This window comes from Aquarana catesbeiana, linkage group LG05, assembly GCF_042186555.1.
Source record: "Aquarana catesbeiana isolate 2022-GZ linkage group LG05, ASM4218655v1, whole genome shotgun sequence".
In the NCBI taxonomy this organism is placed as follows: Eukaryota; Metazoa; Chordata; class Amphibia; order Anura; family Ranidae; genus Aquarana; species Aquarana catesbeiana.
Window position 1 is genome coordinate 598962077 of NC_133328.1, and position 288358 is coordinate 599250434.

Genomic DNA, 288358 nt, shown 5'->3' on the forward strand with positions numbered 1-288358 from the left:
ATACCATGCAAATTAGCCTTTAAAATGAGCACTTTTGATTTCGAACGTTCGAGTCCCATAGACGTCAATGGGGTTCTAACGTTCGTGCGAACTTTCGGTCCGTTCGCGGGTTCTGGTGCGAACCGAACCGGGGGGTGTTCGGCTCATCCCTAGTGGCCACCAGTGTATAGGAGGAATCCCTTCAGTTCTCCCACATAGAGGAGTTTATCTCCCATGGTTGAGACACAGGATCTTCCATTCTATTACTAGGGTAGGACCTACTAATTTGGGGTACTTTGTCGCAGTAATTGGGCTTAGCACTATATGACCATATAGTGTGACCAAACCCCTGTATTTTTTAATTTGTTCAGGTGTTTTTAACTAGCCTTGCAGGATAAATGTCATTTTTGTATGTGTACGCTGTAATCTGTTTTGTATTATTCCGTTAAATAGTCTCCCTATTGTGCATCCCATGCATGCCCTTGTAGTTCTTCTTTTACAACAAAGACATTGTCTTTACATACACTTTTTATTTGTTAATGTACGTCTTATCAAAGTAAAGGATTTTTTTTTTTTTTATAACAAACATGTCATACTTACCTGCTGTGTGTAATGATTTTGCACATAGCAACCATGATCCTCCCCTCCTGGGGTACCCCGTTGGCACTCTGGACCCCTTTCCCTTACCAAGTGCCCCCATAGTAAACTGCATGCTATGGGGCACTCGTTCGTGCTCACTCCTGAGCTGGCTTTGTGTCCATAGGACACAAAAAGCTCAGCTCAGCGCCGCACCCCAATCTCTCTTCACTGGCTTTGGTGAACAGCAGGAGGAGCCAATGGCTCTTGCTGCTGCATCTCAGCCAATAAGAAAGCAAGAGACCCGGTAGACCCGGTAGAGCTGCTTCTTTCATGCACATTGCTGGATCGAGATTGGGCTTAGGGCTGAGGGGGTGGGAGCTGCACACTTAAGGTTTTTTTACCTTCATGCATAGGATGCATGAAGGTAAAAAACTTTCAGCATTTAGAACCAATTTATTATTGATTTTTTTCAAAAGTTCCATAAAAAGAAATTCAGATTACAGTTGTTTATAAAAGTAATTTACTATTTTATAATGTACGTATTTCTTCTCTGTTGTTAGCAGTAGTAGTAGAGGAATAGTATAATTAGTGGTTGTGGAGTTCCTCTGCAAAATACAAGCTTACTGTGGTCTTCACACAGTACAGGGTTTAATCTAGTATCCCCAGTCTATTCAAAATAAAAATTCTAGCTAGATTTAGTGTTTAAAGTACTGCATGATTAAATCCAAGAACAAAAATATTAACATATTGTAGCTTAGATGTGGTGGCTTCATTAGTTTCTTTTTTTTTTCAAGCTAAGTACATGTTCTGCAAGTACAAAAAATATTTGTTGATCCTCATGGAAATCCAGTGTCCTTATGTGTTCTGAACTTAAATCTCATACTGTATAATGTTATTAGTTTTCCCAGGAATCTTCTGTGAACTTCAAAACACCTCCTCCCTATGTAATCGAGATGAGGGCAGCGGAGGTGTTTGTAGTGCAAATCAGGAGATCTTAGGGCATAGGTGCTCAACCTTTGGCCGTCCAGCTGTTGCAGAAGTCCCATCATGCCACAGCCTTTGGGAGTCACACTTGTAACTATCAGCCTTGCATTGCCTCATGGGACATGTAGTGCTGCAACAACTGAGGGGTCACAGGTTGAGCACGCATGGCATAGGGTGACTTCACTGCTCCTCCATAAACATATTTTAGAGACTGAATGTTGTTACCCTAGAATAGGAAATATGTTGCTGGCCAGATGAAAAAATAGTTTTAAAAAAAAAACTAAAAAAAAAAAAAAGCCACGACATCTAAGGACTGATAAGCTGCAAAATGTTACATTTTTGTTCTTGGGTTTAGACAAACTTTGACTAAAACTCAAGGTAATGTCAGGTCACGAGGCTCAACTGACTCAATCTAAATTGCCAGGTGGCACACTATGGAGAATATACAAATTATAATAATTAGTGGAGCACATTGTAAAATGCTGGAGCCACTTACATATAAATCTGAAACATTGCAAATAAAAGTTGTACAGAGTGATCACAGTCCCCAGGTATATTGGTCCCATTAAACTAATTATATTTGGTTTTCAAAGAAAATAACCTCAAGGATAGCTTAAGGAAAAATCAATGTAGAATATGCATGAAGTTAGTTGGTGACACTCTATTTTTATCATAATAAACCGGTAAAAAATGAATTCTGCCAACGAACGTTGTGGGAAATGTGTAAAGTAGGCAAAGCATTGTTTGAGGCTAAGGAAGCAAGAAGCAGCAATTAATGGAACATGCAGCATAGTGAGATGCTGTGCTAGAATTTAAATAAATCCTGCAGGGATTAGTGTCAGGGCCTCGCTAGATCTACCGCAAACTGGAGAGGGGTCTGAGAAGTGTGAATATCATACTGGAACATAAGACAATAACATCTAATTATGCAGGGGAAAAAACAACGGATGCTAAGACTAGTAGATAAAAATAGTTCTCGTTATACAAGGGTCAGTTATGTATGGTACTTAGGGATTGCTAAATGAAAACAAACACTGCAGCTAAATTGTACATTTAATGATATATAATATGGTAAATACAAATTGGATTTTTGCAGTTGAGCATACAGTTTTGGATTAGTAGGCAGATTAAAAAAACAAAAAACAAAAAAAAGATTAACGCAACTCTATAATCATGTATAATGATGAGTCAAACCGCCCTGGGTTTGGATTAGGCAGAGTTAGGTGAACTTCATAGAAGTTCAGATGGCAAACCCAAACCCCACTGAAAGCAACAGGGATCTGTCAAATTTAAAATGCCCATTTTGGAGTTAATAGGCAAGGGGGTGTCAAAAGATTGCATGGAGGGTGTTCCCTGCTCTGAGGAGCATGTACCAATGCAAAAGGTGTTTTTTTTTTTATATATTCTATGCAGCAAGGAGCAGTGATTTTCTTTTAAGAAATTACCTACGAAAAAAAAGAGTTTTATATTGCTGGTAAATTACATCTCCCTCCTGGCTCCTTTTTTTAAAAGTAAAAACATCACACAGACCCCAAATGTCCCCCAACATTCATAGCAGACCCCTAAGAGCCTGGTATATATTATTGGAGACCTTTGGTCGGGTGTGTGTGCTGTTTTGTTTTTTTATTTATTTTTTAATAATCTAGCAATGACCTTTTATTTGCTGGTAATATAAACAGTGTCATTTTTTTTCTTTGTAAATGTCTGTGGGGGGTTGGAAGTTTGCCCCCTAGAGGGCAGGTTGGAAATCACAAACTATTTAATAATTCTTCACATTTCAGTTTCAAAACATTTAACCTCCTTGTGCCTGGAAGCAACAGACACTCTGAGACTCCTTTCTGATTCTTCCTTAGCTTTTCAAGATGTAAATGTAAAACATGACCCCTTCCTCACCAGACTCTTTTGACCTCCCTGGACACCTAACACTTATACACAACTATGATCTGTATTCACGATTCACTTGCCCATACTGTATATGCTTAATTCAAAGGGGGCCACCCCTTTATGATTACTGAAAGGCTTCCCTCTCATGACTATCCAAGCCAGGCCCATAGACTGACCCTGCACCAGAACAGGTTCCAATATTAATACCAAGCTGGGAGTTGAAGGCCACAAAGCTCAACTGTCCTCCCACCGAACAGGGTCATGGTCACCTGCCACAGTCACCACTTCCACACAGTTTGGCTGTTATTTCTTGAAAGAGTGTCCAAACTTATAAGTTTCAATGTGTGTGCCACACAAGTACTTAATAGCAAGGGTTAACCCAGTACATATATCCTGCAGCAGCACAAGGCTGCTCAACCCTAAAGGTTGAATGGCTAAACTCCTGAGTGAGATTCTTCAGATACACCAAGGTTACACTCAGTCAGGTTATAGACACTAGTAAAGGACCTCAACAACTTCTTTATGAACCATCTGTAAAAGTTGGCAAATTCAACAAATCGTATTTCCCTAACCTGCTTAAGGGCAGGCCAATCCACTACTGCTTTGATCCTATCAGGATCCATATACACTTCTCCTGGAGAAATGATGTACCCAAGAACTGGATCTAAATTTGTTCAAACACATTTCTCCAGTTTGATGTAAAGTTGATTACTCCTTAGTCTTTCAAAGACAGTGCAGACATGCTTGCAATGTTCCTTCAAGTTATGAGAAAAAATGAGGATATCAACCAGGTATGCTATCACAAACTGGACCAACAGATCTCGTAAACCATCACTGATAGCATTTTGAAAAGTTGGGGGAGCATTGCAAAGGCCTAAAGGCATGACAAAAGACTCAAAATGCCCATATCTGGTTTTAAAAGCCGTTTCCCATTCATCTTCAGGACAAATGTGGACAAAGCTGTATGCCCCCATAAATCTAATTTGATAAAGACTTTGGCACAGAGTAGTCCTTCTAGCATTTCAAGAATCAGGGGGAGTGGAGAGTGATTTTTAATAGTGATCTTCTGCAAATTCTTGTAGTCGATGCATGGATTCAGGGTGTCCTTCTTCTCGACAAAAAATAAGCCTGCCCCAGCAGAAAAAGGGTTGAGTGTCTGATAAAGCCCCTATCTGAATTCTCATCAATCTACTCCCTGAGCACCTTCAGTTCAGGTTCTGATAGAAAATTGAGGCGACCAACAGGTATTTCTGCCCCTGGAAGGTATTCAATGGGGCAGTCATATGGGGGATGAACGACCTAGAACTCATGATACTGTGGAGGCAGCTTGTCATACAACTGGGTAATTACCATGCGTGATGCTCTAATTGGTGGAAGACTTGTTTGGTAAGATCCTTTACTTTCGGCAAATTCCATGTCCATAATGTTCCCCCCAGCCCTGGAGTCCGGTATAGCTGATAATGGAATATCAGAGCACTTGATAAGTTTATTGGGGTTGACAAAATGTGATAGTAGAAAATTGAATTCAATCTCTTTGTGAATCAATAAGGAGACAGACTGGGTAATGGAATTTATTTATTCAGGAACTGGCAGCAATTGTTCTTTTAATCTTTTTGGGACAATTAACTGTGTCATGTCTAGAGACTCCACAAAATAAGCATAAGGGCCCTTTCACACTGGTAAGCGGCGCTTTACCGTCGGTATTTGGCCGCTAGCGGGCATTTTTACCCCCCGCTAGCGGCCGAGAAATAGTTAAAAACCACCGCAAAGCGCCTTTGCCGGCGTTAAAGCCGCGCTGTCCCATTTCATTGGGCAGGAGCGGTGAAGGAGCGAAGTATATACCGAAGATGCTGCTAGCAGAACTTTTTTTCCTGTCCTGCTAGCGCACCGCTCCAGTGTGAGAGCCCTCGGGGCTTTCACACTGGAGACAAAGCAGCGGCACTTTCGTGTCGGTTTGCAGGCGATATTATTAGAGCAATAGCGCCTGCAACACGCCCCAGTGTGAAAGGGCCATAAGTTCTCTGAATGTCTTTTTAGTTTCTCATGAGTAGAAATAGATCTTCTAATAGCATCCACCTGCATAGGTTCAGAAGTGTTAAAATCCAGAAGAAGAAAAGGAGGGGGTTTTTAGGGACTTTGAGGAAATCATGACCTGGTAAGGTCACCCATTTCCATCCCTAGGGACTTTGTGTGAAACCATGACCTGGTAAGGTCGTGTGTTTCCATCCCAATCTAAATCACAAAACAAGGGGAATAGCTAGAAGGAAGGTTGGGACTTTAAATGAAGCATGTGACAGCAAGAGGGTAATAGGATGAACATAGAGGAATTTATTGACATAATATTCAAGCATACACGTTGTAACCGTAGAGTACATACAGTCAAACAATACATGCATAATTAAATAGGTAAAAACATATAATTAGATGAAATATAACATACATTGTAATGTTCGTACAATTAATAGATAGGTAACAAGGTACAACGTTAAAAAAGTTGAATAATGATGACTCAGGATACCACATTCACAAATTCCCTAGTGCACCACAAACAATTTTGGGTAACATAAATATTAAAAACAATAGTGCCTGCTGGACCTAAGGCCTCGTTGGACCTGTGGGGGGAGTTAAGATATGATGAAACTGATGGAGACTGATAGGACAGTAGAACACGGCAATTGATGGCTCAACGCGTTTCGTGGCTTCCATGCCACTCGTCAGGAGCAAGCACGTGTAAATCTAGAAATATATAGGGATAAAATAAGCGAAAGAAAAATAAAAATAAAAATAAAAAATAAAAAACAAAAATAGTGGGGGGGGCGTGGTGTAAGGCCCCAGCTGCTGGTATAGAATTATATACTCACTATGAGACTAGGCACTGATAGATAGGCAGCGGGACCCCACAAGCCATCCAGGTTAAACCCAACCGGGAGCCGAGGCGGGGAGCCCCGCAGGGATGAAAGCAGGCGCCAACCAGGGCAGGCATGGGGACCGAGGGTACCTAGGAAGGTGAAAGATAGTGAGTGAAGACAATGTTGGGGGAGAGGAGAAAGGGAAGGAACCCCGCAGACATAATGTGAGAAGTAGAAGAGAACCAATGAGGACATAGGTGGGGAGGCAACACCGGATGGAAGGTAAGGAGTGAGTAGGGCGTGAGGAAAAGTCAAAGACAACCAGTGCAGTGACCAACCAAGAAGGGAGTGATGGGTGTACCTGAAAAGAAAGATTGGGGCCCCAGAGGGGGGAGAGTTCCCAAATAGTGTGAGGTCGGGTGTGTGGAGAGCCTCGAATGCCCAGGCCGCCCCGGAGAGCGTCCATATAACGCCGCCGCGGGGCCGCCCACCAACGTCACGCCGTGTAGCGGGGGGAGGAGCACCGCAAGTCGGACAGCTGTCCGGCAAAGCGGCACAGATACCTCCCCAATAGCCCACGAGTGTGGATACAGCAACTGCGCATGACGGCGCCAAGACAGGACGCCGCAAGCACAGTGTGGTGCGTGACGTCGACGCACAGTAGACCGGCATCCATCCCCCCAGAGGAATACCTGGAGGAGGAAGGAGACCCGCAAGGTGCGTCGCGGCTCCCAGAGGGGGACAAGACCAGATGGCAAGGCAGTCCCACCAGCACACACCACCAGCGGCACAGCCCCATGGGGTTTAACCTCAGTATGTGTGAGATGACATTAGATATGAAAAAATATGAAAAAATATGAAAAAATATGGAAAAAATATGAAAAAATAAAACGGATGAGAATAAGTGAAGTTGGTTGGAAGGATAAACTAATAAAAAACAGGGGAGGTATCACAAAGGTCATTAAGGGCAGTATGAATAATGAATTGGAGCTAAATAGAGCAATGGCACATGCTTCCATCCCTGTGCATATATACAAGAAAAGGAGGGGGTTTTTAGGGACTTTGAGGAAATCATGATCTGGTAAGGTCACCCATTTCCATCCCTAGGGACTTTGTGTGAAACCATGACCTGGTAAGGTCGTGTGTTTCCATCCCAATCTAAATCACAAAACAAGGGGAATAGCTAGAAGGAAGGTTGGGACTTTAAATGAAGCATGTGACAGCAAGAGGGTAATAGGATGAACATAGAGGAATTTATTGACATAATATTCAAGCATACACGTTGTAACCGTAGAGTACATACAGTCAAACAATACATGCATAATTAAATAGGTAAAAACATATAATTAGATGAAATATAACATACATTGTAATGTTCGTACAATTAATAGATAGGTAACAAGGTACAACGTTAAAAAAGTTGAATAATGATGACTCAGGATACCACATTCACAAATTCCCTAGTGCACCACAAACAATTTTGGGTAACATAAATATTAAAAACAATAGTGCCTGCTGGACCTAAGGCCTCGTTGGACCTGTGGGGGGAGTTAAGATATGATGAAACTGATGGAGACTGATAGGACAGTAGAACACGGCAATTGATGGCTCAACGCGTTTCGTGGCTTCCATGCCACTCGTCAGGAGCAAGCACGTGTAAATCTAGAAATATATAGGGATAAAATAAGCGAAAGAAAAATAAAAATAAAAATAAAAAATAAAAAACAAAAATAGTGGGGGGGGGGCGTGGTGTAAGGCCCCAGCTGCTGGTATAGAATTATATACTCACTATGAGACTAGGCACTGATAGATAGGCGGCGGGACCCCACAAGCCATCCAGGTTAAACCCAACCGGGAGCTGAGGCGGGGAGCCCCGCAGGGACGAAAGCAGGCGCCAACCAGGGCAGGCATGGGGACCGAGGGTACCTAGGAAGGTGAAAGATAGTGAGGGTGAGTGAAGACAATGTTGGGGGAGAGGAGAAAGGGAAGGAACCCCGCAGACATAATGTGAGAAGTAGAAGAGAACCAATGAGGACATAGGTGGGGAGGCAACACCGGATGGAAGGTAAGGAGTGAGTAGGGCGTGAGGAAAAGTCAAAGACAACCAGTGCAGTGACCAACCAAGAAGGGAGTGATGGGTGTACCTGAAAAGGAAGATTGGGGCCCCAGAGGGGGGAGAGTTCCCAAATAGTGTGAGGTCGGGTGTGTGGAGAGCCTCGAATGCCCAGGCCGCCCCGGAGAGCGTCCATATAATGCCGCCACGGGGCCGCCCACCAACGTCACGCCGTGTAGCGGGGGGAGGAGCACCGCAAGTCGGACAGCTGTCCGGCAAAGCGGCACAGATACCTCCCCAATAGCCCACGAGTGTGGATACAGCAACTGCGCATGACGGCGCCAAGACAGGACGCCGCAAGCACAGTGTGGAGCGTGACGTCGACACACAGTAGACCGGCGTCCATCCCCCCAGAGGAATACCTGGAGGAGGAAGGAGACCCGCAAGGTGCGTCGCGGCATATTTTTTCATATCTAATGTCATCTCACACATACTGAGGTTAAACTCCATGGGGCTGTGCCGCTGGTGGTGTGTGCTGGTGGGACTGCCTTGCCATCTGACCTTGCGGGTCTCCTTCCTCCTCCAGGTATTCCTCTGGGGGGATGGACGCCGGTCTACTGTGCGTCGACGTCACACACCACACTGTGCTTGCGGCGTCCTGTCTTGGCGCCGTCATGCGCAGTTGCTGTATCCACACTCGTGGGCTATTGGGGAGGTATCTGTGCCGCTTTGCCGGACAGCTGTCCGACTTGCGGTGCTCCTTCCCCCGCTACACGGCGTGACGTTGGTGGGCGGCCCCGCGGCGGCGTTATATGGACGCTCTCCGGGGCGGCCTGGGCATTCGAGGCTCTCCACACACCCAACCTCACACTATTTGGGAACTCTCCCCCCTCTGGGGCCCCAATCTTCCTTTTCAGGTACACCCATCACTCCCTTCTTGGTTGGTCACTGCACTGGTTGTCTTTGACTTTTCCTCTTGCCCTACTCACTCCTTACCTTCCATCCGGTGTTGCCTCCCCACCTATGTCCTCATTGGTTCTCTTCTACTTCTCACATTATGTCTGCGGGGTTCCTTCCCTTTCTCCTCTCCCCCAACATTGTCTTCACTCACCCTCACTATCTTTCACCTTCCTAGGTACCCTCGGTCCCCATGCCTGCCCCGGTTGGTGCCTGCTTTCGTCCCTGCGGGGCTCCCCGCCTCGGCTCCCGGTTGGGTTTAACCTGGATGGCTTGTGGGGTCCCGCCGCCTATCTATCAGTGCCTAGTCTCATAGTGAGTATATAATTCTATACCAGCAGCTGGGGCCTTACACCACGCCCCCCCCACTATTTTTGTTTTTTATTTTTTATTTTTATTTTTCTTTCGCTTATTTTATCCCTATATATTTCTAGATTTACACGTGCTTGCTCCTGACGAGTGGCATGGAAGCCACGAAACGTGTTGAGCCATCAATTGCCGTGTTCTACTGTCCTATCAGTCTCCATCAGTTTCATCATATCTTAACTCCCCTCACAGGTCCAACGAGGCCTTAGGTCCAGCAGGCACTATTGTTTTTAATATTTATGTTACCCAAAATTGTTTGTGGTGCACTAGGGAATTTGTGAATGTGGTATCCTGAGTCATCATTATTCAACTTTTTTAACGTTGTACCTTGTTACCTATCTATTAATTGTACGAACATTACAATGTATGTTATATTTCATCTAATTATATGTTTTTACCTATTTAATTATGCATGTATTGTTTGACTGTATGTACTCTACGGTTACAACGTGTATGCTTGAATATTATGTCAATAAATTCCTCTATGTTCATCCTATTACCCTCTTGCTGTCACATGCTTCATTTAAAGTCCCAACCTTCCTTCTAGCTATTCCCCTTGTTTTGAGAATCCAGAAGAACTTTTTGACCCTTCTGAATGAAATGACTGGTAGAAAAATGATTGCCCCCATTAGTTCTTGGAATTCCTAGTCTTTCCCTTCTTCTTTCTGTAGGTCTTTGATTATTAGGAATACATACTGTATAATAAATATTTTGAGATCTGTGGGGGCCTCTACTCTGGTGAGCTTGTCCTGTATTGTTCAGATAGCTCTTGACATAACTGACTCTTTTGTGCTGCTGAATTCAAAGTGGTATCTGAAATCATCATTAGAATCCAGCTGTGTACTATGCAACATTACTATGCGTCTACCCTGCTGTAAATGAGGCAATGTTGCTTCAGCAGGAGCACAGCTGTTGGGAACATCAAAAACTTGATCCATAGCAGTCATAAAAGAATCAAAATCAACCAGAATGGCATTGTCCTACTACACATAAGGAGAAGCCCAGGCTAAGGCTTCCTCCTTCAGAAGGATGATAATAAACAGCACCTTTTTCCTCTCAGAAGTAAATGCAGCAGGTTGCACCTGAAAGTATATATGACATTAAGGAAACATCTGTAATGGTGATGGTCTCCTCTGAACTTGAATGGTAGAGGCATGCGTGCGTTAATATTTACAGCAGCAGTCTGCCCCTCGGGCCCCCCCATGACCACTAGAGAGCGGGGGAAGAGCCGAGGTGACCAGACACATTAAATATCAACTGCATTGATGATACCTCAATTATCATGGTCAGTCGTGAACTATAATGACTCGTGATATCTACCATATTACTTAGTTGAATGTAACTGCAAGACAAAGTTAATTCTTATTTTGTGTACCACCTCCGGGGCAATTGTAATAGTTATGTTTTAACTTGTTCATTACCTACCTTCTGATTGTATTTGCAATGAACTACCTTGTCATATTATCTTGTATTTGCGCAAAAAATGTTGTACTATGATAAATATATGAATATTTACGGCAGCAGTATCTTGGGAGTGTAAGTTCCACAATTGTTTATGCAGATCAAGGATGTCATCTTGTAGCCCTTTCACCTCAGTTTTGTAATTCAGATAATCTGTCCTGGTAGTTAACATCAAACTCCTGCAACTCAGCATTTTGCATGAGCCACAGCAGCTTCTTATGTTTTGGACCAGATTTTTCGTCACATTCTGGGGTCAGGCTCAGAAACCAGTGGTTGTAGCAGTAGAGAGGTTCACAGGCAGTCAGTTGGATATATACAAGCAGATCCCCCTAGCAGTTAATGCAGGCTCACCTAAGGCACAGGGTCGAAACCCAAACCGGTATTCCCCAGAGCTTGAACGACAGATTGCAAAAGATAGTAGGACACCCCCCCCCCCCCCCCCAAAAAAAATTCTTCAAATATATTAATAGTAAAAAGGTCAAGTCTGAGCATATAGGCCCTTTACAAAATAATCTAGAGTGGGTGACTGGGGACAAAGAGAAGGCAAATTTATTAAATACATTCTTCAGTTCTGTGTATAAAAGGAGCATGGGGGAGCTCAAGTCCATAATGGGGATGGTATTGTGACAGCCCCAAATGATCCACAATGACTCAAAAGTGATATGGTCCAGAAATATTTAGACAGAATAAAGGTGGATAAAGCACCTGGACCAGATGGCATTCACCCCCGGATCCTAAAAGAATTGAGCTCTGTCATTTCAAAGCCATTGTATCTAATTTGTAGGGACTGATTAATGACGTGTTTACTGGATTGGCAAAGGGCCAATGTGGTGCCTATATTTAAAAAGGGAACAAAGTCATTACCAAGTAAAGGTATAGACCTATAGTCGGGAAGATCCTGGAGAGTTTAATAAAAGACCACATAGATGAGTTCTTGCTGGAAAAAAAAATATTTTAAGCAACAGACAGTATGGATTCATGAAAGACAGAAGTTGTCAAACAAATCTGATTTCTTTTTATGAAGAGGTAAGTAAAACCTTGGACAGAGGGGTGACTGTGGATGTGGTATACTTGGATTTTGCAAAAGCGTTCAATACAGTTCCCCACACACGGCTAATGTGTAAGGTAAAATCTACAGGCTTGGAAATATCAGTTTGTAAATGGATAGAAAACTGGCTAAAAGACCGAATTCAGAGAGTGGTGGTTAATGATTCTTACTCTAAATGGTCTAAGTTTATCAGTGGTGTACCCCAAGGTTCAGTGTTGGGACCCTTACTTTTTAATAACTTTATAAATGATATAGGGTCTAGGGGTTTTGGTAGATCATAAGCTCAATAATAGCATGCAATGCCAATCTGCGGTTTCTAAAGCGAGCAAAGTTCTTTTTAGAGAGAGATATCATTTTGCCCCTGTACAAATCATTAGTAAGACCTCATCTGGAATATGCAGTTCAGTTTTGGGCACCAGTTCTCAAACAGGATATCGGAGAACTGGAGAAAGTGCAGAGAAGGGCAACCAAACTGATAAGAGGTATAGAGGAGCTCAGCTATGAGGAAAGATTAGAAGAACTGAATTTATTCTCTCTTGAGAAGAGGAGATTAAGGGGGATATGAGCAACATGTACAAATACATAAGTGGTCTATATAGTGAACTTGGTGTTGAGTTATTCACTTTACGGTCAACACAGAGGACAAGGGGGCACTCTTTACACCTAGAGGAAAAGAGATTTTATCTCCAAATACAGAAAGGTTTGGGTTTGTATGATATTATTGTTTATTTATTTATTTATTTTTACGGTTGAACTAGATGGATTTGTGTCTTTTTTCAACCTGACTATGTAACTATGGTGGAGATGGGCTTTGCTGCATGTTAGTACCAGATCATGATCATCAGGTTTGCCCACCAGGAGGTGAGCAAACGGAGGTCCAGTAGCAGATATAGCAGGTAGATATCAAGCAGAAGGGTAGTCAGTAAACAAGCCAATTGTCAGTAGCAAGTAATAGCTGGATGGGATCAGATAAAAGCATAGTCAATGAACAAGCCAAGGGTCGATAACATATAGTAGCTGGATGGAATCATACAAAAGCATAGTTGATAAACAAGCCAAGGATCAGTAACGAGTGGTAGAGAAGATAAGGGCAGCAGCAGGCATGCAAGGGTGCAAGATATCGGCTGGAAACAGCTCAATAATATGGCAAACAGGAAGTGCAGAGACATGTCTTCATGAAGTACATGGGAGGAGAAAAGTGTTCAATGTTTAAGAGAAACAAGACACAAGGCAAGGTTGTCTAAGGAATCAGGTTAGGGAGCTGTCCAGCATACCTGGTGGCACAGTGAGAAGAACCACAGCCAGATGTTGCAGAAGTCATAGGTTCAGACCCTGACACTTTTATAGATGATGAGTCATGTGAGTGAAGAAATCACTAAGATCCTAAAGATAAAATCCCAGGTTTTTTATCCTGCTAATTGCAAATATGAGTACACTTGGGAATTTATTAGTCTTTATGGCACTATCTCTGCCACTTTCTTTCTCTTTGTGGGGAAGTCTCTTTGTATAACACAGTCTCTGCCAGTCTTGCTTTCTGGCACAGTCTTTAGGTAGTTTGCCATGAATGGGGAAGGCTCTCTACCAGTCTGTATGGCAACGTCTATGATAGCCTTACTACTATATGGGACTGAAGGTGCAGACTCTGGCAGTCTTTCATTTCAGCACATTCTCTCTGGTGGTCTCCCTGAATGGGCCAGTCTCTCTGACAGTTTTGGTGTCCCTTTCGATATGGGGCAGTCTTAGGTTGTCTGGCAGTGTTTTTGTGAATTGGAGGTATATGGCTTGTGTGTCTGTATAACTAGAGTCACACAGGTCTCCAGATCTGTAGGTACTGAAATAGTTCATTCCAACACACAAGCTGAAATTCGAAAAAGAAAAAAGTGCTAGGCCAGAGGTTCTGTCAGTACATGATAATTCCCATTGTTGTAGTAGGAAATATTATCCTCCTGCAGATTCCACTCTTTGTCCGTATGACTGTAAAGATGAAGCTGCATGTGCAGTAAGCCCAGGGACATTATCAAGGAAGCCATATTTAATGTAACAAACACTCTATAATTTTTCTTTAGGCTCAAGGCAAACTCCTGGGAGAGGCAGTGAGCCAACTTCAGAAACAGGGAAAGAAGGGTTCTCCTAAACCTTGTCTACAATACAAATGCTGTTGCCATAGTTAAAAGGAAGAAAGAATTAAGTTTTTTGTCACAAGCTGAAAAACAGAGAAAGGCAATTCTCAACACATTACAGTACAGAATGATAATACTGTATATGTTATGTCAATGTTTCACATAACTGGAGTGTTCCTTTCATTGCTTTTCCAGTGAAACAAATCACTTTACTGTTCTGCTGTAATGAAAACAAACTTTATTAAAGCCACCATCCCATTCATGATATTCAAAGTATTTTTCTTACTCTAATTGTGGTCGTCTTCTAGCCAAATCACATTCTTCATCTCCATCCTTTCCAGCAGTTTTCAATTTGAGAGCAATATCAATGTTAAAAAGTTCTGTACGAGTTTTAAGTACAGCTTCCATCCAAGTGTATTTCAACAATAGCTCTGTAACTATGTCCGAATTACTGGAGGTTTTCTAACACTGTGTCATTCTTATTGAACAATGGCATGAGCTGTTAACTAGCTGCTCATGGAAACAGCAAGAATCAAGATGGAATGTGTTATTGCTGTAAACTTGGCCGGTGACTCAAACACATAAAATAGCTCTTGATTCAGCCAGATGACATGTAGATTAAGTAAGAAATGAAGAAAATATAGGTTTATGAAAACAACCTATAATGAAGCTCCATTTTAATTTAGAATCGTTGTTTCCTCCAAGCCTTGTTTTTCTCTTTGTGCAAACTTATTTTTCCAGTCTCCTGGGTACAGAGTTTCATGTGTAATTCCTATGTGGCTGTTCTTTGAAACTATTTTAGGAGTGAAGGTATAACCACAGGTTTCTCTGGAGGAATGTGTCAAGGTACAGACTGTTTTCATGTTTCATTGTAAAAAAATTATTGATTGGAGCAAACATGACAATTTGACCTTTGGTGTAGACAGAAATCCTCCTTAAAGGTCAAGCCCAACCCTTTTCTTACTTTGTCTGAAACTAAATAAAATGTTTAGGCTAGAGGTGGTCATTGTTATCCATTGCTGTATGATGGCAGAGCAGAGTATAATTGTCACGTACCTTGTGGCAGAGCCTGACGTGTAGAGGGAGACCTCTTGTACAGCCCCAGGTCAAGGGCCACTGGAGTTGCGACAGTGGCTGCAAGAGCGCGGTGAGATAAAAGTGCCTGCAAGATCTTCATTTGCTCGCAGAAGTGTGTTGCAGGTGTGCCAACAGAGCTGGGCTGGATGGCTGAAGCAGCAGATGGCAGCAGGAACAGTAGATGCAGACACACAGCAGATGGAGGACTGCTGTCACCAGGCACCATGCAGAGCAGGACAGATGGGTAACTGGATGCAGGGTCAGACAAGTCAGGTCAGCAACAGATGATCAGATATAAACATAAATGGCAGGCAGAGAATGGTCAATGTACAGGCAGAGGTTGGCAACAGGAGATCAGGCAGATGAAAGATATAACAAAGTCTTAAAGACAAGCTGAGGTCAGGATAGGTGGAGAGCAAGTGTGGTCGGGTTAAGCCGAGTCAAACACAGGAATCAAGCAGAGATCACAGGAACGGCTATACAGTTAAAGCTGCAGATCAGACAGCAAAGCACTAGTTCAGCTGCAACCCTTATATAAGCCATTTGGTGCCAGCATCAATGGCTAACGCACACGCCTGCAAGACGGGCACCTGTAGGAGCACATCTACGCATGCGTATCTGCCTCTGCCTCTGAACTTCAGCTGTGCTATGGCCAGCACATCCCTGACAATAACATATTTGAACCATCTAGTTTTAATCTTGTTGCCACTAGGGAGACTGGCTCTCCCATCCACTATCACATAAGCAACTTCCTGTTCCCAAACCTTGCCTGGTCACGCCACCTCACATAAATCAAAAAGATGGACCAGACTAAAATAAGAAAGCCTTAATACATTTCACACAGAAGGTGCTTAGTCAAATGGCTTTCTTGTTGTTTGATTGTTAGTGCATTTTATTCAAAGAATAAACCTTTAATTTAGCAGTAAGCACCATGGACCTGTTAGTTTTATTTATGCACTATAGAGTATTTGAGGTTCCGATCAGTTAGCTTCTGTCTGACTATGTTGAATCTAGATGATGTGGGATCCTGCGCTCAAAGAGGGGCTTAAACCAGAGTGCTTGTGTCTCATTACCTCCAGGAAGAGAAGAGCCCCAGGTGCTAGCTAAATGCTGATGCAAGTAGAAGAGAACAAGAAGACCTGGACAGCCGCACACCGGAATGGATAAATCCATCTTTTTATTCAAAATACAGGATCATGGGGTACACAAAACACGACCGTGGGGTAGTACAAAAATTCTGACGCGTTTCGCACTTACACCAAGTGCTTACTCATAGCTGGCTAAAATGGGAATGAAAAGCCATATATATACTAAAAATGTTAGAACATGTGACCATGCAATGATGAGAAATTACAGAACAGCTGAGAAGCAGCCGTATGAGATCTCCGCACCTGCTGCTGGTTAGTAAATCTAAAATGGAAGTATAGCAAGTAGGCATAGAAACAACAATTTGTAGATGTAATTAAATAAAATAAAGTGAAAAAATGAATGAGATAAAAATAAAAATAAGTGTTAAAATAGTGTGATATCCATAATTGTATAAAATATACATATAATGAATGAGCACATGTGAAAAAATGTGTGCGGTGATATGTGTTGTAATATGTTGAATCTAGCTCTGGCCTTCTGGGTTTGCACCAAGATATGTGGGTATACGAAAACCATGGCTCCATTCTTACAAAGATTGCATCTCTGATGAAGCAGTATGCCCATGTTGGCGCACCAGGCAAGGGATAGCACTGTGCAATACAGGGAACTCTTTCCACTGTGAATGCTTCAAAAAATGACATCATAAATAAATTCCCTCACAAGGAGACTCTTCAGATATTCTGAGGACTTAGTTCCCCCTGGTAGGCCCAGGAACTGCAGGTTGTTGTGCCCCAGCCTGTCTTTTATATCATTCTTATTGCTGTAGAGAAATGAGAGTAGAGAGTTCCAATTCACAAACATAGCAAAAGTTTGGCGGCTAAGCTACATGTCAATGTTCACTTCACAAATTTTTAGGTCAGAGTTTACCGAAGTAGCTATAGCCTCAAGTAACTTCAGTATATTATTGCTCTGACTTGCCCATGTGCCACTGAGAAGTAGCAGCACCTTTATTGGTAAGACCAAGGCTTTTTTTCAGCGGGAACGTGGGGGAACATTCCGGGACCTCCAGCAATGAATGCATGTAATGGAAAGGAGTGCTGGGGTGTGCTGGAAGGTCTGTTGATGCTGACTGCTAGAGAAATCTATTGTCGCTGGTGGGGATCTATTTTTGCATGGGGGTCTATTGTTGCTAGGTAGGTCTATTTTTGCTGGTGGGGTGGTCAATTGTTGCTGAAAGGGATCTACTGTTGAGGGAGAGGTCTAAGGTTGCTGTCTACTGGAGGATCTATTGATGTTGGCTGCTGGGTAATCTGTTGTTGCTGCTGGGGGTCTAATGTTGCTGGGGTGGTATTTTGTTGCGAGGGAGGGGATTGTTCCTGGGGGGAAATCTATTGTTGTGTGGGGGGTCAATTGTTGCTTAGGGAGGTCTATTGTCTCTGGGGGGATCTACTGTTGCTGGTGTATTGTTGCTCACAGCAGGGGTTCTATTTTACTGTTTATTGTTATCATTAACAAATTCTGTGCAAATCACTTAGTAGCACAAAATGATACTTGGTTCTGTATTCTCTAAAAAGGGGTGGTACTGGGAGGTAGGTAGGAGGTGGAACCATGAGACGTTGCTCAGAAGTGGGTAGAGCGCAGAAATGAAGGCTGACTTGCAAGGCAGGTGTTCCTATTCTCTGAGAAAAAAGAGCCCTGGGTGGGACCATAGCATCTTTGTCTCCTTTACAGAATGTATGCAGTTTGGCAGTGGTATCCCCTGGGCATTTGCTGGGAGATGTATTATCTAGGACTGTGTATCCAGCAAGAATAAGTTGGTAACTGAAATCGGGTGCAGAAGGGAGCAACCAAAGCCACAGTTTTTGCATCTAGGAATAGGATTGCCAGATATCATATGCCAGAGGTCATATGCCAGAGGTCATATATGTGCAAACCAGTTTATTGCTAGTAGTAGCAACTAAGCTCTCAACAGAAGGAACATATGGCTCCCTATGATGTAAACTAAACAAGAAATATGTAGCAGTATTACCCGTAATTGATCCACCAGAAATCACCTGTGTACCTCTAGACATACACAGGAGCCTTCCCTTCTTCAGTTTTCGGGAGGCCATTATAATACCACATGCCGGTTTTCCAGTTGTAAATGTCCAGCTTCTGCTCATGGCAGCCCCCTGGGAATCATGTGGCATGGAGACTGATAAGGATTCATCACTAATGGATTTGTTGATCCAATTGGTAAAAGGTAAGATGCCCAGATTTTAGTCAATATGATTATTTCTAGTTACTGTATCTTAACTTTGTTCTTTTCACTACTTTATTGTATAATTCAGATACAGGAATTTCTAAAATAACTATAATAATATATAAATGGAACATTTTATCTTGGAAATGCACATTAATGCATTCAGAACATAAACTCCAGTTTTCCTGCGATTACAATAATTTTACATCTGACGTTTGTTTTGTTTAAATGATCTATTTACATCTGGGTTGGCTAGATTCTTGCAGAATCAATCTCTCAATTGTCTTCTTTAAGCTTTGCATGACGGGAAAATTACATTCATCTTTTTGTGGTAATGACTATGAATCTGGGTGAGCTTCCTCAATGGCTTTTCTATATCAAAGAGGAAAAAAAGGTTACTTGAGACAAAATAAGTCAATTGTTCTTTATGTAAACTTTTCCAAACTCACGCTGGTGATGACACTGCGGACTATGCAGAAACCACAGGAATCCAAACCATCGATGGTTTTCTACTTGCCCTGATTTAGAAAACACTATACAGTTTGTACTTGTGCAGGCACAAAATAGATTCCTGTTGATAGAGTATGTAAAAGTATTCATTCACAGGTCAACGCTTGATACCAGAAAAATGTGTTTTTAACTGTTGACAAGAACTTCAAATGTTACCTCTAAAAACAGATATACATACAAAAGCTGACTGTAAAACAGCACTATTGCAAAAATACTGTACCCTGAAGGTTGCCTGAAGTTAAATCTGAACTCCAGGCAGATATAAAATTCGAAAGAATTCAGTTTTGTATTAATTAAAGAGGAATTACTGGTATGGATATATTATACATAGTTACGTTGGCCCAGCATGGACATTGCAACTATGTACTGTATATACCATACCTGGCTGATGCCCATGGAAACTGGAAATCACTGAAGTAGACATCACGACTCCAGTGATCTCAACTAGGTTTTGGGCCCCATGCTGACACGGTCTGGGGTCAGGCTCAGAGGCCAGTAGCTCTAGCAGTAAAAAAGGTTTAGACAGAAACCAGCAATATAAAGACACAAGCAGGTCCCCCTGTCGGGTGATGCGTGCTCACCCAAGGCACAGGGTCTAAGTACTAATCGTTCTTCACCAGAACTCCTGATGGTAGAGATATGTTTCATAATGTGCTAGCATGCCGGGGTCCAGTAGCAGATGTAGGAGGGAGGAATCCAACAAAGGCGTAGTTGGTAAACAAGCCAATGGTGGGTAACAAATGGTTGCAGGTTGGGCTCAAGCAGAAGCGTAGTTAAGGAATAGGCTGAAGGTTAGTATCGAGTGGTAATGAAGATGTGAATGACAGTAGGAGCACAAGGAGCAATATATTGGCTGGAGACAGCACAATAATTTGGCAAACAGGAAGTGCAAAGACATGGCTTACATAGAAAGATCATGGGAGGAGCAAGGAGTTCAAGGTTCACCAGAAACAAGTGAGGTTGTCCAAGAGATCAGGCAGGTAGCTGTCCAGCATCTCTGGTGGCACAGTAAGAAGAGTCACTGCCAGATGAAACAGAAGTCTTGGGTCTTAATCCTGACATGTGCCAAGTGGCTGCCTGCTGCATTGAGAGCACAGGCAGCTGGGTGCTCAGTGTGGCTGCCATTGAGAGAAAATTTTGCATGTTCTGAATTAATGCAACATGTTCCCAGATTGGACGAGGTAGAGACGCATCAAAGACATATTTGACAATGTAAACAAAAATGTACCACATTCATTTATATACTAGAAATTAATATACAGTGGGGAAAATAATTATTTGATCCCCTGCAGATTTTGTAAGTTTGCCCACTTACAAAAAAATAAGAGTGTATATTTTTTATCATTGGTGTATTTTAAATGATAGAGACAGACTATCAACCAAAAATCCAAAAAAACATATGATACAAATGTTATAAATTGAGCTGCAGTTCTGTGAGTAAAATAAGTATTTGATCCCCAAGCAAAACACAACTTAGTACTTGGTGGAGAAACCCTTGTTGGCAAGCACAGAGGTAAGACATTTCTTGTAGTTGGTTACCAGGTTTGCAATCATCTCTGGAGGGATTTTAGTCCACTCCACAGATCTTCTGAAAAATCCTTAAGGTTTCTTGACTGTTGCTTGGCAACTAGCTCCATAAATTTTCTATAGGATTAAAGTCTGGAAACCGGATAGGCCCCTCGATGACCCTAATGTGCTTCTTCTTGAGCCACTCCTTTGTTGCCTTGACGGTATGTTTTGGTTCACTGTCATGCTGGAAGACCCATCCACAACCCAATCTTCAGTGTTCTGGCTGAGGGGCCTGTACCTTTATCAGAGAAACAGTATAATGTTACCACCTCTGTGCTTGACTGTAGGGATGGTGTTCTTAGGGTCATAGTCAGCATTTTTCTTCCTTCAAACACGACGAGTCAAGTTAATGCCAAAGTACTGAATTTTGGTCTCATCTAATCACAGCACTTTCTCCGAATCCTTCTAAGAATAAATAGATGTTCATTGGAAAACTTCAGAGGGGCCTGAACATGTGCCTTCTTGAGGGGGGGGACCTTGCGGGTGCTGCAAGATCAGAGGCGTTGCTATGGGGGTGCGGGGGGTGCGGCCCGCACCGGGTGACACCCACCAGAGGGGTGACACCGGGGCCGCCGCTAAACACTACTATAGATTGCCTCTGAGCGGTGCGAGCAGGGCATACAGCAGTGCGGGGGAAGCTGCCTATAACACTCCCCCTTCAGGTTAAGCTGTCACTCGGAGATCTCCAATATCTCCGAGGCAGCCGAAGTTGGTGGGCGGAGCTGGGGGTGTGGCCTCCTCCACTCCTCCCACAGACTCCTTTACACTGGCTGATCCCGCAGCTGAAGGAGATAGTGGGCGGAGCTGGGGGTGTGGCCGCGCCGCCTCCTCCACTCCCTCCACTCCTCCCACAGACCCCTTCACACTGGCTGATCCCGCAGCTGAAGGAGATAGTGGGCGGAGCTGTGGGTGTGGCCGCGCTGCCTCCTCCACTCCTTCCACAGACCTCTTCACACTGGCTGATCCCGAAGTTCATCTGCAGGAATGAGGCATGCTGTAAGTTACTGCAAAGCACACTCTCACTGCATAGAGTCCTAACCTGCCCTGTGACACCCCAACCTGCTCTATACTACCCCAACCTGCCCTGCGCCAGTCATCCAAACCTGCTCTATACCACCCCAACTTGACCTGTGTTACCCACACCTGCCCTATACCACCCCAACATGCCCTGTGCCACCCCAACCTGCCCTGTGCTACTCCAACCTGCCCTGTGCCACCCCAACCTGCCCTATAGCACTCCAACCTGCCATGTGCCACCCTAACCTGCCCTGTACCACCCCAACTTGTCCTGTGCCATTTCAACCTGCCCTGTGCCACCCCAACCTGCCCTATACCACTTCAACCTGCCCTGTGCCACCCCATCTGCCCTATACCACTTCAACCTGCTCTGTACCACCCCAACCTGCCCTGTGCCACCCCAACCTGCCCTATACCACTTCAACCTGCCCTGTACCACCCCAACCTGCCCTGTGCCACCCCAACCTGCCCTATACCACTTCAACCTGCCCTGTACCACCCCAACCTGCCCTGTGCCACTTCAACCTGCCCTATACCACTCCAACCTGCCCTGTACCACCCCAACTTGTCCTGTGCCACTCCAACCTCCCCTATACCACCCCAACCTGCCTTGTACCACCCCAACCCGCCCTATACCACCCCAACCTGCCCTGTGCCACCCTAACCTGCCCTGTACCACCCCAACTTGTCCTGTGCCACTCCAACCTGCCCTGAGGAACCCCAACCTGCCCTATGCCACTCCAACCTGCCCTGTAACGCTCCAACCTGCCCTGTGCCATCCCAACCTGCCCTGTACCACCCCAATTTGCCTTTTACCACTCCAACCTGCCCTGTACCACCCCAACTTGCCTTTTACCACTCCAACCTGCCCTGTACCACCCCAATCTGCCAATATACCACTCTAACCTTCCAATATACCATCACAACCTGCCCTATACCACTCCAACCTGCCCTGTGCCACCCTAACCTGCCCTGTACCACCCCAACTTGTCCTGTGCCATTTCAACCTGCCCTGTGCCACCCCAACCTGCCCTATACCACTTCAACCTGCCCTGTGCCACCCCATCTGCCCTATACCACTTCAACCTGCCCTGTACCACCCCAACCTGCCCTGTGCCATCCCAACCTGCCCTATACCACTTCAACCTGCCCTGTGCCACCCCAACCTGCCCTATACCACCCCAACCTGCCTTGTACCACCCCAACCTGCCCTATACCACCCCAACCTGCCCTATACCACTCCAACCTGCCCCGTGCCACCCTAACCTGCCCTGTACCACCCCAACTTGTCCTGTGCCACTCCAACCTGCCCTGAGCCACCCCAACCTGCCCTATGCCACTCCAACCTGCCCTGTGCCATCCCAACCTGCCCTGTACCACCCCAACTTGCCTTTTACCACTCCAACCTGCCCTGTACCACCCCAACTTGCCTTTTACCACTCCAACCTGCCCTGTACCACCTCAATCTGCCAATATATCACCCATACCTTCCAATATACCACCACAACCTGCCCTATACCACCCCAACCTGCCACTATACCACCCTATACTACCCTAACCTGCCACTATATCACCCTACACTATAATTTACAGGGGCCGGTTTGGGGTGCGTCCCATGACCGTGCGCTACATGCAGGGTGCTGGGCAGCCTAGACATGAGGGGGGTGACACCATGTTTTACCGCACCAGGTGACACCAACCCTAGTGACGCCACTGTGCAAGATTTCAATCCATGGCAGCGTATTGTGTCACCAATGGTCTGTTTAGTGACTATAGTTCCAACTGCCTTGAGATCATTCACAAGCTCCTCCCCTGTAATTCTGGGCTGATCCCTCAGTTTTTTCATGATCATCCTTACCCCATGAGGCAAAATCTTGCATGGAGCTCCAGTCTTCTTACCAAGCTTCTTGCTAATGGTCTTGTAGCCCATTCCAGTCTTGTGCAGGTCTACAATCTTGTCCCTGATGTCCTTTGACAGCTCTTTGGTCTTGCCCATGATCGTGAGGTTTGAATGGAAGTAAGAGATTCTGTGGACAGATGTCTTTTATACACATAACGAGTAGTTGTTAGGAGCACCTTCTTAAATTGACAGGACTAATCTGTGTATCACATGAGCACATACCGAAGCCAGTCTGTGGGATCCAGAATTATTATTAGTTGTCAGGGGATCAAATACTTATTTTGCTCACTGAAATGGAAATCAATTTATAACATTTGTATCATGTGTTTTTTTTCTGGGTTTTTGGTTGATATTTTGTCTCTATCATTTAAAATACACCTATGATAAAAATTATAGACCCTTCATTTCTTTGTATGTGGGCAAACTTACAAAATCTGCAGGGGATCAAATAATTATTTTCCCTACTGTATAAAGGACCAGGACATGCGTAGGAGGGAGCCTTTATATGTGGCTGTAATTTCATAATTTTACAATGATACTTTTTATATTTTACCAATAAAAATATTTGTACTTTTATTTAACAAATATGAAATCCTTGGGTACCTTAAAAGGCCACCTAATTCTGAATACCCCCCTCCCCCATTTAACTTTTCTTATATGAGTTAATGTTTCTGGAAACATTTACAGTACATTCAAGACATGCCATGAATGATAACTGTCACAGCAGCTTGTGCTTTCAACAAAACTGTAAAGCTGGTGTTATAACTGGGTTATGGAAGCACCTTTGAACTCCCCCCCCCCCCCCCCCCCCCGATAGCTTCAATATTTTATGGGTATTTTTTTTTTGTTGTTTTTTTTATGAAACAAGAACCTACAGTAATTACTGTAAAAACATTGAAATTTACAGCACAAAAATAACAATCAAATAAGCAAAAATGGGAAAAATTATTAAAAAAATGAAATAAATTAAACAACTTGAACTTGACTGGCCTGCACAGAGTCCTGACCTCAACCAGATAGAACACCAAACTGTTTCCACAAAGTTGGGAGCATACAATTGTCCAAAATGTCTTGATATGCTGACAAGAGTTCCCTTGACTGGAACTAAGGGGCCAAGCCCAACCTCTGAAAAACAAACCCACACCCTAATCCCCCCTCCACCAAATGATTTGGACCACTGCACAAAACAAGGTCCATAAAGGCATGGATGTGTGAGTTTGGGGTAGAGGAACTTCAATGGCCTGCACAGAGTCCTGACCTCAACCCGATAGAACACCTTTGGGATGAATTAGAGCGGAGACTACGAGCCAGGCCTTCTTGTCCACATCAGTGCCTGACCTCACCAATGCACTTCTGGAAGAATGGTCAAACATTCCCATAGACACACTCCTAAACTTTGTGGACAGCCTTCCCAGAAGAGTTAAAGCTCTTATGGCCAACTCAATATTGAACCGTACGGACTAAGACTGGGATGCAGTTAAAGGTCATGTGTGTGTGTAAAGGCAGGCGTCCCAATACTTTTGGTAATATAGTGTATATGCATGATTTCTACACAATTGCCATTTTAATAAATAAATAAAATGCTTGTTTTCACCTTTTTATACCTTTGTTGCATCTTAGCACTGCTGACCTCCTGCAGCCTCTTTCCTTCTACCTGCAATCCAATGATGACTGTATTGCATTTCCTAGAACAGGTATCCTAATGACAACAGTGGATCCTGCCTGTGCAATGTGTGTTGAAACGTGTAGTCTTCATCAGAAAATGATTTGATATGGGAGACAATGGGAGACAATGCAGGAGCATAAATGAGAGGTACCCTAAAAAAGAAAGTATCAGAACAAGGACCTTTTATAGCAGAATTACCTTTTCTTTTTTTCTTTTTTTGAAAGCTGAAGATTTAGCGCAGATTAAAATGTTAAAGCTTGGGTTGGGTTTACATACTTTGAGTTATTTTTATTTTATTTTGTATTTTCAAGTTTAGGAAGTATCATGTGTTTTAAAGGGGAGTGCTATCATTCCTATATTGTAAACTTAAACAAGGAAAAACTCCAGTATGTGGGACTTTTAAGGCTCAAAATGGCATTTAACACCAATATAAAAAAAAAATGACACATTTATTAAGATCCCCTTATAATGCTTTCATATCATAAAAACAATGGAGGGATGATACATTACTGAATTACACCATCGATAACCAAAAAATCCATCCAAAGACAATTATTAAGGTAACAACCAATGTTGGTTTGATACAGTGAATGTAGGCTTGGGGTTGAACTCAATGCATTTCATAAACCTCTTAAGTCAAGTGCCTAACAGGATAATAACGTGTAGAAATAACATTCAATAAATCCAATAAACCTCATAAAGTGCATAAAAGTGAAAAAATCAAAAAAATTAAAAAAAAATTGCATAAAGTAAAAAAAAGAGGCATGAATAAAAAAAATCACATAAATAAGTCCAAGAATGTAGAAATACAGTCAGTGAATCCAATAAAACTCATGAGGCACATAAAAATGAAGAAAATAGCATATAATGGAAAAAATCGCATAAAGTGCACAAAAGCGCAAGAAAACCGCTAATTCAATAAATAAAGGTGCATAGTCCAACAAGTGCAATCCTCATATAACAGTTCATGCAAAAAACAAAAGTGCATGTGCAGAGAATGATCGGTTTCAAATTCCTCCAATCACCGACAATCCGTGGTGCACCACACGATTCCCCCAGCCTCTCACCTCTATTAAAGACCCCTACAGGTCAAGTCAAGCCTGCAGTCTGGAAGCAGATGTGATCCAATAATCGATCGATCTCCTCCAATTGCCCCAGCACTGGCGGGTCTCTGATGGAAGGCTTCAGGCTTGGCAGGTAAGGTGGAGGCATGCAATATAAAGGAATAGCCCCATCGTGTAGTAATCCAACACAGTTTTATTAAAACACAACGTAGTAACTTACATTAAAAAAACTGGATAAACAGCACAGGACAGAGTACTTCGGTTCTCGGCCGTGACCCGGAAGTGACAACACCTGATATCTCCCTGACGCGTTGCGTCGCTGCTCACGTGACTTCATCAAAGGGACTTCATCACTACTAAAATACTGCATGACTTCATAAAATAACGCATGCTGTATTTTAGTAGCGTTTTTTAGTGAATACTAAAACACTTTTTGAAAAACGTTATGCGGTATCTTTCTGCATACTCGGATCCGGTAAGATATTGCTTTGTGAATGGAGCCCATACAGTATATCCTCAGGCGTTGCTGTTCTAACCCCCTGACCTCCACGGGGAGGAAGTGATGTTACCGGAAGTTTTTGGAGTGCATGGGGTTATGTTTTTAATGGGCATACAAAAATAAAAAACTGTGTTGCACAATGATGGTCATAAATTGGTCTATCCTTTTTCCATTTGAGGTATTCAAAGGAGCCATCGTGATCTTATGCTGGACATGGTGCAGTGTGAAGGTGATTTACTGCATAAAAGCAAAATCAGACCCTTTTAGAGATAAATGGATCATGGAGCTCTGGTGAGTATGTAATCTATGTGGGGCACTGTCAGTACATCACTAAGGCTTATGAGAACAAGCACGGAGTGTATTTGGAGCACATTTTCTGTGACTTGTCACGGACTTGAATTGTCACACAATGGAAAGTCACTGAAGCACAGACTGTCCTTTATTATTCTTTTAATTTTATTGAACTTTTATTGAATTTTATTGGTTTTTTTATGCACAAAAAAGAGTAATGGTTTGAATTGAGATCTTGATTGAATGAATGTTTACACATAGTGAAATATTTAATGTCTTTACATAGGAGCACTGCTTTGGCTGATTATAATTAAGTTCAGATAAGTGCACTAGGGAATATCATTTCTAAAGCTTCTGCTGGGGTAATTGGATTATTTATTCACTATTTTACACATAGCTTTGGTGCTTGTTGGATTACCCAAATAAAATGTGATGAGATGGAAGACACCTCGCTGGATTTAAGCCTTCTAAGCAGAAGAAGGAATGGAAGAAACAAATGTTTGTGGATACCTGTCCCTCACACCTACTATACAGGTATGTGAGCACTCTTGTCAAATTTTTGATTTCAGGTGTTTCCAGTGAAGTATAATGGTAATGCTAAGCATAACAAACACATTGTAGACAATTGTGAGTTCCCATGCTTGTGGAAACAGTTTGGGGAAAGTCCTTATCTGTTCCAGTACAACGCCAGTCCCTTAAAAATATGGTTTGTTAGGTCTGGTGTAAAGGAACTTGAGTGGCTTGCAAGCCCTGACTTCCACCCTATTAGACACCTTTGGGGTGAATTGGAATGCCAACTGTGGGCCAGGTCTTCTCATCTAACATCAGCACCTGACAACGTTTGGCTAAATAGATAAGGTTGTCATAGTTGTAATGCCATGTACACACGGCCGGACTTTTCTACCAAACTTGTCCAACGGAATGAATCCGTCGGACAATTTGACTGTGTGTGGGCTTCATCGGACTTGCAGCGGACCCTTTCTGTCAAAAATGTGATGGACTTTAGATTTAGAACATGTTTCAAATCTTTCCGACGGGCTCGAGTCCGGTCGAAAAATCTGTTCGTCTGTATGCTTGTCCGACGGACAAAAACCGATGTTAGGGCAGCTATTGGCTACTGGCTATCAACTTCCTTATTTTAGTCTGGTCTTACATCATCACAGTTGAATCCGTCGGACTTCGGTGTGGTTGTGTGTAGACAAGTCTGATTCGACGGAAGTCCGTCAAAGTCCGACTTGATTCAGTCCGTCGAAAGTCCAGTTGTGTGTACACAACATAAGGGGGAAACCTCATATTATTGCCCATGGTTTGGGATTGTGATATCAAATAAGCTTATATACGTAGGTGTGATAGTCAAGGTGCCTACAAACCTTTGGCCATATAATAAAGGAATCAGATGGCAGAAATGAATATTAATATTTAGGATGCAAGAAGGGGACAATGAGGAATAACTGAAAGTACAAAAAAGTGATGTTATTATCTTTTGTATAGAGTAGCAGAATGTAGGAGAAACCCAAGACAAAGAACTGGCTGTACAGGAAAAAGAAATACAGGTACACCATGGCCATTATAATGGATTGAACAGACTGACTGAAGTTCCCCTTTAACTCTTGCCTGAATGGAGTTATAGTGTAGGAGCTAGCAATAAATATGATTATTTTGAAAAACATAAAAAAAACAAGTTTTGACACACAATAAAACAAACAATGAATGCAGAAGCAAAAATGATATTGTGTAAATTGAAATATGTCTCAATTCACTTCCGACTTTTTAGCTGCCAGCTTATTCTAGACATTTTAAAAGAGACTCAGCCTTGCCAAGTTCACTATTTCCTGCCTGATAAAACATCAGACGGTATATGAGTGCTTATACAAATATAAGACAAGCTGGCAAGGGAAATATATACAGTACAATTTCACACACATACACCCCACATAGGAAAGAGCGTATTACTAGTCTGAAATCTGAGGACATTAGAAGTCATGGGGAAGGTCGCATGAAAAAGACACAGAGATATTAAAGAGTAGGAAGGGGGAGGGGGAGAGAGAGGGATGCAGGAAAACAGTAATTGAGGGACAAGAAAGAAAGAAAGAAAGAAAGAGAGAAAGAGAGAAAGAAGTGCATGAAGGTAAAAAAGCTTCTGTGTGCTAGAGCTTTCTTTTGGTGGTATTTAATCACCACTTGATTTTTTTTTTTTTTCTAAACAAATGCAAAAAGACCGGAAATTTTGAAAACAAACGTTTTTCTTAGTGTCTGTTATAAAATTTTGTAAATAAATAATTTTCTCCTTCACTGATGAGGCTGCACTGATAGACTGCATTGATAGGTACTGATAGGCTGCACTGATAGGCTGCACTGATGGACACTGATGAGGCAGCACTGATGAGGCATTAATATGCAGGCACTGATGAGCACGGATAGGCAGCGCTGATGGGCCATGCATAGGCAGCACTGATGGGCACATATAGGCAGCACTAATGGGCACTGATAGGTGGCACTGATAGGTGGCAATGATAGGCAGCATATTAGCAGAGTAATGAAACATGCACTGGAAGCTTCTTGTATACAGCAGAACACCTTTACTTTCATGGAGGATATGTTTATCATGGCTTTACATCATGTAGACAGAAACAGGAAGCAGGAAAATAAGAGAACATATATATTGAGGAAAGACAAGCACTTCCTCTCATTACATTGCCATAGAATACAAGCCATAACACTGCAGTGCCACCTGCTGGATAGAAAGGTATAATGCACACAGTGCAGTTTATAAAAGCAACTTTACATTACATGCTGTTGTTCTTCCAACACAGCACTGATGGGAAATTATGAGGCTGCACTGATAATCAAGGCACTGATGATCAGTGCCCTGATATCAGTGTAAGAGTCAGAATTGCCAGTTACCAGCTCTCCTCTCCCTACGCTGTGACAGCGCGAGGGAAGGAATGCCGAAAGCGGGAAGTGATCAGCTGCGATTGGACACAGCTGATCATGTGGTAAAGGACCGCTGTGGTTGGCCCTCTCCCACGATCTGTGATCAGCTGTGTCCGAAGGACACAGCGTTCACAGAGTGCACTGGATGCGAGCTACAGGGGGGTTGCACGAGGGTGCGTGGTTCTGGGAGGACATTCATAGATGCCCTCCCAGAACTGGACAACCTTGCTGTAGCTGTCTTTTGGCTGTAGTGCAGTTGGGAAGAGGTTAAAGCGGTTTTAAATCCAACATTTATTATATCGCAGCTTACCAATCATTAGATGTGATGACTGTATTCCTTTTCTTTTTTTAGACTTCCTTTCCTATATTTTTACCTGGTGATCCTGACAGTAAGTCTATTGCATTTCAACAGAACAAGTTGTTCTGCAGATGTAGTAGTTGCAAGGTTGAGACAAACTATTTACTACTGACAGGAGTGCTTATAATAATCAGCTTTTATTTATTTAAGCTGAGTTTCACCCAAAAATGGAACTGCCGCTTTAAGAGAAGGTGACCCCTTGACATGCCACATTTGGCATGTAATTTTTTTTTGGGGGGGGTGGATACCCTATTTTCGTGGCCAGTCACGAAACCACAGCCGGGCGCCCACAGTTACAATGCCGGTGCTGCCGAGCAGAAGGGGAGACGAGCGGGACTTCGATCCCCCGCATTGCTGGACAGGTAATGCCGTGTACACACGATCGTTTTTCTCATCGGAAAAAGATATGACGGCTTTTCCAATGGGATTCTGCTCAAGTTTGCCTTGCATACACACGGTCACGCAAAAGTTCGCTGAAAATACAACTGTCAAGAACGCGGTGACGTACAACACTATGACGAGCCAAGAAAGTGATTTTCAATGCTTCCGAGCATGCGTAGGGATTTTGCACGTCAAAATTGCCACAGACGATCGCATTTTCGGATATGAACTTTTCCCGGCCCAAAAATTTGAGAGCGTGCTCTCAATCTTTTGCCTGCTGGAATTCTGCCAGCAAAAGACTGACGGAGCATACACACGGTCGCATTTTCTGATGAAAAAATCTCATCAGTCTTTTGCGGGCCCAAATTCCGACCGCGTGTACGCGGCATAGGTGTCTGATTATTAAAAGTCTGACTTTTTTTTTTTTTTAAGCGGAACTCTGCTTTAAGTAAAACCTTTATCCCAAAAGGAAAAAAAAAAAACTGTTGCTGTAATTGCTTTTAAAGCGTGAGCTGGAGTTTGGCTTCAGTTTGCTGGTGCACCTAAATCTGCTATTGCGTCTTCTCCCCCCAGACTGACAATGCTGCTGTCCAAAGATGCCCCTGTGCTCCTTCATCCAGAGTGGGGCCCTCTAATAAAGGAGGTGTGTTACTGGCCAGATCAGCAGGTGAAAACAGAGGGAGGAAAAAAGCCCAAAAATCAAAAACGAGTGCAGCCAAAACATCTAATGATTGGTAAGCTGCAATATATTGCATTTTTGGTTTTGGGTTTAATACCGCTTTATATCCATCTTTTCTTTTTTTTTTTTGAAAAACCTTTTTTTATTAAGTTTTCAGTTTCTTAAATCCATCTTTAAATGTATTGCATCGCTTACCTTCATATGATAGTAGTAGTGATATAGGCAAAAAACTGTGTTTAAGTGATTTGTCATTTTTTTTTGTATTATCCCTATTTGCTGATGTTGACCATCTATGTATCTATTAATACGTGAATGTATTTATTGTTCATGGTCCTTTAGGATCAAGGGTGTGCCAGGGCATGCTTTTTGCTGAAATACCGATACATTAAAAGGTGTCTCTCATAGGAAGAGTGTTTCTGTCCCTGTATTTTGGAGTTGTCATTACGTTTTGGTTGGACCGCGCTCCTCTCCGGGAAGATCGGGGGAGTGTGAGGACTGGCCGCAGTATCTGGTGCTGGAATGGTACCATTGAATGTAAGCTGAACATTTGTTTTTATTGCTTTAATTAATAAAAACATATTACACTATTGGCACCTTCTCTCTTGTATGTTTTTAATTACCCAGAATTCGGTGGGGAGTTTTGAAGAGAAGCCGTTTTGGGAAATATACTGTATTTCATCCTGCTGATTGGAAAAAGCACTCACTGACCTTTTTTTTTTTTTGGTTGAAGGTCATCCATTTTTTTGGTGAGTTCACCCTAAGAAGTATGAGGAAGGCTGTTAAAGTCGCACATATTAGCATGCTATTAGTTTGTTTTTACATTTCTTTGTTTAACCTCTTCAGCAACGGAAGATTTGGCCGCTGAATGACCGGGCCATTCTTTGCGATTTGGCACTGCGTCGCTTTAACTGACATCGATCGGTCGTGCGATGCTGCACCAAAGCAAAATTGATGTCCATTTTTTTCCCACAAATAGAGCTTTCTTTTGGTGGTATTTGATCATCTCTGCGGTTTTTATTTTTTGCGCTAACAAAGAAAGAGCAACAATTTTGAAAAACAAACACAATGGGGGTTATTTACGAAGGGCAAATCCACTTTGCACTTGCAGTGCACTTGGAAGTGCAGTCGCTCTAAATCTAAGGGGTAGATCTGAAATGAGTGGAAGCTCTGCTGATTTTTATCATCCAATCATGTACAAGCTAAAATACAGTTTTTTATTTTCCTTGCATGTCCCCCTCGGATCTACAGCGACTTTACTTCAGTGCACTTTCAAGTGGAATTTCCTTTAGTAAATAACCCCCAATATTTTGTACTTTTTGCTATAATAAATATCCCCATTTTTTTTTTTTTTTAAATGGATTTTTTTTCTCAGTTTAGGCCGATATGTATTCTTCTACATATTTTTGTTAAAAAAGTTGCAATAAGCGTATATTGATTGGTTTGCGCAAAAGTTATAGCATCTACAAAATAGGGGATAGATTTATAGCATTGTTATTATTTTTTTTTTACTAGTAATGGCGGCGATCTGCGTTTTTTATCGGGACTGCGAGATTATGGCGGACACATTGGACACTTTTGACACATTTTTGGGACCATTGGCATTTATACAGCGATCAGTGCTATAAAAATGCACTGATTACTGTAAAAATGTCACTGGCAGGGAAGGGGTTAACACTAGGGGGCGATCAAGGGGTTAACTGTGTTCCCTGCTACGTGTTTCTAACTGAAGGGGGAGGGGACTGACTATAGGAAGTGACAGATCGTGGTTCCTAGCTAATAGGAACACACGATCTGTCACTCCTCTCAGAAAAGAACAGGGATTTGTGTGTTTACACACACTCGTCCCTGTTCTGTCTCTCGTGCTCACGATCGCTCATGGCCGGCGGTCATCGCAACCGTCGGCCACGAGCATCGGCACCCCCCGCTGTACAGCAGGCGCGCACGTGCCTGCTATCCGGATCCCACGAGCCGATGTATAGCTACTACAGTTCATGGGATCGTGCCGACCTGACGCAGTAAAATGACGGCGGCTGGTAAGTAAGCAGTTAAAGTTGATCCAGGGAAAATCCAATTGCTTCTCGAGGGATCAGGAAGGAATTTTTTCCCCTGCTATAACAAATTGGATCATGCTTTGCTGGGGTTTTTCGCCTCCCTCTGGATCACCTGTGGGTATAGGATTGTGTATATGGAATTGTATTTTTTTTTTTTTGGTTGAACTGGATGGACTTGTATCTTTTTTCAGCCTTACTAACAATGTAACTATGTAACCCAGGGTTTCTCAGTCAGGGTTCCTCCAGCAGTTGCGAAGGGTTCCTTGAGCAATGAGAAATTTCTACCTTTCAGGTAAATTCCCAATGGCACCATTGGTCCTTTTAGCTATCTGTAAGGGGGTGATTCTTCCCAATGGCCACAAGTGTAAGGAACATTCTTCCCACTGACCATCACACTAAGGTATCATAAGCTGCAGATATAATAATTTTTAGAAGGGGTTCCCTGAGACCAAAAAATTATTTCAAGGGTTCCTCTGTGTTGAAAAGGTTGAGAAAGGCTGATGTATCCAATAAAGATGCTCGGTTCTATGGATCGTACTGAGTGTCTGCTTAATTCTATTATGGACCACCCTAAGAAGTAGGTTTTCACTGGGTGGCTACGAGTAATATTTTATCTTGGAGTGAAAAGTAGGTCTAAGTGGATCACAAATAGGAGAATATTAAAGCTGAAGACTGTTACCCTGATCACGTCATACCTGAAACTGATTGCTGCTATGGACAGCAATGAATAAACAATTACTCACATATGATTAAGATATGTATATATTTGGGTGTTAATAGCACTTTTCTACTTTAATATATACAACATTATTGTCACTATTATTGTTTATTATGTATTTGTGTTCATACATGTTTATAGATTAGTTGATTTTTTTAGGAGGGGGATTTTTTATTGAGTTTATAAAGTATTAGTTTGGAGAAATAAGTATTGTTGGATCATTTCCAGATACAGATAAATGTCTCCAATCCCTGGTAATTTATAGAAAAGAAACTTTTAGGAGAAAGTCTAAATTGCCCCTGTAAAAATGGGATTTTCCTTCCTGGGCTCAGTCATTCAGCTTCCCGGAATTAGGACATTAGTGGTGCTGTTCGGGCGCCCCTGATGGAGGGCAGGCAATCTGTATTTCCCTCCCTCATTCCCTTTGCACGTATTTTTGTGCGCTGTGGGCGCAGACGCGATGTTGGCCGATCCAGGCCTCCAAGCGCATGCGCCATGCAGGGGCTTCCTCTCCGGAAGTGAAGTCAGGGGTCATCACGGACCCTTTACTTCCGGAGGGATTATGCATACTTTAGGAGACGCCGAGAGTGCTCTCACCGTCATTCACCTATGACGGCAGGCGCACTACACAGTGGGAGTGAGCTTCTCCGCTGTTAATCCGTGGTTCATCAGGATCCCCTACAGGTAATTAGGCTATGCCTCATCTTCACATTATATAACTAGAGCGTTTCCGCATGTCTTGGTGGATATGACGCCCGGCCTGTCTGCCTGCCTGTTTGGGCAGGGTGGACAGTGCCACTATGGATTTATTGTCTAGAAAAGGAAAGATCCTCTTGCTACAGCTGTACATTGCTATATAGATTTTTTGAACCTTTATATCACATAGGCTCTAAGTTACAATCTTCGGTCCCGTATTATCCCTGCCGCGTGTATGGCCCATTATTAGTATTATTATATATATAGTTTTTTTGTGGCCACAGTTGATTAATGAATTCACTAGTGCCGTATCTTATCAATATGACAATTTTTTTTTTTTTTTTTTTACATATATGGATACAATCAACTTAACTATATTCAGTAATCATGTTTTTGCTGAGTGTCACTGGGGGCTGTGCTGGGTCACCATTGATCCATACCAAGGACCACCCATGACTACTGTGAAATTACGGGCATAGTGGTTTAGGGGGTTAGTGTTATTAGTACTTTACTACTGACCCACCTACATTAAACAAATGGCTATTTTCCAAAAAATCTTTTTTGATTTTGATTTTTAGAATAATGGCACTGCTAATACTCTTCTGAGATTCTGGCCACTGCATGATCCGACATCCCACTATCCAACCCTCACGGATTTGGCTTCCACGGGGGAAAGATCCTGGTTGGCTGATATTGTAAACTGGGCCCTGATTGCGAACTTCCGCTATACATGTTTTTAAAGCACTTGCAATCCTACATTGGGTAAGCACTTACACGTTTCCAGGGAAACACATATTGGTTATGTATTAAATAAACTATGGTTCTAATGTTGTTTTATGCAATTTAGATGAATCTACAGATGCATGCGACACCCTTGAAGAAGCAGGAAACTGCAAAACATGTCGACCTTCTGCATATCCAAGCATCTTGTGCATTAGTAAATCCTAGTATCAATCACAAACCTTGTATTATGTTATCCTTGTGATTTTATATGATATTATATATTATATTTTTGTATTAATAAATTTAATTTTTTAGAAAAAATCTTATTGATTTTGTGCTTACCTTGCTATACAGATGTAATTGTCTCCCCCTAAAATCCCATTTTTACAGGGGCAGCCTAGACTTTCTCCTAAAAGATTATTTTCTATAAAGTATTAGTTTGGGTATAAAAAGTTTGCCGTTGCGCAATTGCACAGGTGCGATTAATGCTACGAATGATCACTGTATTGTCTGTAATAGGATTATCATCTATGATCACCAGCTCCATCTAATGGCTATAATTGAGTATGTTTTTTGTTTTTGTTTTTTATTGCATTTTGTTGCATGCCCACTAGATAGAGCTGGTGATCATAGGTGATAATCATATGGCAAACAATACAGCAGTCATTCGTGGCATCTGCGAAAATGCTTAAAGCGTAACTCCACTTTTGTTGAGAAAAAAGTATTCCCCTCTGGGGGATCTATTTACATAGGATTACAAGGATTTTAACAAACTTTGTTGCAAATTCCTACCTTTTATGGTTCTGAAGAAATCTCTGTGTGTTTGTCTGTATCCATGTGAGAAAGTGAATCTAATGGGAGTGGTTTCATAATTATCATTCAGCTGTGCACCTGCAGGGCACTAAGGAGGAAAGCTGACATTTTTGTTGCAGGGGATGCCAGAAATCTGACTTGTATCTTAGTCCAGAGTTCTGGGAAAATCAGCGAGCTAATCACGCAAGCAGGAAACGATGTTTCTGGGGGGCGTTCTGTACACAGAATGTGTACAGAACACCTCCAGGTAGCCATATTGCATGGCATTTTCAGAAAGTTACAGAGCTGCAGATTGAAAAGGAAAGGTCATTTTTAATAACATTCAATTACAATATTACTTGTGTCACAATTGTAAACGTTATATTATTTTTTTTTATTTGCTATTTTTTTTCCCCACGAAAGTGGAGTTACCCTGTAAGATAAAATTGAAAGCAATTTTTTTTATATACATAAACCCCATAGTGTCACTTTTTTTTAGGACTGTGCACTATTTATTCGGTTTCATGCTGTTACATTCCTGTCTGGGTGTTGAAACAATGGATGCAGAATTTTTTTTAGGGTCCGAAACACAACTGTGAACAATGCATACAGTGCCTTGAAAAAGTATTCATACCCCAAAAACGTAAATGTATTTTATTGGGATTTTATGTGATAGACCAACACAAAGTGGCACATAATTGTGAAGTGCAAGAAAAATGATAAATGGTTTTCAAATTTATTTACAAATAAATATCTGAAAAGTATTACGTGCATTTGTGTTCAGCCCCCCTCAGTCAATACTTTGTAGAACCACCTTTCGCTGCAATTAGGCCCCTTTCACACTAGGGCGGTGGGGGCGTCGGCGGTAAAACGGCGCTATTTTTAGCGCCGCTTTACCGCCGTTTTAGCGGCAGTATTTGGCTGCTAGTTGTGCAGTTTTAACCCCCGCTGGCGGCCAAAAAAGGGTTAAAACCGCTCGCATAGCGCCGCTACATCGGCAGTATAGCCGCGGTATAGCCGCGCTGCCCCATTGATTTCAAAGGGCAGGAGCGGTTTAGGAGTGGTGAATACACCGCTCCTTCACCGCTCTAAAGATGCTGTTTGCAGGAGTTTTTTTTCTCTCCTGCAAGCGCACCGCTTCAGTGTGAAAGCCCTCAGGCTTTCACACTGGAGAAACAGCAGCGGCAGTTTTAGGTCGGTTTGCAGGCGCTATTTTTAGCGCAATAAAGCCTGCAAACCGCCCCAGTGTGAAAGGGGCCTTACAGCTGCAAGTCTTTTTTGGGGATGTCTCTACCAGCTTTGCACATCTAGAGAGTGACATTTATGCCCATTCTTCTTTGCAAAATAGCTCAAGCTCTGTCAGATTGGATGGAGAGCGTCTGTGAACAGCAATTTTCAAGTCTTGCCACAGATTCTCAATTGAATTCAGGTCTGGACTTTGATTGGGCCATTCAAACACATGAATATGCTTTAATCTAAACTATTCCATTGTAGATCCGGCTGTAGGTTTAGGGATGTTGTCCTGCTGGAAGATGAACCTCCGCCTCAGTCTCAAGTCTTTTGCAGATTCTACCAGGTTTTCTTGTAAGGTTTCCCTGTATTTGGCTTCAGCCATTCTCCCATCAACTCTAATCAACTTCCCTGTCCCTGCGGAATGAAAAGCATCCCCACAACATGATGCTGCCACCACCATGTTTCACGGTGGGGATTGTGTGTTCAGGGTGATGTGTAGTGTTAGTTTTCTGTCATACATAGCGTTTTGCTTTTAGGCCAAAAAGTTAAATTTTGGTCTCATCTGACCAGAGCACCTTTTTCCACATGTTTGTTGTGTCCTCCACATGGTTTCTCACAAACTGCAAATGAGACTTCTTATGGCTTTCTTTTAACAATGGCTTTCTTCTTGCCATTCTTCTATAAAGGCCAGATTTGTGGAATGCACAACTAATAGTTGTCCTGTGGACAGATTCTCCCATCTGAGCTGTGGATCTCTGCAGCACCTCCAGAGTTACCATGGGCCTCTTGGCTGCTTCTCTGATTAATGCTCTCCTTGCCCGGCCTGTCAGTTTAGGTGGACGGCCATGTCTTGGTAGGTTTGCAGTTGTGCCATACTCTTTCCATTTTTGGATGATGAATTAAACAGTGCTCTGTGAGATGTTCAAAGCTTGGTATATTTTTTTATAAAGTAACCCTGCTTTAAACTTCTCCAGAACTTCATTCCTGACCTGTCTGGTGTGTTCCTTGGCCTTCTTGATGCTGTTTGGTCACTAAGGTTGTCTAACAAACCTCTGAGGGCTTCACAGAACAGTTGTATTTATACTGAGATTATACGCACAGGTGGACTCTATTTACTAATTAGGTGACTTCTGAAGGCAATTGGTTCCACTAGATTTCAGTTAGGGGTATCAGAGTAAAGGGGGCTGAATACAAATGCACACCACACTTTTGAGATATTTATTTGTAAAAAAATTGAAAACCATTTATCATTTTCCTTCCACTTCACAATTATGTGCCACTTTGTGTTGGTCTATCACATAAAATCCCAATAAAATACATTAACGTTTGTGGTTGTAACATGACAAAATGTGGAAAATTTCAAGGGTTATGAATACTTTTTCAAGACACTGTATTTCAGTGAAAACACAAGGTGGTGGCTACTGTGTGCATGTGAAGTACTCAGTATACTGTAGCAGCCACAGTGACTTTAATTCTCAGTCTGCCGGTGTTTAGATTGTTGTGCTGCACAATGTAACGTCTGTGCACAGGGTGAGGCTGAGAGTGTGTAATCGTCACAAATACTGTTCTACGTGTTATTACTATTATATAGCAGGCTGGTTTAAAGAGATGTATATGTATTAATAAGATGCAGATGCATAATTTTCTATCAGATACAGCTGCTATTTGGGTATTTTGACAGCTAGCAGGGCTGACTGTCAAAATATAACAGCCACAGTGGGATATTCATCAATCTGCACTGTACAGCATGGATGGAAGAATCTGTTTGTCTATCAATATGTGTATGACTAGGTCGACTTTGAAATTCAATTTCACTTTCAGTATTAGTCCATTTTGTTTGTGTTTCCCTATCTTAATCACTTGACCTCCGGAAGATTTACCCCCTTAATGGCCAGGCCATTTTTTGTGATACGGCACTGCATTACTTCAACTGACAATTGCACGGTCAAATTAAATTTATGTTATTTTTTCCTACAAATAGAGCTTTCCTTTGGTGGTATTTGATCACCACTGCATTTTTAATTTTTTTGTGCTATTAACAAAAAAATACTATTTTTTACTTTTTGTAATAAAACACATCCAATAAAAATATTTAAAAACAAAATGTATTCATAAATTTTGGCCAATATGTATTCTGCTACATGTTTTTGGTTAAAAAAAATCCCAATAAGCAGATATACATTGTTTTGCGCAAAAGTTATAGTGTCTACAAACTATGGGATATATACAGAAATGTTCATTTATTTATGTGAAACAATAAAGATGAAATATTCCTTTAAATATTGTGCCTGAGGGGGGTCCCCTTAGTCTGCATGTAAAGTAGCACATTTTTCCCATGTTCATAACAGTCCTACAGCAAAATTACATTTCTAAAAGAAAAAAATGTCATTTAAAATTGCTTGCGGTTGTAATGCATTGTCAGATCCCGGCAACATACATAAAAAAAATTTTTAAAAAACGGAGTGGGTTCCCCCCCCCCCAGTCCATTATCAGGCCCTTCGGGTCTGGTATGGATATTAAGGGGAACCCCGCGCCAAAATCTTTTTAAAGATGGCGTGGGGTCCCCTCCAAAATCCATACTAGGCCCTTCAGGTCTGGTATGGATATTAAGGGGAACCCTGTGCCAAAATAAAATAAAAAAATGTTGTGGGGTCCCAAAATCCATACCAGACCCTTATCTGAGCATGCAACCTGGCAGGCTGCAGAAAAGGGGGGGACGAGAAAGCGTCCCCCCCTCCTGAACCGTACCAGGTCACATGCCCTCAACATGGGGAGGGTGCTTTGGGGCCTGGTATGGATTTGGGGGGGTTTCCCTTAAAATCCATACCAGACCTGAAGGGCCTGGTATGGATTTTGGGGAGGGACCATCACGCCATTTTTTTGCCGCAGGGTTCCCCTTAAACACTTCAATACACTATATTACATGTAGCAATCTCAACTCTCCTTGTTAACGGTGAATATCAAAGCATTAGATTATTACTTTAATCTCTTCACCCCAAAGCCATTGCTAATTATTTTCTTTCGGGCTTACCGTTACCTTACTTCCAGTGTACATCCTAGGGGTACTCATCACTCGTTCAATTGAAACCCTGGCTTCAACGCTTAGTCCTTTTTTCTCTTTCCAAGTTTTATTCAGTAACATCACACGCAATAGAAAGACGGAGGGTGAAAAAAGGATTCAGGTACCTTGGACGTTGCGACCGGAGATAATTTCTACATCCAGCGAATAACATTTCCAAAGCTGGATTCAGCAATCACTGGATAGGCCCCTCTCACTGACCTAGCAGCCGATGCAATGCTCGAATACGGTCTCTGCCACAGACCTCAGGATTCTGTGTGAACAAATTGTGGAAGATCTAAATGGTCTCTGCCACAGACCGCACAGTCTTGAAAGAACTGACTGTGGTACTAATCCAAGATGCGTCTCCGACTGAGTTCCCAGGTTCTTCTCAAGATACCAGCCTTATGCTCGGTCCTCTCCCGAAGAGTCCTTCCCTAGTCACTGCAATCCCTTGCTTCTTCCTGCAGGCCTGACAGCAAAGAGACCATCATGCCGACCCATAGGCCACCAAGACTCTGATCCTTCCTTTAGTAGCTAAGCCTTAGATCTGCCAATCTCAAGGCAGAACTTTAAGGATTCGTAGTCTCCCAGGCCAGGAGGGCCATGAGGTGGGGAGCGCCAACCCCCCCCCCCCCCGAGCCCCCAGGGTGTGTGTCTTTCCTCCAATCAGCTGTCTCAGTCTCTCACAGTATCTAGCAATGATCTTCTCCTACAGGGGAACCAGGAAGTGAAAATTCTAACACGATGTGCACTTTCTAAACAGTATATCAAGCTGAAGACAGAAGCATAGCTCCCAACTGTCCCTGATTTCAAGGGACTGTCCCTGATTTGGAGCAATGTCCCTCTGTCCCTCATTCCTCCTCATTTGCCCTCATTTTGGTCTGAATCTCACAGTTGTATATAAAATGTAATTTTTATCTTTCAAAAAGTGTTTCCCACTACTAAACCTTTCATTCAATTTCTAACTGTCTGCTGCATTTGTACATTTTAAGAGCCAATACAAAGGAATAGTAGTGGTAAAAAAAAAGTCCTTGTGGATTTAATTAACCTTTTTTTTAGTTAATTTTCCTTTTAAGGGGGTGTGGCAGAGGGCGTGTCCTATGCCTACATACATTTGTTAGTAGGTGTCCCTCATTCTCATCTCAAAATGTTGGGAGGCATGCAGAAGATATACATGTAAAACTTATGTAGGGAGATTTGTTTCAACCCTGTATATCATCTGAGGCTGTTCACTTCACTGGGTATATGAAGGGTGTGAATCCACTTTAACTTAAAATGTCAGCATAACTTTTATTCTCATTGCCTTTAAATGACCAAATACCATAAATCAAATACTGCTGTCCATCCAGACTACACTGGATGACTAACCCCCACTAAAAAACACTGTGACATGAATTTTACAGTTGATACAAAGGGGAGGTAAAGGGGGTGGGGGAGCACGGTACGGCCCAGATTGGGCACTTGAGAGCCTGCAGCGAAATCCAGGCTTTATATAGGCAGGAGAACGGCGGGAATGTGGAAACCGCCAATTTGGTCCAATTAGCTGCTGTTGCTTGCGGTAAAGACTGCAGAGGAAACCAATGGCAACCTGCAAAAGATAGAAGCAGGACATGCCCTTTGCCCTATCCCATGCTTGTCCCTGCACATTGCAGTACATCCTGTTTGGAATTAAAGGGTGAAAGCTCATCCAGATAGCTGTCATTGGAAGATTTCCCTACATCTCCAGTTATGGAAAAAATGTGGTTTTCCAATTACATTCCGTCCCAGTGAGATTAGTAACCAGGACCAGAAATCTCTTCTCACTACTATCCAAAACTAAAAATAAAAGTTTAATAGAGATATACGTTAACAGGTGGAAGATTGGTCCATCCTTTCCAAGCATGTTTCTAAAACAGTTTGCCCTGACCAATCACAGTCTTCATTTGTGTATTTAACTTACCCCATCTGTTGGCTATTTCTCTCCTATCAACTCTACACCTCTGCAGACGTATCTGATTGATGATAGAGAACAGAAAAGGTTAACAGACTTGAACTTTTATTATGTAAACAGCATAAACATTGGTAATTGCCAAACACACCATGCCGGCTTTGCCCATTGAGCCTATTATCATAATGTCAAACACATTTGCCAGGAAATGCTAATATAATCCCTTTTTTCAATCTGTTTTTAATTATCTCACCTCTTATTTCTGATGGGGAAGGAAGCTATTTGCATAAAACCTTGTGGACCGATTTGGGAAACAAATGTATTTTATTAAGAGATTGTATTGAATAATGTGGAAATGACATCATAGAGTTTTTTTTTTTCATTAATGCTATCTGTGCGAATTATGATTCAGTTCTGTGGCATTGGGCATGCCGCCACCAGCCTGTAGAAACGGAGATGGCTGCAAAGATTTAAACAGATGTGCCAGGAGAAAAGGGAACAAAATGGCTGCCTGTCATGTAATTTAAAGGGATCATGTTTTAAAAGCAGAACTAGCAATAGATATGCATGCATGCTACATGATGTGTCACCTACAGCTATTTATTAGCACTCATCGGCCATTTTTTGTGATATGGCACTGCTTCACTTTAACTGACAATTGCGCGGTCGAGCGACGCTGTACCCAAATAAAATTGTTGCTCTTTTTTCCACAAATAGAGCTTTCTTTTGGTGGTTTTTGATCAACTTTTGTGCTATAAACAAAAAGGCCAACAATTAAAAAAAATAAAACTATATTTTTTACTTTCTACTATACAGGCATACCTCACTTTTAAGTACACGATGGGGCTTATTTACTAAAGCTGGAAAGTGCAAAATCAGGATCACTTCTGTATAGAAATCTATGAGCTTCTAACCCCAGCTTGTTCAATTAAGCTTTTGTAATAAAACCTGGGAGCTCATTGGTTTCTATGCAGAAGTGATCCTGATTTTGCACTTTCCAGGTTTAGTAAATAAACCCCATTGTGTACTTAAAAGTGGGGTATGCCTGTAGATCACATCTAATAAAAATTGTAAAAAGTCAAATTTCTTCATCAATTTAGGCTAATATATATTCTGCTACGTATTTTTTGTAAAAAAATCCCAATAAGCGTATATTGATTATTGATTATAGTTATAGCATCTACAAACTATGTTACATAGTTACATAGTAGGTGAGGTCGAAAAAAAACATCAAGTCCAACCTATGTGTGTAATTATGTGTCAGTATTACATTGTATATCCCTGTATGTTGTGGTCGTTCAGGTGCTTATCTAATAGTTTTTTTAAACTATTTTATGCCACCCGTTCATACCACAGCCTGTGGAAGGGAATTCCACATCCTTGCCGCTCTTATGCCCTGTACACACAGTCGGATTTTCAGATGGAAAATGTTTGATAGGACCTTGGTGTCGGAAATTCCGACCGTGTGTAGGCTCCATCGGACATTTTCCATCAGAATTTCCGTCACACAAAATTTGAGATCTGGTTCTCAAATTTTCCGACAACAAAATCCGTTGTTCTAAATTCTGATCATGTGTACACAATTCCGACGCACAAAGTTCCACGCATGCTCAGAATCAAGCAGAAGAGCCGCACTGGCTATTGAACTTCATTTTTCTCGGCTCATCGTACGTGTTGTACGCCACCGCGGTCTTGACGTTCGCAATTTCCAACAACATTTGTGTGACTGTGTGTATGCAAGACAAGTTTGAGCCAACATACGTCGGAAAAAATCCATGGATTGTGTTGTCAGAATGTCCGATCGTGTGTACAGGGCATTACGGTAAAGAACCCTCTACGTAGTTTAAGGTTAAACCTCTTTTCTTCTAATTTTAATGCGAGGCCACAAGTCTTGTTAAACTCCCTTTCGCAAAAAAGTTTTATCCCTATTGTGGGGTCACCAGCACGGTATTTGTATATTGAAATCATATCCCCTCTCAAGCATCTCTTCTCCGGAGAGAATAAGTTCAGTGCTCGCATCCTTTCCTCATAACTAAGATCCTCCAGACCCTTTATTAGCTTTGTTGCCCTTCTTTGTACTTGTTCCATTTCCAGTACATCCTTCCTGAGGACTGGTGCCCAGAACTGGACAGCATACTCCAGGTGCGGCCGGACCAGAGTCTTGTAGAGCGGGAGATTTATCGTTTTATCTCTGGAGTTAATCCCCTTTTTAATGCATGCCAATATTCTGTTTGCTTTGTTGGCAGCAGCTTGGCATTGCATGCCATTGCTGAGCCTATCATCTACTAGGACCCCCAGGTCCTTTTCCATCCTAGATTCCCCCAGAGGTTCTCCCCCCAGTGTATAGATTGCATTCATATTTTTACCACCCAAATGCATTATTTTACTTTTTTTTTTACTAGCAATGGCAGCAACCAGAGACTTATAGCGGGACTTCGATATTGCGGTGGACAAATTGGACACCTAACTGACACTTTTGAAACTTTTTGGAGACCAGTGACACTAATACAGTGATCACTGTAAAAAAAAATGCACCAAAGTAATGACACTGGCTGGGAAGGGGTTAACATCAGGAGCGATCAAAGGCTTAACTGTGTGCCTAGGTTGTGCTTTCTCACTGTGGGGGAGGTGCTTGTACTGGGGAAGGCAAAGATCTGTGTTCCTGCTTAGCAGAAACACAGGGTTAAAGCCATCCCCGCTGACAGAACGACAATCTGCCTTGATTACATAGACAGACCACCGTTCCACTTGTGTCCCAAACGATCGTCGGGTCCCGGCAGACATTGAGTCCACCGGACCCGCTGATTGGCTCCAGCTGTGTTCAATCACAGCGGGGGCGGGTCGCCAGCAGCATGTGCACACACCCAAGACCAGAAAGTGTCAGATCACGTACTAGGTATGTGATCTGGCACAGAGCGGCCGTCCTGCCGCAGTATATGTGCGTGGGGTGGTCCCTAAGTGGTTAGTCATTATCCAGGGTCACCATCTACTTTCTTCACTGAGATGCCAGCTTAAAGATGACACGTTCTTGAAAACCCTGATACCAGTGTAGTTCTTGGCTGTGTTCACAAATGTCTGACACAGTCTCATGCTGTAACTTGCTACAAACTTACACTGTTGCAGTTTCACCACTAGGGAAGAGGAGACTGGGGAAATACTTCCTCTTGTCTGCAGCAGAATGGTTACATCATCATATTCTAGGCAAAATCAGTTGTCTGGAGCTTAAGGACTACTTTTAACACGCTTCACTACCACCGTATGTCTTTAAATGGTGGAGTGATGACTGCGGTGTTCTGGACTGCTGCTTTTAACCGCTTGCCGACCGCATAACTTAGTTAGAACGACTCTCCTGCGCCAGATCACATACCTAGTACGTGATCCTGCACTTCCGGGCAGAGGGCGCACACACGTGCTGCTGGTGCCACAGTTGTGCTGCGATTAGACGCAGCACGAGCCAATCAGCGGGTGCCAATGGATGTCCGCCAGCAGCCGCTGATCGGTAAGAAGAGACACAGAACAGAGCCCCGCCTATGTAAATAAGGCAGAGCTCTGTTCTGTCAGAGGGGATGCGATGGATTTTCTTTCCCTGCAATGCAGGGAATACAATGCATCAGATCTCTTAATAAAAACAGCACACATAGTACACAAAAATACTGGCTAGGCACACATTTAACCCTTTGATCGCCCTAGATGTTTAACCACTTCCTAGCCAGTGTCATTAGTACAGTGATAGTGCATATTTTTAGCACTGATCACTGTATTAGTGTCACTGGTTCCCACAAAGTGTCAGTTAGTGTCAGATTGCCCGCCATACTATCACTATAAGTTGCTAATCGCCACCATTACTAGTATAAAAAAAATCCAATATATATATATATATATATATATATATATATATATATATATATATATATATATATATATATATATATCCTATAGTTTGCAGATGCTATAACTTTTGCACACACCAATCTATATACGCTTATTGGGATTTCTTTTAGCAAAAATATGTAGCAGAATACATATTGGCCTAAAGTTATGAAGGAATTTAAATGTTTTTATTGAACAAGTTTTATAGCAGAAAGTAAAGAATACAAATATTTCTATTTCAAAATTGTCTGTCTTTTAATGTATATAGCGCAGAAAATAAAAAAATGAAGAAAAGAAAACGAAAAAAGAAAACTCTATTTGTGGGAAAAAGGACACATATTTTATTTGGGTACAGTGTTTGCATGACCGCACAATTGTCAGTTAAAATATTGCAGTGCCGTAAAGCAAAAAAATGGCCTGGTTATGGGGGGGGTAAATCTTCCGAAGGTCGAGTGGTTAAACAGCACCGTGTTGACATTGTGTAGACATGCCTGTTGCGCACACTATGCCTATGGTCACACTGTCATTAGACACTGCAGATCATAGGTAAAGTGCACAGAGCCAATAAGATTAGGATTTGAGGAAATTTTCCAACAGTTTTCAAACTTTTGTTATTCGGAAGAAATAACCATTTGCTTGTCTGTGTCCTGTCCATGTGCTAAGTGAAGGAATGGGAGTGATCTTAGAATTATCAATCATCTGCTACACTTGCCGGGTTCAGGAAAGTGTCAGGGTCTGCAGATTGAAAAGTACCATTTATTGACAATATGACATGTGTAGCAATTGTATATGCTATTTTTTTATTTGCTTTATTTGTTTTTTTTTCACACTAAAGTTGAGTTACCCTTAAAAAAATGCTTTAAGGGAACTTATCTAACATTAGTTTTACCATCTGTGTGTTCTATTAATACAATGCCGTAACCTGCTTCTTTAATTTACATGTAACTACTAAAATACCTTTAATTGATACATTATACTTGTTACCATATGTTGATCTTTCAATAAAAACCTTTGAACAAGAAAAAAATGTTTTGCTTTGGCACATGTTCCCAGGTTTGGTTTGTTTTTTCAAAAAACTGTGCACTGTAAACGAATTGGATATTTTTTTATTTTTTTTCTCAGCACCTACTGTATATCTGCTGTATTCATTTTTCACTTCCTCCTCCCTGGCCGTGGCCCATCGCATCATTTCCTGTTTGCAATGCCTTCTGGGAAGGAGTGGCAACTTCCTCTGACACTGCCATTGCTATGGAAACCTAACCTGAAACCTATTACACTGCTTGTGCTGCACTGAGCATGTGTGAGATCTACAAGGATGAGATCCAGGAAGAAATACAGCCTGGCTTCAGATGCCCACACTTAAGATGCTGTAAGTTTATAAAATAACAAACTACTGCTATAAACTAACAAAACAGACCTTAGTTTACAGACTAACTTGTGTATTATAGGGGTATTTTTATTTACCACTTGCCGCCTGCCCTATTACTAAATGACGGCGGCAAAGTGGTTTGATATTCCTGACCGGACGTCATATGACGTGATCAGGATATCGAGCCGCTGCGTGCCCCCAGTCTGACAACCTGCAACACCGATCTAGGTAAAGAGTCCCTGACGGAGACTCTTTACCACATGATCAGCCGTGTCCAATCACGGCTGATCAAGATGTAAATAGGAAGAGCCGGTGATCGGCTTTTCCTCACTCACGTCTGACAGACGCAAGTAGAGGAGAGCCGATCGGCTGCTCTCCTGACAGGGGGGGATCTGTGCTGATTGTTTATCAGCACAGCCCCCCCTCGGATCCCACCCAGGACCACCAGGGAAGCCGCCCAGGACCACCAGGATGGCCACCACATGGACCACCAGGTATGCCCCTTAGACTACCAGGGAAATACCAATCTGTGCCTAGGCAGCTGCCAATCAGTGCCCACTCCAATGCCTACCACTGCCAGTGCCACCAGGGATGCCTATCAATGCCGCATATCAGTGCTGCATATCAGTGCCACGTATCAGTGCCCATCAGTGCCACGTATCAGTGCCGCATATCAGTGCTGCATATCAGTGCCCATCAGTGCCACGTATCAGTGCCCATCAGTGCCACGTATCAGTGCCCAGCAGTGCCGCCTATCAGTGCCGCCTATCAGTGCCACCCTATCAGTGCCCATCAGTGCCCAGCAGTGCCGCCTTTCATTGCCCATCAGTGCTAACCAGTGCCACCCAGTGCCACCCATGAGTGCCCATCAGTGCCGCCTATCAATGCCCATCAGTGATGCATATCAGTGCCACCCATCAGTGCTGCCTACCAGTGCCCATCAGTGCCACATATCAGTGCCCATCGTCAGTGCCCGTCAGTGCCCACTGATTTTTTTTCAAAATTTTCGGTCTTTTTTTATTTGTTTAGCAAAAAAGAAAAACTGCAGAGATCAGTGCCCATTATTGACACCCATCAGTGCCCATCACTGCCACCTATCGGTGCCCATCAGTGCCGCCTCATCAGCGTACATCAATGAAGGAGAAAAATTACCTGTTTTAAAATTTTATAACAAAATATTTAAAAAATATATATATATTTTTTTTAAAATACGTTCTTTTTACATTTTTTTAACAAAAAATAAAAACTGCAAAGGTGATCAAATACCACCAAAAGAAAGCTCTATTTGTGGGAACAAAATGATAAAAATTTAGTTTGGGTACAGTGTAGCATGACCGTGCAATTGTCATTCAAATTGCGACAGCACTGAAAGCTGAAAATTGGTCTGGGCAGGAGGGTGTCTAAGTGCCCGGTATTGAAGTGGTTAAAAAGTATAATTTCGGCCAGAACACCACTTTAAACAGTAAGTAATATGCGACTTGGGATGGATTACAGTGGCTATAGTTTGATAATTACTTATTATAATGGACTAAATGAAAAGAAGCATCAGAGTGGGAGAGTTTGCTTCCTCTTTAAACCCCATTGAAAATCTGTAGAATGAATTGAAGACTGCAGTCCACATACGGTCACCATCAAATGAAACTGAACTTGAGCAGTTCTGCAAAGAAGAGTGGGCAGATATTAGTAGAGACCTATCCCAACAGACTAAAGGCTTTAATTAAAGCAAAATGTGGTTGAACAAAATACTGACATAAGGGGGTGATCCTTTTTCCAATTCAGTGATTCTGTTTTTGATTTTTTTTTTGTCATGTTGGTGTTATATCTTTCACTTGGATGTTATAAGTTGCACTAGTAAATACAGCTCGATAAAACAAAAACTGTGTCTGTCTTAATTTCAGGCTGCAAAGCAACACAATGTAAATTATTTTAAAGGGGATGTGATTCTTTTCTATACCCACTGTATATATATTTTGCTGTTGTTTTCCTCCATATCATTTCACCAGGCAAAATAGGCTAAAAGCATTGCCATGTAGAACCTAGCTTTGCGGTCGTATTTTATGATTGTAACAAGAGAAATGCCTTTGGAAGCATTATATTAGATCAGATAAAAATCCTTTTTAGTGGATGGGAAATATGTTGCTAATTTTCAGCCTGCGCACTCAGATCCATTCTTAAATCAAGGCTACTTCCTGTCACACATCTCCTGCAGGGATGCAGGTGGTCAAGATCTGAATCTATTGTAAATGAAAAAGTATGCTTTGCACTTATCTTAAACATTTGTAAAATCTCAAGTTTATGTCTAGACCATTTTATCAGGCCTGTGTTGTAATGCTTATGTGTGTATTGATATGTTACATATGCCAGCCTGTCAAAGTCCTAAAGTATCAGAAAGCACTTGGAAACATTGGCTTGCATTAACTCAACCGTAAAACTGTGCTTTTCCTTTTTTTTATCGTTTCAAAGTACAAAAAAAAAAAGAAATTACAAAAGAAAAGTGCACAGAGAAGATTTTTCTACCCTTAGTATTTTTATTTTGTTTATAAAACTTGTTGTGTTTTAGAGTGTCAGTGAGGTTTGTCTATACAATAAAAGTTTTTTTTAAAAGAAAAGTAATGGATAAAATGGACATAAATGTGTGGCCTGAGCTAACCTCTAGTTACAAAGTGTACCTGTTAAATAGTAATACGCTGAGCTAAATTAAAGCATAAGTAAACCATATACCTATTCCATGCAGGGGGTAAAAAAATTGACTATAGTGCAGCTTGCCAATCTTTAAATGTTGTGTCTTGTTTATAGGCTTTTTTCCCTTTATGATCACCTGGTGGTACAGCCATTACCACACTCCCTGCATTAGTGTCTGCACTCTGGATGAAGGAGAAATGGATGCACCCTTGCACAGCAGCATTGTCAATCTGTGGAAAGAGTATTGATGGATGCCAGTGGCGGCTGGTGCTCAAAATTTTTGGGGGGGCGCAAACAAACTGAAAAATTCTGAAAAAAAAACATCAATTGCAGCCTCACTGTACCACCAAACGCAGCCACTGTGCCATCAAACACCGCCACTGTGCCATCAAATGCCGCCACTGTGCCATCAATTGCCACCACTGTGCCATCAAACGCCGCCACTGTGCCATCAAACCCTGCCACTGTGCCATCAAACACAGCCACTGTGCCATCAATTGCCACCACTGTGCCATTAAACACAGCCACTGTGCCATCAAACGCCGCCACTGTGCCATCAATTGCCACCACTGTGCCATCAATTGCCGCCACTGTGCCATCAATTGCCGCCACTGTGCCATCAATTGCCACCACTGTGCCATCAATTGCTGCCACTGTGCCATCAAACGCTGCCACTGTGCCATCAAACGCAGCCACTGTGCCATCAAACACCACCACTGTGCCATTAAATGCCGCCACTGTGCCATCAATTGCCACCACTGTACAATCAAACACAGCCACTGTGCCATCAAACGCTGCCACTGTGCCATCAATTGCCACCACTGTGCCATCAAACGCAGCCACTGTGCCCATCAATTGCCGCCACTGTGCCATCAATTGCCACCATTGTGCCATCAAATGCAGCCACTGTGCCATCAATTGCCGCCACTGTGCCCATCAATTGCCACCACTGTGCTATCAATTGCTGCCACTGTGCCATCAAACACAGCCACTGTACCATAAAATGCAGCCACTGTGCCCATCAAATGCCACCACTGTGCCATCAATTGTCGCCACTGTGTCATCAATTGCCGCCACTGTGCCATCAAACGCAGCCACTTTGCCATCAAACGCAGCCACTGTGCCCATCATTTGCCGTCAATGTTTTTATTTATTTACTTGTGACTGCCTGGAGGGGGGGTGGCGCCCGTGCGCCCCCTATGGATGGGCCGCCACTGATGCATGCACTAGCAGATGTAGATGGACTTCACTAACAAATTGAAGCTGAACTCCAGATAACATTTAAGGTGGACCTTCAGGCACATGACTGTTTCTTCTGCTAAGTTCACACATTAAAGCGGAACTAAATATTGATGCACCAAAATGAACATTTTGGTGTTGAACACGAAACCCAAACATTCAAGATGTACTTGGCTGAAACAGAAACCGAAATTGACAGTTTTTTAAATATATATATATAATTGTATTGTATTCGACTTTTTAATTAATATCATAAATATGAATTTATTGTCGCCCATTATCGGCACCTTTAGCACAAGAAAATCTCAAGGAAAATGCATCCCTTTAAATTTTATGTAACTAAAAAGAAGAAGTTCCCCCCAATAGAGTACACAGGGGACTTTAAGGGCAACTGTATAAAATAATAGATATATGCATATAATAAAGTAGAAAGTTTATTGAAAAATATTTTTTAAAACAATAGGTGCATACATCACCATATAGCATGTAAATAAAAACAATGAATGCAGTAGGTTCCGTTAGTAATGCTTTTCTCCTGCTATCTTTATGATGGACTGTCAAGATTCTGATTTAATATATTAAGGATATTGTACAGCACACAGAGCACTTGCACTTTATTTTTGGACGTTATAAATACTTGAATGTTATTTGCACGTTTTTGGAGTTTTTGCACAGGATATATTTATTATTCTATTCAATATATTTATTTTATGTATGTATTTATTTATTTATTAGTAGATTTGTGCATTAGATATTTTTGAAGTTATTCATCTATTCATTCACTGTTTAGTCCCAGCGCCACGCATTTGTTATTCACTTCTTCTTTTTAGTTACAATTTACTGGGATGTTGGCAACACGAAGGTCCTTTTAGGTGAATCTCCCCCTCTTTGTCTTAAATTCTATGTATGTCTTCACACTGGTCCATTGCTCTTCCGTTGTGGTGTTGAAAAGCTTGCTTGCTGTATTTTTGGTCAGTTTAAAAAAGAAGGCACCAAAAAACGCACCTCCCCTTTGTAATGCATTGAAAGCGCAGCAAGAACTCATCAATAATACACCTGTGTCATGTTTTTTATGTGGTTTTTGAGTCACGTGACCTATAAAAAAACACACCATAAGCACAGTAAAATCGCAACAAAATTGGGGTAAAATTGAGTGCGTTTTTGGCGCCATTATCAGCACTTTTTCTTTATCGGCAAAACGTTGATAACCCTATTTTCGCCAGCCAAAATTTAAGCGCAGTACTAGAACTAAACCCTCCTATCCTTTTCAGCCAAGGAAACTGCCATCTTAGCCTCTGTAGAGTTTGCAACTGCCATAGTGCTGCACAACCACATGATGATTTGACTGTTTAGTTGAAAGCACAAGCAAATGTGACAGTTAGCGTTCCCGACATTCCAGGAATGTAACAGTTTTTTTTTTAAACCTTTAAATTGATGGGTTTAGTTATACTTTAATGTGGAACTTTAGTCAGAAAATTAAGTCCTGATAGATGACTTCATACTGGCCCCTATTGCAAGAATTACTATGTAAAACATTAAAAATAAGTGGCTATATTGCTTAAAATTCAGCAATACTCTGCCTCGCCCTGCGCTGCACATGCTCAGTTGGTCTGTATTCTTGGCACCATGCCGATAATCAGTGAGTCACTAGAGGTTGATCTGCTGACACCCTAAAGATTTACTGCTGCAGGAATGACATAGACTGTGTGACAGGAACACTGATTAGGGAGGGAGAAAAGAAAAGCAGGAGAGGTGACAGGACAACCTCTGCTGCCAGGGAGACACAACTTACATGGATAGTTTCTTATCTTATCTCCCTAAGATTCTCTACTTCCTCCCGCAGCAGCTGCAGCCTGCAACCTGTGAATTCAAGCTTCTGTCGGCTTACCTCTCTAGCTGAGCCAAAACATACAATCAAGACTGGAAACGGACACTATTTAAATACAGAAAGTGACATATAGTTTTAAGACCAAGGAGAGGGGGGAGAGTTTCCAATAAGGAAGTGACTGCTCTGAGCTTCAACAAAATGCAAGAAGATACAATGCCTCCTCACCTGCTGTCAAATGCTCTTTGCTCTGCTTTCGGATTACTCTTCGCAGAAAACTGGACATGGGAAGGTGTCCTTACTGGATGGATTAACAGATGAAAATAAAGGACAATAAAGCCTAAAAAACAAGCTAATGCAGACACCCCATTATCTGTCTGATCTTTTGTCAACTTACTTCCCCCCCTTGTAACCTCTGCTCCTTAAATTCTGGTCTTCTGTGTGTCCCCTCTACTCACCCTCGATGGGAGACAGAGCCTTCTCCTGCTATGCTCCAAAACTCTGGAACACATTTCCAAAGAACATCAGAGTCATCTTCTCTAAACTCACTCAAATCAAATCTGCAAAGACATCTTCAACCCCCTTATATTAATTTTGCCTGCCTTCCCTCACCGTTCCTAACGGTCACTGCCATTACTGACATCATTTGTGCCGATGGCCAGAACGAGTAGTGATGTCACTCCCTCAATCATGTGTCAGTGCTCTAGCCTAGCAATCTAGTAATTGGCTGCTAGACCTGGGTACTCTCCCAGAGGAGGAGGTCAGGATTACAAAAGATCACCCCTTACGTTACAGGGAAGAGGAAATAGTTCTATAGTCCTGTCCTAAAGTGACAGTGCTGCCCTTCCATAGATAGAGTACAGTCAGTGACCACTGTAACCCTAAGGCCTGGTTCACACCTATGCAAGTTGCAGCTTGCATATCCCAGGTGCATTTTGTCTTTTTTTTTAAACACTTTTTGAGCCATTGAAGTCTATGGAACCAAAAAACAGAAAAAAGTCCCTGGCCTTTTCCATAAAATGCACAGATGTGAACGTGACCCATAGGAAACCATGTTAAACAGACTGTAGTGCATTTCTGCAAAACTGAAAATGCACTTAAAAATGCAAAGGTGTGAACCAGACCTAAGGCAGGAAGGGGGAGATTTATTAAGACTGGAGCACTCAGAATGTGGTGCAGCTGTGCATGGTAGCCATTCAGCTTCTAACTTCAGCTTGTTCAATTAAGCTTTGACAAAAGAACCTGAAAGCTGATTGGTTTCTATGTAGAGCTGCACCAGATTTTGCATACTCCCGTTTTAGAAAATCAACACTAAAGTGTCTAACTTGTAAAGCTCAAGGGATAAAAGTGTGAAAAAGAAATGTATTACACTTTTGTTCTTAGATTTACATACACTTTAGGTTAACATGGGCATTAAAAAAAAAACTCATTAACATGCATGTGAAATTTCTATAGTGTTAGTATGCATTTTTGATGGCTTTTGGATGGGCTTAGAAAGTGCTTGCAAGAGGCTGTCTGGATGCTTTTTTTCTTTCTTTTCTTCAATGGAAAACCATTTTGTTTGAATGACAATCAAATGCTTGCCAAAAGCTTTATGAGCATTTGCAGTATGCTGCCATCGATTTGAATTGAAGCGTTTGGCAGGTTGCAAGTTGTTTTGCCTTCCAAATGTTACAGGTGTGATAAATGATCAATGCGAAGCAATGAAAACGCATTCTGATCATTGTCTGTGTATTAGACCGTTAACTTTTATGTTACAGAACAGGAGTTGGCTTTGCAAAGTCAATGCCTGTTTTTTACGCTCATGTGAACAATGCCTTACAATGAAATGCCATCTTTTATTCATTTATTTATTTATTGTTTTTTGATAGAGTGCAGAAAAGCTGCCTAATCAATAAACAGCAGAGGGGTAGCAGAAGGCAATCATCAGTTTAGCAGGGGGTAACAACAGCCAAGACAAAGCATGTTTTCCAATCTGTTCAAATGCCCTTTACATTTGATATTGGCCAGACTCCCCCAGAAATAGATAGTCTTCTGATCCAAGCATACAAGAGTCTTCTCATGTCTTGTGATACCTTAAAACAGGGGTCTCCAAACTTTTCAAACAAAGGGCCACATTATTGTCCTTCAGACTTTAGGAGGGCCGGATTGTGGCCAGCAGGGGCAGAAAATGTCACGGGCCCAGCATCAGTGAGAATAAATATGGCGTCAGGGTTGGTGGTCAATAGGAGGAGTATTCCCCCTATTAGTAGGAGGAATAGTATCCCATCATTGGTATCAGTGGAAGATATAGTGCCCCATTGTTGGTGTCAGTAGAGGAATAGTGTCTCATATCAGTGGAAGGAGTTGTGCCCCAAGGGCCGCATAAAGGCTAGCAAAGGGCCACGTCTGGCCCTCAGGCCACAGTTTGCAGACCCCTGCCTTAAGGTACATGTAAAGCCAAAGCTCTTTTTGTAGTTTAGTATAGCATGTCAATGAAATAGACCCTTTGTCAGGTATTAGCTGTCTGTGTCCTTGTTTGGGAGGTTCGCCTGCTCAAATGGTTTTGGTGACCCTTGTCTCTTTTCCAGAAAGTGGTGAGGAACCCAACAATTTTGAGTTGTCGCAGGAACAGGAAAGGAGGGGCATACTTCCAATGGATTAACTTGTTCTGGTGATAATTGTGTAAAAAAAGGAAAATGTCCCTCGCTATGGGAGATCACCCTTAAAGCGGAAGTAAACCCATCCATAAAACAGTTTCATTTCCGGCACGTGCCGGAAATGTAATATTCCCATTGGTTGTGCTCTCAACCAAACTGTCAAACCATCCAATGGCTGGTGTCATAACTGATTATATGTGTAGCATCATGGCAGTTGTAGATTAAACAGAGGTAGAGATGGCAGCTTCCTTGCCTGAAAACGATAGGAGGGTTTACTTCCACTTTAACTTCCTGCTGGAAGTGAAGGGAAACCTTCTTAAAGTGGTATTAAAGGTTCGGCTTTAAAAAAAATAAAAATAACAAACATGTCATACTTACTTGTTTTGTATAATGGTTTTACAGAGAGCAGCCCCGATCCTCTTTTTCTCAGGTCCCCCGCCAGCACTCTTTGCTCCTCCTCCATGACCAATGCTCCCAATAGCAAGCTGCTTGCTATGCGTTCACTGGTGCATGCTCGCTCCCGGGCCCTGCTCTATGTATCCATAAGACGCCCCCCCCCTGCTCTCTTATAATTGGCTCACTGGCTCTGATTGACAGCAATGAAAGCCAATGGCTCTGGCTGCTGTCTCAGCCAATGAGGAGACGGAGTCCGGGGACAGCTAAGGCGGGGAAAGGGGAAAGCAGCACACGTAAGGTTTTTTACTTTCATGCATAGAGTGCATGAAGTTAAAAAAAACCTCCTGCCTTTACAATCACTTTAAAAGGACACAGATGGGGAAAAAAAGCCTGACAGGGGTCTCAAATGCTTGTTAAAAATGAGCAATAATTATTTAAAGGGCACAGCAAAAAATATGATGTATTTCAAACCATAGCTAGTGATGGGAGAACTGAGTAAAGTTCAGTTCACTAGATGTTAGGTGAACGTTTGAAAAAATTTGCAAGGAAAAACATAACACTCAAACCCCATTGAAGTCTTTGTTAGCTGAATCTTATTCAAGACTAATTTACAATCTTTTGTGTAAAAAGGGCACTGACAGCTGGGCACTGCCATGAGGAACAAGTGTCCTTAATTGCAGCTTAACCACTTGAGCCCCGGACCATTATGCTGCCTAAGGACCAGAGGTCTTTTTCCAATTTGGCACTGCGTCGCTTTAACTGCTAATTGCGCGGTTATGCAATGCTGTACCCAAACGAAATTTGCGTCCTTTTCTTCCCACAAATAGAGCTTTCTTTTGATGGTATTTGATCACTTCTGCAGTTTTTATTTTTTGCGCTATAAACGGAAAAAGACCGAAAATTTTGAAAAAAAATGATATTTTCTACTTTTTGTTATAAAAAAAATCCAATAAACTCAATTTTAGTCATACATTTAGGCCAAAATGTATTCGGCCACATGTCTTTGGTAAAAAAAATGTCAATAAGCGTATATTTATTGGTTTGCGCAAAAGTTATAGCGTCTACAAACTAGGGTACATTTTCTGGAATTTACACAGCTTTTAGTTTATGACTGCCTATGTCATTTCTTGAGGTGCTAAAATGGCAGGGCAGTACAAAACCCCCCCAAATGACCCCATTTTGGAAAGTAGACACCCCAAGGAAATTGCTGATAGGCATGTTGAACCCATTGAATATTTATTTTTTTTGTCCCAAGTGATTGAATAATGACAAAAAAAAAAAAAAAAAAAATATTTACAAAAAGTTGTCACTAAATGATATATTGCTCACACAGGCCATGGGCCTATGTGGAATTGCACCCCAAAATATATTCAGCTACTTCTCCTGAGTACGGGGATACCACATGTGTGGGACTTTTTGGGAGCCTAGCCGCGTATGGGACCCCGAAAACCAATCACCGCCTTCAGGATTTCTAAGGGTGTAACTTTTTGATTTCACTCTTCACTGCCTATCACAGTTTCGGAGGCCATGGAATGCCCAGGTGGCACAACCCCCCCCCAAATGACCCCATTTTGGAAAGTAGACACCCCAAGCTATTTGCTGAGAGGCATATTGAGTCCATGGAATATTTTATATTTTGACACAAGTTGCGGGAAAGTGACACTTTTTTTTTTTTTTTTTTTTTTTTTGCACAAAGTTGTCACTAAATGATATATTGCTCACACAGGCCATGGGCCTATGTGGAATTGCACCCCAAAATACATTTAGCTGCTTCTCCTGAGTATGGGGATACCACATGTGTGGGACTTTTTGGGAGCCTAGCCGCGTACGGGGCCCCGAAAACCAATCACCGCCTTCAGCGTTTTTAAGGGCGTGAATTTTTGATTTTACTCTTCACTGCCTAACACCGTTTCGGAGGCCATGGAATGCCCAGGTGGCACAAACCCCCCCCAAATGACCCCATTTTGGAAAGTAGACACCCCAAGCTATTTGCTGAGAGGCATGGTGAGTATTTTGCAGCTCTCATTTGTTTTTGAAAATGAAGAAAGACAAGAAAAAACTTTTTTTTTTTTTCTTTTTTCAAATTTCAAAACTTTGTGACAAAAAGTGAGGTCTGCAAAATACTCACTATACCTCTCAGCAAATAGCTTGGGGTGTCTACTTTCCAAAATGGGGTCATTTGGGGGGGTTTTGTGCCACCTGGGCATTCCATGGCCTCCGAAACTGTGATAGGCAGTGAAGAGTGAAATCAAAAATTCACGCCCCTTAGAAAGCCTGAAGGCGGTGCTTGGTTTTCGGGGTCCCGTACACGGCTAGGCTCCCAAAAAGTCTCACACATGTGGTATCCCCGTACTCAGGAGAAGCAGCAGAATGTATTTTGGGGTGTAATTTCACATATTCCCATGGCATGTTTGAGCAATATATCATTTAGTGACAACTTTGTGCAAAAAAAAAAAAAAAAAAAAAAAAATTTGTCTCTTTCCCGCAACTTGTGTCGCAATATAAAATATTCCATGGACTCGACATGCCTCTCAGCAAATAGCTTGGGGTGTCTACTTTCCAAAATGGGGTCATTTGGGGGGGTTTTGAACTGTCCTGGCATTTTATGCACAACATTTAGAAGCTTATGTCACACATCACCCACTCTTCTAACCACTTGAAGACAAAGCCCTTTCTGACACTTATTTTTTACATGAAAAAGTTTTTTTTTTTTTGCAAGAAAATTACTTTGAACCCCCAAACATTATATATTTTTTTAAAGCAAATGCCCTACAGATTAAAATGGTGGGTGTTTCATTTTTTTTTTTCACACAGTATTTGCGCAGCGATTTTTCAAACGCATTTTTTGGGGAAAAAACACACTTTTTTAAATTTTAATGCACTAAAACACACTATATTGCCCAAATGTTTGATGAAATAAAAAAGATGATCTTAGACCGAGTACATGGATACCAAACATGACATGCTTTACAATTGCGCACAAACGTGCAGTGGCAACAAAATAAATACATTTTTAAAAGCCTTTAAAAGCCTTTACAGGTTACCACTTTAGATCTACAGAGGAGGTCTACTGCAAAAATTACTGCCCTCGATCTGACCTTCGCGGCGATACCTCACATGCATGGTGCAATTGCTGTTTACGTTTGACGACAGACCGCCGCTTGCGTTCGCCTTAGCGCAAGAGCAGGGGGCGACAGGGGTGCTTTTTTTTTTTTTTTTTTTTTTTTCTTTATTATTTTTTTGCTTTTTTATCTTATTTTTAAACTGTTCCTTTCATTTTTTTTTTTTTTAAATCATTTTTATTGTTATCTCGGGGAATGTAAATATCCCCTATGATAGCAATAGGTAGTGACAGGTACTCTTTTTTGAAAAAATTGGGGTCTATTAGACCCTAGATCTCTCCTCTGCCCTCAAAGCATCTGACCACACCAAGATCGGTGTGATAAAATGCTTCCCCAATTTCCCAATGGCGCTATTTACATCCGGCGAAATCTAAGTCATAAAATGCTCGTAGCTTCCGGTTTCTTAGGCCATAGAGATGTTTGGAGCCACTCTTGTCTCTGATCAGCTCTATGGTCAGCTGGCTGAATCACCGGCTGCATTCTCAGGTTCCGTGTTGAGACAGGAGAGCCAGAGAAAAACACGGAAGACGGTGGGGGGGGGGGGCATTCCCTCCCACGGCTTGTAAAGGCAGTCTAGAGGCTAATTAGCCGCTAGGATTGCTTTTACATGAAAGCCGACCGCTGGCTGAAAAGAATGATACCAAGATGATACCTAAACCTGCAGGCATCATTCTGGTATAACCACTCAAAGTTGTGAATGGCGTACCTGAAGACAAAAAAATGGTTAACAATAAAGCACAGTAAACAATAAAGTATAAATAATTACATACCTGAAAAACAAACATGATAAAACATAATAAGAATAACAACACTGCAGAATAGAATACAGTAAAAAAAGAGCAGAACAATAGAGAGAGAGAATAGAGAGAGAGAACAATAAAACGACAACTATTTTTTTTTATTTTATATATATTTTTTTTTTTTTTTACACTTTTTTTGTAACTAACTTTTATAACTGTAACCGGTTCCAGGTTCGGGTCTCTCAAAATGCGATGGCATCTTGGGAGACCCTGTGAAAGTGTGCCTAGTCTGTGCAATGCTGTACCCTACGCTAATACTCAACTAGTGTATGGTAGCGTTCAAAACATTCACCAATGCAAAGACCAGGATTGTCAGGACAGAAGGGACAATAATAGCGGGTGTCACGCCTATATCCGCGTTTGCTGCAGACACAACATCTTTTTGGGGGGGGTTCGTTGGGTAGGGGTACTCGGGAGCACATAAAAATGCCTCTCATGCAGCCGACTGCATTTCGTTGGGGGATGTGAATGGGGGAAGTACGGGCGCTGCAGAAGTGGTGGGTTCCCAATTAGGATTGGCGAATGCAGCAGGAAGGGCACTATGGGCACGACGGGCCTGTGTTTGTCTTTTTGGTGGCAGCGGGACACTACTTGTGCTTGTCACCTCACCAGCTTGAACTGCACTTATGGGACTCGCCACGTCACCAAGTGTTACTGCAGTGCTGGTTTGACTACGACCGGGGTGTACTAGGCCGCTGGTGCTTGCCAGTTCAATAAAAAGCTTCCAAAAAAACTGTTAGCGATCGCAGGGATCAGGCCTGACTCTGCGAACGCTGCAGTAATGCGTTTAGTGTTTTGTAAGTGACAGTGATCGATCGATACTGCACTTGGGTGGGCTGGACTGGGCCGGGCGGAGGGGCAAAACGCAGGTGCTAGCAGGTATCTGGGTTGATCCCGCTAACACTGCGTTTTTGGGAACCCTAAACTGCTGGGGACGCTAGTATAGATCTGATCTGATCGGATCAGATATTGATCCGTTCAGATACTATACCACTAAAGGAGGCGTATGCTGCGTGCGTGGGTGTTAGCGGTACTGGCGCTAACCTGACGCTGCCTGGGGCCGGTGCTTGCTAGTTCACCAAAATGCTACCAAAAAAACTGTTAGCGATCGCAGGGATCAGGCCTGACTCTGCGAACGCTGCAGTTATGCGTTTAGTGCCTTGTAAGTGTCAGTGATCGATCGATACTGCACTTGGGTGGGCTGGGCTGGGCTGGGCCGGGCGGAGGGGCACAACGCAGGTGCTAGCAGGTATCTGGGCTGATCCCGCTAACACTGCGTTTTTGGGAACCCTAAACTGCTGGGGACGCTAGTATAGATCTGATCGGATCAGATATTGATCCGATCAGATACTATACCACTAAGGGAGGTGTACGGTGCGTGCGTGGGTGTTAGTGGTACTGGCGCTAACCTGACGCTGCCTGGTGCTTGCTTGCCAGTTCACCAAAATGCTACCAAAAAAACTGTTAGCGATCGCAGGGATCAGGCCTGACTCTGCGAACGCTGCAGTTATGCGTTTAGTGTTTTGTAAGTGACAGTGATCGATCGATACTGCACTTGGGTGGACTGGGCGGAGGGGCAAAACGCAGGTGCTAGCGGGTATCTGGGCTGATCCCGCTAACACTGTGTTTTTGGGAACCCTAAACTGCTGGGGACGCTAGTATAGATCTGATCAGATCAGATATTGATCCGATCAGATACTATACCACTAAGGGAGGCGCATGCTGCGTGCGTGGGTGTTAGCGGTACTGGCGCTAATCTGACGCTGCCTGGGGCGACGCATATCACCGCCGGGCGATCAGGGGGCTAAACCTTTATTAGGTAATAAACGGCGGGTGCCCTGACACTATAAAAAATAAACGAACTAACCTGTGTCACCCGTAACGGTTATACGGTGATCAGTGGTGAAAGGGTTAACTAGGGGGCAATCAAGGGGTTAAAACATTTATTAGATAGTATATGGGGGTCCCTGTCACTATAAAACGCTGACGGCGAACCTAAATATTTACCTCACTAACTAGCGTCACCAGCGACACTAATACAGCGATCAGAAAAATGATCGCTTAGCAACACTGGTGACAGGGGGTGATCAAGGGGTTAAAACTTTATTAGGGGGGGTTAGGGGGGTACCCTAGACCTAAAGGGGGGTAATATTCACTGTCCCAACACTGTAACTGTCACAAACTGACACTATGCAGTAATCAGAAAAAAAAAAAAAAAAAAAAAAAAAAAACCTGCTGGTGTCAGTTTGTGACAGGGGGGGGGGGGGTGATTGGGGGGGGATCGGGGGGCGATCGGGGGGGGGATCGGGGTGTTTTGTATGCCTGGCATGTTCTACTGTGTGTGTAGTGTGTTGTGCACTCACATTGATGTCTTCTCCCCTCGGCGCTGGAACGGAAAATACCGAGCCGAGGGGAGATGACATCATTTCCTTTGCTGCTGTTTAGCATACAGCAGCAAAGGAGTGTTCCCATTGGCCGGCGGCGATCGCGAGGGGGGGGCCACGAACGGATGGCCTCCCCCTCATCTCGGATCGCCGGGGAACAGAACGGGACCGCTTCGGGCACCGGGGGGGGGTCCGATCGGACCCCCCACCCGCGAGAGGCAAATCACGTACATGTACGTGATTTTGCCTGCCCGTGCCGCCTTGCCGACGTAAATCGGCGTTAGGCGGTCCTTAAGTGGTTAAAGGGTGACATTGTAAATACCAAATTCCTTTAAAGGGTAAATCCACTTTCCTAATATAGCACATTTTTAAAAAAAAGTATAGCATATACAATTGCAACACATGTCATATTGTAATTGAATGTTATTAAAAATTACCTTTCCTTTTCAATCTGCAGCTCTGTAATTTTCTGTAAAATGCAATGCAATATGGCATCCTATAGGCGTTCTGTACAAAGAATGTGTACAGAACACCCCCCAGAAACATTGTTTCCTGCTTGTGTGATTGGCTCACTGATTTTCCCAGAAGTCTGAACTAACATACAAGTTAGATTTTTGGCATCTCCTGCAACAAAAATGTAATTTTTGGTGAGATACTCCCAAAGAAAAAAATCACATCTAAAGGGATGCAGACCCTGCAACTTTCCTCATTCAAGTCCTGCAGGTGCAGCAGCTGATTGATAATTATAAAACCACTCCCATACAGATTCACTGTACACATTGACACAGACATATAAACAGATATTTCTTCAGTATAACAAAAGGTAGGAATCAGCAACAAAGTTTGTTAAAATCCTTGCAATGTACATATCCAAAAAGGAATGTTTTTTTCCCAACAAAAGTGGAGTTATCCTTTAAATAACATGCTCGTGGGGGCTTAAACATGCATGTTGGGTGGCACATCTCCAGCAAAAATTGACATTAAAAAAATATATTGCTGCTAAGTTCCAGTTACTTCTGGTTTTTAACAAATCCTTAAAATAAAAAGAGTCTACCGACACAGTTTAATCCCACCACGAACTCGCCACCGAAACACATCTCCTGATCCCCACGGCTGAAAGTACAAAAAGGGGTGGGGGCTCCTAGGTGACGACATTGACCAAATATTTATATGACCATATTAGGTCAGTGACATCACAGGGGTCCCTATGTGGCCTGATATGGTTTGGTTCAGGAGGGTGGGGGGGGTGGCACATGCTTGTTTTCCCCTACTCTTCTTGGTCAGCCAGGCTGCATGTTCGAATCAGGGTCTGGTACAGATTTTTTATGTAGGAGGGAACCCCATTTTTTTGCGTGTGCAGCCCCTCTTAAGGTACAGTTCTAGCCTTACACTAATTATGCTTAAAAATCCACCCCCCCCCCCTTCCTACCTATGCTACCCAAGTTTAAAAAAATGTACATTTATACCTATTTTCAGCTTGCTCCTGTCTGGTCATGTGATATGCAGCTCTGGCTCCCCTGTGTCAGTCAGCGGCTGCTGCAGTTGAGAGGAGGAAGTGCTGACAGCAGCTTGGACATGGTAGCCTATGGGGGACATCACCACTTCTGGAATTCCCAGCTCTTGTCATCTCCTCCTCTCCCCTGCAGCTGCCAATCACTGATACAGGGGATCATGTGACCAGACCAGAGCATGTTAAATTGGTAAGTATACAGGGGAGGGAGGGGATATTTCTAAACATGGTTAGTGTTTGGCAGGAACCCCACATTAAAATCCATACCAGACCTGAGCAATCTGATATAGATATTCAGGCACCCCAATATGTTTTTTTTTTTAAATTCTGCCAGGAATACCCAGCTGACAGCTGAATGTGCCAGGCAGAAATTACTTATTGGTTGTTAGGATGCCAGAGACTGCCAGCTTCCTAACAACCTGGAGGACTGGGCAGACTTCTCAGTCGATAACCGGTACTATAGAAGGGACGGACTGCACCTAAATGAGGAGGGTGCAGATCAGCTGGGAATGAAGATGGCCAAAAAGTTAGAGGGGTTTTTAAACTAGGTGATGGGGGGGAGGGTCCAGAGGTAGAGATAGTCAGCGCGGAACATATTCCAGAGGGTAGTATTGGGGGCATTAATGGTAGGTTGACTAAAGCACATAAACCCAAGGTAAGTATAGTAGCAAGTCCTAGTTGCAATCTCAGAACACCCAATAAGAGGATAATATGCGACCGGTCTAAATTACGTGGCATGTTCACCAATGCCAGGAGCCTGACGGACAAGATGGGTGAACTAGAGATACTGTTGTACAGGGAGGATATGGATTTTGTGGGAATTTCAGAGACCTGGTTCAACAGCTCTCATGATTGGCTGGCAACCATTCAAGGGTATACCCTTTACCACAAGGATAGAGAGGGTAAAAATGGGGGAGGGGTATGCCTATATATCAAGAATAATGTACAAGTGAATGTGAGAGATGACATCACTAAGGGAGCTAGGGAGGAGGTGGAATTCTTATGACAGAGCTCCAAAGGGATGACGCTAAGGGGAAAATAATACTGGGAGTATGCTATAGGCCCCCTAACCTGAGGGAGGAAGAGGAGACAGGTCTCCTATCACAATTTGGATTAGCAGCAAGGATGGGAAGTATTATCATAATGGGGATTTTAACTATCCAGACATAGACTGGGCGGAGCGAACCGCGCATTCATCTAAGGTTCGCCAGTTCCTAAATGTCTTCCAGGACAATTTCATGTTTTAGATGGTAGACGCACCAACTAGAAATAAAGCGTTACTAGATCTACTGTTTACCAACAATACAGACCTGATCATGGATGTGGAAATACGGGGCAATTTAGGTAACAGAGATCACAGGTCAATTGGCTTCAGTATAAATCACACAAATAGGAAACATAAGGGGAATACAAAGACACTGAATTTCAAAAGAGCCAACTTCCCTAACCTACGAACCTTGCTAGAAGGTATAAATTGAATTAAAATCTTAGGAACAAAGAACACGGAGGAGAGATGGGTTTGCTTTAAGAGCATATTAAATAAGGGCATTAGCCAATGCATCCCATTGGGTAATAAATTTAAAAGAGCGAACAAAAGTCCTGGATGGCTTAACTCCAATGTAAAAATGCATATAAAAGCAAAGTAGAAGGCCTTCAAAAAATACAAGGTTGAGGGATCATCATTAGCATTCAGACCTTATAAAGAATGCAACAAGAAATATAGGGTGCAATAAGGACAGCTAAGATAGAATATGAAAGACACATAGCGGAGGAGAGCAAAAAAAATCCCAAGAAATTCTTTAAGTATGTAAACAGTAAAAAAGGCAGGACAGACCATATTGGCCCCATAAAGAATGAGGAAGGACATCTGGTTACAAAGGATGGGGAGATGGCGAAGGTATTGAATTTATTCTCATGTCCTCATGTTGTAAAGCGCTGCGCAAACTGTTGGCGCTATATAAATCCTGTATAATAATAATAATATTTTTCTCCTCAGTCTTCATGAGGGAATCGGGGGGCTTCAGTAACCAAAACTGCAGTGTTTATCCTCCTGAAACATCACAGGAAGCACCTCCATGGTTAACAGAGGACAGAATTAAAATTTGATTTGGGAAACTTAACATTAATAAATCACCGGGACCAGATGGCTTGCACCCGAGGGTACTTAGGGAACTCAGTCAAGTAATTGCCAGACCATTGTTCCTAATTTTTACTGACAGTCTACTGACTGGAATGGTACCAGCTGATTGGATTAAAGCCAATGTAGCACCAATATTTAAAAAGGGCCCAAAATACATACCTGGGAATTACAGACCAGTTAGCCTGACATCAATAGTATGTAAACTCTTGGAGGGGATGATAAGGGACTATATACAAGATTTTAGTAGTGAGAATGGTACCCTTAGCATTAATCAGCATGGATTCATGAAGAATCGTTCTTGCCAAACCAATCTATTAACCTTCTATGAGGAGGTGAGTTTCCATCTAGATAAAGGAAGGCCCGTAGATGTGGTGTATCTGGATTTTGCAAAAGCATTTGACACAGTTCCCCATAAACGTTTACTGTACAAAATAAGGTCAATTGGCATGGACCATAGGGTGAGTACATGGATTGAAAACTGGCTACAGAGGGCAGGAGGCGGAGCCTAGTGGAGCAGACATGCATTGTTAGAGCTCCACACCGCTGAGGAGAGAAGAGAAGGACAAAGCGGAGCCTGCAGGCTCAAAAGGTATCCATTTGAACCTTTTTGCCCCAGGGAACAAACTGTGAAAGTTTGGGCAGGAAATATGGTACTGGGAGGAAACCGTGGCAGAAATAAAAATCACCTCACAAAGCTCACAGGCACTCACTGCAGCTGAAGCAGCTCCAGTCACCTCACAAGATACAGCATCAGGGCGCTCTCACAGACAGAAAATGTCACAGCAAGACTCTCCATTTGAGTCAGATACAGAACAAATCCTCTCACAAACTTCTCCACAAGCCTCCTCAGTATCCCCAGTAATATTATTACAATTTGAAAAGATGCTTCATAAGGCTTTAAAACAAACCTCAGACCAAATAACAAAAAGCCTAACCAAAGAAATAAGAGAGCTGGGAAACCGCACCGCAGCCTTAGAAATAAAAATGGATGAAATTGAAATTACAACCCAAGAAAATATAACAGAATTGGAACAATTAAAAGAAGAGAATTTAATACTTCAAACTAAGCTCGAAGATTACGAAAATAGAGCCAGACGTTCAAACTTACGCATAAGGGGAATACCTGAAACTGTGACAGACCTGCAATCTACTATTACTGCTCTATTACAAGAACTAAAGCCAGATATCCCTATTGAACGTTTAGAACTGGACAGAGTACACAGAGCCCTCACAGCCAAAAAGAAAGATGGACCCCCACGTGATATAATCACAAAATTTCATTATTACAGAACGAAAGAACAAATACTAATTGCTGCAAGAGAAAAAAAGGAACTTAATTTTCAAGGATACAATTATCAAATTTTTGCTGACCTATCCCAACTTACTATTACTAAAAGACGATCCATGAAACCCCAACTAATGGAACTGCAACGCCACAACATTATGTATCAATGGGGCTTCCCCTTTTCAGTCAGATTTAACTACCAAGGTACAATTTACAGAAGCAGATCAGCAGATGAACTACAACAAACCCTTTTAAAATTAAATCTGACAGAACCCACAAGCAGCAACACTCCCACACGCAGAAGAATGGCATCATCTTCACCTTCAGACAGCACCCAGAAAATTCCAGAACAAAATGGGAATCATCATTCTCACAAAAGAGGCCGTTATGCCACATCATCCATGGACCAAGAAGATTCAATGGACTGACATCCTAATTCCTGATATCTCTTCATTTATTATACTAAGAGATGGTTCTCTATAAAAAAACCTATATTTATAACTGAATGTAACTGCATTCTGATAGTCACACACTGTGTGGGATCATGTTACATTCCAGTTATATTTCTTATTACTTCTGATTCATATAGCCTTAGAATATATAAGTGAAATAAGGAAATTCTTGTTCAGTTATATATTATCAGGTAATAACAATAGATTTATTACTTTTTAGGACAAATATGTTCAATAATTCAGAAGTAATGGAAGCTTTTTCTTTCTTTTCTTAAAACAAATATATTATTACCTAACTAGTTCCTAGAATTATGTTTTTGTTTATTCTAATCTGAAGCAATACAACCTCAATTTTATGAGTTAACATATCTAAACAGTTACGTATGAATAAAATATGTAATTGTTTACTCTAAAAGGGTTAAAATCCCAAAATAATTCAAACTATCTTCATCAATACCAAAGTTATTAACAGTACCTTTATAACTGAATTATTTAGCCTAGGGCAAGACTAACCACATACAACCACCCTGGAATAAATAATTTCAACAAAAACTATATTCTGCACTCCAATTAATGAAACATCATTTTGATGTCTTTTGACATAGCACTTCTCTCCTGTAAGCGGAAGATCCGTGTACCCCCATTAGCCCTCCTCATTCTCCCAACCATAATATGTGGGAGTGTGACAAAGGCACTTATTCCCCTGAGAGAGATATTTATTCTCTTTCACGGGTAAATTGTGATTACTTGCAAAAAATAATTTATACAATGTATCATCTAATCTCATATGTTTTTTGTTTACTCTTTACTCCAGAATTCACTGGTTTCTTTTCTATCTATTCATCTCTTCAGTCCACACAGGTTGATCTGCGCAGTCAGCTCTGCATAACAAAAAGTAAGTCAAAACTATTTGATCTATTGCCATGGCACCACTGAATATACTTTCCCTGAATGTTCAGGGAATAAATGTCCCTCAAAAAAGGACCAAAGCCCTCCGTACTTTCCATAACAAGAAGGCTCACATAGTATGCCTCCAAGAAACACACTTCACCAAAGATTCTACTCCAAAATATATTTCTCCTTTTTATCAACAAATTTACACGGCTTCTGCCTGTACCAAGCAAAGGGGAACTCTAATTGCATTTCACCGATCCACACCATTCACCTTATCATCAGAAATTAAAGACCCAGAAGGTAGATACCTGATACTCATGGGTTATATAATGGATACAGCAATCACGGTGATTTCCTACTACGCTCCTAACAAACAACCTACACCATTCCTCTCACATATATTACAAGTGATTAATACACACAAAATAGGAACAGTGATAATGTGTGGGGATTCGAACCAGGTCCTCCTCCCATTTCTAGATAAATCACCTTTTACACCATCCAAAATAACCTCTAGATTACCTTTTTCTCAACTTCTTTCCAAATACAATCTGGTAGATTCATGGAGAGAAAGTAACCCAATGAAAAAGAAATTCACTTATTTCTCGCACCCTCATCAAACCTTCACCAGAATAGATCATATTTTTCTAACAATAGGAATGATACCAGAAATTTTTGCATCAGATATAATTCCGATTCCGTGGTCTGACCATAATGCAGTATACACTACTATAGCCTCAGCCATACCAAAAGCGCATGACCCAACGTGGTACTTACCGGACATAATGCTCAAACACCCACTACATCAGATGGCCATTGAACAAGCTTTAAAGGAATACATATCAATTAATAATACAACACACATCTCCCCAATAACACTGTGGGAAGCTCATAAGCCTGTCTTGCGTGGTACAATACAAAGACAAATGGCACTATTTAAACGGGAACGCAAAAATCTAGCAAAAAAACTAGAACTCAATTTTAATGCAGCCTACATATCATTTCAAGATAATCCATCTCAGAGTACAAAATCTCATCTGGAAAAATCTAGATTGGAATACGATCTATTTCTCACTGAGTCAGTTGATAAATCCCTCAAACGCTCCAAACACAATTTCTACATGAATACAAACAAACCAGGTACATATTTGGCTTGGGCATTAAATTCAACTAACAAATCTTTCAAACCAATACGTTTGAAATTATCAAAAAATGTTTACACTTGTAATCCAGTTAAAATAGTCCATAAATTTCACTCACATCTCGCAACTTTATACAAGACAAACAATGAATTTAATCCTACAGAGGCTGAATCCTTCTTCTAAAAAATAACCTTACCTGAGTTATCTCAGAATCAAAAAAGCAGTTTGGATGAGCCTATAACTATAGATGAAGTTGCTAACGCCATAAAAGACCTAAAACTTAACAAAAGACCAGGCCCAGACGGCTACTCGGCTTTATACTATAAAACATTCTCAGAAATACTCTCTCCCATTCTCACTGAAACTTTTAACAAACTTCTAGATGGACATTCTTTTCGGCAAGAAACACTAATGGCAATTGTTTGTATGATCCCAAAACCCCTTTCTGATGATACTTCCTGTGTGAATTATCGGCCTATCTCTCTGTTAAACCTCGATATTAAATTATTAGCAAAAATAATAGCAAAACGCCTCAATAGCATTATAGGAAAATTAATACATAGAGCTCAAGTAGGCTTCATGCCAAATAGACAGGCAGGCGATAATATACGCAGGGCAGTGTTATTGGCACATATTGCTAAAAAACGGAAAATCCCTTTATGTTTTCTATCCCTCGATATTAAGAGGGCATTTGACACAGTATCCTGGCAATATATGCAATATTCATTACAAAAATGGGGTTTTGGACCCCACTTTTTAACATGGATCAAAGCATTATATAATAAACCCAAAGCCTATATAAAATATGCTGGATACAAATCTGAAGCCTTTAATATCGAAAGAGGTACCCGACAGGGTTGCCCATTATCTCCCTTATTATTTGCCCTTATACTCGAACCCATGGCCCAATACATCAGAACAAACCAAACTATAACTGGCATTGAAGTAGGAGGTATTACACACAAATTATGTATATTTGCAGACGATATATTACTTTTTCTATCATCACCACAGGTCTCTGGTCCTAACTTAATACCAGCTCTTGATGGGTTTGCAGCCCTATCCAGCCTTATGATTAATCCTAAGAAATGCCTAGTGCTTAATATTTCACTCACAAACATGGAATTGATCCCGGCTAGGGCTGCACTCCCATTCACATGGGCAGAAAAATCAATCCCATATCTCATTCATTTAACAGCATCTCATTCTGACTTATTCTCAACCAATTATCCTCCTGTATTAAGACAGATCACAAATCTAATAAAACAATGGTCGCAACTTCCTTTATCCTGGATAGGGAAGATTAATGTAATCAAAATGACTATTCTACCCAAATTGCTTTATCTATTCAGAGTCCTCCCTATTCCAATTCCTTCCTATTTTTTGAGAATAGTACAAAAAAGAGCAACTTCGTTTATATGGGGCTCTTCTAAACCACGTATACCTATACACACACTACATCTTCCCAAAAATAAAGGAGGCCTGGGATACCCTAATTTTACTAACTACTACAGAGCAGCACATTTGGCCAGTCTGTCCAAATACCATACAAAACAGGAAATCCCATTATGGGTATTTATAGAGGCTTCAGAAAATGACCCTCTATTAATATCAAATTTATTATGGCTTGATCCTAAAGACCGCTTTAAAATTCATAATCCCATAACTAAACACTTCTTATCTCTCTGGGATAAACTAAAAACCAAATATCAGTTACAATCTCCACACAATCCTCTCCTTTCTTTTATCAGAAATCCGGCCTTTTATCCGGCATGGATCTACCCAAATTCTTTTAAAGCTTGGACAACATCAGGCATTCAGACACTAAATGACTTCATAGCATCTAAATCGTTCCTTTCATTCCCATCGCTTAGAGAAAAATATGATCTACCAAACTCTGAGATATTTAGATATCTCCAAATCAAAAATTTCTATACACCATTCCTAAAGGGGGATACACCATTATCCCAATTATCCATTTTTGAATCAATCTGTACAAAAGATCCATTTGCTAAAGGTACAATTTCATCACTTTATAATCAATTATATGGAGTAGCAAATCTTAATAGACCCTCTTACGTTCAGAGGTGGGAGGAGGACCTGGGACGAACTTTAGAAGACACGGACTGGTCTAACATATGGCTCACATCTAAGTCATCTTCACCCAACATCTTAGCACTGGAGACAAATTATAAAGTCCTAACTCGCTGGTACCTTGTACCCGCTAGAGTGGCAAAATATTCACCTAATACCTCAGCTCTTTGTTTTCGAGGATGCCCAGAAATAGGCACATATTTACACATATGGTGGACGTGCCCAGTAATCCAAACCTTCTGGAAGGAAGTCTTCGTGATTGCATCTAAAATATTTAAAAAAATAATACAACCAGATCCATATTTAACTTTACTTAATCTAAAACCGGAATGGTTAACACTCTCTCAATTCAAACTTATGATCCAACTAATAATGGCTGCAAAACAAACAGTGGCCAAGGCATGGAAATCTCCTACATTGGTACTAGCAGAAACAATTCACAGAATGAATAATACAATGTCCCATGCTAAGATGGTAGCCATCGATCAAAATCAAATTCCAAAATTTGAAAAATGTTGGCATCCTTGGATAAAACAACAGTTCCTGTCAAACTTCAATGACTCTGTCCTGTTGCCATGGTAACAGATTAAATGACTTACAGAGACACCCATTCTAAGGCTTCAAAAAGAACTAAAAAGAATAATAAACTGACGAGCGGGACAACCTTGTGGACCATACCTCTACCTTTCAACCCTTTTTCTTCTTTCTCTTTCCTTTTCTCCACCTTAAGATTAAAGCTCATTATCAGAATTTATTTGACCTATATACACTCTACTTGTAAACAATATGTATAGTAGGTATAAATCATTTAAATACCTACAAAAGTAACTAAGGAAATGATATATATCTTTAATTTAGGTTTACGTGAACCCAATGTTTAATATTTGAAATTTCATGATATTTACCTATATAAACCCTACTGTAAAACAATGAGCTTACTTTATAGATCCTTGTAAACTTACTTTATGTATCTTTATAACATTGTATACTCAATAAACTTCTTTTGACAAGGAAAACTGGCTACAAGGGCAAGTTCAGAGGGTGGTGATAAATGGGGAGTACTCGGAATGGTCAGGGGTGGGTAGTGGGGTCCCCCAGAGTTCTGTGCTGGGACCAATCCTATTTAATTTGTTCATAAACGACCTGGAGGATTGGGTAAACAGTTCAATCACTGTATTTGCGGACGATACTAAGCTAAGCAGGGCAATAACTTCGCCGCAGGATGTGGAAACCTTGCAAAAAGATCTGAACAAATTAATGGGGTGGGCAACTACATGTCAAATGAGGTTCAATGTAGAAAAATGTAAAATAATGCATTTGGGTGGCAAAAATATGAATGCAATCTATACACTGGGGGGAGAACCTCTGAGGTAATCTAGGATGGAAAAGGACCTGGGGGTCCTAGTAGATGATAGGCTCAGCAATGGCATGCAATGCCAAGCTGCTGCTAACAAAGCAAACAGAATATTAACATGCATTAAAAAGGGATCAACTTCAGAGATAAAACGATAATTCTCCCGCTGTACAAGACTCTGGTCTGGCTGCACCTAGAGTATGCTGTCCAGTTCTGGGCACCAGTCCTCAGGAAGGATGTACTGGAAATGGAGCGAGTACACAGAAGGGCAACAAAGCTAATAAAGGGTCTGGAGGATATTAGTTATGAGGAAAGGTTGCGAGCACTGAACTTATTCTCTCTGGAGAAGAGACGCTTGAGAGGGGATATGATTTCAACTTACAAATACCATACTGGTGACCCCACAATAGAAATAAAACTTTTTCACAGAAGGGAGTTTAACAAGACTCGTGGCCACTCATTAAAATTAGAAGAAAAGAGGTTTACCCTTAAACTACGTGGAGGATTCTTCACTGTAAGAGTGGCAAGGATGTTGAATTCCCCTCCACAGGCGGTAGTCTCAGCGGGGGGCATTGATAGTTTCAAGAAACTATTAGATAAGCACCTGAACGGCTGCAACATACAGGAATATACAATGTAACTGACATATAATCACACATAGGTTGGACTTGATGGACTTGTGTCTTTTTTCAACCTCTCCTACTATGTAACTATGTAACCAACCAACAGGGAAAGCTGACACATTTAGCAGCGATAGTAATACAGCTGCTTAATGTTTCACTTCTCGCTGCCATCAGATATTCTACTCAACTGAGCATCAATTTAGTTTGGCAATTTGCCCAACCTGAACAGACCAAATCTTGTTTGGACCTGGGCTCAGACTGAATCGACAGCTTATCCCTTGCTATAGGGAACATCTGGAAATGTTTACGGTACCTTAACAGAACCCTGCAAAATGTATTTTTCACTTTGAATTACTCATGAAAAGCAGCAGAACACTTCCTGTGCCTACAGCCTCCTAGCTGTAAATCTGCAGCATGAGATCATCTAAGGCACTGCTGCCTGTGACTGCTAGTCTCACAAGATTTGAGATGAGGTCTGGTGATGTTACTGTGCAGCATTATTCTAGCACATTTATGTCAAACACAGGCTGCAGGCCAAATCCACCTTGTCATGTGGCCCTACCACCAAGTTGTACAGCAGAAATGTGGAAGAACCCCTTTCCCCCTCCTCTGTCTCTTACCCCCTACTCCTGTTTCCCTCTGCCACTTGTAAACACAGAAGCTGTCTGTGCTTACAAGGGACAGCTTCACTTCTAGCAGCTTCCAGATGTAACAGATCCCTCAGAGTGGGGACAGCTCTCCAGAATGTTAAAGCAAGAAGGATCCCCCTACACAGGGAGGTATAACAGAGCCAAATACACAAGTAGTGTATTTGGGAAGGGAATTACTAGAACCAGGCCAGGTGGGGGGGGGGGGTTGATGTTGTACACTGCGCCTTCCTAAACCCTGCACTTTGTACACAGCGGACCCCTGAATCCTGCACATAGTGCACCCCTAACCCCTGCACCCTGTATGTAGCACACCCCTAACCCCTGCACTCTGTATGTAGCACACCCCTGAACTCTGCACTCTGTGCATAGGGCACCCCTGGCACTGCACACTGTATGTAGCGCACCTCTGAACTCTGCACCCTGTATGTAATGCACTCCTGAACTCTCCACCTTGTACGTAATGCACCCCTGAACTCTGCACCCTGTATGTAACGCACTCCTGAACTCTGCACCTTGTACGTAATGCACCCCTGAACTCTGCACCCTGTATGTAACGCACTCCTGAACTCTGCACCCTGTACATAACGCACTCCTGAATTCTGCACTCTGTACGTACTACGCCCCATATACAACCGGCCCTTTGAGGGCAACCATACTGCTGATGCAGTAATGTAATTGAGTTTGACACCCCTGTGATGAAATTGAGTTTGACACCCCTGTTCTAGGCTATACAATGTGTCGTTATGGCACATCACACTGCCTGATATCACTGACATATTTATCTACACCCTGTGGTCTACTCAGTCATTGCCCAAATCAGCACGCATGTTTATTTTTCCTTTTGTGCCACACACACTGAATTCCCTGCAGACCTGTCCTGAGGACCCATGCAGCACACATCATAGGGCTTCTGAACATGATGGCCCTACGTTGTCAACTCTATTACATGTTTATAGGTTCGGGAGGAACTCCAAACCCTCCCCAACCCACCATTTTATGACCATTCTAATATGTAAAGGCATTGTTTATATCCTGAACATCCAGGTGGTGTGCATTGTTATGACTTTCGTTTTGGGATACGTGGACATCAGAACTTCTGGCTGTCTTATAAGCTGCAGAAACATTTTTTACTTATCATTACATGTCAGTTCCTGTAGACACAGCTGTGTTACTCTAAATGTAAACACAAGTGTAAAGGTTATCATCACCGTCTGTAAAGAATTTCTCTGTATATTGGTTGTAACACAAAATATCATCATTAGTTTACAATCGTCTCTCAATTTTAATATTATAAACACAAGGAGCAGGAGAAAAACCTTATAGAGCACGCCTAATGAAATGTGCTGAAAGTTTGAAAAGAAATGAGACTTCTAACTTACTGGGAATTCTTCCAAGTAGAAAAACAGAGGAGTACTCCATTATCACAACTACCTTATAAAGATCCAAGGAACCCTCAAACCACTGCTTTTTAGAACACTTGGCTGATTTAAAGTGAACTTGTTTCTAGGTCATGTATGCTAGAGTATTTATATGTCCTGAAAAAGCAGTAAAAGCATTAAAAGATAAGTGCAAAATGCACTTATCTTTTTGTCCCCTTCCCTTGACCTAATCCAACCCACCTTCCCTCTCCACACATCCATACCTACCTCAAGCCAAACGCCGCGTGCTGCTGTTTGTTTACATGTAATGCTGCAATTCTTCACTGCCCTAGCTGCAAATGTACATTACAACCTTATTAGAGCACGGAAAAGGAAAAAGAAAAGAAAGGAAAAGGAAAGGAAAAATTAAAAAAAGAAAAGAAACTAAAAAAAAGGGGGAAGTGGGAAAAGAAAAGAAAAAGAAAAGGAAAAGGAAAGAAAAATAATAAAAGAATAGAAAATAGGGGAAAAAAGAGAAAGGAAAGAAAAATAAGAAAGGAATCGAGAAAAGGAAATGAAGAGAAAAAAAGAAAAGAAAAATAAGAAAAGAAAAGAAAAGAAAAGAAAAGAAAAGAGAAAAGATAAGAGGAAAGAAAAGAAAAATAAGAAAAGAGAAAAGAAAAAAAAAAATAAGAAAAGAAAAGCAAAAAGGGATGAAAAATAAGAAAAGAAAAGAGCAAAGGAAAAAGTAAAGAGCAAAGGAAAAGAGAAAAGAAAAGACACATTGCTGCAATGCAAAAGGAAGGAAGGAAGACACCTTTTTGCATAACAGAATTGTTCCCATAGATGAAAGAAAGAAAGAAAAAGAAAGAAAAGAAAGATAAAAAGAGAAGTACAACCAAAGCCTGTTTAGCTGTACTTCTCCTGTGGATCACAGGTTGTTTTGTACTCTGGTGATCAATTTTTAGCAGACAGCGGGCTTAAGTCACAGAGCCGGTCCAGGCTCGGGAAAGATCGCAACCATATGCTCGGGATCCGCCCACATGCCTGCCTCTGACAGCCTGAGCCAGCCACTCCTGTGAACTCCACAGCCCAGTGCTCTAGTGAGTGCGCAGGGGGGGCAGAGCAGAGAGCCAGGGGCTGACCTTGATCTTTGATCGCTTGGTTCTCAGTCTTAGAGCCGGCGGGGGACAGATGCAGCACTGAACCCAACATTGGACTGATGCTGCATCCAGCTAGGTAAAAATGATTTAAAAAAAAATCCCATACTTCTCTTTTAATAAATGCTCTAGACTTAGGGAAATATACATTATTGGCATAAACATAGAAAGTCATAAGTGTCGCTAGCTGGGGATACTATAATGTATAGAACTGTACTCACTAATAGGCTGACCTATATATTTAAACTCTACAGTCCGGAGTGCTGATTAAGTTCAGATCTGAGCATCCACCTTCATGTAGCACAGACGTTTTTCCCGGTTCAGTAATTTCTCTTTAACTCATGGACCAGTGAGCCAGGACATGGCACGGTAATTATGAAAATAGGATGCTAATGACTGTAATTCAACTCTACCCATCTCCAACATCTGTTTTTCTAATTTAGAATTCCTCTACATTTAAGTTTATATCTGTGCTTTTTTCCTTATTAGACTTGATTTGTGCCATTAGGACGAGACGGCGTTTCTGTTTACCAGATTATCAGACTGCAATCACTGAATTAAAGGGGCACAAATATCCGGATACTGCAAATACATAATCTGTAACATAAAATATACTGTATACCTGCATACTGTGTAAATTGCACTGTATTTATTAGCATAATGACCATATTGATTTAAACATGTGACAGCTCACAATAGCTGCCACTGTTAGCTCTTTGGTGTCACTCACATAAGATCCAATACAACAATGTGTCAGTGCTGACAGCTGATAAGAAAAGTCAAATCTGATACATCCTTGCCTTCATTAGACCAAAAAGCATTGAAGGTGCCACATCACTAGATAATATAACCAATGTAAACAACATGTGTAATAGGACTTTAAATGCACCAAGCATTCAAACCACCAAAATTGTACATAAAATTAATAACACCATTAAAAAGCAAAACCAAAAAGGTCTAGTAGATAAAAACAAATATGCACATAACATATCATCAATGTGTATTGAAAACCACCACACAGAACATCTTCAATATACGAATGTCTATCTTATGTGAATAAGTTCCAACGCGTTTCAACTCATGGACTATATGAGTCTTCTTCAGGGGAATTGACAGGGTAGTGGAATAATTACAGTGTTAACATAACATAGAATAGAATAGGATAAGTGCATTTCCAAGAAGAAACCGAGGGTGTAAACTTGATATTGCACAAAGAATGCCCAAACTTCTGCCTAAGAAGAATCAGCCCACAAAAAGGAAGATAATAATGTGGCCAAAGAGTTCAACCCAACAGAGCTGGTGAGGATTCAGAAACAGTGTAGACCCACACATCTATGGTGCAATGGTACATCTATGTTTGTTCACTAAGAGCATAGGTAAGTATGGCTAGGCCTCATAAAGACTTGCTTATATCACCCAAAAGGAGCCAAGGCAAAATGAATCTGGAGCCAATGAAGGGATCTTTACAGTTTCTAAAAAGTCCCCACGCCAACCAGTACACCCAGTGTCACTGGGTGTACTGGTTGGCTGTGGGACTTTTTGGAAACTGTAAAGATCCCTTCATTGGCTCCAGATTCATTTTGCTGCTTACTGCTTACTGCTTACTGATTGGCTGCTAGAGGTTACAGCACATCATCTCCTCACTGGCTGCACACCATGGACTGGACCTTGCACACCTGTGCATCCCAAACTGTAATTCCTTCTCTCCCTACCTCTGCACACCACACACTACCCTCCCCCCGCTAATTTGCTTAAATTTGCAGAACAGGCTGATGGTAGGCTTAATGACCACAGTTGTAGGCAGGACTTTCAAGCATGCCCCTTTATCTCCCCAGTGGGTAGAATTCAGTATAGGTAATGGTGGATATGACCTCAGGGGGGCATGATATACATATGAATACCACCTTTGTTTACATAGAATGCTGCCGGTCTGCCTCTATTTACATATGAATGTCTCTGCTATTTACATATCAATGCCGGTATTTCCATGTAAACACAGGGTCTGCAGGTGAGTCATCTGTACACAACAACAAGACAGAGCTGGGCAGCATTAATAACAGAACTTCACCCAGAGATATTAGGACACAGCATGAGACTAAAACCTCAAGGGATGAGGGAATTTAAACTGGGAAAGTTGGCAAGTATGAGGCAGCTGCTTTGGGCCCAGGGCAACTGCCCCTTTTGTCCTGCCTTAAAGACGACCCTGGATCTACCCCTTAGATTTACAGCGACTGCACTTCCAAGTGCACTTTCAGTGCAATTTCAAGTGCATTTGCAGTGCAAAGTGGATTTGCCTTTCGTAAATAAGTCAGTCATGTGACTGCTCTGTTAATACTGGAAAAGAAAGGGAAAGTGACTTGCTGATCACATGACCTCTGTATGACTTTCCAATACTGCCAACCCAATAAGGTGTTTGCCAAGGAAAAGACCAGCTAGGCATCACACCTTGGGATGAGTAGAGGCCACTGACCTCCTGCCTATATGCTGCTCCAGGTTACAACTGTGACAATCTTCTGTAGCATACACATAAACAGACCAAAGCACACTGGCCTTTGCAAGCATTTTGAATAAGTTTTAAAATGCACTTACAAACATTTGTAATGCAGTGGCTTTCCATACACGATGACAAAGTCCAATGGACCCATTCAGTCCGCTAGTGGGACAATATGACTTTGTCAAAATGAATGAATGCTTGCTGATTTATTTATTTTGCTTCCTTGAACTACTCTTTAAAGTGGGCCTAGCGTCATATATACAGTGCATCCGAAAAGTATTCACTGTGCTTCACTTTTTCCACATTTTGTTATATTACAGCCTTATTCCAAAATGGAATAAATTCATTATTTTCCTTAAAATTCTACAAACGATACCCCATAATGCCAACGAGAACATTTAAGTTTGTTTAAAATTTTTTTAAATTTATTTAAAAAAAAATGAAAAAATCACATGTACAGTATATAAGTATTCACAGCCTTTGCCATGACACTCAAAATTGAGCTCAGGTGCATCCTGTTTCCACTGATCATCCCTGAGATGCTTCTACAACTTGATTGTAGTCCACCTGTGGTGAATTAGGTTGATTGGACATGATTTGGAAAGGCACACACCTGTCTATATAAAATGTCCCACAGTTCATGTCAGAACAGAAACCAAGTTATGAAGTCCAAGGAATTGTCTGCAGACCTCCGAGACAGGATTGTATCGAGTCACAGATCTGGGGAAAGGTACAGAAACATTTCTGCAGCATTTAAGGTCACAATGAGCACAGTGGCCTCCATTATCTGTAAATGGAAGAATTTGGAACCACCAGGACTCTTTCTAGAGCGGACCGCCTGGCCAAATTGAGCGATCGGGTAAGGGCATTAGTCAGGGAGGTGACCAAGAACTCACTGGTCACTCTGATTGAGCTCCAGCATTTCTCTGTGGAGAGAGGAGAACCTTCTAGAAGAACAATCATCTCTGCAGCATTCCACCAACCAGGCCTGTATGGTAGAGTGGCCACACAGAAGCCAGTCCTCAGTAAAAGGCACGTGACAGCCTGCCTGGAGTTTACCAAAAGGCACCTAAAGTACTCTCAGACCATGAGAAACAAAATTCTCTGGTCTGATGAAACAAAGATTGAACTCTTTGGCCTGAAGTGAACCAGGCACCGCTCATCACCTGGCTAACACTATCCCTACAGTGAAGCATGGTGGTGGCAGCATCATGCTGTGGGGATGTTTTTCAGTGGCAGGAACTGGGAGACTAGTCAGGATCGAGGGAAAGATGAATGCAGCAAAGTAAAAAGACATCCTTGATGAAAACCTGCTCCAGAGGGCTCTGGACCTCATGCTGGGGTGAAGGTTCATCTTCCAACATGGCAATGACCCTAAGCACACAGCCAAGATAACAAAGGAGTGACTCTGGGACAACTCCATGAATGTTCTTAAGTGGCCCAGCCAGAGCACAGACTTGAACCCGATTTAACATCTCTGGAGAGATCTGAAAATGGCTATGCATCGATGCTCCCTATCCAACCTGATGGAGCTTGAGAGGTCCTGCAAAGAAGAATGGGAGAAACTGTCCTAAAATATATGTGTGCCAAGCTTGTAGCATCATACTCAAAAAGACTTGAGGCTGTAATTGGTGCCAAAGGTGCTTCAATAAAATATTGAGCAAATGCTGTAAATACTTATGTAATTTTCAAAGATTTCAAACAAACTTCTTTCGCGTTGTCATTATGGGGTATTGTTTGTTGATTTTTTAGGAAACAAATGAATTTAACCACTTCAATACTGGGCACATATACACCTTCCTGCCCAGACCAATTTTCAGCTTTCAGCGCTGTCGCAATTTGAATGACAACTGCACAGTCATTCTACACTGTACCCAAACTAAATTTTTATAATTTTGTTCCCACAAATAGAGCTTTCTTTTGGTGGTATTTGATCACCTCTGGGATTTTTATTTTCTGCTAAACAAATAAAAAAAGACAGAAAATTTTGAAAAAAAAATGTTTTTTTTTGTTTCTGTTACTAAACTTTGTAAATAAGTAAGTTTTCTCCTTCAGTGATGGGCACTGATGGGGCTGCACTGATGGGGACGGATAAGGCGGCACTGATGGGCACCGATGAGGTGGCACCAATGAGGTGGCACTGATGAGGTGGCACTGATGGTCACTGATGATGGGCACTAATATGCGGCACTGATGGGGCACTTATAGGCAGCACTGATATGAAGCACTGATGGGTACACATAGGTGGCACTGATGGGCACTGATAGGCGGCACGAATGGGCACTGATAGGAGGCACGGATGGGCACTGATAGGTGGCATGGATGGGCACTAATATGTGGCACTGATGTGCACTAATGGATGGTACTGATGGATGCCAATCAGTGCCAAACAATAATGCCTGCCAATCAGTGATGCCCATTGTGGGCACTGATTAGCATCCATTCCATTGTGGGCACTGATTGGTATCCCTGGTGGTCTAGGGTGGCATACCTGGTGGTGACTAGTGGTGGCATCCTGGTGGTCCAGTGTGGGCATCCTCGGGGAGGGGGGGCTGCGCTGATAATCAATCAGCACAACACCCCCCCCCTGTCAGATGAGCAGCCGATCGGCTCTCCTCTACTCACATCTGACAGACGCAAGTGAGGAAAAGCCGATCAATGGCTCTTCCTGTTTACATCATGATCAGCCATGATTGGACACGGCTGATCACGTGGTAAAGAGTCACTGTCAGAGACTCTTTACTGAGACTGACACGTCTCAACAACAATTGCCGCGATGCGCGCCCCCGGGGGCGTGCAGCGGCTTGATATCCTGGCGACGTCATATGACGTCCGGTCAGGATATCGCAACCACTTTGCCAAAGTCATATTGCTATATGGCGGGCAGCAAGTGGTTAATCCATTTTGGAATAAGGCTGTATCATAACAAAATGTGAAAAAAGTGAAGCGCTGTGAATACTTTCCGAATGCATTGTACACTATATTACCAAAAGTATTGGGACACCTGCCTTTACACGCACATGAACTTTAATGGCATCCCATTCTTAGTCCGTAGGGTTCAATATTGAGTTGGCCCACCCTTTACAGCTATAACAGCTTCAACTCTTCAGGAAAGGCTGTCCAGAAGGTTTAGGAGCGTGTCTATGGGAATGTTTACCCATTCTTCCAGATGCGCATTTGTGAGGTCAGGCACTGATGTTGGACGTGAAGACCTGGCTCGCAGTGTCCGCTTTAATTCATCCCAAAGGTGTTCTATCAAGTTTAAGGTGCAGGCCAATCAAGTTCCTCCACCCTAAACTCACTCATTTCATGTTAATTTTCATGTTCAGTATTGTGTACGGGTAAAACTTGAATTTATTACCTTTCACAGAGATCATAGTAGTCCCCTTGTAATGCCTTCATTTGCATTTATCTCCAGAACAATGGTGCTATCTTTGTTCAGGCATCTTATAGGGTTATCTTCTAATTCCTGGCCTGAGATGTTGGCTCAGAGATGTCAAAATAATGTAAAACCTAGTGTCGCTGCAGTTCTTTCTGGCACAGCTCAGCCCCTGTTGCTACTTCCTAGCTTGTGGCTTGTTACAATGTTACAAAGTAGCAGTCTGATCACTGGGGGGAGGAAACTGAGGAAATGCTTTCTCCTGCCTGCAGAAGACTGATCCCTGAATACACGGACCGGACCTCACCATAGGCATGTGCAGGGGGTGTGCCAGGTGAGACTGGACATACCCTAATCACTCTGTGTGGTGATGATTCCCCCTACTGCCTCGGCTCCCCCCCGTGTTGCGCCCCCCCCCCACTGCAGTGCTGCTGGGTTCACTCCTCTACTCTCCCCCTGCTGCGGGGGATGTTTCAGGACAGAGAGAGGGGGGAAGGGGCTAATCCAGTGGCGGAATTACCAGGGTCACAACAGTCGCACTTGCGACGGGGCCCTGGCATTCCGTCACTGTAGGGGGGCCCCAGCGGGGTTGCTATTCGCACGGCTCTGAGCGGAGAGCGTGTCTCTCATAAAACAGCAGCAGAGAGCCAGCATTGACAGTTCTATATCCCCCTCCTTTCCGTCCTCTCTCACATGGGATGAGAGAGGACACAGCTGATCTGCTCCCCCTTCTCCCCCCTCTCCCCCCTCCCCTCTCCTGTGTGCTCCACAGGCAGTCAAGTGCGAAGCTGACAAGCTCACATTTCCCCCGGAGCACACACTGGAGAGGGGAGGGAGGAGAAGGGGAGCAGATTAGCTGTGTCCGCTCTCATCCTGTGCGAGAGAGGAGGGACGGAGGGGGGGGGTAGAACTGTCAATGCCGGCTCTGTGCTGCTGTTCCATGAGAGACACGCTCTCTGCTCAGAGACGTGCTGTCCTGAGAAGGCAGACAGCACTGATGGACACTGATAGAAGGCACTGATAGAAGGTACTGATGAGCACTGATAGAAGGTACTGATGAGCACTGATAGAAGGCACTGATGGACACTGATAGAAGGCACTGATGAGCACTAATTGAAGGCACTGATGAGCACTCATAGAAGGCACTGATGCACACTGATAGAAGGCACTGATGGACACTGATAGAAGGCACTGATGCACACAGATAGAAGGCACTGATGGACACTGATAGAAGGCACTAATGAGCATTGATAGAAGGCACTGATGGACACTAATAGAAGGCACTGATGCACACTGATGGGCAATGATAGGAGGCATTTATGGGCACTGATAGAAGGCACTGATGGGCACTGATAAGAGGCACCGATGAGCACTGATAGGAGGCACTGATGGGCACTGATAGGAGGCATTGATGGGCACTGATAAGAGGCATTGATCGGCACTGATAGGAGGCATTGATAGGCACTGATAGGAGGCACTAATGGGCACAGATAGGCCGCATTGATGAGCACTGATAGGCAGAACTCATAGGCTGCACTGATGGGCACTGAGGAACACTGATAGGCAGAACTTAGGCAGTATTGATGAGCACTGATAGATGCCACTGATTTGCAGCATTGAGGAGTACTAATAGGTGGCGCTGATGGACACTGTTAGACGACATTAATGAGCACTGATAGGTGGTGCTGATAGGCAGAATTTATGGGCACTAACAGGCGGCATTAATGAGCACTGATTGGTAACACTTGTAGGCGGAATTGATGGGCACTGATAGGCAGCATTGATGGGCACTAATAGGTGGCATTGATGAGCACTGATAGATGGCACTGATGATTGGGGCACTGATTATCAGTGTAAACAATTTACTGACATTCTTGACAGTTAACGGCAGTCCTTTCCTCACACAGACACAGCGTAGTAGGAAAGGGCTGTGAATAACCAGCAAGTCTGTTTACATGTGATCAGCTGATCACATGGTAAAGGGCCGCTGTGATTGCGCTGGATGCACGTCCCAGGGGGCATGCGGGAAGCGAAGCAGGGTTCTGGGAGGATGTCCATGGACAACCTTCGAAAATTGGAAGCCCAGAGCTCGGATGGAAGGGGGGCAGGGGGGCCCATCATGGTTTCTTGCACTGGGGCCCTGAAGGTTCTAGTTATGCCTGTGGGCTAATCAATATGTCATTTACCAGCCCCTCCCTTTTCTAAATGAACACAGTGAACACACCCACAAACTGTGTTTACTATGCTTCAATTTGTGAATGAACAGGAAGCCACTCAGCACAGAGCACTATCCCGTTCATTCACTGTCCAGTGTAACTGAGTCTGCAGAGAAAGTCATTTGTGTTTGAGCTTTGGGGTGCACACCCTAATGGAATAGGCTGAGCACACCTATGGACCTCATATACAGTTTTTTTAATTATATAATATACAGCTTTATAATACTAGTTTTAAAATTATACTGATGTAAATTGTGATAGTCAGAATGTATTCATGAAATTGTGCAAATATACTGAAAGGTCCCATTTAAAATTCATTCCCAACTTGGTATTTTTAATTAAGTTCCCAGCAGTACTTAAATAAATAATATATTGAGATTTAAATATATTTCTCTTCCTCATAGAAATTGAGTTTTCCAAGAGAGACCTTACAACATAACAGGGTGTTACAAAGCAATACAGTGCCTTAAAAAAGTATTCATACCCCTTGAACTTTTCCAAATGTTTTCATATCACAACCAAAAACATTCATGTATTTTATTGGGATTTTATGTGATAGGCCAACACAAAGTGGCCCATAATTGTGAAGTGGAAGGAAAATGATAAATGGTTTTTAACATTTTTTTACAAATAAATATGTGAAAAGTGTGGCGTGCATTTATATTCAGCCCCCCCCTCAATACCCCCTGACTAAAATCTAGTGGAACCAATTGCCTTCAGAAGTCACCTAATTCGGAAATAGAGTCCACCTGTGACATTTAATCTCAGTATAAATACAGCTGTTCTGTGAAGCCCTCAGAGGTTTGTTAGAGAACCTTGGTGAACAAACAGCACCATGTAGGCCAAGAAACACATAAGACAGGTCAGGGATAAAGTTGTGGAGAAATTTTAAGCAGGGTTAGGTTATAAAAAAATATCCTAATCTTTGAACAGCTCATAGAGTACTGTTCAATCCATCATCCAAAAATGCAAAAAGTATGGCACAACCTAAAAAGACTTGGCTGTCCATGTAAACTGACAGGCCAGGCAAGGAGAGCATTAATCAGAGAAGCAGCCAAGAGGCCCATGGTAATTCTGGAGGAGCTACAGAGATCCACAACTCAGGTGGGAGAATCTGTCCACAGGACAGTTATTAGTCGTGTACTCCACAAATCCTGGCCTTTAAGGAAGAGTGGCAAGAAGAAAGCCATTGTTAAAAGAAAGCCAAAAGAAGTCCCATTTGCAGTTTGTGAGAAGCCATGTGGGGGACACAGCAAACATGTGGAAGAAGGTGCTCTGGTCAGATGAGATCAAAATTGAACTTTTTGGCCTAAAAGCAAAACGCTATGTGTGGAGGAAAACTAACACTACACATCACCCTGAACACACCATCCCCACCGTGAAACATGGTAGTGGCAGCATCATGTTGTGGGGATGCTTTTCTTCAGCAGGGACAGGGAAGCTGTTGTCAGGGCTGGGCTCAGCCCTTCCTTCTCAAAGCTGGCCTCTCAGCTGTCGGCTAATTGCCAACTCCTATCTCTCCACTAAGGATGGGCAAACGGTTCGGCCCAAACTTTGGTTGTTCTACAGAACAGCGAACATTATGCGGTGTTCGGGGCAAATTCGAAAGCCGCCGTAACACCGTTAAAGTCTATGGGACATTAACATGAAAAAGCAAAAGTGTTCATTTTAAAGGCTTATATGCAAGTTATTGTCATAAAAAGTGTTTGGGGACCTGGGTCCTGCCCCAGGAGACATATATCTATGCAAAGAAAAGTTTTAAAAACAGTCGTTTTTTCGGGAGCAGTGAATTTAATAATGCTTAAAGTGAAACAAAAGTGAGATAAAAGTGACATATTCTTTTAAATTTCGGACCTGGGGGTGTCTATAGAATGCCTGTAGAGTGGCGCATAAAAGTACTCGTGGCTATAATGGATTATTGGTCTCGGCAATACAGATAAAAGTCATTGAAAAAAACGGCATGATATTCCTCCAGTCTGAATATTAAGGGGAACCCTGAACCAAAATTTAAAAAAAAAATTGCGTGGGGGTCCCCCCAAATTCCATACCAGGCCCTTCAGGTCTGGTATTGATATTAAGGGGAACCCTGCTCCAAAATAAAATTAAAAAATAGCGTGGGGGTCCCCCTCAAAATCCATACCAGACCCTTCAGGTCACGTATGGATTTTAAGGGGAACCCCGTGCCAAAATGTAAAAAAAAATGGCGTGGGGGTCCCCCCAAAACTCCATACCAGACCCTTATCCGAGCACGCAACCTGGCAGGCTGCAGGAAAAGAGGGGGGGACAAGAGAGCGCCCCCCCTCCTGAACTGTACCAGGCCACATGCCCTCAACATGGGCAGGGTGCTTTGGGGTAGCCCCTCAAAGCACCTTGTCCCCATGTTGATGGGGACAAGGGCCTCATCCCCACAACCCTTGCCCAGTGGTTGTGGGGGTCTGCGGGCGGGGGGCTTATCGGAATCTGGAAGCCCCCTTTAACAAGGGGACCCCCAGATCCCGGCCTCCCCCCTTGTGAAATGGTAACGGGGTACAAATGTACCCCTACCATTTCACAAAAAGTGTCAAAAAGGTGCAAAAGACAAGACACAACTTGGGACAAGTCCTTTATTAAAAAATAAAAAAATAAAATTGTCCCAAGAAGTCCATTCATCTTCTTCTCTCGCTCCGCCGACGGTCTGAAAAAGAAAAAAAAAACAAAGCCACGACCGACCCGCCTCCATGGGAGGCACCCGCCGTATGACGCGTCCTTGCAGGTGATAGTTCTTTTATAAATGAGGGCAGGGCCACACAGTGACTTCCCTGTGGCTTTCCTGGGGTGTCAGAGAGGGCGGGGCCACCCGGTTACGTAAACATACATGTCCCCTGGGGCAGGACTAGGGTCCCCAAACACTTTTTATGACAATAACTTGCATATAAGCCTTTAAAATAAACACTTTTGATTATTCATGTTCGTGTCCCATAGACTTTAACGGTGTTCATGTGTTCTGCCAAATTTTTTGCCTGTTAGGTATGTTCTGGTGCGAACAGAACAGGGGGGTGTTCAGCCCATCCCTACTCTCCACAGTGAGTGACTCACCTGTTGACGATATCCTGCTCGTCAGTCCTGTCTACTTAAGCCGTCCAGTCCAGATGATCTCTGCCTTCGCCTTGGTCACATCTCTAGAGGCACTCTCCTGTGTTCCTGTTAAAGACTTGCTTGGCTGACATTCCTTCTGGCTCCAGATCCTGCTTGCTGTTCTACTATGCTCATCTCTGGCTCCCTGGCATTTTGACTTGTCTGACTATCCGTTCCAGTTCCTGAACTCTGGCTATGTTTTGACTACGTTTACTACGTTTACCTTTTTTTATTATTATTAAACAAGTGTGATTTAACTGTACTTCTGTCTCAGTCTGATTCATGGTTTCTGACAGCTGTTCAGAGTTGATGGGAAGATGGATCGAGCCAAATACAGGGCAATCTTAGAAGAAAACCTGTTAGAGTCTGCAAAAGACTTGAGACTGGGGTGGAGGTTCACCTTCCAGCAGGACAACGACCCTAAACCTACAGCCAGAGCTACAATGGAATGGTTTTCGATCAAAGCATAATCATGTGTTAGAATGGCCCAGTCAAAGTCCAGACTTAAATCCGATTGGGAATCTGTGCAAAGACTTAAAAATTGCTGTTCGCAGACACTCCCCATCCAATCTGACAGAGCTTCAGCTATTTTTGCACAGAAGAATGAGCGAAAATTTCAATCTCTAGATGTGCAAAGCTGGTAGAGACATTTCCAAAAAGACTTGCAGCTGTAATTGCAGAGAAAGGTGGTTCTACAAAGTATTGACTCAGGGGGGCTGAATACAAATGCGCGCCACACTTTTCACATATTTATTTGTAAAAAAATTTGAAAACCATTTATCATTTTCCTTTCACTTCACAATTATGTGCTACTTTGTGTTGGTCTATCACATAAAATCACAATAAAATACATTTACGTTTTTTGGTTGTAACATGACAAAATGTGGAAAATTTCAAGGGGTATAAATACTTTTTCAAGGCACTGTATGCATTATTTACAGTTGTGTTTCAGACCCTAAAAAAAAAATTCTGCATCCTTTGTTTCAACACCCAGAATGTTCACAATTATGTGCCACTTTGTGTTGGTCTATTATATAAAATCCCAATAAAATATATTTACATTTTTGGTTGTAACATGACAAAAATGTGTTTTTGTATGTGCATTTAAAATGTATTCTTTTGGTAAATATAAAACGTTTCTTATTTAATCATATTTTATAATAGAGTGATTCCAACTGTCCCATTCCTGGCACAGGTATTTTCTGTTATTTAATCATAAAATGTTTCCTATGGAATTCATAAAAGCACAGCACATGAAGTGTTTTCCTTCCCATAATTTTTCAGTTTTGTTAATTGTTTTTTTTTTTTTTTTTTTTTTTAATAAATTTTTATTGAAAGATGTAACATACAGGGGAATACATCAAAAGGCAGTATCATTGTATTTTGTGGTTTTTTTTACAAAAATAACAAAGAAAAAAAACATCAGCCTGATACAAAAATAGAAATATAGAAAAGCTGATAGAGATAATTAGCCTGGGGGGATGGGGAGAATTATAACCTTTTAAGTGGAAGGGAGGAGGTAAGAACTGGATGGATCGAGGGGGGGGGGGGGGGAGGGGTCCCTAAGGTTGTTAATATAATGTTACTGGATGTTACTGGGTGGGGGGGGGGGTAGGGGAAAGCCAGGTAAGTGCAGAATATCAACATCATGGGGGGGGTAGCAGAGAAGAGCACCAAGTTCATGTTTTGGAGGGAATAGAACAGCCTGTGGGTAGAAAAATACAGGTTACAATGATAGTAATAATTATAGTTACGATTTTTGTAGTACTGGCAATTATGTCCTTTGTATCAGTTATGGTCACCCCCTTCCTGTATAGGGAGGATATGGGGTTTTGAAGGGCGTGATGGCGTCTTGAATTTTGTTGTAGTATTTAGTGAGAGTTGGATTCCTTATGTTGTAGAGTTTTGGTTTGGGAGAGTCATTCCATCTAGGGTGGGGGGAAGAGGAGGATCATGATAGAAGAAAGAGAAAGTCTCAAGATGAACTATATCCGTGGGAGAGAGTGTTGAGGTCATGAAAGCTCCCCATTTGTGGTAGAAGCGTATCTTGGTTCTTTCGTTCGTAAAATCCATGTTGATCCTATCCTTGTAGAGCAGCTGTAGGAGATCCCTTTTGATTTGGGAGGTGTTGGGACATGCGTTGGAGATCCAATTTTTTAGTATGGCTCTTCTAGCGAATAGGAGGCATATCAGGATCCAATCCTTGCGTGAGGGGATAGAGTTCGGTGACCAGGGTAACAGTTGGGGGTCCCAGTGTCCGAAGATGAGGAGTAGGGGGTCCTTAGGTAGTTTTAGTAGGGTCACCTCGAATATGTAGTGTAGGACTTGATCCCAGAAGGTGGATATGTAAGTGCATGACCAGAACCGATGGGTCAAAGAAGGCCTGGGGTGTAGACATAGGGGGCATGTAGGCGGGGTTTGAGCTTGTTTGTTTGGGAGGAAAGGTATGTGAGCTCGATGGACGATCTTGAGTTGGGTTTCCCTCCAGGTTTCGTTGGGAACCAGTTTATGAATAGTGTTGAGGCCTTGCAGTAGTTTGTTGACCAAGTCGGCATCTGGGAAGTCTTTTGCCCAGTTAGCTGCTGATGAGGTCTCCAGTGAGGGAATGGCTTTTAGGAGGAGAGGCTGGTATATGTCCGAGATTTTATAGGATCCCTTTAAAAGAAGAGAGTCTGATAGAGACTTTTTAAATCTTTTGTGGTCGTCTCTGCAAGCATTTTTGAGAAAGCTGATACATTGACCATAATGGAATATGTGTGACTGTGGGAGTTGGTACGTCTCCGCTAGTGACTTGAAAGGGATTGGGCGGCCAGACTCTGATTCACATAGCGAGAAGAAGTTGGAGATGCCTTTCTGTTGCCAGGTAGTATATGGCTGGTGTTCCAGACCTGGGGGAAAATTCGGGTTTCCTTGTATTGGGAGGTGTCTAGAAATAAACGGTGAAAGTTTGAGGCTTTTCCTGATCTCCCTCCAAGCAATTGCTGTGTCCCGAAGTAGTAGGTTGTGTTGGAGGGATGGAGGAATGGATTTCCACTTGCAGTGGAGGAGAGCTACCAGGGAATATGGGTTGACCATTTCAGTTTCCAAGTGAAAGTTGGAGTAACGGGATGCTTGCGCTACCCAATCTAAACTTATCCTCAAGAGGCAGGCTAGATTATAAATCCTGACATTAGGGAGACTGATACCCCCTTCGCGCCTGGGAAGGTAAAGTTTAGTGAATGCAATTCGTGGTCGCCTATTTCGCCATAAAAATTTGGATATTGCTTCGTTTAGGATTTTTGTGTCTTTGTGGTGCAAGAGTAAGGGAATGGTTTGTAGTGGATAAAGTAGGCGGGCGAAGCTGACCATTTTCACTAGATGACATCTTCCCAGTAGCGAAAGAGGCAGATCCATCCAGTTTGTTAGTTCTTGGGAGATTTTTTTGAGTAAAGGTGGGTAATTGAGGTGATAGAGAGAGGAGGGTAGTTTTCCTATTTTTATGCCTAAGTAGGTGATATGGGATTGTGCTATCGAGAATATGGAATTTTGTGTCCAAGGAGGGTTGGATACGGTGCCTAGGGGGAGGATTTCACTTTTGTTGTAGTTTATGCGGAGGCCCGAGCATAATCGAAATTGGTCAAAGATTAGTTTAATTGTGAGCATGTCTGAGGAGGGGTTTGCTGTGAATATAAGGACATCGTCTGCGAAAAGTGAGGTGCGAAGCTCCTGTTTGCCGATGGGAATGCCGTTTAGTGGGGCTACGTGAGTTAAATACCTGGATAGTGGTTCTAATGCAATGTTAAAGAGGAGTGGAGATAAGGGGCAACCCTGCCGAGTTCCTTTGTGTAGGCGGAATTCCTCTGATAGGAGGCCTGCCGCCACCAGTCTAGCAGTTGGGGCAGTGTACATGGTGTTTATGAGATGGGCGAAAGAACCGGAGAATCCCATTTTGGTCATGACCAGGGAAAGCCATTCGAAGCTGACGTTATCGAAGGCTTTCTCCGCGTCTAGGGTGATGATGGCATACTTTCCCTCTGAGTTGCATTTGGCATGCTCCAAGGCCATCATTACCTTCCTGATGTTCATGGTGGCAGTTCTACCTTTCACGAACCCTGATTGGGCAGGGTGTATCAGAGAGGGTATGATGTCTGCTAATCTTGTGGCAATAATTTTGGAAAGGATTTTGGCATCCAGATTTAGAAGTGAGATTGGCCTGTATGAGCCTGGTTCTAGGGGGTCTTTACCTTTTTTGGCTAGTAATTTGATAGTGGCTTGGTTGCCCGTGGGTAGGTATGTTCCCCCTGACCATATATGCTGGTATACTTCATAAAGTGTGGGTTCTAGGAGCGGTTGTAGGGACTTGTAGAATTCTCCCGTAAAACCATCAGGGCCTGGGGCTTTCGAGGGAGCTAGGTTTTTAATTGTAGTGGATATTTCATGGAGGGATATTGGGGCATTTAGAACTTCTAACTGTGAGGGTGATACTTGAGAAAGGGTTACCTTTTCAAGAAAGGATTGTGCTATCTCAGGGTTAATGGGATCTGGTCCATATAGGGATGAGTAAAATTGTAGCATGGTGTTATTTATGTCTTTGTGGGTGGTTTTTATGTTACCCAGAGAGTCACGGAGAGATGAGATGTGTGTCGGACGATAGGGTCCCCTACATAAATTGGCGAGGATTTTGCCTGCTTTGTTGCCAAATTTGTGGAGGGTGGCTTCCATGTAGGCTTTTTTTGTTTGTTCTAGAGTTTCGGCCCATGTATCGAAGGATTGTTTCGCTGATTGCCATGCCTTCCTGTTATCATTGGAGTTGTTTATGTATAGTGATCTTTGGGCTAGGTGCAATCGGGAGCTGGCTTGTTTGTAATTTTTAAGTGTGTTTCTCTTAAAGGAAGCTGCATAGGAGATTATGCGGCCTCTGAGGAATGCTTTGCCAGCTTCCCAGAATAAATTGGGGTTGTTGGAGTGTTCAGCATTGTTCAAAGTGTATTCTGACCAGACGTTTTCCATGTATTGTCGGAAGTCAGAGTTATTGTGGAGATAAGGGGGGAAGCGCCATATTTTAGGATTCGGGTGTAAGTCGGGGTTATCAATCGTGGTCGAAATTGGTGCATGGTCGGATATGGCAATGTCGTGGATGTCGGCTTCGGATATCAGTGGTAAGAGGTCGTCTGAGCAGAAGAGATAGTCAATTCTGGTGAAGACGTTGTGGGGATTGGAGTAAAAAGTAAATTCTCTGTCAGTTGGGTGCCGAAGTCGCCAAATGTCATGAAGATGAAGGGATTCCATCGTTGAGGCTAGTAAAGTTTGTGAGTCGGGGTCTGAATGGTGAGATGTGTGCTTAGAAGTGGATCTATCGTCTATCGGGTGAGCTATGGAGTTAAAGTCTCCGCCGGCTATATGGGGGAGAGTCGGGTTGCTAAGGAGCCATGACGAAAGTTCACTATAAAATTGTTTTGTGGGGTTATTGGGGGCATAGATGTTTGAGATTATCATGTCCTTGGTTCCTAGTTTGATGTGGGCTGAAATAAGGCGGCCTTGTGTATCAGCTTTGGTAGATAGGACCTCACATGGCAGGTTTTTGTGAATGAGTATCAGGACTCCTGCTTTGCGTTTATCGGAATTTGAGCCTAGTACTGTGCCTACCCATAATTTTTTCATTCGGTGGAAGTCAGAGGTGGAGAGGTGGGTTTCTTGGAGTAGGGCAATGTCGGTCTTGAGTCTTTTAAGGTGACGGAGGATTTTCATTCTCTTATTGGGTGAACGAAGCCCTTTAACATTCCAGGAGATTAGTTTCATATAGGAGGGGTCACTGGGGGGATATGTAAAGATATTGTATGGTTTTCACCTGTTAGTAGGTGGTGGAGTGATGTGAGAATAGGCTGGGTTTTGGAGGGGGTTGTTTTGTTTGAACGAGGGTTTGTGTAACCACTAGGGGCGTGTGAACCATAAGATGGGGGTGCGTAGTATAGGGATGGGTGCGGAAGGAGGGGGGTGGAAAAGAGAAACAATAAAACAATATCAATACACTTCGCTTTTTTCCGCATGGAGTCGACTGTGTAGGCCAACTCCCATCGCAAGACCCAGAGTACTGCTGTATTTGAGAACCCGTGTTTAAGGGGGTGAAGAGCATTGGCAGCTTGGGTTGTGCAATAGTTGACGGAGGAGTTGGTTACACAGGAGAGCCAGGGGAGAGAGTCAACACCTTAGTTACAACAAAATCAAATTAACCAGTTAGTAAAGAATAGACAGTATGTAGAAGAAAAACATAAGAGAAACTGCTTGGCCTACCAGTAGCTGATTTGTCTGGTAAGGGAGAGAGAACAAGCTTGAGAAAGTGACAAAAAGAGTTTTTAACTTCGTCTCTTGATTGGGATGTCCCGTTAAGAGTTAGGCCACCGTGGCCGTAGGGGCGAGGTGGTGTGGAGTAGTAGCGTGGATCCGTGCTTGTGATCCTCAGTAAGGTGTGGAGCGGTGTTGGTCCGGTGTCGAAGCTCTGAACCGTTTTGGAGAGTCTTTGCGGGGGCTCCTTTGGTCTAGAGTACGGTTGACAGGAGCCGCTCTAGGAGAGGGGCTGAGGTTGGGGCCTGAGTGTAGTGATCGTAGGAAGGCCTCCGCTTCTTTTGGGTCATGGAAGGAGAGTTGGTCGCCGTTTGGGGCTTTAAGTCGGAGGGTAGCCGGAAAAGCCAAAGTGAATTTGAGTTGTTGACGGTGCAGCTCCGAGCAGACTTGTTGAAAGGCTTTCCTCTTCTGGGACACTTCAATAGAGTAATCTGCGAAAATTAGGATTTTCATGCCGTCGATTTGAAGCGATCTAGATTGCCTGAATTTTTGCAGGATGTAGGCTTTATCCGAGTAGTTGAGGTATTTTGCGATTATGGGACGGGGCGATTTGCGATCCGAGTTGAAGGTTCCCATGCGGTGTGCCCGTTCTACTGTGCAGGGACCTGGTAGGCCCAGTGCTTCAGGAATGCGTCTAGCGCATAGATCTGTAAGAGCTGAGGGTTGCAGCGATTCTGGGATGCCCACAAATCGCAAGTTGCTCCTTCTGGATCTATTTTCCAAGTCGTCCAGCTTTTCAAGAATATATTTGTTGGTTTTATCTTGGGCTTTCATTGTGGATTGAGAGTGGTATAATTCTTCCTCGATATTGGCTATGCGGTGCTCAGTTTCATTCAGCCTGGAGGCATGTTCCCCTAACTGGATCTGGAGCTGTTGCATGCCTGCGCTGACAGCCTTCTCCACCGAGGCAGTTATCATTGGGGAGAGGAGAGCTGCCACAGCCTGTGCTATCCTTTCTGTGTTGGATGAGCTGGATGTATTTGTGGGTTGTGAAGCTGCATCAGCAGATGGGGAGGGGGCCGCAGTGCCGCTTACCTCCATGTCAGGCTCTGGCTCTGTAGGAGGCTCCGTGTAGGCCGAAGCCGGGGCCTCGATTTGCGGCTGTGGGGTCCGCGCCGCCGCGGCCGCGTACGATCGCGAGCCGGTTTTTTCTACGAACCGGTCCATCCTGTGACCGGAGATGGCGTGGGGTGGGTGCCGGTGTTATTTGCGGGTTTGCCGGTTTTATAGGCTGATTTTGGAGTCGAGCTGCGGGAGCTGATGGGAAGAGCAGCTACTCCATGCGGCGCCGGAACCGGAAGTCGTTAATTGTTTTTTAGTAGAAAAGGGATTTTCAGTTCCCAAAAGACACATATTATATCAGGTACATTTACGGAAAGCACATTATTCAAAAGACTATTGCATGGGTCATTGCTCCTTAACCACTTAAAGACCGCCTACTGCATATATACTGCGGCAGGGTGGCTCTATTGCGTGAAACGACTTACATGTACGTCATTTCGTGCAATAGATACTCTGAGCGCATGCCTATTGGACAGCAGGGGAGCCAATCAGTGGGTCCTGTGGACCCGATGTCCGCCAGCCACCCGCGATCATTCCCCAGATAAGCAGAACGATGATCTGCCTATGTAAGCAAGGCAGATCGCCGTTCTGACAGGGGAGGACACAGAGATCTTCTGCTCCTGCTAAGCAGGCACACAGATCTTTGTGTTCACCCAGTAAGTCCATCCCCCCACACAGTTAGCAAGCACCCCCTAGGGACAGACTTAACCCTTTGATCGCCCCTGGTGTTAACCCCTTCCCAGCCAGTGTCATTAGTACAGTAATGCCCTGTACACACGATCGGACATTCCGACAACAAAATCCATCGGATTTTTTCCGACGGATGTTGGCTCAAACTTGTCTTGCATACACACGGTCACACAAAGTTAGTCGGAAATTCCGAACGTCAAGAACGCGGCGACGTACAACACGTACGATGAGCCGAGAAAAATTAGGTTCAATAGCCAGTGCGGCTCTTCTGCTTGATTCTGAGCATGCGCGGCACTTTGTGCGTCGGAATTGTCTACACACAATCGGAATTTACGCAAACGGCTTTTGTTGTCGGAAAATTTTAGATCCAGCTCTCAAACTTTGTGTGCCGGAAATTCCGATGGAAAAAGTCCGATGGAGCCCACACACAGTTGGAATTTCCGACAACAAGCTCCGATCGCACATTTTCCGTCAGAAAGTCAGATCGTGTGTACAGGGCATAACAGTGCATATTTTTAGCACTGATCACTGTAATTATGTCAAAAGTGTCAGTTAGGTGTCTGATTTGTCCGCTGTCCCTATTTGTTAGGTGTCCACTGTCGCTAACCTGCTAAAAATCACTGATCGCTGCCATTACTAGTAAAAAAGAAAAATAAATAAAAATGCCATAAAAATATCCCATAGTTTGTAGATGCTATAACTTTTGCGCAAACCAATCAAAATTTTTAACCGAAACATTAAAAAATAAATAACATGAAACCACTTAAAACCATTATTATTTCCTTACGATGAAAAGAATCTAGAAAAATCCTTACAGAATTCAAGTGTTTTCACTGAACCAATTACTGGTGACAGTATCTAAGAGGCAGGAAAGAGTCCGCTGTGACCGCAGTCATACTGTAATTTCACGTATGGAGAGGGGATCCATATCCCGCTACACAGAATTAGAACATGCAATTAATCAGCCAAAGAAGCTGCCACACTGCGCAATTATGAGAAGTAAATCAGATCGTTTTCCTCAGCCTTGAAGAAAAAGAAGACATGTTCCTGCGGCGTATGAACTATCTGTGTACTATAGCCCAGTGTTTCTCAATTCCAGTCCTCAAGGCGCACCAACAGGTCATGTTTTCAGGATTTCCATCAGATAATATGGCTGTGGTAATTACTAAGGCAGTAAAACTGATCAAATGATCTGTGCAAATTAATGGACAGCCTGAAAACATGACCTGTTGGGGCGCCTTAAGGACTGGAATTGAGAAACACTGCTATAGCCAACACGAACCAACGTATTAATTAACCAATGTGACACACAACTCTGTAAAGAAGATTCTATTAAAGTGGTTGTAAACCTCTGAAAGAAAAAAGGAAAGAAGCATATCCTTCATCTAGTCTGGATCCTGGCTGCTCTATACTTAATTTGCTATTTACATGGGTTACTTCAGTGCTGTCAATTAAAGTCAGTGAAGAGGGAGCGGGGGTGCATGGGGCCGAGTCCCGCTCTCTGTGTCAATGAACGTAGCAACGGGGCTTGGGAGCAAGCACACATGAGTGCCCCATGGGAAGCCGCCCTGGACAGAGAGGAGGGGCCCGGGGCACCGGTGGGGGACCCGAGAAGAGGAGGTTTGTGGCAGCTCTGTGCAATTCCATTGTTTGAATGTAGATTGTTACTTTTTTTTAAAAAAACATTTACCTTTACAATCTGTTTAAGGGGACAAGCAACCTAAAAGTGAGAACAAACAGTTATGCCGCGTACACACGAGCGGACTTTCCGGCATACTTGGTTCAGTGGACCAGAGTCCGCCGGACAATCCGACCGTGTGTAGGCTCCGGCGGACTTTTCCGGCTGACTTTTTCCCAAAAGTCCGCTGGACCTAGATTTGAAACATGTTTTAAATCTTTCCGTCGGACTCAGTTTCTGACGGAAAGCCCGCTCGTCTGTATGCTGGTCCAACGGACCAGATACGATGCAAGGGCAGGGTATTGCATTTCGCGCTCACTGCAATAGGAAAAACAAATTTTCCTATTGCGGCTAGCGCGGGGCATACCAGGCCCTTAGGTCTGGTATGGATTATAAAGGGAACCCCCTACGCCGAAAAAATGGCCCCCCCACCCCAAAGCACCTTGTCCCCATGTTGATGAGGACAAGGGCCTCTTCCCGACAACCCTGGCCGTTGGTTGTCGGGGTCTGCGGGCGGGGGGCTTAGCGGAATCCGGGAGCCCCCTATAATAAGATGGCCCCCAGATCCCGGCCCCCCACCCTATGTGAATGAGTATGGGGTACATGGTACCCCTACCCATTCACCTAGGGAAAAAGTGTCAATAATAAAACACACTACACAGGTTTTTAAAATAATTTAGTAAACAGCTCCGGGGGGTTCTTCCTCTGGCTTCGGGGGTCTTCTTCCGGCTTTGGGGGTCCCTCCAGTTCCTCTTCCCCCGGCGTCCGGCTGGTTCTTCTCCGCTCTCTCTGGCCTCTTCTCCCGGTGTTCCATGCTGGGACTGTGACGTTTTAGGGGGCGTGGTCAACATCACCCGGTGACCACGCACCCTAAAAGGTCACAGTCCCAGCATGCCCAGGGACTGTGACGTCATAAGGGGGCGGGGTCTCCGCCTATATAAGTCACAGCGGAACGCTCAGAGAGCAGTCCAGCCGGAGAGACCGTCGTGGCAACATCTGGAGAAGAGAAGAGGGAAGAAGACAAGAAGCCCAGAAGTCCGGACCTCTGCTGGCAAAAGAGCGGCATGAAGACAGCGGAGGAGCCGGCAGAAGAACTGGAACATCGGGAGAAGAGGCCAGAGAGAGCAGAGAAGAACCAACCGGATGTCGGGAGAAGAGGAACCGGAGGGACCCCCGAAGCCGGAAGAAGACCCCCGAAGCTGGAAGAAGACTCCTGAAGCCGGAGGAAGACCCCCCTGGAGCTGTTTAATAAATTATTTTAAAAACCTGTGTAGTGTGTTTTATTATTGACACTTTTTCCCTAGGTAAATGGGTAGGGGTACCATGTACCCCATACTCATTCACATAGGGTGGGGGGCCGGGATCTGGGGGTCCTCTTATTATAGGGGGCCCCCGGATTCCGATAAGCGGCAAGATTGACTTCCTTTTCTAGTCCCGTCGTACCTGAGTCATGTTCAAAATGAACGGACTTGTCCGTGTGTGGGCAAGTCCGTTCATTCTGAAAGTCCTCCGTAACTCCGGCGAAAGTCCGTCGGAAAGACGGGCAGACTTAGCCCGCCGGAAAGTCCGGTCGTGTGTGGGCAAGTCCGTCCGTTTTTTTGATGGTTTTTTTTTTTTTACATTTTTGTTTTTTTACTGTGTAGATTTTACTGGTGCCGAGAGATCCTGCCTCCAAATTACTGTATCAAATAATAACTTACAAAAGGATAGAAAGCAGTTTCTGGAAAATCTATATAGGAGCAGATGTTATAAAAAGTGAGGTAACAGAAACAATTCTTGTTTCCCACAGAAGTATTGTTTTATTTTCAAATTTGGACTGCAGAAATGATAGTTGGAAGCAGTTTGGTTGTCATGGCCAAGGAGAAAGTTTACCTTTAGCACACTTCAAATAGATTTTCTGGGCCTGAAGCAAGAGCATTTCTAGGGTCCCTTTTGTAAAAGCTCCCTTATTTCTTGTCTGTGAACACCAGAACTGAGGAAGTAAGGAACATCTTACCATGGACAGATAAACCGCAATAAAACATTGAATAAATTCTCATTTAATCTAGGTATTCTAGTTTGCGGCAATATCAATTTACGCTGTGTAGTTCTACTTCTCCTACATTCTATTTTAGCTCTACAGTGCCTTGCAAAAGAATTCACCCCCTTGGCTTTTTACCTATTTTATTACATTACAGCCTTTAGTTCAATGTTTTTTTTTTTTATCTGAATTATATGTGATGGATCAGAACACAATAGTCTAAGTTGGTGAAGTAAAATTAGAAAAATATATACATAAAACTATTTTTCAGAAATAAAAAACTGGTTGGCATGTGCGTATGTATTCACCCCCTTTGTTATGAAGCCCATAAAAAGCTCCGGTTCAACCAATTACCTTCAGAAGTCACAAAATTAGTGAAATGATGTCCACATGTGTGCAATCTAAGTGTCACATGATCTGTCATTACATATACAGTATCTGTACATAGGACGACAATAAGCCGTACGCTCCATAGAGTTGGGCTTTATGGCAGAGTGGCCAGAAGCACGTCATTATTTTCAGCAAAAAACAAAATAGCATGTTTTGAGTTTGCGAAAAGGCATGTGGGAGACTCCCAAAATGTATGGAGGAAGGTGCTCTGGTCTGATGAGACAAAAATTTTACTTTTTGGCCATCAAAGAAAACGCTATGTCTGGCGCAAACGCAACACATCACATCACCCAAAGAACGCATTCCCTACAGTGAAACATGGCGGTGGCAGCATCATGCTGTGGGGATGTTTGTCAGCAGTCGGGACTGGGAAACTGGTCATAGTTGAGGGAAAGATGGATGGTGCTAAATACAGGGATAGTCTTGAGCAAAACCTGTACCGCTCTGTGTGTGATTTGAGGCTAGGATGGAGGTTCGCCTTCCAGCAGGACAATGACCCCAAAAACACTGCTAAAGCAACTTGGATGGTTTAAGGGGAAACATGTAAATGTGTTGGAATGGCCTAGTCAAAGCCCAGACCTCAATCCAATAGAAAATCTGTGGTCAGACTTAAAGATTGCTGTTCACAAGCGCAAACCATCCAACGTGAAGGAGCTGGAGCAGTTTTGCAAGGATGAATGGGCAAAAATCCCAGTGGTAAGATGTGGCAAGCTCATAGAGACTTATCCAAAGCGACTTGGAGCAGTGATAGCCGCAAAAGGTGGCTCTACAAAGTATTGACTTTAGGGGGGTGAATAGTTATGCATATTGACTTTTTCTGTTATTTTGTCCTATTTGTTATTTGCTTCACAATAAAAAAAAAACATCTTCAAAGTTGTGGGCATGTTCTGTAAATTAAATGATGCAAATCCTCAAACAATCCATGTTAATTCCAGGTTGCAAGGCAACAAAACACGAAAAATGCCAAGGGGGGTGAATACTTTTGCATGGCACTGTAGAAGTACAAGAAAGGTTATCACTGATCTCCACAAAGCACAGGACCTTATGTCTCTGGGCACTACTGAGTAGGGGATATCTCAGAACCCCCATCAACTACTCTGGCTTCCAAATCTATTCCAGGATCCTCTTCGCACAACTGTGCTAAAAAACATTCTTATTGCCCACAGAAGTAATGTTTGATTTTTAAACTAGAACTGAAGAAATAACAGTTAGAAACAGTTTTCTTGCCAAGACCTAGAAGATATTCCTTTAGCACATATCTCTTGCATTCTCTGGGCCTGAAGCAGGGGTGTTTCTAGCGTCATAAAATAGCCATGGCATCCTTGGGAGCACCTAAGAGAAAAACTTGCAGAGTGCAACAAGGAACATGCCCTTTTTATTTTTCCTATCTTTTCTGTTGTTACTCCCTCTCCTCTGTTTTCACTTTTCTTATCCATAGTTATTTGAGTAAGATACTGCGTGTCAAAGTGAGTGGGCTTTGAATCTGGTCTGTATTATGTAATCAAATTGTGCATGAATGGGCAGAGGCTGGCACTGTTGGCAAGCTGGGCTTCAGGGAGCTAGATTAAGCCTTTTAGTGTCCGAAGTCTGAAGTGGCCAAAGCCCTTATACAGCCTGAAGGGGACAGGTTTGTCATCTATTGTCCAAAATCTCACTGTTCCTTTGGATGTGGACACTATGGGACCAGTTATATGAACCAAAGGTGTGACACCTACAGTTGTATCCTTGGGTTATGCAGTTTCTCACTCAGTTTGGCATTTACAGTATACTATATGGCACTATTTTTTCAATTGTAATTGGGTTGAATAAAATATAGTTTAGTTTAGTTTTTAGTCCAGTGGTTACTGGTGTGCGGGTAGGTGCAGCCCTATTCATGTTACTGCATAGTTAGTGTCACTGTTGGGCATAATTTGACATAGGACCATTCAGTTTTTGTTTGGTTTAAACCAGGAAGTACACCGCAACGTAAGAATACCTTCCGGTGCCTAGTTGTGCAGCCCACTAGCAGTAAATGTACTGTTAGCAGGCGGCACATGGTTAACTAGATTCCTCGTTTCATTTGCTGTGATCTACCAGCCCCCTGGACCATTATCAACTTTCCTTGATGAGTTTTCTGCCTGGCTACCCTACTTTCTCTCTTTGGAAATTCCCACAATAATTCTCGGTGATTTCAACATCCCTGCTAATACAAACACTCCTGCTACTTCTAAACTTCTTATGCCCCGTACACACGGTCAGATTTTCCAACGGAAAATGTGTGATAGGACCTTGTTGCCGGAAATTCCGACCGTGTGTAGGCTCCATCACACATTTTCCATCGGATTTTCCGACACACAAAGTTTGAGAGCAGGATATAAAATTTTCCGACAACAAAATCCGTTGTCGGAAATTCCGATCGTGTGTACACAAATCAGACGGACAAAGTGCCACGCATGCTCAGAATAAAAAAAGAGATGAAAGCTATTGGCCACTGCCCCGTTTATGGTCCCGACGTACGTGTTTTACGTCACCGCGTTTAGAACGATCGGATTTTCCAACAACTTTGTGTGACCGTGTGTATGCAAGACAAGTTTGAGCCAACATCCGTCGGAAAAAATCCTAGGATTTTGTTGTCGGAATGTCCGAACAAAGTCCGACCGTGTGTACGGGGCATTAGTCTAACCTCTTCATTTAACCTGAAGCAATGGTACAGGCTTCTACTTACTCTGATGGCAACACCCTTGACCTTGTATTCTCCTACCTATGCACTCCATGCAACTTCTCAAACAATCCTTTTCCTCTCTCCGAACATCTTATTAGTTTCTTTCTCCCCCTGTCTTCCACCACCTTTCCCTCCAATCTCCTAACCATCACCCGTAGAAACTTTCGCAACTTCAAGTCCTCTATTCTGCTACTTACCACCAACCAAGCCACGTCCATTAACAATAAAACCCTGCCCTCCACCCTGGACAAGCTCGCTCCCCTCACTACATGCAGAATCAGGCCTCCACCCCTACAACCCTGGCAAACAGATGACACTAAAACTCTCAAAAAACGTAGTCGCGCTCTTGAGCGTCTGTGGCACAAGACTAAGTCTCTCAAAGACTTCAACAATGCAAATCTGCCCTTCAAAAATACTATTCTTTCCTCCACACTGCCAAGTAGACCTATTTTACAACTCTTATTAACACCTTCTCATCCAGTCCCCGTAAACACTTCTCTACCTTCAACTCTCTACTTCGTCCTCCACCGCCTCCACCCACTGACTCACTCACTGCCCAGGAGATTGCTAATCACTTCAAAAACAAGTTTGATACAATCCGTGATGAAATCTCCACTCTACAGGTATCTCCCCCAGTTAAGACCCCATGTCAACAGGTACAACTGACACTCCCCTTATTCAAATCTGCTACTACAGATGAAGTTGCTAAACTCCTTTCTATCGCCCACCTAACCACCTGTCCCCTGGACCCTATTCCCTCTCAAATACTACGGTTGCCTTCTGACTCTATCCTACACTCTCTAACCCACATCTTCAATCTCTCCCTCACCTCTGGTATCTTCCCCAATGCTCTAAAACATGCACTGGTCACCCCCATAGTTAAAAAGCCATCCTTGGACCCTACCAATCTTAACAACCTACGCCCTATCTCCTTGCTCCCCTTTTCCTCTAAATTCCTTGAACGCCTGGTTTACAACCAACTGAGTGACCACCTCATTAAGAATAACCTTCTTGATCCCCTTCAATCTGGATTTCGCCCTCAACACTCCACAGAAACTGCTCTTTTAAAACTCACAAATGACCTACTAACTGCAAAAACTAAGGGACACTATTCTGTACTCCTTCTTCTGAACCTTTCAGCTGCCTTTGACACAGTTGACCACCCCCTCCTCCTCAAAAAACTTTACTCCCTCGGTCTCTGTGACTGTGCTCTTCAGTGGCTCTCATCCTACCTATCCCAAAGCACCTTCAGTGTCACTTACAATTCTACTTCCTCCACTCCTCTTCCCTTCTCCGTCGGGGTTCCCCAAGGTTCTGTTCTTGGACCTCTTTTATTTTCAATCTACACCTCTTCCCTGGGTCAGCTGATAGCCTCTCACGGCTTTCAATATCATTTCTACGCTGACGACACACAAATCTATCTCTACACCCCTCAACTCACAGTCTCCTCACACATCAGTAACTTACTAACAGACATATCTGTATGGATATCACACCACTTCCTCAAACTCAACTTGACCAAAACCGAGCTTATAATATTTCCACCCCCACATGCCTCTTTCCCTGTCTTACCTGTCAAGAGCAATGGCACAAGCATCCACCCATCCCCACATGTCAGTGTGCTAGGTGTTATCCCGGACTCTGAACTCTCCTTTCGGCTCCACATCCAATCACTTTCCAAAGCTTGCCGCCTCAACCTCCGCAACATTTATAAACTACGTCCCTTTCTAACCAAGGAAACCACAAAGCTCCTGATTCACTCCCTGGTTATCTCTCGCCTTGACTACTGCAACTCCCTCCTCATTGGCTTACCTTTAAATAGACTATCCCCCCTTCAGTCAATTATGAATGCTGCTGTCAGACTCATCCACCTTACAAACCGCTCAGTGTCTGCTACCCCTCTCTGCCAATCCCTCCATTGGCTGCCACTCGCCCAACTAATTAAATTAAAAATACTAACAATAAGTTACAAAGCCATCCAAAACCATGCTCCCAGCTACATCACTAGCCTAGTCTCAAAATACCAACCTAATCACCGTCTCCGTTCCTCCCAAGACCTCCTGCTCTCTAGCTCCCTCATCACCTCCTCCCATATCAGCCTCCAGGACTTCTCCCGAGCCTCGCCCTTCCTCTGGAATTCTCTACCCCAATCTGTCAGACTGTCTCCAAACGTATCCACTTTTAGGTGATCCCTGAAAACTTTCCTCTTCAGAGAAGCCTATCCTGCCTCCATCTAACAACTGCACTATTTTCTCCATTAGCTCATCCCCCACAGCTATTACCCTTTTGTATAACTTGACCCTCCCTCCTAGATTGTAAGCTCTAACGAGCAGGGCTCTCTGATTCCTCCTGTATTGAATTGTATTGTAATTGTACTATCTGCCCTAATGTTGTAAAGCGCTGCGTAAACTGTTGGCACTATATATATCCTGTATAATAATAATAATAATAATTCCTCATTTCATATCACTTATGAACAAGTTCAAGAGAACAAGTTAACTTTCACTCAGCTAATTAGGCCTGGGCTAGGGCTAGGAGATTTTTAACAGCTCCAAAATCCCTTGCAATTAATTATTAGGTGTAGCAAATGATCACTAATAACCGAACCAAACCTTATAGAGTAAGCCAGCCTATTTCAACCAGGGTGCCTTCTGTGTTCCTCAGGGGTGCCTTGGCAAAATGCCTAAAAATTGCCCCAAATTGCCCAAAAATTGTCAACAAGCCGAGGAGGGGGAATCGGGCCTGCCTTTTTTGTAACACAAAGTCATGGGCTTTAATTGTACAGCATTACAACCTTGGGCTTGCTGCCTGTAATTCTAACAACCGTTGATATCATAGGTTGATAAGGAAGACTTCAGGCACCTGGGAAAATCATTGTGTGCCTCTCTCCATCAGCACTTTAGCTGAGCGCCAGAGAGAAACTGAGGGTGAAAAGAAACACTGAAATACTAGTCAGTACTAGTGGGAAAAGGTGTGTAGCGCCCACCACCTTTAGGTGGGTGCTAATTAGTAAGTTAGGACAAGTGATAGGTAAATTGCCAGTGCCTTACTCTGTTTGTTTAGGCCTGGGTGGTTCATTTGGTTGGGAGATTTGTCAGAGTAGAAAGGGGGGTGTGACCACCTGTATTCTATCCTGAGAGATGCCACATCCATCCAGTGAAAAGTTCTGGAAGGAAGGTGGGCTGGAGACAAGGGTACAGGCAGTTTGCATGCACAGCCCTGGACCAATCAATAATTTGAGTGGGCAGGGGCGGGACACATATATAAACTGGGGGTCACATGCTCCTGGGAGGTTCTGCCTGGGAAGTTTGGACAGAGAGAGAGGAAAGATATAACCAGCAAGGTGCAGGCTTGAAGGTGCAGGGGCCTCCAGTGCTGGATAGCAGGAACTAAACCTTAAGGCCTGAGGGTTCAGAGACCTCAGTGCTGGATGGTTCAACAACTTAAAATCCACTAACAGAAACTCCGGGAGAAGTGGACTAGACATTACCGGCTGGGATGGTTCTGGCCATGCGGAGCAGGAAATAGCTGCTAACAGGATAAGGTAGGCCGGGGATGTTCTCCGGACTTTCCTGAACTGACGTGGGAGGACTGCAGGAGTCAAGATAGGCAGGTGAGGCCTGGGGCTACCAGCATCTACATACCACTATGCTTTTCAGAGGAGCATCAGTCAGTTCACTAAGGGAAAGGGACTTAGCTACTCTAAGGAACCAAAGACTAAGAGGTAACTCATACTTCCCGAGAAGATTATGGAACATACAGCAATTAAGAGAATAAAGTTCTTTGTTGAAAGCTATCAAACTGCCTGCTGATGTGATTCATGCAGGGGTGGAAGAACGGAATGCAGTCAACAGAAAGGTATGATCTCACCCAGCAGCTATCAAGGTAGTAGTGCGCTACAGGTGTATTTGCTTTGTAAAAAATAAATCACCTCTATAATGCTGGTTGTTCTACGTATGCTGCTGCATTATGTAAAACTTTTTGTTTTTATATATCAGAGCGGGGTGCCTCAAGATTGTGCATAGTTATAAAGGGTGGCTTGACTGAAAAAAAGTAGAAAAACACTGAAGTAATCTACACAAGCACAAGCATGTAGTAGCATCTTGTAGGGATCAATGGCCACTGAAAGGAGCATTGTGTGATGATGCAAGATTGTTTGTTACTACATGCTTCTTGTGTAGTTTACGCCACAAGGAGGCTTTTGTTTCATTTGTTTAGCATTTACAAGTGCATCTGCTCAGCATGGTAGTACTGAAAGAAGTGTATTTCATTTTTGTTTTTACACTGTAGCTCTAATTATTTCCCCCATAGTATTTTCTATCACAGTCTCTCCCTCCATATTTATTTTTTCCTTAGGAACAAAGGTTGTGAAATCCTTTGAGGGGGAAAAAATTGCAGAAGTGACTCATAAACATATGAATTGATTTTAAAGTGCAAACGTTTTCTTGTTAATCACAGTGACACATCTCCTTCGCTGTTTGTTAGTTAAGGGGGAAAAATACATAGCAAAATGTCAAAAGTATTCAGCAGCTAAAAGGATTCGAGAAAGATTTAAAATGATTACAATATGTGGTATAAAGATGTAGTGAAAAAGCAACAATTTCATTTATTGTACAAAATTATTAAGAACTCTTAAACTAGTTTTGCAAAATTTTACACTGGAGTCCTAGAAGCAGAACATTTTGACAGCTAGGAGGGAGACTAACGCCATAACGTTTGAGTATTACCAGCATTTTTGTAAGTTACAGACTTATCTATTAGTGTCTATTCCTTCAGTGCTAGCCAGTCAAAGCTTGCTATAACCGCTTTGTCCCTCGCCAATGCCATCTTTTGGCCTTGTTTACATGGGCTGGTTAGGGGGGCAGGAAAAACAGGCAGTTAAGCCATGATTTTAGAGCTATCTTCCCCCGATCACCCAGCTGAATGTTAGACCCCTTTCATACTGGAGCATTTTTCAGGCGTTTTAGCACTAGAAATAGCGCCTGTAAATCGCCTGAAAAACGCCACCCCAATGTGAAGGCCCGAGTGCTTTCACACTAGCGCGCTGCGCTGGCAGGACGTTAAAAAAAGTCCTGCAAGCAGCATCTTTGGGGCGGTGGAGGAGCGGTGTGTATTTCACAGCCAGCAGGGAGGGGCAGGGCTGGAGCGCCAGTGATGCTCTGACCTCGCCTCATGCAGCTTGAATGCTCGGGACTCGAAGGCTGCGGGGTAGGAACTTGAGTGGGAGCTGCTGAGTCGGCAGCACTGAGAGCATACCTGGGAAGTAGCATTGTGGATGGTGTCATGGTGAGCGCAGCTGTCCAGCACTGTTTGTACCAAAGTGCTTGGAATGCCCAGAGGGATGCTCTCTCCTCTGCCCCTCCTGCCTGCTTGATTGGTATAGGTGAGTCCAGTGCTGAAGGTGGGCACATAGCCAAAAGTTTACATGCATTGTATCTCCACTGGAAAAGGGAGTACTACATGGATGGAATAATGGTGGTGGGGGATATCAAGGGTGTATGGGGAAAAAGAATGCTGAGGGGGGATTCGGAGTGTATAGGGGGTAGCAATGCTTGGGTAGCTTGGGTGGCTATAGTGCTAGAGGTATCAGGGATGTAGAGAGGCCACAGTGTAGGGGGTATCAGGGATGTAGTGGGGTCACAATACAAGGGTTATCTTATGTATCTTAGGTATATGGTAACAGTGCCGGGGGGTATATCTGGGGTGTAGAGGGGTCAGAGTTCTGGGGGATATCTGGGATGTAGAGGGGTCACAGTACTGGGGGGATATCTGGGATGTAGGGGGTCAGAGTGCTGGGGGATATCTGGAATGTAGAGGGGTCATAGTGCTGGGGGGATATCTGGGATGTAGAAGGGTCACAGTGCTGGGGGGATATCTGGGATGTAGAGGGGTCAGAGTGCTGGGGGGATATCTGGGATGTAGACATAGTTGCCAACATTGAAAAAAAAGTTTTGGGGACACTTTTTTGGCTGTAGGTGGAATCTTATTATAATTAGGGGGTGGGGGCATGCGTTTGTAGGCGTGGCACAGGGGGAAAGTAAAAATGCTAAGCGCGCCGTGGCAAAATGGGTGTGGTTTACGCAAAATAGTGGGTGTGTCTTAAGTGGGCATGGCTCAAGGGGGGTGTGGTTAGAGTCTGAGATGAATGAGGGATGGAGAGGGAAAGGGGGGGGGAGAGGGATGGAGGGACAGCAGACCCAGATCCTACACAACAATGGAAATATGTGTATTCTAGAAAGATTAACAACCAGCAGATGAAGACACTCCAAACACCTGGTGTTAGCACTTCAATCATCCCAGCACCATGGTTGTTATGGTGTCAGGATGATTGAAGTGCATTTCTATTATTAATATAAAATGAAATCATTCAACTCACCATAATGCCGAATCAGTAGGATCCCTTAGCGTATCACCTGCCACTTCGCCTGCCACCAGCAGAGTCCTTCCTTGCATCAGGGGCCCCCAGCAGAGTCCGTCCTTGCATCAGGTGTCCCAGCAGAGTCCGTCCTTGCATCAGATGTCCCCAGCGGAGCCCCCCTTGCATCAGATGTCCCCAGCGGAGCTCCCCTTACATCAAGTGTCCCTAGCGGTGCCCCCCCTTACATCAGATGTCCCCAGCGGAGCCCCCCTTACATCAGGTGTCACCAGCGGAACCCCCCTCTTACATCAGGTGTCACCAGCAGAGCCCCCCTTACATCAGATATCCCCAGCGGAGCCCCCCTTACATCAGGTGTCACCAGCGGAGCCCCCCTTACTGCAGATGTCCCCAGCGGAGCCCCTCTTACATCAGGTGTCCCCAACGGAGCCCCCCTTACATCAGATGTCCCCAGCGGAGCCCCCCTTACATCAGGTGTCCCCAGCGGAGCCCCCTTACATCAGGTGTCACCAGCGGAGCCCCCCTTACATCAGATGTCCCCAGCGGAGCTCCCCTTACATCAGGTGTCACCAGCAGGGCCCCCCTTACATCAGGTGTCCCCAGCAGAGCCCCCCCTTACATCAGGTGTCACCAGCGGAGCCCCCTTACATCAGATGTCTCCAGCGGAGCCCTCCTTACATCAGATGTCCCCAGTGGAGCCCCCCTTACATCAGATGTCCCCAGCAGAGCCCCCCTTACATCAAATGTCCCCAGCGGAGCCCCCCTTACACCAGTGTCCCCAGCGGAGCCCCCCTACATCAGGTGTCACCAGCGGAGCCCCCCTTACATCAGATGTCCCCAGCAGAGCCCCCCTTACATCCGGTGTCACCAGCGGAGCCCCCCTTACATCAGATGTCTCCAGCGGTGCCCTCCCTTACATCAGGTGTCACCAGCAGAGCCCCCCCTTACATCAGGTGTCACCAGCGGAGCCCCCCCTTACATCAGGTGTCCTGAGCGGAGCCCCCTTACATCAGATGTTCCCAGCGGAGCCCCCCTTACATCAGATGTCCCCAGCGGAGCCCCCCTTACATCAGATGTCTCCAGCAGAACCCCCCTTACATCAGGTGTCCCCAGCGGAGCCCCCCTTACATCAGGTGTCCCCAGGGGTGCCCCCCCTTACATTAGGTGTCCCCAGCAGTGCCCCTCCCTTACCTCAGGTGTCCTAGTAGGAGGGGGTATACAAAATTATGTCTCGCTCCGCCGGCCGCGTGGTTACAATAGAACCCCCACCCCTTTCCATAACAGACCGGGAGCGGGGCGGGGGGGTGGGCGGGGCGAGGCGGAGCGGGGCGCAGGGTGGGTGGCGAAGTTGGAGCTTCGTCTAGCCACCCAGTCGTTCCTGGTCTCCTTAAAAACTGATTTCTCGGGACATTTCCCGGGAAACAATAAACTCGGGAAATGAGTCCAAATCCCGGGAAATCCGGGACAGTTGGTAAGTATGGATGTAGAGGGGTCAGAGTGCTGAGGGGATATTTGGGGTGTAGGGGGGTCAGAGTTCAGGGGGGATATCTATGATGTAGAGGGGTCAGAGTGCTGGGGGGATATCTGGGGTGTAGGGGGGTCAGAGTGCTGGGGGGATATCTATGATGTAGAGGGGTCAGAGTGCTGGGGGGATACCTGGGGTGTAGAGGGGTCAGAGTGCTAGAGGGATATCTGGGGTGTAGAGGGGTCAGAGTGCTGGGGAGGCAGCAGCCAAGCCCAACCCTTGAAAAACAACCCCACACCATAATCCCACCTCCACCAAATGATTTGGATCAATACACAAAGCAGGGTCTATAAAGCATGGATGAGCAAGTTGAATTGCAGGGCAGTGAAGATTAAAGTACTTAGCGTTATACTGCAGTAGCTCTCCATGGCGAGATCCTGGTGTCCATGGACAAGAAGTAGGGGAACATTTCAACATTTCCAAGGGGAACAGAAATAAAAAGCTTACAGAAGTTCTTAAGCTTAACAGAGACCCTACAGCTGAATACAAATATTAAACAACACTTTTCCAAAAAACATCAGCAAAGCTGTAGTGATTTGGGCCCATTCATGCCATGCAATGTGATATTGCATGTTAGGATGCACTGGGTTAAGGTAGGCCATTCATTTTGAAAGGGGATGGCAATGCACCTTAATGTACCAAAAAAATGGACCTGACCCTTATTTTAACACAGTCCACCATGCATGGCATCTATTCTGTGGTGCACTGCAGTGTGGATGCATTTCTCTCTACTGGAATATCACATTGGGGTGCCATTCAAAATTAATGGCACCACACCACAATTTGTATGTTAACACTCCATTGCTAAAAGACATTAGTGAGAATGGGTCCTTACAGCGGACCTAGTCATCGTCTAGAAATGTTAAATGTGTCCAAGCAGTACCTCAAACAGATTTACCTTTGTCTTGATGTCCTCCTGAAAAATAGCGGCATACGTCGTGGTACGTGAGGGTGCCTAGGCTGCAGCATGGGATCTAAGGTACTGCTGCCTTTGAATAATAGCCTCATGAGATTTGGTGAATTTACTATTCTCCTGCAGTACAAGTACAGTGCCTTGAAAAAGTATTCATACCCCTTGAAATTTTCCACATTATGTCATGTTACAACCAAAGACGTAAATGTATTTTATTGGGATTTTACCTGATAGACCAACACAAAGTGGAACCTAATTGTAACGTGGAATAAAAATGATAAATGGTTTTCAATTTTTTTTACAAATAAATATTCTTCTAAATCCATTCTTCTTTGCAGAATAGCTCAAGCTTTGTCAGATTGGATGGAGCGCATCTGTGAACAGCAATTTTCAAGTCTTGTCACAGATTCTCAATTGGATTTAGGTCTAGACTTTTACTGGGCCATTCTAACACATGAATATGCTTTGATCTAAACCATTCCATTGTAGCTCTGGCTGTATGTTTAGGGTCATTGTCCTGCTGGAAGGTGAACCTCCACCCCAGTCTAAAGTGTTTTGCAGACTCTAACAGGTTTTCCTCTAAGATTGCCCTGTATTTGGCTCCATCCATCTTCCCAGCAACTCTGACCAGCTTCCCTGTCCCTACTGAAGAAAAGGATCCCCACAACATGATGCTGCCACCACCATGTTTCACAGTGGGGATGGTGTGTTCAGGGTGATGTGCAGTGTTAGTTTCCTGCCACACATAGCGTTTTGCTTTTAGACCAAAAAGTTCAATTTTGGTCTCATCTGACCAGAGCACCTTCTTCCACATGTTTGTTGTGTCCCCCACATGGCTTCTCCCAAACTACAAACGGGATTTCTTATGGCTGTCTTTCAACAATGGCTTTTTTCTTACCACTCTTCCATAAAGGCCAGATTTGTGGAGTGCACGACTAATCGTTGTCCTGTGGAGAGATTCTCCCACCTGAGCTGTGGATCTCTGCAGCTCCTCCAGAGTTACCATGGGCCTCTTGGCTGCTTCTCTGATTAATGCTCTCCTTGCCCGGCCTGTCAGTTTAGGTGGAAAGCCATGTCTTGGTTGGTTTGCAGTTGTGCCATATTCTTTACATTTTCAGATGATGGATTGAACAGTTCTTTGTGAGATGTTCAAAGCTTGGGATATTTTTTTATAGCCTAACCATGCTTTAAACTTCTCCACAACTTTATCCATGACCTGTCTGGTGTGTTCCTTGGCCTTCATGATGCTGTTTGTTCACTAAGGTTCTCTAACAAACCTCTGAGGGCTTCACAGAACAGCTGTATTTATACTGAGATTAAATGTCACACAGGTGGACTCTATTTACTAATTAGATGACTTCTAAAGGCAATTGGTTCCACTAGATTTTAGTTAGGGGTATCAGAGTACAAATGCACAGCACACTTTTCACTAGGGATGGGCTTGAACATGGAGTGTTAATTTGTTTGTAGAACAAACAAACTAATGTGGCGCTTGCGGCATGGTCGAGCACCCCATAATGCACTGCGCTTGCGGGACGTTCGCCTGCCGACGAGCACCCTATAATGCACATGCTTTGGCCAATCACAGCGCAATGTGCTGTGAGAGCCCTGATTGGCCAAAGGCAGGGTGCCTTTGGCCAATCATTGCTCAGGGGCTAAGTCCACGCCCCACACTATATAAGGCTGCTTACACGGTGGCCTGTATGTAGTGTGTATTAGTGGAGATAGATTAGGCAGGTTAGCTAGTGTATTGTGCATTCAGTCAGTGTAGTGCAGTGTACAATACAGTGTAGTGCAGTCAGTATATATAACACAGTGTAGTGGAGTGTATAATTCAGTGTAGTGCAGTCAGTGTAGTGTAGTGTATAATACAGTGTAGTGCAGCCTCTTTCTGCATCAGCAGTGGTTCCCTTTTTTTTCCTTCTTTTTTTTTAGCTTTTTGATTTTTTTTTTTCTAGCAGCAGCAAAAAAAAAAAAAAAAAATTCTCCATAATTGGTGTTCCTTTTTCTGAGTCACAGGTGGTCTTCCCTCTGCGTCACCACTATTTGTTTATTTTTTTTGGCCTTTCTTAATATTTTTTACATTTATTTTTTTTTTGCAGCAGCAGCAGCAGTAAAAAACAATTCTCCACAATTGCTGCACCCTTATTTTCTTTATTTAAAAAAAAAAACTATAATAAAACGGCTTATAATGCACCAAGCACCATATTCCCAGCCCACACTCTATAATAAAAAGTTATTAAAATCCCCCACTAAAAGAGGTCAAACAGCCTCTGTGTCTACAGTGAAAAGTGGTGGTCGCGGACATGGTGCATCCTCTGCAGGCAGGGCAGGCTTGTCCTTTTTCCGGTACCTGCCATGTTATTGAGCCACAACATGCAGAAGAGGCCCAATGTTTTGCACCTGTTAGACAGGTGCATGTTTTTTTTTTTCAAATTTTTAACAGCAGGGACCGTTCCTGCACCCAGCAAGAGTAACTGTGAGGGGTTACAGTGTTGTGGCACCACCACCACCACCCAAGGCCCAATTGTTCTTCACCTGTATGTAAATTTAAAAAACTGGGGAAAAATGGCGTGGGGGGACCCTTTGGGTCTGGTATGGATTTTACCACTTCCTCACTGGCGCATTGTAAAATGATGCCAGCAGCAACACTCCCTCCCTCCCGCAGCCCATCAGAATATCTGAGCACCTGTTTCCAGCCCATTAGACCTACAGTATCTGCAGCCCATGCTTCATAGAATATACTTTGGGGTGTTTTCTTTCCAAAATGGGGTCATTTTGTGGGTAATTCCACTGTCCTTGTGCTCCGGGACCTTCAAAAGTGTGATAGGTAGAAATTAAATTAGATGCGTAATTCATGCTCCTAGATCATCTGATGGTGTTCCCTGCATGTTGAGCCTCTCTATGTGGCCAGGCTGTGAACATGTGGTATTGTCATACTCAGGAGGGGAAGCAGAATGTATTTTAGGGTGTAATTAGAAGTATGCATATGTTGTGTGTGAGAAATAACTTGTTATTATGACAAATTTGTGTTAAAAAAATAATAATTTCTTAATTTTCCCAAGACTTGTGGGAAAAAAATTATAACTTCAAAAAACTCACCATGCCTCTTACTATATACCTTGAACTGTCTACTTTCCAAAAAGGGGTCATTTGGAGGGTATTTGTACTGTCCTGGAGTTTCAGGGCCTCAAGACTTGAGATAGGCTATCAGTACATCAGGTGTGATCAGATGTGATCAATTTTTTATGATTTGCACCATAGCTTGTAGACTCTATAACTTTCACACAGACTAAATAATATCCACAAATTTGGCTTGTTTTTACCAAAGATATATATGTAGCAGTATAAATTTTGGCCCAAATTTATGAACAAAATTATTTATTTGCAAAATTTTATAATAGAAACTAAAAAAAAAAGTGTTTTTTTTTTTTCAAAATTTTCATTTCAATTTCATTTCTATATCGCCAAAAAGTCTCGTTCACACTCTGGTTTTTCTGCTTACACATGAACATCATGTCCCAGAGCATGCCTCTGTGCAATGTCACCAGGTAACTACACCTGTGATTTCCTCTCTATCACCAAGACTGCACCCTTTCCCCTTTGGGGCATTGCATGAATTTCATGCGATTTTTCGCTTTTTTTTTTTTTTTCTTTCTTTTCTTTTATCTGTGTGATATATGATTCCCTTCACTTTGTATCTACTATGCTTTTCACTTTTTCAGGCAATAATGGCTGTTGGTTTATAGTTCATGAATACTGTATGTATATACTGGTACTATTCACACAAATGGGTTCAATATCATTACAGACATATCTGAATTTTTTCACCTTTGCCTATTACGTTTGGAGGGTGCTCCTCCTTGGGCTCCGCCTTCTCCTTGGGTTCATTCCCTCAGCTCCCAGGATAGACTTGCCTTGCAGATCCTGGCTTGCAACACTGCTTATTTAGAACTATTTATACGTAAGTATTTCAGGGAGATATACATCATGTTTTCCCTTGCCCCTACTCTTTTTCTCATTATCTGGGCAAAACATTAGATCCTATTTGGTACCTTTTTTTATCTTTTTCAGATACGCTATGCGTTTGCTCTTGATGAGTGGCAACTGGCCACGAAACACGTCGAGCCTATTAAAGTCATCATGTTCCCAACACATAGCTTGACCTCAACTGTGATTCATTTGCATTTTATAACCCATTTGTATCTATTACTCAATAAGCATTGGCTTTTTATATTAGTTACTTCCATGGGATACTATGCAATTTCAGATGCGTGCATGTACATTAATGAATTCCTCTTTTTTGTATGCCATCGCCTTGTGTATATAGATAAAAATACTCATGTTCAACGCTTTGTTTATATTCTAATTAAACAAATTTACAATTTCTCCTACCACATGTCTTGTGCCTCACACAAAGTCCCAAAAGCCCCTTTCTTATGATGTCATGTGACCTCAGAAGAGGCGGTGCCACCAGGTGACGTAGCGGGTGGCCCCGCCCCTTGCCTATATAAGAACGATCAAAAACAAAGAGGAGGCAGACGACCGGGAGGCCTCCCAGGGGCAGAGCTTTTTTTTTTTTTTTTTTAATTCTCCAGGTCCGGCGGGAGCAATGTGATTGATGCGAGTGACCCACATGTCTCATCTAAAGTCCCAAATTTTTCCTTTAGTCCACATTTATGTAGGGATGGAGGTGTGTAACTGGCTATTAGGGAGCCCGTGATCATTTTGTTCCCATCTGATCTAGGGCATCTTGGTCGCATCAGACCACAACACGTGGTTAAAAATCTACCTATCAATGCTCATCACATTTCAGTCATCTGTCCAACACGGCTAAAACCCAAACAAGGCCATTGTGTGGACGAGGCAGGGTCATCCTCCCGTTCGGGGGCCTTTGCGGAGCTATTCCCGAAACCAGGGAAAAACCACCACGCCCGCCATTTGGCTAATTGGTGGTCATTGTTATTTTATCGAATCACTCCTTTTTCTTCTAATTTTGATTAAAAAAATCTGCTCCTCTGCATATTTCATGCACTCTATCCTCATTTTGAGGACTGGATCCTGAATGTGTCTTCTATATATATAATCTCTCTATGCAATACGCCTCTGAAGAAGGGACACCGTCCTGAAACATGTCAGGCCTACAGAGAAACATGTATTTATAGATGAAAGTACATAATGATCAATATGAAAGAAAATTCACTGCATAAGCACTTTTGTAGAGATTTATGTTCAGTCTGTCTCTTTTTTATGCTTTTTTCTAATAAATAATAATTTTATTGAAACATAATCATTTTTGTTCGCCTATAAAGTCCCACAGTACTGGGGGCTACATAAGTTCCCTATTTTTTAGGGTTCTTATTTTTTTGCATCAGACCACATCAGACTCATTGAACTACCCCTTTTACATTCATTTTGCAGTCAGCGTGTGTGTAGGTGTGGTCATTTTTGTGGGACTGGGTTTTGTTGTGCTGTTCCTTTATTTGTCCTGTGTTCGGGAGCTGCGATTCCCTGTGTGAGCACCTTTCCCCTCCCCCATTCTTGCATTGGGTGGTGCGTGGGATTGGGCGTGCTTGTCTCTAGCGCAAATCGATGTCACACCTCCATTTCCCTATAGTGCTTCCGTATAGTGCTGGCGTGTTTTAATTTCTCCATCTGGATCACATAATGGAAGGAGGCATATTTAGCCTCCATGGGCGGCAGCTGCCGCTCGGCATGGACGTCTCTCTTCCTCTTCTGGTGCACCTGTGTGACGTTGGGAGGAGCCCGCAGAGTGTGCCGAGCGTACTTAACATCCCCATTCTGTGCTAGCCAGTCCACATGGCAGCACCTTTTTGTGCACACCGCACACCATTTGGAATATACTTTCTACATCAACAGCAGGTATTTATATGGTCAGTTTTTTCCTGTTCATGCTCACAGAGGCCAACTTTTATTGTTTCTCTTTTTTTCTTAAATTTTTTGCCATTTACATCTTTTTATTGTGTTTTTTTTTTGTTTTTTTTTACCTGTTCTTTCCTCCCTCCATACTTCTTTCATTTCCACTCATCCATTTGCACTTTGGTGTCAGGCTCTAACAACTTCTCATAATACAGAATATTCACAGTATACCCAATGTAAGTTTTAGATATGAGGCCCACTCACATCACCATCTGGATTTGTGTATTTTCTACTCATGTTTTGTTTTATAGATTTGTGTGCATCCTCCCCTGAAGAGTGGTATTACCCACGAAACGCGTCAGGATTATTTGAATGCACTTACTCTCCTGCAGATGCTTTTACGCATCACATGATTTTGAGTTCACCACCCACCATGTATTTTAAATGTTTTCATTACATCCAGGATTTGTTCCATACCACACACTGGTTGGTTGGTTGCTATCAATGTTTGTTTCCATATATAGTCTGTAACATGTGATTGACAATTTTATTCATTGCTTCATGTATCTTGTCATTTTGCCATGTTCCTTGTTGTTTTACCAATAAAAACCTGTAGCCATATGCACTGACCCAATTCAAAGTGACCCACATGTCTCATCTAAAGTCCCAAATTTTTCCTTTAGTCCACTTAGATTACATCGACGGACACTATTTTTTTTTCCTTTTTAATAAAGGACTTGTCAAAAACTGTTTACTGTGTTTCTTACTTTTTGACACTTCTTTGGTGAATGTATCCGATACCTATTCACATGGGGGGGGGGTCAGGATCTGGGGGCCCCCTTGTTAAAGGGGGCTTCCAGATTCTGATAATCCCCCCACCCGCAGACCTCGACAACCACAGTCAACATGGGGACAAGGTGCTTTGGGTGGGGGTTGCAGAGCCCCCCTGCCCCAAAGCACCCACCCCTCCCCCCATGTTGAGGGCATATAGCCTGGCATGGTTCAGGAGGGGGGTTTGCTTGCCCCCCCCTTCCTGACCTGCCAGGCTGCATGCTCGGATAAGGCCCTGGTATGGACTGGGGGAGGGGGCCATGCTGTTTTTAAAACATTTTTATCTGTATTGCCAGGAGCCGGCAATGCATTACAGCTGCGAGCAAGTTTAAATGACATTTTTTTTCTTTTGGAAAAGTCATTATTGCTGAGGCAGGTTCTATACATAGCACAGATTCGCCAATTTACAGGCAAACTAAGGGGCCCCCCAGGCACGATATATAAAGGAATATTTCATTTTTATTGTTTCACCTTAAGCATCATTAAAATCATTGCTCCTTTAAAAACAATTGTTTTAAAAATTTTGTTTGCATTGATACATGTCCCCTAGGGCAGTACCCGGGTCCCCATACACTTTTTAGGGCAATAACTTGCATATAAGCCTTTAAAATGAGGACTTTTGATTTTTCATGTTCGTGTTCGTGTATGGAATTGTTGAATATTCCTCTTTTTTGCTTGAGTTGTATAGCGTTAAGTGCTTTACTTTCTTTTGTATAAACATTAAACTGTACCACATCGTATGCAGTAATGCACATTATAAACCCCTCATACTGCCTGTACTTGGGTGTGAAAGGGATCTTTCATGTATAGGATTAGCCGGGGTTGTAGAAATTGAACAGTGTTACAATTACTTGCAGATTAAGTTGCACATTTTAACATCTTTCTTTTTATATAGCTAAGCAATTTAAATTCCCTGTCAAGTGCCCGGAAATAACTTTGAGTATTAAGAAGTTATCACACTCCTAATACATGTGCATCCAGGAAATTGCAAAGAGCACAATGACGTTAATAACATGAACTAGTTAAGGAATGACAGGACGACATTGTATATTTTACATGCCTTGATTAAACTGACAAATTAAAAGGAATGTTTTAGCCAGCTCTGCAGCCATAAAACTTGTCACTGGCTAAGGCAAGGTGATCGATCAATGATGGAGATAGACTCAGAGGTCCGCCAAAGCCTACAGATATGTCAACGGATAAGATGGGGGACTCTGAGTCTCTGTTTATGCATTTTTAATTTTCAGGACACTTATCCGTTGTGCTTTGTGCCATTTCTCTTATCTGCCTACAGAGTTCTGTATATAAAATTGAAAATGTAATAAGCTTTGGCTTTGGAGTCAGCCCGAACCTGTAAAACGTGCCCTTACATTTAACAAGGATTAAATTGACACTGATCCAGACATAATAATAAAAGCACACCTCCTCTTAAAGTTTACCTTATAGTAACTTTATTAGTCAGCATGAATATACAGCAACAGTATCATTTAAAAAAAAACGCTGTACCTGCTGTACCCAGGTATATGGCTAGAGAGAGAGAGCAACTATAAAGACACTGTGCTGCAGCTGCATTGTGTGCCTATACAAGACTCTAATGCTGGCTTTCAATGCCGCTCAGTCTCCATCCACCAGAGGGAACCGGAGGGAGGAAGGAATTGAGAGACTTTGACGCAGGCCGCACTGAACTGTGGGAAATGTATTCTGGGAAAAGGATCTTGCATAAGAGTAAATGGAGTAATGGACTACATCTCCCAGATATAGATTCTTAACAGGGAGGGAAATGACCGATTTTCTCCCAGGCCTTAGAGGAGAGAGCATCCTCTTGCTGGAGGGGACTGCAAAGTACACATCTCGGCTTTTGTATGTGTGTACTCATTGTTTGTAGCCTGAGACCTAGAGTGCTGAGGACTGCACTCATTCTAAGTGTAGAACCAAAAGCATTGCTGACAGCCAAGTGGCCAGTTCGGAGTCCAATGTGTGTCTGGGACTGTTGTGCAGTTGCTTGCTGTGTTTGGTTTTACCACTCCTAGCAGACTGTGTAAGCAAGGGACTGATCATCTACCTTGTAGCCTTGAATCACTGCATGCAGAGTTTTAAAGAGGATGGCACAGATGTGCACCACCTTAAAGACTGGGTCCCACTGATTAGCCATCTGAAGATTGCATTTCAGGAGCCATATACAATACTTACCAACTGCTCCACGGGGACCCTGAACTGAGCTACTAATAGTCAGATATACCTCTCCTGAGATATAAATATATACAAAGCTATATATACAGTATATAGAGGGCATGCTGAGACATTTACTGGCGATTGACTGCAGAGGAACTACTGTGGGGTTTTTGCTAACAGAAGAATTGCTGACAGCCAAGTGACCAGATCAGAGTCCAATGTGTGTCTGGGACTGTTGTGCAGTTGCTTGCTGTGTTTGGTTTTACCACTTCTAGCAGACTGTGTAAGAAAGGGATTGATCATCTACCTAGTAGCCTTGAATCACTGCATGCAACGTTTTAAAGAGGATGGCACAGATGTGCACCACCTTAAAGACTGGGTCCCACTGATTAGCCATCTGATGATTGCATTTCAGGAGCCATATACAATACTTACCAACTGCTCCATGGGGACCCTGAACTGAGCTACTAAAAGTCAGAGATACCTCTCCTGGGATATAAATATATACCAAGCAATATATACAGTATATAGAGAACATTCTGAGACATTTACTGGCTATTGACTGCAGAGGAACTACTGTGGTTTTTTTTTTTTATTACTGTTGATACTGTTCATTACTGATGCCGTTTACTGCTAGGTAATCTTGTTTTAGTAATACGTAGATTTAGACTAAACTGTTATGCTATTACCTAATAATTACTTCAGTTAGCTTACTGTGAGAAAACAGTTTATTTTACCTGCGCATTGTTATTTGTGAATTACTATTTTTTTTTGCCCCGTGACAATATACTTGCTTTACATATAATTAAGCAGCCTTGTGCTTATTTCCAACAATCTAACATAGTTGTGAGTGGGATACTAATACTTGTGTCTGCAGCAGCCATTTACTTAGCCAGGTGTGTCAGAGGGGACAAAGCTGCCCACAGAGTTGTGGCAAAGAATAGATAATCCGTCATACCAAGCTGCTACTCGGGGGTAAGTGCTACACAGTTATCATCAAAAATCTGTTCTTGTCCTTCATTTACTAAGCTCTGGGGAAACTGCACTGGCAGAGTGCAACTGAACGTCCAAAGTGTACATTCTATTTGCCTTTAGTAAATCCACCCTATGGACTCTTTGCTTTAGGTGAGACCACATCACATGCCAGGGGTGTCATCCATAATACACACGAAAAGGTCAGAGTTAACAATGGCTAGCCCAGTCGTTCAGCTGAGATCATGTGACCACTTACATTATAATGCACTCATGTATTTGGATGCATGTCTTTAGCTGAAGCAGAAAAGTGGAACTTGAATTCCTGGTGAAGCTAGCTTGCTACCGGAGTCCCACAAAGATATATAAGCATGTCAATCAGCATACCAGTAACCATAAAAATGTAAATGTCAGGTGCAGAGGGTCACCAAATGTCAGTCTAATTAATGATCTGACCGCCAACCCTGCGTAGCACTTACTTTCCAGTCAATTCTGGCTTTCCTGGTATCAAAATGGGATCAACCTGCTATTAATATGTATTGAAATAAAATTGTACACGATCAACATAAATCCAGTTTAAATAAATATCAATATGAATAGGTCAAGGGGTAAGCTACCCAAGCTCTAGGCTCTGAAAAGATCACAGAAAAAGTCAATAAAGTCTGAATTACTTAACTCACAGCTAAGAAATGATGGGTCATATAAAGCAGTATAAGTTATGACAGAGCACACCCAGATGGGTCTCCAGATGGGTCTCCAGATAATACAAGGAATGGCAATAATAAATTAACTGTAGCCATGCACCATGTCAGATAAGGTGTGAAGTTTCTGCCAATAAATATTCCTTTACATTAGAGACCAACAGAGTGATTTTTGGTAAAGGTGATTTCAGCGTAACATTCTTGCTAGACAAATTTTGCCATAGTGCAAATTCTACTCATTGAGCTGCTAAAGCTAAATAAATGTAGCAATCCCCCCGCAGGAGCGCTGGTAATTGGGCCTGATTCCCTCCTCTAAACACATGCACAGCTAGGCACACAGCAATTCCAGCATTCTTCCACATCTTAAGAATCAGTCTAGGGGTTATCTTTTTGTGTTTTTATTTGGGAACAAGGAACTTGGATAGGGTTGGGGAGCACGGGATAACCCAAACTGTAGAAATTGAGGACTTGATAACTTGCCAGGCTTCTGGGTTGTTCAGTAGAAAATGCTGGTTGTGTTGCAAAACCTTAGACTGCATTGTACTGTCTCTTGGCTGAACTTGTATAACTCCTGGCTGTACTGCACAGCTCCTGGTTACACTAGACACACTTAGGCGGTAATGCACAACTCTGGGCTGTATTGCACAGTCCTGGCTGCACCAGACACTCTTGGGCAGAATTGCACTGCACAGCTTGTAAGGTGAAGCACCCCATAGTCACTTCTCCACTGTGTAGCAGTAGTAAATACTCACTCAGTCCCGCACTAATAGAGTTTCTTCACAACTGCTTTCCTGATGTTCTGTCTCTCCAGGCTGAGACTTTCATGTCTTCACAGGACTCCTGAGGGTTCTCCTAGTCTCTCTCTCTCTCTGCCCCAGGGGTCTGTTCCAGAAGGCTGAACCTTGGAACTCTGCAACTTGGCTGCTAGGCCTCAAAATGTTTATAGACTCCCAGCCACCTTCTGGACAACCCTCTCCAGGGATTGGCTAGAGATCCATAAATATTCAAGCTGCTTGTTCTGCTATCCTTCAAACTATACTTCCAGAACCATCTAGAAGACAGGCGGAAGTAGCAGAAGAGCAGCCTCTGAGATCTCAAACAACCCAAAGTAAACAACCCCTGCTCCTCTGTTTAGAGTGAAGCCAACTAGATTTGCCTAGCAGCCTACTCTGAACTATGAGGGTGCTACATAAAAAAACTACTCCTTTATTTATTTTATTATTTTTAATTTAGATGATGTATTTTGTTTGGGGGTTATTATATTTAGTGTTTCTTTGTATATGTGCTTTTGTTATGTGCATTTCATCGGTATTTGTATACTGCCACTGATTTAACTTGTTTCCCACTATCTTTTTTTTCATTTCTGTGGTAAAAAATATAAAATAATGAGAAACCATTTTTGGACACCAGGGTCCATTTAAAGCCCATTGGACCGTTATAAATTGATGCTGTAGTGTATACCATGGGCAAGGGCCCCCCCTAGAGGAACTCTCTTAATCTACCTTGTTGTCAGCCCTCTGCAGGCCTGCTTTAGGCTTTACACAAAAGACAAAAGAACACAAAGACACTGAATTTCAAAAGAGCCAACTTCCCTAAACTACAAACCTTGCTAAAAGGCATAAATTGGGATAAAATATTAGGAACAAAGAATACGGAGGAGAGATGGGTTTGCTTTAAGAGCATATTAAATAAGGGCATTAGCCAATGTATCCCATTGGGTAATAAATTTAAAAGAGTGAACAAAAATCCTGGATGGCTTAACTCCAATGTAAAAATGCATATAAAAGCAAAGGAGAAGGCCTTCAAAAAATACAAGGTTGAGGGATCATCCTCAGCATTCAGACTTTATAAAGAATGCAATAAGAAATGTAAGGGTGCAATTAGGACGGCTAAGATAGAACATGAAAGACACATAGCGGAGGAGAGCAAAAAAAATCCCAAGAAATTCTTTAAGTATGTAAACAGTAAAAAAGGGAGGACAGACCATATTGGCCCCATAAAGAATGAGGAAGGACATCTGGTTACAAAGGATGGGGAGATGGCGAAGGTATTGAATTTATTCTTCTCCTCAGTATTCATGAGTGAATTGGGGGGCTTCAGTAACCAAAACTGCAGTGTTTATCCTCATGACACAACACAGGAAGCACCTACATAGTTAACAGAGGACGGAATTAAAATTAGACTTGAGAAACTTAACATTAATAAATCACCGGGACCAGATGGCTTGCATCCGAGGGTACTTAGGGAACTCAGTCAGGTGATTGCCAGACCGTTGTTCCTAATTTTTACAGACAGTCTATTGACTGGAATGGTACCAGCTGATTGGAGAAAAGCCAATGTAGCACCAATATTTAAAAAGGGCCCAAAAAACATCCCTGGGAATTACAGACCAGTTAGCCTAACATCAATAGTATGTAAACTCTTGGAGGGGATGATAAGGGACTATATACAAGATTTTAGTAATAAGAATGATATCATTAGCAGTAATCAGCATGGATTCATGAAGAATCGTTCTTGCCAAAGCAATGTATTAACCTTCTATGAGGAGGTGAGTTGCCATCTAGATAAAGGAAGGCCCGTAGACGTGGTGTATCTGGATTTTGCAAAAGCATTTGACACAGTTCCCCATAAACGTTTACTGTACAAAATAAGGTCCGTTGACATGGACCATAGGGTGAGTACATGGATTGAAAACTGGCTACAAGGGCGTGTTCAGAGGGTGGTGATAAATGGGGAGTACTCAGAATGGTCAGGGGTGGGTAGTGGGGTTCCCCAGGGTTCTGTGTTGGGACCAATCCTATTTAATTTGTTTATAAACGACCTGGAGGATGGGATAAACAGTTCAATCTCTGTATTTGCAGACGATACTAAGCTAAGCAGGGCAATAACTTCTCCGCAGGATGTGGAAATCTTGCAAAAAGACCTGAACAAATTAATGGGGTGGGCGACTACATGGCAAATGAGGTTCAATGTAGAAAAATGTAAAATAATGCATTTGGGTGGCAAAAATATGAATGCAATCTATACACTGGGGGGAGAACCTCTGGGGGAATCTAGGATGGAAAAGGACCTGGGGGTCCTAGTAGATGATAGGCTCAGCAATGGCATGCAATGCCAAGCTGCTGCTAATAAAGCAAACAGAATATTGGCATGCATTAAAAGGGGGATCAACTCCAGAGATAAAACGATAATTCTCCCGCTCTACAAGACTCTGGTCCGGCCGCACCTGGAGTATGCTGTCCAGTTCTGGGCACCAGTCCTCAGGAGGGTTGTACTGGAAATGGAGCGAGTACAAAGAAGGGCAACAAAGCTAATAAAGGGTCTGGAGGATCTTAGTTATGAGGAAAGGTTGCGAGCACTGAACTAATTCTCTCTGGAGAAGAGACGCTTGAGAGGGGATATGATTTCAATTTACAAATGCTGTACTGGTGACCCCACAATAGGGATAAAACTTTTTCGCAGAAGAGAGTTTAATAAGACTTGTGGCCACTCATTACAATTAGAAGAAAAGAGGTTTAACCTTAAACTACGTAGAGGGTTCTTTACTGTAAGAGCGGCAAGGATGTGGAATTCCCTTACACAGGCGGTGGTCTCAGCGGGGAGCATTGATAGCTTCAAGAAACTATTAGATAATCACCTGAATGACCGCAACATACAGGGATATGTAATGAAATACTGACACATAATCACACACATAGGTTGGACTTGATGGACTTGTGTCTTTTTTCAACCTCACCTACTATGTAACTATGTAACTATGTAACTATGTAACTATATACCCCTTGGGCACAACTTTCTTTTCCAGGACACGTCCCCTTATAACAGTTAGGAGAAGGAGGAGTCCACACAAGAAATGCCTTTTAACAGTTTACTGCAGCAAGAAAACCAAACATACTTACATACTTCATCCATATCTTGAAGGTGGCAGCTCTCAGCTTAAGACTGAACTCCAGGAAAAATAAAAAAGTCCTCCATTGAAGTAGGGCTGCACCTGCACTGCAAGGGTTATTTTTATGTCTATGGATGGGAAAAGCACTTTTACTTACCTGATCTTTCTCTCCCCCACAGATGACACTCCCCTCTGCCTTCTCATATCCAGTGTAAAGCTATGGTCCCTACGTCAGTCTTGATGATGTCAGAGGACCTTAGACTGCTGGAGTGTAGGGAAGAAGATGCTGCAGAGAACAGTCTAGCAGCACAGAGGAGCCTGCGGGAGTAAACTTACTTTTTATTTCTGCCTTACTGCTTATTTCTGCCACAATGGCCAGCATCATTCAACCCATTTTCTCTCGGAGCCAAGGTCTTCCCGGGCCCATCTCAAGCCTGTGACTGGACAATTGAAGCTCATCTCTCAGCACAGTGATGAGCTCATCTCTCTCTCACTCTCCTCACTCACAATGAAATAGCTTCTGGTATCACTATCCCTCTTATATTCCAACCTTGATGTCCTGGGACTGAATGAGGTTTATCAAACTCAAGTAACAAAATACAAAAAAAGAGGGCACACCAGCCTTGTGCATTATCATAAGCACCAATTATTAAAAGAGAAGTACGGTCAAAGCTTGTTCGGCTGTACTTCTCCTGTGGATCACAGCAGTGCAGTTTGCCCTGCACTCCTGTGACCCTTTTTCATCCGACAGCGGGCTTCAGGCCACTGTCGGCTGATGGTATACATTTCAAGCCACTATTTTGACCTGAGACCAAGCATCAAATATCTTATAACATGTCTTGGACAGCACCAACGATAGATGCACCAACTAACGCATTACGGGGGCTATACCCCCTTCCTGAGATTTCCCAAAGCTACATTGCTTGCATTAAGCAAATACATTAAAATGGTTGTAAACTCTGTTACACGACTTGTACCTACAGGTAAGCCTATATTAAGGCTTACCTGTAGGTACTGGAAATATCTCCTAAACCTGCACAGTTTAGGAGATTTTTACCATATACGCTTGCGCCAACATCATCGGCGCATCCTCACTGAAGAAACGGCTCGCTCGTGCCTTTTCTTCAGCAGCGGTGACGTGACCGCAGCTCCCGCGTGGATGCGAGTGACGTCATCGCGGCTCCGGACAATCACAGAGCTGGAGTCCGCGAACCTGGAAATAACTCTGGGAGACATGTCGCCGGTCACAGCAGTGTGCGGGGCCACTGCAACAGCTCCGATCTAAGGTAGGTATTTCATAATGAGCTAGTATGCGATGCATACTAGCTCATTATGCCTTTGTCTTACAGGGTTTGTTTTTCTTTTTTTTGGGTTTACAACCACTTTAATGATGCCTAGGGTTTGGCTTTGCGTATGCAGCTCACCATGTAACTTTTCTGATATATGTACTGTATCCACAGTTATAGTTTGATTTCTTTAACACATTTTCCTTTTTCTAGATAAATTATTCTTCCTTGAGAGATTTTAAGTAAATGCATTTATGAATTATAACCCCTGCTACATGCTTCAAGCATTAAGAAAGAAATCTACACAGCGCCTTATGCAGTTGCCATCTTCCCCTGACCTCCTCACGTATTATTTATACACTTTATGTTATTTTACTTTATTTATTACAAAAACATCTCCTTGGATAACTGTCATTCATTTCAAGCCTTTGATCCCCCCAATAAATAAACAACCTGTTTTCTTTTTTTTTTTCTATCATACCATCTTTATCTCAGACATCGCTGGTTCCATTTGACACTCTGGCATTTAAGATAATAAAGCGCTAACACCCCTACGGTAAAGTTTTGAACAATGGATTTGTCTGTCTGCCCCTCCAATAGCCTGCAACCATCGCAAACTGCAGTAACGATGCAGCAAAATTAGCTTTTCAGTCATGTCTCAACAGCAAAAGTAACTTTTATGGCTTCACATAAAAAAGGGACTTGTGCTTGAGTGTGGCCTGTAAAGGTAAAATAAATGGGAATTAGGCAGGCATGGTTGCAAACGTCTGGAAATCTTTTCCAGGGTCACTATGCTGATGAGTTTGTAAATCTGAGCTAATTGTGTGCTTTTGCTTCAAAGCACAATACGACAGATCTGCTCAGATCAATTTATATTACAACAAGCACAGGAAAGGTGCACAATACAAAATTCTACAGCACACTCTAAATTTATAGCATAACAATACCAAACTAAACTGTTTAAACGTTTTAGGTTTAAAACAGGTTTTATTGCCTATGAGAACATGTGAACCAAAATAAAAAAAAGTAAAAAGTGTCATATCCAGAGGTTGTCTTTGGGAAATAGAAATATGAGTGCTGCCAGCATTGCTGCAGAGGTTGAAGGGGTGGGGGGTCAGCCTGTCAGTGCTCAGACCATATGCTGCACACTGCATCGGTCTGTGTGGCTTTCATCCCAGAAGAAAGCCTTTTCTAAAGCTGATGCACAAGAAACAGTTTTCTGAAGACAAGCAAACCAAGGACAGGCATTACTGGAACCACGTCCTGTGGTCTGATGAGACCAAGATAAACTTATTTGGTTCAGATGGTGTCAAGCATGTGTGGCGGCAACCAGGTGCGGAGTACAAAGACAAGTGTGTCTTGCCTACAGTCAAGCATGGTGGTGGGAGTGTCATGATCTGGGGCTGCATGAGTGCTGCCGGCACTGGGGAGTTACAATTCATTGAGGGAACCATGAATGCCAACATGTACTGTGACATACTGAAGCAGAGCATGATCCCCTCCCTTCGGAGAATGGGCCACAGGGCAGTATTCCAACATGCTAACGACCCCAAACACACCTTCAAGATGACCACTGCCTTGCTAAAGAAGCTGAGGGTAAAGCATGTCTCCAGACCTAAACCCTATTGAGCATCTGTGGGACATCCTCAAATGGAAGGTGGAGGAGCGCAAGGTCTCTAATATCCACCAGCTCTGTTATGTCATCATGGAGGAGTGGAAGAGGACTAAAGTGACCACCTGTGAAGCTCTGGTAGGGTGACCACATTTGCAAACTGCCATTCAGGGACACCCCCCCCCCCCCCCCGCGCCCGCCCAAAAAAATCAATGGGGCAGCGCTGCTATACTGCAGCAAAATGCCGCAGCAGTGGAGTTTTGCGGGCGGATTTAACCCTTTTCCGGCCGCTAGCGGGGGGTTAAAACTGCCCCACTAGTGGCCGAACAGCGCCGCTAAAACAACGGTAATGCAGCTCTAAAAATAGTGTCGCTTTACCGCTGTCGCCCGGGGCGGCACAGTGTGAAAGGGGTCTAATACCAAGGTGGTCGCCCTATTTGGAATAGATAGCCAGACTTTCTGCCACACAGAAATACATATGTAAAAAAAAAAAAAAAAAAAAAGGAAATGTTATTGTTACGAACATACAGTATCAGATTCTAGAAGGAACATTGTTAAAGCAATACATGATTCATTGCAAGCATGCATGCTCTCATAGAATAGTATTAGTGAGTGAGTAGTGTACAAACCTAGAAGTTTGGCTGGCGGCTCGGGTCGTGGCCCTCGTGGGTGGGAGGAGGCTCAGGAAGAGAGAAGTCAGGCTGCTGGCTGCTGGCCTGGCAATGAGCTGCAGGCAGCGGGAGTAGTCGGCCCTGGGACGGGCACTGGGCACAGGCTGCGGTGGTGGATCCTGGCTTACCAGCAGTGCCCCAACAGCACTGCAGAATGGACTAGAGTCAGGAGGAGGAGATACAGAAGACGCTCTGGCTCAGGCTGCTCTCTCTCTCTCTCTGTCGGCTGCTGGGGCCGGAGGCAGAGAAGGAGGAGAGGAGGTGGGTGGACTCGGAGGCGCGCTGCTCAGCGCAGGGCAGCACTGGGTAAGCCTCGCTCAGCCGACGTCACTGGTTGCTAGACGCGAGGCGAGGCGGGGCAGCCCTAGCAACCAGTTAGTTCAGCTGCTTTGGCAATGTTTATCAGGGTGGTGGACTGGCGGTTTGTTTGTTTTTTTCATTCCGGGACACTGTATTGTCCTGGAATGAAGGTGCCCAGGACCCGGGACACGAATATGTATTAAGGGACAATCCCGGGCAATCCGAGACATGTGGGCACTCTAAGCTCTGGTGACCTTCATGCCCAAGAGGATTAAGGCAGTGCTGGAAAAAAATGGTGGCCTCAATATATTGGCACTTTGGGTCCACTTAGGGGTGTACTTACTTTTGTTGCCAGCGGTTTAGACATTAATGGCTGGTGTTGAGTTATTTTGAGGGGACAGAAACTTTACACTGTTATACAAGCTGTACACTCACTACTTTACATTGTAGCAAAGTGTAATTTCTTCAGTGTTGTCACATGAAAAGATAGAATAAAATATTTACAAAAATGTGAGGGGTGACTCACTTTTGTGAGATACTGTATATATATATATATACTCGAGTATAAGTCGTTCCGAGTATAAGTCGAGGCCCTAATTTACCACAAAAAAATGGGAAAAACTTAGTGACCCGAGTATAAGACGAGGGTGAGAAATGCACAGCTACTGCAAGTGGAAAAGAGGGTCAACAATGCTCATTTGCATGCCTCACTGTGCCCATTTGCAGCCATAGGTCCCCCGAACTTCAAACTTGGTAGTTAAGGGTTCCTAGATGCCCCCTAGCTGCAGCCAAAATTTGGGGTCTCTGAACCCAAATGGTCCCGAAATGACATTGCTGCAGATGGACACAGTTGACCGACTTTGGGGCCCTGTATCTCGGGGCCACCTAGTGCTAGGAACCCCAAGTTTGGAGTGCAAACTCAGTGGAACAAGCCCCATAAAATATCCAAAGCTGGGGTTTCTAGCACCAAGTGTCCCCGAGATACAGGGCCCCAAATATCGGTTCAGAAAATGTCAAGCACTTTTCTGCAGCAGGGAATGACATTTTCCGAACCGCTTTGGGGCCCCGTATCTCGGGGCCACTTGGTCCTAGGAACCCCAGCTTTGGATATGTTGTGATATGTTGTCGGTTCGGAAAATGAAATTTTTTGCTGCAGAAAAGTGCTTGACTCGAGTATAAGTCGAGGGGGGCACTTTCAGCACAAAAAATGTGCTGAAAAACTCGACTTATACTCGAATATATACGGTATATATATATATATATATATATATATATATATATACACACACTGTATACAATTATACTCATAATGTATACAAAGCGTTCCAAGAATCTGCTTGAAGCTAGTGCAATGTTTTGCTGATGCTGCTTAGGCATTTACAAGCAAAGATGAAATAATGGCCACGTGTTTATGGCCTTAGTGAGCAGGGAGGAACCAATTGTAAAAATATTAGTACTATCACTAAAATGTGCTTTGGCTACAGGTGCATTTTAATAAATCTGCTTATCAAAGGTGCTTCAGGCAAGCCGAATTCAGCCTGTCAGTACAATTACAAATTCAAGAAAGAAGTTATCAGTCATCTCATCTTCCCACAAGCAATATTTTTGCATTTTTTCTAAAAGACGGAATGAATATTTCAACAGTCTATTGATTTCGGCGTACGTCTTTGTTCATCTCGCATTTTTACAATGCATCAATCAACCATAAACCGTCCGCGGCGTTATGGGAAGATTAGCGGAGGCATATTCCTTTCGCATCAGTATGCAGAGAAAATTACCGAACTACGTCAAGGTGATCAGTTTGGAGAGATGGAATTGGAAATAGGTCTGGAGACTGTAATCAGGGTGACAATAGATTGTAGAAAGTCGATCAATAATTATTATAATTACATAAGTTTTGTCAGAGCGCTTTGGTAAATCTCCAAAGATGTAAGAAAAAAAGGAGAATTAAATTTTTTATGCTATTGTGTTGCTGACGACCTTTAAGAGCTGAACATTGTCAGCTGGCTTTTTCTTTTTTTTTTTGTTCCCGTAATATGATTAATTATATTAATCTTCTTGGAATTAAAGGTACTGTGTGATTGATCATGTCACCTGGATAACAAATGTAATTAGCTTATTTCTTCTTTATTAAAATAAGATGATGAAGGTAATTGTGTCAAGATATTTATCAAACAGATTTAAGGGCGGAAAAATGACATGCCTTAAAAAAGAATATGCTTGAAAATGTTAACTAAACAATAAATAAGCACAGATGATTGTAGCTTATTGAACATTATTTGAACATAAAAAATAAAATAAAAAATTAAATGTTTATGTATAAAAGGGGTAAAGATGGCTATATACTAGGCTATCAGAATGGCAGATTAGACCAAGTTAAAGTGCAAGTCAACCTAAAATATATTTTTTATTTATTATTTTATTTCTATATTTTTGGACCAAGTGAAAATGGGTTTTATTCAGTGAACCTATTAGTGAGATATCCATTTACTTCCTGTCCTTGTCACAGGAACACAAAGTTAGTAGATATGAGGTTCAGGTTCTCCATTACCATGGGGTTCAAGGCAAATCCTGCAGGTTTGAAAATCATGATCCTAGCAAATACATGTGCAGATTTACCCACATAAACTATAATGACATACATGGCCTTTGAAGTATTGCCAACCCCCACACTAGAAAAGGGGTCAGTGAATTGGAAAAAAATTGTAGAGAAAGCTGACAAACTACATAGGAAGAGGTTAGGGTCAGTAAGGAAACTGCCCTCTGCATTGCTAGCTATTTGGCCAATCAATCCCTTTGCCCCCATTTCATTGTTGTTATTATTATTTGTCTTTATTGCAATTATTATGTTTTATTATTATTTAAGATATATGGGCTTTTTTGTCCTTCACTTTATTTTGTGGTTGATTTAAGGTCAGATGTCATTTTAACTGGTGTCATGTCCAAAGGGGTGATAATTGGTGGCACTCTAATACAGGAGGTCTGTTACTGGCTAGATCACCAGGTGACAACAGAGAGAAAAAAAGAGAGCGAATGCAGCCACCACATCTAATGACTGGAAAACGCAATATATTAAATTTTTGGTTTTGGGTTTATTGTCGCTTTAATCTAAACTAAAGGCCCTATCGTCATAAAATAAAGACCAGTATTTTGGGATATACTGGTCTTTATTTTATGGCGATAGGGCCTTTAATTTAGGTTAAAGCGCTATTAAACCAAATACCAAAAATGTAATATATTGCAGTTTCCCAATCATTAGATGTGCTGGCTGCATTTGTTTTCTTTTTTTCCCCTCTGTTTTCATTTGGTAATCTAGTCAGTAACACACCTCCTGTATTAGAGTCCCCCCACTCTAGATGAAGGAGCAACATAGACACCTTTGGACAGCAGGGTGGAGGGGGGTGTTAGATTTACTAGCAGATTTAAATACACTTATGCCCCGTACACACGGTCGGACATTGATCGGACATTCCGACAACAAAATCCATGGATTTTTTCCGACGGATGTTGGCTCAAACTTGTCTTGCATACACACGGTCACACAAAGTTGTCGTAAAATCCGATCATTCTGAACGCGGTGACGTAAAACACGTACGTCGGGACTATAAACGGGGCAGTAGCCAATAGCTTTCATCTCTTTATTTATTCTGAGCATGCGTGGCACTTTGTGCATTGGATTTGTGTACACACGATCGGAAATTCCGACAACGGATTTTGTTGTCGGAAAATGTTATAGCCTGCTCTCAAACTTTGTGTGTCGGAAAATCTGATGGAAAATGTGTGATGGAGCCTACACATGGTCGGAATTTCCGACAACAAGGTCCTATCACACATTTTACGTCGGAAAATCCAACCGTGTGTACGGGGCATAACATATTTAAGCCAGACTCCAGCTAAAACTTTTAAAGCAGTAATAGCAATAGTTGTTTTTTTTTGGTTTTTTTTGATAGAGCCTTTTTTAAATCTAGTCACTTATTTCTGACCATCTGTTTTTGTAATTGCCTTTTGTCCACAGCATGCCGCTGCTTTGCTTGAAATAAAAAGAAAAAGTGTAAGAACAGTGCACACCTAAACCGCCTCAGATTCACCACAGACCACGATCCCCGTGGACATAATAAAAGTTAGGCATACACCATTTAGCCCTTGCTCATTAAAATTGCCTTGCTGTTTTCCGAATTTAAACTGCTGTATCTTCTGTAGTCTTTGATTCTTAATGAGAGCTTTATAAAAATTGGCCTGTGGCAGAACAGCTTTGCACTCTGGAAAACAGGGACAGCTACTGTTGGATAAAAGCTCCCTTACAGCTTTGCCTAGTTCCTTTTACTACCTATAAGGATGTCCTGAATGGGCCAAACACAGGTTTGCTTTAAATGCAATGGTGTGTTTCAAAACAGAACAAAGTTATCCTAAGGAGGATAGGGAGAGCTTTCATGTGTCATGTTCACCCCTAACACAGGTGGTCAAGCACCATGGCTAGCTTCTGTATTCTTCACCTAGCAGCCCCCTTTCCCAAAAGGCAAGCAGATCTATTGGTACTTGGTCGCCTCTAGGACTTATACACAATGCTTTAGTACCTGGCCACCATTCTGGGACGGGAGCAAACTGAGCACAGTAAACAGGTACTTGCAGTTGGCAGACAGGCAGATTGGGTCAATGACATTCCAGATACAAGGCAGGTAAGGTTCAGAATAGTTAGGGTCAACCCATAGTCAAAAGGCAGGCAGAGTTCTGAGCGTATTTAATATCCGATCCAAGGTCGTCAACAAGATAATCCAAACTAGCAGACAGGGTAGACAAATAGGGAGCTTGGAGCACGCGTTAAACACACTATCGCAAGCATGAGACTGCAGGCTTGGCTAGCTTAAATCGAGTTTGGTCTACACCCAGAGACTGGCTACCTCAATCATGTTGCAGGTTTGACAAGTAGGCAAGGAGAATGCATCACAGCCAAAACCAGCATGTTGGAATGAGACCAACAGCTGTGATGGAGCAGGAGCGCTACACGCTCCTGACAACATGGGATAAACAACAAAGAATTAAACACCTCATTGTCAGTATGCTCTTCATACAAAGGCTTCATGTCACCATGTCGCATACCTCTTTAAAACTCATGGGAGATAGTACTCATAGGCCTCTGTCATATCCACCTGTCATCGTGGCACCTCTAACAAAACAAACTCAGGCAGTGGAACATATCAATTTAACCTGGGGTTCAAAAGACTGTTCAACAGTATGGTACACACTGAATCAGTCCCACCACCCAAGTGCTAAAAAAAAATTAATCTTCCCCCCAAAGTGGGAATTCTATGACCAATTAAGTCATTCCAGACGGGGCTTCTGAATTTCAGAAATGCCCTTCTAGTCTGCTTTCCTGCACACAGTCAAGCAACCTTAAAGAGGTGGCTCTGAACCAACAGCTACACAGGTAAGAATTGTCTGCCTATATTACTTTAATTATACATAGACATAAAAATACTGGTAAGCGAGAAAGCTTGTTATGAATTGCAGAAAATGATAAGCGAGAGGCATGAATGATGATATTAAGTGGTGGGCTGGAGATAGCAGGGTTTCAGCCATAAACTGATCTAATCTGATGACCTCCTGTTCAGATACTGCTGCATAATTGCTTTGTGATGCAGGTGGTGGTAGCGTTCTTGGGGCCTGCAGAGGAAATGAGAGCAAGGGTCCACCTTAATCTAGCTTTGCATACCACATGGCAATTAGGCATGGTATACCAACAACAGTTTATTCTTAAAATGTTACTAAACATTTTACTACTACTATCTTACATTTTCGATGCTGTCCATCCCTTTCTCGTTTTTTTACCTCTAATCTTTTATATAAATATGTAACTTTTTTTATTATGTAAATGTAACATGTTTTAAAAAAATCCAAATTTTTAACTCCTCCTTCTCTTTTTTCTCCCCTTTTCTCTAAACATTCCCATTTTCCCTTTTGCCCTTTGCGCCCCCTTGCCCCCATAGCTCCCATCATAGCATTCATTTTTTTTGGTATTAAAATTAAAAACCTACACCATGTTTCAGCAATGCTTAAAGTGTAGAGGCTCTGGCTCCTCACCTGGGTGTGTACTTTCTGGAAGTTTTACGTGTCTGGATTGACACTGTTTCTCGGTTGTTAGGCAGAGTACGGTCACCCCAGGGGAGTCTGGCTTACAACTACGCCTTTGGTGCCCTGGGGCTTACGTTGCTACATCTTTTCTTTTTGGTTACGTTTGCACACTGATATTTGTTTCATGTTATTCATTGTGTAATAAGCTGTGCTGTATAGTGTAATAAGATTCTTATAAATAAAATAAAAAATCTAATTTTTAAAATATCAAATGTGGTGCAATTTTTTTTAAGGGGGCTCATGGGAGCACAAATGTGGAAGCATTGATTTATAAAGCTGCTGGAACAGCATTGATTTCTGAAAGTCTCATGTAACGTGTCTCCAGTCTATGGCTGTCTCCTGAAGTTTGTCTCCAGTCTCCAACAACAACACCTATAGTATAAGAAAAAAGCGTGACCTACGTGTATAATCACAAGGTGATACTGTGGATACACAAGTAACAGTGTGCCAACGTCCCGATTTTTTTACTTTGAAACTATGGGACCATCCGTTTCCCCTGTGTTCATTTCCAAATCTTTATACTTTGTTATTATTTTGTGAGAACTTTTTAACTATGCAAATATTTATTTGCTAGAGTAGAATGATGCAATTATCTTTTTTTATCTTTATATAATCATGTTTTTTCTGGATATTACAATGTATTCTCATAATACCTTCTTACATGCTTTTTAGATATGCAAGCTCCTAAAGAAGCGCACCCCTACGCGTAACATGTAGAGCGATTCTCTGAGCGACCTCTGAACACGACTCAACCTCTCCACGTATCCAAACAACCATTGGATCTATATCACTCTACGTACTTAAAACCTTTGTGCTTGTTACATATGGTATATATATATATATATATATATATATATATATATATATATATATATATATATATATATATATATATATATATATATATATATATATATATATATATATGTGTGTGTGTATTAGAGGTGGTATGAGAGTCCTTGAGGTCACTCAATTATATGTTTTTTAATGTCTTTGTATACAACGGTTTTAACTTGATCCTATTAAAAAAATTTTAATTTTGTACCTAATATACACGTGTGCCTATAAAGTCCATGTTTCCACTCTAATTCTTTTCAAACACCTATAGCATATCCCCACTCTTTAACCATTTTCTATAGCTGGGGTTGGAAAGTTTTTCTATGTTAAGAGGCAATTTACAAGCATTAGTCAACCTGTGTGCCAGTGAACAATAGCGTGTCATAGCTGTATAGTTCATTTTCCATTTTTGCACTAACTGCTAATGGCAGGTTAAACTCATGAATTATTATTATATTATTATAACACCAAATGCATACACAGAATATGTTCACATTTACCATTAAAGGGGTTGTAAACCCTTGTGTTTTTTTCACCTTAATGCATCCCATGTATTAAGGTGAAAAAACTTCTGGCAGTGACCGGCCCCCCAGCCCCCCCCCCCCCCCCGTTTTACTTAACTGAGCCCTCAAACTTCACCCATGGGGACGCGCTGTCTCTCTGCCCAGGGTTCTCGGCTCTTGATTGGATAGATTGATAGCAGCGCAGCCATTGGCTCCCGCTGCTGTCAATTAAATCCAATGACATGGGGGCGGGGCCGAGTCCTGCATTCGGCCTGTATGGACGCAGAATGCTGGACTCAGGAGCACGCCCGCGAGGTAACCACCGGGAGAGTGCTTCTCCCAGGGGGTTATCTGATGTGGGGAGGAGCCACGAGAGCTGCCGAGGGACCCCAGAAGAGCAGGTTCGGGGCCACTCTGCGCAAAATGAGCTGCACAGTGGAGGTAAGTATGATTTTTTTTTTTTAAACTAACCTTTAGTGTGACTTTAATGGGTATTGAACACTAAACTGGACTTCCAGTCTCAGTGTAATCCTGTCCCTGTCTTTCGTAGTTTAGTTGTGCCATGTCTGACCTGTACAATGTTCATTGCAGCTGCACACGTGCTTCTGAATTATCTGTTGTGTAGCCCTCTTGGGGGGGGGGGGGGTGTTATAAGAAATGGCCCTCCCCAAACAGAATATTGCACTAAACCTGTAGGTAAATAAGAGAACCAGAACCTTTGCCAAGTGGAGTGGGATTGATAGTAAAGTTGGCAGTGCCTCCACCTGAGGCCTCTGTGAACAGAGGGGATTCTCCTCCTGGGAAAATAACCAGCAATCTAATCATTAGAAGCAGAAGAACTACTGCAACCAGCATGTAACATTAACCATATATACATAGATGCACAGCACTATAGGAATAATACAAGCTTTATATAAGAAAACTGAAAAATGATTGCATGGAAAGAGGAGTCTTTTAAAGGGAGATTCCATACAGTGCCTCATGAGACAAAAGTAGTGTGATACCACACTGACCTCTTGAAAAACTTTGGTGGCCATCTTGGGTGAGGGAACCTTTTAAATAAGGGACCCCACATCATTTTGGCATGCTTCTGGTGCATGGGCAGTAAGGGAAAGGAACACATTTGTGATAGCCAGTAATAAGCATAGGGAGAGGTTCCAGGTAAGGAGGAATAGCTCAGGGCAGGCTCACTGTTTATTACTTATACTCCAGGCTTCGGTATGGAGGTGTGGAGACAGTACAACCTGCAGAATTATCCTTGCATATTCCATGAAGGGGTGCTACCCCTGTCAACTGAAGCCGTCCTCTGGTAACATATCTGGTTAATACAGAGACTGTCCGTCATTCTGAACAAAGTCCCTCTGTCCCTCTTTCCTCCTCATTTGTCCCTCATTTTGAAAAACCAAAGTCCAGCGCCACAGATATACCCAAATTAGACCCTAATTTTGGTCTGATCTATATAGTTGTATATAAAATGCACTATTTATCAAAAAAGTTTTTACAGTGCTAAACCTTTCATTCAATTTCTAAATTGCTGCATTTTTTAATTCCAAAAGCCAATATAAAGGAATGGTAGTGGTAAAAAAGCACTTGTGGGTTTAACCAATCATTTTGTTTTGTCTAATTATCAGGGGGTGTGTCCTATGCCTACATACTTTTGCTAATAGGTGTCCCTCATTCCCATCTTAGAAAGTTGGGAGATATGCTATACATACACTATATTACCAAAAGTATTGGGACACCTATCTTTACACGCACATGAACTTTAATGGCATCCCAATCTTAGTCTGTAGGGTTCAATATTGCGTTGTCCCACTCTTTGCAGCTATAACAGCTTCGACTCTTCTGGGAAAGCTGTCCACAAGGTTTAGGAGTGTGTCTATGGGAATGTTTGACCATTCTTCCAGAAGTGCATTTGTGAGGTCAGGCACTGATGTTTGTTTCTCTAATTCATCCCAGAGGTGTTCTATTGGGTTGAGGTCAGGACTCTGTTCAGGACAGTCAAGTTCCTCCACCCCAAACTTGCTCATCCGTGTCTTCATGGACCATGCTTGATTGCACTGGGGTTGGGCTTAACCCCCTAGTCCCAGTAAAGGGAACTCTTAAGGCGTCAGCATAAAAGACATTTTATACAATTTCATGCTCCCAACTTTGCGAGAACAGTTTGGGGATGGCCCTTTCCTGTTCAAACATGACTGCTGGGTTGAATGTGAATACTGCAGCAAAATTTGGTTTTGTTTTTTAACTTCCAATAGGCTTTTCTTTTTTTCTTTATTTATTTTTTTATTTATTTGGGGGGGTTTTGGCTAGAGGTGAAAAGGAAGCGACCCCCTATCATCACTGTAAAAGTGGCAGAACTTACAGCAGCTGAGCCAGAAGATCAAAGCTGAAACTGGTAAGCATACAAGTAAAAGGTTTAGCATCCTCAGCAGACCTCTGGACACAGTAGCTTTGATTTACTAAGCCAATCAGCTTCTAACATCAGCTTGCTCAATTAAGCTTTGACAATGAGCTCCCGTTCACACTGGCGAGATTTGACATGTGATTTGACAGGTCAAATCGCATGTCAAATCGGAGCCTATTGCCGGCAATAGCAATGTCCCAATCAGTGTGACGCCGACTTTGCGGTGCCGCCCTGCACAGATGTCTTTCAAGTGTCCCCCGAAGTTTGACTGAAACGCAGCTTTGAACTTGTGTGAGTTCAGATTTCAAAGCCGTGTTCAGTGTGAATGAGGGCTAAAACCTTGAAGTTAATTGCTTTCTATGCAGAGCTACACCAGATTTTGCACTCTCCAGTTTTAGTAAATCAACCCCAATACATCAAGAATTAGAGGTTGCTAAGCTTGACCCAGCATAAAGTTTGCTTCCCAGGTCAAGATCTCCAGTCTTTAAATGTACTTGCATTTACATGCGTTTAGACGCATTTAGAGTATCTCATTTATGCCTGGGCACACAGAATCCTATTTTCTGTAAATACAGCTAGAATGAATGCAAGTAACCTAGGTAAATGCATTGTGTGATTTATATTCATTAAAACCAATTAAACACATAATAACACATATATGTCAATGGCTGTGTGAATGAGGCCTTAGATGAAGATTTAGTTTGTTGAAGAAATCTATACAAGGCAATGTGGTATGGTATCAGAGTCATTCTGATTAATTGCTATGGGTTACTGCATCTTGCACATTGCCCTTTGCTTTAATAAATTACTCTAATATGTTAAAAAAAAAAGGAGGGGGGATGAAATATTTCTGTGTGTACATCCTGTAGAGAAGACCTCTGATGGAGCAAGTGTCAATGAAATGGTGCCCAGGTAGCTCAATAATGTCAGCGCTGTCATTAAACAACTAATTACCTAATTACAGAAGGGAATGAGGTACCTCAGACTGGCCACCAGCAGAAGCTTGTAAATAGACCACCGCTTCTCCAGGCCGAAGGGCTGACAGGTCAAGGATTTTCGAGTGATAATTTGCCGGATGCTGACACTAGATAAAAGCTGAAAATTTCAGCATCACTCAACTTCTGACAGTGGCCTTTGATGAGGGCAGGTACAATGACAGGTCACCGTGTCATGACTAAACTGCTGTCTGATCAGGCTTCACTCCATACAAGACACATCCAGAGAAATTTTCCTGAATATTAAAGTATATCTGAAGCCATTTTTTTTAAATTTTTTTTTTGGGCAGATTGGGAAATATTTTAAAAAGAGTTTTTTTTGTGCTGTTTGTTTCCCATTGGAAAGGTATCCCTTCACTTTCTGTCATGAAGACAAAGAGGAAATCTCTGAGAAGATAGGGAAATCCTCTCAATGCACAAAATGTACCCATCGGGAAAATGACTTAAGTAGTCTATTTGTGGGTAGGATGCAGTGTGGTGTGGCGGACAGTGAGCACATGGAGGCCAAGTTCGGCAACAGTAATATATTATGGAAAGTTCAGCAAGTACAAACAGGCCCAGTAGCCAGACAACCCATTTGGAGCCACCTATAACTGTAATGCCGCGTACACACGGTCGGACTTTACGGCAGACTTTGCCCGGTGGACTTTTCGACGGACTTTATGATGGACTTTCTGAATGAACGGACTTGCCTACACACAATCCACCAAAGTCCGTCGAATTCGTACGTGATGACATACGACCGGACTAAAACAAGGAAGTTCATAGCCAGTAGCCAATAGCGTGGCTTTTTGTCCATCGAACTAGCATACGGACTAGCGGACTTTTCGACCGGACTCGATTTCGACGGATTGATTTAAAACATGTTTCAAATCTAAGTCCGTCCAACTTTTGAGAAAACAAAGTCCGCTGGAGCCCACATACGATCAAATTGTCCGACCAAATCCCGTCCGCCAGGCAAAGTCTGCCGTAAAGTCCGCTCATGTGTACGCGGCATTAGTGCCGGTTCACACTACAGCGACTTGGGATCCGACTTGCAAGTCCTCAAGTCGCCCCAAGTTGCTGGACATAAGAAATGCCATAGAAGTGAATGAGAGCCGTCTTAATGTACACTACTGAAGTTGCTCCGGCTTCATAAAAGGTTCCTGTACTACTTCAAGGCGACTTCTAGGCAACTTGTACCCATAGATTTCAATGGAAGTTGCCTTCAAGCCGGATCTCCATCTATATTGAAGCAACTTTACAAGAAAAAAAAATAATTTACCCAGGTACTTCCCACGTTTACCCAGGCAACCCCCTCCCTCCCACAGAGCTGATTATTCTGTGATTGGCCACAGCCAAAGTTGCCTGTCCTGGAGGCAACTTTAGGTCACGTTGTAAGTTGCGCAAAGTCGCCTCCAAATCGCCTTGCAAAGTCACACTGTTATGCCTCGTACACATGAGCGGATTTTCCATCGGAAAAAACTTGGAACTCAAGCTTGCCCTGCATACACACATCCACACAAAAGTTCTCTGAACTTTCGACCGTCAAGAACGCAGTGACGTATAACACAACGACGAGCCGAGAAAATTAAGTTTAATGCTTCCGAGCATGCGTCGAATTGTTTCCGAGCATGCGTAGGAATTTTGCGTGTCGGAATTTGTACAGACGATCGCATTTTCGGCTAGGAACTTTTTCCGACCAAGAAATTGAGAACCTGCTCTCAATCTTTTGCTGGATGGAATTCTGATCGTGTGTACGGGGCATAAGTCCTGTTGCCCCTGTGTGAACCGGCCTTTAACAGTGGTGGAGCAGTAGTCTGAAGACCTGGAGATATCAACAGTGTCTGCCACAAGGAGCGGAATGCGGCTTGGCTGGTCCAAACTTAATGGGGAGGCTTCCTATTACAAAATGACTTGAGTCACAATTATATATGCTATTTATTTTTTATTTGCTATTTTTTTTTCACACAACGGGCCTACAACAGCCTGGGCTTAGACAAAGTGGGATGAATGATGCTGGTCATTAAACTAAAGACATCTAGTGATGGAAAAAAAATGTACTGCGGAGGGCAATCCTGGATTGAAGGTAAGTAGTACAGCAAAGGCTGCTTTTTTTATATTGTAATGGAATATATTTTTGTATTCTTTTTTCTTTTGTCTGGAGTTCCAGTTTAAAGTGTAGTTTGTGACTAGGGATTAAGTGCGGGTTCGGCCCCATGCAGGGTTCAATTCAAAATCACCATGATCAGTGTTTGTGGACAAGCAGGAGGAATTCAGGTGGATCACCAGCCAAAACATCCTGCTGCTTCTGCAGCAGGAAGTGTTTCATTTATTGGCAGTAAATTACATTTTTGTTGCTGTGCAGGCTGCATAGCATCATTGGTTGCAAAAATTTCAGCAGTTTCAACAAAGTCCTTTAGACTCCATTCACACCTGAGCATATTGCAATCGTGGGCAGAATCTTGTGATTCTGCCTGCGATTTCAGAATCGCAGCAAAACATGCAACACGATTGCGGTGCCATTGTTTCCTAATGGCACCCCAAATACAGTGTGGTTTTGTCGCGATTGTTGTGCAACAAAACGCAGAAAAAGTACAACAAAACACGCAATGCTAAGCGAGCCTGGCTCAGTGCAAAAATTTGGTACATGCGCTTCTTTGGTGTGTTTTTGGAGCTGATGGGGGCCCATTCAATTTTGTGGCCGCTCTAGAGACGCACCACAAAAACTTGCAAAGAACGCAATGCAGCAGCGATCAGGTGTGAACGGGACCTTATTAAAAATCCATTGTCAACCTGTCTTCAAACCATAGAGATCCTTGTCAATGACGATGAATAAAGCCCTACCAACACACCAAAACAAAAAGCCAGCTGACACATCCACTCCTGATGGAGACTCACAACTCCCTTGCTGGAAGTAGTTTGTAAACAAAGGGAAGGGGGATACCAAGTGATGTCAATGACCAAATATGGTTATGTCAATGACATCACCAGGGGTACCCTGCCACTTTGTTTACATCTTGCTAGAGAGCTTTTATGTGTGGCAAGTCTCAGTCAGGAGCAGACATATATTGGTAGGTCAGCATGTTTTTTTTTTTTCGATGGGTGTTGTTTATTGTGATTGAGCAATGTGCATGAGGATTTATATTGTCTGAATTTTTTGTCTTTTGGGGTTTTTTCTAATAGACTTTGTCGAAGGTGTATTTTTTTTTTTTTGGTAATGACTACCAGGGATACTATGTACCCCTGAAGACCCCCACACCCTCTGACTAATGCCCTGTACACACAGTCGGACTTTCCGACGGAATATGTGCGATCGGAGCTTGTTGTCGGAAATTTCGACCGTGTGTAGGCTCCATCTGACTTTTTCCATCGGAATTTCCGACACACAAAGTTTGAGAGCAGGCTATAAAATTTTGCGACAACAAAATCCGTTCGCGTAAATTCCGACCGTGTGTGGACAATTCCGACGCACAAAGTGCCACGCATGCTCAGAAAAAATTAAGAGACAAAAGCTATTGGCTACTGCCCCGTTTATAGTCCCGACGTACGTGTTTTACGTCACCCCACAACTTTGTGCGACCGTGTGTATGCAAGACAAGTTTGAGCCAACATCCATTGGAAAAAATCCTAGGATTTTGTTGTCGGAATGTCCGATCAATGTCCGATTGTGTGTACAGGGCATTAGACTGTGGGGAAGAGGCCCTTGCCCTGCATGTTAAAAGTTTGGTGTGATTTTTGAGGATGACGCAATGCATTTTTGTCCATTCTTTTTTTTTTTTTTTTTTGCATAAGGTCCCCCTTAAAATCCCCACCAGAGCCTCATCAAGGATAAGGGTCTGGTATATATGAGGGGGAATCCCCAGAGAAGGAGCTGTCATTTACTGTCAATTTAAAAAAAAATTTTTCTTCTTTTTAAAGGTCACTTTTGCTGTAGTACACTATATTCATCTTCCAGATGTACAACTTTATAGACATGTTTAGAGCATCCTCAAAGCATGTTCTTTAAAGAGATTTTGCATTTTAAATGTTGCCCTTTAGGCAATAGTAAAAGAGCTGTTTCCCACTGAACAGAATTTTGTATACTTTCATTTTGCAATGATGCATGTCCACGAGGGCATTGCCCAGCTACCCACGTCCTTTGTTTGATTTGAGGGGTTTGCATGTCCTTTTCACAAAAAACAACAACAATTCAATAGGGAATTGTCATTTAGTGGCAAATTGTATATTTTTTTTTAATGTAAATGTCAGTTTTGCTGCAGCAGATGAGATACACTGCACTTCATAGACAGGTTTAGGGCATCCCATCCATAGACACAGCCAATGACTGATCACTGTACTGGCCTGCTGCCGGTGTCATGTGTTTACTGTGACCAATCGCCGCAGATCACATGACAATTGTACACAGTGGATGGCTTCCTTTCATGCCATTCATTGTGTACAATTGTGTTGATAGCTGTGATCACATAGTACAGACAGGGACAATCACAGCCCATCTGTATCATGTGATTAGCTGTGGCCAATCACAGCTAATCACAATATTATACACTGCATGAATCATTCAGTAAAAATGGTTGCTTATACCAATGAAATTTACAGGTATAAGCCATCATAATGTGTTAAAAAAAAATGAATTCTGATCACTTCCCAGAGTAGTACAGTGTCACTATTGTAACACTGTATTGCTCTGATCACAGTGTTTTAAAAAAAGTTTTAAAAAAAAAATAGAAAATCGAAAAAATGTATTCCTGTTTTTTTTTACATATTGTCAACAGTCAGTGCCTCTTATCACCACCACACCAGTTATATAACGATGTGCAAAAAAAAAAAAAATTGTGAAAAAAAACGATTTTTTTTTATTTCTTAATTTTCCAAAAAATTGTGACAAAAAAATTAAAACTTCAAAAAACTTGCCATGCCTTTTACTAAAGAAAAGGGGAGAGACACATACTGAGAAGATATAGAGTGCTGCACACCCCGATTAATGTCAAAAAGAAGAAGAAGATATCCCCCGTGGGGCTTTAAAGCAGCAAAAAAAATTATGAAAATAATAAGTTGTTACTTGAAAGGGTTTTTTAATTAGCAGGACTTAACCGTAATGGTTAAAATAAGAGCTGTGCTACAGGAGATAATACAAATGAAGCTGGCACAAGTTTATACAAGGATCAAGCGCTATAATGGGGAGATAATGCTGACGCGTTTCGACCCCGTTGGGTCATCTTCTGAGGCTTAAGGCGCTGTGACAAAATTTACGTATTAGAGTTCATGGATGTGACCATAAAAATATAATATAATATACATGTTTAACAGTATAATTACCAATCACATTGTGTTTGAGCAGTTTCTCCTGAGCTTATAATTCTCCGACGTCTCCCCCACCGGGTCCCGACAAGGGTCCCCGGCCGTCCACCACGTCAGCAGGGGAAAAGGGGGGGCTTCACTCGTCCATGCGTGTCTTACAAGGAGTCACACCAAGTGGATATTTCCCAAAACTGGGGAGGAGCGTGGGGGCAAGCGAGCGAGACCTGCAGCCAAAGCATCAAATAACAGACAACTGTACCATCAGTGCGTTCTGTTTAGCACAGATAGAGATATATGTATCATGTGTCACTTTTTGAAAAAAAGGGATAACTCTGTTAATGATTTATTTAATATTTGTTTGATGTTGTCTGTACTTATTGGGGTCAGCGATGTATGAATATTCCCATAGTGGTGATGGTAACAAAGGGGGGGGGGAAGGGGTTAACAAAGGTAGATGGGACTGCATGTAGATATCAGTATGTCAGAGTATGTAATGTAATAAGTAAATAGTGGTATCTATGTGTTGGCCGTGAAATAAGTGACAAAGTAGGGTGAAAATATAGGAATGTAAAGAAAAAGGCGAGTGTGGGGAGAACATGTGAGGAAAGAAAGGGACAGGCAGACTAGTAGGGATGGGGAAAAAAAAAAAAAAAAAAAAACGGAGACAGATTGGTGAAGTGTGAGGATAGTGCAGGTGGGGTGATGCATGTGAGTGGAGGGGAAGCATGAGGGTGGGGAAATGGGAAGGTGCAGTGCAAGGGGCCAAATAAAACAATCAAAAAGCAGTGAAAACAAAAACATCAGCAAAAGACACATTCCAACCGTGTGTATGTGAGAGATGGGTGTGTGTGATGGTGTACTGAGAAATGCATAGGTGCTGGAAAAGGAGTGATGAGGTGTCAAGATGGGAAGAAAATGGGACAGAGGTGAGACAAAGAAACACACAAAGTGAAGTGCAATAAGGGTGAACGCGTATTGAAGGTGGGTAGAATCGGATGTAAATTGTACAAAATGATGTAACTAATCACAGTGGGAAGGAATGACGTGAAAAAGACCCACAATACAGGGTATGTCACGTCAGGTCCAACTCATCAATGTATACAGATACTGGTGATTACCTGTCTCCAGAGTATAGGTCAGTTGGTCAGTCTGATGAAACAATAGGAACTAAATGCAGATCCCCCAATCTACTTGGTCATTATAAGTAGAGTGCTGGCCGCTGATTGGATGCCTAATTGGGCTGCAGGTGCACGCAGGCTGTCCCCACCCCCCCTCCTCCTCCAGCAGGGATTAGCACTCCACATGTGGCTCCCCCGGCGTTCAGGAAGATAGATATCCCGGCACAGCCATCACATCCGCCGTAATAGCGTGATGTCGTGATGTCACGCGCACGCATGCAGCATCGCGTGCCCGCAACGCCACGGCATCCGGATGTGATCCGGAACGCCGCTGGCAGGAAATGATACACCCGAGGGTGCAGAAAGGAGGCACGGGCCCCTTAATAGTGCCCCCCCTCTTTTCCTGCCAGGAAGAGACGCAACGACGAAGCCCCCATCCCCAGGACGGGTCCACGGTCCATGGAACCCACATCGGGCACCGGAAGGGGGAGAGGCAGGGGAACAGCACAATGCAGACAAAATGTAAAAAGATTTAAAAAAACCTATAAATGTATAAATTGCATTCTAGTGTACAAAGATCTAGAAAGCTGTGGGTGGTTGGAATGCATTTGAGGCAGCCATGGGCTACCTCCATTGGATTTAGCAAAAAACGTACATGTGATGCTCCAGATGGTAGGGGTTGTCATTACAGCAGAATGAAAATACTAGCCAATGTGTTGTAAACATGTTAGGTGCGCCTGAGGGGGCACACTAAAGTGTCCAATATTATGATAGATTAATGAAAACAGGGGAGAATGACAGATAATTTTATCCGATCTCGCCTGTTCTAAAATATTAACATGTAATTACATGGGGATAGTCCAATCATCACCTATACATATACCTTGGCTCATCCTGTAAACAATGTAACACAATACTTATTCAGTAGAAACAGTCACAATAAAAATATTACAAGAAATGCACAATTCAACCAAAATCATCCCACAGCTCATATCTTAACTCGAGTGTCAAAAAGTAGGGGGAGGGGTGTTTAACCACCCAATATTAGAGAAAAGGGGAGAGACACATACTGAGAAGATATAGAGTGCTGCACACCCCGATTAATGTCAAAAAGAAGAAGAAGATATCCCCCGCGGGGCTTTAAAGCAGCAAAAAAAATTATGAAAATAATAAGTTGTTACTTGAAAGGGTTTTTTAATTAGCAGGACTTAACATTTTCACCCTACTTTGTCACTTATTTCATGGCCAACACATAGATACCACTAATTACTTATTACATTACATACTCTGACATACTGATATCTACATGCAGTCCTATCTACCTTTGTTAACCCCTTCCCCCCCCCCCCCCTTTGTTACCATCACCACTATGGGAATATTCATACATCGCTGACCCCAATAAGTACAGACAACATCAAACAAATATTAAATAAATCATTAACAGAGTTATCCTTTTTTTCAAAAAGTGACACATGATACATATATCTCTATCCATGCTAAACAGAACGCACTGATGGTACAGTTGTCTGTTATTTGATGCTTTGGCTGCAGGTCTCGCTCGCTTGCCCCCACGCTCCTCCCCAGTTTTGGGAAATATCCACTTGGTGTGACTCCTTGTAAGACACGCAAGGACGAGTGAAGCCCCCCCTTTTCCCCTGCTGACGTGGTGGACGGCCGGGGACCCCTGTCGGGACCCGGTGGGGGAGACGTTGGAGAATTATAAGCTCAGGAGAAACTGCTCAAACACAATGTGATTGGTAATTATACTGTTAAACATGTATATTATATTATATTTTTATGGTCACATCCATGAACTCTAATACGTACATTTTGTCACAGCGCCTTAATCCTCTGAAGATGACCCAACGGGGTCGAAACGCGTCAGCATTATCACCCCATTATAGCGCTTGATCATTGTATAAACTTGTGCCAGCTTCATTTGTATTATCTCCTGTAGCACAGCTCTTATTTTAACCATTACGGTTAAGTCCTGCTAATTAAAAAACCCTTTCAAGTAACAACTTATTATTTTCATAATTTTTTTTGCTGCTTTAAAGCCCCACGGGGGATATCTTCTTCTTCTTTTTGACATTAATCGGGGTGTGCAGCACTCTATATCTTCTCAGTATGTGTCTCTCCCCTTTTCTCTAATATTGGGTGGTTAAACACCCCTCCCCCTACTTTTTGACACTCAAGTTAAGATATGAGCTGTGGGATGATTTTGGTTGAATTGTGCATTTCTTGTAATATTTTTATTGTGACTGTTTCTACTGAATAAGTATTGTGTTACATTGTTTACAGGATGAGCCAAGGTATATGTATAGGTGATGATTGGACTATCCCCATGTAATTACATGTTAATATTTTAGAACAGGCGAGATCGGATAAAATTATCTGTCATTCTCCCCTGTTTTCATTAATCTATCATAATATTGGACACTTTAGTGTGCCCCCTCAGGCGCACCTAACATGTTTACAACACATTGGCTAGTATTTTCATTCTGCTGTAATGACAACCCCTACCATCTGGAGCATCACATGTACGTTTTTTGCTAAATCCAATGGAGGTAGCCCATGGCTGCCTCAAATGCATTCCAACCACCCACAGCTTTCTAGATCTTTGTACACTAGAATGCAATTTATACATTTATAGGTTTTTTTAATCTTTTTACATTTTGTCTGCATTGTGCTGTTCCCCTGCCTCTCCCCCTCCCGGTGCCCGATGTGGGTTCCATGGACCGTGGACCCGTCCTGGGGATGGGGGCTTCGTCGTTGCGTCTCTTCCTGGCAGGAAAAGAGGGGGGGCACTATTAAGGGGCCCGTGCCTCCTTTCTGCACCCTCGGGTGTATCATTTCCTGCCAGCGGCGTTCCGGATCACATCCGGATGCCGTGGCGTTGCGGGCACGCGATGCTGCATGCGTGCGCGTGACATCACGACATCACGCTATTACGGCGGATGTGACAGCTGTGCCGGGATATCTATCTTCCTGAAAGCCGGGGGAGCCACATGTGGAGTGCTAATCCCTGCTGGAGGAGGAGGGGGGGTGGGGACAGCCTGCGTGCACCTGCAGCCCAATTAGGCATCCAATCAGCGGCCAGCACTCTACTTATAATGACCAAGCAGATTGGGGGATCTGCATTTAGTTCCTATTGTTTCATCAGACTGACCAACTGACCTATACTCTGGAGACAGGTAATCACCAGTATCTGTATACATTGATGAGTTGGACCTGACGTGACATACCCTGTATTGTGGGTCTTTTTCACGTCATTCCTTCCCACTGTGATTAGTTACATCATTTTGTACAATTTACATCCGATTCTACCCACCTTCAATACACGTTCACCTTTATGGCACTTCACTTTGTGTGTTTCTTTGTCTCACCTCTGTCCCATTTTCTTCCCATCTTGACACCTCATCACTCCTTTTCCAGCACCTATGCATTTCTCAGTACACCATCACACACACCCATCTCTCACATACACACGGTTGGATTGTGTCTTTTGCTGATGTTTTTGTTTTCACTGCTTTTTGATTGTTTTATTTGGCCCCTTGCACTGCACCTTCCCATTTCCCCACCCTCATGCTTCCCCTCCACTCACATGCATCACCCCACCTGCACTATCCTCACACTTCACCAATCTGTCTCCGTTTTTTTTTTTTTTTTTTTCCCCATCCCTACTAGTCTGCCTGTCCCCTTCTTTCCTCACATGTTCTCCCCACACTCGCCTTTTTCTTTACATTCCTATATTTTCACCCTACTTTGTCACTTATTTCACGGCCAACACATAGATACCACTAATTACTTATTACATTACATACTCTGACATACTGATATCTACATGCAGTCCCATCTACCTTTGTTAACCCCTTCCCCCCCCCCCTTTGTTACCATCATCACTATGGGAATATTCATACATCGCTGACCCCAATAAGTACAGACAACATCAAACAAATATTAAATAAATCATTAACAGAGTTATCCCTTTTTTTCAAAAAGTGACACATGATACATATATCTCTATCTGTGCTAAACAGAACGCACTGATGGTACAGTTGTCTGTTATTTGATGCTTTGGCTGCAGGTCTCGCTCGCTTGCCCCCACGCTCCTCCCCAGTTTTGGGAAATATCCACTTGGTGTGACTCCTTGTAAGACACGCAAGGACGAGTGAAGCCCCCCCTTTTCCCCTGCTGACGTGGTGGACGGCCGGGGACCCCTGTCGGGACCCGGTGGGGGAGACGTCGGAGAATTATAAGCTCAGGAGAAACTGCTCAAACACAATGTGATTGGTAATTATACTGTTAAACATGTATATTATATTATATTTTTATGGTCACATCCATGAACTCTAATACGTAAATTTTGTCACAGCGCCTTAATCCTCTAAAGATGACCCAACAGGGTCGAAACGCGTCAGGATTATCACCCCATTATAGCGCTTGATCATTGTATAAACTTGTGCCAGCTTCATTTGTATTATCTCCTGTAGCACAGCTCTTATTTTAACCATTACGGTTAAGTCCTGCTAATTAACCACTTCAATACCAGGCACTTAGATACCTTCCCGCCCAGACCAATTTTCAGCTTTCAGCGCTGTCGCAATTTGAATGACAATTGTGCGGTCATGCTACACTGTACCCAAACAAATTTTTTATCATTTTGTTCCCACAAATAGAGCTTTCTTTTGGTGGTATTTGATCACCTCTGCGGTTTTTATTTTTTGCGCAACAAATAAAAAAAGACCGAAAATTTTGAAAAAAAACACGTTTTTCTTTGTTTCTGTTAAAACTTTTTGTAAATAAATACGTTTTCTTCTTCAATGACGGGCAGTGATATGGCTGCACTGACGGGCACTGATACGGCGGCACTGATGGGCACAGATGAGGTGGCACCAATGAGGTGGCACTGATGAGGTGGCACTGACGGGCACTGATGATGGGCACTGATAGGTGGCACTGATGGGCACTGATAGGTGGCACTGATGGGCACTGATAGGTGGCACTGATGGGCACTGATAGGTGGCACTGGTATGCGGCACTGATGGGCACTCATAGGTGGCACGGATGGGCACTTATAGGCAGCACTGATGGGCACTCATAGGTGGCATTGATGGGCACTCGTAGGTGGCATTGATGGTTACTTATGGGTGGCACTGATAGTTGGCACAGATGGGCATGGATGGGCACTGATAGATGGGCACTGATGGGCACGGATGGGCACTGACAGGTGGCATGAATGGACACTGATGGGTGGCACTGATGGCATTGCTTATTTGCAGTGATGCCCCTAAGGGTGGCATTGCTGGGCATCACTGCAACATAATTGTGCCAATCAGTGCCCATTTGTGGGCACTGATTGGCACAGATTTGGCACACTGGGCACATGTGGATGGCCATGGGGTACATACCTGGCCATCCACATGTTGCCCCTTCCCTGGTGGTTCTAGTGGCGATCCCTGGTGGTCCAGTGTGGTGATCTGCGGGGGGGCTGCGCTGATAAATAATCAGCGCAGACCCCCCCTGCCAGGAGAGCCGCCGATCGGCTCTCCTCTACTTGCGTCTGTCAGACGCGAGTGAGGAAGAGCCAATCAACGGCTCTTCCTATTGACAGCGTGATCAGCCGTGATTGGACACGGCTGATCACGTGGTAAAGAGCCTCCGCCGGAGGCTTTTTACCAAGATCAGTGTAGCGGTGTGTCAGGCTGATACACCGCTCCACCGATCGCCGCGATGCGCGCCCCCGGGGGCACGCTGCGGCATGTTATCCTGCTGGACGTCATATGACGTCCAGTCAGGATAACAGAACCACTTCCCGGACGTCAATCCGCTATAGGGCGGGCGGGAAGTGGTTAAAAAACCCTTTCAAGTAACAACCTATTATTTTCATAATTTTTTTTGCTGCTTTAAAGCCCCACGGGGGATATCTTCTTCTTCTTTATGCCTTTTACTAAATACCTTGGACTGTATACTTTCCAAAAAGGGGTCATTTATGGGATATCCATACTGCCCTGGTGTTTTGCGGGCCTCAAGAAATGAGGTAGGCCATTGCTACATCAGGATTGATTGATTTTCAGATATACAGTGGGGCAAAAAAGAATTTAGTCAGCCACCAATTGTGCAAGTTCTCCCGCTTAAAAAGATGAGAGAGGCCTGTAATTGTCATCATAGGTATACCTCAACTATGAGAGACAAAATGTGGAAACAAATCCAGACAATCACATTGTCTGATTTTTTAAAGAGTTTATTTGCAAATTATGGTGGAAAATAAGTATTTGGTCACCTACAAACAGGCAAGATTTCTGGCTCTCACAGACCTGTATCTTCTTCTTTAAGGGGCTCCTCTGTTCTCCACTCATTACCTGTATTAATGGCACCTGTTTGAACTTGTTATCAGTATAAAAGACACCTGTCCACAACCTCAAACAGTCACACTCCAAACTCCACTATGGTGAAGACCAAAGAGCTGTTGAAGGACACCAGAAACATAATTGTAGACCTGCACCAGGCTGGGAAGACTGAATCTGCAATAGTCAAGCAGCTTGGTGTGAAGAAATCAACTGTGGGAGCAATAATTAGAAAATGGAAGACATACAAGACCATAGATAATCTCCCTCGATCTGGAGCTCCACGCAAGATCTCACCCCGTGGGGTCAAAATGATCACAAGAACGGTGTGCAAAAATCCCAGAACCACACGGGGGGACCTAGTGAATGACCTGCAGAGAGCTGGGACCAACGTAACATCAGTAACACACTACGCAGCCAGGGACACAGATCCTGCAGTGCCAGACGTGTCCCCCTGCTTAAGCCAGTACATGTCCGGACCCGTCTGAGGTTTGCTAGAGAGCATTTGGATGATTCAGAAGAGGATTGGGAGAATGTCATATGGTCAGATGAAACCAAAGTAGAAATGTTTGGTAGAAATACAACTAGTCGTGTTAGGAGGAGAGAGAATGCTGAGTTGCAACCAAAGAACACCATACCTACTGTGAAGCATGGGGGTGGCAACATCATGCTTTGGGGCTGTTTCTCTTCAAAGGGAACAGGGCGACTGATCCGTGTACATGAAAGAATGAATGGGTCCAAGTATCGTGAGATTTTTGAGTGCAAACCTCCTCCCATCAGCAAGGGCATTGAAGATGAAACGTGGCTGAGTTTTTCAGCATGACAATGATCCCAAACACACTGCCCGAGCAACGAAGGAGTGGCCTCATAAGAAGCATTTCAAGGTCCTGGAGTGGCCTAGCCAGTCTCCAGATCTCAACCCCATAGAAAACCTTTGGAGGGAGTTGAAAGTCCGTGTTGCCCAGCGACAGCCCCAAAACATCACTGCTCTAGAGGAGATCTGCATGGAGGAATGGGCCAACATACCAGCAACATTGGTGACAACCTTGTGAAGACTTATTTGATATTGACCAAATACTTATTTTCCACCATAATTTGCAAATAAATTCTTTCCAAATCAGACAATGTGATTGTCTGGATTTGTTTCCACATTTTGTCTCTCATAGTTGAGGTATACATATGATGACAATTACAGGCCTCTCTCATTTTTTTAAGTGGGAGAACTTGCACAATTGGTGGCTGACTAAATACTTTTTTTCCCCAATGTATACTGTACACACTATAGCAGCCTGTAAAAATTCCACTCGCCTGCTCACATTTTGCGAGTGGATTTTGAGGGCTGGCGAGCTATGACTGCCTGGGAGTGGGGGGGGGGGGCACCACCGGCAGGCGGGTTATATGGGAGCCATTCTCCCAGTGATTGGAGGGGCAAGGGGGAGGGGCTGTATTTGACGTGGCGCTGCAGGGAATACACAGCTATTGAAACGAAAGCTGAAAGATGTTCCCTGCACTCTGATGATCCGGGCAGTGGCTCTCCTCTCTTTTTCCCTGCACAGGTAGGCTGCATTGGTGACACAGGCTGCATTGGCTGACACGGGCAGGCTGCATTGGTGGACATGGGCAGGCTGCATTGTTGGGCACGGATAAAGTTGTTGCTAATATTTATTTTTTATAACTTAAGAGATAATCTATGAGGGTATGTTTAGGGGCAGAATTAGGGGCGGGGCAGGGTAGGGGTTGGGCAGGGCAACTGGTGGCGAGTAACACTTGAGGCCTGGCTAGTAGCTCAGGACTTGAAATTTTGAGCCCTGCACTAATATAGTTTGTGAACTTTTCTACAGGCTAAATAATATACACTGATTTGGGTTATTTTCACCAAAGAAATGTAGCAGAATACAGTTTGGCCTAAACTTATGAAGAAAGATTATTTATTTGCACAATTTTATAACAGAGACTAAGAAAAACGTGGATTTTTGGTCTTTTTTTTGGTTATTTAGCAAAAAAAAAAAATTCCAGTGGTGATTAAATACCACCAAAAGAAAGCTCTATTTGTGTGAAAAAAATTATAACATTTTCATATGGGTAGTGTGACAGCGCTGAAAGCTGAAAATTGGCCTGGGCAGGAAGGGGGTAAAAGTGTCCTGTATAGAAGTGATTAAAGAAATTTTGCATTTTTTTTTTTGCATTGCATCATTAAAAGAGCTGCTCTTTACTCAATAGAACCTTATACTTTTTAAAGAATTTTCTTTTCTTTGGTATATGACCCCCCAGGCAGTGGCCAGCACCCCCATTTCAATTTGTTCGAAAATATCCAGAATTTATTTTAAAGATTCAGCTCCAATCAGCTACAATGGGTTTTGTAATAACATTCAAACTTTCAAACTTCATGTAAACTATTTATGACGTTATCCACTTTACATTGTTAAATATATTGTGCTGAAATGATAGTTCTCTGCAGAAACAAAGTAAGAAACAGGTGGAAATGCATCAACATCACTAATCAAGCATCAAGCATTTATTTAGATATTACATGTAACTGAGAAATAAGCTCTATAATTAACATTTGTGTGACCCGACTTCCAACGTAGGAAGTGAGAATATATTTATGAACACATTTTATTTCGGATCTGTATTTCTACAGGGAGGACATATTTCACATAGAAATCAGAACATCTCTAGATATAATAATTAGCCCCAGTGTAGTGTCAACCATTGCAGCATTTTGCCAAATGAAGTATAATTATTATTATTATTATAGATTTATATAGCGCCAAGAGTTTGCGCAGCGCTTTACAAAATGAAGGCAGATATTACAGATACAATACAATTCGGTACAAGAGGAATCAGAGGGCCTTGTTCGTTAGAGCTTACAATCTAAGAGGGAAGTATAGTTTGAACCCTTTATAAAAGGGTTCATAAAAATACCTGTTTAAAGCGGAGTTCCACACAAAAATGTTACTTCTGTGCTTTTTGGAATCCCCCCCCCCCCCCCCCCGGTGTCACATTTGGCACCTTTCAGGGGGGAGGGGGAAGCAGATACCTGTCTAATACAGGTATTTTGCTCCCACTTCCGGGCATAGATACCTGCTTGTATCTACGCCACTTCCTGCCCCCCCAACACCCCCCTGCTGTCTTCTGGGAGACCCACTGGTCCCAGGAGATAGCAGGGACCAGTAGAAACGCGCAGCATGAGTTGCACATGCGCAGTAGGGAACCAAGAGTGAAGCCACAAGGCTTCACTTCCTGATTCCCTTACCGAAGATGGCGGCGGCAGCACCCATGAGCCGAGGGACAGATTGGCTTCGGGTGCCGACATTGCGGGCACCCTGGACAGATGAGTGTCCATATTTTAAAAAACAGCAGCTGCAGTATTTGTAACTGCTGACTTTAAAAAAAAAAAAAAAAAACAGCGGAGCTCCACTTTAATGTCTACCCCCTGCTCTGGTTGTCTTTATTTCAAGTAAGCCTTCATGTAGCCTGGGGGGGGGGGGGCTGGGTGGTTGGTATGTGTTTGGTTTCAGAGTAAGGGCTAGCATACACTGTACAACCAATTCGTATCAGATTCATTTAATACTCCTTACTACCGACTCGTATTGGATCCCTTTCATACATTTTACAACTGATTCGTATCGGAGTCATTTCTCTTTACAACCGATTCCTATCAGATACGTTACATACTTTCTACAGTCTGATTCGAGCCTAGTCGCACCGCTCACTGTTAAACAGGTAGGAGTCATTACTTTGCATTCGTATCATGTCCTAAACGTTGCCATTTGTTGTATCCCCCATGCCGTGTGTTCAGTTCCCACCGCGGAACTTATGAATCGTTCATACACGGTTCCTCTCCCGTTTATTTCCCAAACCAAGTTATTTTGTGTGCGTCATGCATGGCTCCACATCACACTCTTCCGATACGTGGCATACACCCTACGTTATGATGCGAACTCAGTCGCACCCCCCACTGTCGCAGGTAGGATTAGTTACCATGTTTTGTCATGTCAATTCGTGGCCACTCGTGTCACCCATGTCATGTGTTCAGTTCTCGTAGCGGAACTTACGAATCATTCATGCGCACTTCTTCTCTCTGTGCTAGTATACCATACTTATTCTTAAGTGCCTCATGCACAGCAACATGCCACACTTACCCAATACATTACACACCCGCTACAGTCCGATGCAAACTCACTCGCACGGCTCACTGTTGCAGGTTAGATTCATTACTGCAATTTTTATGTCATATCAATTCGTTACCATTCGTTGTCTCCCATGTTGTTCGTTAGTTCCCCCTACGAACTTACGAATCGTACAAACATTGTCCTTATCCCATTTTGAGTCTCAAACCACTGAGACCCTTGCAACCTCATAAAACCATCTCAGCAACCTGACTCTCATTTCAGACCCTTGCAAACGCAGTATCGTCTCAGCAATCTCACACTCGTCAAGACCCATGCAACCATGTCATCTCAGCAACCTGCCACTCATTGAGAACCTTGCAAACACGCAATATCATCTCAGTTGCCTGAAACGCATTTGAGGCCCTTGCAAACTCAATATCCTATCAGCAACCTCACTCTCATTGACCCTCGCCACCACACAATGTCATCTCAGCAAACTGACACCTGTTGAGAACCTTGCAACCACGCAAAACTCTGTAATTGCAAACAAAGGTTTCTGTACCAAACATTAAGTTCTGCTTTTCTGATTTATCAAATACTTATGTCATGCAATAAAATGCAAATTAATTATTTAAAAATCATAAAATGTGATTTGTTGGATTTTTGTTTTAGATTCCGTATCTCACAGTTGAAGAGTATCTATGATAAAAATGACAGACCTCTACATGCTTTGTAAGTAGGAAAACCTGCAAAATCGGCAGTGTATCCAATACTTGTTCTCCCCACTGTGTGTATATATGTATGTATGCATGTATGTATGTATGTGTGTGTGTGTGTGTGTGTGTGTGTGTGTGTGTGTGAGTGAGTGTGTGTGTATATATATATATATATATATATATATATATATATATATATATATATATATATACATTTTTTTTTTTTTTGGCTAAATTCTGTTATGATTACTTTAAATAACAAGCAGGCAAGCTCACTGGACCAAACTCCTTGACTATATCAAGGTGAATTCTAGTCGGTTTGCATAATTCAGTAGAGAAACCCTCTGTACAAGCAATATTGTGGACTCAAATCTATGCCCGAAACTTGCAGCTGTTGGGAAGTTTCCCTCACTTCCTGTCTAGTAGAATGTTGTCAGCAGAACAGGAAATTAGATTAAATCTCTCTAACAAAGCCCTGCATAGCAATAAAAACTTGACAAGAGTCCCAACCTTCCCCATTTTATCCAAAACTAAGGAAAAAAGTTTTGGCTATCATATACTTTAAAGAGGAACTTCACTCCATGTTTTTTCTTTCCACTTTTACCCTGTCCATCTATGGCTACCCTGTCCAAAGAGTAACAATATTGCAGCACTGTACTGCAAAACAAACAGCGCTGTCACCCTGTTAAAGAAGGTGGAAAAATTAGGGATCTATTGGCAAAGCCAACAGGTGGTAAAACTATATTTATGGGAGGCTCAATAACACAAAAACTGTTGTGTTCATTTTAGTAATACTGCATCAAATATGCTAGTTTTTATTGAAATTGTGCCCATCACTCCACTTTAAATTACAGAGGTGGTGTTTATAAAGAACAGTGAGATTCAGACAGATGTATTTCTATTGTGTTTCAATCATTCATAGCAGCCAGGATGGTGTTTGGTCTGGATATTAAACTGTTTTCAAAATAGCCATTTTACACATGACGAACAATGAACAGTTCATAAGACATTTCAGCAGTGTAAAATAAAAGTCATATTAATGCTGATACCAAACAGTCTTCATCACTTATATAAAGATTTTGCTGCTATAAAATAATATTAAAAGTCTAGACTGTGTAAAATGTGAAATTTCCAAAGGATATCAAAATGAAACAGTTTTCTTTCTCATCTTTTCTCTTTTTTCCCTACTTTCTCCTCGTTTTTACCCTTCTACCCTTACAGCTCCATCACCCTCTACTCTTTTGCCCCGTACACAGGATCAGAAATTCCGTCAGAAAAAACTTGGATGGTTTTTCCGACGGAATTCCGCTCAAGTTTGGCTTGCATACACACGGTCACACAAAAGTTCTCTGAACTTTCGACCGTCAAGAACGCGGAGACGTACAACACTACGACGAGCCGAGAAAATGAAGTTCAATGCTTCCGAGCAAGCATCGAATTGTTTCCGAGCATGCATGATTTTTTTCGCGTCCGAGAACCTTCTCTCAATCTTTTGCTGGCTGGAATTCTGCCAGCAAAAGTCCAATGGAGCATACACACGGTCGGATTTTCTGACCAAAGGTTCACATCCGACTTTTGCTGGCGGAATTTCTGATCGTGTGTACGGGGCATTTCTCTTTCCCTCCTTTCTTCTACAAATCTTTCTACTTTCAGATTGTAGCTGGCTGTTCCTATTAAGATCATTAAAAGAAATACAAGATCCACTTTGTAGTAGGTAATACAGTAATTGGGTAGCCAAGCTATAAAGTAAAAACACAACTATCCTTTTTTGTAATTTTTATCCCAGCAACTAGAACCCCCCCCCCCCATGTGCATGTACATAGGGTAAGGGGAGTTTTCATTTTATTTTGGGATGGGGTCTGGTAATTGACTGTGGGGTGTCCCATGCCGTTTTTTCAATGACTTTTATGTGTATTGACGGGACCGACAATTCATTATAGCCGCGAGTACTTTTAAATGACTTTTTTTCCTTTAGAAATGTCATTTTTCTCTCGGACTGTTCTAAACATGCGCCACTTTACAGGCATACTATAGACACCCCCCAGGTACGAAATTTAAAGGAATATTTCACTTTTATTGTTTCACTTTAAGCATTATTAAAATCACTGCTCCCAAAAAAAACGGCCGTTTTTAAAACTTTTTTTTGCATTGATACATGTCGCCTGGGGCAGGACCCAGGTCCCCGAACACTTTTTATGACAATAACTTGCATATAAGCCTTTAAAATTAGCACTTTTGGTTTTTTATGTTCGTGTCCCATAGACTTTAACAGTGTTTGCGTGTTCGAACTAATTTTTTGCCTATTCGGATGTTCTGTTGCGAACCGAACTGGGGGGGGGGGGGGGGGGGGTGTTCAGCTCATCCCTACAATCAATATACGCATATTGCGATTTTTTTACCAAAAATATATAGAAGAATATACAGTATCTCACAAAAGTGAGTACACCCCTCACATTTTTGTAAATATTTTATTATATCTTAAAATTTGCTGTCCACTCAAAATAACTCAACACACAGCCATTAATGTCTAAACCGCTGGCAACAAAAGTGAGTACACCCCTAAGTGAAAATGTCCAAATTGGGCCCAAAGTGTCAATATTTTGTGTGGCCACCAATATTTTCCAGCACTGCCTTAACCCTCTTGGGCATGGAGTTCACCAGAACCTCACAGGTTGCCACTGGAGTCCTCTTCTACTCCTCCATGACGACATCATGAGGATGCCCCACAGATTCTCAATAGGGTTTAGGTCTGGAGACATGCTTGGCCAGTCCATCACCTTTACCCTCAGCTTCCATAGCAAGGCAATGGTTGTCTTGGAGGTGTGTTTGGGGTCGTCTTCATACTGGAATACTGCCAAGTACTGCCAGTCTCTGAAGGGAGTGGATCATGCTCTGCTTCAGTATGTCACAGTACATGTTGGCATTCATGGTTCCCTCAATGAACTGTAGCTCCCTAGTGCCGGCAGCACTCATGCAGCCCCAGACCATGACACTCCCACCACCATGCTTGACTGTAGGCAAGACACACTTGTCTTTGTACTCCTCACCTGGTTGCTGCCACACACACTTGACACCATCTGAGCCACATAAGTTTATCTTGGTCTCATCAGACCACAGGACATGGTTCCAGTAATCCATGTCCTTAGTCTGCTTGTCTTCAGCAAACTGTTTGCAGGCTTTCTTGTGCATCATCTTTAGAAGAGGCTTCCTTCTGGGACGACAGCCAAGCACACCAATTTGGTGCAGTGTGCGGCGTATGGTCTGAGCACTGACAGGCTGACCCCCCACCCCTTCAACCTCTGCAGCAATGCTGGCAGCACTCATATGTCTATTTCCCAAAGACAACCTCTGGATATGACACTGAGCACGTGCACTCCACTTCTTTGGTTGACCATGGCGAGGCCTGTTCTGAGTGGAACCTGTCCTGTTAAACTGCGGTATGGTCTCAGTTTCAGGGTCTTGGCAATCTTCTTATAGCCTAGACCATCTTTATGTAGAACAACAATTCTTTTTTTGAGATCCTCAGAGAGTTCTTTGCCATGAACTTCCAGTGACCATTATGAGAGTGTGAGAGTGATAACACCAAATTTAACACACCTGCTCCCCATTCACACCTGAAACCTTGTAACACTAACGAGTCACATGACACCGGGGAGGGAAAATGGCTAATTGGGCCCAATTTGGACATTTTTACTTAGGGGTGTACTCACTTTTGTTGTCAGCGGTTTAGGTATTAATGGCTGTGCGTTGAGTTATTTTGAGAGGACAGCAAATTTACACTGTTATACAAGCTGTACACTCACTACTTTACATTGTAGCAAAGTGTCATTTCTTCTGTGTTGTTACATGAAAAGATATAATAAAATATTGACAAAAATGTGAGGGGTGTACTCACTATTGTGAGATACTGTATATCGGCCTAAACTGATGAAGACATTTGCTTAAAAAAAAATTGGGTCATTTATTATAGCAAAAACTAAAAAATATAGTCTTTTTTTCAAAATTGACGCTTTTTTTTGTTTATAGCGCAAAAAAAAAAAAAATGCAGAGGTGATCCAATACCAACAAAGAAAGCTCTATTTGTTGGGAAAAAAGGACGTCAATTTTGTTTGGGTACTATGTCGCACGACCGCACAATTGTCAGTTAAAGCGACGTAGTGTTGTATCACAAAAAATGGCCTGGTCAGGAAGGGGGCAACTACTTCTAGGGTTGAAGTGGTTAAAGCAATAAAAAAAGTTTTAAAAATGTTGCATTGCATTGAGCAGAAATTTTAATAATGTTTCAAGGACAACATCAAAAATGCAAAATTCCTTTAAAAACCATGCCTGAGGGATGTTCTGAACCTGCCTGTGAAGTGACACATCTGTATAATGTATACAGCCTACTACAGCAAAGCTGATATGTACAAAGAAAAAGTAATGCTGTTTAAATTGCCAGTAAGTGACAGCCCCCTGCCATAACCGCATAACACCCCCATCACCCCCCCTCCCCCCCAAAAAAAAAATTGAAAAAAAAAATTGGAAAAAAAAAATGGTGATTTTGTCACACTATCTGGTGCCCAAATACCTGCAGCCCAGAGATAAAACTAAAGAGAGGGGATTCCTGCAGAGGGTCAAGGGGTACTGGGACACCGGGAAGAGATCTGCTCCAATGGTCACTAAGCCAAATCTCCCATGCCAAGGACAATATACAGGCTTTATATGTAAAGTATGTGAATATATATACTGTATATATATTTATATACAGTATATTATGGTGTCTGTGTACATGCCCTTGCAGACCTGACCTTGCATATCATTAATCAAAGAAATGAAAGTGGCTGAGGAATCTTAGAGGATAAATTCACCGTACTGAGTGCTGTGAAACTGAGTAATGATTTGCCCGCCTTGATTTCATTTTATTATATTACTATATGCAGAGTATTTATCTTTATTTTCGACAACCTGAAATTCTAATATCCACAGTTCCAGGAAGCCATTTCTCACTAATTCACTGCTCAGCTCTTCAATCCTGTAAGTCAAATAATGAGTCTCAAATGCATCAAAATCTCCACGAGGAACTATTTCTATCTGAAGCGGCCATGAAACAAAATCAGTAAAAAAAAAAGAAAAAAAGAAGAGCTATTGAGAACAAACTAAACTTTTTATGCAACTTGCCTCCATGTTCAGCTGCTACAGTAAGACCGCACATCTGCCAATGTAAATCTTCCTTTATCATAGGTACTTATATAGCATCATCAATTTACAGGATGCTTTACAGATATTTATTATGGGGTTGATTTACTAAAGGCAAAAAAACTGTGCACTTTGCAGAGGGCAGTTGCCCTCTGCAAGTGCAATTGCTCCAGAGCTTAGTAAATGAGGTAAGGCTTCACTTTGCAAAGAGTACCCAATCCCGTGCAAGGAAAATAAAAAAAAATGCATTTTTGCTTGCACATGATTGGATGATGGAAGTCAGCAGAGCTTCTGCTCATTTACCAAGCTCTGGAGCAACTGCTCTTGAAGAGGGCAACTGCACTTTGCAAAGTGCACAGTCTTTTTCCCTTTAGTAAATCAACCCCTATGTATTCACATCAGTCCATGCCCTCAAGGAGCTTACAGTCTAAGGACCCTAACTCACATACACATACTAGGGATAATTTAGACAGGAGCCAATTAACCTGTCAGCATGTCTTTGGAGTGTGGGAGGAAACCAAAGTACCCGGAGGAAACCGACACAGGCACAGGGAGAACATACAAACTCCAGGCAGGTAGTGCCGTGGTTGGGATTAAAATCAACAACCATATTGCTACTAGGCAGAAGTGCTATCCACATAGCCACTGTGCTGCCCATATCTGCTTTTGAGCCGGTTGTTGCCCACATCACCCAGTTCCTTACTTTTCCTCCACCTACTGCATAAATAATGGAGAGGGAGGAAAAGGAAGTAGAACAAGCATATTGAAACCCAGTAGCTCCTCTGCTCTTCATAGCTAGCCTCTCCCCACCAATAGCAAAGGCATATTACTCATCTTGCATCAAACGCTAAAGGATGAGAAAAATTTACAATTTCCAATTCTTCCAAATTTAGGCACAAATTGGGAGATTACATAGAATTTTTCCACTTTGGAGAAATGCATTGGAGTAGAAAGTTCAAGCAAATTTAGAGCTGAATTCCAGGTATTATTTGCATTGCATACTCACTTTGGTCCAGCCTAGCATTGCTGCGATTCATAGAACACTTTTTTTCCAATGAATACAAGGCATACTCTGAGTGGACAAGGTAGAGAGGAGGAGCAATGATGTCATAATCTCCAGCTTGCCCAATCAGAGAATGCCTTGTTTTCATAGAAATTAATACAAGGCGTTCTAATGGTGAAGATGCTAAGTGAGAGAACCCCTTTGATCAGTGTGCAGAAGGGCAGCCGCTGGCATAGAACCCAAGCAGAACCCAGAAGATCAGGGCTGCCACTGTAATAGTGCTGACTACTACATGGACTGTCAGCTTCTCCAGTAGCCCCTCAGGTTAGGATATGCACACTTAAAGTAGGGTTGCTACCTCATCCCTTTAAACCCGAAAACATATGAATTACACAGGTTCTGAGGCTAATTTAATGCAATAAAGGGGCCAATTGAGTTTAATTACTACCTTAAGCAGCCACAGAACCTGTGTAATTAATAGGTGTTCGGGTTTAAAGGGATTAGGTGACAAAACCCCACTATAGGTTTGTTATGTGCTCCCATTCACACAAAATATATTTTATTTATTTTTTTATTTTTTACTATTTTGTTAACTTTTAAATGTTTCTCAAATGGAGGTGTTATGGCTGACTGCAAGGTTTTTTGAACAATGTCCTCAATAACATACAATGCAGGAAGCCCAGCCTCCACACCTTTACACTTTTAACCCTTGTTAGGACCGACAGTGTTCAAATCTAGTTACAAATGATAATAAAGACTTATGCCGCGTACACACGGTCGGACTTTTCGTCTACAAAAGTCCGACAGCCCGTCCGATAGACTTTCGACTGACTTTTGGCGGACTTGCGGCAGACTTTCTAACGAACGGACTTGCCTACATACGATCACACAAAAGTCCGACGGATTCGTACGTGATGACGTACACCGGACTAAAATAAGGAAGTTGATAGCCAGTAGCCAATAACTGCCCTGGCGTGGGTTTTTGTCCGTCGGACTAGCATACAGACGAGCGGATTTCTGGGTCCGGCGTAGTTATGACATAAAGATTTGAAGCATGTTTCAAATCTAAAGTCTGTCAGATTTGCGGCTGGAAAAGTCCGCTGAAAGTCCGGGGAAGCCCACACACGATCAGATTGTCAGCCAGCTTTAGTCCATCGGCGTCCGTCAGGCTTTTGTAGACGAAAAGTCCGACCGTGTTAACGTGGCATTATTTGTCTGCACGGTACAGACAGGGCTAATCATAGCAAACATAGCTGCCCCCTCATAAACAATGAGAACTACCAAAGATTATTCCTCGTTAGAGGGTCCAGAATAGAGCATCTAAAAAAGGTAAGCTGGAATTTCTTTTTACACACGTAACAAATATAAAGTAGGTATTATCTGTGATGACAGACTGTTGGCCTAAAATCCGACCGTTAGTACGCTCCATCAGACAATTGCTGTCCAACTTTTCGCCAACAAATGTTGGATGGCAGGCTAGTAAATTTTTGGCAGACAACTTTTCTGATTTTCCTATCGTCTGTACACAAGTCCGTTACACAAAAATTGAAAGTATAAACACACATGCTCAGAATCAATGCTCACCAAACACGACATTAGCAGAAGGTGCCCAAAGGGTGGCGCTCAAGAGCTGAAATTCCTCGTAATACGTCACTACGTTCATGTTTGTTGGCCGACAATTGTGTACCATTTGTATGCAAGACAAGATCCTGGCACACGTCCTTCAGACAAAAGGCTGACGCTTTGTTGGCCAACAATCTGATCATGTGTACCAGGCTTTAGTCTGTAGGGATCAATATTGAGTTGGCCCACCCTTCGCAGCTATAACAGCTTCAACTCTTCTGGGAAGGCTGTCCACAAGGTTTAGGAGTGTGTCTATGGGGATTTTTGACCATTCTTCCAGAAGAGCATTGACACTGATGTTGGATGAGAAGGCCTGGCTCACAGTCTCCACTCTAATTCATCCCAAAAGGTGTTCTATCGGGTTGAGGTCAGGCCAGTCAAGTTCCTCCACCCTAAACTTGCTCATCCATGTCTTTATGGACCTTGCTTTGTGCATTGGTCCAAATAATTTTTTCTGCAAGCTAGGGTTGGGCATTAACTGCTATCCTCCACAGATGCACATAAGACATTTAAGAAGAATGTATATTGGTTATGGCTCTTGGCCCCTTCGTTCCAGTGAAGGGAACTCTTAAGGCGTCAGCATACCAAGACATTTTGGACAATTTCATGTTCCCAACTTTGTGGGAACAGTTTTGGAATGGCCGTTCCTGTTCCAACATGACTGCGCATCACAAAGCAAGGTCCATAAAGACATGGATGAGCAAGTTTGGGGTGGAGGTACCTGACTGGCCTGCACAGAGTCCTGACCTCAACCTAATAGAGCCAGGCAGTCTCGTCCAACATCAGTGCCTGACCTCACAAATGTGCTTCTGGAAGAATGGTCAAACATTCCCATAGACACACTCCTAAACCTTGTGGACAGCTTTCCCAAAAGAGTTGAAGCTGTTATAGCTGCAAAGGTTGGGCCAACTCAATATTGAACCCTACGGACTAAGACTGGGATGCCATTAAAGTTTATGTGCGTGTAAAGGCAGGCGTCCCAATACTTTTGCAAATATAGTGTATATACAGTTTGAACAAGTATAAAATATGTATATAGATAAATTAACCACTTACCAACCGGCCCATAGCCGAATGACGGCTGCAGGGCGGTTGGATAACTCTGGGAGGACGTCATATGACGTCCTCCCGGAATTCCCCTCTCGCGCGCCCCCTGGGGCGCGCACCCGAACACATCCGTGACCACCGGGTCCAGAGGACCCGGCGCATCACGGATCCCGGTAAATGGCCGCTGATCGCGGCCGTTTACCATGTGATCGCGCCGTCAAATGACGGCGCGATCACATGTAAACAGACCGGCGTCATCTGATGACGCCGGTTCCTCTCCTCCCCTCCTGTGTACCGATCGGTACACAGTGAGCGGGGAGGGGGATGGATGGATGTCTGCAGCGCTGTGGGCTGGATGTGTAGTGCCCACAGCGCTGCACAGAGACATCCAGCCATCCATCCATCCATGCTCAGCCATCCCTCACTACTCTGCAATGCTGTGCAATACTCTGCAATACCCCCACAATACTCTGCAATGCTGTGCAATACTCTGCAATACCCCCACAATACTCTGCAATGCTGTGCAATACTCTGCAATACCCCCACAATACTCTGCAATGCTGTGCAATACTCTGCAATACCTCCACAATACTCTGCAATGCTGTGCAATACTCTGCAATACCCCCACAATACTCTGCAATGCTGTGCAATACTCTGCAATACCCCCACAATACTCTCCAATGCTGTGCAATACTCTGCAATGCCCCCACAATACTCTGCAATGCTGTGCAATACTCTGCAATACCCCCACAATACTCTCCAATGCTGTGCAATACTCTGCAATGCCCCCACAATACTCTCCAATGCTGTGCAATACTCTGCAATGCCCCCACAATGCTCTGCAATGCCCCCGCCATACTCTGCCATGCCCCCGCCATACTCTGCCATGCCCCCGCCATACTCTGCCATGCCCCCGCCATACTCCGCAATACCCCGCCATACTCCGCCATACCCCACCATACTCCGCCATACCCCGCCATACTCCGCCATACCCCGCCATACCCCGCCATACTCCGCCATACCCCACAATACCCCGCCATACTCTGCCATACCCCGCCATACTCTGCCATACCCCGCCATACCCTGCCATACCCCGCCATACTCCGCAATACCCCGCCATACTCCGCAATACCCCGCCATACCCTGCCATGCTGAGCCATGCTCAGCTGTACTCGCCCTCTGTATGTGGCCAGGCTGTGGAAGTCTCACACATGTGGTATCGCCGTACTCAGGAGGAGCTGGAGAATCTATTTTGGGGTGTCATTTTTGGTATGTACATGTTATGTGGTAGAAATATTGTATAAATGGACAACTTTGTGTTAAAAAAAAAAAAAGCGTTTTAACCACTTCCCGCCCGCCGGCCGTCATACAATGTCCTTGACTTTGTGCGGGGATATCTGAATGATGGGTGCAGCTACAGGCATCATTCAGATATCAGCTTTTTCAACCGGCGATTCCCTACACCATAGGAATGATCATAGTGGCTGTTCCACTGCTTGATCGTTCTTACGGGAGGCGAGAGGGGATGTCCCCCCCCTCCCACGCTTCTACCGACTCACCGCTACGATCGAAGCCAGGATCGTTTTTTTTTTTTTTTTTATTTCAGGCTTCCCAGCCTAGAGGTGAGATGTGGGGTCTTATTGACCCCATATCTCACTGTAAAGAGGACCTGTCATGCCATATTCCTATTACAAGGATGTTTATATTCCTTGTAATAGGAATAAAAGTGGTCAAAAATTTTTTTTTTTTGGAAAAAAGCATCAAACTAAAATAAATAAAGTAAAATGAGCAATAAAAAAAAAAAAAAATTTTTTAAAGCGCCCCTGTCCCTGTGTGCTCGCATGCAGAAGCGAACGCATATGTAAGTCCCGCCCACATATGAAAACGGTGTTCAAACCACACATGTGAGGTATCGCTGTGATCGGTAGAGCGAGAGCAATAATTTTGGCCCTAGACCTCCTCTGTAACTCAAAACATGTAACCAGTAAAAAACTTTAAAGCGTCGCCTATGGGGATTTTTGAGTAGCAAAGTTTGGCGCCATTCCACAAGCGCGTGCAATTTTGAAAGGTGACATGTTGGGTATCTATTTACTCGGCGTAACTTCATCTTTCACATTATGCAAAAACATTAGGCTAACTTTACTGTTTTGGTTTTTGTAAAGCACAAAACAGTTTTTTTTCCAAAAAAAACGCGTTTAAAAAATTGCTGCGCAAATACCGTGCGAGATAAAAAGTTGCAACGACCGCCATTGTATTCTCTAGGGTCTTTGCTAAAAAAACATATATAATGTTTTGGGGTTCTATGTAATTTTCTAGCTAATAAATGATGATTTTTACATGTAGGAGAGAAATGTCAGAATTGGCCTGGGTGCTCCAGAACGCCTGAAGGTGCTCCCTGCATGTTGGGCCTCTGTATGTGGCCACGCTGTGTAAAAGTCTCACACATGTGGTATCGCCGTACTCGGGAGTAATAGCAAAATGTGTTTTGGGGTGTAATTTGTGCTATGCATATGCGGTGTGTGAGAAATAACCTGCTAATATGACAATTTTGTGGGAAAAAAAAAAAAGTAAAAAAAAAACCTTGATTTTGCAAAGAATTGTGGGAAAAAATGACAACTTCAAAAAACTCACCATGCATCTTTCTAAATACCTTGGAATGTCTTCTTTCCAAAAAGGGGTCATTTGGGGGGTATTTTTACTTTTCTGGAATGTTAGGGTCTCAAGAAATTAGATAGGCCGTCAGTATTTCAGGTGTGATCAATTTTCAGATATTCGCACCATAGCTTTTGGACTCTATAACTTTCACAAAGACCAAATAATATCCACCGATTTGGGTTAATTTTACCAAAGATATGTAGCGGTATAAATTTTGGCCAAAATATATGAAGAAAAATTACTAATTTGCAAAATATTATAACAGAAATAAAGAAAAATGTATTTTTTTACAGATTTTTCGGTCTTTTTTCTTTTACGGCGCAAAAAATAAAGAACCCAGCGGTGATTAAATACCACCAAAATAAAGCTCCATTTGTGTGAAAAAAAGGACAAAAATTTCATATAGATACAGTGTTGCATGACTGAGTAATTGTCATTCAAAATGTGAGAGCACCAAAAGCTGAAAATTGGTCTGGTTAGGAAGGGGGTTTAAGTGCCCAGTGGTCAAGTGGTTAAGATATTTATATTTATCACAAAAATAGTTTTAAAAAGCAATACATATATGATATTTATATATATATATATATATATATATATATATATATATATATATATATATATATATATATATATATATATATAATTTTTTTTTTTTTTTTTTTTTGTTTACATCCAAAAAAATATTTCCAAATTCTGTGTAGTTTCCCTTTAAAATGTGGCATAAATAATATTAACATTTGTGTGTTTGTGCATTACATCCATTTAAGTGTTGTTTTCAGCCTCCATACTACATGTTGCTGCTGGCTGTGGAGAATCCCCTCCCGTGCGTCTTCCATCCATGTGTCTTTGTGCTGTACGGCTCTGCTCCAGCTTTATCATTACACATGGCTGCAGTATCAAAAACATTAAAGCGTCAAGGACTTCTGAGACTGTGACACATGTAGCTGATCCCAGCTCAGCAGGTGAGCGCAAAGCAGCAAAATCCAATCCACTTGTAGGATGTTTTTATCCCAGCCAAGAGAGGGGATTCTGCGCTCTGCCTGCCAGGGAGAATACAAATAATACATGAGTGATGTGAATATGTTATCCTGTAAAACTGACTTGACAATGCTTGAAGAACATCTCTGGGCAAATGTCATGTCCACATATCCTGTGTATAGAGATGAGCAAACTTTTAAAGCTTCAGTAAGACTCTTTCTTTCCAATCCATAGTTTTCTTTTCCAACCAGGGAATTTTATTCATTTAGCTCTCAGAGTGCCAGAGTTTTCCTGTATAATATTATTGTTTTATTATTGCTGTTCACGAACTCTTTTTACTGGGTAACTAGAATATAGAGCACTCCGTGCAGAAATAGTTATGGAGACCCTAAGGGAACCTATTAAAAAATTATCCCGGGGAGGTGTGGCTTGGACATGGTGGAGTGAAGACACTCTTTCCTAGAGCTCCCGATTCCTGACACATTTATCATGGCTGATATGCCCTTTCTCAGTCCTTCCTTCCCTAGCCATGAGCTACAGTAAGCGTCGGAAGACCAGGGGATCTTCAAAAGCGGTGCCTGCGGCTCAGATCAGCCGTTTTTTCCAAGATCTCCCCAGACCCGTTCAGGCGGCTGACTGAGGAAACACGTGGCAACCCTGGGCCTTCTTCCTCACTCCCCCCCCCCCCGCTACTGGCATCCTCGCAGTACCCAGTACTTTAGCGGGATTTCCGGCCCTCCTGGACCCCTCGCCGAGCACCCCTAGCAGCCCTGGGCTCTCTACTCAGCTTTCACTGGACGATGCAAATATCAGGGCCCTGCTGCGGGCTCTCCCCACTAAATCAGAAATTGAAGCTCTGGTGCAGAGGGTAGAGGAGCAACACCGCAGAGACTTCCAGCAGATTAGAACGGAGGTGAGCGGCTTGGATGGCAGACTCACCAGGGGGGAGTCTTCGGTGAGCGCCCTGGAGGTCCACGTTACCCAGCTGGAGCGGGCACAATCAATCCACCAAGACCAGCTGGCGGAGGTGCAGCTTCATGCGGAGGACCTGGAGAACCGGAGCCCCCAGAACAACCTGAGGATCCGGGGGCTGCTGGAGGCGACTGGCCCTGAGAACCTGCTAGAGACCATCTGGGCGACCCTGTACAGAATCCTGGAGTCAGACACACAGAACACCCCCCCCCCCTCGCAGTTGCATTACAGGACTCGATCAGTCACCCCGGTTTGTCCTTTCAATTGTTTAGAAGTTATAGTAAAAGTATATCTCTCGGCCACCACCCCCCCCAGCTAATGTCGCCCAGGATGATCACACACCTTTTCCTTCCCCCTTCTCCTTTCCCTCCTATCCTCACCTCCCCCTTACCCTTTTCCCCATTACCCTTTTTCCCATTCTTCTTCCCTCCTCCTTTCCCATTCTTCCTCCCCCCTGCCATTCCCATATTTCTCCTGTCACAGGAGCTGGGTAGGATGGAGCTACTTCTCATTTGCACGTTTGCTCAGGGTCAGTGTGCTTGAGTGGCCGGGCACATCAGCTAATTTTTATATTATTATTTCTGTTTTACTGGTGATATTGTATATTTCTATTTTTTTCTTGTTTTTTTTTTGCAGCTTGGGTCGGGATAGGGAGCTCCTGACTCCTCCTGTGTACAAACACTTTCCCCACATAGGGTTGCACCCCGTTGGTGGTTTGATTTGCGAGCCACTAGGGTACTCTGAGACTCCGTCTCCTCCACACCTTTGGTGTACTAGCGCTCCATGATCTCTCTCCTCTGTCTTTTTCTCGTCACTTTCCTTCTTTCCTCCTCTGCCTCCATTGCCCCCCACATTCCATTTTTTTTTTCTCCCTGCTTTCACCAGTCCCCGCAATGTCCCTTTGTCTCGCCTCCATTAATGTGAAGGGGCTGAATACCCCAGAGAAATGCTCAATGGTGCTTTTCAACCTGAAACATATGAAAGCCCATGAATGCTTCCTCCAGGAGACCCATTTCCATGCCGATAAAATACCAAGACTCCATGATCGCTTTTTCCCGACGGTCTACCATGGCTGCTCTTCTGACTCTAAGTCAAAGGGAGTGAGTATCTTGGTGTGTAGCACAACTCCGTGGGTGGTACGGGATCAGGGGAGTGAGGCGGAGGGACGAGCTTTGTTGGTGAAGGGGACCTTGGGTAGTTCCTTGGTCACCTTAGTAAACCTCTACCTCCCTAACACGAATCAGATTGACTTTCTGGAACCCATTCTGACCAAGTTAAGTGACTTTGCAGAGGGGGCAGTGATCCTGGGCGGGGACATGAACTTTACCATGGACCCGACCCTTGACGCATCTAGGAGTGCTCCTCAGATATCCTACGTGGCGCTGAAACGTCTAAAGAAAAATTTCTATGCTTTCCATCTTGTTGACGTCTGGAGGGGATTACACATTTTACTCGCACCCGCATGATTTCTACACCAGAATTGACCTATTCATGATGCTCCAATCATTGCTGTCCAGGGTAGTGTCTGCCTCCATTGGCTCCATTACTTTCTTGGACCATGCTCCTTTCTTCTTGGACATTGACTTGTTACCTCCCGTCCCCAAACAGTGGATGTGGAAGCTTAATGACTCCCTGATCCAGACCCCAGAGGTGGTAGAAGAGGTGTCCAGGGAATTGAGAAACTTTTTCTCTTCCAATGTAGACCCAGATAGTGCCCTCTTGATGGTCTGGGAGGCGCATAAGAATAAAAATCTTCATCAAAGTCCTCTTGCTACGCTTAATAGATTTGATCCCTCAATTGGTCCACTCCGACCAAGTGGGATTTGTACCCACGAGAGAGGCTCGGGACAACACTATAAAGGCGATTAACCTGGTGCATGCTGCTCGAACGCGGGGCACTCAAGCCATTTACTCTTGCCCATCAGCCCAAGTGAAGGTGAATGGTCTCCTATCCTCATCTAATGGGATGAGACAGGGGTGCCCCCTGTCTCCTTTAATATCTATCCTGACCCTCGAACCCTTCCTTTGATCAGTCAGGGATAATCCAAACACCACGGGCCTTCGATTGGATGACGCTCTCTCCCCAAAAATCTTGGCGTTTGCAGATGACCTCTTATTCTTCGTATCCAACCCTCTGGTGTCTGTCCCTAACCAGCTACAGGAATTGAAGAAGCATGGGGTACTATCTTATTTCAAAATCAATTACCAGAAATCGGAGGCGCTGAACATCTCCATGTCGGCCCCCATGGCCACGTTACTACGGTCTGATTTTCCTTTCAAATGGGCGAAATCACATATCAAATACCTGTGCATCCTTTTGTTGAGTAAGACGGAGGACATTTTCCCCCTCAATTTCCCTCCTCTGTTGACATCCATTAAACAAGACCTTCAGTCCTGGCAGCAAGGACTGTTTTCCTGGTTTGGTCGGTGTGGCATAGTAAAAATGAACATTATGCCTTGGTTGTTATACCACCTGCAGACCCTCCCCGTCCAAATCCCGAGTTCCTTTCTTAAATCGGTTAACTGCGTTATCTCTTTCCCCTGGGCCCAGAAACCCCTGCGGCTGGCCTTGCCGGATGCCAACCTTTACCATATGGCTTGCCATTTGACACGAGTCCTGGACTGGTGATGCCAGAAACAGTGGGTTCAGGTGAAACGACTCCTGGCAGGGGTCCAGCTGGATGCGTTGCCTTGGTGCCAGACGAATTTGCCTCGAAGGATTTTAGACCACCCCACTGTGGGTGAAACATGTTGGATTGCCCAAAAAGCCTTTAGCGACTTCTCTATCTGCCCACTCCCTTGCCGCTCACCCCAGTTGTAGGGAACCCAGCCTTCAGTCCGGGACTCAGCGACCCCAGATTCCAGGATCTAAAGGAGCTTGAAAGATCCCAAGTCCGTCATTTCCTCACAAAAGGACAGTGAATGACCAGACAACAAATCATGGATGACCAATCCTTGGTGGGTATCTCCTGGCAAAAACTCCAGTTAGCCCATGGGCTCTCTACCTTCCCCAGAACCCTTCCGGAGGAGACTCACGACCTTTGAGCTATTGTGCCTGGAAAAGTCCCTTACGCGCCATGTGGTCTCCCAGACTTTCTAACTGCTATCAGCACCCCCCCCCGCCGAACTTCAGACCTCCCTATATATCTAAGTGGGAGCAGGAATTGGGACTTCAATTCACAGAGGGGCAAGTGGAGAGACTGCTTCTCTTTTCTAGTAAAACTTTGCTTTGTGCCAACGATCAGGAGGCGGAATATAAGGTGTTGACAAGGTGGTACTATACACCGGTGAGGATTTCTAGGATGTTCCCTCAGAGCACCAAAGAAATCTAGCAGAATACAGTTTGACCTCAATTTATGAAAAAAGATTATGTATTTGCAAAATTTTATAACAGAAACTAAGAAAAACTGTTTTTTTTTTAAATTTTCAGTCTTTTTTAATTTATTTAGCAAAAAATCAAAAAGCCCAGTGGTGATTACATATCACTGTCGTGCTTTTTAAGGACAGGTTTCCCGCACAGTAATTATTATTGAGTAATTTTTAAGGAGGATATTTTTAAGATACAAAATCAATCTATATGACACAGTCTATGCATATGAAACTTATTCACGGAGACATGTGATCATATGAAATAGTTACATTTATTGGTTGACAAAAAACAAATATTCACATGAAATTAAGATACCGGTTGCGTTACATGAACGTTTTGAAAATCAATAAAAACCCTTGAAAAATGGGCGTACAGTCCCTTTGACATAATACCACCATGATAACTTCTCGGTAGAACCAATAACCTTGTGAAAATGACAATGAAACAGAATGTCTGTATTTCACATGTCCAACCGTTACTATACTGCAGGTAAGTAAGTGGTTAACAATGTGAAATAAATTAGACGTTTGTTTTGTCAATAAAAGTGGCAACTATGCAAAAAGAAAAATATAATGAAAAATTGAATCTTTAGAGAAAAATCTACAAGGCGGTTATTGATTTGGGAGAACGATGATCAATAGTATAATATTCAATACATCAATATTTGAGAGAACATACAAGATAAAATCAACATGACATAATTATCCATTCCAAGATGGCTACTAGTCTGGATTGCTGGTTACCAGGATTTTTAAGATGGCTGCGTAGCTTTCTAAATGGATACTCTTAAAGAGGAATTACTTCTTGCAACCTCTGAGTTCCAAGTATCAGGTGTTGAGGAATCTTCATGAATGTAAAGATATGTATTGATGCATGAGTGTCAGTCTGTCTGGGAGTATGGGCATCTCCCAGTGTCCCCCCTCAGGGTGTGTCCCTGAGTGTGTGTCAGGGTGGGTCCCCTGAGCTTCCTCCTCTCATGGCCTCTTACTTGCTGCTAAATACCATCTCAGACAATGAGATCATAAAATTATACTAAATTCTGCCCAAAAGGTGTGGCTTCTTTTCTATTGGTTAAGAAAAACTTAATAATTAACCTTTCCCGGAAATTTAGTGAGTTCAAATAATATCACCTTCAACCACTAGGCATCTCACATGTGTTTTGAGTTTATCTTTTTAAGTTAATACGTTCTATTTTCATAATGTGTATAATGGTGAGAAGAATATATACCTTTAAATATTCTGGTAATCGGTCTAATATAAAATACACTACACTATAAAAATACACTATAATTTTGAATAATCACTATTACATAAAAATGGTTATATATATGTATGTCCATAAATGTATATCTATAAAAAATGGTCTATCTAAGAAAGACACATGTTAATCAATATCACATAAAATGATTATCTATATGGATACCTGCATAATTCTGGTATATCCTATGAATATTTGTTTATCTAAACATAGGCTACAGTCTTATATAGTTATAATCATAATTACCGTATTTATCGGCATATAACATGCACTTTTTTCCCCTGAAAATCAGGGGAAAATCGTGGGTGCGTGTTATAGGCCGATCCCCGCCGATTTCTGTGTCATCGGAGCGATCGCGGCAATTGCCGCGGTCGCCGCCGACATACACAGCCGTGGGTAGATTTAAATATGGCGCCGAGACTTCAGGGAGCCGAGATACACATATCCGAGTGTTCTCGGCTTTTTTCGGCGGCGCCGTCACGCCCAGTCCCGCCCCTGGACCTGTGTTATGTCCATCATAGGGCGGGACTGGGCGTGACTGTGAGCGGCGCCGAAAAAAGCCGAGAACACTCGGGTATGTGTATCTCAGCTCCGACAAGAGCTGAGATACACATACCCGAGTGTTCTCGGCTTTTTTCGGCGCCGCTCACAGTCACGCCCAGTCCCGCCCTATGATGGACATAACACAGGTCCAGGGGCGGGACTGGGCGTGACGGCGGCGCCGAAATAAGCCGAGAACACTCGCGTATGTGTATCTCGGCTCCCTGCAGTCTCGGCGCCATATTTAAATCTATACCGAGTGCACAAAGCTGCACTGACATGGCTGGACTGGGGCAAACCTGCACTAACAAAGCTGCACTGGGGCAAGGCTGCACCTGCACTGGGGCAAAGCTGCACTGACAAGGCTGCACCTGTACTGGGGCAAAGCTGCACTGACAAGGCTGCACACTGACAAGGCTGCACTGGGGCAAAGCTGCACTGACAAGGCTGCACACTGACAAGGCTGCACACTGACAAGGCTGCACTGGGGCAAAGCTGCACTGACAAGACTGCACTGACAAGACTGCACTGACAAGACTGCACTGGGGCAAGGCTGCACTGACACTGAAAAGGCTGCAGATGGACAGATAAGGCTGCATTGATGGGCATTTTAATGTAAGTTTTTTTCCTTAAACTTCCCTCCTAAAAGTTTTTTTTCCTTAAAATTCCCACGTAAACTTGGGGTGCGTGTTATACGCCGGCGCGTGTTATACGCCGATAAATACGGTATATGTTTTTCATAATACTAATTAGTTTCTTAAAACACTTCTACTTATAAAATCACACTTTCATATATATTTTCTTTATAACCAAGTTCTTAGATCATCAGATACTAAAATTATAATTATCTTTTGTGACCTACAGATATCATAGATAATTCATATGTCTTATAATAACATGTAGGTATTTTAAAATATTTCTGACTTGCATAACCATTCACACGTTTCAAACACCAGGTGTTGGAATGGATTTAGTTTCAATGGATATTTAGATAGTTTAGCTGATTCCTAAAATCTACACAATTATTTGTGTTAGCTATTTAAACAGTGCCTCACTCGAACACAATAGGTTTTGTTGGACACAAGTGTATTCTCTGTGATAACAGTCTGTATAACCTTTTTTTCCTATGGCTGTATGTGACGCTTTTGTTTATCCACTAAAACCATGTAAATATCTCCTTGTTTTTTGACGAGAGCTACCATTGTTCCAGCGAGTCTTTCTCACAATACATGCTTGTAAAAGTCTTCAATAGTTGTAGTAGAACACCTTGGAAAAACATGAGAACATCCATTTTGTTCTAAAGGTCTCCAAAAGGGCAACAGTCCAATAATTGCAATAATCATGGTTCATCTACTTTTTGAGGCCTAAGCAATTCTCATATTTCTGCCAGTAAATATAAAATGGATTTCTTCATGAATCCACAACACCACCAAAAGAAAACTCTATTTGTGTGAAAAAAAATGATAAAAATGTTATATGGGTACAGTGTTGCATGACCGTGCAATTGCCAAGCTGAAAATTGGCCTAGGCAGGAAGGGGGTGAAAGTGCCCCGTATTAAAGTGGTTGAACAGAACAGTTCACATAGAAATCAGTTCCCCACACAGGGGTTTACACCATCAAAACACAACTGATAGTACCAAGCCACCTGGCTTCATTGTCAACAGCACCATTTCTCTCCTTATCAGTCCCACTGACTGTGTTGCCCGGCTCTACTGGTTCACTTGGCTCACTTAGCCTTTAGTTGCAGTGCACTTCTGCATGGCCCACTCCTAGCCCCTGGATAGGTGTTCTCCCAACACCCCAATAGGAGCCGACCTGACTCCTAGGAGGAGACCACCTGTCTCCTGGCTGCTGGCTGGGGCACCTCTGACTTCTGGGTGAGACCTCCTGTCTCCAATATGGGAGACAGAATTTGGAGAAAACCAAAAACACAGCTTTCGCAGAAATGATTGCCTGGAACTTCGCATTAAGCCTGAATGGGAATCCTGTGTTTTCTCCTACATCCTGTGTTTTCTCCTACACCATGACAGGGCATTGCTTTGTCACAAAGGTTAGAATAGTTCATATATCCTGATGAACTAGTGTCTGGATTGACACACACATTCTTTTTTTTTTTTTTTTTCAATTACATTTTTCAGAAAAAGTGTGGTATGAACATCAGAGATACCAACATGTTCAGTCAAAGGTTCAACAAAAAGGGAACCATGTTCCCACATAGACATTGTATTTTATTGCACATTGACTATCAGAACAGCGAGATCCCAGCTAAGATGGATAAATATTTCACGCCAAATTCCCCCAGGGGACCATAGAACTAAGCGGTCGGTTGTTCATGTACCTTGTGTTTTTTCGTTTGTAAGTAGAGAGAAAAAAAGAGGGGAAAAAGAAATGGGGGAAGAGAAGAAGAAAAAAAAGGGGGGAAGGGGGAGAGAGGAGAGAGAACAGAGAGGAATAGAGCCTGCTTTCTCCCCTCCTCCCCCCACCCGACTCAGCAAGCCAATAAAGCGACCTCCAAATAGGGTTGCCATCTCATCCCTTTAAACCCTAAGGCACTAAGTGGTTTTAATTACCACCTTAATCAGCCACAGATCCTGTGTAATTAATATGTGTCTGGGTTTAGAGGGATGGGTTGGCAACCCTACCTCCAAATGCCACATGAAGACAATTCAACCCAAAAGGGAAGGGTACTCCACGAGTATTTAAATTCATGCTAGTAGAACCACTTTTGAGGAATTTATCTCGAAGGCCCCTCTCTGTAGCCACCAGGTCCTCCATCTCATTTATTTCAGAGACCCTTTTCAGCCAGAAGGAGATCGACGGTGCTTGTGTCTGCTTCCAGAAAAGCAGGATACAGCTTTTTGCTGCAGTGAGCAGTATTGGTAAAATAGAGCATCTGTAGGTCTTAGAGATATGGTGATGATGCAGCAGAAAGAACACCTGATCCCAGTAATGTAATGTATTGTACCTTCGACCAGAAGGCATGCAGAGAATTTCAGGACCAAAAGATATGGAGAAGAGAGCCAGTCTCCTCCCCACAATGCCAACACACATTGGGGAAACATCTTATTGATCTGGACGGGCGTGAAATACCAACATGTTAACAGTTTGAATACCGACTCTTGGTACCTGGAATTGATAGATGTTTTGTAAGTGAACAGGAGGATCCTCTCTATTTGTTTATCCATGAGGCTCAGCCCCATATCACATTCCCATTTTGAGGTGTATGATAACCGATAAGTGAGGGGTGGGGATACGAACACGCGGTAGGTCTGGGAAACCGCGTGGCACAACAGAGAACTTTCCATACATAGAAGTCCAAACGGCCTCGGCAAAAGGCTTCCACACACACACATTCTTATAATGCACATAGTTTAGTGTAGCAGTGTATATCTAAGGATTTGTAAGATGCAATACAATATATTACTTACTTATTTTTGTTTTTGGATTTAGATACACTTCAACCCCTTCCGCCTGCAATCTGTAGATCAGTGTTCTCAGGCACAATGCTCATGTTCATTCACTGTCACTGACAGCTGCTGTTCTCAACTAATGATTGTAAACCAATCAGCATGGTTTCCTATAATTTGATCACTATGACAGCCAATAATGATGACACCATGAAGTTTGTTTACAAACAAACCTGCCAGTTGCAGCTGTCACTAAGCTTGGCACAGAGAGAGACACGGTGACAGCTGGAGATACCACATTTACGTGTGTTATAAAAATGTATTCCTTTCCAAATATTTTTATTATTGTTTAAAAAGTGTTATGTGTAAAATATCCAAAAGTGAATTTTTAACAATTTTTAGTATGGAATAGGGTATTAATTAACACAGTGTGCCAAAAAGACAGAATATAGCTAGTCAGTAAAAGATGGACTACACAGAACATTCCTTGCTAAATGTGAAATCACTTAGATGTACAGTTAGACGTATTTATTGCCGGTTCACACCAGAATCACACAGGAAGGTGCTCTGACACATAAGAACGTGATTCCTGTGCAATTCATTTGAATGGCCTAAAATCGCACTGGTTAGCAATATAAAAAGTGCATACACTTCTTTTAAAAATGCACTGTAACCAGGTTGCATGGTACTGCAGCATCATGTGATCCAGTGCAAGCAGTGTGATCCAGTGCAAACACACTGCGTTTGCAATTTGCGTTTGGGGTGTCATTTGGATTATATTGACACCGATAGCAGATTTTTACGTTCAATACAAGTTTTATTGTTTACAATGTAAAGATTATTGAGACAGTGACATTATCATGTAAGTTCCAAACACAAAAAGAAACAAAAATAATAATACCAGTACAAAGAGACAAAAGTGCTAACAGCACTTTAGAAAGTCTGACATGTTTAGTGGATAACATAGAAAGAAGGGGGGGTTCTCTTATTAATTTTGAATCGCATGTAATGCAAATAGTCACCATTAACAGCATAACAATAAATCACCATAGTTTAACCTCGAGAGAGGGTTGCTAGAAGTTTTGAAGAATAAGAAAGAAGAGAAAAGGGAAAAACTAAAAAGAAGTAATTGTAGGGAAAGAGGATCCCTGAAACAGAGAAAGAACTAGGACGGAGATGTAGATATATTAGGAGCGGAGGAGCTCGGAGTCCGCATACCACCTGGAGTCAAGGAAAGGGGTACATGTAAATATGACGCCCAGGGTTCCCAAGTTTGTTCAAACAGAGCACTTCGGTCATTGATAATACTAGCAATTATTTTATGTATCCTAATCAATGATATTTTTAAGGTGTCTTCCATGCTCCCGCTATAGTGATTTTCACCGCCAGTAGCATAAAGTAAATCAAGCGTTTCAATAGGCGTGGGCACTCGGGAGGCAAGACATTAACTAGAGCCAAGTGTGGTTGTTGTTCAATAGAGAACCCGGTCACTTTGCGGAGCATCGAAAACACCCTATTCAAGAAAAGCCCAAATTTAGGGCATTCCCACCAATTATGGAACATACAGCCCCGAAAGCATTCCATAGTTGCCGTATTATACATCCTAGCCAGACGAGTCGGGACCAAGTACCATCTAGTCACCAACAGCAGGTTTTAAATGCAGTGCGGGAAACACACTTGGAATGCAGGTTTTCCCCACCGTGTTCTGGTGCGAACAGGCTCTTATGGAGTATAACATTTTCATTAAAGAGGAACTGCAGTCTGCTCACATAATTTGTAATAAATGAAGAAAACCTGGTGCCCGAAGACATGGTTTTGAACCCCTAGGGCAGCCTTTCTCAACCTTTTTACCCTAGGGGAACCCTGAAAACAATTTTCAGGTCTCGGGCGAACCCCTGATAAAACGCATTCATTGGGGGTCAGTGGGAACAATGCCCCTTACTTTGGTGTTCAGTGAAAAGAATGCCCTTTTTTACAGTGGTGGTAAGAATGGCCCCCTTACAGAGAGCTATAAAGATCATTGGTGTCATACCACTGGCTCCTTCAAGTGGCATTGGCTCAGAACTATGTAGGCACCATCAAACAGGAGGTAAATCAGCCACAGCTCAAGGAACCCCTAGCCACCTCTGAAGGAACCCTAGGGTTCCACGGAACCCTGGTTGAGAATGGCTGCCCTAGGGCATGAAAGTATTGAAAACGAGACTTAAACGACCCATGTATATGTATCTCTATCAGAATTTAGTCTATCATTCAGCCCTCGAGCATATATAAAAAAAAACATCCCAAAGGGGGGGGAGAAAAGAAAAGGAGGGCTTACTGAATTATAGATATACACATCACGAATAATCAAATATAACCACTTTATTCTGGTAGCAAAAGTTTAAAACATGGTCTTTGATATACGAACTTACTAACATATAATTTAGCTAGCCACAATTGGGCAAGCCAAAGGAATTCACACACATGTAGGACAAACACAACATAAAACATATAACAATTAACTCAGAAACGTCCGGACACCAGGTGAATTGGGACGAGTTGTATCCACTCGGTCCTTGCCGATATGTCAGCTAATGCCGTGACTGTGTGGAACAAACAAGTACCAACCTCCTGGAGGCTCGAGCCATTAAGGGAAGGAGGGGAGGAAATGAGTTTATGGTGGTAAAGCAGTACAGCTTGATATATCCTAATATCTCTCAAGTATGCATAGCTCCCAACTGTTCCTGATTTAGAAGGACTGTCCCTGATTTGGAGCAATGTCCCTCTGTCCCTCATTCCTCCTCATTTGTCCCTCATTTTGGTCTGATCTCTATAGTTGTATATAAAATGCACTTTTTAGCTTTTAAAAAGTGTTTCCCAGTGCTAAACCTTTCATCCAAATTCTAAATTGCTGCATTTGTAAATTTAAAAAGCCAATATAAAGGAATAGTAGTAGTAAAAAAAACTTTTGGGTTTAACTAATTTTTTTTCCTTATAATTCTTCTTTAAGGGGGCGTGGTAGGGGGTGTGTCCTTTTCATACATACTTTTGCCAATGGGTGTCCCTCATTCCCATCTCAAAAAGTTGGGAGGTATGGGTATGTTCACTATTCCTACTATTACCAATCACAGACCTTATTCTATGCAGCCTTATTGATGCTGTAAGGTCTTATTTCCTAGTATTTTATTTTAATGCACTTAATACCTTTGTTAATGATCTTGTCATGCTTTATATCTTCAACACAGTTATACTGGCCCAGTTCAAGCTGGAGCTTTTGCTCCCCAGGCTTGAGTCCTCGTAGTGAAGCACTGGTTGTTGTCTGTGTCTCTGAACTTGCTCTGTTCTGAAGGGGATCTCATTTGCTGTCCATGATTGGAATGACCATCTACTATTCCTCAGACCTGTTCCATGTGGACTGCTTTACTATGTAAGTAGTCCATATTCATGGCTGAACATATATGATTAGAGATTCTTCTGTATATTTTGCAACTGTCATAATATTTACACCAATTATTGTATACTAATATTGTATTACTTGCACACTTTCTTTATTATAGAAAATCTGTACCCATCTGAACCAAATTAACCTCTGAAGAAGGACTTTTAGTCCGTAACAAGGTGTTTTTACATCTGTATTGATCATCACTAGTCCGTCCCGCACCAGGACAGTGGTCAGCTCATACAATTATACTAATCAGATATCAGATACTGTTTTTATGTATTAATTTCTATATGTCCAATATTGTTATATGAAAATAAATGTATACCTTTTTATACTCAATGTTTTGGCCTGTCTATAATAGACCCCTAGGGGTTCATAACCGTGTCTTCAGGCACCAGGTTTTCTTCATTTGTTCTTAAATTGGGTCGGACAGACCAAATCCTTGTCCACACACACTCCAATCCCTCCCCCTCTTTTCTTGTCTAATTTGTAATAAAAACATCTTTGCCATTCTGAAGCTTCCCTCCAACCACTTTGCATATTATTTTATACATACTGTGATTCTGTACTTGCCAAATATGCTGCAGAAATCTCCCTCCACTGAGTCTGGCTGCATCCATTTTAACTGTGGGCAGCTGAAGCCGCTGACTGTTCACTTCCTGGATTTACACAGACACACAGAGGCACACCTCCAGCTCTGCAGCTCTCATTGGCCCTCTTATGACTCATCCCCCCTCCCTTCTTTGCAAACACGAGAGTGAGAGAGCTGTGCATGTCGCCATAAGCCTAGGCCTTTTTACCAGACAAGAAACAGGAAGTGGGCTGTATAAGGTATTTACTGGCAGAAAAAAAAAATGTTTTACTATCCAAAGTTAAAACAACAAGGGCAGAAGATTCAATAGATGGAAAGATGAAAAAATGACTGAAGAGCTGCTTTAAGGAAATGGTTTAAAGAAACCTGTACTGATGAATAAGGAGGCGTGCAATGCTGATCACCGCTTACAAAAAAAAAAAATTGATTTATGTCAGCCATGCTGATTCATTGCCTTCTGTATTAATTCACTGATCAGGTATAAATATGCTGATTAGGAAATCTGACTTGTCTCTGACTTTTGATACTTGAATTCAGACTGGATCTAGGTATAAGCACACCACTGTAATTGTAATACAAAAATACATTGTTTGTTTGACGTTAAATACCAGGGTAATGGAAGCAGCTAGCTGCCGTAACCCAAGTATTTTCTTTTACTATAGGCGATTCTCTTTCAGATAAAAGTAATCCCATAGGTGGATTCGCCGCAGGATCACTTTTAGAAGCAGTGGGAGGGTGCCCCTCCTCCCTCCACTTCCCGGTCGTTCCCGGGCTTACCTGACCAATCTGTGAAGCCTGGGAGCGATCCGAAGCTGGCGGTAGCTGGGTATGGAGATGAGTAAGGCCAAGATGGCTGCCAATCGTCTCTATGCCCTTGGAGGACTGGAGAAATGTCATGACATCACTTCCGCTAACCGGGCCATAGTGAATATTTTTTATTTTCTTAAAGAAAAAGTTAAAAAAAAATTATTTTCATCTAATGCTTTTAAAGGTAAATTAGAGATTTGGGGTCTTTTTCTCCCCAGATCTCTCAATAAAGAGAACCTTTCATCTTTATTTCTATTACAAGGGATGTTTATATCCCTTGTAATAGGAGGGACAGTGTAAAAAATAAATAAATAAATAAGAAAAAAAAAATTTAAAGCGTCCCATCCCTCCATGCTCACACACAGAAGTGAACATGTACGTAAATCGTGCAAGAATATGTAAACGATGTTCAAACCACACATGTGAGGTATCACCAAGATCGTTAGAGTGAGAACAATAATTCTAGCACAAGACCTCTTCTGTAACGCTAAACAGCTAACCTGTAATCATTTTTAACCACTTCATTACCCAGCCATAGTAATATGACGTCCACAGATGGGATCTCCCATCCTGGGTGGACGTCATATGAGGGCCTGGGATTCCCGGCCTAGGGGGCGCGCGCCGCGTTGCTCGGGACCTGGTGCGTGTGCCCGGTGGCCGCGATGTCCGCCGGGCACCCGCGATTGCCCGTTAACCGAGCCAGACCGTGGATCTGTGTGTGTAAACACACAGATCCACGTCCTGTCAGTTCAGAGGAGAGCGATCTGTGTTCCCAGTACAGCGGAACACTGATCGGTCTCCTCCCCTTGTACGTCCCCGCCCCCTACAGTTAGAAACACTCCCTTAGGAAACATATTTAACCCCTTGTGCCCCCCTAGTGGTTAACCCCTTCACTGCCTGTCACATTTACACAGTAATCAATGCAATTTTATAGCATTGATCGCTGTATAAATGTGAATGGTCCCAAAAATGTGTCAAAAGTGTCCGATGTGTCCGCCATAATGTCGCAGTCACGAAAAAAAATCGCGATCGCCGCTATTACTAGTAAAAAAAAAAAAAAAAATTTTTTTTTTTTTTAAATGCCATAAATCTATCCCGTATTTTGTAGACGCTATAACTTTTGCGCAAACCAATCAATATACGCTTATTGCGATTTTTTTTACCAAAAATATGTAGAAGAATACGTATCGGCCGAAATTTGTTTTTTTTTTTTTAAATTGGGATATTTATTATAGCAAAAAGTAAAACATATTGTGTTTTTTTCAAAATTGTCGCTCTTCTTTTGTTTATAGCGCAAAAAATAAAAACTGCAGAGGTGATCAAATACCACCAAAAGAAAGCTCTATTTGTGGGAAAAAAGGACGTCAATTTTGTTTGGGTACAACGTCGCACGACTGCGCAATTGTTGTTTAAAGTGCAACAGCGCTGAAAACTAAAAATTGGTCTGGGAAGGAAGGGGGTGAAAATGCCCTGTGTTGAACCGGTTAAAATGCCTATGGCGGTTTTTAAGTACCGTAGTTTGTCACCATTCCACAAGTGTGTGCAATTTTTAATGTGTGACATGTTAGGTATCTATTTACTCGGTGTAACATCATCTTTGATATTTTACAAAAAAAAAATGGGTTATCTATTGTGTTTTTTCACATTAAAACTCATAACATTTTTTTTTTTTTAAATTGCGTTGGAAAGACTGCTACATTAATACTGTGTGACATAAACAATTGCAACGATCACCATTTTTTTCTTCTCTCATATATATGTTTGGGGGTTCTAAGTAATTTTCTAGCAAAAAATACTGATTTAAACTGACCTCTGAAAAGTGATTTGAATGCAGATCGTTCTTTAGAGGGCACCACAAGAGCTCTTCTTGTCTTGTATGCTGGATGTCATTATGTCTGCATGGACACTACATGGATCCAGTTCTGTGGCATCTGGGGATTTAATCTTATCTTAATAATGATACAACTCCCTAGGTCTGCTGAACATTACCTTTTTTGCAATGAGAGTTGTAAACCTTTTTATAGTTTGTTTTATAAAACAGGACCGATTTCCACGTGCCCAGACTTTTCCTGCAGTATGCATCACCTCACTATCATCCTAGAAAACATTCACCCAGGTTGACCTCTCTGATTGTGTCCTTACAATGATGTCACCTATACCTTGTCTGTATTGTGCAGGGTTATCTGTAGAGTTCTCAGCTGCCCCCTGTGGTTCTGCACTCTAGCCGTAATGTCACTCTCAGACAGCTAGGAGCGAAACAGGTCACCTGAGGACACCTCGTTAATGCTAAGGGTCACTCTGCATCGGGGAGGAACAGATCGTTTCTTATGCTGCATTCAAAATTTAAAACAGATTAAAAATGCAGAAGAGTTTTAATTGTGGCCCAGGGACAAGGCATTTCCTAAAAATGCATGCATATATTAAAATGGTATAATTTTCCTCTGTTTTCATACAGCCTAATGGATTTTTATACACATCACTCATGTTGTACTGTATATCAACGCCTTCAGTAACACTCTGAAGAGCTGGACATACAATAAGAGTAATGCATGTCAATGTTAAGGAGTTTTGGCAGGTACTCTATATTACCAAATTGGGACGTGCTTTACACACACATGAACTTTAATGACATCCCAGTCCGTAGGGTTAAATATTGAGTTGGCCCACCCTTTGCAGCTATAACAGCTTCAACTCTTCTGGGAAGGCTGTCCACAAGGTTTAGGAGTGTGTCTATGGGAATGTTTGACCATTCTTCCAGAAGCGCATTTGTGAGGTCAGGCACACATGTGCACGAGAGGGTCTCTGCTCTAATTCATCCCAAAGGTGTTCTATCAGGTTGAGGTCAGAACTCTGTGCAGGCCAGTCAAGTTCCTCCACCCAAACTCACTCATCCATGTCTTTATGGACCTTGCTTTGTGCACTGGTCAACATCATTTGGTGGCGGGGGGATTACGGTGCAGGATTGTTTTTCAGGGGTTGGGCTTGGACCCTTAGTTTCAGTGAAGGGAAAAAGGGGGTGAAGTTGTTATATAGAATGGTGGAGTTGCTATCTGGGTCCATGAGGGGACAGCGGTCCCTCAGGTGACTGGATGATACGACAGCAAAGGACCAGGGGGGTATTTTTGGTTCAACCACTGGGTTTGAAGGTGTATCTGGTGATGGATCTGGATCCGCATGAGTATTGTTGATTGGTGTGAGCATTGTTTTTGACTGGGGGTTAAAAACAGAAAGCCACAAAATTAGCCCACAGAGCCCTAGAAGATGGTGTTATTTCCAAAGCTGAACTGTCATTTCTCATCAAAGGTTTTCGTAAAACTCCCTATTTTTACCATTTACCAAAAATCCATAAAGACCAGTCCAACCCACCAGGCCGTCCCATAGTAGCTGCTATGGAGAGCATCACCAGTGGGTTTTCTATGTACATAGACCATTTCCTTCAACCCCTTGCGCAACACCTCCCATCTTATATTAGAGATAGTACCCACCTATTGGAGATGCTTTCCTTCTACACCTGGGAACCCACCTACCAGTGGGTATCCTTGGACGTTACATCTCTTTACACTTCCATCCCCCACGCAGTAGGCCTCAGAGCAGTAGAATATTTTCTCTCTGAGGACCCCCTCATCAATCCCAGACAGGCACAGTACATCCTGGAAGCTACACAATTCTGTCTAGAGCACAACTACTTTGAGTTTGACCACACCTTCTATCTACAAACTCAAGGCACTGCCATGGGTGTCAATTTTGCCCCAAGCTACGCCAACCTGACTATGGGCTACTGGGAACTACAATACGTCTCACATAACAACCCTTTTGCCGCCCATATCATATATTATGGACGCTACATCGATGATATCATTCTGATTTTGGAGGGCACATCAGAGAGTATAGAGTCCTTTGTCAAGCATTGCAACTGCAACTCCCTAGGGCTATCCTTCACCCATGTCATAGACCCTGAAAAACTAATCTTCTTGGACTTAGAACTTTTTCATAGTGAATTTGAAATACATGCTACAAACTTTGTCAAACCCACCGCTGGGAATTCCTATATTCACTACCAGAGCTGTCACCATCCAACATGGATCAACAACATACCGAAGAGCCAATTCCATAGAATTTGGCGGAATTGCACAAAGGACGAAGATTACCACATACAGGGTAAACTCCTTTCCAATAAATCTCAAGACAAAGGATACCCACCACATCTGGTACAAAAGGCCTTCCTCCAACAGGCAAAGAAACCTCCACCCAAACCCAAAACTTCAGATAATCCACATCCAACACGTTTCACTACCCAGTTTCATGATTGTCACAAGAAGATGGAGAACATCTTAGCCAAACATCGGTGCATCTTGCTTGGAGACCCCTTTCTAGGTTCTTCCCTCACCCAACTACCCAAGGTTTCATATCGTAGAGCAAAAAATATTAAAAGTAGCATAGCACCCAGTAAAATCCGTAAAGTCCCACTCACTCCAGCCTCACACATCCCCCTAATTCCATTAGTGGGAATGTACCAATGCCGGAAAAAATTATGCCTAACGTGCAAATTTGTTGACCATGGACAAAAAAACTTCACTGTTAAAGACAAAACATACACCATAAAAGACTTTTATAATTGCTCCAGTGCATACGTGGTGTACTGGCTGACCTGCCCATGTGGTCTCTTTTATGTGGGCAGGACCATACGCCCCCTACGCATACAGGTGTTTCATAGAAAAGGGCTGGGACAAACACAGTGTCCCTCTTCATTTTTTGAAGGAACACCAAAAATCTATCATAGGCCTCAGAGTCTGGGTCATCGAGGCCATGCCCAGAGGTCTTCCTGCTGCGGAACGTTTCAAACGCCTGTGTCAGCAGGAGGCCTACTGGATATATTCATCGGGTACTGTCTCGCCAGGGGGACTCAATGAGGAAATAGAAACACATTCTTTGTTGTAGTTTACTTTCCCCCCCCCCCCTCTCCTCTCCAATCATACATTCATTCTTCACCTTCTTATTATATATATATATACACCTTGCCCATCACTATGCAAACCATGTAGAAGTTTCTTACAACATAAAAACATACAACATAAAAATACCCCCATGGTCCTTTGCTGTCGTATCATCCAGTCACCTGAGGGACCGCTGTCCCCTCATGGACCCAGATAGCAACTCCACCGTTCTATATAACAACTTCACCCCCTTTTTCCGTGTAATTGTTACACTAACTTTTATTTTTGCATAAACAAGCTACCACAGTTGGCGCCTCCACACCCCTCCTTTTTTCAGCGTAGTTTAAGGTTAAACCTCTGTTCTTCAAAAAAAAATAGAGAAAGAAAAAATTTTAAAGAAATTAAAAAAAAAATAAAAATTATTTTCTTCTAATTTTAATGAGTGGCCACGAGTCTTGTTAAACTCTCTTCTGCGAAAAAGTTTTATTTCTATTGTAGGGTTACCAGTACGGTATTTGTATATTGAAATCATATCCCCTCTCAAGCGTCTCTTCTCCAGAGAGAATAAGTTCAGTGCTTTTCTCTCCCTAACCAGTGTGGGACTTGTCCTTAGCCTCTCTACCTCACATATATGCGCCAAATCTAGCAGGGCACTGATATTTATTAACACTGCCCACACTAAAGATACCTGTTAAGGGTAACTCAATCAACCAGTCCAATCAGACAGCTGCCCCCCTGTTGATACCATGAAGCGTGCAATGTTCCTCTCAGCCTCTGCTCCATCTGTACAGTGGCACAGCAACACAGCTTCACCTACAGGATGGAGGACAAACTGCACCTGCTTACAAGCATGGCATCCTGACCAGTCTGCGGCTACACAACCCCATACACAAAGAACTTCAATGTCCATGTTTTATGGTTTCAACCCAACAACTTTAGACCTAATTGCTGCCTAATATATCCCATGACTTTCAGATGCTACTGTAACGAGATAATCAATGTTATTCACGTAACCTGTCAGTGGCTATGGACATATGGCTGATCAATGTATTTGCTAATGATAATGAAACACACCTACTGATGATGATGGATCACAATTGTTAATGATGATGGAACACACCTGCTGTAATGATGGGACACACTTGTTGGTGATGATGGAACACACTTGTTGGTGATGATGGAACACACTTGTTGGTGATGATGGAACACACTTGTTGGTGATATTTGAACACACCTGCTGATGATGTTGAAATACACCTGCTGGTGCTGATGGAACATACCTGCAGGTAATAGTGATGATAAAACATGCCTGCTTGTGATATTGGAACACACATACGAATGATAATGGAACACATCTGCTGGTGATGATGGAACACACCTTCTGACCATGCTTAAATACACCCCTGCTTATGATAATGAAACACACCTGCTGATCATAAAGGAACACACTAGCTAATGATAATGGAACACACCTGCTGGTGATGATGGAACACACCTGCTGACCATGCTGGAACACACCATTGATTATGGTAATTGAACACAATTGGTGATAATGGTACACACCTGCTGATAATGCTGGACCACACTCTGTGCTGCCTTGCACACAGAGAAATGTCAGTACTTTTTCACACCTACCTGTGACAGACCCAACTGGGACAGAGGCTTTTGGAGGGGACTAGGGGCAAGCCACCAACTCAATGATTATGGCCCATGGACAGAGCAGATCATTCTCTAATGATGGACAACAACGTGATGAACGCAAAGAGCGAGGCTTGGATATATTATCTGAAAAAAGGACAAAAAGGACAATAAAAACACTACCAAACAAAATTCAAATTTGACTCACAAAGAGGATGTGACGTTGTATTCACTCCCATCAGTACACTCCTACCCTTCCACCTGGCATACAGCTGTGTGTGTAAATTAAATAAACTTTCTAACTTCATCACGATTGTGGTGTTCATGGCATAGCACTATTGGTTTACAGAATGCATCCACTTGTTGCCTGAACGTTCCCTTTAAGCAGCAGATGACTTTCAAAGGCTGGACATCCTGTAAATATTCTCCTGGATGACTTTGCTTCAGTGATAAGACTCTGGAGAACATTTACTGTAATCGGTCCCAGTAGAAAGGAAAGAGCCACAGACATTTAAACGCTCCCATCTGTTGAGGCATTGATAACAAGCCAATAACATGAGGTTCCCTGGTGATCTTACATCTCGACCTCGCTGTACGGGTTCATTAACTTATTTGTGTCATGTACAAAGGATGACAGGCAACAGGGAGGAACACACTGTACTTAAACATATGGAATATTACTTGAAGCTAATAGGCATTTGCTAACAAGGAGAGCATTGGATAGAGTTACTATAATTGAATAACCAGATGAAGATTGAATAAATGAACACCTTTCATACATACACCATGTCTGGGCTTATCCACTACAATGGTGTTATAGTGGTGTCTATCATCTTGTTTCCATGGCTACAGTCACCCAGGTATTTCCTATGCATAAATATATTTGTGTAAAGGTCTCAGCAAGCAGACATGAGGCATGGGATTCAATTAAAAGGGTTTTCTGTTATGCCTTGAGATATATCTAGTTGCCCCCTGAGAATCTTACTTAAAAATCTGAGTGCCAGTTCCTAGGTTTTTTTTTTGCATAATCATTCACAATAAATGAGCTCTTCTCCGGTGATATGGCCTGTTTATATGCCTGTGTTTTCCTATTATAGGGAATGTATAGTGTTTATATTAACATTCCCTTTAACAAAACAAATGGCATATAATAAGATATATTTTTAGCTGGTAATTTTACTTACAGGCATTACCTTCCTACCTGAGTCTTGTGTTTTTCACCTGCGTTGATCATGTAACGTCATTTGTTCCCTGCTCCCTGCACAGTTTAATAATATGGTAAATCTTCACATTCTGGTATGAGAAGTTTATACTTGTGTTCAAACATGAGGCATGTGGCATGGCACTGTACAGGTTAATGTGTGACCACTGTCTGTAGTCTAAGAATTGACACTTCATGTGAAGAAACTATATATCCCACAATCCCTGAGTCTCTGTCTGGTGCTCTGTAGGTGAGAACTAAATACTAATTAGATCTGATGCAAACACAAACAGGCAGAACAATTAATAGACACACAGATCACCGTGCAGTCTTTCAACACATTAGCATTCCTAAATTTGTACTGCAACACATGACTCTGTTTGACCTGGAAAAGGAAGTTGCTTGCCCCTTTAGTCATTAGGGACAAGCTAGGTGAGTGAATAGTAATACCTAGTTAAAACAACAAAAACATTTGAAGGTGTACAATCCCCTTACCTCTTGTTCTTGGTGCAACTTCCTGATTTTCTGATTTTACCTAATTTTCTTATTTTCTTTTTTATTGGTCACTAATACAAATAGTAGAGTGAATCTCCCCAGTTGGGAATCAGACAGCAATAAAAGCTTAACAGAAGATCTACCCCTTTCCCACTTCAACCAAAATTTTTAGAAGAAAAAGATTGTATCTAGACATATACATTAAAGATATTTTTACAAAGTTACACTGGTCCAGCTTGGACCAATGTAACTATGCATATACCATTGCTGGCCAATCCCCCTGGATACTGGAAATCATTGTAGTAGGCACCACTACTATAGTGATCTCCATTAGCTGGAGGGCCCCTGCTTGACATAGGTGCAATTCTGAGATCACTTTGCATTTCTCATTAGATGCAAAGCATTTGTCTGAATGGATGTGATGGAGTGGCAAGGCGATGCTGTTATGTTCTCCACCTCATCCAATCAAGAGAATGTTTTTCATTGATTGATAAAATGCAAAGCACTTCCTGATTGGATGAGGTGGAGTAGCGAGGTGGTGCTGTCATGATCTCTACTTCTTCCAATCAGAGAATGCTTTGCATTCATGAATAAAATGCATAAAGTGCTCTCTACATGGCCCCCATGCCGATCTTGCAGCCTCCTGTGTTCAGTAAGCAGCAAGGCAGCCATGCAGCATTGAACCAGGAAGCTAGTGGAGATTACTGGAGCAGTGGTGTCTACCATAGTGGTTTCCAGTATGAAAGGGACCTGAATTGGACAGCAGCTGGTGCCAAGCCCTCCAGGTCCTGCCCTTGGGATAGAGCAACCACCTACTTGTCTTTGGTCCACAATCTTGTACACATTCTCCCAGCCAGAAGCCCACACACTCCATTCCTGGCCTAAGGCCATTCCCTAGAAATAAAGGAATGTCCACTCCAATACCATTTTAACACTTTACTGCAAGCGTTCAGCTCTTCTCATACACATTTCTATCACATTCAAATTACTGACAGAGTTTTGCAGTGCAGAATACTGGTTATCTAGGTTCAGCCACCTTTGCATTCTTTCCCAATAAGGCACACAATGTTGGTTTAGCTCACCATCAAATTCCTCAGTCCCTGGTCTTGAGGCCTTCTTGCACAAACCTGCAGTTGAAGGTCAGGGGTGGCAAGATATCTCCATTTGCTCTTTGGCATCTTCTAAAATTGCCCTACTAGTAGTGCTGCCCAGTCACTCACTCTCTCCTCCAAGATGATGATCTACATGGTGCTGTACTAGGGTCACCTGCTCCCATACCCCACCCTGTCTGGGCCCCACCTACAGCAGGCATTTATATGGCACAACCTCCACCCACTGCATCACTGCAAGATGGGCAAAACTTGAAGGGGCACTGACACCTGCCAACAAGGGGGATCCTGCAGGTATGGTCTATGCATAATACATTGGTCCAAGATGGACTAATGTAAATATGGAAAAATATCCATACCTGGAATTCATCTTTAAGGACAGTGGAAAGAGTGTATAGTAAATTAACTTTAGATGCATTTGAAATCAGCAAAACTATAACAATGTTTTTTTTCCAGAAAGGTTAGGAAAATAAAAGCTGTTTTGTATGCCGGGAAATGATCGCTACAAGGAATATAATATACAGCATCATGTGGAAAAATTTACTTTCCTATAATCCATGGTTTAGATAGAGTCTCCTGACATACAAAAGTTAAATTAGCGAGCTGTTTATAACCGAATAGGATTTTGGAAGCGTGCATAATTGAACTCGAATTTCATACTTACATAATTACTAAGGATGAAAGGAAATTGCCAGTCAATCTAGAATTTTCACTACAAATATTTATTGAACCTGCCAGCGCCGTGTCTCTCCAAATGACCTGATGGCCAAAACTCTTTCCTCTAAAAGGGATAAAACCTGTTGCAGTTGAGCCTGATCTATTGCCGGGAGGTGATATTTATAATACTGTGGACGTACAGCTCCTTAAATGGCTTTATGTTACATAGGCATAAGGACATGTATTCACTGCTAACCTGCTTTCACAAAAAGACAGATGTGTCATCCCCTTCTGAGGGTTCTTGAAAAATGACAGGCAACCACTTATAACCTGAAAGAGCACAAGGGGCCCTTGGTTCCTCTGACAGGACACATACTCAGAGATTTCTAATATTGTTTCAAGAAGAAGTTGGAAAATACGTTATTTAATCATTTTCTAAAAGTGTATGTCAGGCTAATTAAAAAGCATATTTTGCACATCTCTGCAAAACATACAAATTTCCCTGTGTTTTATCCATTTAAAGACTCTACAGGTACTGAAAAATACCTGCTGATCAGCCAGAAATGCACTCAGTATCTTAGTGCTATGTGGGCTGACAACACACCATTTTTGTGTACTGAGTGGTGACAGCCCTGCCAAGTTGTCTTTTGTAAAATTACGGAAACCCTCTGCCAGAACCTGGATCTGAAACAAGAACCTCTGCTGCATCTGGCATATACTCTTTTTAGTGAGCCACCTGAGATTCTGGACAGTGACTTGCCTGATCCCCTAGGCAAACTTACTTTCTACCTTGTTTCTGGTGAACCTTGAACTCCTTGCTCCTTTTATGAACTTGCTATGTAAGCCATGACTTGGCACTTCCTGTTTGTGAGATTATTGTGCTGGACAGTGATCTGCCTGATGCCTTGGCCAAACGTACTTTCTACCTTGTTTCTGATGAACCTTGAAATCCTTGTTCCTTCCATGAACTTCCTATGTAAGCTATGCCTTTGTACTTTGTGTTTGCCAGATTATTGTGCTCTTCTCCTGAAAATATCTTGCCCCTTACACTCCTGCTGCCATCTGCATCTTCATTGCCATTCATTACTGTCCTTTGGCTTTTCCGTGACAAAGCTTCTGCTTGATCTCAACCTGCAACCAATTGGTACCAAACTTTGGCTTGTTTAGCTACTATGCTTTTGTTTGATCCATAGCTGTTACATCTGCTACTATATCCCGGGTTGCTCACCTCCTGGTGGGGCGATCCTGAGGATTGTGACCTGGTACTAACATGCAGCAAAACCCATCTCCACCATCAGGAGCTCTGGTGAATGCTGGTTAGTGCTTAGTCTCCACGCCTTGGATGAGCCCATGTCACCTGCCAAGGGAATCTGGTCATATATTTATCCTGCTGGTTTCTGTGTGAACTTTTCCACCGATATAGCGACTAGACATTTGTGATTCATTTCATTAGGAATCAAAATTTGGATGGAATTTTTTTTATTCGGACATATACAAATCTGAATAACAATAGTAACAAATTTCAATGAATAAAAAATAAATTATAATGAAAACAGCAAATTCATTTGTATTCCTTTGTTTCATTCGGATGACAGGGTGCGATAGTTTGGGCCTTTTGTTAATGTTAGAAACATTCACAGATGTAAGTTTATGTAGCCAAGTCCCGGGCCTCTCCAGGCCTAATGGTGACCTCCAGAGTTAGGGAGGAGCTGGCATTCTTCTATGTAGAGTGGGTTACGAGGCATGGTGGGTGCAATGCAAGGTAGATTAATGGGTGCCAGACACTTCCTGAATGCAAAGAGATTTATTGTCTCTTAAACAAAACTGTGGCAGAGAGGGTTAGGGTCAGGGCAACCTTTAGCAGTTGCAATGTTAATTGGCAGACTCAGAGATCTCTAGAGGTAGGCAGCCATGCAGGAAAAGGCATCCAGCAAGACAACACATCTGCACGAGTAGGAACGTTGTCTCCTATGGCAACAGTCTTGTAACAGTTTCTAACACAAGTTGTAACAAACTCCTTTACATTCTCTACAATCTCCTCTTGTAGATCTTCACTCAAATGAGCTCCCAATCTCTCTCACTAGACTTGCTGATCCACTTCCACTAGATCCCCTGAGCTCTTTCAATCTTCTCACACAGTATCTTCCTCAAGTGTCACCCCCGCGTCCCTGCTGGGTCCCTAGCTTGGCACTGACAGATACTTCTCAAGCATCACTCGCTGGCCTGCTCGGTCCCTGTCTTGGCACACAATACTGCTCTGCAAGCATCAACTCCACTGGCTGGGTCCCTGGCTTGGCGCCTGCTGAAGTTTCCCAATTCTTCACCGTCCCTGGTTGGTGAAAACACTGCTCTGGTACTTGCTCCAGCTACTTACAGTGGTCCCCGGTAACAAGGTGGATAGTCCCTTAGTGTACTTTTTTCCTTACAGGTGCATTTTTTACCTACCCATATGAAGCAGCTTTTATAGGGGGAGGTAGTCCAGATGAAATAAATGGATCTTGCATTTTACTGTTGAATTCTAGTAAGCACAGCGTGCAACTAAACTTACAACATAACATATATAGTCCTGGGTCTGTGGAGCTCCAACAAACTGCTGCACAGACTGGGCTGTTACGCTAACGCAGCAGGTGCCCACACACAGGTTTCTCTCTCTCTCTTTCCAGGCACTGTGAGCCAGAGGAGGAGGAGAGAGTGCTGGCAGCAGGGCACTTTGCCAGGGCTGTGAGGCAGTCACAGTAATCCACAGGACACTGTGATTGGTTGCTGTGCAGCCTGGGAGAAAGCAGACTACTGGGAGCCTGCCAGGGATTTTTAGTTAGTTTAGTTCCACCTTGTGCCTTTATGCCCCATGTTGGCATGGTGTCCACCTTAGCCATTGCAGTGGCAAAGTAGTGTAAGACTGGCCATAAGAGGGATAAATTTGATGCAGTTGGCCGGCTTAAACATGTATTGCAATATATGTAAACTAAAGATCCCTGATTTTCACTACATAGTGTAGCACCCAGATGTTTAGGCAGGGTTGCTAGTAAATTTACCTGCCAAGTATAGTTGTCTTGGCCAATTGATAGGAGATCAATTTATTCCACCCTAATTCTGGATCTGCTGCACTTCTCTCTTCTGTCACTAGATGTTCGGGTATCTGGTGGCAGTCAGGTGATCGGGGTTCTGTGCCACCTGGATGGCTATCTTGGTGGACATGTGTTATGCTGCCCCGGGCTGCTAGGCCAGAGCCTGAGGCCTATCCCGGGTACATCTGGCTGCTAGGCTGTCTGAGGGCCTATCCAGAAGCATAGAACAGTCACTATGGTGGGACTGTGACTTGCAGTCCAACCATAGTGACGGTTTTGCTGGCCGGAGAACCTGTCATGGTCAGAGGTAGAGGGGAAGCTTTCACCACTAAGGTACCATCCACCTTGTTACCGCCATGAGTAGCTGAAGCAATTACCAGAGCAGTATTCTCACCAACCGGGGATGGTAAAGAATTGGGACACTTCAGCAGGTATTAAGCCAGGGACCCAGCCAGCGGAAATGATGCTTGCAGAGCAGTCTTGTGTGCCAAGTAGGTCAGTGGGGTTACGCTTGTGGAGTATCTGTGGGTGCCAAGCTAGTGACCCAGCAGGGATGCGGGGGGTGACGCTTGAGGAAGATACTCAGTGAGAAGATTGGAAGAGCTCAGGAGATTTCGTGTCAGTGGATCAGCGAGTCTAAGTGATAGACTGGGAGCTCAGTTGAGTGAAGATCTAAAAAGGAGATTGTGGAGGAAGTGAAAGAGTTCATTACAACCTTTGTTAGAAACTGTTCAAGATAGTTGCCATAGGAGACAGCGTGTCTACACATGCAGATGTGGTGTCCAGCTGGGTGCCTTTCCCTGCATGGCTGTCTACCTATAGAAGTCTCTGAGTCTGCTAATCAACATTGCAACTGCTAAAGGGTGTCCTGGCCCTAACCCTCTCTCCCACAGTTCAGTTTAAGAGAAAAAAGAAAATAAATCTCTTTGCATTCAAGAAGTGTCTGGCACCCATTAATCTACCTTACATTGCACCCACCATGCCTCGTAACCCACTCTACACAGACGGATGTCAGCTGTCCCTAACTCTGGAGGTCACTATTAGGCCTGGAGAGGCCCGGGACTTGGCTACAATAGTTTACTGGAAAGGGTGTATAGCAGTGTGCAGAGGGTCCATCCAGAACTTATAGTGTTAATATGTGGTCACACCCCTTTAGCAGCTGATAGTTAAATACATGTACAAGCTATTGGGATTTGAGCACAGGTATATCTTTTCTCTGTTGTAACGCAGGTCAGTGACCAGACCTGAACCTAGTCGCTCTCCCCCACCTTGTGTCTTTATGCCCCAGGTTGGCATGGTGTCCACCGTAGCACTTGCAGTGGCAAAGCAGTGTAGGACTGGCCATAAGGGCCCTTGCACACTGGGGCGGTTTGCAGGCGCTATTGTGCTAATAATAGCGCCTGCAAACCGACCCGAAAGTGCCGCTGCTTTCATTCCAGTGTGAAAGCCCCGAGGGCTTTCACACTGGAGCGATGCGCTGGCAGAACGGTAAAAAAAGTCCTGCTAGCAGCATCTTCGGAGCGGTGAAGGAGCGAGGCGTATACCGCTCCTTCACCGCTCCTGCCCATTGAAATCAATGGGACGGCGCGGCTATACCGCCGGCAAAGCGCCTCAGCAGAGGCGCTTTGCGGTGGTTTTTAACCATTTCTCGGCCGCTAGCGGGGGGGTAAAACCGCCCCCGCTAGCGGCCGCATACCGACAGTAAAGCGCCGCTTACAATAGCGGCGCTTACCGCCGACGCCCGCCCCAGTGTGAAAGGGCTCTAAGAGGGATTACTTTGATGCAGCTGGCTGGCTTAAACAAATATTACAATATGTGTAAACTAAACATCCCTATTTTTATATTGCAAAATTTGCTGGAAAAGGTGTATAGTAGTGTGCAGAGGGCGCATCCAGAATTTTTTAACTACAGACTACCTAGTGGTGATAGGCGGCGGGCCACAGCTTCTTTACCCACTTCATAAAGGGACAGTGTCACCTTGGCAGCGGATACAGTTGGGGTATTTACACCTTATACCACGACGTCTACTTAAACCTGAGCTCTCCAACACAGGAACTTTGGGCCCCAATGTTTTATAGTACACTAGTCAATGGGAGGAGTGTTGAGAGCCTGAAGGACCCATTAACGTCCATTTGTCATCTGTCATTACCAATCTGTATGTTGATTTGTGGTGAGTATTTGCCAAAATAAAATCTCTTTATGTAGCCTTGATGTGTCAGAGGGTATGGCATTGCCAGTAGGGTCGTTGTCATCCAGAATCAGGGGATCCATACTTCAGTGTCTCTTTTAGGGGTAAGTGCTGCACATATCCCCAATGTCATTTCACCTTTTTTTTTGGGGGGGGGGAGGTTCATGCGGTTCCAGTGGCTCTTATAGTCATACGCTTGTGGAAGAATTTTAAAAAGTTGGAAGCTTTTTGTCAGCGTTCCTCTTCTCTATGCCATAGCTGTCAGCCAATTTATTGCCACCCCTGGGAGTCAGTGCAGACTAGACGGTATTTGTTTCCGTTTCTTTTGCATCATTATGACTGACACATGAAGCAAAGAAAGGCAAACCCCCTCGAATCATCGGCGGGCGCTTTTTTTTTTCATCCCTGTTTTAGACTCAAAGTTTAGACGCAAACTGTGCTTAGAGGAGCTCTTGCCATTTTCAGAGATCTGATATTTGAAAGTGAAGGTGATAAATACTTTCATCTCATTCCACCTACAAAACATTACACCAAAGTCATAATTTTAAATGAAATATGCCATTTTCTTTTGTTATTAAACTGAGAAAGCAATAACAACGAGCTCTCCAAAGAATTCCATTAACAGTGAAATTTAACGCAGCCAAAATTACAAAATAAATATAAAAGGCTTATGATGGTATAATGATTCATGTACGATATTTAAACCAAGTTAACGGAGATTTGTGAACACCCCAGGGATTCGATTCATCTCTCGCTGTTTACCGTTTTCGCTTCTGTGTCCTTATCCCAGGATCTCATCTGAATTCACAATTGTTTATACATTTACAATGTAAAGGGCAGCCTGAGTAATCATGCTTAGTATAAGGGGTGACCTTCATTTTAATACAACAAGCGCTATCTTTATTACAGCTTACATGCAACCTTTTTAAAACAACAAGTTGTATTTAGTGAACGATGGCATTCTACTTTGTTCCCATCAGGTGGTAATTATTTTTATTTCATTTCTATAAAAAAAAAAAGCAGTTGGAACTGGAGGACGGGATTGCTCATAAAAGTATTATACATCAACGTTGACAAAAGGGACCTCTATAATGTCATCTACACTATTCACTCTGTAAAGCTAATGGCATACAGACTATAATATACAATACCTCTTTTCATTTTTTAAAGCTCAATTGAACGTTCAACTTGAAATCAGCTAAATACATTCCAGGTGCCTCGAAACAAAAGGCCCACAAGTCTTATGCCACGTACACACGGGCGGACTTTTAGATGGACTTTCCGACAGACTTTCGAATGAACGGACTAGCCTACACACGATCAACCAAAGTCCGACGGATTCGTACATGATGATGTACGACCGGACTAAAATAAGGAAGTTCATAGCCAGTAGCCAATAGCTGCCTTACGTCGTTTTTTGTCCATCGGAATATCATACAGACGAGTGGACTTTTCAACCGGACTCGAGTCCGTCGGAAAGATTTGTGGACGTAACGCCACGTACAGGGGCGGAGCTTCATGGTCGGCGTCACCCGCTGCCATCTCATGCTTACAACTGTTCGGACACGAACAGACTGTCTCCATCTGATGAGAGTTTGTTGTCATTTGCTGCGCGGCTGAGCGCTTTTACACTGAAATTCATTTTATCATATTGAATAAACTTTGAATTATTTTATACGGATCACTCTTATGCCGCGTACACACGGTCGGACTTTTCGTCTACAAAAGTCCGACAGCCTGTCCGACAGACTTCCTGCGGACTTTCGGCGGACTTGCAGCAGACTTTCTAACGAACGGACTTGCCTACACACGACCACACAAAAGTCCGACGGATTCGTACGTGATGACGTACACCGGACTAAAATAAGGAAGTTCATAGCCAGTAGCCAATAGCTGCCCTAGCATGGGTTTTTGTCCGTCGGACTAGCACACAGACGAGCGGATTTCGGGGTCCGTCGTAGTTACGACGTAAAGATTTGAAGCATGTTTCAAATCTAAAGTCCGTCGGATTTGAGGCTGAAAAAGTCTGCTGAAAGTCCGGAGAAGCCCACACACGATCGGATTACCAGCCAGCTTTAGTCCGTCGGCGTCCGTTGGACTTTTGTAGACGAAAAGTCCGACCGTGTGTACGCGGCATTAGAGTTTTCTTCTTTTATCTTTGGGGACTGCTGCTTTCCATCCTGCATTCAAGGTACTGATATAACCCAGGACAACCGAAGACTGTTCCTTGCAGATGAGATCCAGCGTAGCTGTCCACCATTGGCTCATTCACTCTCTAGGCCTGTCCACCTTCTCCGGTAAGCGCACTCTCATGACTAAACATATCACATATCTGATGCGTTATGAAAAGGGACCTGCCTGCTTGTGACAAGAGGAATTGAATTTTAGTTTGATTTTATGGACTTTTATAAAATACATTTTTTATATTTTCTTTGCGCTGCACTTATTTGTTTATTGATTGTCATTGAGATTGGTGAATTCCTTTAGTGTTCAGCTTGCATCCGTTATTACGTTTAGTTTGCGCTGATTGCCCTTTATTTTTTATTTCTAGGACTGTTGGACTTTTGGGAAAAAAAAGTCCACTGGAGCCCACACACGGTCGACTTGTCCAACGGGGTCTGGTCCGCCTGACATAGTCCGTCGAAAAGTCAGCTCGTGTGTACGCGGCAATGCAGGTTTTTTCTTTAGAAAGCTGCCACAGCTTGAGTAGAAAAGCCTGTCTCCTGCCAGCTTGCTGTAAATAATGAACTTTGTCCTGTGTCGAAGAAGCAGTCTCTCTGCAGAGATTCAGAACACCTCCTGTTGAGTATGATCTATAGCTCTGCAATGCTCCATACTCCAAGCCAGTGGTGGCCCGTAAAGCAGGGCGCAGGGGACGCGGCCCCCCTAATCCATGCGTCTGGCCCTCTAATCTACATGGAGTGTGGAGAACACATGGATTTCAATGGGGGGATTTTTTTGCACTGATAGGTGGGACATATGGGCAATGATAGGCGGCACTGATGGGCACTGATAGGGAGCACTGACTGGCATTTCTGATGGGCACTGATTGGCTTCACTAATGGGCACTGATTGGCATCACTGATGGGCACTGATTGGCATCACTGATGGGCACTGATTGGCATCACTTATGGGCACAGATTGGCATCATCGTTGGGCACTGACTGGCATCACTGCTGGACACTGTTGGGGCTGCACTGATTATCTGTACAGGTCTCCCTTGTGAGGAGATGCCGCTGATCGTCTTTCCTCTCCTCACACTCTGTCAGTATGAGGAGAGGAGAGCCGATAAAGGGCACTTCCGTGTTTACATGTGATCAGCTGTGACTGGACACGGCCGAACACATGGGTAAAGAGCCGTGTCTTCGGCTCTTTACCGAGATCAGGGTTGCATGCGTTCTCAGCGTGGTGCGCAAGCGCGGTAAGGCTGAGGCAACGTCATCCCAGAACAAGGGTGGGGGAATCCTGCCCGCCATCATTTGTCTATTCAGGGAGGAGGTTAATGATCTCAATCTCAAATACATGTGGATTGTGCTCACTAAAGTGGATGTAAACTCTGTAGTGACTGGCCTCAGGTGATACACAGAGATGAAACAAATCCTCCTAGATAAGTTGTACCTGTTTATCTGCCCCATCTCTTCTCTACATCCATTCAAAGTCAGAATTTACACAGCATTTCTGAGCTTCAGTGGGCAGGGATCTGGCATTACACACTGGCACAGCATAGAGCAGGGAGCTGAGTATAATCTGAGACCTGAGTAGAGGGAATGGACACACACCATCTACACAGTCTGATAGGGAAACATGCACAGCTGAGGCTGTCAATCACTTGCTGTGTGCTGGAGGGGGAACAAGGCCATTCCCCAAGATCCCTTTATGTCGGCATAAACTGTCAGAGGTGACTCATGCAGATAGCACAGGAAGGAGGCAGTATCCAGAAATCCCACTAGGTGCTTTGGATTGAAGCACAATATAGAAGGATATGTGTTGTTCATTTTTAGTTGTAGAGGTTTGCAACCACTTTAAAGTGATACTAAAGGCTGTTTTTTTTTCATAAAATAAAAAAGATATTATATTTACCTGCTCTGTGCAAGGATATTGCATAGAAAGGTCCCTTACCTCCTCTTCTAGGGTCCCCTGTTGGTACACTCAGCTCCTTCTCTTCTGAGTGTGCACTCATAGCAAGCTGTGTGCTATGGGGGAACCTGTGTGGACTCACTCCCGAGATGGGCTGTTTGTGTCCATAGACACACAAAGTGGGGCTCAGTCTTGCCCCCTGCTCTCTCGCCACTGTATTTGACTGACAGCTGCAGGAGCCAATGGCTCCTGCTGCCATCAGAGCCTCCAGTAAATACAGGAAGAGGAGAGAAGAGCTGCAGCAGATGGGCACAGCGTTGGATCTAGAATGGACTCAGGTAAGTGATTAAGGGGGGCTGGGGGAGCTGGTATTGAAAGGTTTTTCACTTTAATGCAGAGAATGCATTAAGGTAAAGAAAAAAAAGAAACTACTGACTTTAGAACCACTCTAATTTTCTTTACCTAATAGAAAACACTTTGTTTTACACTGGGGGTTATTTACTAAAGGCAAATCCACTTTGCTATACAAGTGCACTTGGAAGTAAAGTCGCTCTAAATCTAAGGGGTGGATCTGAAATGAGGGGAAGCTCTGCTGATTTTATCATCCAATCATGTGCAAGCTAAAATGCTGTTTTTTATTTTCCTTGCATGTCCCCCTCGGATCTACAGTGACTTTACTTCCAAGTGCACTTGCAGTGCAAAGTGGATTTTCCTTTAGTAAATAACCCCCATTGAGTCCTCGGAAGCTTTCTGACTGTTTTCTAGATCCTGGTGAAGGGGGATTGTTGGTTTTCCGAACACGTTGGCTGCCTTTCATCTTCCTGTTGCTCTATCCTTATTAACAATAAATAATTATGAACGGTTGACCACCCCCTCCTCCTCAAAAAATTACATGCCTTTGGTCTCCGTGACTGTACACTTCGCTGGTTCTCTTCCTACTTATCCAACCGCACCTTTAGCGTTTCTTTAGCTTCTTCTCTACTTCCTCCTCTCCTCTTCCTTTCTCTGTTCAGGTCCCTCAGGGTTCTGTTGTTGGACCTCTCCTATTTTCAATCTACACCACTTCCCTGGGTCAACTGATAGCCTCCCATGGCTTCCTTTACCACCTCTACGCTGACGACACCCAAATCTATTTCTCTACCCCTCAGCTCACTCCCTCTGTCTCCTCACGTATCACTAATTTACTATCAGATATATCAGTCTGGATGTCACACCACTTCCTCAAACTCAATCTAGCCAAAACCGAACTTATAATTTTTCCTCCCCCATATGCCCCTTCCCCTGATCTCTCTGTCAAAATTGATGGCACAACTATAAGCCCATCCCCACATGCCAAGGTTCTAGGTGTAGTCCTAGACTCTGAACTCTCCTTCAAGCAACACATCCAATCACTGTCCAAATCCTGCCGCCTCAACCTCTGCAACATCTCCAAAATATGCCCCTTTCTAACCAATGACACAACAAAGCTCTTAATTCACTCGCTGGTCATCTCTCGCCTCGAGTACTGCAACTCCCTTCTCATTGGCTTACCTCTACATAGTCTATCACCTCTTCAATCCATTATGAATGCTGCTGCCAGACTCATCCACCTTACCAGTCGCTCTGTGTCTGCCACTCCTCTCTGTCAATCCCTCAACTGGATTCCGCTCGGCCAAAGAATTACATTCAAAATTCTAACAACTACGTACAAAGCCATCCACAATTTCGCCCCCGGCTACATCACTAGCTTAGTCTCTAAATACCAACCTACTCGTTCTCTTCGTTCCTCTCAAGACCTCCTGCTTTCTAGCTCCCTCGTCACCTCCTCACATATCCGCCTCCAGGACTTTTCCAAAGCCTCTCCAATCCTATGGAATGCCCTACCCCAATCTGTCCGCTTATCTCCTACTTTATTAGCTCTCAGACGATCCCTGAAAACCATTCTCTTCAGAAAAGCCTATCCTACCCACACCTAACAACTGTATTTTCATTTTTTCCATCAGTTCATCCCCCACAGTTATTACCTTTTTGATTCCACTTGACCCTCCCTTCTAGATTGTAAGCTCTAACGAGCAGGGCCCTCTGATCCCTCCTGTATTGATTTGTATTGTAAGTGTACTGTCTGCCCTAATGTTGTAAAGCGCTGCGCAAACTGTTGGCGCTATATAAATCCTGTATAATAATAATAATAATAACTTTAAAACAACCACCTGCCATTCTTTTTTTTTTATTTATTTAATTTGAACTTATATTACTTGGTATTACTTGAGTTTCTTGTAATTTACTTTTTAAATTGTAAAAACACAATATAAATTATTTGCCGGTATACATTCCATAATACGTTCTGCAACAACATAAACTGAAGTAAATTGATGATAAATTCTCAGAAAATATATCTGAATAGGTCCCAGCTATATAAAAAAAAAAGTAACAAATAAATAATTATACTTTCTATATTGAACATTGAACTGCCAAAGAGATGGAACATACTGTGCGCCCAATTTAATTTACCTGCTAGACACGGCAGACAATGCGCTGACTGAAGATTTAAAGACGGCACTTTTAGGGAGCTGAACTAGTTGTAAATTATCGGCTCTTTCTTCAAAGTTGAGAAAATACTGGAAAGAATGTGAACTAAAAATATTTCGGTCTAGCAATACCTGGATGAGAACAAGAAATTAAATACCAAATATATCCAGTTAACATTTTATCTTCTTTTCTTCCAAATACTGCTCCTAGTCCAATGTTAGACATGCTGTCTCTATTATTATGGTGATTGATAGGACGATTTAAAGCGGAACTAAACTCACATAAATACTTGGCTCCTCATTCCAGCGATGTGGCAGTTAAAATCCTTGCTGGCCGCTGTTATCTTCTCACCAGCTACTTCCAAGATCCTTTATTTTTAATTCTTCCATACATACAAAATATGTTGTCGGTAAAGTCCTCTAGACACTGCTCCAGTGGTGAAAAGTGAAGACGTGAATTGTGCCTAATCTGTACCCTGGAAGATTTACCCTTTAACTACTTCAGCCCCGGAAGATTTTCCCCCTTTAATGACCAGGCCATTTTTTGCGATACGGCACTGCGTCGCTTTAACCGATAATTGCGCGGTTGTGCGACCCAAACAAAATCGACGTCCTTTTTTTCCCACAAATAGAGATTTCTTTTGGTGGTATTTGATCACCTCTGCGGTTTTTATTTTTTGCGCTATAAACAAAAAAAGAGTGACAATTTTGAAAAAATAACAAACAATATTTTACATTTTTTGCTATAAGAAATATCCCAATTTAAAAAAAAAACAAAACTTATTTCTTCATCAGTTTAGGCCAATATGTATTCTTCTACATATTTTTAGTGGAAAAAAAAAAAATCGCAATAAGCATACATTGATTGGTTCGCGCAAAAGTTATAGCGTCTACAAAATAGGGTAAAGATTTATGGCATTAAATAAAAATTAAATAAAATAAATATATTATAGGAAAATCCTCTTTACTCCTCATTTCTATTACTATATCTATATCTAAGGACACCTCTCAGGGGTCCACAAATTTATTCTCCCTTTTAAAATAAATAACAGATTTTTTCTATACAAAGCTAGAATATTTCCAAATAATTTATCAATATAACAATAGGTCGGATACGAATCCACCTTGGTGGTCCTACCAGTAAATACTCTATTATTGAAGTAAATTATTCACTGTTATATGAAACTTATGTACAAATGTTAATATGATTGTACTAATGTGTGTGGTTTGACCACCGTTTTCATATGCGGGCGCTACTCGCGTATGCGTTCGCTTCTGCGCGCGAGCTCGTCGGGACAGGGGGGTTTTAAAAAATTTTTTTTTTATTATTTATTTTACAATATTTTATTAATTTTTACACTGTTTAAAAAAAAATTGTGTCACTTTTATTCCTATTACAAGGAATGTAAACATCCCTTGTAATAGAAAAAAGCATGGCAGGACCTCTTAAATATGAGATCTGGGGTCAAAAAGACCTCAGATCTCATATTTACACTAAAATGCAATAAAAAAAAAAAAAAAGTCATTTAGAAAAATGACATTTGAAAAAATATGCCTTTAAGAGGCGTGGACGGAAGTGACGTTTTGACGTCGCTTCCGCCCAGCAGTGTCATGGAGACGAGTGAGCGCCATCTTGGCCTCACTCGTCTCCAGACACACCAGAGAACAGGACGCGATCGCCTCCGCCGCTACCGACGGCTCCGGTAAGCGGCGGAGGGCACGGATCGCGGCGGGAGGGGGGGGGCCCTCTCCCGCCACCGATAAAAGTGATCTCGCGGCGAATCCGCCGCAGGGACCACTTTTATCTGAAAGCCGGCCGCCGCACGAAAACGGGGATACCGGGGTTATGGCAGCTAGCTGCTGCCATAACAACGATATCCCCGTTCAAACTTAGGACGTACATCGTCGTGCGGCGGTCGGGAAGTGGTTAAAAAAAAAAAAAGATTTATGGCATTTTTTTTTTTTACTAGTAATGGTGGCGATCTGCAATTTTTAGTGGGACTGCGACATTTCCGTGGACGGATCAGACACTTTTGACACTTTTTTGGGACCAGTGACATTTATACAGCGATCAGTGCTATTAGGCTCCTTTCACACGGCGTCTGTTCTGCCACTGTTAAAAGCATGTTTTGTTATTTTGAAATTCAGAGAATCCAGGCACAGCGTTCACTTGCAGTTATACATTGCGATTAGCTGCGTTTACGTGCGTTTACATGCGGCTGTGTTTAGCAGCGGTGGAACTTTATTGCTATTTCTGATGTGCTTTCTGTTTTTCTTTCCTTGTTGCTGCTGCTGTCCGCAGGAGAATTAGTACACTGCGATTACCTGCGGTTATGTGCAGATAGCTGCAATAAATCATTCCTGGACGCAGTCAAATTTATTTTTTCTAACCGCACCAAACCCCATGTAAAGAAACCATTGTTAAGTGCAGTGTGTGAATGGGGCCATAGGAAAGCATTGTGTGAGTTTAGCTGCGGTAGATAACTTGATCTATCCACAGCTAAAAGCTGAATTCTATCCGTCTGTGTGAAAGGGGCCTAAAAATGCACTGATTACTGTGGTAATGTCACTGGCAAGGAAGGGGTTAACACTAGGGGGCGATAAAGGGGTTAAAATGTGTTCCCTCGTGTGTTTCTAACTGTGGGGGGATGAGACTGACTGGAGGAGGAGACATATCGCTGTTCCTAATTACTAGGAACAACAGATCTGTTTCTCCTCTCCTGTCAGAATGGGGATTTGTGTGTTTACATACACAGATCCCTGTTCTGGCTCTCGTGCCCGCGATCACGGGTGGCTGGCAGACATCGCGGCCGTGGCCACGCGCATCGGATACCCCGCCGTGCAGTGCGCTCCTGCTATGGCTCTTGAAGGAGCCGACGTACAGGTACGGCAATTCGCGGGAACGTGCCAACCTGCCATCGTATAATGATGGAGGCTGGTCAGCAAGTGGTTAAAGCAGTGCACTTCCTGGCATGTGAGTGTGCCTATGTACTTATATGTCTTGAGCTTTATAGCTGTATATCCTAAGTATGAGATCATCTAAGGCACTTCGGCCTCTGACTACTAGCCTCAGGAACTGTGGCATGAGATTTGTTGATGTCATTATTGCATACCTCCCAACTTTTTGAGATGGGAATGAGGGACACCTATTAGTAAAAGTATGTAGGCATAGGACACACACCCTGGCACACCCCGCCCTGTAAGGGCACTTTCACACTCACAGCGCCCGGCATCGGCAGTAAAGCGCTGGCATTTTTAGCGACGCTTTACAGTCGTTTTAGCGGCGCCAAAAAAGGGTTAAAAGCGCCGCTGCGCTGGTGTTTCATCAGATTTGGCAACCTGTCACAATGTGTAACGGAAGTGACGTTACGTCACCGCCATCTTGCTACACCCCGCACTCGCCCACAGTAAGGATAGAGTGGGAAGGGGGCAAGTGGACATCTTGTTACACCCACCATAGTTTTGCATTTTACACTTATATTTAACTGTAAACTGAGGTTATATAGTGAAATGCAGTACTTAGAACTCCGTTTGACTGTTTAGATGTTGAACTGCTGATCTCACAGTTTGCTGCTTTTAAAATTCAACATCTAAACTGTCAGACGGAGTTCTGAGTACTATATTTCACTATATAACCTCAGTTTACAGTTAAAAATAAGTGTAAAATGCAAAACTCCGGTGGGTGTAACAAGATGTCAGCTTGCCCTCTTCCCACTCTATCCTTACTGTGGGCGAGTGCGGGGTGTAGCAAGATGGCGGTGACGTAACGTCACTTCCGTTACACATTCTGACAGGTTGCCAAATCTGATGAAACACCAGCGCAGCGGCGCTTTTAACCCTTTTTTGGCGCCGCTAAAACGACAGTAAAGCGCCGCTAAAAATGCCAGCGCTTTACTGCCGATGCCGGGCGCTGTGAGTGTGAAAGTGCCCTTACAGGGCGGGGTGTGCCAGGGTGTGTGTCCTATGCCTACATACTTTTGCTAATAGCTGTCCCTCATTCCCATCTCAAAAAGTTGGGAGGTATGCAATAATGACATCAACAAATCTCATGCCACAGTTCCTGAGGCTAGTAGTCAGAGGCCGAAGTGCCTTAGATGATCTCATACTTAGGATATACAGCTATAAAGCTCAAGACATATAAGTACATAGGCACACTCACATGCCAGGAAGTGCACTGCTTTAACCACTTGCTGACCAGCCTCCATCATTATACGATGGCAGGTTGGCACGTTCCCGCGAATTGCCGTACCTGTACGTCGGCTCCTTACTGTGGACGAGTGCAGGGTGTAGCAAGATGGCAGTGACGAAACGTCACTTCCGTTACAAATTCTGATGGGTCGCCAAATCTGATGAAACACCGGCACTTCGGCGGCACTGCCCATTGATTTCAATGGGCGGGGGCGCTTTAGGAGCGGTGTATAAAGCGCCTCAAAGAAGCTGCTAGCAGGACTTTTTTGGACGTCCCGCCAGCGCACCGCTGCAGTGTGAAAGTACTCGGGCTTTCACATTGGAGTGACAGGAGAGGAGCTTTACAGGTGCTTTGCATGTGCAATTTTTATCGATAAAGTGCCTGTAAAGCACCTCAGTGTGAAAGGGGTCTAAAGGAGAATTAAACTTAAAAAAAAAGATTAGTTAAACCCACAAGTGCTTTTTTTACCATTACTATTCCTTTATATTGGCTTTTGAAATTTACAAATGCAGCAATTTAGAAATTGAAGGAAAGGTTTAGCACTGGGAAACACTTTTTAAAAGATAAATATTGCATGTTATATACAACTATGCAGATCAGACCAAAATGAGGGACAAGGGAGGAGGAATGAGGGACAGAAGGACTTTGTTCCAAATCAGGGATAGTCTCTCGAAATCAGGGACAGTTGGGAGCTATGCTATTGTGCTTGCGGGAGTGGAAGCTGTACTTGAGAGCCTGTAGTGCAGGGATTTCCCTGCTGCTGCTTAATTTCTTCTGTGCTTCTAAGCTTTCAGTTCCTCTCCAGCTGTTTCTTCAAAAAAATACAAATAAAAAAAAACACCAGTTAAGTGATCAACAGTCATCAGGAGAGTAGCTCTGACATTATGAAGCAAAGTCCTGTCTCTACCATGATGGTTGTCTGCACACAGAAACACAGTAGACCTTTGTCCTTTGCTTGGCTGTTTTGGCACAGCTTCCACAGGCCAGGGTCCCACCCTGGTTTTGGGTCAAACATGTCAGTAGAGGATCCAGGCAGGGTTGTGCTTTAGTTAGTCTGGATAAACAAAGCTGTTTGAAGGAATTGTATATCTGTGTGCGATGGTACTCCTTTTCTTTAGATTGCTTATCTAGTATAACAGAGTTGTTCTTTAAGTATGAAGCCCATACACGAGACAATACAAGAGATCTGCAATAAGAACTCTTTAAAGGAACCTTGTACTGAGAGAGAGAGAGAAATAAGAGCTGCCACTGCTGAAGTCAACTTCTGAAAATGCTAGTTGCTTGGCTCCCAACAAGATTTTAACCCTGTTTGCACCAGTTATAACTTGGTTTATCCTAGATAAATATCTTTTACGGTATCACGCTATGTGCCCCAGTTCTTCCCTTCTACCCATGATTTGGCTGACCTACCTCTGCATGTAAGCTGCGTCCATTCTGCTGAACCCAACACTCCGGAACGCCCACTCAGATGCTGTATCCCATGTATTGAATTGGTGTCTTCTTGGTTACCTTCCAAGCTTGATTGGCTTGTCAGGTGTATACCTGTATAAGTCCAATCTTTCCGGCAAGAGATTGGTACTTCTGGTGGTGGACTTTCTATATCCGATGCTTGTTCAAGATCTCAGTTTGTCACATACTTGTCTTGGATCACTTATTTTTGGGACTTATTACCATCTTATGTGGTCTCTCATCATCACACATGGACACTAATTTTTATTGATATCCATTATTGTACTTATCAGTATTTTCATATTTTTATATTGATCATATGTCACTATATTTTTCATGTATTTTGTCACTGACAATATTCTCACCTGTCTGATTTTGTGATCATTGTTATTCGTATTATTGTTGATAATTATCATTTTCGACATTGGTTTGTTTATAGTAGCGCTGCACATTTCTCTTCCTTTTTATTTAAAAAAAATAAACAAATAAAAACATTTAAAGAGAGGCATAAAACAGAGAGACACATTGAGCGAGGTCAATAATTTTAGCACCAGAGCTCATGGGTTATTCTAAACTGATGACCTGTAGGGGCTTTTAAAGCATTGCCTATGGAAAATATAGGGCATTGAAGGATTTTTTGCTGTTTCACAGGCGCATGCAATTTTGATGCTTGACATGTTGGGTATTTATTTACTTGGTGAAACTTCATTTTTTATATTTTACAAAAAATTGGGTAATTTATTGCGTTTGTGTGTCCTAAAATTAACTTTAGTGTATATTTTACTGAAATTTTGTATTTCATAAACCGTTGCGCCAATATGGTGTGATAGGTCCTAACCATTTATATGTCCATTGGTTTCTACATTTTGTTGATAATATTACGCCTTCTAGTATAATTTAGGTTATCGTCCTGTTTTTTTTTTTGTCAGTTTTCTTTTTCCTTTTTATTCCTGAGATCTGCCATTTAAGTTCAGATATTCATGCTACATGTACAGTGCCTTGCAAAAGTATTCATACCCCTTAAAATTTTCCACATTTTGTCATGTTACAACCAAAAACTTAAAGGGGTTGTAAATCCTCATGTTTTTTCACCTTAATGCATCCTGTGCATTAAGGTGAAAAAACTTCTGGCAGTGATGGCCCCCCGTTTTACTTACATGAGCCCCATATTTGCCTCAGTGGAGACGCGCTGTCCCCCTCTGCACGGGATCCCAGCTATTGATTGGCTAGATTAATAGCAGCGCAGCCATTGGCTCCCACTGCTGTCATTCAAATCCAATGATGCGGGCGCCGGAGGGTGGGGCCGAGTCCGGCATTCGTGTCTATGGATGCAAATGCTGGACTCGGGAGTGCGCCCGCAAGGTAACCTCCAGGGAAAGTGCTTCTCCTAGGGGGGTTATCTGATGCAGGGAGGAGCTGTGAGAGCCGCCAGGGGACCACAGAAGTCGAGGATCGGGGCCACTCTGTGCAAAACAAGCTGCAGAGTGGAGGTAAGTATGACATGTTTGTTATTTTAGAAAAAAAACGAGCCTTTACAATCACTTTAAATGTATTTTATTGGGATTTTATGTTATAGACCAACACAAAGTGGCACATAATTGTGAAGTGGAAGGAAAATGATAAATGGTTTTCAACATTTTGTACAAATAAATATGTGAAAAGTGTGGCGTGCATTTGTATTCAGCCCCCTTTACTCTGATACCCCTAACTAAAATCTAATGGAACCAATTGCCTTCAAAAGTCACCTAATTAATAAATAGAGTCCACCTGTGTGTAATTTAATCTCAGTATAAATACAGCTGTTCTGTGAAGCCCTCAGAGGTTAGTTGGAGAATCTTAGTGAACAAACAGCATCATGGAGGCAAAGGAAAACACCAGACAGGTCATGGAAAAAGTTTAAAGCAGGGTTAGGCTATAAAAAAAAATCCCAAGCTTTGAACATCTCATGGATCTCCGAGAGGCAGAGGCATGATGGGATTTGTAGTTTGAAAACAGCTGGAGTGCCAAGGTTTGCTCCTGGTCTAGCACATAAAATCCCAATAAAATACATTTCTGTTTTTGGTTGTAACATGACAAAATGTGGAAAATTTCAAGAGGTATGAATATTTTTTCAAGGCACTGTATATTTCTATTGCCTACAGTACTGTTGGAGACATGCCATCATTAATATGAATGCTAATGTCACGTTGTTCTGCCCACTTATATGTATTTTGTGGACATTTCTGTGTTGTATCGAACTGCATCAAGGTATTATTGTTCTGTAATATGGTAACACATAGTGGTTGATTTAAATCACTACCACTTGTTTACTTATGCGATTTGGTATCTCCCTCTGTCCTCCCTCCTATTTAGTGCTAGCTAGTTCTGTCCTAGCTAGACCCTCCATGTTTTCTCCCGCGCTTTTCAGGCGCTTCGGAAGCGCTGCCTATTCATTGCATAGGGCAGATGCTGCTTGCAGGACTTTTCAGAACATCCCGCAAGCGTACCGCCCAGGTGTGAAAGCACCCATTGAAATGAATAGGAGGCAGCTTTCAGGCGCTTTACAGGTGCTATTTCTAGCGCTAAAACGCCTGAAAACTGCCTCAGTGTGAAAGGGGTCTTAGGAAAGTCATTGTCTTCTTACACTTCGGAAGACTGGAAAAACATTTTCTGTAATGCAATTATCTGAAGTAAAATTACATTGGATTAAACTTCTGTGTCTTATTGAAGAATTAAGCTGCCTGTAGTCAGCAGTTGACCATGCTGTCCAGACAGACTTGGTCTAAGGAGGTATGCCAATACATAAAGCAGCCTTTGAAATGGAACACAAGTCATTTTGAGAAGTTTAGTATTTGAAGATTTCAAACAAGGGTAGGGTTAACAGAGATGTCAGCATCACTGCTGTAATTAAGCACTTGGTGTGTTTTTGATGCTATGAGCTTAAAGCCATTTGTTAGTTTCTATTTTGTACTCCCGAAGAGGAAGCAATGTTTGCTGTAAAACGCATCAAGCTTTAATAAAAGCATTTTATCTATTGGATCTCCGGTGAAATGTATCCTGATCTGGCTTAGCCTTGTGATTTACAATCACTGTCTGCCATGGATCATTCAAACACCCGGCATTATTCTCAGGTGAGCCTGTACTTGTAGTTGTACAATCCCTCTCTCTATATCAGTGGATAAACTTAAAGATTCCCCTCTTCCTTTTAGTAAAAGCGTTTGCTGACTACATTGTTAGAGAAGCCTGGAGCAAAAAATCAAATAAAAATAAAAATAGCGGAGGGCTGGCATGACAGGGGAAACAGGGTACATTAAAAATGAGAGGGCTCACTCGATTGGGGGAGCCTGGGGGGAGGAGGGGAAAGAGTTAGTTAAAAGGAGCTGGCCCCTCCCCAGCGTCACTACAGCGTGCAGGAACAAGCTTCACGGCCGACGTGGAGCTTCTGTTGGCTCAGCTGCGGGCTCAGGGGAGCTGGATGGCTTCAGGCTGCAGCCTGCTGTCAGTAAGTACGGCAGGGTTCATATCACCATAGCTCCCAACTGTCCCTGATTTGGAGGGACTGTCCCCGATTTGGAGCAATGTCCCTTTGTCCCTCTTTCCCCCTCATTTGTCCCTCATTTTGGTCTGATCTTTATAGTTGTATATAAAATGAACCTTTTATCTTTCAAAAAGTGTTTCCCAGTGTTAAACCTTTCATCCAAATTCTAAATTGCTGCATTTGTAGATTTTAAAAGCAAATATAAAGGAATATCAGTGGTACAAAAAGCCCTTGTGGATTTAATTAACCTTTTTTTTTGGTTAATTCTCCTTTAAGGGGGTGTGGCAGGAGGGCGTGTCCTTTGCCTACATGCGTTTGCTAGTAGGTGTCCCTCATTCCCATTGCGCCTGGTAAAGGAACATAGGGAGGATTTGCATGTGTGGCCCTCTTTCCTGGAATCTTTTAACGGGCGGGCATTGTGGATGTCCGAGATGGTTAGTAACTTCCACCTGGAACTTTACGCGGATGTGGCCGGCTCGACAGGTTTTGGAAGGAAGCAGGTCTTCTCCGTAATTTGGTGTTACTGGAATGGTTTCCGGTGGTGCTGGTCGTGGAGTTGTGGTGTGAGTCTTTCAGGGATCTGAAAGTGCACTTCCACGGGGACAATGCTGTTCACCTCCCGGGAGTTGAGAACGTCATATCTGATGCTTTATCTCACTTTCAGTGGGACAGATTACGGGAGTTGGCGCCAGCGGTGGAGCATTGTGGGGTTCCTTGTCCCAACTGGCTGTGGAGGATTGCTTTGGGGCCGTCTCCGGATGGATCAGAAGGTCAGTAAGTGAGGCGATGTGGGCTGCATACAGTAAGGTTTGGCAGGAATGGCTGTCGTTGGTGCATTGGGCCAAGGTGGACCAGGAGGGCCCGGAGGTGTGATTGCTTGTTCTGTATTTGTCTCGCGGAAACTTGAAAAAGGGGTTGAAGCGGTACCAGCTCTCTCAGAAGTGCAGGTACGATAGGCGCTCTGTGTCGTTTGAGATCCTGCGGAGGGTTTTAGCCCAGTTGGTTGGTTTGTGTTCATCGTCCTACGAGGCTTCTATGTTCCAAGCTGCTTTCTCCCTGGCGTTTTCTGGTGCTTTCAGGATCAGCAAACTGGTTAGTCTGTCGAAGAAGGTGCAAGGGGGTATGCTGGCACAGGAGGTCAACTGCAGGGAAGATAGGGTATCCCCAGTTCTGCGCAGGTCCAAAATGGATCAGGTGGGCAAGGGGAGGAAGGTTCAAGTATTTTCTGTACTGGGTATGCCATTATGTCCGGTGGGGGCTGTGAAGGGGTTTCTAGCGGTGCGCCCGGAGTTGGCAGGGTCATTTTTGATACATACCGACGGGTCCCCGTTGTTCAGATTCCGATTCATTTCTGTTTTCCGGTGCTAGGTTTGGCAGAAAAATAATTTTCATCTCATTCATAGTTACATAGTTAGTAAGGTTGAATAAAGACACCAGTCCATCAAGTTCAACCTGAGTGAGAGTGGGTGCGTGTCTAAAATTATCCCTATCCCTGTACATAGCATCTCATTAAGATGCTCATCTATTATATTATTATTTATTTAAGGTACCCATATAGCGCCTTCAATTTACACATACATCGCACACTCACATCGGTCCCTACCCTCAAGGAGCCCACAATCCAAGGTCCCCAACTCATTCATTTACTAGGGCCAATTTTTTGTACAGAAGCCAATTAACCTACCATCTTTGGTGTGTGGGAGAAAACCGGAGTACCCGGAGGAAACCCACGCAGGCACAGGGAGAACATGCAAACTCCAGGCAGGTAGTGTCATGGTTGGGATTCGAACCAGCGACCCTTTTTTACTGCTAGGTGGGAGTGCTATAAACTACACCACTGTCCCGCCCTGTGCCTGCCCATTCCTGTCTTATAGGGGCGGCTATGGAGGCTGCTAAGTGTGGGTTGGATGCAGAGGCGGTCAAGCGCATTGGTAGGTGGGAATCGCATAGGTTCTAGCTGTACGTTCGTCCTCACCTGTTGGTTAAGTAAAGGGGAGTGGGAGCTTACGGGGCATATTTGGGTGGATATGCTTGTTCGGCGTGCCAGTTGATGTTATTTGTGGTGTGTTTCCTTCTCTTTCAGGTGGAATCCAAGGCCTGGTCTGAATATTGGGCCACTCGTACGTGTAAGAGACATTAGGCCTGAGGGGAGACATTTGGGCATTTCTAGGCAAGAAGCCTTTGTCCATTGGTTGGGAGTACTGGGCATGCTGTGGAGTAGGATGGTGCCGGAGGTGCATCGCTTTGCACCACTGGATAGGCCTCCGGACGTTTTGGTGTTACACGTCGGTGGTAATGATTTGGGAGTAAGGTCCATGTTGGACATAACGCGAGATATCAGATTTGATTCCCTGCGGCTCCACATGGCCTTCCAGGGGATGCTTATTGTGTGGTCTGACATCATCGCTCAGACGACTTGGCGATTGGCCAGATCAGTAGAGAGGCTCAATAAAGCTTGTAAAAAGGTTGACAGGAATGTTAGCAGATTTGTGTTTAGGAATGGGGGGCTGGTCATTAGGCACTTAGAGCTGGAGGTAGATACTTGGAGATAACTTTGGGGTGACTGGGTGCACTCAATGCGATGGGGATTGATATGTGGGGTTGCAGGATGGCATCCAAAGAGCGTTGAGGGTGTGGAGGGGCACCATAGGGTAAGGTCTTTCCCTTGGGCGCTGGGGCGGGTGTTGGTCTTTGCGGGTGAATGAAGAAACCTCGGATAAGGAAGAGTTTGGGACCCATCGGTGGTATGGGTCCCACTGATGGTATTCCAGTTAACGGTGGTTTCGCTGGAAGTTGGTTAATGGGTACACTGCGGTCAGTGGGTTGTCTCTGAGACAGCATGTCGGCTAGAGGCCTATTATCATATGTATCATAGGTACCACAGTGCAGTATTAAACATATGGTATTGACTGATGGGTTTTTGGTAACAAATGTTTTAAGGTTATGTTAATTTAAGTTTAATTTGTTAATAAAAGAGGCTGCTATGGCCAATATTTGCTCCAACTTGGTGTGGTCTTGTTTAATGGGTAATGGTATGGGATTTAGAGTATGGGGTTGGTCCGGCAGTGATGGGAATGAAGGTACATCTGTTATACAATGGTCACGGCTGCTGTTAAAAAGTAAGTCCACCTTTTGCAAAAAAAATAAAAAATAAAGGTTTCTATATTTGCAGGGAGAAAAAGTGCATTTATTAATTTTTGTTTGCATATAATCCTGCAAAGCATTGTAACCCTCCCAAGTGCAATGCACAGGATCCTGCAGACTGCTTCTGTAGCTGCTGGTTTGCACCAAGGTATGGACCTTTATCCTCAGGATTGCAGGAAGTGTCATAATCACCGCACTTGTGTTCCAGTTATAACTACAAGTCTCTCTGTTAGGCCTCATGCACACTGCAGCTGATAAACTTACGTTTTTGTGAGCTTGGCCATTTTTGTTAACAGCCCTTAAACTCCCTTCTATGTTATCTTATGTGTCCATGTACACATGGACGTTTTTTTGAAGTTCATCAGCAGGGGAGTTTACGTATTGTTGTCTGAATGCCCTAAAATCGCGTTCAAGAGCAGTTCTTCTGACCACCAAAAATTCTGAAAAACAAGCATAAACGCGCTTTTATTAGCATTCAGCATTTTTTACATTTAAGAGCTGAATGTAAGCAGGTGTAATATTACAAAGACACTGATGCTGAAAAACACTCCAAAACGCACATAAACGTGATTAAAAAAATGCTGTTAAAAGAGCAATTTTAAAGCAGCATTTTCCTGCCAGCAATCCAACGTCCAGAAATACTTTTTTAAACATCCTGTGCGCATGGAGCCTAAGGTGGCAGACAGGACTTGTCGTTCATTCATTCACAGATTCATAATGTCATAGAAATCTGTGATCCTTCTAGAAGGATGGAGGGGGGCGGATTAGGGGTTGGGGGAGATCTTGGCACCATGTTGTGCAAGGATGTGGAATTCCCTTCCACAGGCAGTGGTCTCAGCGGGGAGCATCGATAGCTTCAAGAAACTATTAGATAAGCACCTGATTGACCGCAACATACAGGGATATACAATGTAATACTGACACATAATCAAACATAGGTTGGACTTGATGGACTTGTGTCTTTTTTCAACCTCGCCTACTATGTAACTATGTTACATGGTACACCATAAATATGGGTGAAACATGTAACATGGTATCACTTTGTCCACTGTTATGTGATCATTCTTCAATAAAATTTTTAGTTGATACTTGAGGATCCTTGGTGTGCTGGCAAATATGTACATCAACCTGTGATGTCCCCAGCTATCTGTTGCTGCAGCACCCGCTACTTCTGTGTCCATTCCAGAAACGTGTGCAATGGCAATATTGACCTTATTTATTATCTCCTGATCATAAGACAGCCAATCACAGGGATGCTATGATGAGGCAGTCCTTCCCTTCTTATCCCGGGCATATTAATCCAGTTAAAGCAGGGGTAGACAACCTTCGTGAGATAAAGATCTACTATGACAACATGGAAGAGAGCAAAGAGCACCAGGGTGTTGCACCCTTTTTCTTTCGGAAGATAATTAGCAAGCTTCCAGAGGTCAGTAGTGGGTAAGGCAGTGTACAGAGGTTAGTAGTAGGTAGGGCAGCGTACAGAGGTCAGTAGGATGTAGAGCAGTGTACAGGGGTGAGCAGAACAGGGGTTAACAGAGCAGAGAACAGGGCACTAACAGGGCAAGGAACAGGGAGTCACCAAGGCAGTGTAAATGGGGGGGAGGGGCAGGAAGGCACAGTACAGATGGGAGCAGGAGGGCCTAGTATAGGGGGGTCAGAAGAGCCTGGTACAGGCAGGTCTGGAGGGCATAATACAGGGGGTCCAGAGGGCACAGCACAGGGGGGTCAGGAGGGCACAATACTGGTGGGTCAGGAGTACATGATACTGGAGAGTCAGGAGGGCATGGTACTGGAGGTCAGAAGGGCATGCTACAAGCATGTCTGGAGGGCATGGTACTGGGGGGGCCAGGAGGAAACACTACAGGGGGTCAGGAGGGTACAGTAACGGAGGGTCAGGAGGCCACGGTACTGGGGGCCAAGAAGGCACAGTTCTGGGGGAGCAGGAGAGCACATTACAGAGGTGTCAGGAGGGCATGGTACTGGGGGTCAGGAGGGCATGCTACAGAGGGATCAGGAGGCAATGGTAATGGGGGTCAGGAGCATCCATAAGTAGTTTCCTGATGCAGAGCAGCCCTGGGAAGCTGCTGTGGCAGAGTCACCTGTTCTGGTGCACTGATCATAAACCATAAGCGCCTTGAACAAACTGGAGGGCCGATGGGAATCAGCACACTGCACACAGGGGGACAAGAACCCAAACTTGCCTGAGCACTGTCAAAGCCAGCAGAAAATCCTAGGCAGCAGAGGTATTTCCTGCCCCGCAGCCATACATGCAAGGGGCATGCCGTAGGACGAAGAAAGCGTTCACTATCTAGGACTCGATTTGACTGTTTCCCGGCTTGAGAGCTCAGGCGTCTTATCGCTTCTGTGCTCTGCTCTGCCACTTGGAGGTGGGGAGGTGGAGCACTTCGGCAGGGCAGGGACTTGAATATGATCTACCTGTCTCCTGACAGCAGTTGACAGGTAGATCGTGATCGATCGATTGCTGACCTCCGAGTTAAAGGATGCCTTGGCTGACCAGGAAGGGGATAAAGAAAATTAACTCTAAGCATTTCCACGCCTTTTGTTTTGATGCACCTGAAACATATTTTGCTTAATTATACAAAGTTTAGTGGGTCTTTCATTTTGATATACTGTACAGCCATCCAGAGCCCAAAATCTAGAGAGGGAACACATACATCTGCAGTAAGGACTTACTCATTACCCAACATTAGAAAAAAAAAAAGGTTTTGCAGCATAATCATTGGTCTGTGCCAATTGACAACTTTTTGCTAGCTATCAGAATCAGCCCTCAGGGTTCCTGGGATTGAGATATTTCACTACTACTTAATACCAGTCTCCAAAAGAAGCAGATATTTTTTCCAGCTTTCATCTTTCAGCTTCAGGGGTTTTCACAGGAATCAAGACATTGCTAATCAGTGCCCGAGGCTTTGACACACACCCATAGTGCAAGATATTAGAAAGAGAGTGGAAGAGGGTGGTACATCTCTCAACGGCCTCTGTGAGCAACGTGGAAAATAAAAAACAGAAGCGAAAAAAGTATTTGTATAACAATTACCAACACTTATCTACTGTACATGTAAAACAAACCTGCAAACACAAAAGCCAAGATTTCAGAATTTCTATAAAATATATAACTACTGCAGATCATTGGGAGACCAATGGTATGTTGATATGCAGTAATAATGTAGACCTTTCATTTATTATTTATTAAAAGGAACCTTGAAGGCTTATAGACATGGTTTTCCTGAAAAATAGACAGTTAGAGTAAAAGGAATCTGTTGACAGAGGTAGCTGTGTGGGTGCCAGTTGTTATCTAAAGTTTACCCTCGTTTGCAGTGTGACTAGCATAGGCCCAGGGGTTACACAGTAAACCAATTGTTATGTAGCACTGTCCCTGTTGCGCTTGCTGGGTGTTGACTTTATAGGCCTCTCTCTGGTTACCTGCAGCTAGTTGCTAATAGTTTCCACTTGATTGCTGAGGGTTCCCACTTGGTTGCTTGGGGTTCCCGCTTGTCCCACCCTTACACCCGCTTGCTCGTCACTCAATGACCAGTCCAGGGTATTTGTGTTTTTGTATTCTATCTTGGAACTTAGATGGGAGAAAGGATGAGTGGGATACTCCAACTGGAACTATTCACAATGGATAAGGACAACTCCCACTTGACCTCACCAGATTACTTGCTGAAGCAGTCACACTGCTTTAACCATACAGCCACATGAATGGAAGAATTAAGTCTTCTTGCTCCCACTAGCAGCAGTCTGGATGCACTACATTATCTTCAGGATACTCTATAGCATCCCCTTTATTGACACCCATCCACTGACTCTTCTAGCTGAAGGGGGTGGCCCTTACTCGATAGGCTCCAAGGACACAGATCTGTACTCAGTGTAGGCAGAATCAGATCCTTCCTGGTGTCTCCCTTCCAGTCAGCTCGGAAGGATCTCTGGGTTCACCTTCTCTTTCTCCCTCTAGACCCCTGGGTCGACCACCCAGTGCCTGACAACTGCCTCCGCGGAGGAGAGGGCAGCCGCCCCCTCTCTCCTGGACTCTGTTTCCTGGCTCAACTAACTATGAGCACATGTACTCTGGCTTTATACATACAGTATCCCAACATGCAATGCAGCACTTGTCCTCTGCCAATTGCCAGGGCTATAACAAAGCCTGTGCACTCTCTTGTCAGGTCCCCTCCCACTGTCCAATATGCCTCCCTATTGGACCAGTGGGGCGGACAGTCAGAACAAGCTGAGCTGCACCTGAGTACAATTACCAGACCTTACCAATAGATCCTGCTCTCTGGTAGGCAGAGAGCACTCTAAGACCCCTTTCACACTGGGGTGCTTTGCAGGCGCTACAGCGCTAAAAATAGCGCCTGCAAAGCACCCTGAAACAGCCGCTGCTGTGTCTCCAGTATGAAAGCCCCGAGGGCTTTCACACTGGAGAAGTGCGCTTGCAGGACGTTAAAAAAACTCCTGCAAGCAGCATCTTTGGAGCGGTGTGTACACAGGTTCTTCACCGCTCCTGCCCATTGAAATCAATGGGACAGCGTGGCTATACCGCCGCTGCAGCGGCACTTTGCGGCGCTTTGCGGGCAGTTTTAACCCTTTTTCGGCCGCTAGCGGGGGTTAAAAACACCCTGCTAGCGGTCGAATAGCGCCGCTAAAACGACAGTAAAGCGAGGCTAAAAACAGCGCAGTTTTACCGCCGGCGCCCACACCTCCCCAGTGTGAAAGGGGCCTAAGTTTTACCTGACCATCTTCCTGAAAGATCAAAAACTATACTGTCTTCTAGCACCTACCTAGGAGGGTGCTACAGTTATATCATGAAGGTTGTTTTTTGTTTTCATTGTAATGCTACATGTACAGTATTTCCCAATGTAAAGATTATTTATACCTAGACCACATGGACAGTATGTTGCCTAAAGAAGTATGTTGCCTAGAGTTTGTAGTATCCAGTTCAGGCTGATGGTAGTGTTAATTATCTAATCAACGTATTTGAAGATTTGCTTGATTCCATTACCCAGTAGCCAATCAGTTTATTCAGATTCCACCATTTGGTGGCCAATTAGAGCAGCATTTCTCATCTTTTTTAAGTCACAGCACCTTTTAAAAGTATGCAAAATCTTGAGGCATCCCTGACATAAATATTACTTAGCATCAGCGGGAAACTATGGCCCGGGACAATGCACTCTGATGAAGTTACCTTCACATCAAAGGATCCCACCATGTCATAGTTCCCCCCATTGCATCACAGTCAACTCCCCATCACATCAGAGTCCCTCCATTATATCAGCAGCGTTCCCCCATCATAGAATTTTCTCATCACATCAGAAGCATCACATTCCCCCTTATACATCAGTGTACCTCCTATACATCAGAGTGAAGAAAATGTCATCAGCACACCAAGGATTCCTTGAAAGGGTCCAAAGCTTTATTTCCGTGGTCATGTGATAAACCTATAGCAATGTTTCGGAGGCACGCAGGGCCCCTTCATCAGGCAAGTGACACTTCAGGGTCCCCCATCACATAGTCCCCTCTTCCCCTACCTTACTCCTGCAGCATGGCAGAGGGCAGGAAGCAAGTCTGGATGGAGATTACTCCAACCTCTTCCTAATACTGGGGATGGCCTTGCATTCAAGCTGCTCTGGATCAGGACCATGCATTGCTATAGTTTTGGGTGGGACATTGAGCTTTCTGGCTCTAGAGCTTCATTGACTGTGCTGGTGGCCAGCCCGCACCATGGCAGCACATGATGCTTATTCATAGCAAACTGGGTTTCCGTGTTCATGGCCCCGCAGGGGAGCCCAAGCAGCACTCCAAGATGTCACAGCACCCCAGTTGAGAAACACTGGTTACAGTATGGAAACTATTAGAGGAGTAAGTGAAGTAAGTACCCAATGTGAGATCATTCAGGGGGATAACCCATCTGGTGAAGGATCAAAGCCCTTGAAGAAGGTCCTAATAACTGAAGGTGGGGGTGGGCTTTTTGAACATGTGACTCCTGTGGTTGGCTGTCCCATGATTGGGAGCTCCCAATGTAAACAATGACCAGGAGCTGTCCGTGACAGCTTCTTCACTGAACTAGGAGACCAGAGTGAGTGTGCTCTCAGCACAGAATGGTGGTTTCCAATAGATGCATATGTGTGGCATCTGGGTATTAAGGCCCCTGTCAAGCCCCTGTATATGTGTGTGTGTAGCAACCCTGTCTATCAGTGGTGTCTAGTAAATTTACTTCTCCTGGGTAGTAATATGCCTGGGATAATTTGAAGTTTTTCTAATTTAGTTTCTCCCCAATGTTTAGGAGAATGTTTATGCTGCAGTTCCCTATTGCCACCACTGGGTGTCACTGGCACTCAGGGCAAAAGTTATGGGGCAGTAGCAGATCTTGTGCTATTGAGCTGTTATGTCCTATCTGGCTACCACTAGGTTTATGCCTGTGGTGCATGCTGGGGGAGGTTATAAAAGTGTGGGGAATGGCCTGGTGACATCTCTTCTCCCTGGGCTGCGGCCTGGGGAGGTTTATTCAAGTGTTTGTGATGTGTAGGATTGAAACCTGTAAGGGGCTAGCATAGAATTCTTCAAGATGCCTTGGCTGGTCAAGGAGGGTATGGCTTTCAAGGTGGAAGAGCCTGATGGAGGTCCTCCTGGAGGGGGATAGTTGTCTGCCCTCAGAGGAGCCTGGCACTCACTTGGATAGAAGAGAAAGACTGGTGGAGCCCGGAGCCCAGTTTGCTAAAGGAGACCCAACTCTAATGCCGCATACACACGGTCGGAATTTCCGACAACAAATGTTCGATGTGAGCTTGTTGTCGGAAATTCCGACCGTTTGTAGGCTCCATCGGACATTTGTTGTCGGAATTTCCGAAAACAAAAATTGGAGAGCTGGTTCTCAAATTTTCCGACAACAAAATCCGTTGTCAGAAATTCCGATCGTGTGTACAAAATTCTGATGCACAAAATTCCACGCATGCTCGGAATCAAGCAGAAGAGCCGCACTGGCTATTGAACTTCATTTTTCTTGGCTCGTCGTATGTTTTGTACGTCACCGTGTTCTTGACGTTCGGAATTTCCAACAACATTTGTGCGACCGTGTGTATGCAAGACAAGTTTGTGCCAACATCCATCGGAAATAAATCCAGGATTTTGTTGTTGGAATGTCCGATCGTGTGTACGCAGCATTACACTCTCTCCCTGTGAGTCAGAGCAATAAAACTGGAATAGAATAAAGTGACTGGCACCCTTCATTGTTGTGTGATGCTCTCCAGTGCAGCCATGGATCCATCCTCGGGTAATGCTAGCCTTCTCCCTTTGCTGGAGATAAGCCAACCCCTTAACCCCACACAGGAGGATCAGTACACATGTGGCCAATGGAAACAGGTTAAACTGTATGCAATTTTAAAACTATCTCTTTTTAGCTTTTGCTAGAGTAGGGTAGATTTTAACCCTTTTGGGTTTTTACTGCTAACCAGGGCCTCATTTGAGTTTTCCGTTCACTTCCTGTCTTGGTTTCAGCAGACAAGAAGTGACCCTAGTTCTCCAATAGAAACTTAGACAGGAATAGCAAAAGCTTTAGTTATTTATTTTGTAAAATAGGTGGGAGCTAAAACCTCTGTCTCTGTCCCTGTTACAGGTTTTCTAAAAACATGACAGGGGTTCAAATTCTTCCCCACTCTATCCAAAACAAAAAACATTGGATTCACTCTTTTGAAGGCATATATTTAATTTTAGCTAAAGTTCAAATTTTCTAAAGGGGACACATGTTTTGAGGACAGCTGTCTAAGAGGGGATATCTGCTCACTCTGAAACAGGAAGTGAAGAGAAATCCCCCTCAGCAAAAACAAACAGCATGTAGTGAAAAGGAAAAGGGGAGGCATTGAATGTACTGCAATCACACTGCTGAGCTAGAAGTAGAATGTGGGCGGGGCTAGTCAGGTGGCAGAGATACAAAGGGAGCAGGTAGCCACAACTTTAAGTATTTTGAGTGTAACAATGCATTATTCTTCCTCCAAAGTTCATCTCTGTACAGCAAGAATCAAATATATACACAAGGCAGTTCAAAAATGCAGGGTGTAAATACAAAAGGAAGTCTGCTTTCTTATTCACGTACTTGTGTAGCTTTCCAGAGCTGGCATAGGCAGTGCGGTGCACAGGGATGTGCCTGATAAGAAAGCTGGAAAGGCTTATGATGACCTTTCTTGGATGCAGAGTCGACTCAAGAGTCATTCGTGAGCAACCCTATTCTGTTCCTTCTCAACAGGAACCTGTCCCTCCATGGTAGGCGTACCTCACCCTGACAAGTGGGTCTCTGCCTGTCTAAAGCTTTTAACACTGTGGGCCCTATCGCAAGTGACCCATCAGGGTCTTGTCCAAGATGTTCTTTGATGTCCAAATACAATACATCCAAGATGTATTAGTCCAAGATGGTCTTTGTCCCGTGAGACTAGACTCTCCCAAGATGGCATCCAGAGTCCATGTCAGAGGACACATTGGTCCTATGCCAGGCTGTCCTCTACTGTCAAGTGGTCATGTGGCCACTGTGTTTACCACAGAAGTAGGAAGTGGTTTAGCCATCCTTCACCTCCTAGCCCTGCTCCTCCGATTACCAGTGGCAACACTACCACTTGCCTACAAGAAGCTATTCTGGGCATCCTGACCATATGGCCCAGCAGATGTTGTATCCCTATAACCTAGCAGTTATATTCTAGCTCTGAACCACTGAAATGGAAGCACATCCCTGTTTGTAAAATTGTATTTGTTGCTTTGCCAATATTAATCGCATTCACAGTTTCCTGCTAAGCACACACTTTCCTTTTCTATTTTTCCACCGAATATACACTAAAGAAGCTCTAAGCTGCTCTTTGGAATTTTTTGATCTGGCAGCCTTCAGACCCTTAATACCTTGGCAGAATGAAATAATGACTTCAGTTACTAAGAGCATACATAATAAACTCTTTCTCCCCATAAATTCAGAAGTTAACCAGCCAAGCTTATATCCCCAGCTTGGACATCTCCCAGCCAAGACAGGTCTGCAAAGTCCTCGCCCACTGCCCATAAAAACCCTACCAGCCAGGCAAGCCGAAAAATGAGCTTTGATGGCTTATTCTGCCCATACAATCTCAGCAGCAAAGGAAAAGGGCGTCTAAGTGGAAGATATTGGTGGGTGGGCCTCCCTTTAGGGACCACTCATGAAAACTTTAATATTTTTTACATTAACAAATTTAAAAGATTAATTACAAGCAAATGTCTCAACCCGATGACACAAAATTGGACAGACCTGAATGCGCAATACAAAGGCAGTGGATGGAGATGGAAGAAGAAAAAGATCTGGAAATTAAATTTAAAAAAATACTGGTTGTGGGGCAGAAGACAACACACATCAGAATCGGGTTAGTCTTTACATAACTGCTCCAGTAATGAAAAGGGTTAAGCAAGTCCAGATGGGAAAAGCTGCTTTTGAATGAAGGGAAAGATTGTATTTTAGATTTTATGATTCAATTACAAATCTGATGCTTTAACACAAGAAATCACTGGTAATTGGCTTCTATTAACTGCAAAGATCTGGGTTGCCCATTGAGAATTTCTCTGTGCCTGTAGTCCTGATGCCAATTTTTCAACAATAGAAGATCAATCTGTGTTCAAGATCTCCGTAAAGCTCTTATATTTTTTCAGTAAGTACTTATTTTGAGATATTTTGCTATCAGTACATTTTGATGTAACTTTCACGTTTCATTGATTGCTGTGCCATATTTTGATTTTTTTTTCAAAGACAGATTGTAAATGTTCCTTCTAGAGGGCATCTGTATATCAAAACGTGTGATTAACATCTCTGCTTGAAGCAGATCCAACACATTCAGTTGCTATAAATTAAATACATTTTAGACACTAAGTCTTACCACTGGTTTTCTTTAGAAACTAGCCACAGCATGAGTAGAAAAGCCTGGTCCCTGCCAGCATGCTACAGGGAAGGACCCTTGCTCCCTGTGTGGAAGCAGGGGTCTCTCTGCAAAGGTATGGCACACCCCTTGCTGAGTCAGACCCCCTTCCGGTGCTCTCCAGTCAACAGGGAGCACCAGCTTTGCTAATTGGAGATCTCTAGCTATGATTCAGCAGGGGTGATGTGGTACCTCTTCACAGAGACCCCTTTTTTTCCACACAAAGAGCAAGGGTCCTGCAGTATGCTGCCAGGGTATAGTTATATTGGACTCCTCTTACTTGCTCCAGTTAGCATTGTTTTAAGTTCTCTCTGAGGACTCCGCAACACCTTGCCTCTATGTTATAGTGTTGAGGAGAGGGGGAAGTGAACTGTTGTTCAGGTTCTTGGGTTTTGATCCACCTAAATGATTCCCGCAAAGGGTTTTGTAGAGTATTTGAATGTATTGCAATCAAGACTAAAACATTAAAATAACATTTTAAAAAATGTGTTTGGTAAGTCATGTACAGTAAATAGGAAATATTGCATCTTAATATTTTACATTTCTTTAAAGAGGAAGTAAACTCTTCCAAAAAAAAATTGTTATCCCCTTACCTGCCAAGTAAAGGCATAATGTGCTAGTGTGCATAGCATACTAGCACATTATGAGCGCTTACCTGCAAATAAAGCCCGTGCCGCCCCCCCCCCGCTGCAGGCCGCATCCATCTCCCCTGGTCTTCCTTCCGGGGCCCCAGACTCCGGCTGTGTGACTGGCTGGACACGCGTGACATCACTCCCACACATGAGCACGGGAGCCGCCAGTCACAGCACTAGCTCCTGAAGAAACGGCACGGGCAGCCGTTCCTTCAGAGCGCATGCGCCGATGACATCATCGGCGCAGTATACAGTAAATATCTCCTTAACGGCGCACGTTTAGGAGATATTTACAGTACCTATAGGTAAGCCTTATTATAGGCTTACCTATAGGTACAAATACTGCATGGAGGTTTACAACCTCTTTAAAGCTAGCAGTTGGCGCTTTAGGCTCTTTTACAGGCTTCTTGTTTGGTTCTTTGGTCAAAATGCCTGTTCTTTACAGAGCTCAATAGCTTAAAGTGATATTAAAGCTTTAGTTTGTTTTTTACATTAAAATAATAAACATGTTCTACTTACCTGCTCTGTTGCAGTGGTTTTGCACAGAGCAGCCCCGATCCTCCTCTTCTCGGGTCCTCCACTGGTGCTCCTGGCTCCTCCCTCCTGCCGAGTGCCCTCAAAGCAAGCAGCTTACTATGGGGGCACCCAGGCAGGCTTTTTTACCAGCCGATGCTCTGCGTGATTGACAGCAGCTGTTCCAGCCAATGAGGAGGGAGAATCCTTGGAGAGCCAAGGCTCTGGTGGACATCACAGATGGGGCTAAGGTAAGTATTAGGGGGGGCTGGGGGGGCTGCTGCAGCGAGAATATTTTTTACTTCCATGCATGCATAGCATGCATGGAAGTATAAAACCTCAAGGCATTAGAACCACTTTAAGCTGAAATTTAACCACAAAAAGCAATTAGTCTGAACAGTGGCTCGTCGCTTGTGAAATAGCACCGTCTAAGGTTGTAATCAAATAAACAGAACCTTAAAGCAATTAAATGTATCCATGTCATTCAGGATTATAAAAGGTACCACATCCTGAAATCAATTATGTAGAAGCATAGTGGATGAGGAAAAGGAACCTCAAAGCAGATGTCTGCTGTGCTCTTTCATTTCCTACCCCACTGCTGATTTTTCCCCATTCTCCCCGTTGCCCATTCACCTTGTGTAAGCTCCAACCGAGCCTAACCAAAAATTTACATAAGCTCTCTCAGGTGAACAGGGCAGTGGGAGAGCATCAGTAAAGTAAGTATAAGCTAGACATGTGCGATTCATTTCATTATGATTGTTTTTTCAGTCGAAAATTTCATTTTAGGAGGTTCGGATGTATTCAAATCTTTAAATGGACAAAGAAACCAATGTCAAAAAAAGTTATAATGAAATAACTAATGCATTTGTTTTATTCTGATGACATCACATGATGCAACAGTAGTTCAGCCCCATGGGGAAATTAATTACATTTTTTAATTTGTTCTATAATTAGGACTCGGAGTCAGATAACAAAAAGATCCAAATTTTGTTCCATTACTTAAATCGGATAAACATGACACCAGTCAATGTTGTCCAATCTATTAGCAGTATTCAACTTCTCATTGAAAACGGGACAGCTGCCCACAACCATGTCCAGGGCAAATATCATACTATTGCTTAAACCAGGAAAGGAGCTGGCAGATCCAAGCTCATATAGGCCCATCTCCCTGTTGCAAAGTGGCGTAAAAATACTGGCCAAAGTACTAGCAATAAGACTTAACAGGGTTGTCCTGTCTATTGTTTACCCGGATCAGACGGGCTTCATGCCACGCAAATCCACTGCGACCAACCTCAGAAGACTTTTTGTGCACATGCAAACCCCAGGATAATGCCGGCCACAGGGAACTGTTGTCTCTAGACGCCAATAAGGCATTCGACAGTGTCAGCTGGCACTACCTATGGGCTGTATTGTCCAAATTTGGATTTGGTCCTAGGTTTATAGCTTGGACACGATTCCTGTAAAGTTCTACACAGGCCACCATATGCATGTCTGACAGGATGTCCTCTGTCTTTGCACTGGGCAGGGGACCAGGCAGGGATGCCCCCTGTCTCCCCTGCACTTTGCACTTGCTATTGAACCACAGGTGCGTGATTGCCCACAAATCAAGGGATTTCAATTTGTGCATGAGAAAATCATTCTTTATGCAGACGACATGCTCCTCTTTTTGGAGGACATGGACGACTCACTAAGACAATATCCATTGTTGCTGAGTTTGGCCACTATTCTGGCCTTACCATCAACTGGTCCAAATCCGCATTGATGCTTCTGGATGAGGCACCTGGGCTGTGAACAGTACATCCCTGTCCTATCCCTATAGTGACTACCTTTAAATACTTGGGCATTCAAATATCCCCAAACTTACTGACTACTATAGCCTAAATATACTGTATATCCTTTACTAACTTGTTTCAGAGATAAAATAAACATGTGGAACAGACTTAAAATGTCTTTAACAGGGAAAACAAACCGTATCAGATGATTGTTATGCCCCAATTTTTGTAACTACTCCACAACACCCCTGTGGTTATTCCACTTAAGATATTTTGTGTGGTAAACTATTTATTCAGACTATTGCTCTGGCATACCAGTCCCCCCAGGATCAAATTGGAGCAGCTGCTATATCCAAAGGATGGGGGTGGTTTAGCACTCCCCAACCCTTGGTTATACTAGCACTTGATAGAAGCCATGTCTCCAAACCCAGCTGGTTTGTCTGCTAAACTCATACTGATAGGCACGGGGGCAGCATCCATACCAGAGGGCCTGGAAGCACAGCTGTTTCAATGACCCAACAAACAAATGCCCACCTACACACTTCTCCAAAAGGTCTGAAACAAGGTCAAGCAATTGCAGCAAGTAAAGGGATACACGATTTACAGCCCGCTGTGGGAGAATAAATCGTATGGGGAACTGGCTAAATTGGCTAAACTCCAACAGGGACACAGGTGGCATGCCCTAGGCATAACTCACCTCATGCATGTTTTTCATAACGGAAGACTACTCTCTTTTCCAGATCTGCAAACTAAGTTTGCACTACCATCTAACATGTTATTCTACTACCTACAGCTACAACATGCAGTTAAAGCTCAAGGCAGTAGAATGGGTACAATCGCCCACCCCTATTTTCCACATACTCCAAAATACCACAAACACAAAGGGCATAATCTCCCAATGTTATCTTATGCTCCTTTCCGCATTCCTGAAGGGATACCCCATGAAAGCGGCAGCCCAGTGGGAGGAGGACTTAGGCCCTATTTCGGGGGATCAGTGGGAGGAGGCCCTTCAATCTGTTAACACATGCTCGCTGAATGTATCGCAGAAGGTGTCCCAACTGTATATATTGCTGAGAGCACACTATACTCCAGTAAAATTCTATAAAATGGGTAAGCTACCTGATGAATTATGTGGCAAATGCAGAATAGTGCCAGGTGACTTGATACATCTCTTCTGGCTTTGCCCCAAGCTCCATAGATATTGGAGGGAGGTCCTGGCCACATTTAACCAGGTATTCCATACCAATGTTACTCTTGAACCTCTCTGTTGCCTTTTACGTATACTGAAGGGGGAAATTCCAGAGGAAACGATGAGGACAGAATTCAATAAAGCCTTGTATCAAGCTAGGAAAACAATACTTATGGGATGGAAGTCTGCCACTCCACCAATGGTTAGGTCCTGGATTCAAAACATGGGGAATACCCTCATACAAGAAAGATACATATACCAACACAGGGGGAGTTTTGGGAAATGTGAAAAATGATGGGCCCCGTGGCTGGATACACCAGGAATTAGTCCCAAAGAGCTTGTCCAATTAAGAGTGCTTAGATGTCTATAGACCAAATGGTTACCTAGGGAATTGAATGGGCAAGAGATGCTGAACAATGTGAGGGAAAATGCTAGCAAAACACGGATGAAGGGGCGCCGACTCTGCCATATTGCACCGACATTTGCAAATGCATAATGTTTATGATGTGACATAACTACTCACCTATACATGTTCTCTTAATGTTATGGTTATTTTTTTATGTACTTGATTTCTAAGACGACAAACTGAAGTGTAATGTCATACTTTTATGAATATGCTTCTTACTTTGCAATAAAAAAGTTTGATATTAAAAAAAATATATTGTCCAATCAGCTCATGCTACTTCTCTTGGTGGGTTGGACTAGCATCCGAAAATAATAAATTAGTCTGATTTGATAATATATCGAATTTATAGTAATATTCCTGAAAAAGTGCAACATTTTTTAAATCCACCCAGACCAACGAATATATGAAATGAATTTCGAAAGCGAATCAGTTCAACATAATGAATGTGCTGAAACGAAATTCTTCAATTAAGGAAAGCATCCGAAACTAAACGGAAATTTATGGCGTGCACATGTCTAGTATAAGCAGTGCAGGGATTTGAATGTTCAGAATTTGGTACTTCACCCTGAATGAGGAAATTACAAATTTGCTTTCTTGACTGTTTTTATAAACTAATATAAGTGCTGATGTTATTTAAAGTGGAACTTTACACAAAAAGTGAAGTACCACTGGTTCACTCCCTCCACCCAGCCTTTAACTGAGTAAGGTTGGCCATATACGGTTCGAATCTTAATGGGCAGGCTGAATGTACCCAAGTTGATTGATCGATCAACCGGCCTGCCAGATTCGCTTGCGGTTATTTCAAGCGACTGCTATAGCCGCTAGCGTTAATCACTGTATTCTCCCAGCGGGGATGGCTTCCCTCGCCCCCCCATTGGGAGCAGACAATAGCCCGGCAGGAGGGATTCCCCTGTCAGCACTGTGGGAATTGTGCAAATTTCTTTCCTGCAACCTGTGGCTGCAGGTAAGAAATGTGTACTGTGTATGGCCAATCTTAGGCTACTTTCACAATGAAGGCGTTTCTCAGGTGTTTTAGCGCTAAAAATAGCGCCTGTAAAGTGCCTGAAAACCGTCTCCCATGCCACCCCAGTGTGAAAGCCCGAGTGCTGTCACATTGGGGCGTGCTCTTGCGGGATGTTACAAAAAGTCCTGCAAGCAGCATCTTTGAGGCGGTTTGGGAGCACTGTATACAGCACTCCTAAACCGCTCCTGCCCCTTGGAATGCATGGGCAGCGCTTCCGAAGCACCTGAAAAGTGCTTCAGAAGCACCGCAACAAGGGAGGTTTTAACCCTTTCTTTGGCTGTTAGCGGGGGTTAAAAGCGCCACTAAAATGACGGTAAAGCGCCACTAACACAGCGCAGCCCCAGTGTGAAAGTAGCCTTGGGGGGGGGGGGTGAGTATTGATTTTTATCCCGCAGCCTCCTGGGACCAGCTCCCACTTGCACAAGCATCTCCTAGACGAGGATGACACAGCTTTCCCACTCCCTCCACTCCAGCAGCCATGTAAGAATAACACTACCTTCCCGACCCTCTCTCCTCCCGCAGACATGTGATGTGTCCCAGGAGGCTACAGGACCATTTATAGAGCACCGCACAATCTTGCTCATGCACAGTGGGAAGCTGACTGTAGTTCCTCAGAAAGCCAGATGGCGCCGGCAGACAGCAGCAATGAAAATAATCAAAAGATGAAATGGTCACACTCTGTACTCGATCAAAATAATTTTATTCAGAACATCCCAAAGTGTTGACAGAAAGCTGGTAGATGCATTTCACACACTCCAAGTGCGCTTAATCATTATTAATAATCATTACTTGGAGTGTGTGAAATGCATCTACCAGCTTTCTGTCAACACTTTGGGATGTTCTGAATAAAAGAATTTTGATCGAGTACAGAGTGCGGCCATTTCTTCTTTTGATTATATGCGGAGGCGAGCCGAGGCGGGCACCTGTCCAGATCATCAGGCTTTCAAAACCTCACCTGGAGCAGCAAGTCTCCTTGTTTGGATAATGAAAATAATCAGCTGCAGGAAGACAGTGCTAGATGCCAGGCACTGGTAAGCACCTATTTTTAAAACTCAGCAAGTACAGATAAAAAAAAAAAAAAAATTGTTGTTCCTCTTTAAAGTGATTGTAAAGGTTTGTTTTTGTTTTTTTTTAAAATAACAAACATGTTATACTTACCTGCTGTGTGCAAGGGTTTTGCACAGAGCAGCCCTGATCCTCCTCTTCCGCGGCGCTCCTGGCTCCTCCTCTTCATTGGGTGCCCCCATAGAGAGCAGCTTTCCCTGGGGGCACCCGTGTGGGCATGCTCACGAGTCCCACTGCTGCGTCAATTTTAACAGCAGACAGCAGGACTCCCCCCCCCCCCGCTCTCTGTCACTGGATTTGATTGATAGCAGCGGAAGCCAATGGCTCCCACTGCTATCAATCTATCCAATGAGGATGGAGACAGCGGCTGGAGCTGCTGGGCTCGTGCTCGTTGCTGGAACAGAGGGGTTCAGGTAAGAAAGAGGGGGGGCTCTGGGGGTGAGCTGCAGCACAGAAGGTTTTTCACCTTAATGCATAGAATGCATTAAAATGAAAACCCTTGAGACTTTGCAACCCTTTTAAGCTGTGAGCAGCACAAATTGTACAAAGGAATGTTCTTTTAGGCATCTCTTAATAAAAAAAATAATGTGCTGTGTGAATTTCTCAAGCACTCGCAAAGCCATCATGAATAATCCCTGTATTTTGCCTAAAATGTTTATTTCCTATGAATGTCAGCTCCATCTAGTGGCTATAATGCAGTATTTTCCTGGAACAGCTCAATCGGGAAAATGCATGTTAATATATATATATTTAAAAGTGGAAAAAAACATTTACATTTACATAATCATATTTAGCCAGGGTTGCTGAGCAAATTACATTTTTACATACTGTAATTATGGTTACATTTTAATCAGTATACTTTTTTAAAAATGAAGCTCTATTTCCTCATTTAAGTTCTCAATTTAGCAAAACTCCCGTTCCTCATTTCCTTAGAAAGTTTTTAATTGGGAAGCGTAAGATAAATGCACCACATGTTAACAGTAATTCATTTAAATATATAGCAAAAAAAGTGCAGCGCTATAAACTGAGATTAGTGTTTGTTGATACAAATATATGTGTACCACAACTAATTATGAAAGTGCAAAAGTGCAAATAATATCCGTGATTATGAACCATAAATCATAAAAAATCAATACAGTGCACAACAACAGTTGATTGAGCAAGTGTCCAATGAATCAGTAGTGCACAAAATACAAATGTCCAGATGATAAGTGACTTTAGTTCATAAGGTAAAATCCTGGTGCACTGTGAAATGAATCATTCATGAATAGTGGGACATGAAAAATAGACTTGACCACATGAGACCACAGAGAGACAGGAGGCTTACCAGAAAGCCAGTGACTGCCCTTACTCAGGGGGTCATACAAGGCTTGTTGGATCTGATATCCGTTGGAGGAATATCCTGGTAACGGAAGCCTGGAGAGATGTCCCAATGTACTGGGCCTTCACCACCGGATGGTTTCCACAAGCGCTGAGCGATATTCCAAACCAATCCCACGGCCAAAAGTGAGAGCGATCACGCATGCACAGTGAATGAATATATAAAAAAGAAAAGAAAAAACTCCAATAGCGCAATAATGCTACAAAATGCTTTATTGGAGGGGAATGCAATGCTGCATGTAACGAGATGACCCACAACCGAGTCACTCAATCAATCAAATAAAAATTGGAATTCCAAACAAAGTAAAATCACATTAATGTGTGAGAGTGATCATGCATGCGCACACGAGATGCTCTGCACATGCGCGATCGCTCTCACTTTTGGTCGTGGGATTGGTTTGGAATATCGCTCAGCGCCTGTGGAAACCATCCGGTGGTGAAGGACAATACATTGGGACATCTCTCCATTCTTCCGTTACCAGGATATTTCTCCAACGGATCTCAGATCCAACAAGCCTTTTATGACCGCCCCCCTGAGTAAGGGCGGTCACTGGCTTTCCGGTAAACCTCCTGTCTCTCTGTGGTGGTGGTCTCACGTGGTCAAGTCTATTTTTCATGTCCCACTATTCATGAGTGATTCATTCCACAGTGCACCAGGATTTTACCTTTTGAACTCAAGTCACTTATCAATTATATTTAAATTTGGACATTTGTATTTTGTGCGCTATTGATGCATCGGACACTTGCTCAATCAACTGCTGTTGTGCAGTGTATTGATTTTTTATGATTTATGGTTCATAATCACGGATATTATTTGCACTTTTGCACTATCAGAATTAGTTGTGGTACACATATATTTGTAACTATCAATAAACACTAATCTCAATTTATAGCACTGCACTTTTTTTGCTATATATCTGCTTTTGTGCCTACTATCTGGGTTATAATGCTTAGCTGCTGTATGGTATTGTTCATTATAGCGCAGATATTTCTTTTATTTTTTATCTAGTAATTTATTTAACCCTTCGCAACTGAATGAATCTAAAGGAGCTGCAAAGGGATGATGCAAGATGTGTGGACTTAGAATAGAATCAAAAGATCTTCAACTCTCCTTGAATAGATTAACAACTCTCACTAAATCAGGTGTCATCCAAGTGCAAGACTTAAAAGTTTTTCACTGCGCTTACACTGGCTGTGACATCTTAGATAAGGATACTTTAGGCACTCAAAATAGATGTCCTGAATGTGAAACAAAAAAAGACAAGCTTTCGGGAGTGTCCTGCTTCAAGACCAATTTAGTTATTTTTAACTTCCTTGCGCAGAAGCTATGCAGCTCCGTATTCCATTTTGATTGTTTTATGAATATCAGTTGGTACAATCAGTGGTGAATTCTTTTACGAGTTGCAAGTTATTCTTCATATTTATTTGAATCCTTATCTACATCCCTTTGCAAGAGTTGTAATCACTCCAAAAAATGTCATTTCATCCCTGGAATTAAATGCAACATTTCATATTTCATATTGCCCTATCTCCTGTTATTTTTATATAACTCCAGTTTAGATTTTAAATTTAATTAAATTGGCCAGTTTGTTTACAAATATAAAAATCTCTTGCTGCAATATTCACACACTGTCCAACTCAAAAAAGCTGAGTTAGACTTACCGGTAACTCCTTTTCCGAGAGTCTTCCAGGACAGCCCATGAGACCTAGGGTTCCTCCTACCAGGACAGGAAACCCGTTATCCCCCACCAGATAAAAGGGTGGTCCTCCAGGCCCCGTCAGTATTCTTGAGAACCGTAGGACGTCCCTGTAAAACATATGCATAATACACATAACTTCAAGACAAAACCGGGTGGGAATCCGGCTGTCCTGGAAGACTCTCAGAAAAGGAGTTACCGGTAAGTCTAACTCAGCTTTTCTCTAAGTGTCTTCCAGGACAGCCCATAAGACGATGAGCCAGAACTTACCAGTCTAGGGAGGGACAACTGCCTGAAGGACCTTATGACCAAAGGCCTGCTCCTTAGCAGATAGTAGATCCAAGCGATAATGTTTAATAAAGGTCGAAAAACTGGACAATGTGGCAGCCCTGCAAATTTGTTCCAGTGAGGCTCCAGCTCTCTCAGCCCAAGACGCAGACAAGGCGCCTGTTTTTCTAAAGGTCTTGGTGACCTCAAGGTAGATGAGAAGAATTCTTCTCACGTCTAAAAAACTAAATTTTCTTTATGGTCACCCTTTGGCGAACTATAAAAGGCTGTCAGTACAATGTCCTGGGATCTGTGGAATGTACTGGCCATTTTAGGCAGAAATCCTGGATCAGTTTTAAAAACAACCCTTTCCTTAAAAAATGTGAGGAAAAGCTCCCTTACTGATAAGTCCTGTAACTCACTTACCCTACGGGCAATTACTGGCACAAGAAAAATAGTTTTTAAGGTAAGTAACGAAACTGAAATATCCTCTAGGGGCTCAAAAGGAAATTCTACCAGAGTTTGAAGCACCAGGGACAGGTCCCAGGTTGGACAACTTCTAACCACTACTGGCCTGGACCTAGAAATTGATTTGAAGAAGCTATAGTGGGATTTTCCAAGAGAGAAAATTGGAGAAAAACACTGATAGCTGCCGCCTGTACCTTTAAGGTACTAACCAAAAGACCGTTGTCAACACCCTCTTGAAAAAATTCCAAAATTGAAGGAACATCATGAGTTAATCTTTGATTTTCAGATAACCATGATTTAAATTTCTTCCAAACCTTGGAATTTATGGCTCTAGTGACTGGTTTTCTGCAATTTATCAGGGTCTTGACTATTTTGTCAGAGAACCCCTGGGCGCTTAGTATCTTTTCTTCAGATTCCAGGCAGTCAAGCTTAAGGAAACCACCTGTGGGTGCGACACTGGACCCTGCGATAATAAGTCTTCTCTCTTCGGAACACTCAGTGGAGGCTCTGAGACCAGAGTCTGTAACAGGGAAAACCATGGCCTCGTGGGCCAGAAAGGGGCTATTAGGATAAGATCTCTTTCTTCTAGAAGAAATGTCCGGAGATCTTCCAGAATTAGCCTGATCGGCAGGAAAGCGTAACAGAGGCCGAATGGCCACAGATTCGCCAGAGCATCGATCCCCAATGATCGATGCGCTTGCAATTGTTCTGATCTGCGAACAGTTCCGCTTCAGGACATCCCCATCTGCCGTTGAGACCTGCAAAGATTTCGAGATGAAGGGACCAATTGTCTCGACATACCCAGTAGCGGCTGAGAAAATCTGCCAGACAGTTTTGTGTCCCCTTTAGGTGCACTGCTGTAACTGAGGCTAGATTCCCTTCTGCACATGATAAAATCTCCTGGGTGATAGATTGAAGTATCCGACTCCTTGTACCTCCCTGTTTGTTGAAGTACGCAACCGTAGCAATATGGTCGGATAGAATCTGGAGATTGTGACCCCTGATATCCGTATGAAATGCCTGCAAGGCTCTCCGAACCGCTAGAAGCACTCTCTGATTCGATGAAGCTCTTGCTTCCCTTGAGGACCATTCTCCCTGTGCCATTGTGGTGCTGAGGTGGGCTCACCATCCCCAGGAACTTGCATCGGTTGTGATCCTCTGGGATATGGGAATGGACCATGGTAGACATCTTGTAAGGTGCAGGTGTGTCCTCCACCACCACAAGTTTCTTTTTACCCTGGAGGGTAACAAGACCCTTGATTCCAGGGAACTTGCATCTCCGTCCCAGTTCCTTAGTAGAAACAGCTGTAATGGGCGTTGATGAAATCTTGTCCATGGCACTGCGGGAAAGCAAGGGGTCATCAGACCCACTGCTCTTGAAACCTATCTCAGTGAGACTGACTGATTGATCTGTAAGGCTGACATTGTTTGCATCATTTTTGAGACCCTTTCATGCGACAGAAAAACTTTTTGGTCTACTGAGCAAAATTCGTACCCCAGATATGTCACTTTCTGGGCCAGAATTAAGAAAGAATTATTTTTGTTTATTAACCAGCCTAGAGATTGAAGGAAGTCCTGTACAATCTGGAGATCCACTAATACATTTTGGTATGACTCCGCCACCACTAGGAGGTAGTCCAGGTAAGGAATAATAGTTATCGCCTTTAACCTTAGAGGAGCCAGCGCCTCCCCCAACACCTTTGTAAAAATAAAAAATAAATAAAGTGCGCTAATTATATGAAAATACACACATAGATGTGAATACATGTGGGTAGTAGTAAAAACCACAATCTACTGAGAGCAAGTAAATGACTCCATGAGTGGTAAAAATATATAAGTGCAAAACATAAAAACTCAAATAAAAAGAAGAAACAAAAAATGTGTACATGTTAAATACAATGATATTAATAGCGTGAAAATCTGAAAATCAAACAAACTCAGTCCATGGGTTCAAATATAAAAAGTTCATCAGTGAAAAAAAGCTTCCATCCACTATACAGCTCAGCAGCAACTAATCCCCCTATGAGTGGATTGACAAAGGAGAGAGATGTGCAGGATGGTGCAAATCCACTGGCGGTGACTCCAATAAGTGAGAAAGTGATAAAGGTGGACTCTTACCCTCCGTGTTGGACCCCCTCCTTGGCAGGGTCTATCAGGCATGCAGATTTTTGCCCTCTGCAGGGACCATGTAATGAGAAGATCTCCCCAGCAGCTGTTAGGAATGTTGTCTCCGATCCGGGCTGGTCCAAGTGAAACGCCTGGAGAGGGGGGAAGGAAAGCTCTCTTGCTCCCAGTGTGGCAAAGGAAAAAACAACATAGCCGTCACAATTGCCCCATGTTATGCACGGGTTATTATGATTTTTATATGCCGGCTTGTTTTAAATTGTATTTTCACCTCACGGAGCGTGCACTCTCCGTTGCGGTCTGTACTTTTATTTAATAAATTCCGAAACTTTTTACACTATTGGAGCTCCGCTCTTTTGTTTTTTCCTTTGCCACACTGGGAGCAAGAGAGCTTTCCTTCCCCCCTCTCCAGGCGTTTCACTTGGACCAGCCCGGATCGGAGACAACATTCCTAACAGCTGCTGGGGAGATCTTCTCATTACATGGTCCCTGCAGAGGGCAAAAATCTGCATGCCTGATAGACCCTGCCAAGGAGGGGGTCCAACACGGAGGGTAAGAGTCCACCTTTATCACTTTCTCACTTATTGGAGTCACCGCCAGTGGATTTGCACCATCCTGCACATCTCTCTCCTTTGTCAATCCACTCATAGGGGGATTAGTTGCTGCTGAGCTGTATAGTGGATGGAAGCTTTTTTTCACTGATGAACTTTTTATATTTGAACCATGGACTGAGTTTGTTTGATTTTCAGATTTTCACGCTATTAATATCATTGTATTTCACATGTACACATTTTTTGTTTCTTCTTTTTATTTGAGTTTTTATGTTTTGCACTTATATATTTTTACCACTCATGGAGTCATTTACTTGCTCTCAGTAGATTGTGGTTTTTACTACTACCCACATGTATTCACATCTATGTGTGTATTTTCATATAATTAGCGCACTTTATTTATTTTTTATTTTTCATGGTATACACAGATATTGGTGTATTTTGTGTGCAGCTTTTACCTTTGACCTTTTTTGCTCTGCAGCGCAGTTTTTCTTTTTATTTTTGAACCTTTGTAAAAATGCATGGGGCTAAGGACAGACTGAAGGGGAGGGCTTGAAATTGAAAGTGCCGAATATCTGTTCCCATCTTGGCCGCTAGTCTTAAGAATCTTTGGAAGGCTGGATGGATAGGGATGTGCAGATAGGCATCCCTCAAATCCAAAGTGGCCATGAAGAATTTTGGGTAAAGTAGGTTTTTGATTGAGAACACTCTCCATACGAAAGTGCTTGTACCTGATCAAACGGTTTAGAGACCGGGGGTTAAGGAAAAGCCAATATTTTCCTGATGTCTTTCTGATGACAAATATATGGTAATAAAGTCCCTGATCCGACTGGGGAACCGGGATCAGGACCTTTTGCTCTAACAAGTCTCCAATTTTGAGACCCAGGGCCCTCGCTTTTACCCGATCTTGGGGAGGGAAGGTGACCAATAATCGCTCTGGTGGCTGGCAAGAAAATTCCAGCCTGTATCCATTGGTCACTAGGTCCAGGATGAATGGACTTGAGGTGACTGCTGCTCGCTGTGGGAGAAAAGCTCTCAATCTTCCTCCCAATTAGAGACACGAGTCACTGTGGCTTGGTGGGCCATTGAGGAGGGTTAAACAAGACGCCCCCTCTACCTCTGCCCTTGTGCTGTGTTCAATGTTTTTTGGGCCTATTGTCCCTTTCTCTAGACCTTGCTGCCTACTTTGGTCATGAAAAAACTTTCTGGCTGTCAGCTTTTTCTTATTCTCTGGAAAGGCCTTTTTTTCTATTGTCCATGCATTCCAGCCCCTTTTGCAAACCTGGGCCAAAAAGATGATTGCCTGTTAAGGGAAGTCCACATAGGTGCAACTTTGAGGCACCATCACCTGACCAGGTTTTAAGCCATAGGCTTCTTATAACCAAATTCACTAAGGCCGAGGTTCTAGCTGTCATTCTTACTGACTCTGCGGAAGAATCAGCCAAAAACCCCACTGCACGAAAGAGGATAGGGAAAGATTTCAGAATCTGCTCTCTAGACTCTAGAGGTACCTGCCAACAAATGTGTTTGTATTTGTGTCAACCATACTTCTAAATTTCTGACTACACAAGTGGAGGCCAGAGCTGGTTTAAGATTCCCAATGGCTGACTCCCAGGCTTTGTGAAGAAGGAAATCTCCTGTTTTATCCATCGGATCCCTAAGCGTGCCCATATTGTCAAACGCTAGGTCCGAGTTTTTTGAAACTTTTGAGGTGCATCTAACTTAGAATTTTTGTTCCATGGCTGCGCTGTGTCCTCTTCAAATGGAAACCTTCTTTTTAGGTTACCGAAAAAGAAAAGTTTTCTCTCTGGATTTTCCCACTCCAGCTTGATAGTATCAAGAAGGGAACTATGCACAGGAAAAACTCTAGCCTTTTTCTTATGCAAACCTTTGTGTTTAAGGTCATGTTTAGACAATTGTACCTTCTCTTCTTCTATATCAAGTGTCGTATAGATAGCCTTTAATAAGTCATCTACATCTTCCAATGATAACTTATACCTCAAGCCCCTTGCAGATTCTTTATCCCTGGGCCCTGTATATGACCCGGATTCTTCTGGAGAAGAATGGGCAGATCCAGCTTCAGCCTCAGAGTCTTCACTCTCCGCTCTCTGCTGTGGAGAACTAGGAACAACTGAAGTCCTAACTGGAGATGGACCCTCTGAGGGGACTTGAATCTTGTCAATTAGAGTTTTAAATTAGTTTAATGTAGACGTAAGCTCATCTATAACAGAAGTCAGCATTTTATGACAGGAGACAACTGGGTCATACTTAACTAGTCTATACAGGTGTGGCAAACTGCTTTGCTCCATGAGGAGCTCAATTTGTTTCCGCAAACCGCACATTTCCTTTTTGGTGGCTGCGCTTGGGCCTTGTCCTGAGTCTTGGCATGCAAGAGAACAAATGAGCCCAATGAATTTTATGCCACATACACTCCATAACACCCCGTGCAGGAGGAAAGGAAAAATATGCCCCCTTCACCTAGTACCTACTGGGTACAAGGGGGAGAACACTCACAGGATGTGCAAGCAAGTACAAAACACTTAAGGCTTACCTGTGAAGTGCTGGTGTTAGGGTCTGCTTCCGCTGCCTGTGCAGGTATTGCAGACAAATCCATCCTGCCCCTTTAGTGGTCCACAGCCTCTGCTGGGTTTCACTGTTTTTAAAACCATGAGTCTCCCAGCGTCCCTGTTCGCACCATTCAGAGACCGGAACCAGCATCCTCGGCACCCGCTGATGACGGCACACACCCCAGAAGTGACTCCGCTGGGTACTTCCTGTGGGCCACTCCACACGCGTGGCTTCCTCTCTTCCACTGCACACTCCAGCCAGGCTTGTTTTTTCCGACTGGCAGCAGTTGGAAAACAAGCTGACTGCCGCCATGCGGCTCGCGGGCAGGAGCTCAGACTGGCATTCCCCATGCACTGAGAAGCCGGGACAGCAGCCACAAACCTACTCCCCCGGTGGATGTGCCACTCTGGGACCTAAGAAGAAGGTAGGAATACCACCCCATCGCCACAGGAGCCACGCTCATGAGACTTAGGGTAACCAGTTCCAGGAAACATGTTACCCCCCGTCCGGAGAAAACACTAATACTGACATGGGGCCTGGAAGATCGCCTTTTATCTGGTGGGGGTTAACGTGTTTCCTGTCCTGGTAGGAGGAGCCCTAGATCTCATGGGCTGTCCTGGAAGACGCTTAGAGAAAGTTTTTTCCATGGCCAACACCACTTGTCTTTCTGGTTAACCACTTGACCTTCAGAAGATTTGCGACGCTGCACCCAAATAAATATTATGTCTTTTTTCCCACAAATGGAGATTTCTTTTGGTGGTATTTGATCACCTCTGCGTTTTTTTTGTGCTATAAACAAAAAAGACCATCAATTTTGGAAAAAAAAACAATATTTTATACTTTCTGCAATAAAACATATCCAATAAAAAAAATGGAAAAAAATCAAATTTCTCTATAAAAAATCCCAATAAGCGTACATTGATTGGTTTGCGCAAAAGTTATAGAGTCTACAAACTATGGGATAGTTTTAGGGGGTTTTTTTTATGTTATTTTCTTTTTTACTAGTAAAGGTGGCGATTAGCGACTTTTAGCGGGACTGTGATACTGTGGTGGACATTCTGACACTAACTGACACTTTTGACACTTTTTGGGGACCAGTGACACTAATACAGTGCTAATAATATGCACTGTCACTGAACGAATGACACTGGCTGGGAAGGGGTTAACATCAGGGGCGATCAAAGGGTCAACTGTGTGCCTAGCCAGTGTTTTACTATACTGTGTGAGATGCTTTTACTAAGGGAAGAGATAGAATATATTCCCTGCTTTGCAGGGACACAAACGCCATCCCTTCCCCCTGTCAGAATGAAGATCTGCCTTGTTTACATAGGCAGATCACTGTCCTGCCTCTCTGCCTAACAATTGGTGGGTGCTAGAGGACATCAGGTACTGTCTACCCGCCGATCGGCTTCCACTGTGTGTAATCACAGCAGAATCAAGCCGCCAGAGGAGCACATGTCAGATCGTGTATATATATTTTGTGATCTGCCATACAGGTGCCGCCCTGTAGCAGTAAAACTGCTACAGGGTGGATCTGAACTGATTAAATGATGACTAATATCATTCAAGCTACTTCCTGTGAGCCCCAGCTATCATGGACTCTCCCCTTTGGAATGCTGGCCTGGGCTCACAGGAGAATGCTGTAGAGAGCAAAGCTATGTCATTCCATGGCCCCCATTATACCTACCTAGCTATGGTGGAAGTAAAACTGTAAAGCTGACCATGCCCACTAAGATTTTTTTTGTTCAGCCTTCCCCCAACTGTATAACCATAATCCATATATATAGTCAGTGGCTGTCAGAAAACCCAGAACAGCGGCTGCCTCGGATTGGATGCAGCTGCTGTTCAGCTGAAAATCTTTTATCTGTCTTCTTCGAAAAATTTAAACAAAGGATATCGGTCAGGAGGGTGGTGACTAGAGATGTAACATTTCTGGACATTTTGCAGCCATGGGAAAAAAATGTTTTTCCTGTTTTATTTTTTCCAGAAAAAAATTAGATTTTGTGAAAAATTAAAAACCAATTCAGTGTGGATTCTTTTACAAATGGAAAGTTATATTGTTACACTGGGAAGGTGAAGTGCAGTTTTATAATAAAGAGGAGCTCCAGTCATTTTTGTGTTTATTATAAATCAGCAGCTACAAAAAGTGTAGCTGCTGACTTTTAATAAACAAAAACTACCTGTCCCAAGATCCAGCGATGTGGCCACCCGAACAATCGCTTCTCTCTCTCTCCTCTCCCCAGAGCCAGCATTTAAGCTTCCAGCTTCACGGCTAGGTGCGCATTGCCCATGCACAAGTCGTGCTGCGCCTTTTGAATGGTCCAGCAGTCTTCTGGGACCTGTGATGTGTGCCAGAAGACTGCAAGCAGGGAGAGGAGAACTTCTTTACCTGTCAAAACTAAGTACCCACTCCCTCCAAAAAAAAAAGGACATGCCAAATGTGGCAGGGGACGGGGGGGAGGAGTGCTTAAAGTGGAACTTCCCCTTTTGGGTGGAGCTCCACTTTAAAGTATTATGCTTGAAATAAAAGTAGAGCTTATTCAGCAAATAGACAAAACTTGTACTTTACAATTGTATTTTTTATTAAAAAATTGAATAACAAGGACTGTACATGTTTAGAACATTTCAACTATACATGAGAACAGGTAACCACCCCCCTTTTCCCTCATAATAATGTAAAAGCTTCCTGCCAATAGGTATTTTTAGTGTTTGACAATGCTGATTCAGAAGCATATATAAATCTGATATGCAGGTGTAATTTTCTCTATAAATAAAGGGATTGTGTATTTTTGGAAGACCGTGGTTTGCAAACCTTCCTTACTTGAAGATGCTGCTGGTGAAGAAACACTTTGTGATGATCCAGAAGCAGCAAAAAGTGTTTCTGGAATGAGAACTTTGGAGGGAAAAGCTACTCACACTTTCATTCTGGTCCTCATCATTTCATTCCATAAAGTATTTTTTAATGTCTTACTCTGTCTAACATCCTCTCGCGATATTTGCAAATTGCAGTTTTGCTCTCAGCAGAAATTGCACTATGAAAATGTTTCCAAACTCTAGATCAGGGGTAGGCAACCTCGGCCCTCCAGCTTTTTTGAAACTACGAGTCCCAGGAGACATTGCAAGACCCTGACAATCACAGGCATGACTCCTAGAGTCAGAGGCATGATGGGATTTGTTTCACCACAGCTAGAGGGCCGAGTTTGCCTACCCCTGCTCTAGATGTTGGTCTCACCATTTTACTGAGAGGAGGAAAAGAAAATCCAATTTACAGAGCAGACTATAGGGAAACATTATTGATGGTGGAGAACATTAATAGGAATCATTTCAAGTTTATAAAGATAAACTAATTTGTCAGACAAATTTGCCCTCTTACCCAACTAAGGCCCGAGAGGGCAGAAACTATCATCTACTGTATCCCAACAATCAACCAACAGTAGGAGGTACAAACCCACAATTAGACTAAACTGGAGCCTTCCCCCCCCCCAGGGCCCCAAGTGGTAGAAATGCAATTTTTTCTTGTTCGAGAATGGCATTGAGAAGTACAGTGCTACTTGAATTGTATTCCAGGATTTGTCTTGTCTCTCTTGCTGAGAGGACTTGCAATAACCTACAAATTTACAAAAAGTCTCATAAATCTTTTATTAAGGTTTTCATGTTATATAGTTTGAATCAGGCCCGGACTGGCCATAGGGCATACCAGGCATTTGCTCCTCTCCCTTCTGTCATCTTCTTCCAACTCCTGGGCAGCGTCAGCCGTGGTTGCTCGGTGACAGCTGCAAGGCCTGCCCCCAGGTACAGACTGACCATTCAGGCTCTCGGGCTTAGTGCCTGAGGGCTGGGGACAGTAGGGGGACCTATGCGAGGATCCTGGGTGGACGGGGCAGGATGGATTCAGCTGTGGGATGAATGGTGTCAACAGGCTCCTGGTCCTGAGATGAGAGAGAGGGACCAAGAGAGCCGGAGGAGGACACTTCCTGGACTGGGTAAGTGTTATTGGCTGTGACAGTGGGATTAGGGACCAGCGAGCAGCTAAGAACCAGAGTGTAACAGGGGTGAGACCACTCTGAGAGGAAACCTGTGTATGTGGGTGAGGGAGGTACTGTACTTCATACAGTATAATGGTGGGACATAGCAGACATAATGATCAACACACCTTCTTTCTCTCAACCCCCCTCTCCCTACCTCCCCTCTGTCACTACCCCTCTCCTTCTCCCTGTCCTCCCCCTCTCTCACTACCCCCCTCTTCCTACACCCCTCTCCTTCTCCCTCCCCCTCTCCCCACTCTCTCACTCTTACACCCCCCTCTCCTTCTCCCCCTCTCTTCCTATAACCCCCCTCCCCCTCTCTCACTACCTCCTGTCTTCCTACACCCCTTCCCCTCTCCCCCCTCTCTTCCTTCCCCTACCTAAACCCCCTTCTCTCGCACTCCCTCTCTCTCACCCCCTCTCCTTCTCCCTCCCTCTCTCTCTCACCCCCTTCTTTCCCCCTCCCTCTTTCCCCTTCTTTCCCATCTCCCCATCTCTCGCTCCCTCCTAGACATAGATATACAACAGCAAGGCGGCTCCCCTGCTCCAGATCACGTACCTAGTACATGATCTGACACTTCCAGGTAGGGAGTGCACACTGCCGGCTACCTGGCCGTGCTGTGACTAAACACAGCAGATGTCGATTACCGATCATCATGAATTTACATAGGACAGAGCCCTGCCTGGGTAAACAAGGCAGAGCTCTGTCCTATCAGTGGGGAAGTAATAGATTTTCTTTACCTTAAAAGCAGGGAATAAAATCCATGACTTCCCTTAGTAAAAGCACCAATCACAGTATACACAAACACTGGCTAGGAACACATTTAACCCTTTGAATGTCCCTGATGTTTAACCTCTTCCCAGCCCATGTCATTAGTACAGGGACAGTGCATATTTTTAGCACTGATCACTGTATTAGTGTCACTGGTTCCCACAAAGTGTCAGCTAGTGTCCAAATGTCTGCTGCAATATCACAGTCGCTGATCGCCGTCATTACTAGTAAAATAAATAAAAATTCCAGTATATATCCCATAGTTTGTTGACACTATAAACTTTTACGCAAACCGATCAATATACACTTATTGGGACTTTTTTTTACCAAAAATACATCATTTTGATTTGTTACATATGTTTTATAGCAGAAAGTATTTTTTTTTCTTTCAAAATTGTCGGTCTTTGTTTATAGCCCAAAAAAATAAAAACCACAGAGGTGATCAAATACCACCCCATGAGTTGTCAGTCCGTGCCTGGTATGGGCTGCTCAATGTAAAATGCCCAGGCCTATTATTTGTCCCAGTCCGGGCCTGGTTTGAATACCATGTCATAGATAAATTATTAATCATTGGGAAAGAACATATTCCACACTTCTTTTTTTAAATTTTTTTCCAGTAAAAAAAAAAGTTTTGAAATTTTTTTTAAAAATGTTTTTTCACAGTTTTGAATTTTTTTTCCCCAGGCCTTCCCATCTCTAGTGGTAACAGGGGCACTTACTGACTGCATTTTGGCAGGAACATGCCAACATTTGCCAAGTGCATGGCCATCTTAAGAGATAATGTGACCTCTTGCCACTGGAATGAAGATTGCTGAGGGAATTTTTTTTTAGGGCTAATCACCCCTTCGGCTAGACGTGCCTCTTCCCTCTGATAGCATGCAGGTATCTCTTCCTGCCATTCCAACAGTACCCTGACTTGGTCCAGGTCGTACCCCGCTTCTATATCCAAAATGTAAGCCCGGTGTCCTGGGGCCAGAGCTCTCACCCACTTTCTAATCTCTCTCTAATGCCGCGTACACACAGTCGGACTTTACGGCAGACTTTGCCCGGCGGACTTTTCAACGTACTTTACAACGGACTTTCTGAATGAACGGACTTGCCTACACACAATCCACCAAAGTCTGTCGAATTCGTACGTGATGACGTACGACCGGACTAAAATAAGGAAGTTCATAGCCAGTAGCCAATAGCTGCCCTAGCGTGGCTTTTTGTCCGTCAAACTAGCATACAGACGAGCGGACTTTTCGACCGGACTCGAGTTCGACGGATAGATTTAAAACACGTTTCAAATCTAAGTCCGTCCAACTTTTGAGCAAACAAAATCCGCTGGAGCCCACACACAATCTAATTGTCCGACGAAATCCCGCCCGCCGGGCAAAGTCTGCCATAAAGTCAGCTCGTGTGTACGCGGCATAAGTGTGTTCAATCCCAGAGATCTCTGGAACAGTGCTCCTTTCCATTTGTGCTCCCTAACCTTTTGCCCCCAAACAACCGTGGCCACTAAAAGTGGCTTCCCATGAGGATTGTGGCTCTTGTCTTGGTCGACTAGGGCCGGCTGCAGATGGCATCTCGGACGAGCCCCCAAATGTAGCACGACCCCCGTGGGGACTGCTTGGATTTACCTGCTCATCTGCATCACCCTGACCCTGTAAACATTCCAACCAACTTGACACTCTGCGTTCAGACATCTTTGCACCACCTTGAAGTAATAAGTCAAACAACTCAGTGCGTTTATATTCTAATAACGTTTACTGGAGTACTTCAAAGAATATCTTGTTGCACAGAGGAGGTAATAGATCAACTGAGCTTTGAATAACAATCCTAGCTCAGCAGAAGAATTCCTCTATAATAGTAAAAGTAAAGGCAGTTTGGCAATAACAGAATATTATATAAATGTATGTACAATGAAATACCACTTGAACGTGACCTGAAAAGATAAGCAAGAGTTAAGCATTAATTCTGGCAATACTTCCAAAGGGAAACCCAGGCCGGCCTATTTAACCTTTAATCCTAATAAGAGATCAAGCAAACAAGAATGGTATGAGGGCCCTTTAAGTAGTAATGACAGCAATGTTCGAGTTGCAGGCCTGATGGTCTTCACCGGCAGTTGGAGCTCATTAACTATATCCAATAAGGTGCAGTAACAGGGTAATGGTTTTTCTTGGAATGGTTGAAGCTAATGGTGTCTATGTACAGTGTTCAAATAGTGCAATAAAGTATTCCCACGGTAAAGCTGTCTGCACACAGTGTCCCAGTGAAGCAACAAAAAAAGGTTTGCAAAGTTGGGCTATTTCCCTCTCCCCAACAACCAGGCCAATTCACTCTCTTCCGAACAGCGCTCTCGGAGAGGCGTCTTTGCAGTGGTTCCGCTCGTGAGGACCACCTCATGTGAAGCACGGAGCGCGGGTTGTCGGACTGGCAACTTGATGCTGGAAAGATGTCTGATGAACAGCAAGCAGTGCTAGGCCTTTCTCGGCAGGGTTGGAATGTTGTACACCGCGTGGTAGACCGCGACTTCACTCTCTCTCTGTACATAGAGGTCCATCACACACCGGGCCCAGGAGGAAGATAGCAAGGGGCGGGTCTCTGGCCTCTTTTATAGCTCTTCCCAGCAATCTCTCTGATGGTAGCAATCCCTGGGATATGTAGTCCGGGTGTATAGTCATGCGGAGGAGTAGCCATTCTGAAGAACTACTAATCCCACAATCCCAAAAACCCCTGGTTTTGCCCACAAATATGATGTCAGTTAGTGACACTGGGCACTAGAGAGACAATACGATCTATAGAATTACAGGGAATCACTGTACTTTGCAAACGTAGTCCACATTGCTACATAATTAATATGTGTTCAGGTTTAAAGGGAGGAGGTGGCAACCCTACCTGTGCGTGGTCTCTAACCCCTTCTGAAACTTTATGCTCAGGGGAAAGCCCAGTCAGGCAGACTTTATCCACATTGTATACACTACTTTTAGACAGGGATAAGGGAACAGGAAGACTGGATATTATACTTTAACTTCTTTCAGCAGTACCTACCAAGAAACCAAATACAAAATATTGACAAGATGTAAAGAGTACCTAAAACCCTAAATATTATTTGGCCATACCTCCCCTCAATAGGATGGTGTTGTAAAGGAGAAAAAGGATCATTCCTTCATATTTTGTGGACATGCCCACATCTCTCAGATTTCAGGTTGCATTGATAGCTCAGAAATTGACTAGCTTCGCTATTCTCTAAGCCTTCTTCCTACTCCACCATAACACCATCCTAAGATGAACATGTAAGCACTTATTGATCAGCATGCTGGTAAACACAGCTAAATCTTGTATCTCTGCAAATTGGTATAGGTGGGATCCCCAATGATTTCATGGAGAACATCTCTGCTACTGTTCAGAGAACAGAAGAGGCCTTTAGACGTAAGTGGTTTTATTGGACCGTCTTTACCTCTTCATCAGAATATATTACTATTCTCATGACCCTAAAGTAGGTCAGACATAATAGTCCTGGCAAGAAGTTAAGATTGCAAGGAGATCCCCCAAGTTTTCCCTATTCTATTGATCCCCTCTCTGTTTTTGCTATGGTCCTTCCTCCTGTCTGACCCTCCTTAGGTACCCTGTCCTACCTCACCTTCTTTCTGTTTATAGTTTTGTTTTGATCCTATTTGGAAAACGCCAAAAATGAGCACTTCAATAACAAGAATTTGTCTAATATAATGGATTTTTATTTTTATTGATGTATTGCTTTTAATATTTACAAGGGAAAAAGGGCTGACATCCAACTTGGCTTCAGTTTGTTCATGATAATGACTTAAGTTCTTAGGTGATATTATTAGACTGCTTCATCTCATTGTATAAGCCCTGATTAGACAGTTATAACTGGAATGAAACTTAGGCGATCGATTTTCATTCAGTCATGTATTGCTTACTCAGAAATGCCTTGCCTTATTACATTTAATAAATAAAAAAATATTTAAAAAAACTTATTGCAGTCATTTGTGCTGGTTATGCTAAGTGGAATTGGACCCTTCACTATGTAGGCATCATCAGATTGGAGTTCAATCAGCCATAGCTCAAAGAACACTTAGCAACCGCTGGAGGAACCGTTAGAGCTCCATGGAAACCTGGTTGAGAAAAAGGCTGCTATAGAGCTGGGTTGCCAACTTGCCAAAATTTACTGGCAAGTTTTTACTGGCATTTTATAAAAGTTACAAATTTACATTTTTAAGTGTAAATTTCAGTATTTAGGCTACAAACAAGTACACTAGGCAATGTGATTTAAGGTAGATATTAAGGTAAGAAACATATTTTTGTTATTTTCGATATAAGGGTGAATTATTTAGTCTATCATGTCCAATCACCCCCTGCCACTATCACCTACTGCCATCACCCCCTGCCACCATCACCCCCTGCCACCATCACCTACTGCCATCACCCCCTGCCACCATCACTCCCTGCCACCATCACCCCCTGCCACCATCACCTGCTGCCATCACCCACTGCCACCATCACCCCCTGCCACCATCACCTACTGCCATCACCCCCTGCCACCATCACCCACTGCCATCACCCCCTGCCACCATCACCCACTGCCATCACCCCCTGCCACCATCACCTACTGCCATCACCCCCTGCCACCATCACACCCTGCCACCATTACCTACTGCCATCATCCCCTGCCACCATCACCCACTGCTATCACCCCCTGCCACCATCATCTAGCACTGCAGCCAGCATGCATCTTCCACTGAGTGGACCGGAGGGAGCACTCACAGGTCAGAGCCATCAGAGAGGGGGGCTTTGTCTGGGCCTGCCCTGAGCTATGCCTCTGGCTGTGCCACTACAATGATGAATGATGCCACTGTCTGAACTGAATTCTGAAATGCTTGATCTTTTTGAGTCACACACAGACACTCGTGCTGCAACTTGCAGAGGAGGGAGGATTAACACCACGCCACACAATTAATTTCAGAAATTCCACTCCCAGAATGAATGAACACATCATGACTGCTGCTGCTCTGAGAGAGAGTGAGACTCCCGTCCTTTTTGGCTTGGCAGCTTGGCTTTGGAAGAATTGCACTCACCAGGGCGGGTTGTAGGCTCAGCCAGGCAGAGGTCCCTCCATTGGTCTGGTCCAAGTCCACGCTGCACGTCTCCCGAGTCCACGCGCCACACGTGCCTGCTCTGTCCACTCCACCACGTCCACGAGACTCCTCTGTCCACCCGCTCGGCTCCTGCCTTTTGGCTGGCAGCGGTGTGGCGGGCATTGCGCAGCGCAGCAGATGGGCTGGGCAGAGGTAGCAGGAGTCAGACTCGTGGTCCGACTCGGGTCACCATAAGATCTTCTCTGGGATTTCTGGAATTGCGCATGCGCAGTTCTGACCCAAGCCAGTCGCTGCCATTTTTACTGGCACTTTTCTCCTGCTACAGGCTGCCCATAAATCTATGGGCGGATGGCAACACTGCTATAGATAATCACTTGATTGACAACTCTGAGTCTGCCATTGCTGCTGACATCCCATCCAAGATGGCAGCACCCACTAGATGTCTTAAAGTGGTTGTAAACCTCAGACATGAAATATGAACAAAGCATATTCCTCTACAGTTTGTACTTGTCTACATCCAGAGCACTAAGTGCAATTTCTGTCTGCTGCCCCATTTCTCTGCTATCTGCATGAGTCACTTCTGAAAAGTTTGCCTGACAGCAAGAGAAAAAAGGTGACAGGGGAAGGAGCTCCAGCACACAGCCTGTGGTTGACAGCCTCAGCTCTGTTCGTGTGTGCTATGTAAAGGAAGGGGCGGTGTCTATTCCTTCCAATCAGTATTCAGAGCTCTCCTCACTGAACTTAGTAGTGTGTAATTTCAGCTCTCCATCCCCTGTTTTCCGACAGCTCAGACAGGCTTTATAAATTCTGGACGTTGAACGAACATAGAAGAGAGAAGGCAGTAGATAAACAGGTATTGGTTATGTAAGATTATTTGTTTCTTCACTAGGTATAAGTAAGATATCTACAAAGGAGTCTTTTACAGGTAAATAGCATGCATACAAATGTTAAATGCACAAATAATCCTCTGAGAAGATTTGCGTTAAAATTATCTGACAACATGATCTGTTTAAGAAATAAGATCAATTAAAATAGGATATTAAATATTAACATTTTACAGTAGCAGGTATGTACAACCTTTGAGCTTTTACATGGTGTCTGTAAATTCCAGGTTATTTAAAGTGCAAGTAAAGTTAATATGATCATAAATATATCTGATCTACACCTTTAGCACATAGAAGAGTTGGCCACTTAAAGTCATTACTTACTGTAAAAAAAAAGTAATGACTTTCCCCGTGAGACTAAGCAGCCATTGCAGGCCCTACAGAGGAGCGGGTTGATGAAATTTAGAAGAAGTAATAGGGTTTGGTTCAGCTCATTCTCAGAATAAGAGGCACAAAACAGATCTGTGGGTGAGGGGACAAGATTGATGGAGCACAACAGCAGGTGAATTTAAGGCATAAATTATAACGGGAGCCCGGCAACACTGCGCTCTGTGCTGTGGCTGTCTCCTTTTTTAAGAGTGTTTTTCTTATACAATATCTGCGTGCTAATATTTTATTCTTCCTTTGGCCTGACAGTTTAATCAGTGTTTTGCGGTGTAGAGAGCATTCGATAAACTAGTCCTTTCTTTGCTGGCTGTGACCGTAATAAATGTCCTCTTGTTCTCCGATGTAATATGCAGCCCTCGTTTATTGCACTTGTCGAACTTTAATTGACTAAACCAGAGTCTGTCGCCAAATGTGTTTCTGTCTGACCACATCCGATATCACTTGTATAGATTGGCAAAAGTCTTAAAGGGAATCTGCAGTATTGTTTTGTTTTTTTCTTATTTACTACTATGTTCAGTATTGAAAATTAAAATGCCAAAACAATTTTTGACTTTGTTTTGAATCAGGTAAATGTGAAATATTGTTTTTACATATTTCATATTGTAGCACCCTCTATTAAGGTAGGTTCTAGAGTTGAGATTTTTGTCAGTGCAGGTAAATTTAGGCAGGCCTAGCTATTTGTTTTGATCTGTGGCTGGGAGTGGTTTAGAATAGGCTGGTGACTCACAGCTAGTTTCATCATTTGGTTACCTCCCTTCTGTTTCTAGAAGCTTCTGGAAGGAAGGTAGGGAAGAGAGGTGGAGCTGTCTGGGGTGTTCTAAGGAGCCCTGACCAATCCCCAACCTGGATTGGCAGGGAGCAGGCCTCCTTAAATACCTAGAGTCAGCCCAGCTGGGGAGGAGTTGTTCGGGTGGAAGAACTGGAGATGGAGTATTAGGCTGTCGGGGCCTTGGAGGAAACCCCCCAATCTGGGGGGGGTGACCTTTGGGCCGGGGCTCAGAGCTGTGAAGGAACCCCACACAACCCAAGGGGTATCCTGAACAGAAGCAGGAGAGGACAGCGGGAAATACTCTCCAGGAGGGATCCATCAGGTGTCAGTGAGTGACAGGCACAGTCAATATTGCTGGGAGAGGCATGCCGGAGAGGACTGGGAGGTAGTCAGAGATGGATGTAGAGCCAGTGGGAGAGACTCTGATGTTACTGGCAAAGTCAGGCTGCTGCGGCTGGGAGAGCTGGCAGGGTCTGCAAAGGGCTGACTGGGATTGGTAGTCCACTAAAGATTTTACTGACTGGGATCAGTAGTCCACTAAAGACTTTTCCTAATTTTGCTGCTACACTAGAGGGCCCTGCGTTACCTGCCTGCAATAAGGAACTTTGCTAAGGCCTGGCTGAAACCAGAGTTAGGCCTAATCATTTACTAGCTGAGCCTATAGAACAGTGCTGGAGGGAGAAGGAGAGATCTGCAGTCTGCAGCAAGTGTTGTGTAGAAGAAGAATATCTAAATTGTCCCATACCATGCAAGAATTTTTTTCTGGGCATCCCATGATTCCCTTAACCCCATCCAAGTTCTAATCACTCAATAAAATACAAAAACAAAGCTGATGGACTTGTTCATTGTCTTGGAGTGACTGGAAGTGAATGCCAGGCTGGGCAGGGTGTCAGGTGGAACTACTATATTCTGCAGCCCCTACAGGGGTACCGCTACAATATTTACTAGTTGTAGCCAGGATATAGAGGTGTAGGCATAGTCTATGCTCTGAGGAGTCTCTTCATTTTAGGTAGCTGCTGTGCTAAATGCGAATAGGTGGGGGTCACCGAATGGGGATAGGTGGGGGTCAGGAGTAATGACAAATATTTTGAGGCTATAACGAAAAATTAGGATTAGAGATATTTACTTTAAAAAATCATTTATTATGATACTAATAAAAAAAATCCAATCAGTTATAAATATTTATATCTTGATCTGGTGTACCTAAATGTCTTCCTTTTTTTTTAATGATTTCTGTCTCATTGGTCATATGACTTTGGGTAGCAGCAGCCAATGCAATTTACAATTCTTCCACTTGGTCATCTGTTTATGCACCTGGTAACCTGCTTTTGTATTCCTTTTTTTAATACATGCTCACTCAACCATATCTATGGGGGAAGCCTTGGTTGTCGCTCAGGCTGCTCTCCTGATTCAGGCTACGAATATATCCTTTTCTTTTCATCTCCATGGGGGTCAGGGCCATTTGTAGTTTGCAGAAGATACTGTAGATTGGAAGAAATATAACATTGTCTGTGCTTTCTGGTACAATTATTTTATTACTTTTTTGAGAGAATAACAGAGCATCTAATCGGCCGCAGGGGCTTGGGATGGCAACATAAATCAGAGTAAAGGTTCTTACATTGTCAAGCAAAAGGACAACAGTAACAGTGGTGAGGTCCAAGGAGCATAAATAGCTAAAAGACAAGGTCCAGGAAGATCTGCGTGGATATCAATGTCAAACCTGGACAGGCTAATTCCCTGATAAAGGTGCAGAAAGGATTATGCACACAAAATGTAGAGTAACCAAGACAGAAAAGAGAGGGGGTAAAAGCCCCAGAAAGAAGAAAAGGAAAGAAAGACAAGAGTGAAGAGGAAAAGAAGAGGGGGGAGAGGGGGCCAACAGAAGAGGGGAGAGAAAGAAAAAGGCAATGGGGATATGGACTTGGGATCATCAGGCGGATCAGTTACAGGTGTCAAATACTAGCCGGAGGAAGCGAAAGAAAGGCATATTGATTCCCAAATCTTTAAAAATTTAGCATGAGAGTCCTTGAGAATGCTGCACATCTGTTCATTAAGCATTAAGACAGTCATGGTCTTGAATGCCCTGAAAGGGGACAGTAGGCTTCCTCCAGGCCTGCCAATCGTTCTTTTGGCTGACCAAAAAAGGGAAGTTACTAACTTTTGCTGGCGAGCATAGAGGCCTGGGATAGGGCAGTATAGCAGGGCCAATTTAGCATCCTTTTCAGATAGGTAAGTGGAATAGAGAGAGTATGCAGCAGGCCAAAGACTCAGGCCCAAAAGCCTATCAAATGCAGGCAGGTCAACCATGTATGTAACGCATCACCGCAATGACCACAGCCCCGGGAAGCAGCAGTTACTAGAACTGGGGTTGGCATGAGCAATACGGGCTGGGACTCAATACCACTGCAGGTGTACTTTATATACCGCCTCTAAGGTAGCAGTATTAAATGAGAATGTTGTTATAGAAGACCAGGCTTTGCTCCAGTCTGCTAGGTCTATCTCGGAGGCCAGGTCCCTTTCCCAGTGAGAATGGGAGGTAGAGGGAGGTAGTGGACATTCTACCATTCGGGGATGCATAGAGGTTGGAGATTAGGCCAGGCGAGCCCAGGAGTGTTGGCGCGTGTGTCCAAAGGTCGTTTTCTGAATGTGGTACGTAGTGGTATGGCGGAGGGATGATATCCAATATTGGAGTTGGAGGTAGTGGAAAAACTCCGACTGTGAGACCTTGTGCATCTCTCTCAAGATGTCAGGAAATGCTGTGCTTGCATGAAACCACAAGATGTAAACCAACTGAACGCCTGAGGCAGGTCCACATCTGGGGGAAATCAAGGATTGTAGAGAATAGGCAAAAAGGGCAAGAAGGGGAGACGTGAGGTTGCCCAAGTATCTAACAGAAACCCATGTTTTCAGGCTGTGTTGCATAAGAGGGCTAAGGATGGGTGGGCGTAGTTTATGAGGAAGCCAAAGGAGAGCCTGAAGGGGAAGAGGTGTGCAATCAGGGAGCTCCAAAAGCACCCACAGGGGGATGTCAGGGGGATATCAGCTGAAGCATGAAGCAGAGATCTGGGCCACTAAATATTATTTGGAGATGTTTGGGACACCCAAACCCAAATGACAAAATAATTGTAGCTTCTATATACTTGGGAATCGTTATAATCCCTATCCAATCCCCTTTTGCATTCTATCATGGTAAAAGGTCCCACAGTGCAGAAGTGGAATATACTATATAATTTTGGGGTCCCGTCAAAGACCAACAGGCTTAGTGACTGATAGTTTGCTCTCTGATGTTTCTTTTGTAACTGTTTTATCGTTCATGTTAAGTTAATATTTTGTTAATAAAAAGGTTGCTATGGCCATTTGTACTCCATTCCTTGTTGTGATCTCCATTAATTATAGGTAACGGTAAGGGATGGGTTGGAGTATGAGTATGGTCGGGCAGACATTAAGAAAGTTGGGGACAACTGGTCTACACTGGTCAAGACTAATGACCTGTACACACGATAGGATTTTCTGATGGAAAATGTGTGATAGGACCTTGTTGTCGGAAATTCCGACCGTGTGTAGGCTCCATCACACATTTTCCATAGGAATTTCCGACACACAAAGTTTGAGAGCTTGCTATAAAATTTTCCGACAACAAAATCCGTTGTCGGAAATTCCGATCATGTGTACACAAATCCGACGCACAAAGTGCCTTGCATGCTCAGAATAAATTAAGAGACGAAAGCTATTGGCTACTGCCCCATTTATAGTCTCGACGTACGTGTTTTACATTACCGCGTTCAGAACGATCGGATTTTCCGACAACTTTGTGTGACCGTGTGTATGCAAGACAAGTTTGAGCCAACATCCGTCGGAAAAAATCCATGGATTTTGTTGTCGGAATGTCCGATCAATGTCCGACCGTGTGGACAGGTCATTACAGATAAACATTCTAATATATTTACACACAACATTGTTTTTTACTTTCAGTTGACCTCTTTCTTATGTAGTGGATATAAAAAGTCTACACACCCCTGTTAAAATGTCAGGTTTCTGTGATGTAGAAAAATGAGACAAAGATAAAAAATTTCAGAACTTTTTCCACCTTTAACGTGACCTATAAATTGTAAAAACTCAACTGAACAACAAACTGAAATCTTTTAGGTGGAGGGAAGTAAAAATAAAAAAAAAATAAAATAATATGGTTCCATAAGTGTGCACACCCTTAAACTAATACTTTGTCAAAGCACCTTTTGATTTTATTACAGCACTCAGTCTTCTTGAGTCTATCAGCATGGCACATCTTGACTTGGCAATATTTGTCCACTCTTCTTTTCAAAAACACTTCAAATCTGTCAGATTGCAAGAGCATCTCCTGTGCACAGCCCTCTTCAGATAACCCCACAGATTTTTCAATTGGATTCAGGTCTGGGCTCTGACTGGGCCACTCCAAAACTTTAATCTTCTTCCGGTGAAGCGATTCCTTTGTTGATTTAGTTGTATGTTTTGGGTCATTGTCGTGCTGAAAGGTGAAGTTCCTGTTCATGTTCAGCTTTCTAGCAGAAGCCTGAAGGTTTTGTGCCAATATTGACTGGTATTTTTCTAACTGTTCATAATTCCCTCTACCTTGACTAACAGCCCCAAAGCATGATGCTGCCACCACCATGCTTTACTGTGGGTATGGTGTTCTTTTGGTGATGTCCAGTGTTGTTTTTGCACCAAACATATCTTTTGGGAGACTTTTAACACATTTTTCCACATGCTTTTGGGAGACTTCAGATGTTTTTCTTAGTAAGAATAGTCTTCCATCTTGCCACTCTACCCCACATCCCAGATATATGAAGAATACAGGAGATGTTGTCACATGTACCACACAGCCAGTACTTGCCAGATATTCCTGCAGCTCCTTTAATGTTGCTGTAGGCCTCTTGGCAGCCTCCCTGACCAGTTTTCTTCTTGTCTTTTCATCAATTTTGGAGGGATATCCAGATCTTGGTAATGTCACTGTCATGCCATAATTTCTCCACTTGATGATGACTGTCTTCACTGTGTTCTGTGGTAAATTTTTTTGTACCCTTCTCCTAACTGATACCTTTTAACAATGAGAGCCCTCTGATGCTATGGAAACTCTCTGCAGACCATGGCTTTTGCTGTAGGATGCGACTAAGAAAATGTCAAGTAAGACCTACTAGAACAGCCGAACTTTATTTGGGGTTCATCAGAGGCACTTTAAATGATGGCCGGTGTGTACTGACTCCTATTTAACATGAGTTTGAATGTGGTTGCTTAATTCTGAACACAGCTACATTCCCCATTATAAGAGGGTGTGGATGTGCACAATTAGACCCGGTTCACACTGGGATGACTTGTCAGGCGACTTAGCCACCTGACAAGTCGCGTCCCGTTCTGTACAATGGAACCATTCTAATAGGAGCGACGCAAGTCGCTCCGACTTAGAAAAAGGTTCCTGTACGACTTTGGGGGCGGCTTGAGGCGACTTGCATTGACTTATATATAGAAGTCGTTTTGCAAGTCGCCGCTGCTGTCGTGTGCAGGTCGCCTGAGGCAGTCGCGCTGCAAGTCGTGCTGCCTCAGTGTGAACCGGCTCTTATGCAACCACATTATTTTAGTTTTGTATTTTTACTTTCCTCCCCTAAAAGATTTCAGTTTGTTTTTCAATTAAGTTGTACAGTTTATAGGTCACATTATAGGTGGAAAAAGTTCTGAAATGGTTTATCTTTTTCTCATTTTTTTACATCACAGAAACCTGACATTTTAACAGTGGTGTGTAGACTTTTTATATACACTGTATATCTAAACAATGAATAGCTCCACTTTAAAGAGATGGTATAGTGGTTATTTATAGGATTCCATTTTTTAACTTTCAAAAGTTTTTTTATTTAGACCCCTTTTTTCCCAGGCACTTTTGGGTTAAAAACAGCGCCTGTAAAGCGCCTGAAAAATGCCTCCCCTGCAGTCTCAGTGTGAAAGCCCAAGTGCTTTCACACTGAGGCGAAGCGCTGGCAGGACGTTAAGAAAACTCCTGCAAGCAGCATCTTTGGAGCGGTGAAGGAGCGGTGTATACAGGAGCCTCCATTTATTACAAAGAAGAACAGAAACCACTTGGCAGTCAATGGCAACCTGTAGGCAGGTACAGTCTACTTTCACCACTGTAGATGGCACGCAACCACAGCAGCATTGCAGTAGGAGGGGAAGTCAAGAGGAACATGGTTTCCTGGGTCACGGGGAAAGCTATCCAATTGGATTCTACCTCCCTATGTGACTCTGGCAGCCATCTTGGATCAGGCAGAGCCTCTTTAAGGTCCTGGCTCCCAGGCATGGAGTGCATTTAGCGTGTGGGTAGTGTAGGGACAGGTCCTCCATCTGGCAAGAATTGTGATTAGTGGTAGGGAGATGTTCCAGACAAGTAGGGAAAGGATAGGGATATGCTATCCTTCCTGAAGACCTCCCTATTTGGGTCCGGACAAGCCAGGCCACATTCTGCCTCTCAAGACAGACACTGTCGGCACACCCGAGACCTGCTCTGCTCCACACTGCTGTTACACTCTGTTAGTGTACCCAGTTGGGCATCTTCCCGCCAGGCTTGTGAATTGCTGAACTTTAACTTTAATACAAGTTCTGTTCTCTGCAACTGGACACTGGAGTGTTTACTACCACCGCACCATGCTGCACCTCCCCACAAGCCATCAAAGTTGGGTCCCAATGGTTGCTTTTTCTGCTGTCACTGTTACTGAATCATGTTGTTCCCTCTAATGAAAAATGATGAGGTCAAGGCCATTGAGGAGATGATAACCATGAAAAAAACAATGGAGTTTTTTGGCAATACGACTTTGTGTTTATTCCTTCTAGAGACACATTAAAACAATCAAATAGGTGGGAATATATCCTACATGTCCATCCTAACTCAATACTTAGCAATTTCCCCTTGTGTTAGTCACACTACTACAGGAATGTAATACAATTATCCTGGGATTCAGCTATCACTCCTCGCACACGTTGACTTTGAAGAGGCAGCAAAGCTCTTGCGGAGGCTGAGAACCAGAACACCTAATTACTTTTCTCATATCTGAAATTGTTTTTTGTTTTGGGTTTGACATCTCGCGCTCCAGGAACACAGAGAGCTTTCGCCGCTCTTGTTAGTATATACATTTTTTTTGTGCCTTTGCTTGAATTGTTCAGCCACCCTACAAAAGCTGACAAATGATTTAACGAGAGGGCAGCATATAGAGTGAGGATGTACTGTAATGACATAGTGGGTGAAGTTTCAGACTAACGAGGTACTTTATGAGAAGGAATAGCATCTGATGATCTCAACCACCAGACTGCCAGCTGTACAGTCTGAATGTTTTTTTTTCCTGCAAAATAGAAAAAGAGAAAGTTTACTGGAGAGAAACAAAGAAGTCAAATAAAATCTGTCAACTATAAAAAGCTTTCTTTTTATTTATTTTTTGCTAGAGATTGTCCTAGTGTTTGAGAAAATGTGAAAACAGTTCTGAGTCTTACTGTAGCTCTAGTTTTTTGTTGAGAAACAGTTCCCCGCTTCTCGAATACAGTGTACAAATGTTGGCAAACTTTATTGCATATCCTTATCTCTTTCTGTTCTGTAGATATTGAGATGGAGTTTGCCAAAAGAGAAAGGGAGGCATCACGTTCTGCGTGCAATACAGATTTATAAGACAATAAAAGTAATAGAGGGATATAGGACAGTGTAAGGCTCGTTCACTCTGCAAAGGAATTTTCTCTCAACCCCCATACACACCACTCGTTTTTTGCATGTTGGACTGGCTGCCATACAGGGCAGAATGTGGGATGGTTTCTATTGAACCAGCCAATGCCGGTCAACATTCAGCCCGTGTGTACTAGGCTTTAGGCCGCCCATTGTGCTATAGCAGCCGCTAGCGATAATCATAGGTAAAACCCAGCATGCTGGTTGTACCCAAGTTGATAGACCAACTTGGTACATTCAGCCTGCCCATACGCGGTTCGATTCTCAGTTTCTTCTAAATGGGCCAAGATTTGAACCGTGTATGGCAGGGATCAGCAACCTTTTTCCACTTAAGGGCCAGATTCAATGTATGTAAATGCATGGAGGGCAACATTCACCTGCTAATAAATGAAGATAATAATAATCCTAACATAGTAATAATAACAGCACAGGTTTACCTTACTTTAAGGTGCTTCACTAATACAAGGCCAGTTCACCCTGAGAGAGCATGTGACTGGGAATTCAGATTTTACTGTTCCCTCCCCCATCCTGGCACCCAAGGGTGGCTGATGCCAGCCCTGCCAGCCAGCATGGTCTGGAGTTGGGGTTCCTGTCCCTAGGGGTGATGGGGTCCCTGTCTCCAGGTGAGAAGGCGTCCCTGGCCACAGGGGTGATGGGGTCCCTGTCCCCAGGTGAGAAGGGGTCTCTGTCCCCAGGGGAGAAGGGGTCCCTAATAGGGTCCTCCAATAGCAGTGTCCTCTGTCCCCCTTCACATCACTCCCATAGTGTTCTCTGCCCCCCCCGTAGCAAGTTTCCTGTGCCCCCAAAGCCTCTGTCCCCTGCACCCCCCCCCCACTGTAGTGTCCTCTGTAGCCCCCATAGTGTCCTCTGCCCCCCTCCACCACACACACACACACACACACACACACACACACTGTGTAGATAAAACTCTCCTACCTTACATAGGTGTACAGCGAGCAGAGCGGAGATCGACATCACAGGGCTGGATAGGGGCGGAGTTGGGTACCAAGTAAGGGTCACATGAGAGGCCTACCCCAGAGTGGGTTCTTCTGGCTACGATAGGGACAGGGTCACTTTACTATACATATGGGGTACCTTTGCTTTGTGCTGTTTTCATCAATGCCCCGGGACAAGGCTGGGGCTGCCGTGGGGGAATACTTGACCTTAAGTTGGGCCTCAACACTTAGAGATGAAGGTACACAGTGTACACTTGCACTGTAACTGTTCTCCAGTTAACTCTCGGGTCCCTGTAACAATGTACACCTTCTCAGTAGCTTTCATTTAGTAGGCACACATTTAGCCACATCGACCTGTCAGTCCCCAGTAGCGAAGTGGGCCTGCCGTGCACCTTGCGTGGGCTCCACATGTGCGCTTAACTTAACTCTCGAACTTCTGTACCTCTGTACAGGATGGAAACCTCTGTGGCCTGAATCTGCTCCCACTGCTCTGGAAGACAGACCGCTGGCGGAAAGAGTGTCAACAACATTTCCCTCGCTGATAGAGGCCATTGCATCTATAACAGCTGTAAAACTTATGTTACCCTAACTGCTTGTGTGTTCACACTGCTCCACACCACATCGATGTCTTCATACCCTAATGTGTTTAAGACCCACTTGGTAGACTTTGTATGCCGTTTACTTGCATTACAAGTTTTTCAGTAACTTCAGACCAGGCAAGGACAACATTTCAAACGCTTTACTTAGAAAAGTGCAAAAGGGTAATTACAGAGTCCAACATTCAAAGGCATATTTCTTCCCTAATTTTTTAAAACTCTAACTACAGGCTTTGTGCTGCCCCAGCATACCTGCAAAGGTAGTGCTTGTGTAGTGCAGAGTTCAACGGAGGCATTCTTCCAGGGCTGGTGTCTTCTAGGGGGACCTCAGGTTCTGATGTCATTCTCCATCTCACTCCCTTTTAGGCATCAGTCTTAACTTTCCACTAAGCCTTTTAAGGAACATGTTAGTGGTAACCCAACCCAAACTGGCCAACCCTCACCTCTAGATCCGGACCACTGTCCTTATTTATTTCACAGGATTAGTGGGCTGGGCCAAGGAAGAACCCGTCAAAAGACCAAAGTACTTGGAAAGGCATTACCTCCTACCCCCCATCCGGGACAGCACCTAATTGGCTATTTCAGCCTGCTTTCAGGCCAGTCATGTGACCAGACCAGACCTTCAGAAAAGATGAGTATAGACATCTTATCTTTTACAGGGTAGATAGAATAGTACCAGAATGGAGGTAGGTGTAGATTTAGGCTTAGTTAGGGTTTAACTGGGATACCATTTTAAGTAAATCAGACACGCTACATGGGTGATTTATCTGCCTCTGACTAGCCCGCCCCCCCCGAAATGATGCTTTACATTGTGGAGTGGCAATTTGAATGCTACATACAGAGTTTAATGGATGGAAATGCCCGTCAAACACTACCATGTATGGCATTAACTACATTTCTTCTGTGTACATTCTTTCCTGCTCCACTTCACATCCCGAGGACCTGCAAAAAATGTACTAGGTACTATGGGTGGAGTCTGAGCCTGTGGCAGGAAATGAGCTTCTCTAGGATAAAATCCTGCTTCAATGGGATACAAACTAACCATTAAAAACAATGCAATTCAAATTAGCTGAGAACCCTCCCCTATGAACCTCTGTTGTAGTCTGACAGGTAACTGCAGAAGAACCATAAGCACAGGCCTTTGATACCACTGCACAATGTTACTATCCAATCTGGACATTTGATACTTGACACAAGGTCTGAGATGTTAGTGTCAGACCCTACATAGAGGAATCATGAACCCTGGAGGTCTAAAATCACCTTCTCTGTAGACATCAGCGCACTGAAGCAAGCAACAGGATCCTTTTGGAGACCACTCACCTGCTCCTTTGGTGTTGCTGTCAGGAACGAGAGAACTGGGCAGAAGTTCCGGGATTCTGGTTGATATCAGACCAGGGGTCTCCAAACTTTCTAAATAAAGGGCCGGTTTACTGTCCTTCACACTTTAGGGGGGCTGGAGTGAAAAAAAAAATACATTGTGTCTGTAGTTGGTAGGAGGAGGAATAGTGCCCCATCACTGGTATCAGCGAGAGGAATAGTGCCCCATTCATTGGCATTAGCAAAAGGAATAGTGCCCCATCACTGGTTTTAGCAAAAGGAATAGTGCCCCATCATTCGTATTAGTGGGAGGAATAGGGCCCCATTGTTTGGTATCAGTGGGAAGAATAGTGCCCCATCATTGGTATTAGTGGGAGGAATAGTGCGTAATTGTTTATATCAGTGGGAGGAATTATGCCCCATTGCTGGTGTCAGTGATAGGAATCATGTTCTATCATTGGTTTCAGTGGAAGGAAAAATGCCCCATTGTTGACGTCAGTGAGAGCAATGGTTCACCACTGTTGGTGTCAGAGGAAGGAATTTTGGTCCCTTGTTGGTGTCAGTGGAAGGAATAGTGTTCCATCAGTGGTGTCAGTGGAAATAAAAATTCCCCATTGTTCTCAGTGAGAGGAATGGTTCACCGCTGTCAGTGGAAGGAATGGTGCCCCCTTGCTGGTGTCAGTGGGCGGAATAGTGCCCACGAGAGCCAGATAAAAACAAGCCAAGGGCCGCAGTTTGGAGACCACTGTCATAGACCAAATACGGTTATGACTATGCTTGGTCAATGACGACACCCAGGATCCCTGGCACTTTTTACATTAAAGCAGTGCTGGGTATCTATTATGTCATTTAGCAACAGTAGTTCTGGTAGGCAGTTAGAGTTGATGAACTGGCCAACTATGACCAGTTTGTTCCCCTGTTTGCTGAACTGGGGACAGTCTGGGTTCAGGTCGAACTCATATTCAACCCTAAGCTCACCCCTTCTTGCTGCTGAACTAGTAAGAATACGGCAGAATGTCACTCACCAGGGAGGGAGAAGTGACGGAGCAACATCTTACTAGTTTGGCCATCATAGGAGTGACACTGTAGGAGCACGTGAGTGTCTTTTTGCTCTCTTAGTGATCCTATTACTGGGAAATCACTGCTGGTTACCGGCTGCTAATGGTTCTAAGACCTGTGCTCTGACTGTGCCCCCAGGCAGCCACATGAGCTGCTATCGTAGTCCTTATGCCCTTGAATTTTTTATATGCTCATGTTCAGGACCATGTTAAATGTGGCTATAGAAACAACAGACATTTAGTTGGATAATTCAAACAAGACAAATATCAGAATAAAAATTAGAGTACGTAGGAAGTTAGTTTAAATACAAAATGTTCATGTTTGACAGCCAGGAGTGTACCTTTAACCAGCTGGGATCCCTGTGATTCAGCCCTGCATAGGAAAGCCAGGCTCAGTAGGCATCTTGGCTCTGGAATAAAGATCATGTTATGTGCAGCGTTGATGTGGTTTGCATGGTACACACAAAAATATCTGTATTTAGGCTGTGCTCATTCTAGATAGGAATGTGAAAACATTGTGCCATGTTCTCTAAAAATATACGGAGTACAGGCTATTTTGATACAGCCTATGATCCAGACAGTAAATGACAGTGAATTCCCCCACGGTGGTCCATCTTTTGATGTTGAATTCGGTTTGTGTTGGTCATAGACGGGTCAATATCACACTCTGAACATTCTTAAAGGAAAGTTCTCATATCTTTCCAAGTATTCGATTTTTGTTGTTAATCTAATATCAAACTTATTGTTCTTGCTTAACCACTTGCCTACTGGACACTTATACCCCTTCCTGCCCAGGCCAATTTTCAGCTTTTAGCATTGTCACACTTTGAATGACAATTGCGCGGTCATACAACACTGTACACATTCAAAATTTCTATCATTTTTTTCACACAAATAGAGCTTTTTTTTGGTGGTATTTAATCAGCACTGGGTTTTTTATTTTTTGCTAAAGAAACGAAAAAAGACTGAAAATTTTGAAGAAAAAAAAAAATAAAAGTTTTTCATAGTTTGTTATAAAATTTTGCAGACAGGTAATTTTTCTCCTTCACTGATGTGCGCTGATGAGGCTGCACTGATAGGCTGCGCTGATAGATACCAATGAGGAGGCATTGATGGGCACTGATAGGCTGTGCTGATAGACACTAATGAGGAGGCATTAATGGGCACTGATAGGCTGTGCTGATAGACAATAATGAGGAGGCATTGATGGGCACTGATAGGCTGTGCCGATAGACACTAATGAGCAGGCATTGATGAGCACTGATAGGCTGAACTGACACACACTGACGAGGATGCACTGATGGACACTGATATGCTGTGCTGATAGACACTGACGAGGAGGCACTGATGGGTAATGATATGTTGCACTGATAGATACTAATGAGGAGGCATTGATGGGCACTGATAGACTGCGCTGATAGACACTATTGAGGAGGCATTGTTGGGCACTGATAGGCTCCACTGACACACACTGACGAGGACGCACTGATGGACACTGATATGCTGCGCTGATAGACACTAATGAGGAGGCACTGATGGGCACTGATAGGCTATGCTGATAGACACTAATGAGGGGGCATTGATGGGCACTGATAGGCTGTACTGATAGACACTGATGAGGAGGCACTGATATTCTGTGCTGATAAACACTAATGAGGAGGCACTGATGGGCACTGATAGATATTAATGAGGAGGCATTGATGGGCACTGATAGACACTGACAAGGAGGCACTGATGGGCACTGATATACTGCGCTGATAGATAATAATGAGGAGGCACTGATGGGCACTGATATGCTGTGCTGATAGATACTAATGGAGAGGCATTGATGGGCACTGATAGGCTATGCTAATAGACACTAATGAGGAGGCATTGATGAGCACTGATAGGCTGTACTGATAGACACTGACGAGGAGGCACTGATGGGCACTGATAGGCTGTGCTGATAGATACTAATGAGGAGGCATTGATGGGCACTGATAGGCTGCACTGATAGACATTAACGAGGAGGCATTGATGGGCACTGATAGGCTACACTGATAGATACTAATGAGGAGGCATTGATGGGCACTGATAGGCTGTGCGGATAGACACTGATGAGGAGGCACTGATATGCTGCGCTGATAGATACTAATGAGGAGGCATTGATGGGCACTGATAGGTTGCTCTGATGGACACTAACGAGGAGGCATTGATGGGCACTGATAGACACTGACGAGGAGGCACTGATGGGTAGAGATATGCTGCGCTGATAGATACTAATGAGGAGGCACTGATGGGCACTGATAGGCTGTGCTGATAGACACTGATGAGGCAGCAGTGATAGGTGACACTAATGAGGAGGTGTTGATGGGCACTGTAGGGACTGCACTGATAATCAGTGTGCTGATTATCAGTGCCGATGTCCTTTTAACACAAGCCGGTTATCGGCTCTCCTCTGCTCTTCTCACACTGTCAGCGTGAGGAAAGGTATGCCTATAACCGGCTTGTGTTTACATTGTGATCAGCTGTCATTGGACACCGCTAATCATGTGGTAAAGGGCCACTGTGATTGGCCTATTACCCCAATCTGTTAACAGATGTGTCCTAAGGACACAGCGACCACTGAGTGCATTCCTGCACGCCACAGGGGGCATGCAGGCAGCACAATCACAGGAGGACGTTCATGGACGCCCTCCCGGCAAAGTAAGCCCATCCTGTAGCAGTTTTTTAGCTATAGCACAGGTGGAAACTGGTTAAAGAGAAGCTCCAGTCTGTGCCCCCCCCCAAGAAAAGGAGGGTGTGGAGGTGAACTTCCTCTCAGATTGGGGCGGCGATCTGACCAGAAATGGGGGCGTGGATACCTATCCAAATCAGGAACCTGCTCCCCCCCCCCCCCAAAAAAATAATGTGCCAAATGTAAAGGAGGAGGAGGAAGAGAGGAACTTCCCCTTTATGGGGAAGCTTGGGAAAAGCTTTAGGTGACATGATTTCATAATCATGGCATACTGGTTTGCACTTTTTCCTGCCAGCACTGGGTCATTGGTTCGAATCACAACAGTACCTGTTTGGAGTTTGCATGGTCTCCTTGTGCAGGTGTCCTCCCACAGTCCAAAGACATGCTGGTAGGTTAATTGGCTCCTCTCCAAGCTGGCCCTACTATGTGTATGTATAAATGTGGGTTAGAGACCTTATATCGTAAGCTCCTCGAGGGCAGAGACTGTTATGAATGTACAACATGTAAAGTGCTGTATAAACTGGCAATTCTATATAAAAACTACCAATAGTAAATACTTTAACCATAGCTCATCTGACAGGACAGTCTGCATCCTTGCTGAGATGAAGTGAGAAAATCAGTCACTGGACAAAGGGGTTACTGCCTTTGCTGAATGATATTGCTAGCCAGGTTTGTGCAGCTAGCTTGTGACTTGATGCTGAACTTCAGCCTCAAGACACACATTGGTGCAGCTCTTCAATCATGTATACATCGTTAAATGTATTTTTTTTTTTTTTTAATGCAGTGGTACCTAAACACAACTTGGTATCCGCTTCTTGCTGCCCCTGTACAGCAGAGCCTAGATCAGGGGTAGACAATCTTTTGAGCACAGTGTGCCAAAAAATGTTTTCAAAGAAATTGAGTGTGCCGATTTTAGAACAAAAAATTGTCAACTTCACACTCTCAATCATGAAAAGTATTTTTTATAAAGTAAATGCTGTAAACTACTTTAGTAGTGAGGAATTAACATCCTGCACTCTCACACCTTAGATCCCTGAGCCCCCCTGCCCCAACACTGAACCCCCCTGCTCTTCTGTCCCACTGCTGAACCCCCTTCTCATCTCTTCCACCACTGTTCCCCCCTGCACATCTGCCCCACCGCTGTACCTCCTGCTCTTCTGTCCCACCTCTGAACCCCTCTTGCTCATCTGCTCCACCGCTGTACCCTCTTCTACTCTATGATATGTGTGATATGCAGAGTGGTGAAAGGAAGCAGAGATGAGACACATCTACCTGTTCTGGCACACTCATCCTGCTGATCCACCTCTCGCATCCAGCCCACGTGATTCTATGTGATGTATGTGATGTTTGGGATGTATGTGATGTTTGGGATGTATGTGATGTATGGGATGTTAGGGATGTATGTGATGTATGGGATGTCACATACAAGCATCTGGAATGGATGCGCAATGATGAGCTCAGGTCAGGGTTATTTTCTGAAAGCAGTGGGCCTGTGTGCAGGATCATAACTTGGGCCCCCACAGCTGAGAAGAGGTGCGGGCTGTCCGCCGCAACAAAAGTTGGGTGTGATTTTCATTGCGCGGAATACTGGCTGTGGCTTAAAGGGACACAGAGTTCCGGGGCTCAGTAGTAAGTGGCGAAAAGGTTCAGGAATAATTTCAACAAAGTTCCCAGAAGCTCAACAGAAATTCCAAAAAACTGTCATCTGATTGGTTTTCTCAATCATAGTGAAATCCCTTCTTTCTGAGATTGGTAGTGGCAACCAAGCGAGTCGTCTTCCTCCAGATGGTGGGCGGGGCTAGCAGGATTGTGATTGGGTTAGCAGTGGCCAATCTCTTCCCCGTCACAAAAGCTGACGATCGCAGCTACAGCAAAGTTAGAGAACCAAACAATGTTTCCCATCTTTTACAATGTGTGGGGGCGCAGTGCCCCCCCCCCCTCAGTGTAGGTGCGGTGTGAGAAACTCTCTTTCTGACACTTCCCTACATGGCTCTGCTGATGGGGAGGGAGTTGGGTGTCGGCAAAAGAGGCTTTGTGTGCTGGGGGTTGCCTACCCCTGGCTTAGACTGAGGCAGGGAGAAGCAGCACAAGGAGCCAATCAGTTGCAAGGAGCACGCTGATAGGAATAGAGCAAAAAAGTGATGAACTCATCAGTCTGCTGCTTCTCCTTCCACTGTCCAGTCACAGGGTGTAGGGGAAGTCTGCAAGTTGTACTGAACTGCAGACGATTATAATCAGGTCTTCTCACCTACCAAACAGGGCTGTACTGTGTGTACATTTTGGAGATTTCAAACATACAATATTATTGGGACTTTCACCTGTACATGCAATTATATCAGTTGCCAGAGAAGAAGAAATATGCATGTAATTTAGAAGAAAATCTGACTGACTTAATTCCATAACCACCATGTTTACCAATACAAAATTCTTTTTACGGAAGAACATATAATCACTCGTGATCAGTGGCAGCTGGTGCTCAAATTTCTGGGGGGAGGCCATAAAGACATGGATGAGCGAGTTTGGGGTGGAGGAACTTGCCTGGCCTGCACAGAGTCCTGACCTCAACCCAATAGAACACCTTTGGGATGAATTTGAGGGGAGACTGTGAGCCAGGCCTTCTCATCCACATCAGTGCCTGACATCACAAATGCACTTCTGGAAGGATGGTCAAATAGGCGATCGGCTCTCCTCTCCTCACACGGAAGTTGTCGGTGAGGAGAGGAGAGGGGATCGCTGCAGCCGGCTGGTGATCAGTGAGTATGAGCTGTTTTTTACAGCTTTTTACTCACTGATCACCAGTCTAGTGTCCCCACACATGTAAAAAACACACATGTAAACACACATGTCCCCACATAGTAAAAACACCTGTCCCCCACATATGTAACAGTAAAATCACGTCCCAATGATTATCTGCACACATATGTCCGTGATCACCTGTGCACATCTGTACATGATAATCTGCGTGGATCACATGAACCAATTATTATACACTTAACGAGATTTTTTTTTTACCAAAAACATGTAGCAGAATACATTTTGGGTTAAATTAATGCAAAATTCGGTTTTATTGGATTTCTTTTAAAATAGAAAGAAGAAAATATTGTTTTTTTTTCCAAATTTCTGCTTTTTTTTCACTTATATGGCAAAAAATTAAAAATGGAGTCGTAAATAAATACCACCAAAAGAAAGCTTTATTTGTGTGAACAAAATGATAAAAATTTGGGTACAGCATTGCATGACTGCGCAATTGTCATTGAAAGTGTGAGAGCGCTGAAAGCTGAATATTGGTCTGGGAAGGAAGGGGGTGAAAGTGCCCAGTATTGAGGTGGTTAACACTGATCACTGTAATAATGTCACTAGTTCCGAAAAAAAATGTCAGTTCGGTGTCCGATCTGTCCGCCGCAATTTCGCAATCCCTCTAAAAATTGCTGACCATCGGCATTACTAGTAAAAAAAAAAATAATAATAATAATAAAAAAGCCATAAATCTATCCCCTATTTTGTAGACGCAACAACTTTTGCACAAACCAATCAAATGCTTTTTGGGGTTTTTTTTTTCAAAAAATATGTAGCAGAATACAAATTGGTCAAAATTGATGAAGAAATGCGATTTTTTTTTTTTAATTATTGGGTGTGTTTTATAGCAGAAAATAAAAAATAGGGGTTTTCATAGAAATTGTCGCTCTTTTTTTGTTTATAGTGCAAAAAATAAAAATAATCAAATCAAATACCACCAAAAGAAAGCTCTATTTGTGGGAAAAAAAGGACATCAATTTTGTTTGGGTACAACGTCGCCAGACCGCACAATTATCAGCTAAAATAATGCAGTGCCGTATAGCAAAAAATGGCCTGGTCATTAGGGGCAAATCCTTCCGGGGCTGAAGTGGTTAAAGTGATACTAAAGTCTCAGTTTTTTTTCATTTGAAAATAATTATTATTATTATTATACAGGATTTATATAGCGCCGACAGTTTACGCAGCGCTTTACAACAACATTAGGGCAGACAGTACAAGTACAATACAATTCAATACAGGAGGAATCAGAGGGCCCTGCTCGTTAGAGCTTACAATCTAGGATAATAATAAACATGTCTATACTTACCTCCTCTGTGCAGTTGGTTTTGCACAGAGCAACCCCGATTCTCCTCTTCTCGGGTCCCTCCTGGCCCCTGCCGAGTGCCCCCACAGCAAGAAGCTTGCTATGGGGGCACCGAAGCCGACCCGCTGCTCTGTGTCCATTCAGACAAGGAGCCGCGACTCGGCCCCGCCCCCCTGCCCCCCTTAGTCTCTTCACTGGCTCAGTGACTTTGACAGTAGCGGGAGCCAGTGACGCCCCACTACTGTCTCAGCCAATGAGGAGGGAGAGTCCCCGACAGCCGAGACTCTCGTGCAACATCGCTGGATCGAGATGGGCTCAGGTAAGTCTTAGGGGGGCTGATGCTCACAGAAGGTTTTTTATTTTAATGTATAGAATGCATTAAGAGAAAAAAAACTTCTGCCTTTAGAACCACTTTAACAGGAGGGGGTTTAAACCCTCATGGTTTTTCACCTTAATGCATTCTATGCATTAAGGTGAAAAACCTTTTTTAGTGCTGCAGCCCCGCCCAGCCCTTGTTTTACTTAACTGGACGCTGTCATCCTCTGTCCTGGAACAAGCACACCATCTGTAGCTGGTGTCTCGAGTCCCAATTGGATAGATTGATGGCAGCGCAGCCATTGGCTCCCGCTGCTGTCAATCAAATCCAATGACCCGCCATCGGAGGGCGGGCCGAGTCCTGCATTCTGTGTGAATGGATACAGATGCGTGACTTGGGAGCGCGCCCGCACGGGTGTCCACCAAGGAGAGTGCTTTTCCAACGTGGACACTCAATGTGGGGATAGGGTTGCCACCTGTCTGGGATTCACCCGGACAGTTCTCGTGTGTCCGGGTTTCAGACCTCCTGAAACCCGGACACAATATTCATAATGGAAACATGAACACAGTATTCATAATGGACTCTGGCTCCCCAAGTAACCGAGTACCACAACCACCGAGTTCATAGGGCTGTGCACAGGACCCATTCCCATACATAGACAGGAGCGGAGAGAGGGCTTGATCTGCTCCTCCTCCTCCCAACCCTACAACTCTGTCTGCCACCCATACACTCCAATCTCCGGTGTTCTGGTCCTCTGGAAAGGGATGTGTGGGCTGGAAATCTGAAGCAACCGGCAGATACATCATGGATGAAAGGTGTCAATACCTGAGCTTCCATACTTGAGTGAGTGAGCTCACCATCCAATGTCTGACAGAAGTCTCAGAAATAAAAAGAGAAAAGGGCGCACCAGCCATGTGCATTATCTTTTATAAAACATTTATTGAGTAAAATGATAAAGGAAATTACTCACAAGCAGTAGTGAATCATGTGCCATAAACCTTGGACATCAACTAGCAACAAGTGGTTTGAAATGATGAACGAAGCCTTCCAAAGGTCTTTCAGAGGAATATATAACACTGCTTGCTTACGCGTTTTGAAGGGCTCGTCCCTTCTTCATCAGAGCTCAGCTGAGTCCACAGCATTCCCCCTTTAAAAAAAAAATAGCTGTGAGCCGCTAAAGTGTTCGGGTTTGGCTTGAGGAAAAGGTGGCAACCCTATACGGGGAGGAGCCACCAGCGCCGCCGTGGGACCCCAGAAGAGGAGGTTCGGGGCCACTCTGTGCAAAACAAACTGCACAGTGGAGGTAAGTATGTGTTTGTTATAAAAAAAATGAGAGTTTACAACTCCTTTAAAAGGAAAATACTAAAATTACATTAGTAAACAAGTTGTAGTGGTCCAAAACTGCCACCGGATGTCATCATACTACAGAAAAGTAATAACCTTGTGCAGTTCACATAAAAAAAATACATGAAAGTGGGGCAGAACATTGGGAAATAATTGTGGGTAAATGGAACGTGAACTGAGCAACCCGTTTAGCGTGAACCTGTGCTTTGCTTATGTAGCGCTACCCCCCTCTGAAGCCGCACATGGGATTTTCGGCACTCTTGCGGTGGCTCAAAAATCAGTCTAGGGGTTTCTTTTTAGGGATTTTATTGAACCCAAACTTGGATAGGGATGGGAAGCACTGTAGAATTTGAGGATGTGCTAGGCTTCTGGCTGCTCTGTAAAAAATGTAGGCTGTATTGCAAATCGAATCGTGAACGTGAATCTGATTCAATTAAGAACCTCCCCTTTCAGGACGATTAGGGAAGGAGCTGAAAACAGCAGCCTCAGCTCATGGTTTGTAAAATGAGATACAGTCAGGTCCATAAATATTGGGACATCGACACAATTCTAATCTTTTTGGCTCTATACACCACCACAATGGATTTGAAATGAAACGAACAAGATGTGCTTTAACTGCAGACTTTCAGCTTTTATTTATGTATTTACATCCAAATCAGGTGAACGGTGTAGGAATTACAACAGTTTGTATATGTGACTCCCACTTTTTAAGGGACCAAAAGTAATGGGACAATTTGCTGCTCAGCTGTTCCATGGCCAGGTGTGTGTTATTCCCTCATTATCCCATTTACAAGGAGCAGATAAAAGGTTCAGAGTTCATTTATAGTGTGCTATTTGCATTTGGAATCTGTTGCTGTCAACTCTCAATATGAGATCCAAAGAGCTGTCACTATCACTGAAGCAAGCCATCATTAGGCTGAAAAAAACACAACAAACCCATCAGAGAGATAGCAAAAACATTAGGTGTGGCCAAATTAACTGTTTGGAACATCCTTAAAAAGAAAGAACGCACTGGTGAGCTCAGCAACACCAAAAGACCCGGAAGACCATGGAAAACAACTGTGGTGGATGACCGAAGAATTCTTTCCCTGGTGAAGAAAACACCCTTCACAACAGTTGGCCAGATCAAGAACACTCTCCAGGAGGTAGGTGTATGTGTGTCAAAGTCAACAATCAAGAGAAGACTTCACCAGAGTGAATACAGAGGGTTCACCACAAGATTTGTAAACCATTGGTGAGCCTCAAAAACAGGAAGACCAGATTAGAGTTTGCCAAACAACATCTGAAAAAGCCTTCACAGTTCTGGAACAACATCCTATGGACAGATGAGACCAAGATCATCTTGTACCAGAGTGATAGGAAGAGAAGAGTATGGAGAAGGAAAGGAACTGCTCATGATCCAAAGCATACCACCTCATCAGTGAAGCATGGTGGTGGTAGAGTCATGGCATGGGCATGTATGGCTGCCAATGGAACTGGTTCTCTTGTATTTATTGATGATGTGACTGCTGACAAAAGCAGCAGGATGAATTCTGAAGTGTTTTTTCGGCAATAATATCTGGTCATATTCAGTAAAATGCTTCAGAACTCATTGGACAGTGCTTCACAGTGCAGATGGACAATGACCCGAAGCATACTGCAAAAGCTATCAAAGAGTTTTTTAAGGAAAAGAAGTGGAATGTTATGCAATGGCCAAGTCAATCACCTGACCTGAATCCGATTGAGCATGCATTTCACTTGCTGAAGACAAAACTGAAGGGAAAATGCCCCAAGAACAAGCAGGAACTGAAAACAGTTGCAGTAAAGGCCTGGCAGAGCATCACCAGGGATGAAACCCAGCGTCTGGTGATGTCTATGCGTTTCAGACTTCAGGCTGTAGTTGACTGCAAAGGATTTGCAACCAAGTATTAAAAAGTGAAAGTTTAATGGATGATTGTTAATCCGTCCCATTACTTTTGGTCCCTTAAAAAGTGTGAGGCACATATACAAACTGTTTTAATTCCTACACCGTTCACCTGATTTGGATATAAATACCCTCAAATTAAAGCTAAAAATCTCTTTCATCGTTTCATTTCAAATCCATTGTGGTGGTGTATACAGCCAAAAAGATTAGAATTGTGTCCATGTCCCAATATTTATGGACTTGACTGTATAACATGATTAGCTATGCGAGCCATCAAGAGTCCAAGTCTCTGAATAAATCACAGAGAGCACACAAGATTCTGTTCTGAGCTGTCTGTGAGAGGCAGCAAGGCTCTGAGTCTGTGATGACTCAAAGTCTCAGAGAGCACACAAGAATCAAGATTCTGTTTTGTAATATGAGCTCTGTGTGTGTCAGCAGCATGAGTGTGAATGACTCAGAAAGCTGGTTGTTAAGGAGCAGGGGCCAGGAAGCCAGCCGCAGAGTCCTTAACAACCAATGAGTGATCAGCTGTCAATGGGCTTCCCCGCTGACAGCTGAATAAAAAAAATAAATAAATAAATTGCCAGTACAGAGATACTGGCAACCTGTCAGGAAGAAGGAGAGCCGTGCAGCGGCATTACTGCGCATGTGCGAGATCGGGAGGTGCATTCTGGGTAGCCAGCTGCATGGAAATCCCCGAAAACAGCTAAAATGGAACCTGACTGCGTCCAAGATCTGTAATCAAAAAACTTTTTAAAAAAGGTAAATGTGCAACACATATGACATGTTGTAAATGTTAATGTACATGTTTGGACAAACACAGACCAGTCTTTAAAAAAAAAAGTGTTTGGGGGACTGGAACTCCGCTTTAAGCTTACCTTGGAGGAAATGAGTCATGATTTGATTCAGCGATTCAAATCATTTCACTGACCTGATCCTAATTGTTCGTATCATTAAAAAGAATCACTATGCCCTAGTCTACCCTGCACCCTGGATGTCAGGCTTCAGACTATTTATGGGCTTCCCCTCCACCTTCTGAACAACCAACTCCCTCCTCGAAGGATTGGCCGGAGTTCAATAATTTTTCAGGCTGCCTGTCCTGCTCGCTCTCCTACTATACTTCCAGAAATGTCTATGTAGCGGGTGCCCCGTAATTTCTGCAGTCTGAGACTTACATTAACACAGATAAACTGCCAGAGAAAAGTTCAGAGTGTCTGCAGCTATAAGGAGTTTTTCTCTTTACTGACTGGATGTACACAGGCTTTCCAGCCTGCAAAGAGGGAGAGAGCTGCCTGTCATGTCTGCATGCTCTTTTTCACCCCCCTCCTTCTTCCCATTTCACTGACTCACTGAGTTTAATGTAATGTGAGCTGACTCAGGCCTGTCGTGACAGGCAAAACAAGCAATTGCTTGGGGCCCCGAGCTGGCCTGGGGCCCCAGCCGCGCCGCCGGCCGCCGCTTCCTATAAGCTGCAGCCTGTAGCGTGGCCGAGCTCCTCTTCCTTCCTCCTGCAGTCCCTGTGGTACAGGACTCAGGAGATTCAGTTTCCTGTTCCCGGCCGAACTGACAGGAAGTGCACACACTGAGTGCTCACTTCCATTCAGTCCGGCCGGCTGGGAACAGAAAACGGAATCTCCTGCTGCGCGGTGCGCGGTACGCGGTAGGAAGAGGGTTTAAAAAGAACATGGGGGGGGGAGTAGTAAGGGGGGCTTTGCATGCGTGCAGGGGGGGGGGGTTGGGGGGTCTCCATGTCCATTTTGCTTGGGGCCCCCAAATTCCTTCAAACAGCCCTGAGGTGACTCACACAGGCTATTCCTCCCTGTATTCCTATTGGCAGGAGGAAGAAAGCCAATTAAAGGAGCAGTTACAGTAATCAATCAATGGGGCTTTAACAAGCAGCTGATGCAAAGGATTCTGAAATGTGTAGTCCCTATTTAAAAACGACCCTGTAGCTTTCTTTCTATGGGGACAGAAATACAAGAGCCAGCATGCTCTAGGAGGCAGGAAATAAAAGACTCCATCTTGCTTATCTGAGGAGATTCTAAGTCACCATGAGGCAGTGAAAGAGATCAGACCTGAAGGAGAAGATGATCTCCCATTGCAATTCAGGCCTCCACCGCCAGTCGGGACATCCAGCCTGAGTGAGGGGGATCCCAGGTGCATATCGAGGCGCATCTGCATCGAGGGTGAAGCGTTCCAGTGTGAGGTGACTAGTCGGGTCACCAGGAAAGCCTGTTGTTCCAGGACATTTGTTTGGGCCTTGACCACAGAATTTGGTGAGAGGGCATTTTGCCCATCTGCAGGGAACTTAGACACTGCACCATAGGAGGAGTATGAACACTGTATACAGACATTGTTGCTGGTAGTCATCTTGCTGACACTTGTAGTGCCATGGGGATAAGGGATAAGGTTATCCATTTCTGGGACACTGTATACAGACATCATTGTTCTCTCACCTTGCTGAGGAAGATCCTGCCTGTTTCACTTGATAATCTGGGCCAGTTGTGTTGTTCGGCCCTGCTATCCAGGAGTTTAAGTGCACCAATGAAAGTGGCTAGCTGAAGACACCAAATCTTATCTTTTCTTCAAAAGGACTGAAGCTACTAGAGTCATATGGATCCACACATATATTCAGGGCTTTGCATATGCATTGGGTGTGTGGGATAGTTTATCTAAGAAGTTAAAGCCATTACCTGTTGACTTGTATAGTGTTTAAAGTTGGGCCTGTGGTGTCAGGGGAGAGAAGAGAGAGGCCTGACACAAAGGGAGTCATTCCTCTGCTCTCCTCCTGCCTGGACTCATGGAGCTAACCTGAGTAAAGGTAATCAATCCAATTGAAAGTGTCATATTGTGCCTCTGCTCTTGGGGACATTCTCAGGTTTGGAATCCCCTGAAAACAGCTTGAATATAGGATTGAGAGCTATATTGCTCTTAAATCTCAGTTATTGCTCTCTAGCTGATTTGAATATATACTGTTACTGTCTGTTATTCTTCCACAGAAATATTGCAGTAAAGACAATTTCTGTGTTTTATCATAATGCGTGTGTTTCTCATTGGTCATTGCACTTATATTATTGCCAGGTGTGCCAGAGGGGGCTGAGGCTGTTATTAAGGCTGAGAGGCAGAGCAACGGACTGAACAAACTTAAAGAGGAGGGCCCATTAAAAAAAAAAAAAAAAAAAATTAAAAGTCAGCAGCTACAAATACTGCAGCTGCTGACTTTTAATTGGACACTTACCTGTCCCAGGGTCCAGCGATGTGGGGGATCGAAAACCGGCTCGTTTCCCCTCCGTTTGGCGGTGCCGGCATTGCAACTGTGGGCGCCGGGCTGTGGCTTCACAGCCGGGCACCCACTGCGCATGCGCGAGCGGCGCCGCGCGCCGTGATTGGCCGCTCAGTCACCTGGGACCTGTAATAGGTCCCAGATGATTGACAAGAGGGAGGGAGCAGAGCTGAGCCCTTCCTGTGCCGAGGGGAAGTGATGTCACCAGCCCAGGCACTGAAAGAGGCAGACTACAAGGGACCCCCTAGCAACAGGCATTTAGAGGTGAGTAAAAAAAAAAAATTTTTCCAAATGTTTTTTTTTATTTCTTTTTCAGCACATTCAAGCATTTTTTTTTTTTTTTGGGTGGACCACCACTTTAAGCAGCTCCTTCGGGGGTATCGCTACATCTAGAAGACAGGAGGAAGTATCAGAACAGCAGGCTGTGAAACACTGAACAGCCCTAAGTAATCAACCCCTGCTTCACAAAGGAGGTAACTAAGTTTACCTAGCAGCCTACACTGAACTAGAAGGGTGCTACACCTATATAAACAAAAGCAATAGGATCACTGTAAGGAGTGATAAACAGTGGATCATTTTCATGAACTTTAAAAACTCAAATTGTTAAATAGTATAATGTGTACTGGATAAATTCAATTGTTATGTCATTGTTACTGTAAAAACAAGTAAAAGCATGGTAATGAAAATCGGATTTTCCTCAATGGGTTGACCAGCCAGATTCATTCCATTTGCTGACCTGTTCCAGAACAAAAGCATAAAGCTGCAAGCTGATTGGTGTAGGAAACACCCTTATCTTTCCAGCAGGTTTTCTACACAAGGCCCATTGACTGACATCTGGCTGCACAGGTGTCTTGGTAGGTGGTATTGCTTCTGGATGAAATATGGGTAGGGGTAGATCAGGGCGAGGAGCTGAAGAAGCGTGCCAAACATTTAGAGTCAGGCAGCGGTTATCCATTAACGATGTAAAAGGAATTTAGCAGAGTAGGAAACTGCTAATCAATCAACGTTGTTGCCTCTAGTTAACAAGTTTCTTACATTCGCACACATGTTGGAATATGGAATTGATTTTCTCTTATTGTGTACTGCCAATACAAGACAGCTTGACAAAGAGTCATCTTAAGGGGAAACTCAACCTTTCTTTTACTCACATAATAAAAAAGATGTTTGCTGTTCTGATGCACTTCATGTTGAAATGGTTTAAAGCCAAACTCCAGACAAACAGCTAAATACATATATACAGTACACTATATTACCAATACATATTGGGATACCTACCTTTACTCGCACATGAACTTTAATGACATCCCGGTCTTAGTCCGTAGGGTTCAATATTGAGTTGGCCCACCCTTTGCAGCTATAACAGCTTCAACTCTTCTGGGAAGGCTGTCCACAAGGTTTAGGAGTGTGTCTATGGGAATGTTTGACCATTCTTCCAGAAGCGCATTTGTGAGGTCAGACAGTGATGTGGACGAGAAGGCCTGGCTTGCAGTCTCCGCTCTAATTCATCCCAAAGGTGTTCTATCAGGTGGAAGTCAGGACTCTGTGCAGGCCAGTCAAGTTTCTCCACCCCAAACTCGCTCATCCATGTCTTTATGGATCTTGGTTTGCTGCACTGGTGCACAGTCATGTTAGAACAGGAAGGGGCCATCCCCAAACTGTTCCCAGTTGGGAGCGTGAAATTGTACAAAATGTCTTGGTATGCTGACACCTAAAGAGTTTCCTTCACTATGAAACTGAGGGGCCAAGCCCAACCCCTGAAAGGCAACACCACACCATAATCTCCCCTCCTCCAAATTATATGGACCAGTGCACAAAGCAAGGTCCATAAAGACATGGATGAGCGAGTTTGGGTGGAAGAACTTGACTGGCCTGCAGAGTCCTGACCTCAACTTGATAGAACACCTTTGGGATGAATTAGAGCGCAGACTGCGAGACAGGTCTTCTCGTCCAACATCAGTGACTGACCTCACAAATGAGCTTCTGGAAGAATGGTCAAACGTTTCCATAGACACACTCCTAAACCTTGTGGACAGCATTCCCAGAAATGTTGAAGCTGTTATAGCTGCAAAGGGTGGGCCAACTCCATATTGAACCCTACGGACTACCCTGTTTCCCTGAAAATAAGACCTAGCGTGATTGTTGGTGATGGCTGCAATATAAGCCCTACCCCCCAAATAAGCCCTAGTTTAAGTCCTTCTAGGTCTTATTTTCAGGGTAGGGCTTATATTGCAGCCGTCACTAACAATCACGCTAGGTCTTATTTTCAGGGAAACAGGGTAAGACTGGGATGCCATTAAAGCTCATGTGCGTGCAAAGGCAGGTGTCCCAATACTTTTGGTAATATAGTGTACCTAAATACGCGGATTTAACCTGCCAAAGCATTTGTAGTTCTCCATAGTCAGTCTTGTGATTTACAGATATTTTACATACTGCACGGCCAGACTGGTGACACGCCGATTAAAGTGACCCTGTTGCTACACAGTCAATACTGAAAGAAGACATACCGTATATACTCGAGTATAAGCCAAGTTTTTCAGCACATTTTTTTGTGCTGAAAATGCCCCCCTCGGCTTATACTCAAGTCAAGCACTTTTCTGCAGCAGAGAATGACATTTTCCGAACCGACTTTGGGGTCCCGTATCTTGGGGCCACTTGGTGCTAGGAACCCCAAATTTGGTGCTTTGGATATGTTGTAGTGCTAGTTCCACTGGGTTTGCACACCAAATTTGGGATTCCTAGCACCAAGTGGCCCCGAGATACGGGGCCCCAAAGTCGGACAACTGTGTCCATCTGCAGCAATGTCATTTCGAGACCCCAAATTTTGGCTGCAGCTAGGGGGCATCTAGGAACCCTTAAAGTGGATGTAAACCCAATGTCATCCTTTCTAAACTACTGCCATAGGGGTTATCTATAAGGATATACATGCCTCCTGCATGTATCTTTACCTGTCAAATGTCTCCCCTCTGTCTGTTATGAGACCCAAAAAACTGCAGATTCTGTGGGTGGGTCTGTTGTCTGGAGCTCGGTGGGTGGAGTCGTGATGTCAGTAGACTCCCCGCCCATCTCTACACTCCCCTTGTCAATATGCATTTTCTCCTGTGTATTTCTTACACTGAACTTCTGCTATGATCTCTAACATCCAGTGAAAAGACAGGAAAGTAACCACATGACTTCAGCATGCCAAATCATGCTGAGGTGTGGAACAGCCAATCCTTGCAGAGCTGCTGAAGAAAGGAGTGGGGGAGGGAATTAAAAAATAATGCATGTCTTAGGCTAGTGCACGAGATATGTAAATCACCTGTCACTCACAGCAAGGGGGAGGAGTTGACAAAGATTTTCTCTGTTTGTCAAGTTTTATCTCTCTGAACAATAAAAGAGGATTGCTCAGAGATGGATTAACTCTGTGTGGCAAGACTGGGCTCAAATCATAGGAAATCTTATACTCTACATTATGACACCAAAAAAAAAAAAAAAAATTGGGGTTTACATCCACTTTAACTACAGAGTTTGAAGTACATTGGCTAATGCCCTTATTTAATATGCTCTTAAAGCAAACCCATCTCTCCTCCGTATTCTTTGTTCCTAATATTTTATCCCAATTTATGCCTTTTAGCAAGGTTTGTAGTTTAGGGAAGTTGGCTCTTTTGAAATTCAGTGTCTTTGTGTTCCCTTCATGTTTCCTATTTGTGTGATTTATACTGAAACTAATTGACCTGTTACCTAAATTGCCCCGTATTTCCACATCTGTGATCAGGTCTGTATTGTTGGTAATCAGTAGATCCAGTAATGTTTTATTTCTAGTTGGTGCGTCTACCATCTGACACATAAAATTGTCCTGCAAGACACTAAGGAACTGGCGAGCCTTAAATGAATGCGCGGTTCCCTCCGCCCAGTCTATGTCTGGATAATTAAAATCCCCCATTATGATAACACTTCCCATCCTTGCTGCTAATCCAATTTGTGATAGGAGATCCGTCTCCACTTCCTCCCTCAGGTTAGGGGGCCTATAGCATACTCCCAGTATTATTTTCCCCTTAGCTTCATCCCTTTGGAGCTCTACCCATAAGGATTCTACCTCCTCTCTAGCTCCCTCAGTGATTTCATCTCTCACATTCACTTGTACATTATTCTTGATATATAGGCATACCCCTCCCCCTTTTTTACCCTCTCTATCCTTGCCGTATAGGGTATACCCTTGAATGTTTGCCAGCCAATCATGAGAGCTGTTGAACCAGGTCTCTGAAATTCCCACAAAATCCAAATCCTCCTTGTACAACAGTATCTCTAGTTCACCCATCTTGTCCGCCATGCTCCTGGCATTGGTGAACATGCCACATAGTTTAGACCGGTCGCATATTGTCCTCGTATTGCATAGTTGCCAACAGTCCCGATTTTCCCGGGACAATCCCGATTTTGGGACCCTCGTCCCGGATGGAGGGTGTCCCGAATCGGGATTTTCCATAAGGAAAATCGGGAATGTTTTTTTTTTTGTTTTGGAGCAGCTGGCTCCAGCAAAATGGTGGCCGGCGCCGCCGCTCTATCTTCCCCCTAGTAACTGTCTTGTGTAGTGGAGAGAGGAAGGGGGCTCGATCCGTGCAGCCAATGAAGCGGCTGCACGGCCCCTCCCCTCTCCACTGAAGAAGACAATGCGACGGCGCGGCTAGTCTTGCCGAAACTAAGTTCCCCTGCCCCGTACTGCGCAAGCGCTGCGCCTGCGCAGTACAGGGGGGTCCATATTTGCCCAGGGGAACTTTCTCGGCAGGCAGAACACCGGCCGGCCGCACCTGCACTGAAGGGGGGTGAGCGGGGGGTGAGGGGGGTCTGCACTTATTGAGGGGGGGGCTGCATTGAGGGGGGGTGGCTGCACTAATTGAGGGGGCTGCATTGATTGGGGGGGTCTGCACTTATAGATAGGGGGCTGCATTGAGGGGGGGGTGGCTGCACTAATTGAGGGGGGGCTGCATTGAGGGGGGTCTGCACTTATAGAGGGGGGCTGCATTGAGGGGGGGGTCTGCACTTATAGAGGGGGGGTCTGCACTTATAGAGGGGGGCTGCATTGAGGGGGGGTCTGCACTTATAGAGGGGGGCTGCATTGAGGGGGGGGTGGCTGCACTAA